Below are 280,586 nucleotides of genomic sequence, written 5' to 3'. Positions count from 1 at the left end.
ACGGTATACTAAGCCACTGGCAGTCGGTTAACCCTTTAAATCCTGAGCATATTGGCTTGATTTCTTTCAAAAACATGGGAAGAAGGCGACAAGGAACTTAACAAGAAATGGCCCAAAACTTAGCAAGAAATCTGTAAAAAGTTAAAAGAAAACTAACTGAAAATTTGTTAAAAAAAATATTTTAAAAAGCAAAACACAAGAAAGAAAATTACCCTAAGAAAGTGCTGAAAATAATCTTATATCTAATTTTAAGAAGTCGTGGTATAAATAAAGTTTTCTGGACATTTTCCCCATAATATAATAATAATATTATACCATAATATTTCAGGTAATTTTAGTCACCTTTTAGCTAACTGTCTGTCTTCCAGTTTCCCTTTATGAATGACGATTACTATCGCCACCTGCTGGTACGGAGAGTTATTTCCTCTCAGGCGGGCACAGAACGTACTTGCTAGTTGGCTGTTGGCTGTAGTCTTTTATAACACAAACAGTTATGAACTCTTTCTGCTAGAGAGATCAATGGGTTTTTAAAATATTCCACCAAATAAAACACGTTAGTTACGATCTCACTCTGTCTCAACTTTAGGCCTTTGTTTACTAACCTCACTTCTGTTTCTCTTCTTGTGTGCTGAGCTGAACTGCCCATAAGAGTGATTTCAGCTCTGCTGTCTCAGTTTCAACATGCTAAATTCTGTAAGAAAAAAAGCAGAAAAGGGCTGACTGCTGACAGCAAGCCAGGTGACAATGCCAAAAAACTAGGGTGATAGGAACTCACTGATGACCTGACATTGACCAGCAGCTTGGTGTGTCAGGGCCATAAGGTAGGAACACACACAAAGTGTAAAAATGTAGTAATTCGATCCAGTTTTGCAAATGACACATGAAAGTTTTGGACTTTTTGGAGGGTAAACCTGATTGACACACTGTAAGGTAGTATTTTATTTGAAAACATGCTACAGTTTCAGACAAAAATACAGACTTGGTGTGCAAAGATCTTAACATGTTGTCAGGCACTTCAGCTGACAGGGAACACTCCTCTATTTGAGTACCAGACTGTTTTGCATTGTGTTTGAGTTTGTTGCTAGGGCTGTTTTGAGATAAAAGCAGACAGCAGATAGTTTAACACAGCTCCTCCTCTGTTCTTCGTCCAACTTGACCTGCTCTCTTCATCTCACACCAGACCACACTGCTCACTTTAATGATTAACCTTAGATTAACTGCAGCACAAAGACCCCTCTTGTTTCCATCTCCTTTCACCCTCCCACCTCCGGCACTTCGTCTACAGTTCATCTCCCTCTACTAACTTTCCTGCAGCTAGTAAATGTCAGCCACTTAGGGCAGGAAAATAAATATCCAAGAGAGCAAAGTCACCTGCCACACTGCGCAGCAGCATCTGCTCATCCTGCTTAAAGCACACAATCCACAGTCAGACCGTATGCCAATTTTAGCAGCTGAGATAAGAGAGCTGCCAGACTCACAATCGGCACTATTTTCTTTCTATGTGCTCTTTATCGCAAAACTATGATTAAAAAAGTCATATCTCTCATAAAAATTCCTCTCTCTTTTGACCACTTCCAGCTATAGCATGCATGACGTCAGCCTCATAATAAGCACATGCAGCTCTCTAGGAAAGTTTCTTTCTCCATGCCTCCCACACTGTGAGTCAAATATCATTATCTCAGTGTGATACTCTCTGTGTATAATTAGCGTCAGGTGCATGGTGACATTTCTGCAGACTTAATGATGTTCTGAAGGATTTGAGAAGGTGGTATAGTATAAATATCCTGCTTGCAGGGGTCAGGTGGGCGTCTTATGCCACACACCAACAGTTATTTCTTAAAATGATCCCTATATGAATTCCCTCTTCTTCCTCCTACATTGAATATGCACCTGCGTCATTCTAGTTATGCTACATGTGTTTCTTTATATTATTTCTCCTCATTTTAAATAATTTAATCTCCTTTATTTTCACATCAAGCCTCCTCTTTCATTTGACACAGTGTGACTATTTTCTGTCCTTTCCTCCACCGTCCTCCTCCTCTGAGCAGACTGCTTGGTCAAAAGGAGGTATGGGCAATGATGTCAGCAGCCTGCGTCAAAGTCTCAGGGGCACGTTTACAATCCCCTTAGCCTTACTGAGCCTTCCATTGAGATCACCACGCACTAATCAAATCTACACTGCCAGCGGTGCTTCTTTGTGTATGCACGTCAATTTCCTCCTCCAGCTCAATCCGTCACTTTCATAGAGATGCAGAGAAGTGTGGCGTCTCTGAACGTGTGCAGCACCTTGAGCTGAACAGACACACAGGACGTGTGTAAACAGAAGGACAGACTCAAACATACAGTCCTTGGGGAAAGCGATGTGTAACCTTGAAATTGGTCTTTACAGTTGTTTTCTGGCTGATCAATGGAGGTGACTGAATCCTTTCTAACATACACTGATCCATCACAGTTCTCCCTGTGGGTCGTGGCTTTTGCTGAGAACGAACAAAACTCTCCTTATTACGATTTTTCTGCCTGAGGGTGCAGTTCTAATGCTTCCTGTGGTCCTGGGCAAAGATAATGTAGGATTGTTGTCCTGCTGCTGGATATGTTGGTCTTCCAGTGAAATGAGTCATTCAGTCTGTGGTTTGCATTTATGCTTAACTGCATCATAAGGTGGCATAAACACTGACCTCAGTGCAAGGGCCCAGGGTTGGTTTCAAAGTTGGTAGAGACAAAGGGTGGGGTGGAATACGTCACTTACGCTGGTAAATCAGAGGTTATTTAATGGTTCATTTTGTTATCAAGGTGCATTTGCGTCAAGAATGTTAAAAAGGCAGTGTTTATTCACTTTTACCCAAATTACATGGGCTATTTGATACTTACCCACATCATACCATAGATAAAGTTACACCTACACTGACAGAAAGGGAAGGGGTTTGCAAATTAGCCTTAGCTAGAAACCCGTATGCATAGCATCTACTTTGTATTTCTTATGAAGTAATGTTTCATGCATTTGTCTCTGTCAAATAAACATGTTTAAAAAAAAAAAGGGGGGGGGGCGGGTGTCTGGAAAGGTTAGTGTTGAGCTTCTATATACAATGTAGAGTTTTAAAAAGCACAGTCTAAATGAAAATTAGGGGTGGCACGGGGGTGCGGTGGTTAGTACTTTAGCCTCGCAGCAAGAGGTTCCTGGGTTTGAACCTGCCAGCCAGCTGGGGCTGTGTGGCGTTTGCCTGTTCTCCTGTCTTCCCTGGCTTCTCTGGCTTCCTTTGATGGTCCAAAGACATGCAGATTAACTAGTGTCTCTACATTGGCTATAGCTGTGAATGTTAGCTTGAATGGTTGTCTTTCTCCATAGTCATATTTACACTAACCGTTCAAGGTGGCAGCATCACGGCATTATGCTGCCTCACTGCTCTGTGTAAAACGTCTGCTTGCAGAAAAGGGGGACAGAGTGGTCTTGCCTCTGAGGCTAGCATGGAGGAAGTAACTGCCCCAAAACGAGGTCTGTGTAAAATGTAAAGCCAGACAGATGTGACTATGGGCAGCATGAGTGTGAAGTTTTGACGACGTGTTTATGCGTGCAACCTAAATGGCAGCTGTTAGCTTAGTGGCTAATTCAAAGACGAATAACGGCGTCCGTAAATGTCTGCAAACTGGGAAAACAATCAGATTTGGGGGCTCCACACCCTTCAACCAGAGGATGAGATCAGCCACCATATAACAGAGAAGGTGCATGATTATGACTGACATGTTATGCCTTTGTTATTGTTAAGAAAGCGCTGTTGTTGCATATGTTTTATGTCACGCTCGAGGCGGACACTCGTGTGTAAAATGTTACACCTGTCATGTCTCCTTTGATCACAGAATGCAGAGATGCAGTGTATAATCACACACAGGAGCGGCATGATGCCGGCATCGGTTATTTCTGTGTAAAAGTGCAGGGGTGATATAAAGGGGGGACTTCTTTGCGCCCCTAAAGCATAATCTCTGTGTCACTGTTTTAGTCCCGAGTGTAGGTCAAGCTCTAAAAATGCTCAATCTTAACAACACTTCCCACAAAGCAACTTGGTAGCATCTATCATTAGTCCATTCCTGCATCCAGCTGGTATCGTAGGGTTTCCTTTAACAAGAGTCTACAGCAGTGATACTCAACACTTTGACAGAAAAAAAGTAAAGAAATGTGACTTGCCCTTGGCGCTAGAAGAAACTCAGGGCATCACCAAGGTTATGCTGATTCTTTGAGACCTCAGAAAGTTCCTCCACTGCACTCAAAGCTGTTATGCAGATGTTTTTGATGGCTGAATTATTTTACCATTAAGTAATAAACTGAACTTCATTTGTGAGGTCGGTCGAGGACCCTTAATTGAGGTCCTGCTGTGTCTTGGCCCAGCATCCTGCGTAATGACGTAAATCCGAAGCTTATACACACAGCAGCCTTAACTGGCATCATTACAGACAGATGACGGTCTGTTACTATGTTCCACTCCGACTGTCAATACGCTCTCAGCATCTGCTCAGACTTGACTGTAACATCCATCACATGGCTTAGCGACACTGCAGAAGTGAGAGGAAGGGAGTGTGAGGTAAGCCATTAACTGGTTAGAGCTGTCAGAGGGGCTGCGACCGCACAAACAGAGCGTTTGTGCTGCATTTACGTCAGACAGCAGCTGTGGTTCTTCCCTCCCCCCTGCAATACTATGAGAGTCAGCCAGACAGGCTTCAGGACTGGGAAAGAAAAACACTGCAAGGAGCCATATGTTTGCTTTTGCAGACACGCTGATACGCTCCACAATGGGAACACACAACACACAGACACACAAATGAGATTAAAGTGGTTGCCCATGGCATTTCCACAGAGGTGACAGGGGAAGATTCATCCACGTACATACATAAAGCTTCTATAATCCATGACATCTGCTATAATCCTCCTTGGCATTTAGCACACATGGCTGAGTGATTATAACAGGTGTCATGTCATGTTTAAGACAGGCTTACGCTGGCTTTAGCCTGCATGTGTCTACCACCAAACGTAAGTGTGCATGAGGGTGTGAAATCACCGGGCTGCAGACTCATAAATGCCGTTTATTGTTTTAGTTTGGGAGGGAGTAGAGTGGCGTCTACTGTTTGGGGTTTTAACTTCCCACCCTTAATTTTCTGGGAACTTGAGAAGAAAAACACAAAGATGGAATAAAACAGAATGTGCTGGACCTGCTCGGGGGTTGAATTTTCAAAAGGGAAAAACATATCTGTATCAAGTGTACTTCATGTTTCTCTCCCTACTGTTCTTTCCTCTCTCTGATCTCAAAAAAGAATCATGTAAGAGGAGAAAATACAGTACACTGTGTTTGTTGTCAGTCACTGCTCTGTGTGCAGGCATCTGTGTGTGTGTGTGTGTGTGTGTGTGTGTGTGTGTGTGTGTGTGTGTCCTCAACAGGCAAAGCAAAAGCTGTTTACAAACTAGGTCAAACTCTCTGAATGCAGCATGTAGCTCTGCATGGTCACAGCATTAACAGTTATGCACAGCTGCAGCTCTGGAAGTGTGTACCTCTGACGTTACTTGGGGTTTATGGGACACAGTTTTAATCACACAAAGGTTAAAGCTGCAAAATGACATGGGGACTTTCTCTCTTAATATAAATTGCTAAATACCATCAAAAGGCCGAATCCCACTTTGGAAGTACTTCCCTCCGATGACGTAAATCTTCTCATATACGGCATGACGTATTCCACATATCTACAATTTAATTTTTTAAAAAGGCTGAGTTATCTCCAAAAATACCTTTTCTGCAAATATCACTCATACAGGAGTAAAACGTGCAGTTGTTGGGGACTATTTTCCGCTGTGGATTAATCCACATTTGTTGTAGCAGTCAGTTACCACCACTTTGTCAGTGGATCTAAATATGACATGCCAGGTACACTCCTGTGTCTGTTGTTGACATTCCAGGATGGCGCCTCAATTTACGTCACTTATATGCATTGTTTCTTTTGAAAATACTCTTCTTTCGTTACAGGAAATGTACAGTTTCTGCCCGTTAAATGCATACTGTCTTTTTCAAAATACACTTACAATATAGGTAGAACACTTTTTTTTATGTTTACTTCCTTGTGAAACAAAAGCATGTGGTTAGGTTTAGAAAAAACATCATGGTTTGGCTTAACAGTCACACAGGAAGTGAGCAGAAAGGCTCCTGTGTGAAAATGTGAGGCAAGTTTATTTATACAGTATATTCAGACACAAGGCAATTCAAATTGCTTTACAGGGGCATAGAAATACATGAAAGACAATACATTAAGAAATCATTAAAATTGCATTCAAACACAACCCCTTTAAACCTGACCAAATTGACTTAATCTCTCCTCCACAATTAAAACATTACCTCAAATTTGCAAGGCATTTATTAAAAGTTACTAGAAAATTACCTGAAAATTAGCACACACAAAAAAGAAAAATGATAAAATAAAAAGAAAAGGAACTGGTGGCAAAAAGTGCTAAAATGTAAATGTAATTTACTTTAAATATACAATTATAGTTTATTATTATTTTAAAATAAGGTTCTGTCTTTTTACATTTTATTTTTTATCTATTAATTTATTTATTTTACAAAATTGTAGTTCATTTTCTTGTCAACTTTTCCAAATTTTTTGCAATTTTCGGGGCATCTCATGCCAAGTTGCTCATCGCTTTTTTAGCTGTGGTTCTAAAAGAAATCAAACCAATTTGCCTGGGTTTCAAAGCTTTAAATGCTTGTGAATGTCGTCAGAACGAAACACAAGAAACTTATATTGATCCAGGTTTGAAAGAGTTAAAGGCAATCAAAGAAGCAAAGCAAGAAAAGAAATAGCTGTAGGTTAACAAAGGTGTTTTAAGCCCTGATTTAAATGAGTTACCGGTTTCAGCAGACCTCGGGTATTCAGGGAGTTTGTTGGTCAGGAGCATAGAAACTGGGTCTGGATGCTTCATAGCATACGCCAATTAGAAATATATTTAGGCCCTAGACCCTTTAGTGCTTTATAGACCAGTAAAAGGATTTTAAAATCTTTCCTTTGACACACATAGGGACTATAGAGACTTTCTAGCTCCATATATTTCGGTAGTTGCTGGCGCTGTTACAAACTGCCAGCATTACGAACTGCCGCCCCCGATGCATGTCAGGTGAAAGGTGGCTCTTTGTGTGTGACGCCGACATCACTGAAGTGTTGGTATTTGACAAGCTGGGAGTGAGAATATATTGTAAAGACACAAGGACGGTCAGTGCTAGACCTAGAACATTCAGCACCATAAGCAAGCTTCCCCCTCAACACGAATAAACAGTGAAACAACGTAGCGAACAAGAAATATTAAGAAGTACCAAAAACATCTATTTTCTTTCTGTCTTTTTTGTATGCTGTACCCTGAATGGCTTTCGCCCTCCCATTTCCTCTCACTCCTAATACCTCTGACATACACTCTACTCCCCCATACCCACCAGTGCTTCACCAGCACAAAACAAGGTGAACTGCAGTGCGAGGACTTAAGGATCATTTTTCCCTTATGTTTGAATTTCTTTGGGGTTTGTTTGGGGTCGGGCTCGGTAGCCGCCTGTGTCACTTGAGGCATGGGGGACTGACTCAAAATAAACTACAGTGCTCATGTTCATTGTAATTAAGGAATATTGTTTGCGAGACAGTGTTGCTCTATGTATTTTAATTATTTTTGGATGACAGTAGAGGTCTTTGGTACACACAGGAGTAAGATTTCAGGCTTAGGCTACACAGACAATTAACTACATTGTTGATTTTGGCTTTTCCATGGGGTTTGTTGACAGTAAGGAAAATACTGAATATTGCTGGCCATATATTTTAACATTGTAGACAGATTTTTTTTTGTATTAATATAGTTAATAGTGGTCAGAAAACAAACATACTTTCTGTCAGCTTATTGGTCAAATCAATCAAATAACGTCAAAATTGCAGCACAGTTTCAGTTTCAGTTCAGTAACATGAGCATAACTTCAGCTGATGAGGGACATTTCATACCGATTCGCATCTCCATTTTTTTTGTTGCCCCCTGTGTGAAAAATAATAGTATGTTATGTTGTAAATAGAGAAATTTGGCATTTAAAAAAAAAAAAACTGTCAGTTGCTTTAAAACAGTAAACAAAGCTGCAGATCATAGACAGGAAACAACACTCACCAAAACATTTCTTTCTTTTAAATTAAGTTCCATTTGCATAAGAATATGTGTATATATTGGCCTGCCATTATTCATCTATTAGTAAGAGCCTTTTGCATCAGTCTGACGTATTCACCATCTGTTTAATGTGAACTGACGTTTCAAATGACATACTCAAATGACACAACTATAAACTCCAGGGACAGAAGTGATGAACAGCCAGAAATGTCAACGAACATCAGCAAATAAATATGACAGCATGCGTCAGTCTTTATTAAACAAAAAGTGTTAAAGACATCAGACAGGTGCAGTGAATGTGAACACAGTCATTAACAACCGAGGCAAATGTCCGACAACAGGACACTAAACAACTGTGCAAAGCAAGCCGAACACTTCAACTTTTCTCAGACCAGGGTTCCTACAGGGTTCCTATTTTTAAAGAAAAGGGGTTTTAAGATTTTGTAAGACTTTTTTATTGCTACTTGTAATGAAATTGAGGACCAATTTTACAACAGACAGAATTGAAGTAAAAAAATCACTAACTGACATCAATAAATCATGACTTTTTGGTGATGTTAATGCAAGAGGGATTCTGTAAATTATTATTATTAGTTATCCTTTATTTTAATACCAATTAAGGCCTTATTTTTAGATTAATGGATTTAATGCCTTTTAAGACTTTTTAAGGATCCCCAGGAATCTTGCCAGACCCTTCGACATGAATCTCCCACAGCCATCCATGCAAGCTGTAATTATTTGATTTACAGATATATGTATTGTCAGTGTTTTTGACACTGTTTTATTCTAACCACAGCACATTATGCACAAGCTGGCCATATTCAAAAAGCTGCAATGTAACAGTTTTAAACACACTGCAAAAAGTCTTTTCAACTGAGCACAGGCTCTCACAAGTGCAATGCAAAAATGTAGCGCGGAAATACAAAATACAAACTTCGCAACTAAATACACCCAGTCCAGTGCGGATTATCTGCATTGCTGTGTTACATTTTGGTGAAAAATTAAATGGACCAAAATAGATAAATTGCTTATTTTGAGAAGAGAAAATGAGTTGTCCACTCGACAAAACAAAAAAATATTAACTTTAAATACACAATACATAAACGAAATGGACCCCAAATATGATGCTAACACAAGCTGTTGTGACTAGCCATATTTAGTGAACAACTTGTGTACCAGCTGCTGGGTAATCTCAAGCCATATATTTCCCTTTGTTTTTTAGTTGAAGCCGTCGCTCTGTTGTATGATATTAGTTGTTGCAATAACTTCTTGATAGGACATTTCCCCTTTTTGGTAGCAAGTTGGCTTTGACCTGAAGGCGTGACATCAGTTTGAATGAAGGATGGTCAAACATATATTTCTACAGGTGAAAATGCCCCAAAAAATCGTGGTCCAGCCAAATATATTTACCCCCACAGGAATGGTCCGAAGGCAGATAAGAACCCACAAAAGCAGTTTTTATATTTTTCCATACAAAATGTGAGACAAAAATCTGTACTTGGTGTTAAACAGCTTTAATTCTCCTGAGAAACTCTGGCTTAAATAAGATTTTAAAAAGGGTACTTAACAAACAAAGAGGGTTATATGCATATATGTAACTGCTCTGGAAATATTGTCTCTGACCTTTTATGACATTCAAGCTCATTAAATGATCATTAAAAGAGAAAACAACCCATAAACAGACTTCAGATAGACAAAGAAAGAAGGAAAGAAAGCTGGTAATTGTAATCTTCCTGTGTAAGAGCTGGTGCTGTGCTGGCGTCAGAAGCAACTGATGTCACCTCCAAACAGCACCCAGCCCCCTCCTCCTTCTCGACCATGCCCAGAAAGACTGCATCACTGCTGGGCTCGATGATCGCCATCTTCTCCCTGGAGGGCACGTCACTGAGTGACTAATGACCTCCTCTTAGAGTTATATCTCCGTAGTGTTGTGTTTTTGTGATAGATGGAGGCAGGTGCAGTGTTTGATGTGTTGTAATCCAATGAACAAATGCTGCAGGTGCTCTACAGTCTATTGTGGACAAAAGACTGATGTCATGCACAGAAATTAACAATGTGATGAAAGAGCAAACAATATAGGAGACAACATAGGAGACAAAGCAACATACAAAAGCATGATGAACACTTAAAACAACAGATGGTAAAACAGTGTGTGTGTGTGTGTGTGTGTGAGTGAGAAAGAGTGAGTGAGTGTGAGACAATATAGCGTACTTCCTCTCTACAGTGACACAATGAATCACACAAAATCACAAATGGCACAGTGGATATACCTCAATCTCATGCAATACAATACATCTATATATATGAGACCAAAGAAGGGGGAGATAAAAAAAAGTCAGAAGAAGACTCAGCAGGTGCAGCCCTGAGATAAGACTGTGGAGAAGAGAAAAGAAAGGGAAAAGTCATACTGATGAATGACCACAGAGTGATGGAGAATCCCACATTATCATAGATACACATATGTCGAAAAGGCATATAATGTGCTGCTGCTGACAACAAACAATCAACGGTTATTATACATTTTTATTTGACAAATAAAGCCAATAATCCCAAAGTAATTACATTTAATGAAATACAATAAGTGGTGCATCGAAATTGACAAAGAAAATACTGAGGTTTAATTTAAAGACCATAAATGAACAAGAAGTTCTTGAGATAGAGCAGACAGACATTTTCTGACAACCACCAGCACTTAACCAAGCTCTAAAATCCAGCTGTTAAACTTTATGAGCAACACCAGTAAGTTTCGATTTAAAGACTTGTGGTTGTGTCACATTTTTCTGGAGCTTCAGTTTTAAGTTGTCATGAACTGAGCAGACTCCATTTGCTGAGGAAAACTGTTAACCCAGGGCCATGGGTATCTAAACTGTTTTGAATGTGGGCCAGATTACATAGTGTTAAAGTACCTTGCTGCTTCTTGCATCATACAGATTATTACATTTTCTGAGGGCTCTTTTCCACAAACTTACGGCTATGAAAGTTGTTACAGGATGTCACAGACATATATTCATAAATGAGCAAGCTATTGAAAGTACAACCTTGAAATGTGTGTGTTAAAGGTATTAGGTCACTGATAATGATGGTAAGAGATTCAATAAGGGCCTTGTAAAAAACACTTACAGCTGTGGACATTGTGACAGGATGTCACAGACACATGAGAATAGGTTTGATTTCAATATATTCATAAATGAGTAAGCTATTGAAATTACAGCCTTGAAATATGTGCATTTATGGTCATTTTTTCATTTAAAAAAACTGATAACGTAAATAGGCTACAATAAACTACTATAGTATACTTATCATTGTCTGTTTTTATTTTATTTTTAGTAACTTTGTTTTGAAAAATGCCATAAATAAATGTGTAATTAGTTTCTTCTTCTTCTTCTTCTTCTTCTTCTTCTTCTTCTTCTTCTTCTTCTTATTATTATTATTTTCTTCTTCTTCTCTTCTTCTTATTCTTCTTCTTCTTCTTCTTCTTATTATTATTATTATTATTATTATTATTATCAGTAGTAGTAGTAATAGTAGTAGTTTTAATTTTATACTACTGCTACTTAGAAAGTTCATGATTTGTTGCATCTCTCACATAACCGAGTGCTGAACTTTCATGTTTCACACTTAGTTTGCGTGAGCACTCACCCCATGAAGAAATATCCCATCAAACCTGTGCAAGAATAAATAACACAAACAGAGGTCATTGACATGTTTGACCCTCACTTTAAGAGCACTGATGTCATTAATGTGCAGATAAGATGCTGTTCAAATATTGTTGAAACTTAACCTCCCACTGTTTGTAGTGCTGACACCAACGATACTGGTTGGTCTGAGGCTGGGAAAAGATTTACAGCAGGAGGAAGCTGTAGTCTTCGGGGAAGGATTTTTACCTTTGACCTAGATAAATAAAGGCAGGAAGAGGAAATACTTGGGAAATGCATTGGCTTGTTGCAGCTCATGGTCTGAACATTATCCTGTGATACTGTATGCTTTATGAATGTTGAAATAAACAAGACAGGGGTGCTGTCACAGTCAGAAATATAAACACACAGGATATATTAATATAATATTTGCAGAAGACTACGACCACGAAAACACAACACTTTTTTAAGATTTTAATTATCCTTACAGATTTACACATACTAATGAGAAGGAACAACCCCCCGCCCCCAACCCCAACCCCCCCGCAACTCAGGGCGTGCTGCTTTTATTATTGGGGTTTTTTGTTTTTTTAGGAACACCTTTTTTGTCTGAGTTTGCACTTTATGTTGAGCCACATCTAAGATGATTTTCAGACATTCTTTATCTGAATCTGATTCTGAAAAGAGTTGGTGAATCTGCTATATTTATGTATGAGGGACCAATGTTGGGGGAGGTGAAAAATGTCAGAGAGAAGAAGATGTATGAGATGAGTATGTGCAGAGATAAGAGCGAAAATGGGAAAAGCAAGGGAAAATCATACAAACACAGAGGAATGTATGTCCTATATGTCAGCAGGCTTTTTACTCACCTTCAAGTGAGCTGTTATGAACAGCTAAAAACATCAGGGCTTTCAAACGTAACAGGTCATACAAACATTTAAAGCAAACCCCGGCCTCAACATTCATCATTGATTCTCTCCAGGTGTCCAGGTGTAGGGTCCCAGGGAGTCAACTTTAAACTTTTGTTATTCTAATAACGAGACATCAGATTTTGAATTTTTAAAAGACTGATATTTTGCAACGTGATCTCATCCCTGTTTGTCATATATTGACGCTTGGGTAGACACATTATCATAATGCTGCTGTTTGCATTCTTTTGCATTGTATCTTGACACAGAAGGAGTCAGTGGCACATGACTTGGTGGTTAGGCAACAAAACTACTGCTGAGATGGTGATTGACAGCACATGAGTTTCCAACCACTCTCTAACCACTGATGTGACAAAAAATTTTGACGCTGACTTTTCTTTTTTTGCTGGATGCAAACACTGGGTTCCTTGGTCGCAGTTCTGTGCCAAGGGGCAACTCACGTGACTAAGAACAGGTCGTCGGTTTGGTTTAGGCAAGAAACTATTTTGCCAGGGTTAAAGAAAGATTGTGTAGGATGTTAATCAAGTGTCGACTTAATAACAACTGAAGTGAAAAAATAACTCAAAGTTGACTTTTAGTTTTACACGGGACACAAACATTGGTCTCCTTGGTTCAAATCCTGTGCTTTTTGAACTGCATCAGTCACACTGAACGTCTAATAATGACACAAATGGGCTTACACTGGAGTTGGCTGAAAGCCCAGTGGATCCTATACGGACGCTAAAGGCTGCCTCCAGCATCACTGTAATCAAGCAGGAGGCACTGCTGAAACAGCGTATTTTGACGCCCCTGGGAGTGAGTCCGGGCTCTATTCCTAAAGAAGAGCATAGATTTCAATCAGAGTTTCCGACACAAAGTTTGTTGATACAATGACAACGTGATGACAAAACACATCAGATCATGAGCAACAAGAAGGTGTTTTGATGACAGGTACAGAACGTTTCTTTGAGATTGAGAAAGAGGTTGAATCATGTGTGTGTTTCTCCTTTCTTTGAGGACATTTCAGGGCTTGGCAAATACCTCTGATGAAAGGTCTGTGGATCCTTCCCTGGTTCTTTCTTTTTTTAAATAAACAAGCAACATTTTGATGCTTTTAATGCACTCTGAATACTTATTTAAGTTGAAAATTCAGAAACATACTTTGTTGATATGTGTATGGTTGTTCGTCTATATGTGTCGGCCCTGCGATAGTCTGGCGAACTGTCCAGGGTGTACCCTGCCTTCCGCCCGATGACAGCTGGGATTGGCTCCAGCCCCCCCGCGACCCTTACGAGGACAAGCGGTTACAGAAAATGACTGACTGACTGACTTTGTTGATACAATGACAGAATGAATCATGAATCCAAAGATCTAATAATAAACTATAAGAAAACATCAGGTCATGAGCAACAAGAGTACATTTGGATGCAAGGTACAGCACCTTACTTTGTGATCAAGAGTTAAATTGAACCCTAAGTATATTTTTCTGATGATCTCACTCATTTTCATGTAAGTCCAACATCTATAATCCTCCAATCCCCCTGCTGTTTACCAGAGTGATACCCAACACCCTTGCGTCATTGCTCTTTCATCTGTGTGGAGCTGACTCAGTGGTGTATTATCAGACGTCAGCAAACAGTCCTTTGTACTCCTGTAACACCATGTGAAGGGAAGACTGGGAGGACCACATCTGTATGCATGACAAATGGGATGTGCTGTGCCTCTTGAATGGCACACACATTCTTTGAATTTGTCACATTCAATGGTCTTATCTGGTTTCGTCAGAGCTGAGGCAGAGCCCCCCTCACCTCAGCAGGATGATTAGTATTGATGTAAAGGCAGGACTAAGTGGACTGAGCTCGTTTCGGGTCAGTCCTTCTGATCTGAGCAAACAGACAGCAGTCAGGTGGGATATTAACCCAGGCTGATAAGCTATCAGCGGACATTCCTGTGTAGGTGTGTAATCAAGGTCAGCAACAGAGATCAAGACTCACGAACTGGCGGCAGGTCCATAAATTCACATTGGAGTGACGCATGAAGAGACTGAAACATAACTCATTGGGCTAACTCGACAGTCAGCAGAACTGAATGTGATTCACCCACAAAAAGGCTGTAATGATTAAGCTTTAACGTCTACTTACAGCAGTCTATTAACAACTCTTTTCTTCCTTTCTTCCTTTTTTTCTGTGGTTACCTAACAAGCCACCTTACCCATTGGTGATCTGATCACAAGTGGAGAGCTCTAAGTCTGCCTGCTCACACCTGACATTAATATATGCCTCAAATACATTTCGGTTGACAGCTAGATCTCAATTCTTGTCAGATAAACGTGAATCATCTCCACTTGCAAAGACCAAATGCATTGTTTTTAAAGCCTAAATCACCAAAACTTTCTTAATATGTAATTTAGGGTCTTACATGCATAATAAAAACATTTCTAAAAAATCTGACATTAGCCTCAATCCAAATTTGAAATATTATCATTGTATTTTTTTCACAGTTTCCTGAAGCTGGGTTGACTGTGTGTGATTATCCCCAATAAATATCATGTGATATCGATAAAGCTAGTCAAAAAAATCAAGGTCAGGTGTCAGTCTATACTAATTTAACATGCCAAATTGAAATCTCTGACACAAACTGTACCGTTGATGAATTCGGAGTGCTGGTTGGTACATACTCTGACTTACTCTACTATATACTCTACATATTATCAAAAATTAAAAATGTAACTTACAGAAAGCACTGTTTGTAGCTCTGGCCTCTTGTATTTGGCTCAAACTGCCAAAATTCTAAACCCAGTAATATATTTGCTTGTTTGGCTCAGTATGTATTACATTGCTTGAATGATATATGTAAAACTGTCAGTTAGAAATACTCAGAAAACTTTCTCAAAGATTATTTTTAGGGGGATTCCCTTTATTTGACAAGGACAGCTTGTAGAGTGAAAGGATGAGAGAGGAGCCCAGCAAGGACGTAGCCCTTACGCATGGGGCGTCCGCTCTACCAGCTGAGCTACTGGGCACCTCACAATCAGAAGACTTACTTTCAAATTTGATTTTGTTGTTGCTAAATTACACTGTGGTTTTGTTTTATGCTCTGTCGCTCTTTTGGATTACAAACCTCAAATTAGCAACTTTCTTGCTGTGCATCGAAGCCTTTTCAGAAGATTCCAGCTATTCTCTGTTTGACATTAATCACATCGTATGATGAGGGTGTAGGCGCTGAACAAAAGACACCGTGCTCTCCTTATTGTACCGCCTTACAGCCTCGAGGGATTTCTCCTCAATGCAACAATGCAACCATACTCTTCATGTTACACTACAGCCTTACATGACCTACTTCATCAGTACGTTCACTACAGGGATATGTACTTCATGCTGGGTGCTCTTTAATGAGGACAATAAAACTAAAATAGATCTCATGCTTTTCCTTTAATGAAGCACACGACAGATTACTTTTGGCTATTATGTATTACACATGGGCCTATTTGTTTTACCAGTAATTGGAAAATCTTTTTTTTTTCTTAAAGAATATTTTTTTGAGAATTCTCTATCAGCAGTCTGATTATGTCTTAAAATATGGGATGTCTTTTTAATCGAAGTTATCACATAGTGAGTTGCAGTTTTGGTAATGTAAGCCCCAGGTTTTCACAGGGAATGCATAGAATAAAAAATACAATATAAGCAGTTTGTGACCATATCAAAGACCAGATATGAGTCAAACAGTGTTATAGGAGAGTGATACTAAGGGGTGGGTTATGCACAAATGGAATTATTAAGAGGTAGATGAGATATTGTTTTAATATTGGGATAATATCGCAAATTTTCAGACAGTCTGTCCTGGAGGACATTCATAGTATTGCACCTACATTAAAAGTGAAAAGAAATTGTTGTTGAGGAATTGTTGAAGAGACCTAGAGAAGTGCAGAAATAGTTGGACACAGCCTGAGCCCATCAGTGGCAGAAACTAGCACTTTTAGTGGACGTAAGATGATGCACAATTGCCTGTAACACCTGAAACACACTGCCTGTGTGAGTGTCGCTGAACCTGTTGTTTTTGGGGTTTTTTTAAAAGTTTTTTTGATGCCCATGACAACAAGTCAGAGTTGTCATACTGCCTGCATAAGCAGCGCTTGTCAGGCGCGTCTCAGCTGCCTGTCAGCCGCCACACATCTGAAGAAACAGTGGTTCATTTTTTTTCAGCATGCTGCGTGTTGCGTGTTGCGTGCGGTTGTCAGCAAAAATAGACAGTGAAAATGATGTTTTGATAATTATATCGACTCTACACCACGTTTGATTGCAGTTTCTTTATAGGTCACAAAGATGAGAAAATACAAATGTATCTGTTTTACTCAAACTTTCCTGCTTCTGTTTCAAAATAAAAGTCCTCTCACAACATCTCTGTTGACAGAGTCATATCAGTTGTTGACACAAAGCATTTTATAGTGAAATATTTGCAGGGCTGTGTTGTTCACAATGCAGGAGCTTGCTCAACTTCATAAATTAGCAGAATATGTACTGTTAATGTGGAAATACAAAATTTATAGCAGCAGGCAGCCCTGCAGAAGTGTCACAGCAACAACTCTGCCAGTGTGGACACCACGAGTGTGAAACATGCTGCGGTGTGGCGAGGTTACCGTCACGTGTTGCTCACGCGTGCAGTGTACTCCAGGCGTAAGGATTGTATTGCAGCCTGTTTCACCCCTGCAGCTGTTTGTCTTTTAAAAAAAGTTGTCTCTATTAGTCACTTAGACACAAAAACGTGAAAATAGGGTGCAGGTTAAAAAGTAATTAAGTTTTCTTTAGACTAATCATATCCTACATAACCCTTAACATTTTTGGTCCCACGGGACGACCTGAAACAGGACTTAAGAAAGTGAAACATACAGTACTATATTATCCATGAGAGGAATTCAACTTTTCCACACGTGTTATTTTTACTCGTCACACAAACACAGCCTCGAAATACACTCACATGCACAAACAGGACCTTTACATATTTGGTTCGTAAGTTCTTGAACTGGTGACTCTTCAGTTCCCAAGCCAAGTCCCCATGGACTTGGCTACTGCTTCTGCTTCCTGTTGTTATACACATATAAAATTAGACGAAACCCTAAATATTCCTCTTGAATAGATATTTGTGTCTCTGTTTTTATGGACTGTAATATTAATATTCAGTTCAACAAAGACTTCATCAGAGCCTAAAGTAAATTGGGTGCATTTTATGAGTGTAAAATGGTCTCCTATGTGGGCAGTAACTGTCATATTCTGTTCTATATTTGGATTATCTGATGATTTATTTCATGCATAATCATTAAAGTGAGTGTGTATGTGTTACGATGATTAGGAGCCCAAACCCATGTCATGTGTTGAAGAGAGGTGAAGGAGGTGACTTGGGAAACGTGGGTAATGGAGTGTCTCCACAGATCATGTTAAATGGTTGGCCAATGAGGTGGTGTGTGACATCATCACAGTAATATCAGTGTGACGCACTTCACTGAGGTTCATTAACATTGTCTTTGTTCCAGAGCCGCTCTCATAACAACAAACAGCTCTGGAGCTGTCATCCACAGGATGAGTTGGTTTAGAAAAATGGATGTGTTATCATTTTTAGTGACAAAACAGGAAATTCATGGAAACTGTGTCTGCTGTCTCCATCATGCTTCTTAAAAATTCCAACTAATAATGATGATGCTGAAACCAGAAAAACACAAACGTCATGGCTCCATATATCACGTCAGACCGAAGTCTAAGACTGCTGGTATCTTTATTGAACTATAATTGGCTTCTTGTGGCTCAGGAGGGAAACTACAACGTATACTTAAAGTGACCGACTACAGTCAATATCTCCCTCTAGTGTAAATCGATAATACTTCACCCTGAGCTGCAAAAAAGGTTTGTTTGTCTTTTACTATTTTTGTGCACAAAAAGTAAGCCTCTCTCTTTAAAAAAATAAAAAACTCTATCTATCTATCTATGTATATATATGTGTATATATATATATATATGGCAACACTTATCCCTTCCTTTTCTCACTGGTCAGAGCCTGCTTGAGGTTGTCCATTTCTTGTTGTACACCCCTCTCTAGTGGTTAATAAGAAATATGACATTTAAATAGTATTTTCTCAGTGTGATTTAAGAAAAAAGTCTCACTGTTTGGCTTTAAATCGATTATTGGTTGCAGATGGAATTCTGACAAATCTAAGGGATGAGGTACAAAACCCACTGTCCTTGTTTTTTTCTTTAAATAAAAAAACAAATAAAACTTGTACAGTTATGAGACTTCAGCAGTCTGAGTCAGATAATTAAACAGATTCCCTCCAAAAGTCAGTCTTTTCAAGTTCTAACTTTGAAAGATACCCACTTGTTAAGTCAAACTCAGGTTAAAATTCAGAATTATATATTTTTATACAGAAATAGTATTTTGTTCCACTTCCCAGACACTGAGATACGATCTCATTGGGGCTTGACTGAGCAGGAAAGACAATTAAAGGAAAGTGTAAGACTTTATGGGATTCAGTGTCATCTAGTGGTGAGGTTTGGAGATTGCAACCAGTTGAAATTTATAGTTAAAATTCAATCAGTGTTCAGGAATTTTTTACTGGCTGCCAAATAAACCACAGAGGTCTCTTCCTCCCCAAGTCAAATGGACCCAGTGAAAACACTGAATAAAGCAGATACATGCTTAAACAATCATTGTTTACGATGCCCTTGTTGCAGAGGGGCTGCTACCTGCAACGGCTGACTAAATAATTGTGAATGGCCGTAACTTGAGCCTGAGTTTTGTTCATCTGTTTCAGGCCTACTATAGAAACATGGCGGTACTATATATATATATATATATATATATATATATGAAAAATCTCTCCTCCTAAATCCTATACACTGGTCTTGGTGAGCAACAATGCTTTCACTGTCATGGTCACGTGATCCTATCATTTAAGGCTCTTATTACATCAGCACAAGTCAGTACTTCAGTAGTGCATAGTGCCAAATAAATTAATTTCAATTAAATAAGGGACAGTTTGTTATTTTTGAGGGGAGAGGGGATGGTGCACGTCAAATAAGACATTGTGTTTTTTGGTTTGTTTGGGTTTTTTGGGTTTTTTTTTTTTGCTTTGGCTAGGGACATAGAATTTTAAATGGATGTAGGCTATTTAAAAAATAACAAAACATTTTGATCCCCAATTTCCATGAGCAGATTTGAAGACACATTTTCTTTAAAGAAATGAATAAATGAATAAAAATTCCCCCATATTAACTACACCATTTAATATGGTCAGAAACTTCAAAAACGAATTATTGCTGGATTTTCCTACTTCTGACAATCCTCCTTTTTATTTGCACAATGTGTCTCAATGTGCACATAAACATGCATCCATCATCAAAGTCACTTTATTCTACATTTAAAATTATATGGTCATTTATGGTATTATAGTACAATATGGTTATTTGTGGTGTTTTCCCCCACCTACTCAGGGAGGCCCAAGGAGGAATATTAGGAGCTTCAGGGAGGGACAAAATTTAAAAACAACAACAACAATGATGAGGACAATAACAACAACAAAACAAATTCACACTCCAGCCACCTTCCTCATTTGATAAATAAAGTACACCACCTAATCACAGGCCTGCATTTTTTTTTCCAAAATCAAAATTAGGTTTAATGCCAAGCAGGTTTTCATGTACAAAGAAATTGCCTTGGTGCAAACAAAAAACATTTTAACAGGACAGAGAAATAAAAAGAACGAGCTGCAAGAGTCGAGAAACACAAAAAAAGGGCTAGAACTGAAAAAATGCAATAAATATGTCAGTATGACAAAAAACACAAGTGGAGTATGTACACTGTAACTGTTTGGAAATGACAGAGTTACACAGTATTGTGTAGGATGCGCAAAAATATTGATCAAAAGTTCACAGTACAGAGATGTACGTAATGAATATAAATGTTGATGCTCCTCTGCTCCCTGGTGGTCAAGGACAGAAATTACTCCATATTTTCTGCAACACACTAAATGTCCAAAAGGTGGCGACAATGCTCCTACAGCTGATCGTAAACCGGCATTAAGGGAGAGACCAAAAGTCAGGATTGTGAAATCCAGTCCGCAGTTTGCAGCTCGCTCGGCTTTTCTCAAGTTTCACGCCGGCGCGTGCTCCTCTGTGCCTGCTTTGTGTTGTCAGGCAGAAAGACACACCAGTCAGGGTGGCGCGTGTCCCGATACACAGGCGTCACAATAAAACAATAGTAGTCATTTTTTGTTGTCAGTTTCAAAGTAGTTAGGCATTATTTATCATTTTTGCTACAATGTCGGTGGGTGTGGAGTCTGGATTCTCGAGTGAGGAGGTCTTGAACAGCCGCTTCCCTCTCCACCGGGCTTGCAGGGATGGGGATGTCGGTGCCTTGTGCTCCCTTCTTCAGTGCACCTCAAACCCGGCTGACCTCGCGGTGGAGGACACCTTCTACGGCTGGACGCCCATACACTGGGCCGCTCATTTCGGAAAGGTAGCTCTGTTACTGGTAGTTTAACGATAACGTACCGTGTTTCATGAAGTTAACATTTTGGTGTGCAGAATGCGCGCCGACGGTCTGCGACATGAGCCTCATCTCGGCCATTTCCTGATGTTTAACCGATGAAAAGCAGCCATCGTTAACTGGCAGACAATGGACCGTAAACGTTTAATTGATACGGTTCTTTAGCTAACGGGTTTTCATAAATTATACCCAAAGGCATTGTAAATTTTAGGTAAGTCTCGCGTTGTATTAGAAAGGGTTTGCGGGTGTAAAGCTGACGTCGAGCGGGGACAAATTTTAACATTATTAATGGCCGTTATATGAGCCGTTAACAAAGAAATTCGAAAAATTGACTTTAGTTAGCTTTAGCTAATTTAACTTACCAACGTTTGGTAACGTTACCGTTATTACGAACACTTGACGCCAAAATCATGAAAAACAGGGTTATATCTGAGCTCAAAAACTACCAATGGTCAGTTTAAATATGTAGTTATTTTATCCTGAAATATTTTATTTAAGTTGTTTATGGTAAAAACATGAAAGCTAATTTACTACGTAAACGACTCATTTCCAACCGACTGACTTCACGTACCTATGCTAAAATTTGCTTTACTCGTACTACACCTTGGGAAGGGCAGGACCACAGTTTGCACACAAATTGGATGCATGCCCACGATAAGAGCAGTAAAGACTCAGGGCTGAGCCAGACCACATAATAGTTGTGCTTTTTTTCCTTCTTACAGCCACTCTTGCACACTTGTCTATACCTGCCTTGTGTCTTCCTGGAAAAGCAATGGATGAATAGATTAAATGCACACGTAGTGCTGTGCGAAAGTCGTAATTAGTCTTAAACTTAGTTTTAGCAAGGTTATACTGATCATACATATTTATTTCTCTGTAGTGTATTTGCTAAAATACACCCAGATAATACTAGGTTCACGGTATTAAAAACGCAAACATTTAAGAAAAAAAAACAACTTCAAAAGGCTAAAGCTTGCAAGTATTTAATGTGACCTCTCTTTCTATTTAGCATGTCTTTAACTCTCTTGGACAGACAATATGAGATTTACTACAATCTTCTGGTGTATTTACTCCAGGTTGCATTCAAGACATGTCATAAACTCAGTATTGATTGTTTAAGCTGTCTTTTGTGATGGTTGTATGCTTTTGTTATGGCCCTGAATACTAAAAAGGCACTGACAATTTTTTAATACACCATGCCATTCCTTTTGGGAAATGTCTGATTAGAAATGGGATTACTTTAAGTATGACAGTAATACCAAGCACACTGCTAATGCAGTGAAATCATATTTGGAGAAAAAAAATGAAAGTGATGGAGTTGTTTCCACAGAGTTCAGATCTGAACATTATAGAAGCAGTGTGTTAACACCTGGACAGAGAAAGGGGTAATAAAAACAGCCCATGTTTTATGAAGACCTCTGGGAAGTGCTGAGGCAGGCTGGGTATAATATACCAGAAGATTATTTAAGAAAACTTAAAGATAGTCGGCCCAAGAGAGTTCATGAGATGCTACATGTAACGGGAGGTCACACCAAATATTGACTTCACTTTGAAGAAGCCATTTTGTTCTGACTTTTTTGGCGTTTTAATGCATTGTACATGTTGTTCTCATTCTTTGTATCTTAATATAGAGTCTGAGAAACAAATATATGTATATTATCCTTACAACTTACAACTGCTAAAACAACAAATCCATGTTTGCACAGCACTATAGCTCATAAATCTGTCTGACTCTTTATGCCCTGCCCTTGTGTCTTCATAGTTGGAGTGTGTGATGCGTCTGGTTCAGGTGGGTTGTGGTGTGAATGCCATGACCTCCAGGTTTGCACAGACGCCCACCCACATTGCTGCATTTGGGGGCCACCCTGAGTGCTTGTTATGGCTACTCCAAGCTGGTGCAGATATTAACAGACAGGTATGACATCAGATGCACACACACAACACACGTCTGCACGCTGTATAGTACAACAGGGGATTAAACAGTTCAGTTTGGTACTTTAAAAATCACCCAACTTGTAAAGTCAGTTTACAGGAATTTTCCTTGTTGATATTTCCTGGAGAGATGCATGTAAACACAATCTTTCACACAGTCTACTGACTGTGCTAAATGGCACATTACAGTGGGATTGTGGACTACATGATTCCCCATTTAACAAATGACTTTGACATAAAAAACCCTCAGTTGTATACAGGGAGAGGTACACATGGGTGAAAGACAAGAGTAGAGCAGTGCGAGAGGTTGAGCTCTGACTGATCCTATCAAGAAGGATCACTCTAAAGCTGGGTCACAGCCTTGCAGTCTACTTTTGCTACTTACCCCTCGACCTGATTTATGTTCAGATTATGGCTATCACATTTTCTGATAATGCATTTGCTCTCAGACTGTTACGTGTTCACCCGTCACGTCTTTTTTCCAGAGTCATGCACTGGGGCTATATTTTATGCTCCGCTGCACTGCTTAGAGAAATCAGATTAGTAGGTCACAATTACATAAGAGTCATCGTCATCGTGAAATGCATTTCTATCAATTGGCTTTGAATTTGCTAAGCATATGTTGAAATAAACACTTTGGGAAACTTATGATTGTGACTTTCTTTCTCTTGAATTCCTAATATTTCAACATGGCTGGTGTTGGGTAGCAGAGCAGCTCACTATTTGAGCTCAGCCCACATTGCATTGTGGTTAGATACAGCCTTCTGGTGTATTTTTTTCCTCTCTCGCTCTTCCATCTGCACTCCTACTAATGTGTAACTGTAAATGTGTGTGGGCGGTGGTGAAGTCTGGTTGAAAAGTTCAGGCCCTGCCCTGCAGAGTTACGCCCTGTTGTCGTCTGTTTTTTTAACCTTGGGAATGGAAAAAGGCGGCAGTTAGGGGAGGGTCTGTTTTATTAACGGCATACTCATACATATATTTAGTATCTTGAAACAGCAGTGTTTTGGCTCATACCTTTGTTCTCGTACACAATACAGTCATGTTTTTTTTGTGTGTAACTGCAGTCTTTTGTCATCACTCAGGACTATGTGGGCGAGTCGCCCATCCACAAGGCTGCTCGTGCGGGCAGTCTGGAGTGTATCAACGCTCTCTTGATTCAGGGAGCGAAAGCTGAGTAAGTCCTGTGATCAGATCTGTGTCTTCTTTTCTTTTCTTCTCTACTATCCAACATCTCAGTTACACCTTTGCAAGGGATCGCCACCAAACTCAAATCGGAGCAGTGATGAAATAAATGATAGATTTAAATGCGGTTTCTTTCTACAGTCTTGCAAATAAGAGTCAGATGATCTACAGATTGACTTTACAAATCTGAATGTGAGATAAAACAATTTGAAACTTAATATTTTTGATATTATGGCTGTCAAACATAGCCAGCCAAAACGAAGCTGCTCTATGAAATGCTAACTTTACAATTTTTTATCACTGCATTTTTGTAAATGTAAACAGAGCTGCTGGACATATTTTTAAGATTGCAGCATAACTTTCATCAGAGGTTCAGAATTAGTCTTTAAAAGATCCTACAATAAAACACCAGGACTCCTCAAAAATTCGAATGAGTGTTTTGGAGGACGAAGCATGCGTGATTCGGGGAGCTCTGTGATCGGCTTAGACCGTACTGTGAATGCATTTCATGCATTCAATATAAGATGAGTTTATTCGATGCATGTCATTTATAAAGACAGACAAAATATAGTATTAATATTTTCCTGTTATTTGTCTATTTGGTCTCATTTTTCTACATGGAAATTGATAGTCTGCCTTGTAAACACATTTGGTCTAGACATCTTTTGATGCTAAATAACAACACTAGAATAAAGACCCTCCGTTTGAGTAGATTTTTGTTCTTAGACTAAAGTTAGTCCATTCTAAATGTCAATGTATTTTAGCAAGATTTATTTACACATTTTCCATTGTAACGTTATGATGGTTGAACAGTCAGGTAAAAGTAATTTGAAAATCTGCAGGGCATTGTAGTCATGGTTGCAGCCATGTAGTTAATGAAATAGTAAGGAAGAAATTGTATAAACTTATCTTGAAACATTTTGTTGCTGGTTGCAAAGTTTAGACAAGACAAAATAATGATTATTTATCTGCTCTATTTTAAAACAGTTTGATCATGAGAGGTGTTATATAATAGAATAATAATAGAATTGGTGGTGCTCCCTTGAAAATGTGACATTTTGTTAATCCTTGAAATTGTTGTTTATCATTGCAACAATTCGCATTAAGTTGCCCTCTGTGTGTAATAATATTGGCAAAGACATACTGGGGGTTAAGGGAAATTATTTACAAGTAACTTCCATTCACATTCAAGTGACACATTCATACCAACTTTGTCATTAAAGGAAGAGCTGCTTTTTAATAAAAGTAAATAATTAACTCCACACAGTGCCTCTGATATTAACTTACAGCTGCACAAATCCAGTACTATTATTATTACACATGCAAGAGGACAACCTAATGTAAAAGTTGATAAACTGTTCTTAGTCTAGTAGGCCATAATGCATGATCTTTGTTAAATCTAGAGTGTGGTTTTCTTTGTTAACATTTGTTTTGGTTAGTGTCTTACATATGCAGCTTGACTGGATGACCAAATGCACCTTGCCACTTTTTTTCTGAAGCCTGTTTACTGTCAGTATTAAAAGGCTACTTCTGTTGCATAGAATGAAAATGCATCAATAATACATAATTTAGTTGCATACTTAACATTTTTAGGAGATTGTGAACTTCAAGATCCAGATTTTCAGTTTAAATTAAACTATTTGGCTGTCATTGCACTGTTTTAAGACAGGTGTCATATTTTAAAGAATATAAAAATGCTCTTGGTTTCGACAAGATAATAAGATATACAAAGGATTAGAAAATGATTTTACATTATAAATGTAACCAGCCAAGGCCACCCTGTCTCTTTGTGGTATTTTAGGAAGTGGATATATTCTGTAATCTCTCAATTGTAATCCCTCAGTTGCTTAGCCCCACCTTTTTGGCTGGCAGCTCCTTTTGTGCATTTCTATTTGTAGATTACATTCTGTTACTGTTGGTGCATGTGAAGCATGAACAAAGGCAGGAGAGATGCATAACTCATCTTTCTTGTTTCTTAAGTTTAGATTGTGTAAGACCTGTATGGAGACAGAGTAATTACACATGACAGTGTTACTCTTTGTGGTGTCTTACATCTCATAACAGATCATAGTTAGGTCCCAAAGATCAGGTACGTCAGTCAGCTCAGTGAATCAACCACTTAATTTACTTATTGCCGCATTTTATACAAGTATGCAAATTTTACTTTCTGAGCTGCTTTTTTAATCGTACTCTGGTTTTCAGTCCAGTTTTATAAATCAGTCCATGTTTTCCTTGGCTGCAGTGACAATATAATATAATATAATGTCCTAGGGAGCTGACAATAAACGCATATGTTAATCAAAGATTCATATCTAAATGAAAAAATTCATTTTTTATTTCTATTTTTCTTGTTTAGCTGAATTATTGCTTTACTTGCAGTTTCATTCTATTGCAACTAGTTGTTTGCCTTTTTTTCTGATACAGTTGATGTCCAGAAACCCAAACAACCAGGGGGTTTATAGATGCAAAGTTTATTTTGTGTAGCATTTATATGTTATTATCCTAAAAGAAAACTTTTATTATGCTGCATTCTTAATCTGAGCAAATTACATCCGTGGGAAAAGTTAATTAGAGACACCATGATGAAATATTGGTTCTTTTTGTAAGACAGTGGTTAGAATGAGGAGAGAAGGCATTAGTGAATAAAGTTTATAAAAGTTTATAAAAGCTGACTTGTGACCTCTAGTTACCTCTGGGTCCGATAAGGAATGTAAACAATGCTAACACACTTTTCCAAGGGGTGTTGAAATACAGATGTTTAATCTCTAACTTTTACTTTTTTATTGGACTACAGGTCCCAGAGATATAAAACACAAACTTGAATTAGAACTGGGAAACAAAAAAATATTCGGGTTAGTTCATCATGAGGTTGATTTTTTTTTTAGTCACACTGTAAATTAAGGTGATTTGTTTTATACTTTTAGTTTAACCATAATTTTCCATGAAACTCCTGGTTGTTTTGGCTACAAAGTTAACATGAGACATGTTTAATAAATGCTTCATTTCTTGTTCACGTCCTGTAATGTGCATTTGGTTATCAGCTGATGAGTAATATTTATGATGACAATGATATGTGATTTCCCCCTTCCCCCTGCAGATTACAGAATATGCATTTAGTTTAGTTTGTTAATTAGTTATTTTTTTAACTTGTAACCCAGAAATGTATAGAGGCACAACTGGGAGGGAAACTAAGAGGCACACTAGGTGGGAATGAGGCTCATGACAAAATAACTTTAGACTAACAAAAAAATGAAGTTGGTGTTGAATGCCTTGCTGTTACAAAAAACATTAAAAATGTTCACTTTTATTTCTCATTAATCATATAAATAACGGGTCTTACTTAAAAAAACAAAGATTACCCAAAGACTAAAAAACATTTGAAAGCCAAATAATCCTTGACAAATATAAAATATTGTTTTAAATTGAAATTGACACGATGCGCTTCAGAAAACATCCAGTAAATCAATATGCCATCTGGGTGTGACTATTATATTAATATTTGATATTTATATATGATTGCATATGTGATGTACATTGTATCACGTGGCACAGTAACTTTTCATAAAGATTTCATTTCATAAATATTTTGTGTACAAATTACAATATTCACATAGTTGTTTATAATCATAAATGCAGGTATGATTATTATCCTTCAAGACAAATGCAAAAAATTCAGTAGGTAATCAAGTATAAACTAGACTATAAAATATTTGTAACAATATTAAGATTGCAATATTTCACAAAATCAACAACAGACATAATTTATCATAGTTTTGTAAATAGTTTTCCTATAAATAACTCATCGTAGTTGAATTTAATTCAACTTTATTTTAGCTCCATGAATGTTTCCTTCATTCCAGGTTTAGATATCGGTCAGATTTTTTTTTGATGTCCTAACATTAACATTTTAGTGGATCTTCCCTCTATGGTTGTTTCTTTCCTTTGTAAAGACCGCTTTAAACTCAATGTTGTCACACATCAAAGAAGCGCCGCCGTCGGCAACAAAATCGAGATAACAGCAAACTGTAAAACCAGACACTTCAAAGGAATCTGTTTTGTATTAAGCAGATAAACTCTAGTGAATTATTCCCATTTGTATTTCTTGATCTATTAACTGGAGTTAAAAAATGTGTTCTTCATTGAAGCTTGCAGAACCTTCTATCATCAATGATAGTCGTCATGTTTTTAAATTAAAATCAATACTTGGTACAAAAAGCCTCAAAATATAACATTTAACAGTAATGGTACTATATTTATTACTTCATACAAAGAGGATCTGCTGCGCCCTTTAAACAGTATGTACACTCAACTTTGTGCCACTATCACTCACCTTGTTGAGTTCACTTTGTGAAGTTCTTGAGTAAAGGGCCTTCGTCATGTAATCAAATGCTTTGCATCTCCTCACATCTTCTGTTGCTCTTGAATACACCTCAGTGTCTTCATCTGGCCAGCTGGGCAGTGCCTTCATCGGAGGAAATAATTAGCCCGTCAGTGGTCTTTACTCATAAACTGTATGCTGGGAATATATTTGTCAACACGCTGTGACTTTTCCTACTCTTCTTTGCACTGGCGTTGTGAGCCCTTTGCATTTTGAAGAAGATAAGAAGAAGAGAAGGTAAACGAGGAGAAACTGCAGTAAATGGATCCATTTCTGATTCATTAGTGCAACTGCAATTCAGAGAGCTCTTTCACCATCTGCCCCCACCGCTGATTCAACACTGAGTTGGCTGAATGGCTGCCAGAAAGGGCTGACTGTGGTTCCAGATACCATAAAAATTAAAGGCCACAGATGATCAATAATCGCCCAGCAGCACCTAATGGCTGACAGTAGGTTTGATCAGGAGCCTGATGCCTCTGAATATAACATATTTGGATGCGTTTTATCATCCAAAATATGAACTAAAGCTTTCACCCCTTTAGAGACCTGCTTTTACAGTACCCATAGTTTCATTTTTGGATACATTTTCACGTTTCTGTGGCCCAGCCACCCGTGTCCTTCACACTGAAACCCCGGGATTTATTCTTTGCACATGCCTGCACTGGATAGCCCTGGTTCCTGATGAAGAAATGAATGTTTTGAACGACAGAAGAGAAAAGTTTGCTCACCCTTGTTTGATGCTTATCTTTGTCTGATCACAAAGTGAGGAAAAACTTTACATGAGAACAGCAAATTAGCAGTCTTATTTGTTTTGGTTTGGTCACAGTGGAACAATCTTGTGGTCTTACCCGGCATTATGAAGATCCTGGTCTCATCTGACTATTTTCTCTCATCTTCTCTCCGTGTTGAAATCAGTCGTCATGGTTCTCGTGTCCGGATTAAACGTGTGAAATCAAATGTGTGTTAAATGTCAAGCGTCTAAACATAGGGGACACGTCCCCCACCCCAATATGTAGATAATTAAGAGCATTAAGAACACCCCCTTCCCAAAAAAGATACATTTTAAGACATACTATAAATTGATGCTGAAAAAATAAAAATTTGTGCATAACAATTCACCAAAAAGCAGAAAATAAAGTGATGCTCAAAAGTTCGATGTTGAAACAAAACCCACGCTCTTGCTTTGATTCAATGAAATTAAAAATAAAACATCAAAAATATAATCAAAAGTCCTTCAAAAGTTAGCTCAGCTTGACCTTATGCAACTGAAATACAAAACATTATCATTTAATACAAATCCTGCAAAAATAATTTCTCTATGTTCTAGTAATTTTGATATCTTGTCTTTCGTGCCTACAACTAAACGTGATCAAAAAAAAGAAATAAACCTTTTTTTAAATATCTAACAAGTTTCCGTATTAAAAAGAGGTTTTTTTTCTTATTTGTCATGAGCCTCAAAGTGTTCAGGTGGTCCATTAGCAAGCTAGCAGCAGGTAGGAATGTGATTAGAGGCTGTCGGTGATGAGAGTAGCGCAGAGACAGAGGCTTAGAGCAGCTGAGTGAGATGGGTTAGATTTGCATACCATCATGTACTGAACTGTATAATGCTAACAATCATCCTGTTGCAATGGTTATTCACTGTCATTTCACTGTACCAGATATTTTACTTCATACACAGAAATGTTTTATTTTGTATGTCACAGTATTAACCCTATACAATATCATAGTCTGTTTTGACATCTAATCTTTGTCACCCTTTCCTTTATGAAAGTGACAATAAGTTACAAAAAAAAGTTTTCTATACTGAACCAGAACCGTACGTCTTAATGTTTTGCAGCCATTGAATTGGAAATGACTTGGTTTTTTCAAGTAATCCTAGAAAGGGGGAGAATAGACACTGCTGAGTCTGCCCCGTTCCCTGGGATAGCCGCACTGTTGTGGCATTGAGTGTTCTCACTATCGCTTCCTATCTACACACTGGCAAACTGTTGAGGTATTTCTTGCGGTGATTGGTTTTAATGCTAGGTTTTTATGAATCAAAACTAAAGTTTTAGACCTGCATGCTTTGCTTATTATCCATGATTGTTCCTGTATCTAGTCTTTTTGTTTTTATTTTTATGATTTTGTTTTTGATTTTGTGAACTAACCATAGGAGCCCTTTATATGGACAGGTTTAATCACGTGAGTCCCATGTCAACATGTAGCATGATAATAGGCTGCCTCTGGAAGGTTAGACGATAGTTAGAGAAGATACATATTGTGTGCTTAGGACGGAAAAGCAAAGCATACCAGGCATTTACAAAGAATTAACGCTTCCTTTCTAAATTTCTGTACCAAATTCATTCATTACTGTACTCTGTTATCCATTTTTTTTGGATTAGTGCTAATTGTAGATGTCAGGTCTCACTAAAGGAATACTGTTTTAGGATATTGTGAAGGGATTATTCAGTGAAATTTAATGTTTTTTTCCAGACTCACCAGTTACAATGAACAAAAAAATACAACAAAACAATATCACAGTATAAATAACATAATTGCAAATATAATCACAAATAATCTTTAAAGTGATACATATTATCTTTTGTTGACCAGAATTTAGCCAATGTGTTTTTATGATTGTTACGGGCTTTGCATTATGAGGGGGTCAACTGAGTAGAATAAGACATTTGTAACAGAAAAATGTCCTAGTTTGGGCGCCCAGCTATCTCACGTAGTACAGAGGGCGTCTCATGTACCAAAAACTGAGTCCTGCAGCGGCCCGTGATTGATTCCAACCTGAAGCCCTTTGCTGCATGTAGTCTCCGCCCCCTTTATGTCTGTCTAAAGCTGTTCTAATAAATAAATGCAGAACAGCTTCCAAAATCATCTTAAAAGAAAAGGTTATAATTAGAATTTTCACCTGATTGAAACACAATTTGTGTGCTTAAATCAGTGTCCCATTCAGATTGTCGAGCGCCTCTTACAATGTATCCAAAGCATAATCTTTTCTTGAACACCTGCTGTTGTAACACTTCAGCACTTGGCCTTTGTTCTTTTTGGTCTAACCGAAAAATAAAGTTTGGATAAGCAAAAACGTGAGAGTTTTTATGGCTTTTTTTGTCAGTATAATTAGATCTTATAGTCTACTAAAATGAGAGATGGACTTTAATAGTCACCCCCAATATTCTTTTTTTTTAAGCTTGAAAAAAATTTAGAGGTAGCCACAGTTGGGGAAATGGGGTATTTTGGGATTTAATCTGAGATCAGAGCACACATTTTTCCAGAGGTTGCAGACTTAACCACTGGACTTCCCCAGTTATTTTGTACTTGTAGCATTTCAGATGGAAAGAGTTACAATGAATGGAGTTAACAGTAACTGATTATTGCTTAAAGGGTAAGATGATATAGTGATTTTCTATAGTTTACTTTCCTTTGGTAATGTTTTTTTCACCAGGGCCTAGTGTCCATACTAATTTGATCAGTTAACTAAGTTTTTTAGACCACTGCATTTTCGTGACAAATTTATTTCTGTAGTGCAGTTAAAAAAAGACTGAGCTTACCAAAGTGCTTTACATTAAAATGTTAAACTGACTTACAGGTTGACTTTTAGATTTGTTCCTTATAGTGAGACCAATCCATCTATCTTATTACAAAGTGTTTTTAATATAAAACTAAGCATTTGGAATAATCCTTTTGGAAGCGTTAATTTTGAAGGGGACGGGTAATGTGCAACAAGTTATTGTGTGATTTAATTTTTTTGTTTTTCAATGTTAAATTCTTTTTAAAAATGTTTTTCATGTGCACTAGTTTTTGAAATGTTTCTTTTTTGCACAACTGTTTAGATAAAAATGCAGAGAAAGAGCAATTTCTAAACAAAATGAATGACCAAACGGCAACAGTGTACTTTAAATCCATTCGTTCATTGTGTGATTGTGTGGAGGTCAATGTCACTTGCTTTTAAATGAAGTGTAAATAGTTTGATATAATAGAATGGATAAAATATAGTGGTTAGTGATCATAAAGTTCCTTAAGTATTTGCTTTCGTTATTTTTTTTAAACTAGAAATGTACATTACCTATTCTCTAGTGCACTGACATTTATATAAAACAACCTGCGGTTCATGAAGTTTTCATTGTTTCTGTCACATTTTAATAGTACATGTCAGCTTGGATTTGGGCCAGAGTCCCAATTCTTTGACAAAGACGTGGCTGTTTGCTTAGAGAACTCATTTTGCAGTTCGATGACATTTAGATACAGAACAAGTGCAGTATTGTTGTGTAATTGGCCAATGGAGAGCAGAGACATTCTCATCATTAAGCAAAAAAGGCCTCTATTGGTTAGTGGACTGGCAGACATTTGTTCCTGCACAATAATTTCACAGCGGGAGAAAATTAAATGTGTTGTATCTGACATTTTATTCACAACATAACTGCAGCAATACACATTTTGAGGTTATCCTTAAATTAAGTAGTATTACTTACTTAACTTAAATAAAACTAGATATCTCTTGTGTTTTTATTTTCCAGTGACATTGCCTCTATACTCAATTGTCATGTGCAAGTCTGAAAATTTTAAACCGATGACACAACACTGTTTGCTCATTCATTGTTGAACTCACAAAATCACCTTATTCCTGCTGCACCTGGATGTGATTAACACAACTGTACGTAGTGCAAAGACAGAAAAAGATAATTGGAGTCATGAATACTTGTACAAAACCCTTTAGATTAGGACAGCTCTTGTATTTCATTCTCTTGTTCTTGTTTCTTGAAATAAATTGGAGACCCAAAATGGAGACGTCCTCATGGCTTCAGCTTCCACAGAGAAGACATCGGGATTTCTGATGCTTGAAGGCTGCACTTTGTTCTTGTTTCGTTCTCTCTCCTTACCGCTGAAGAATCTGCGGAGTTTCCTCTGAAGATACATCCTGGCCTCTTTTTTTGATGATCAGCTTTGACTTTTGATCCCAGAAGATTTCTGCAATCTTGCTCTGCCTCTCTGTTGCATCACTTTTGCTCTCAGGAATCCATTTTCACATCACTTGACACACACACTGCTTTACGTACAGTATACATTCATGTGAACATCACCACTTAAGGTTTTTTTTTTTTTTTTTTTTTTGGACATGGCTGCATCACTGGCTGGAATTTGGATGCGAATTTACAGTAATCCTTGACTGTATCACCAATGGAAATGTGAGATGACGGCGTCCTTTCTACGCTTTGCAAAATCCTCCTTGATGTCGTGTTTCTCCTGCAGACAAGACGAAGCTTTCTACATCACCTACAGAAATTCAGCGGATCTCGCGGATCATTTAATGGAAATATCTGAAATCATCCTGCCCACAGTTGTCAGATTAGTTCAGGTTTCCATCGAAATGACCTGGGTCATACCTACAGTTGTCTTAATTGTATCCTTTTGCAGCAGATGTTTCCTAAATTATTTGGAAACTGTCAAAATTTAAGTTTTATGGAAGATACAAATGATCCAAAAGGATCAGTCGTCATCTCTCACGAGGATGACGAAAGAGGATGTGAGAGAGGGTAGAGCAGCGCAGGTTATTTCTATACATCTGTGTGTCTGTCTGCGTGTGCGAGTACGTGCTTAATGAGTCTGTGTGTGCCTGTGTGTGCGCGTTTGGGAGTGTCATTTTTTGTTTGTTTTTTATTTATGTAAATCAAATGTACATTGAGTGTTTCTAACACTCCTCCTTCTCGTTGTGCAGTATGAGGAATGCCAGTGGGCTGACGGCTGCTGACCTGGCCCACGCTCAGGGATTCCAGGAGTGCGCTGAGATTCTCTCCAATGCCCAGAACTTCCAACAAAACATGGCTCAGTCCCATAACGGAGCTTTTCTGAATGGCATGACCCAGAATGGGGGCCACGCTCGCCCCACTATCCAGGGACGCAGCTTCTTGAATGGCGTTCCAAACAGAAAGAGGTCGTTCGATGGCATGGAGGTGAACCCAGGGAAGAAGGCTCGACCCAACGGTAGGTCGCTGAGCTCATTAAATCTGATTTATTTCGTTTTTGATTTCAGTTTTTTCCAGGTTTCTTTGAAAGGAAAAGCAGCGTCAGTGAGACCAGGCTGGAACATCTATTATTAGCTTGGACTGCTGCACATGCAGCCATGCTGGACAGAATTACTAAACATGGCAGCTTAAGACAAATACACAGCATTTTTAGCACAGACAGAACTGCCTTGTATGTGTGTGTATGTGTGTGTGTGTGTGTGTGCTACAATATAAAAAGGGTATTACTGTAGAATTTTTAAAATCCTTATCATTTTGGTGCTCTCTATATATATTTATATATATAATGGGAAAAGTAATTTTGTCATTTAATTTTCATGTAAAAAAAAAAAAACAAAAACACACTGTGCTTTCTGTGGGGATCTGTACCAAACAAGGATGTTCCTTTATAGTTTATAGGTGGGAGCATCTCTGTAGCACCACACGGCTTCATTTACAATGATGTCATACATTTTACATTCATCAAAAAATTGCAGCTCGTGCAATTTGGATATTGCACCTGGCCCTATCACTGCTTTGGTAATATTTTGATTAATTGTGCAGCCTTACTTCTCATACAACCACATTTTACACAACTTTTGAACATAATTTAGCACCACGCATCAACATAAGTAGTTTTCTTTCACTTACAAACTATTAGTTTAATTGTGTAACAGATTGAGCCTGAAGTTCACAACCAAAGTTACCTTCATGTGGATGTCAAGAATCTTAAAGGTATACTGTGCTGGATTGAAAGTTACTGTTGGTGAACACGCTCACCAGCTAAAGTGAATTTAAAAGCCAACTCCAGATCCACCCCTGTTTGGAGTTTCGCCGGACTAAATCTTTTTTTGGCCCTGTGTGTCTTGGCTCCCTGCTGCTTACAGTCTGGCACCTGGTGGATACCTCTTTATAAAGCCCTGACCAGACCTGAGCGCTTTGGTGGTACACAAAAAAAAAACATCCCAAGCACAGAAAATAAGACGAAAATAAGAAAATACTGGCAGAGGGCGGAGTCTCTGCGAGAGAAAATATATCGCCTCACTCTTCTAGTAGGTCATAAGTGATGATTGAAATGCATTACCTCAGTATGAGTCTTTTTAAAAATCCTGTGTAATATGCCTTTAAAAAGGGATTTTTGGAGATGTGGAGCGTTGACTCTAAAAAATTAAAATTCTGTAACAAACATTTCAAAAGGGGAGATTTTTATTTTAGTATGTAGGAACAAATGTGAATTTTTTTTATTCACAAAAATCAAGTTCAGTGTTAATTTCTCAAGGCTAAACTGTCATCAAAATAGATGCAGAAATAGCAGAATATTTACCTGGGGCCTTACATCATGATAGACTAATATTTTTTGTCATGTTTAACCCTTTAACACCTGGATCAACATCAGGTTTCCTCAATATCATTTAAACCTCTGAAACTTGAGAAAATTGGTTTGCTTTCTGTCAAAAACAAAAATATAATGAGCAAGAAATGTTTTCTGGGTCATTTCTTGGCAAGTTGCTTGTTGCCTTCTCGTGTTTTTGAAAAAAATCAAGCCAATTTGCTCAGGTAGCAAAGGGCCAAAGTTGTTCTTACATGTCGTTCCTCACTTTTAATTTTTGCATGCGTCCCTCGCTCTCTCTCAGGTCTGGGCATGCCACCAGAGCTGCTGAATGGAAATGGGCCACTGGGTGGCGCTGGAGAGCCGCAGATGGAAAGCATGAACATGGAGTTGGCAGCGACTGTAACCTCAGGTGGGCCAGGACCCTATGCATTTGGGCTGAATGGGTTTGTACCACCACAAGGGCCGGGGCCCATGGATCATTGTGAGGACCAGGGGGGACAAAACAGGTTGAGCCCCGCGACTAAAGAGCTGGAGGTCATCACTGTGGCATCAATGCAGACCCCCTGTCGCTGCACCAACTCCTACGCCTACCTGTAAAGGGCTTGTGTGTGTGTGTGTGCGCGTGTGCGTGTGCATGCGTGTGTGTGTGTAGGCATATGCTAATGATCCCTTTTGTGCAGTATATCTTTTTGGTACGGTCTGGCTATGTTTGTTTGCATAACACATAAAGCAAAGCATTTGTTTTGATTCGGTGGTAAGCTACATTTGAAAGATGTATAGCAGTGTGTGTTGTATTTTCTACTTTTCAATGTACCTAATTATACTCGGATGGATAAACGTATGAGATTTCTTTGTTATACAATTATATATATATAATGCATCCGTCCAGTTATACAGATAATTGTTGTGTGATTATTTTTTAGGTTTATGATAAAAGGATGAGTTTTGTTTTGCACAATTATACAGCAGTATCCCAGATAATGCAAACTTATTGCCATTCCCTCGACACAGCAAGTAGCAAATGTAGGTCATATTGGCTTAATGGAAGAAATTAAGGTACGTTTCAAATCAGTCAATATTGCTCATCAAATTATGTGTTATTATTTTTACGCGGTGTGACCATTGTGCTAGGAGCGTCTGAATTTCACTATGGAATAGCTCCAGCTGTCACATGCTCATCCAAAACAGGTCAGAGAAAGTGTTTTATATACAATTATATTAAGACAAATAACTATCCACATGAAATGCAGCATCTAAATGATAATTGGATTTTTTTTTTAAGTAATAGGATTTCCCCTTGTTGACTTATTAAATTCAATTGAGTATACTTTCTTTTAAATAATGCTTGATTGAAGATATTTACTTAAAATGAGTGCCTAAGCGCTCTTTAATAAATACATAGGAAATGTCTCCTGATATTAACCCCTTGAAACCTGAACAAACTGGCTTTAAAAAATGGGACGTAAGCAAAGAGTAAACTAAGAAGACCTGAAAATAACAGGAAATTAGTGGGGCGGTACAAGAAAGTTACCTGAAAATTAGCACACAAAAAAAGTGCTTAAAAATTATTGTTTAATTAATTAATTATTGTAATTATTATTATTTTCTGTTACATTAAATGTAGCTGTAGTTATAATTTCCCCTCTCATTTATGAGCTTTTATTTTTCTTTAAAAAAGAATTACTAATATCTTGCAATTTGTCGAATATTTCCTAGTATCTCATTGCTTTTTTTTCTCATGTTTTTGAAAGAAATTGCACCAATTTGCTCAAAGTTCAAAGGTTTAAATACTTGTGAAAGGCATCTGAAAACAGAACAAGACAAGTAATGTTGCTACAGGTTTCAAAGGGTTAAATGCCACCAGACATTAGCTGAAGCTGTTTTGTATTCAAGAATTTCCTTATGCCAAAGCATATCCCAACATGAATGTAGCTCAAAGTATAAACGACTCACTGTGCAGCTTTTTTGTAGTTTGTGGATGTCATATACGAAGACGTAGTGGGGCCATGGGCTTGGAGTAAGGTTACTCCTCTTTTTCTTTTTCGTTCATTTTGGCTGCGTGCTTAAAGTGTGGTGAATGTTCACTGTTAGTTTTTTAGGCGACTAGCAGGGCTTGCACATCTGTATATTATATGATAATATGATATTACACAGTCTGATTTAAAGTTGTTAATCGGCCGTTTTACAATCAGTAGTTATGAATAAACAGTACTGCTCAAGAAAGTTTGCATGGATTCACAAAAAGCCTTATTTCTTGAGCTGTATTGAGTAGTTGAACAATAACTTAATGTACATTATTTTCAACTTTTTTAGATACTGGTAAGGGAAACTTTGTTCTTTCTGTATTTTGTAGTAATATTTCATGTTGCAGGTGGTTTCTGTTTGTTTTTGAAGTTTGAGTGTACAGTCATTAAATTTGAAACATTCACTGCTTAGTACTGGGCAGGTTCAGCTCTGTACTTGATTGTGTGAAATCATTAAATGTTGATTAATTTTATAAACGTGACTGTGGTGGATTTTTGTTTTCTCATGCATCTGTCAAGTCCTGTTTCAGTGGCATTTTAACTGCGATCCGTGAAAAAGTGGAATTATTTTCAGGTTAATGCATAGAAACACTTTTAAACATGACAGTATTTTTCACGAGATTATTCCAATTTAAATCATGTCTGCCCATTATGTTGGATTTTGGATTATGGCATACCGACACGTCTGGAAGATTTAGGTTTTTCTTGACTTGACACCGTAGCTTAAATACCACTGTGGAGACAGAAGTAGGTCACTGTGTCATGTAGCGGTAACTGTATGTGAGAGCAGCAGCAGATCAGGATGTGACCTACATAAAACAGGTCAAATCACGTTGGTTTGCTTAAAGCTCTGGAATGTACTTTGTAATTATTGATCAACTTTTTCTGAGGGTTATGCAAAAAAAAAACTTTTTCTCTGGTGTGTTGAAATGCAGTCACGTAACGGCTTTGAAATTTCTACTCGGCTGCTCATATGAGCCCCCCTTAATAGTTGTGCAAAACAAAATCAATCCAGTGTGATTTGTCCCCCCCTGCCCTTGTCATATTTATATAAACAGTAAACTAATTTTATATAAATATATGCCCTTTGACTATTTGTCTCATTTCCAGTGGCAGGTGAGAAACACTGTGAGGATTTTTCCTCAAATGGTCACAGTCAGCTTCCCTTTGGGTGTGACCCAGCAACAGAAATCCTCCACGGCCAACTTATCTACGGTGACTCATCTGAGAACAGCAGCTCTGCAGGCAGCCAGGTGGAGCACCAGAAGTCTGTGAAAGCAGAGCAGCTGTACGACCATGCCTTCTTCACCACCATGCTTCTTTACCACGGATCCTAAAGTACAAAACATTGAGTTGACGGGCCGTCCTTTTTGCCTGAATGTCATATAAGCTTAAACAAGCATTCATTTGCCTTAAAGCCACTGAGTGGTCCAGTTATTCATTTATTTTTTTTGTATTTGGAAAGGGCCGGCCCATGTTTTGGATGAACTGAAATGCGTGACTAATTAATTGTTGGTTAAGGAGTGTTTTTTCTCTGTTTGTGTTTAAAGAAAATGTTTGTTTAGCTTATTATTAAAGTTTGATTAGGCTGTAAATAGCCTTGTCCTGTTAATACACTAAAATAAGCATCTGTATTGAACCACTGCCAATAATTAATTTTGTGTCTGTCTCAAATAGAAGTGGGGGGTTAATTAAAAAAAAAAAAAAGCAAGATACTCATTAATAATTAAAGTTTTCCAAAAGTTAAAGTTTGATTCAGTTTGTCTTTGGACCACTTTATAGAGAAGTTATGAAATATATTTATCCTTATCCTGGCAAAGATGCCATGTTAAGCCAATAATAAATGAGCTTCCTAGAAAATGTTGGTATTTAAGATATTTTCAAACTAAGTCTCAAACATCATCTAATATATGGAGGTACATGAAATGTCACATACATAGGCTATATATTTAAAAAAGGGAATGGCATAATGGTAATAAAAAACACAGATCTAATAATGTGTCATTTTCTTTATTCATCAAAGCCGTTAAAATAATATATTGTTGATCAAAAACTGTCATTCATGCAGCGCATTTCATGGGATTGTGTGCAGGAGAGAGAGAGGATCAGATTCTTTATTGTCATTCCAATCATGCAAATGCATGAAAAATAAAATAAAAAATGTAGTACTCAGGCCTGAGTGAACATGAAATAACAAAAACTGTTATTAGTCAGCAAATAAGTAAATTAAAAAATAGATAAAGTGAGCAGTGCAGTCAACAATAAAATCATAAAGTCTAAAAAAACGAGAAATATTATTGCAGCATGGTCTGAGGAATATAAAATATAACCACAATCTCAAAATTCAAATAAATCACTTTAATGTTGTGGATGGTAAAAGTATAAGTATACTGCTGGGCAGTTTAGTTATACATGATTTATTGGTCGATTGCATTTTGTATTAATAATCTAAGTTATGAAAGTAACTAAAAGTAAAAAGTACAGTATTTTCCTCTGAGATGCATGAAATGGAAATGCTCAAGTAGCTCAACATTCTCTAAATTCTCAAGAGAAAAATCATTTCCTTAGGAGGAAAAAGTGTGAAAGGCGTCTGAAAGCAGCACAAAGAAAATTATGTTGCTCCAGGTTTTAAAGGCTTAAGGGTTAATAATATTCCTTCAGAGTAGAGCGTGTTTATAACAGAATTGCCCCACAGATATTCCCTATATACTTTAATACAGTATATACTTAAATAGACTATATAAAGTATATAGCCCAGTATTCCAGTACTAAGTATTCCAGCCCAGGGATAGTTGCTTTGCTTTGGGGGCCACTTTCACAAAATGACAGGAGGTGAAGGGCCCGTCACAGCATCCCCATACAAGACCCTAGGACTTAAAGACATTTCTGGGATTTTAGGAAGTTTCTAGGACTTCAGAACATTTCTAGGATTTCAGGATGTGTCTCAGATTTTAAGACAATTAAGGGATTTTAGGATGTTTCCAGGATTTCAGAACATTTTTCGGATTTTAGTACATAGGCACTTTTAATAAACAAGCTCTATTTTGATGCTGTTTAATGCACTCTGGGACCTTATGTGTGTTAAAAAGTAACAAAACAATCCCCAGTATGAATCATTTTTTTTGGTGTAAATTAGAAACTGGTTGGGGAGGGGGGCAGATTTGGTCCGCGAGCCGTGAGTTGAGTATCACTGACCTCACATGTATGGGCAGAGCTGCTGGTTTGCTCTGCCAACAGTCACTTGTCACTGAGGTCAACCTTCGTCATAGCTGCGCTGCACAAACACCACGTCACTGTGAACACGCCCCATGTTAAACGACGCCCTCAATCATAGTGGGGGGTGAAAAATAAATACTGTTAAATTAACCAACGAAGAAAATACATATATCTTCCTGGCATAAACCATCATTTATTTCTTATAAGATATTTCCTGGACGACACCGGATTCTTGTGGTGATTTCCCAATGTTAGAATAGTTTGGGAAATCTGGCACTCGACATTGTCCCCTCCTCTTTTCCATGATGTGGTATCGTCCGGTAAACCTAGCCGGGCTAGCCTCGGAGTCAGGCGGATTATCGAGAGAAGCGTCGGGCCGCTGTGATCGGGGTCACGGTGAAGGCGTCAAATAACCCTTAAATACAACACAACGTTCCGATCAAATTATCTCCCGTAACCGTACCAGTGTTGACAGCACGTGTTCCCAAGTTAAACCATGTCAACCCCGGCTAGAAGAAGACTTATGAGAGATTTTAAACGGTAAGTTGATGGTCAGGAACTATGCCGATGATGATAGTTAGCTATGATTTGTCAAAAACGGCTAACATTAGCCTAGCTTACGTTAGCTTGGCATAGCTAGCCAGTATGTTTTTGTGAATATAGACCTACTAATACACCAATATCTACAGTGAACTACGATGGTAACTTAAATACTGTAATATCTATGTGGTGTTTTTATGAGCTTGAAACATTTAAGTGAAATAACGGCAATTTTGTAGAAGCGCTTCGCCCGCAGCTAGAAGCTAACAGTGCTAACTAATACGTGTTAGCACGTATAGTCGATTAACGTTGGAGTGGCTGTTACAGTTTGCCGGCTAACTATAAATGAGCTAGCATTTAAATGTCTGGGACCGGTTGGCCCTTTTATCCACAGGTAAACACATTTTATACAACGTAACGACATTTAACCGTGTCATTTAACATTAACAGGCTGTTTAACTTTATCTTGCCAACCAACAATAGTAATATTGAAATCAGGAATGGGTAAAATAGTTTCGTTAATCGAAGTTTGATATCAGGTAAGTAATTATAGACAGATTTATTCCAATGATTTAGCAATATAACGTTGTTTTTTTAACCGGAATCACACACGAATACATTGTGTTTAACGGTAAGCCAAAAAAGTATCTGGGTCCTCAGTCATGTTTTCATTTCACTTTAAATTTCGGGAGTTTCAAATCCTTTGATCGCACGGATTATTAGATTTTTTTGTCATTAGTGTTTCAGAGTAAGCTCTCTTAACCTTTCACAAGCTTCTATTGTCTAGTAGTGATTGTGCAACACAGTATTAGACATGTGTTATAAGGTTTGTTGTAGAAGTTGAGGGAGGTTAACAATTTTGTTTTGACTTTCACATTCAGTTTTTCTATTTTGCCGAGATAAATATGGTTAGAAGAAAAGTATTGTGTGTTCTGATGTGTAATTCCTGGTATTTCAATACCAGTTTTAATGGAAAGTTAATCATAAAAGCAAGACAAAATTTCTCACAAATATTCAGCCTTAATTCAAAATTAACTCAAATTCAAAGATGGTAGCAACTGATGAAACTTTTAAGAGGATCCATTGTTGTTGGCAAAATATTAGCATGTTGTTGGAGTGCCATCACATGGAGTTGTGTAGCACTATATTTTAGAAAATTACAGAAATTAATATATTTTTTGCACTCATCCAACATAAAATAGTATTCTCTTAAGTACCATGCAATGTAGCTACTGAAAGTTCCATATTAGTAGTAGTAGTAGTATTTTTATTCAGTCATCACAGACAACACAGCAAAGACATAAAATATTCACAACATACACTCTAATGTATAACTAATAATAGGTATGTACATTTTTGATAACAACATAAAGTAAATAACATATGATGATAATGACTGAAAAGGTATAGGCTGAAGCAGAATGCTTATATATGCCTACCCTACATAAAATCCTGCATTAAATTAAGGTGCCCACCTGAAAATGATAATAAAAATGAGGAAAAAAACAAACAAACAAAAAACCTATTTCAATGTGTAACTCTCAAAAATAGCCTTTTAATTAAGCCATTTGTTTAAAAATCAATAACAAGGTGCACATTCTTAAATTAAAGTTGGCATCATTCCAAAATTTAACTCCAAAAACAGAAATACATCCCTTTTTTGTGCCTTTTTTATCTTTTGGAATGGTAAATTTACAAACCAAATCATTGAATTTCAAAATACTTGACTTTATAAACCTGGGTTTGTGTGATCATACTAAGCAGCTTTATGGATGAGACGCATAGCTCATTTTTGTAACATTACTGAATTATTGGCTGTTTTCAATGTTGATCCCCACAAGTCTACACAGTACAACATATATGGAAGTGATCAGTAAATAATATACAAGGATTTGTGATTTAATATATCCTTAGATTTGTATAAGATTGCTTTGATTTTGATATTTTACCTTTTATATACTCAATATGTTGTCTTCATGTTAATTTATCATCTGTCACTACCCCGAGGAATTTAGTCACAAAAACTTTTAATTTTATCATCACAGATCTTTAATTCAGTATCCCCATTATATCCTTTCTATTTTCAAAAACCATGAATTTAGTTTTCTTTGTATTGAGAGCTAATTTGTTGACATCAAATCAACATTTTAAATCTCAAGTTCCCTTTCTATGGCGAACAAAAGTTCCTTTAAGTTTTTTCCCAGAGCAAAATAACTTGGTAGCATCTGCAAAAATTAAGGAATTGTTATAAGTCTGTAACATTACAGATATTATTCATATAAAGTAGAAATGATTTTGGACCAGTTACCGAACTCTGCAGTATCCCACAAGTGACCTCCCTAAATCCTGACACATTGTCATCAATTTGCACATTTTTTTTTCTATTTTCCAAATAGCTTTTCAACCAAAAATGAGCTATGCGTCTTATTCCACACCTGCCAAGTTTTCTCAGTAATTTGTTATGATCCACAGTATCAAAAGCCCTCTGTAAATCAATATAAAAAACTTGTATTATTTTCAACTGCTTCTGTTATTTCCCCAATTATTTATTATTTATTATTTATTATTACTGCATAGGTTGTGGTTCTATTTTTCCTGACTCCATACTGATGGTCACTCAATAACTTACATTTCTCAATGAAAAGTCCAATTGTTTAACAAATAGTGTCTCTAATAGTTTTGAAAATTGAGGAAGTAGAGATACAGGTCTGTAACTGTCCATATAATGCTTATCTCCACTTTTAAAAATTAGTATTACCTTTTTTTTTTTAAATTTTCATTCCATTTCAATTATGACAAGTTTTATCAACTCCACAAAGAAACGTGGAATTAATTTAAGCATTAATGAGTTTGTCGAACCTTTCTTTTTTGTCATTTGACACAGTAATTTTGTTGGCCAGTGAAACTCCAACATTCACAAAATAGTCATTAAAATCATCAATATTTTTTAAGTTGTCAACTGCAGCATCAGATTTGTTCAATAAATAACTAGGTAAGTCTGATTTGAAATTTCTGTTTTGAATTATATGATTTATTACGTCCAAGTTCTTTTAATGTGATATTTATTATCCCCTAATTTTTATTGTAGTATTTCTTCCATTCAGATCTCATTATAGAGGTCAGCTTATTTTTATACGGTTTATACTCTCTGTCTTATATAGTAGATTTTTCTTTATGAATGCTTCTTGTAGACTTTAAGTCATCCATGGCTTTCCATTATATTTCTTTTTATTTACCCAGTACTTCCTGACAGGACAATGTTTGTTGTATAAATGTAAAAATGTGTCAAATGCTTGATTCGGATCGTCAACATAAACCTCGTCCCAGTTATAGTTTGCAAGGTCCAACTTTAATACCTCATTTCTTCCTGGTGTGCTAATTCTCACTAATTTAAAGAAAGGCTTGTTAAGGCCAACTGAGCTGTTGACCCTAAAATGATCTAAATTCACAAAAATAGGAAGATGATCACCAATATCCATTAATGGGATTTTATAAGAGAATGTCCAACCATAAGCCTTTTTGTGTCTGTTTTTTCGCTACAGTTCGACCAGCTAGTTATATTCCTTTCTGATGTTGATGTTTTTGATGTTACATTGTCCAATATTTACATAATAAACCGTGTTGACTCGATTGCAGTGTTAACACAGACCCCCGAAAAGTCTCAAAAGGCAATAATTTAATCTAAAATAACACCTTAATTGGTATTATAATGTACAAATAAATCTTTCAAAGTCTTAAAATTTCCAAAACATGGAAATTAAGATTTTTGAGAGTCTTTTTTTGTTTGTTTTCTGACGTTACAATGTAAAAAGTACTTACTTTATCTATGTGTGTGTGGCCAGGAAAGGAACTTTGTTTCTACTTCAGTAATCGATGTTAGTTATGTCTTTTTCTTCAGTTTTGGTCATTGTAAAATTGGCATTTTAAAAAAGTCTTAAATCTGACTTCCCTGAAGTTGGAGAGATCCTTGACTTAAAGAGACAGTTGATTCGTTTTTATTGTGTATATTTGTTCAAAGGAGAAGGCTGAATGTCATTTATCAAAAATATAAAGCCAGGGTTAAAGTCTAATTGTGACTAAATGATCTGGGAACATCTGGGAAAGTAACACAGATTTATTTTAATTTTTTTATTGGGGCAATTAAGTCTGTTTACTCTAACCACAAGTGTGCGGTACTGCCACCACACATGTTCGTAGGTAGAGTTATGTTTATATGGAATTCAGCTACGGCTTAATGTTAAAAAATAAATGTAGTTTTAAGCCTGTGGAGTTTAGATTAGAAGTAATGCTTTAAACTTTTCCTTTCTTTTTCTTTTCTTTCTTTCTTTTTTGTTGTTGTTGTTCTGAAGGCTACAAGAGGACCCTCCAGCTGGTGTCAGCGGTGCCCCGTCTGAAAACAACATTATGGTGTGGAATGCAGTCATATTTGGGTAAGTCCCTGATGTACATCCATGACGTACGCGGATAGATTGTCACCTCAACTTCTGCTCTTTTAAATGTGCGTATGAAGTGCAAAATAAATGATGAAATACTTATTTTTTCAAACCTCACAGCCCTGAAGGAACTCCCTTTGAGGACGGTAAGTATCTCGCTCACTTCCACGTGTTTATTTTTTTTAATAGTTGTTGAACCTGTAATATGTGTACGTCATGTTGATAAAGGGAGTGTTCAGGTGAATAGAAGCAACCACACCTGCACCCTTTATCTGCCTTAAAACATTCCTCTCTGCTAACGCACAGTCAGGATTAATGGTGCACAATTACGATTTTGTGTGTGTGTGTGTGTGTGTGTCTTGTCTTCATCCCAGGTACATTTAAACTCATTGTAGAGTTTACAGAAGAATACCCCAACAAACCCCCCACAGTACGATTTGTGTCAAAGATGTTTCATCCAAATGGTAGGAATATTTCCTCATCTGTTGTGTTGATTGTATGTATATATATATATATATACAGTGTGTGTATATATATAAATACCCGTGTTGATATTTGTGTGTCGTGTTTAACTATGTTTTTATCAACAGTCTATGCAGATGGCAGTATATGTTTGGACATCCTACAGAATCGTTGGAGTCCCACTTATGACGTGTCCTCTATTCTCACATCTATCCAGGTAGGAAGTAGATGTTTGTAAATGCAGGCATGCCTTTTTATTTGTTTTTTATTACGTTTTTTTTTTTTTAAAGCTTTGGTTACAAACGAACATATCAAGAACAGTTTATTCAAAAAAAACATCTGCCATAGTTAAAACAAACAGAGAAAAGCCCAGATACAAAAGAATAAATTGTAATAGTGACAGGTAGCGCTGCAACTAACGATTATTTTCAGTAGTGGTTTCATTTATATGTTTGATTATTTTCTCAACTAATCAATGAATCATGTAGTCAATAAAATGTCAGATAAATGTGAAAAACATTTGACTTTCCAGAGACCAGTCAGGTGCCTTCAGATGTCTTGAGGTGGATGCAGGTTGGTTGTTTTCTCACCTTCAGTATTTATCTTCTTTCCTTCAGTCCCTGCTTGATGAACCAAACCCCAACAGTCCGGCCAACAGCCAGGCAGCTCAGCTGTACCAGGAGAACAAGCGGGAATACGAGAAGCGTGTGTCTGCCATCGTAGAACAAAGCTGGAGAGACAGTTGACCTGACAATCCTCATAGCTGCTCTCTCCATTGTTAAGCTGTGTGTGCTGCAAGTTTTAGTGGAGTACCTCTTAATTTTCCCCCCTTTTTGATTTTAAGCTTTTATGCACTTTACCTTCAACTTCCCATCATAGAATGTTTTTTTTTTTTTTTTTTTTTGCCCAAGAGGGATTTATTTTTTCTATTCTGCCCCCCTCCCCCCCTTTCCAGTCCATCAGGGGAAATGTGCTGAATCTTGCCTTGATGTTTTGTCAGTATGGACTTGTGGGCCATTACCCAAAAATTCTGGTGTGTTCTTACTTGCTGTAATCACTCCCCATGGCTGATTATGTTTCAGAGGGTGTATGAATTACGTCATGGGTCCTCTTCTGTTGTGCTCCTTACCTTTTTTTTGCCAGTTTGTTTTCACAAAGCAGTTCGTCTGCTCCGATGTAGTCATCCTTCCTTACCTTGGGAGAATGAGCAGCCTCAGCATCATGGACTAAAAACTAAATCAGACATCTTTACACCGTGTCTTTTGCCGTGTTGTGAACTCTGTTACATGCATGACAGAAAGAGTGTATTCACGTTCCTGTTCAGTACTCATGTATATAAAATACCTGCAACTGAATTTATGTACAGATTTTGCACTGGTTGTCCCCCATGTCATTTTTTCAGCACTTGTAAATAAAAAAAAAAGGCAAATCCATCTTTATGTTGGAAGCTTTTTATTGTAACTGCAAATTCAGAAACTAAACTAAAAATTATTAAGATCGAAAACTAACCACAAATCAGTCTGAGTTATTGCCCACAAGCGAAACCGTGGTTTTATTATAAATGTCATCGCTAAATAACGTCACTAAATACCAGGGGAGTTAAATCCTTACAAAAGCAGCATGGGTGCTGGTGCTGCTGGTGAGTTGTGATACTCTTTCAATTACTCTAGAGTGCTTAAAATCACTTTTTTGCCCTCATGCCAACAATAGCCAAGGTCAGAGGAGTAATGTTTTTAAGGTTGTCCATCTGTTCGTCGGTAGATAGCACTTTCCATCCGTCCCATTCTAGTGAATGCCGAATCTCAAGCACAACTTAAGGGAATTCCTTCAAATGTGGCATAAATATCTACTTCCACTCAACAAGCTGATTAGATTTTGCTGGTCTAATGTCAGAACCACTGACCTCGAGCCAAAAAAAAGTCAGAGTAAAGAAAGTCAAAACTACAGTATGTCGTCAGAAATATTAGAAAAATCATAGTGTAGCATGTTGTCCAAATTAGCATAAAAACTTCATTGCACAACTTCATTCAAAATATCATAAAAAGTCAGAGCATAATATGTTGTCCAAAATATCACAAAAAAGTAAAAGGCTATTACACTATTTTGTCCAAAACAGCATGAAAGAGTCATTGTATGTTATGTCTGAAATATGATAAAAAGTAGAACTAGTATGCGGTCCAAAATAGCAAAAAAAAGTCTTGCGTCATCACACTTCTCCCCCCGTCTGTCAGGTGCGTGTGTGTCTTGTCCGTCTTTGTGTGTCAATATGAGACGTGTCTTTACTGCTCTCCTGACTCCGCTGCACAACTGCTGCTGATCAACTCATCACCACTTCTACAAGACCTCCAGGTTTTTCTCCACTGAGCACCAGATTATCCCCTCACCACATGTGGTATTGTAATTTGCTGAACCAAGTTTATGACTTTGTGCTTTGACAGCAAGATTTTGAACTGCGATCTAACCTTCCATTTTTCTTGTCCTCAGATATCCAATAACGTCTTGCTCAAACACTGAACTAAGGATCCTGTCTCACAACTTCAAGTCACACCTGCCTGCCTGCTTGCCAATCCTCAACCACTCCAGGCTTTGTTTTCACTCTGGACCTGCTGACCATGACGTTGCACGCTACGCTCAGTGTCCAAAAGACAAGGCTCATCAGTGACTGAGATGTCCACGATGAGCCACACCCCCTCTACTTAAGGTACCTCTCACTCCCGAACCCAACTTCAGCCCACTCTCCATCAAAACAGTGAGTCATTCCCTCTCATGTCTCTAATGGATTAAGGTTCATTGGTCATTTCATTGACTCCATCTTTGTAACTCAAACTGGCATTCCCACTGAGCCCACTAACCTACCTTAAGCTGTAAATGCTGAAAAGATATGACGTCCCAAAAACGGCTGAAAACCACATTAAACCAACGTGCAGAGACATGCCAAACCGCAGAATGTTAGAAAACGGCAAAAACACCATAATATTGCATCCTGAAAGAACAACCAAACATTTTATACTATAGTGTAGTGAAAAATGTCAAAATATGACATGGTCCAAAAACACCTAAAAACCACATTAAACCACATGAAATAGCCTTCCAAGACACGCTATAACATACATAGTTGCGAAAGGTCAGAAACCACCAAAATTCAGTATGTCGAAAAAATGACAAAAAAAGCAAGGCTATAGTATGGCAAAAATGTCAAAATATGACATGTCCCAAAAACAGTTAAAAACAACTTTAAACCACAGTAAATACCCCTGCGAAACACGCCATAGCATAGAAAGTTGCAAAAATAGTCCAAAACACCAAAATCCAGTATGTCGAAAAAATGACAAAAAAAGCAAGGCTATAGTATGGCAAAAATGTCAAAATATGACATGTCCCAAAAACAACAGTTAAAAACAACTTTAAACCACATAAAATAGCCCCGAAACACGCCATAGCATAGAAAGTTGCAACAATAGTCCAAAACACCAAAATTCAGTATGTCAAAAAAAAATGACAAAAAAAGCAAGGCTATAGTATGGCAAAAATGTGTCAAAATATGACATGTCCCAAAAACAGTTAAAAACAACTTTAAACCACAGTAAATACCCCTGCGAAACACGCCATAGCATAGAAAGTTGCAACAATAGTCCAAAACACCAAAATTCAGTATGTCGAAAAAATGACAAAAAAAAAGCAAGGCTATAGTATGGCAAAAATGTCAAAATATGACATGTCCCAAAAACAGTTAAAAACAACTTTAAACCACAGTAAATACCCCTGCGAAACACGCCATAGCATAGAAAGTTGCAAAAATAGTCCAAAACACCAAAATTCAGTATGTCGAAAAAATGACAAAAAAAAAGCAAGGCTATAGTATGGCAAAAATGTCAAAATATGACATGTCCCAAAAACAGTTAAAAATAACTTTAAACCACAGTAAATACCCCTGCGAAACACACGCCATAGCATAGAAAGTTGCAAAAATAGTCCAAAACACCCAAAATTTCAGTATGTCGAAAAAAATGACAAAAAAAAGCAAGGCTATAGTATGGCAAAAATGTCAAAATATGACATGTCCCAAAAACAGTTAAAAACAACTTTAAACCACAGTAAATACCCCTGCGAAACACGCCATAGCATAGAAAGTTGCAAAATTAGTCAAAAACACCAAAATTCAGTAGGTCGAAAAAATGACAAAAAAAAAAGCAAGGCTATAGTATGGCAAAAATGTCAAAATATGACATGTCCCAAAAACAGTTAAAAATAACTTTAAACCACAGTAAATACCCCTGCGAAACACGCCATAGCATAAAAAGTTGCAAAATTAGTCAAAAACACCACAATTCAGTAGGTTGAAAAAATGACAAAAAAAAAGCAAGGCTATAGTATGGCAAAAATGTCAAAATATGACATGTCCCAAAAACAGTTAAAAACAACTTTAAACCACATAAAATAGCCTTCCGAAACACGCCATAGCATAGAAAGTTGCAACAATAGTCCAAAACACCAAAATTCAGTATGTCAAAAAAATGACAAAAAAAAAGCAAGGCTATAGTATGGCAAAAATGTCAAAATATGACATGTCCCAAAAACAGTTAAAAACAACTTTAAACCACAGTAAATACCCCTGCGAAACACGCCATAGCATAGAAAGTTGCAACAATAGTCCAAAACACCAAAATTCAGTATGTCGAAAAAATGACAAAAAAAGCAAGGCTATAGTATGGCAAAAATGTCAAAATATGACATGTCCCAAAAACAACTGAAAACCACATTAAACCACACAAAATAGCCTTCCAACCACACCATAGCATAGAAAGTTGCAATAAGGGACAAAAACACCATCATTTGGCATATTGAAAAATTGACCGAAAATGCATGGCTACAATATGGCAAAAATGTCAAAATATGACATTTCCCAAAAACAACAAAAGCCATATTAAAACACATAAAAAACCTTTTGAGACACGCCACAGCATAGGAAGTTGCAAAAAGGGCCAAAACACTATAATTTAGTATGTTAAAGAAATGACCCCAAATGCAAGGATGTAGTATGGTAAAATTGTGAAAATATGACATGTCCCAAAAACAGCTGAAAACACAGTAAACCACATAAAATAGTCCTCAAAGACACACTATAGCATAGAAAGTTGCAAAAAGGACCAAAAATGTCTCGGCTATAGTAAAAAAGCAAAAATGACAAAATATGATTATCTGAAAAACAGTTAAAAACCACATTATACCATATTAAAGTACATAAAATAGCCTTCCAAAACACTCACATCATTAGAAACTTGCAAAAAGGGCCATAATAGATAAAATGTCGTCTGAAATACTGCAATGAAGTCATGTTGCATCAGTCAGTATTGCACGTTGTCAGAAGCATATGGTATACCATGTTTTCAAAAATAGAACAAAACAGTCTTGTGTGTAGTAGTAGTAGTAGTAGTAGTAGTAGTAGTAGTAGTAGTAGTAGGTCAACCAAAATAGCATAAAACTTAATGGATTTTTTTCTGAAATAGCATCAAACTGTCATCTTATAACAATGTGGTCCAAAATAAATTTTAAAAAAATCACAGTAAAGCGTTAATAAAAAAAATTGCATAAAAGCTTTTTGTACAGCAGTTTCCTCTGAAATAGCTTAAAAAATATCCAATATCCTTCCAAAATAGCGTAAAAATTAATTGTATAGCATTCGTTCAAAAAAGCATAAAAAAGTTAACATATATCACGTCATAATCTCAGTGTATTATGTCATAGAAAGCTCATAGTACAGTATACAATGTCAGAAAAAAAAGTCATAGGTTTTCATAAAAGTCATAGTATAGTCATTAAAATGTTATAGAATCATACGCCATCCAACGCTCTAGCATAGTAAGTCATAAAAACGTCATAGACTGCATATCCCTTAAAAGTCATGGTATGGTATGCCATAAAAATATCATTGTAAAGTACGCTACAGAAACACTGTTGCAGTATTATTATGTTGTATCTCTATTCTTTTCTCACCAGATCATCACAAGAGTTTTTGGACTAAATGTATGCGATCACTTTTTGAATGACATACTACATAGTGGGCCTCATGCAGCAACATTTTCTTAACTTTCTCTTATATTTTCTCTTACTGTTCTGGTAAGAGGAAATATAAGAGAAGTCAACTCCAGGTGCAGATACAACGCTCTTAACCACCCAGATTTGCTCTAACCCGGGTGTGCTCAATGAAGAGTCCCACTTGATCTTAAATCACCTATTAGAATAAGAAACGCCCCCTAAACACTACATAAGGGATGGTTTTGGTGCCTTGTGCAAAGACTGATTTACACGGAAGAAATAGTTGCCAATTAATTTTTGAATTAAGTGACTAATTCTTTCAGCTGCACTTGTATATTTTAATATTTGTGGTTTGTGTGAAAAAAAATCTTAATTTGTAAAGTAGCTATCTAGAAGTTGAGTAAAATGTACAATATTTCACTGAAGTGTAGCGGAGCAGAAGTGGAAAGTGGCGCAAGATCACGACAATCAAGTAACGCAAAAGTAACTTCAGATCTGTACTTAAGAACTGTACTTGAGTAAATGTACTCAGTTACATTCCAGCACTGGTCAGCAGAGGGAAACACAGCAACTGAAATTACAATCATTGGGATCAATAGACTGAGTATAGTGGTATCATTTTACCTCTTAAATTTAATAATTGAGTCATGATAATTCCTCTTAAAACCCCATCTAAATTTGATTAAATTATATTAATGCACTTTTAAAAAGTTGCTCAAAGATGAAACGTACTTTTCCTTGTGTTTGACAACAATTTGTGGACTTGCAAAAAAAAGATGTTTTTCTCTTATCTCGGTACAAGTGCTTTTGACCACTCACCAAATTTAAGAAAGCTTTGGTGAATCCCAAAAATCTGTGTTTGTATAAAGTTTCTTGCATGAGGCCCGGGGTCTTCATGGCATGTAGTGTAATAATTATTTGACTGTGATGTCAAAAACATCAAATTCTTTAAAGTTTGAAAATGGTTTATTGGTCAATTGAGCATATATATATATTTGGTGTGGGAGATGTTGCATGCATGATGAAAACAAAGGGGATGTAAGTTACATGCAGGTTAATCTGTGCCGGGTCCATCCTTTACAAATGATCCCAAGCAGGAGGCAGGAAACTTTTTTCTAAGGTATGCGGCAGTTACAAAAATATCTATTTACACCCTTCTCATCAGTTCATTCTTCTTGCTAAACAGTGTTGACAGAAAAAGAAACAAAGACAAGACAAAATCTGAACGAAACAGTGTTCATTGGGAGAAAGAGAGCAAGCTACCTGTTGTATGCCCTCTCCTTTTTGGCCCTCTCTAAGGCCTTGTCCATGGTCTTCTCGTTCTCACCCCGACACTTGGGGCAGTACCACTTGCCTTTGGGCTTATGATGGAGCCCAACGCAGGAGAAATGAAACCACTCAATGGGACATTCATCGTTGTCACAGCCAATCATCTCGCCGTAAGACACCTGCTCACACAGGCAGTACGTCGGCTCGTCTGGATCGATGGGCAGGTCTGGGGGTGACACTTCTCGCTCAGACTTTCCTTTTGACCTTTTCTTTTTCTTGGAAGATGTTTTGGCCCTCTTTTTCCCGGGACGCTCCCACTCCCAGTTCCTCGGTGTGATCGAGACCGCCGTAACTTTCCCGATTGTCTCCATTTTTCTGACGCCTTGAGCGTTTCCCTCCGGCCTTGTCTCCGCCACCTGAGCCTGGGGTAACCTCGTCACGCTTCTTGTCGTGGTGGCCAGTTTTGCCTGGAGTGACGGTGGCTGAGGACGAGGACATCATGGACGCTGCAGTGGTTGTCATGGATGTTGCTGTGGGAACGTGACTCTCTGGGACTTCTTGAGAGGAAAGGAGGAGTTCAGAGTGCCAGTCTATTTGTCGTGTTCTGTTCTCAACCAACTCCACCTGAAACAAAGAACATTTAACTGTAAAGTTCTGCCTGCTTTGGTTTTGAGTACATGTCGATGACTAAATGCTTTCGAAGTTACAACTGGGATGCCGACTAAACTTGTTTGGTTAGAAATGGGGATTTCAGTTTTAGTTGACTTTTCATTCTACAGCTCGACACCCACCGTGACCTTGACCTCTGACAACCAAAATCTAATTAGTTCATCCTTAAGTCCAAGTGGATGTCTGTGCTAAATGTGAAGAAATTTCCCCAAGGCATTCTTGAGATATTATGTGGCCAGACGGACAACTTGAAAACATAATGCCTCCGGCTTTGGCTATTGCTGCCACAGAAGCGTTCAAATAGACCAGCCTCGGGACTCAGGTTCAATTTAATTTAAAACACACAGACAGCAGGATATGTGTGTGATTTTTAACAACTGTCATTGCAGTTTACACTGAACACCAGAGAAAGACACTTATACATTAAATAAAATGCAAGGTCTCTGGTTACCATGGAGACGACTGCAATCTTTCCCTGAAGTGGAGATGAAAAAACTATTTTTCACTGAGTGACAGTAAATCAGCCTTTAGGCTATTCTCACACTATGAGCGACACAGCACCAGTTTACTTTAATAGAAGCTGGTCACAAACTGACACCCGAAACTTGATGCAGAGGCGCGATGCACTACAAATGAAAGCTGAGCTGGCCTCACCTCCTATACCCTGGTTAGCCGACATCAAACTAGCTTTATGTGCAGTGTGATGCACATGGATAAACGGGGTGGCGAAATGTGACGTTAAAACTGGGCTCGGACATTGATCAGAAACGCTGATATTGTTTGACCAAGAACAAACTTTAGATGATGTTCAGTCAAGGTGCTTTGTAGCAGACACACACAAGCCTGTGACGAAGCAACTACGTTTACTAGCTCTTGAGCAACACTTCAACAGTCTGCGATAATGCAGCTGGTCGAACTCCTGCGTTGTTGCTTGTGGTGTGAACACAGTTTTAGCCTGGAGCTACGTGCAGAGTGAGAAAAACCTAACAAATATTCTTGATAGTTAACCAATTAACTGTTAACCGTTGACATATGTCCTCTTGGAACATGAAGTGATAATTTGTTGATGTTACTTAGATAAGTCATGTTTTGATGATTTTGTATGTGAAATAAAGTCAACAATCTGCAGGAAACAAACTTAAATGGGTTTTTTTTTTCAGTATGTTAGTCATATTTTGCTTAAATTAACGCACAGAAAAGAACAGGCGTCTTTCTTGTTTAGTCAATTTTGTGTTGTAACATTGTCCTGATAACCAGAGGTGCAGCAACATAACTAGACACAGCTATGTAATGGTTTAACGACGCCTCTAGGATTTAAAAATTAAAGGTATATTTATCTTAAAATTATTACCCAGAATGTCCATTGTACACATCTGATATATAAGAGAGGCATCTCCTCTCGATCATATGTCAAAGGGTAAAGTTTGTAAATATGGTGTTATGTTTCTGGTAACCCTAATTGAAACTATAAGACTATACAGCATTTTTCCTGGTACAAATTTCAGTGAAATTATACAAAATGCCTTTTAGCAGGGTCTGTAAAAATTGTTTTTCTTTTTTTCTACTCAGGGTAGATTTTCTGCGCACATATGTTCTAGGAAAGCACTTATTTGTACTCACACACTTTCACACACACTGGAAGTTTGCCAATGAGAAGCTCCACTGGAGCAGCTGCAGGGCCTTCTTTACATACCATCTGACCGGCAATCTGTATTTTCTCATCTCCGAGCTCTTGACTGCGAATCAGCGCCCTCTGAATGGACAACTGAAGCTTTCGCCGCTGAAGTGAGTCCGATTCCCGGCGATACCGTTCATAAGCATCATCAAGCTCCTTCAGAACATCTGCCGGAGTAAAAATTGAGGGGGGAAATTCAGGCGGGAATCAAAATACTGAATTTCATCAAACTTGCAAGAGGTACACACAAAATAAATGTCAACTTTCAACTCAAGAATTGTGATGTTCGATCATTGTCTTGACTGCGTTATGTGGTGCGAAGGGTGCTTTGGTGAATAAAGAGTGAACATAATGCACAAGGGGGCTGGCATGGCAATAGTTTTAGCTTTGCGCCTAAATAACTGGCAAAAGTGTAGCTGTTGGGTTCAGATACGTCAGTAACCATGCATTAAATAAAGGCTCAATTACCAATACTATATCAAAGTTTTTGTGCAGCTCATAAAGATTTTTGCCAGCATTCTGGAGACAAATTTGTCAATTTAGTCTGTGGTCAACAAATATCAAAAGTGCATCCTAAGCGTAGATCCAGCATGCCACGTGGATAAGACAGGAGGAGAGCGATTTCTTTGGGGGATGGTAACGACGCTGCTGTCAGAGCAGAGTGGTAGCTGTTAGCCAGGCTCGATGTGGTGAGAGGGGACAAGAGCTTGTGGGGTGAGACATGCAGCTACAGTTTATTGTGTATTTGCACCGTATAGCAACATGTCTACAATGTACTATGTAATATTTCATTAGTGTTCAGGTAGTACACTCAAAGTACCTGCTAATTTTCTTGGTTTAGTAAAAAGCATTCATGTATAATATAAGCTTACTCCTCATATATATGGAACTGTTCTGTTAACTGTTGTGTACAATCACAAAGACAATGATGATATTACTGGCCTTACCTCATCACTGCAAACACTCTCTAAGCTACGCTAGAATTATGTTGCAAAAAATGAACAAAATACACACTGCCAGCATTTTCCCCTCTGACAAGTACAGAATTATATAGTACTCTGAATAAAACATCCCAAAAACTAACAGCTACATTTACATTTTTGTTTATAATATTTGACATTTTCAAGTAAGGTAACAGTAAATCATTTTAATAAAAGCGGGTTGTCTGTGCAGTGGAAAGAAGCAAATAATTTTGAAATGTGCGGTACACGACCATAGAAAACAGGCTGTGGCTTTAACCACTGCTCAAGAGACAGAAAAAGTACAACTACCAGAATGCATTGCGCCACACTTGAACAGTAAACGCTGTCATTGGTGGGTGATGCACTGCAAGCCTGGCTGTTCTGATCAGCTGACACAGAAAGGAACATTTACTTATGACAGTTAAAAGCTAATCTAAAATATGTTTCTATTAACATCTGAAGAGAGAAACAGGCAACACATTAACAGAATCTCGGTTCATATTTAATCAACACTGCTTAGTTTTACTATTTAATCTAAATATTTCAACCTTTGTAAGAAAAAATCAGCATGGTGTCCACCTTTCCACATGTTATTGTATTACATTTTTAGCAAGGAATTATTCGCATTTGATCAACCTAGTTTTACGTTTTGATCAGTTTTGTGTGAGCTGTCAGTGTACGTGGTGGCATGCGGTCAAAAATAAGAAGTACAATCTGTAGTTGGAGCAACAGGACGCGAGGCAGCAAACATCTGTGTTTCACATCATCCAGAAGATTCGAGCCAAGGATTACTTGTTTTGACACAAAAAACTGAAGCATGGCCAAGTTTCACATTATGCTTTTTGTGACCCCTTTTGGTGTGGTGTTTTGGTTAATAAAGGAAATGAGATTTGTGTCTTGCACATCAGTCTCCACACTGTCCAGTTTCTTTACCTTGATATTTGGCATCAATCTCCTTCATGAGGGACACGCTCCTCTGCAAGTCAAAAGGAAGAGACTCCACCAGATCCAAATACTCCTCGACATAATTCACAACAACGTGGCTTGGGTCGCCATTGGCCGGATTCAACATTGCGGATGCCTGTTAAGCCCAGGACACTCCTGCACCTGTTAACAGCAACTCATTATTACAGTGTTAGCTCAAAAGTATGACATCATGGGATAAATATGTAGAATTAAAATACAAGCTTAAACTGGAAAAGTATTTGTGGCATGAAAACCAAAAGTAAAGACAGGCTATTTGTAATTTTCTAGTGAGCAACACAAGAATTCCTTAAGTCACTGGAAGATATAAAGAGCTATACAGAAACTAGGTAATCTGCAACCTCTATAATGACAATCATGTGGGAGATGAGTATCAAATTTTGTTTAAATGTCAGACTGTAAGCTTCATAAACTACAGAGAAAGGTATTTGCTTTAGTATATTTAAACTACGCATCTATATTCTAGTTAGGTTTGTTATTAAAGTCAGATAAGCATAGAGTTATCAGTAAACTGGGTGCTTTTTGGAAGAGTGTCCTTCCTTTGTTCAGGTAACATTAGTTATACTTGGTTGTAACAGACAGACAGACAGATACTTTCTTAATCCCAAAGAAAATTTAGGCACCAGTATCTTATTTAAAAACACATACAAAAAACAGCTTCACAAGGGGATAGAGACCATAACATAAGAAAGGAACATAACAACTAAAACACACACACACACACACACACAGTAAAACTGTAGTGTAGTCCCAGGGCTAACACACAGAGATGTTGCTACAGTGTATAAGGTTATGATGGCAATGCTAATTTAGGTGGTTGACAGTGCAGGTATTGCAAACGAGTAGTGCAGGACTAATGAACACTATGCTATGGATAATACAGACTGCAGGGTGCATATTACTATACAAACTGAAAAAAAAAAAACAAATGAATGAATTGTAAATGCCGTAAAAAATGTTTTCTTAATGTCTTCGTTGCATCAGACATCTCTCATATAAATATAAACGTGCATTTAACAAAAAAAAATTAAAAAATCAGTGCGGAATAATAAATGTAAATGTAAACAAATGTGAAACGGGGAGGGGGGATCTGATCTGGAGTCAGCCATCCTGAAAATTGCTACGTGTACTATGAGTCTGCCAACAGAGAGCTAACTAGTTTAGGGCCGAATAACTCAGTTCAAAAGAGACGTAACTACAAACAGCCTTGCTAAACCAGCTAAATCAAATCAGATAGATTATACAGTAATCATTTTTAAGTTGTTGATGAATGCACCTCGGGTTGTCCTCTACAAAAACCAACAAACAAAACTGAACAGTAGCATAACATTAGCTAGGTGGCTAACGTTACACTTCCGACGACTTAGCGTAAAATAAAGTGATATATAAATATTAAACCAACCACAAACATGTCCACTGCTGAGCTTAGATAATCCATCAAAAGCAGTTGAGCTCCAATGTTAAATTTTAGTCGTAATAATTCACGCAAACTACAATTAACGTACCCTGCTACGTCAAATAACCTCTACGAACTTTCTCCTCTTTGCAAGTTTGAGGTTGGCTAGCTAACTCCAAAAAGTGCCAACAACAAAATAATATTTAACTAGCGACTTCAAATAGCTTTACTAGCTGTCTGACGGTGCTAAAAGTTCCAGAAACGATACCCTTATATGACAAACACAATTATTTACTAACGCTAACAGACAGCTACTTCATTCAACCACAACGTAAACAATCACAGAACAGCTTTATCAATCAGATAATGTTTACACGGACAAATCATGTTACGTTAAATCATTAAAAACGTTTTAAGCAGCGATTTCGACATTTTAGGCGGCCTTATTTATCTCATGTTTGATCACTGTAACTGTTAGCCGAATTAGCTACGTTAGCATAACGTTACTAAACTAGTCACGACATGAATCACTGCAAAACTATCAACAAAGCTTTACTAAACTTATCTGGTTGGTGGCAAGGGATGTCGTAGATTAACTCACCTGTGTGGATATTTGTAGTTTTTTTCTGTAGTAAACGTTTTAACTCTGTGATGCTGCTCTTGCTCTCGTTGCTAACGCTAGCTCGTGTGTAAAGTGGACCACTGTTCAGACACACTTGCGAATCCTAGGACAGCGAAGGAAAGACCCGCCCCACTCTCCCTCTGATTGGCTAGAACTCGTCAGCTACGTTGATTGGATTGGTTAGGTTTAGGCAAAAGGATTGCGATTTGTTAAGATTAGGGGTTAGAATCTCAAAGTAAGCCAATCAGAGGCAGAGTAAGGTAGAGTAAGGCGGGTCATTTCTTTGCTATCCTAGTTTAATGGTAGCAAATCATACTTTAGCTGTTAGCTAAAGCGCTTGAACAAATGTTTAAGATGTGCACATGTACGGAGCGGCTATAGCAACCACAAATACAAGAGTATTAATCCAACAATATATACTTTCCCTAGTCTTTCAGCATTAATTTCAGGCCTTTCTTATTTATTATCATCTTATGTATTCAGTGATATTAAGCAAACGCCAGGATTTCCCTTGCTTTGTATAGTATCTCTATGTGCTGCATAGTTGTGCAGTAATAAATATGACTATGTTTCCATGCTTTAAGTCAAACACTGACCCCACGTGGAAACAAAGGTATACTGCCGTGTTTTGTTTTTTTTTAATTGCATTTAACAATTCACGTCAATCATTTTGACAGTGACAATTACCAGTGCAAAATTAAAAAAAATAAATTTAAACATATATTTTAGGGGGTGCAGGTTAAATAAATAATAAAAAATGGGTTAAAAAAAGAAGGCATAAAAAAACTTTTATGAAGGCTTTTATGTTATGTCATCTTAGAATTTGTCTTTTAGTATATATTTTTTTCTGTCTCAATCCATATTCTTTTTATTATTCTTACGTGTTTACTGCTTTTATTTTTGTCATTGTATTTTTCGAACATCTTTTTGCCTCTAATCACTTTGATCGGCGTTATTGTCTGACCTCTAGTGTTATATTGCCTCTGCTTTGCTTTGTTTGTCAAAGAACTGTGTATACTGTTTTTAGAAGTGCTACATAAATAAGGTTATTACTATTATAATATTACTATTAAGAATCACAGCACAAATAAAGTTAGCAAACGACTCATTGATGGAAAACAGGTGTCTTTTCTCATCAAGTTCAAAGCTCTAAGATTATTCCAAGAGTCTTGTTTCCTCCAACATCTAATTTCACATTTCAGTAAAATACTTTACAGTTAACATGTGCCATTGCAATTTTTATGGCCTTTATAATGGTACACAATTTAATAGTATTCATGTACTTTTTGAAATCTTTTTTTTTTTTAAGAAAAAGAAGAGGGCCCGTTTTTTTGTCTCTGTATTAAATTTTTGGAAAGAATAATCATATGATTTATGATTAATGCCTTTTCCTCAAAGTTCCTATCATAGGCAAAGAATCTAAACATAACCTGCATATAACATAATGCAAAGTCTTTGTATACAATGTCAATAACATTTGGAAACATCTTTCAATATTTTTCCAGAGAAAATCTATATCATCCTTAAATTTCTTCAGAAAATGCTTTGCTTCCTAAAAGGAAACCTTGCTGATTTTATTTTTTACGTTTTGAAAATCATCATGGGGCAATGACCAAACTTTCGTACAAGTAATATTTTTTTGCAAAGTTACTCCATTAAGTCGTGATCACTCTGAAAGAGAACGAAAAGGTTATTTTTTTTTTACAGGATGGAGAGAAACTGTTTTCCCACAAGGGATATCAACAGAATTAACCAAAGAAATATCTGTTAATGTTTATAAAACAAACCAGAGCCCAAAATTAAAGAACCACTTGGAATAGCCCTCAAAGTTGTCATGACGTTGTCAACAAGTTCTTTCAAAAACTATTTCTTTTAAGTCACTAACACAAAATCTTATTTATGATTTATTTCAAGATTCAAACAGATTTCTGGTTCACTGTAGCCCCATTTATCTCAGTCTCTTTGTTGGACTGTGAAAAAATTAGCCACCTCAGCAGGTTTAAATGCATTCATCATAAGACCAGAGCAATGGAAGACAGTGTTGGTTGGTTTTCTTACAGGGTTTATTCAATACACATCAAACAAGTCAGTGTGTATTTTTTGCACCAGATTTTTAGTGTCGTGTTTGAAAGGACAGTCCACGCCACTCTCTGTTCAAATTCAGCTTGATGAGAACATTTTAACTAGCCCACCCACAGGCTTGATTACCAGTTTTAAAGAATGCAAAACTGAGTATGTATGTATAGCTTTTAAAATGACACTTTTGATTTCAGTCGGCCGTTTTCAGCTTTCAAATAGCTTTTTGAAGGCTGAGCCGATCTCCTGGATCATGTCTGATGTGGTGGTAGACCTGCCGTGTCGCTGGAATGCTTGACTGTTGCACTGTCTTGTAAGCGAACAGGCCCCGAACGCTGCAACCAGTGAAGGATTTACACTGGAGGAAGGTGAAAATGATGGATTAGAAAACACAGAAGTAAATCTATACTTATCATATTTATTTCTACATATTATATCACACTTTAAAAGTGCATACTGGTGTTTTAACTCCTGATTGATTCCTAACTGCATTATCATGTGACAACAATGCATTAGTGCTGCAACTAAGAGATTATTATCAATTACTGACTTATTTAAAAATCCTTTTATCTAGAAAACACAAATACAAAGATACAAATTTTATTATGAAATTACAATGCAGTAAAGCAAAAGTAAAGCTGCAGAAGAGAGTGAGCAGTTTTTAAGAGGACAAACCAGCGTGTAAGACATTTAGGAAGTTATTTTCTAATTGTTTAATGCTGCTGTTTATGTTCTAAAAACAAATAAATGCACCTGCAACTTTGCAGTAAAGTGCTGCATTGTCAGATTTTGTGTGAATTGAGCAAAAGCACGTTTAATCCTGTCCATTGGGTTTCTCTGCTCTGTGTATGGTTGTGCTTCAACCTCGGCCCATTCTGCACAGTATACCTTTAAACACTAAAAAAATACTACTAGTATGGTCCTTTAAATACACTATGTACTAGTTTTAAAACAAAATGCACAAACAGGTTATCATGTCCTCACCTTCTGACCGTTCCTGCTGCAGATGCAGCATGGGCCCAATGCGCCAAAACTCCCATAGATCCAGACAGAAGATCTCCCTGTCCACCACATCTCCTCCCACTGCCCTCAACACTGCATGAGATCACTGCCAGCAAGAATCAGAACATGAAATCAATGTCACATAAGAGCTCCACAGTTTGCAAGAATTTGTATGGGAGCGGTGATTTACACGAGAGAAAACTTTGAAAGATTGCCTAAATATTGTTTTTAAAAATGTACAGGATGGACACTAACCCTTACTGCCATCTGTAATGAGATCCTGTTCTCCTTTTAGCACCGTAGTGATGTTGCCCATAGCTACGCTGAGCTGCATGACGCTGCGTTGATGATCACTGCCATCCATGGGCTCATGGTGCTGAGACAGAAAACACACACACACACACACACACACACACACACACACACACACACACACACACACACACACACACTAACTTTAATGTATTATCTTTGCATTTCATAGTGGTCGTGTTTTAGCTTTGCCATGTTATTATTTTATGTACTGCTGTATACTTTACACTGTTCTTTTATTGGCATTCAACGTGTTTTAGATGACATCATTTTCTTTTATTAGTGTCTTATGTGTGCTTATAAATATGGGTATTTCTTTTAATATTAATTTTGTATCTGCTAAAAATGAGGTTAATTTCTCTTTTCCACGTTTAATTTATCTATTTATTAAATTGCATTTTTGATGTTGATGTGTGTTTTAGTATGCATTGCTATTTTATTATAGCGCTTTAATGTTCTCAATTTTGGCTATGTCATAAGGGGGCAGGGGAGGGGCTACATGCGTTTCTGACATCTTGTTTAATCTGTAAACCTTTGTATTTGTGCTTAAGCTTGAAAAACTCTACATAAATAAAGATTATTATGATTTTTATGATTATTATTATTAACACACAGGATTACATTTTACACGCCATTGACTTGTGACTGAATAAACTCAGAAAGACCCACCAGCGCCTCGTACAGTCGAGTGAACTCCATGAAGTTCGGTGTGAGGATGCCCTTCTGGTACCCTTGAATAACAGATGGTTGCTGCGTAACTAGCCATAATCCGTCCTATTGAAAACAAACAAGACACACACACACACAAACACACACAAACACGATTGTGCACAGCTTTGCAAATAAGAACCCATCTGTTCAACAGCTGGAATTTGAGACTTACTGCATCAATGACTATAGGGATGTCTCTTGCTTTAGACTTCTCTATCACCTCCTAAAAGAGAGAAAACGGTGTTATCTAGCGATAATGTTAATTATACATCATATTTAAGTAATGTCCTGTCGAGGCACCACGAAATTAAGTCTTTACATACATACATTCATCAGTCTAATCAAAGCTGGGCTGAAATTCAGTGTCGCCAGTGTACGCAGCAGTGCTCATGGACTTCTTTCACAGACTTTTTGAATCACTAGTATCAAATCTTTCTCTAATTTCTCTGACATTCTCACAAGTCTACAGGCCATGTTTTTCGGGACATTAAATTTTGATTTTCACTATAATCAGTCACAGCGAGCCACAGACATGAAGAGTTGTGTTGTGCAGCTTTACTTAATCACTGTATTCCATCTAAAAAAAACTGTTAAAAGAAAATCGGTTTAGCTCAGTTCTGTGATCATGCACAAGCAGCTGGCCTGACAAACTGTTTTAAAATCAAAGAGGAGTGAACATATTCCACGTGCCTTAGCTGTTTTCAATAACGCTTCTTCTCTCCCTAGACCTGGTCCCACCACAAGGCCGTGAAGTCTTGGGAGCCATTTTTCTATTTCTTCCACTGCATTAGGACTGTCTCTTGATACACACACACACACACAAACAAAGACACACACGTGTTAGACGTGTTTGAATGCACAAATTATGACTCACCCGGTTATACTCTAATATTCAAAAGCTATTTTTAAGCATAAATAATCCGAGTTTCCCCTGTGCACTCTGTGCATATTTGCTGAAAGCTGGAGAAGAGCTTGTCTGGTTTATTGTCGGTGGGATGTGACACTTGCACTCTACTACTGTTAACCCTTTGAAACAAATCAGTCTGTACTTACAGAACAGGGTGAACTATGAGCTCAGGGCTGTATGATTTGATTACAGTTGCAGCATCTTTGGTGCAGAACACATGAGACAAGTCAGCTCCCTGAGGACGAGACAAAGGCATCGTTACTGCACAAGAGCTGGACATTTCAGGCTTTGTAACGGTAATGATAAATCTGTCCCTGCTTACCGCTTTCAGTGCTGAGATGGCAGCAAAGTACGGCGCTCCAGTATAGCTTTAGAGGGTAGAGATGAAAAGAATTAGGACAATTGTTCTTCAGAATAACAAATCAAACTCTTGTTTTGTGATTTATACTCAGGACGAGTTGTGTAACATACTCTTGGCATCCACCAATGATCCCAATACGTCCATCCTGTCCCTTGTGCTTTTTGGACGTCAGTGGAGGGACTATGCTCTTTACTAGTGAGAGGATGTCATCATCCATGCCTCTGTGTGACCCCAAACTGTAGTATCGCTCAAACACTGAGGGAATAAACAAAACATCAGTATTAAAGTCTGAAATACTCACTTGGCTTCAGCTGGTGTCTAATCTATGTTTTTACTTTCCACATATACAACATTTTGTCAACAGAAACAACAAATACAGAGATAGTTGTGTGCTGGAAATAAAGATATATTTAAAACCCACCTAACTAAATAAAAACAGAGTCCTGGAGTCACAGCTCCTCCACTGAGCCTTCACATTACAGCTGATTCGCCTTTAATTTCCACCTCCAGGCTGCACATGACACCGAAACTAATACCTAATGCCTGTGGATCTGGGTTCAGCAGCTGACTTTGTTGGGTGCAACAGTCTGTCTGGGGTGAAGGGTGCCTGAGGTGACTGAACTGGCCACGTGCACATGACGGGGGGGCACCGGAGAACACGGGAGCGCGGGCAGAGGGAGCAGTTTTGGATGGAGAGGCTGCGGAGCCGGGTCTGCCGGAGGAGATGCTGGAGAACATCTGACCGAGCATCTGAAGCATGTGCAGTTCCCTGGCGTGTTCGGCTTCCCTGCGGCGGTCTTCCGCCTGCAGGCGCTGCTCCTCCACCCGGTAGAAGTTTTCTTCCGCCTGCGCGCTCTGCTCCAGGAACTGCTCCATCAGTTTCTCCATGGGGAAGTTAGCGCGCCGCTTCCTCGTTCGTTTGGGTGGTCTGGCTGACAGATTACTGGCCGGCTGGCTGCTGTTATGCGGCCTCACTGAAGTGCCTGAAGTAGAGAGGGGGGAGATATTAAGTGATGCGTCTCTGAGCAAATACAATCAAATCATTGTGGTGTTAGGGACTGTTCATTATTTATGAGAGGGATGGGAGTGGTGAAAAACAGTGGAAGTGCTCCAAAATATTTTTACGCACCTGAAAAGGAGTTTTGTTTTTTTTTTTTTATTTGGCTTAGGGAGTGACATTTAACTTTAACGCCAACTGTACTAATACAAAAAGTGCAATTTTTCACAGGCAATTAGTGTACATGTTTCTTATATATATATATATATATATTTTTTTTTTCTAGACCGTTTCTGTTGGCACAATGTAATTTGATTTTATTTATGTTACTTTTTTGAACTTTGTGTTTTTTTAATCACATTTGGCACCTTGGCACCACCATTTAAAGATACTCCAGGAAATAACATCACAAAAAGCAAAAATACCAATGTAGGCACTGACAGAACATTTCTACTGCAAATTTCAAAGGGTTATATACACTTGGAACAAGAGGTTGACTGATTTTGGTTTTTCAGGTTTTTCAGGGCTGATACTGATATTGATTATTAGTAGTTAGCAAGACCGATAAGCATTTACTGTAAAAATGAAAAACTGTCTATATTTAGAATTTTAGGAGTATAACAAACTCCAACACAAAACTTTGTTTTAATGCCCAACTTTTTTTTTTTAACAAAGTCAAGTGAAAATTTAATAAAAAATGAAGACATAAAAAACAGCTCTCCTTTTTACCAAGTAACAGTTCCTCCCATGCTGATACTTTCTTTGCATGTATTGCAGACTTCCCTGCTGTTGGATGAGTGTAATATGCAAACTTTTTAATTATTCAATTTTATCTCTGTGATCATTAAAAAAAAAAGCCGATACAGATAATCAGCAATATCATAAATTAAATTTATTTTGTCTTAAATTTCCCCCAAGTCACTCATAAGGGATGTTCAAGGACCTTTATCTGTAGCTTTAAAAAATACAAAGCCACCCTGCAGCCACCCCTTACTCTGATAAATAAAGCACAGTCCCTTACTGAAAAAAACATCCACTGATCACAGCAGAAGTCCCGAGTGTGTACTTACTGTTGTTGCCCACTGTCACTTTAACTGGAATAGGGATGGGAACTGTTGGGTACTCCAGCTTGACTTCAGTCTCTGCAGGATAAGGACACTCCCCTGTGCTCTCTGAGTAAGCATCCTGAGCATCCTCTCCATCCTCCTCCAGGCCATCCCCGGCCTCCTCTGCTCCCGCACCGCTATCTATGAACTCCTGCGGGTCAAGGGCGGGTCGGTTGCTCAAAATCCTCTCCATGGTGTCATAAAACTTACAGATCTTGTGATACTGCCCGTTGTTGCGCAGATTACCCTCTTTGGCCAACAAGTACTGCCTCTTGAGGCTTTTTATGCGCACCCTGCATTGCTCCGGTGTCCTCTCAAACCCCATCACCCCCAGCCTCCGGGAGACGTCGCGATACACGAAGCTGTTTCGGAAGTTTCCATCCAGCGCCGTCTGGATGTCCTGCTCCCCCCAGATGTTCAACAACGTCCTCGTCTCCACGTCCGACCACAAGAAACCCCGCGTTGTGTTCGCTTGCATATCCAAACAGCTTTTGCTCGCAGAGTCACCTGCAGCACTTGGAGTTGACTGTTGGCGCTGCGGATTATGATGGACGTCTGGGTCTGGATCTAAAGCCGCGGGGCGCCGCTATCCCAAACAACAACAACATCCGGCCATTCAACCCGCTGGGAAGCACTTATGGGAGGTGATAATGGTAGTTTTAAACTTGTGAATTATCATAATATCTTGCACAGATCAACTCTCTTTGTATGCTAGCTAAAAACCTAGCCGTCTGTGTTTATCCTTTAACGTCGTTGGCAAAATGCGTAGCTCATTACTTTGAGATAAACTGACCGGAGATCAGCGTCCCGAGATCTTTAGACAACCTTAAATTTCATTGGTGGAATTTGAAACTGACCTCTGATCAGTAGTCTGAGGGGGACTTCACCTTTCTCCGCCTGATCCTCCGCCCATGTTCGGTGTCCGCGGGGTCCTAAAGGCATCCGTTAAACCAGCCGCCAGAAAAACGGTCTAACTGGCCGTCACCTTGTTTAGGCCTATACGAGAAGTATTACGGTAAGAGCGTCTAAGAGCTGACTTCAAAATAAAAGCTCCGATCAGGTGGATCACATTGAACATGTGAGTCATATATAAATGATTATTATATTAAGTGTATGAATGAATGGATAAATGAATTAATAGATAAATAAATATATAATATGGCACAGTGTTTTGACAAACAAAGCAAATGCAGAAATGGGATACATCAAAGGAAATACAACTACACAAAGTTAGCTCATGACAGCCCGACTTTGGTAAATAAATTTTAAAAACTATTTGCTTCATGTCGGGGCCCCATTTTCAAGTTCTCATTATGTCACAAGTTGTACTTGTATCTTTTAACTGTTTTTAGTTTGTTTGTTGTTTTTGGTGAATAGCTAAGTTGAAAGCCAAACAGTTCTACTGATCTTAGTATAAAATTAAAACAAGATGCATTAAAACAACAAATAATGCAGGATGCAAAATGTCAATATAAAGTAATACAAGCAAATAGACCAAAAACAACAATACAATAAAAAAGCAATAAAACCCACAAATACATGGAATGAATAAATAAAACATACATAAAATAGGTAAAATAAATAAATTAAATAAAAATATCACATCACATAAAAGTAAGTCTATAAAAATGGGTTTAAAGTGATTTAAAATAAGCAACTGATTCTGCAAGCCTTATCTCTTCAGCAGGTCGTCCCAAAGCCGAGGGGCCCTGATGGCAAAAGCACCTTTAGATTTAAGCCTCAACGTTGGAACATCCAGAAGAGCCCCGTCTGAGGATCTAAGGCTGCAAACTGACTCATATGTGGTTAGTATTTCTATATGTAGCTTGGGGTCAGACACAGATGAGCTTTACATGTGATCAGTATAATATTAAAATCAATACTTAAACGAACAGGGAGCCGTTGGAGAGAAGCCAGAATTGGGGTAATGTGATGTTTTCTGTTAAAACCAGTGAGAAGCCTCATACACAAGTATAAATAACTACACAAATAATATGTAACAACAACAATAATAATAAATATTAATATAAATAATAATATATAACAGATAAATGAATAAATACAAGAAAAAAAGATATCAGATAATACAATAAAATACAACAACATAAGAATTTATGCCTGAAAACTACATTTTTAGACAAAAAAATGGGACCCTGTGTTGCTCATTGTGCTGATTAACAATAATTATCAGACCAATCTGAATTCATAATGGCACCACTGAAGAGTGTCATCAGGAAACACCTTTTGCCACAAACTAATTCATCTTCACATCCTGGTGTGAATTTTCAACATTAGGAGAGATTATATGAGGTTTTAATTTGTAAAATCCACATCAGAATGTCCTGTTACTGTCACACTGTGGTCGTCCGTTATTACTGTGAAAATGAAACTGTTATCTGGTCACAGGGTGTTCCCTTTAAATTTGAATATGAATTTAAATGTAAGACAACTCAAATGAGATTTTAGAAGGCTTTGATGTTGTTTGTCTGAATGAAACTCTTAGGTGGTCTGCTTACAGTCCTTAGTGAAATTAGTTTGTGGTAAAAAGGTGCTTCCTCTTTCTTCACTGGTTCATTATGAAGTGAACATTATTGTGTATTACTATTGTTATCATTATTATTATTATGATTATTATTATTATTATTGTTATTTTGTATTAACTAGTATTACCAATTTTGATATATTTACTCATTTGTCTTATTTTATTTATTGCATATCAAAAGGGGGTTGTATAAAAAATTTGGGAAGTCCTGTATGTAGTTTGTGAATGTATATACAGAGATAGGAATTAATGTGTACTTCTTCCTACTCCTTTTCAAACATGTAATATTTAAGTTTAAGTGGCTTGAGTACATTTTATTGAGACTGATGTACAGACCGTTTTTTGTTTGTTTGTTTGTTTTTTCCTTTTTGTTTTTAATCATTGCAGTTGCTGTACTGCTTGTTAGCTTTTCTTTGTGTGTTTTGCTTTTACGTGTTCAAAATGAATATTAACTCATATTTATTTGTGTATTAATTTATACTTGCGTATTTTTTATGTGTTCATATTTGTTTAAGCATTTTTTTTAATCATTTAGTTAAGACAAACTGACTTGTTAATCAATGTGATTAATCGGAACGGAGCTTTTATTTTGAAGTCACCCCTTACCGTAATGCCTGTCATATAGGCGAACCAGTAAACATGGTGGCGGCGAGTTAGACCGTCTTTTTCGGAGTGGAGGCTGGCTTGCCTCCAGTCTAAAGATCCGAATCACAACAGCCAACTGGGACTTTAACCCATTGATGTGTTACTGTTTTAACCTCTGAACTCCTCGATAACCACCGACAATCTTTAGCGGCGTGCTAAGCTAACGTCATAGCTGTCAGGACGCTGCAATGAAACATGTCACACTGTTTCCTTCACTTTACCTTTCTCGTTCAAACACACCAATGTGGCGACAACCGACAGAGCAACTGAGATAAAGCAAAGGGCGAGCGTCTGAATCTCCTGCGGCATGTTCTCATTCTGCAGACCCGCCTGGTTGAACACACTTCTTCTTACCTAAACTGGAACTGCGATTCAGCGCTGACAACTGCGCACAAATGATCCTGATCATGAGGCGCATTGACCCAGAGCACCAGCACAGGAAGAAGCAGCTTGTGATGCCTTTAAGGCCGCCTCGGACAGTCCTCCATCCCAGTAGGTTAAAATCTGTCAATAAACGCGGGTGCTCCTCGTTCACCACAGCTGAGCAGCCAAAGCGGAAGTAGTTTAAAGTTGCACTTCTTCTAATGACCGCTAGGTGGTGGTCAGCGTAATACCGTAAAACTTATATATATATATATATATGAATTTGCCCAGGTTAAGGGTTAACCCTTTGAAACGTGGATCATCATCAGTTTTTTTGAGTAAATTTGTGTTTTTTTTACAAAAACATGGAAAAAAGGTAATAAATAATTTAGCATGAAATCCTTCGCAAATTGTAAAACATTTTGAAAGAAATTACCGAAAAAATTAAGACAGTGAAAGAATCATTAGAACGTTTTCAAATTACTAAGGAAAGACACGAAGAAATATATTTACAATTATTACAATCATCAGAAATGATTTTATTTCAGCAATTTTTCCGGTCATTTGGTTCTTTTTTTAAGTTGCTCATCGTCTACTTTCATTCTTTTTTTAAAATAACATCAAGCCAATGTGAGGTTTCAGGGGGTTAATGTGTATTTTAACACATATTTGAATTTGAAAATGATTTTTCAAAGGGTAACATAGCTTCTGAACGGCATCTGAACGTAGCACAAGAAAACTGATGTCGATCCATTAAAGGGTATATCTTTAATAGATCTGCAACATCCATGTGTTTTACAAATCATGTCACTTTTGTTTTTCACTGTACATTTAGATAACTCAGAGCTCCTCTCCCTGATTAATGCCAACAGAAACAACCCTTTTCCCAGTGTTTAACTAAAAATGTATGGAAATGGAAAAAATATGGAGAAATTAAATATATCTGGGGTTTTGGCATGACGTTAACCAGTTATCAGGTCATTAAAAAAAACAATAACTTGGCGCCCCCTAGGGTGTCTTCAAAGTTGCCCTCACGGGAGCGCTCGCTGTGCGCGCTCCCGTGAGGTGCACGCATTTCCGACGGCAGACACAACTGTGCAGTACACCGGCAGCTGAACCTGAGAGTCGTCGCTCAGGGCATAAAGGCACGCGTGTAAATCTTTAGCTGCTCACCTACTTCCTGTTTCACCGCAGTTACTTTTTGAAGTTACAGACATTCAGACATCAGACTGAGGATGGACAAACACCGGACAGTAACGCCGTCACACACCAAGTTTGGCTCCTAAAATGTCGGAGGAATCCTCGACCAGCCTGACGTGCATTTTACTCACTAGACCGAGTTTGTTTTCCGCATAAAAGGGATAAAAACACCCCTGCTGCGGGTCCATCCTCATGCCCGAAGTGTCGAAGATGAAAAAGCCCGACGTCAAGGTTGTCCTGCTGGGGGACATGAACGTGGGGAAGACGTCGCTGCTCCACAGGTACACGGAGAGGAAGTTCAAAGACACCATCAGCACCGTCGGAGGGGCGTTTTTCCTCAAACAGTGGGGACCTTACAATATCTCTATATGGGACACTGCTGGTAATACTCTCCCTCATGTGACCTTTTTTCCCACTGTTTATTTTAACCTCTTATCAAAGTCTCATTCCTTGTGTTTATTATCTGTGTTTACCTGATAACGCGTGATCTCACCTGAGGCAATCACTGGCACGTGACCGCTCAGTCTCAACAGGCGCAACACTCTTATTTACATGCTGTTCTCACATATTAAAAAAATCATAGATTAACCATTTGAAACCTGAAAAAATTCGTCTGATTCCTTTAGAAAACATGGGATTTATAGCAGCGACCAAGTTGGCAAGACCCATGTCCCACAAATTGGAAGAACACGCACAAAAAGGGGAAATGTGCAGAAAACTGTATTTATAATTATTATAATGGTTATATTTAAAATCATGTTGCAGAAAAAAAAAGAATAAAGTAATTGCACATATTTCTGTATATATTTATATATATATATTTGCATTTTTTGGTGGTTTTTTATTTTTTTGTTATTTTAATATTTAATTACCTGAATATAAGCAAAAAGAAAAGAAAAGAAAAATCATAAATAACCCCAAAAGTGCAGATTTTTTTGAAAAAAGTGTATTTATGTTAACCCTAACCCTAACCCTGTTACATAATTTTAAATATAAAATTAGAATAATTATAAATATAGTTTTCTGGACATGTGTTCTTGCAATTTGTGGGATATTCCTTGCTAACTTGGTCATGGCTTGTATTCCTCATGTTTTGAAAGAAATCAAATCAACTTGCTCAGTTTTCAAAGGATTATTTTGTTATGTGGATAATCAATAAATAAAGTTTGAAAGAAAAAACAAAGTTTTCAAAGGATTAAGTGCTGAAACAATAATACCATTTCCTATAAAGCCTTGCACAATGTTAAACTCTTCAGACAGGATAAAAAAAAGATCTGATAATTTAACCCACTTTGGGGAAAACAACCCTTAAAACAGTGTAAAAATAAATCTTTTAATCTATGCACACACACCTTTCAATAGTACCAGAGTCCCTTAATGCTGTCTGATTACTCATTTCATTTTCAGGGACAGGCCTTTCTGATAAACATGCAATCTATTAGTCAGAGTCTGTAATCAGTAACGTGACCTCCACTTGTAGTAGCCCAAAGTTATTTGCTACAACTGAAGTATACTGAACCTTGATCTTAAACAATAACAATTAAACATAATGGATAAAAATAAAATAAGTAACAAATATCATACACAACTCATCAAACTGTTTTAAAAGAGCCTATTTAAAAAAAAAACAACAACATTTACTTAAATATTGTGAAAATAAAAGCCCGTCAGTCACTTAGTCAAACAGAAAATTAATCAGTTCCTCTTCTGATATCAGTTTCAACATTTAAATCTCGAATCAGTTTAAGTTTCATGTCATCACAGAGCAATGTAGTTTGGAAAGAATGATATGTTATTAAAATTTAAGTTCTTTTTTTTTTCAGTTTTAGTAGGTTATTGTATGTTACAAAGCATTTAAAGTACTTGTAAAGTTTTACGTAAGCAAACACCAGATTCACTGCTTAAATAATACATATTTAAAATGTGCTAACAGAAAATCACCCACCATGCAAACACCTGCTTCCTTAACAAGCACTTTCAGGCCCCAGACATTGTTGTGCAGTGACCTTAATACTGTTTTATTACTGTTTTATTTAGTATATATCATGCTACATATAATAAGCCACTTCACTCTGTTTCCTGCTGAATAACACAGATGTGTAAAAATCACTGTGTGCTTTGTCTTGTGCGATATTGCTCAATGCTGGTCTGATGTGACCCAATCAGAGCTCCTGTGATCTGCGTACTTCTGCACCAACAGTCACTTTTAGCCTCTTTTTAAAATCTGTGAACAGCAGCATGAGATCACTGCTAAAGATTTGACAAAACATGGATAATTCGAAGTTGATTTTAACTCTTAAACCTCAGCGCAAAGCCTCTAAAAACACAGCACAGTCTTACTTAAATATATCAATGCATCATGAGTAGGAAGGCTTGTATTCTTGTGCTGCAGCCCACATTACAATGGACAGACTGCAAAGGCCCTTAATTCTATCAGATAAATCAAATTAATCTTGACATGCCATTAACAGAAAATACGTTTTGTGAGTAGATGATGAAAACCAAATGAAGCAGTGGAGGAAAACACATTTATGGGATGTTAGATGTTTTTTTTACTGTAGAAAATGATTAGAGGAGTAAACTATCACAACGAGGTCAGATTGAATGAACCAGTCTGTCGTTTTACTCTAATATAAATACATATAATATTTACATAATACAAATCAAGCTTATTATAGTTTACAAAAACATTAATGTTAAGTGAAATAAAAGTAAAATTAGACAAAAAAAACTAACTGATATTATATTGTGTCTTTACAAGATAAACCAAAACAAAAAAACCATATGCAGAAATATCTTTAATTTTAGTATTTGTCAATTTGGTCAAATTTGTCAACAAAACAAGCACATGAAGGCACTTATGTGTTTATTGAGACTGGGATTTTCACATGACTCTGAGTCAATTGCCTTCACAAAGTCTTATGTATTGTACATATTCTGAACTTCTTAAATAATGCCCCTTACAAAGAACCCCCACACTGTACATTTAAAAAATATATCAAAAACTAATAAAACCAATACAATCTCAACTTAAACTAAACATTTTTAAACTTTAAAAAAAAAAAAAAAAAAATCGAAACACGCAAACCAACTATGGGACCTCCCTGAAGCTAAACTGGATTCAAAACAAAAATGAAATACTAAATAAAAACAAAAACTCATGAGAATTCAAAACGAATACAAACGTGCACTTTTCCAGAACTTGTGTCCCTAATTAAACCCAAGAATCATGATGATTTAAGACTAATTCTCTTGAATATACTAATCGAAACGCATTGCCTACGGCAGTATTAATTTGGTGATTCATCCAGTCCCTGCTGGTGAATAAACTACATTCCAGTATTGTGTAAACATGAATTACAGTAAACCCTCTTGGGCAAACACACAGTGCACAAAAGAAGAGTTGGTGAGCCACACAGATAAGGAAAAGCCGACCATGTCACCAGTAAGCCATTTCCTGTCTGTGTTCCACAGCTCCATGACCTCTGACAGGAGGCTGTTGTGTGCGTTTTATTTAGTCACTCTGCGGTGAAGAAATGCTGGATCAGCGCTGAGTCATTTCAAAACTACTGCTGCAGACCTATCAGCGTCGGCCATAAAACCTGGGAAGAGTGTCAGTTATAAGGGCTGTGCTAAAACCTGTCGGATGTTTGGCTCAGCACATTGAAAACGGGCTCTCCGTTGCCTGTTTTCCCTCCGAATATACTCGCTCTCAGTTTACTTTCAAAGCTCCATGAAGGCTTTTAAGCTACCCTGCTCCTCTTAACAGTCACATGACAGGGCTGTGAAAGGAAGACTTGTCTCCCTTTGCTCTAACATATCTTTTCCAAACTTGCATACAATAGTATTTTCCAGAGGCCCATTTAGGGCTGAGTAAAAGGTTTATCTTTTTTTATCATTCGGCCAAAAAAAAAAAATAAACATCTCTCTATTTTAGATCTGCAGTGTGTTCTGAAGTGTTCCTGGAGGTATTTGTGATAAATTAGTATAATGCGTATACTCTTGGACAGCATTAGATTAGCTGATTTATCAGTCAGCCGGCTGACAGAAAATAAAATGGGAAACTGATGGCTTTGGTAATCAAATTGTTTCAGTTACCAACAAAAAAAAAAACATTCCCTGGTTTCAGCTTCTCAAATATGAGCATTTGCTCTTTATCTTAAACTCAATGTCTTTGGTGTTTGGATTGTTGGTTTGATAAACAAGTAATGTGAAGATACTTCATTGGGCTCTGGGAGATTATAATTTTTGCCATTTTCTGGCATTTTATGGACAAAAACAATTAGTTTAAAACGAATTATACTGCTAGAAAGATGTTCTTTTCATAAACGTGGGCTGTCTACACAGTAGGACAATGCAAATAATTTAAAACTGGTGCTATATTTCCAAAGAAAACAGACGCTTTTGCTCAAGAAGTAGAAAGGTGGGCGTTTTTCTACAGAAATAAAAATGGCAGCTCGCCGGTAACGAACATCTTGATTTGCAGTTAAATTGTGCACTAAAATATGTTTCTGAAGACATTTTAGGTGAGAAATAGGCAATGCACTAACAAAATATTGTTTTATATTTGATCAGCACTGTCTGTTTTTTGGGGTTTTACTGTTTGATCTTATATTTTTTATCCTATATTTAAACAATACAGAAACAGTATGGCACCCACTTTCTGTTCACAAATTCTCATATTACAGCCAAACACTACACAAAAATATGTTTATGGAGACATTTTAGGCAAGAAGTATCTCCAACTCTATATTCTTTTTGTCCGTGGTGGTGGGCATATGGAAAATCAAAGAAGTTACGACATATCGCATCATAGGATTTGCAGTCGGCCTTGGGTTGGAATATATTTTATATGAAAAATAAAGATCCAAGTTAGAACTAAAATTCTGCAGTTACTGAAAAGTTCCTAAGTAAAAGACAATAAACAAATGCTTTCTATCTGAAAACTTTGTATGGCATATTGGCCGCCATCAATTCGAGCGTACCCAGAAACAACTGTCAGGCCGAACCTCTATTTCTAACGCTGTCCGCCGTGACCCTTCACCATTGCACCTTGAGTTCCATCACCCATGTGTCATACCTCATAGCTCCCATTGGTTTTGAGAGTCCCGATCTTCATTTAATCGCCTTGACGAAAATGCGGACATACAATTAGTAGTTGGAACAACAATCCCCAGATCCAGTGGATTTGAGCAGGGAGATATGGCTGCTGGTAAGATGGAGGAAAGTAAAACATTAGTCGTTTTTTAACTCACTATTCACATTGTTATGATACAAATCTGGTTGAAAATCAGCAAAGTATCTCTTTAATTAACATAAAAAAAAATCATAGTTAGGTGTACCTGATATATAATGGTAACCGAGCTTTACCCATGAGCTCCCTGCGGCAGAGAGTTCATGCACAATGTGCCCTTTCAAGATTTCTGCATATTTCAGCAACAAAGGTTGTTTGTCTTCAAACTGCTGACTGTCTTGCAGAACGTCTCTCTGTGCTGTGTGTCTTTCTGCAGTACGGCTGTTTTATTTCTCAGCGTTGACACTGTTGACCTCTCCCTGTCTCCCCAGGTCGCGAACAGTTCCACGGGTTGGGCTCGATGTACTGTCGAGGTGCAGCCGCAGTCATCCTCACTTACGACGTCACAAACTGGCAGAGCCTTGCTGAGCTGGAGGAGCGCTTCCTGTCCCTCACTGACACTGCTAACCATGACTGCATTTACGCTGTAGTGGGCAACAAGGTGGATCTCACAGACCCTAAAGCCCAGCTGTGTCTGGACTCAGATGTGGCGTCTGAGGACCAAACTGAGTGTGAGGAGGGGAGGACAGACCCACAGGTGCTGTCTGCTTGCCCCACACCTCCGGCCTCCCCTGCGTCCCTCTCTGGGGTGACGGTGCAAAAACAGGTCACCCCCGAGGATGCGGCGGCTCTTTATGGGAGAATACTGCGCTACAAAGGCCTGGAGGAGAAGAGCAGCCTGCCCGCAGAGAAGATGTGCTTCGAGACGAGCGCCAAGACGGGCTACAATGTGGACAATCTGTTTGAGGCGTTGTTTGATCTGGTTCTGCCTTCCATCCTGAGGAAGAGAAATGAGAACCAGGAGTCCCCTACGGTGGACCTGGAGGAGTGCAGAGGGGGCAGCAACAAGAAGGCCAGATCCAGCTGCTGCTAGGGGCTGCCTCCAAAAGAGAAATGTTTTTACCGAACGACAATCAAGAGGTTGGTCTGCGCACCAAATACATACTGTGACGGTACTACTTACTTGCCTTGACTGAGACTTAAAAACATTAATGACCTCCCGGTAACACAAACACACATTATTCAATCTGTAAAGACAGTAAGAAAAAGCAGCTGGCGTTTATTTTAAAGGTCCAGTGTGTAGGATTTAGTGACATCTAGTGGTGAGGTTACAGAACTGAAACTTCTCCTGTGTGCGAATCGTGTATGGGCTCCTTAATGCTCAACGTTAGATACATTATTACGATTTCCTCCTCTGTCGCCTTGTTTTTTGATGTCGTTGGTTCACTCTGTAGTGCCATCTATTGGCTGTATCTATGTCAACAGGAAGGATGCGTGGAAGTATTAGGGCAGTGATGTTTGAAACTGATGTATCTGTTTTTGAAGGTAAAGGGAGCATAAATGGGCCTCAAGAGACGTACGATGGCCGATATGAAAACGTAAATAGGCTACAGTAGCACAACATGGAAGAGGACCTGCTTCCTGTGTAAAATAAATGGCTCATTCTAAGGTAACAAAAAACACAATTCTTAATTTCAGGTGATTGTACACTAATTAATACATAGTTAAGAAAATTATATACCACTTTTGCCAATATGTACCTCTAAATCATACACACTGGACCTTTAAGGAAGGGAAATAAACATGCTGCATTATCACTAGGGCTTTCGCGATAACCCCAATATTGCAATGTCACACTATTGACCACCCAACTGCACGTGATGGCAGATAACTGACACAAGCGCTTTGTTGATGTTTTCTTTTTTTTTTTTTTTTTTATTTAATGGGGGTGCTGCATATTTTCCCTCTACTCCACATGCCAGCAGCGTGATGAGCCACTGAGCATCTATTACTTAGCAGTTTTTTTCTGGTCACAGAAAGGTAAAAAAACCTGAACTTTGGTAAAACACTGCAGTTGTGTTTTTATCCAGCGGTCCAATCACAGTGGAGGAGGGGCGGTACAAAGATTAAAGAGTCTTTTTTTTTCTTCATTTAAAAAGTCATAATATAACCAACAATAGCCAACAATGAAGCTTATTTACAAAGAGCAAACATCAGGTTAAATGAATTTGCTAAAAGATAAATAAATATATAAATAAAATGGCGATAATAATACTGTTCATTGCAGGGGAAATTCCATCATCGCAGCAGCCCTAGTTGTCACTCTATGCTTTGAAACCTTCCACCTCTATTATAGAAACTACTTTTGTATCCCAAAGATGTGTCTGTGGTCAAATAATACACATAACAAGTCAATCACTGCTTTTTCTTGTTTTGAAATGAGATTGTCACAAATTTAACAGCACTAATTTTTTGTTCTGTGGCACATTGTTATAGTTTTACTTTATGTTTTTCACGAATCAAACCTTGGTTTCCTTTTCTGCTCTGTGACTAGAATTGATACTGATCTTTATATTTTATTGGCACATTTGGAACTTTTCAATGAGTGTAAATTAATTAATAAACCTAATGAATTTTTAAATACGCTGTCAAAAACATTTTTATTAAGTCTGTTTGGTCTGCCAGATTTAGTTAGGACTGTGAGAGTAAAAAGGCATGATAACAAGCATAACAAACAAACATTTAATCTTTACAATCCAATGAAATAATTATGTCATGAAAGTTACCAAAATTACATTACAGTTAATTGTCAGTATATTCTCTGTCAAATCAAACTGTTTATTGAGTGAATCTTAGAACATTTGACCTACTTTCCAGAAAATGTGTAAAATAATCTGATCTAAACTGGGGATCAATGACCACAACATGGATTTGCTGCAGTCAGACCTTTGATCCGAGCTGTTTACATTTTGTCTTGTTGGAAGCTCGGGGCAGTTCAATAATAAGCAGATTTGTGAAGGAAAATGAGTGTGACATGAGTAGTATTAGATGAATATATGTTTAAACTCTTAGGGAGGGGGGGTCAAGTTCATTCAGCTGGTATAAATACAAAGAGGATCAGTGCATTGTGTGAACATATCGTGTATAAAAAATTAAGAGTTGCAAATTATTTTTCAATAGTTGATAAAGGCACAAAACGGATAAAAAGATCGAGAAGACTGTCGTATCATAAAAATAGGTTTTGTAAGAGCAGTGGAATAAAAGCTGCAGGATAATACTGTCAATAGTATCAGTCAACTATTGTTCAAGACACATTCTTCAGATGTCTGAGAAGCAGAGTTAGTGGCTTTATGAAGGGCTGTATACCCTAAACAATAAAAACATCTAGATAAACTGAAGCAGTGCATACACACGGGCATCTTTGGTTCAGCTGTAGTGTAGTTTCTGATCGTTAACGAAGGCACTGTTTACACCTGGTATTACCAAACGTCCTGAGTGATCAGATTCCAAGCGGACAACTCTAAGTACAGGTGAGAATGAACCGAGGGCGTCCTAAATTCACCTTGAGATCCGATCCACACGTTGCCACATTCAGAAAATTTCTGCTAACCCTTTGAAAAACACATATAATTTCCTGAAGATTCTTCACAATAAAAGCTCAGTTATTTTATGTAAAAGCTTCAATTGTGAAGCACCAAAATAAGGAAACTTTAAGATCGGAGATAAACTTGCTGTGACTTCCTTATAATACATCCATGGTTTAACCTTGCGTTCGCGTACGTGTCCGGCTGCGTCATGAGCATTTTTGTATATATACTTGCCTATACGCGACGGTGTTACTGGAGGATGCCTCTAGAGGGCACACGAGGGAGCTCAGGTCGTATACAACTATCAGATGCGTGGGATGTAAACAACAGACATGGGGACATTCGAGGAGGTTACTACCATGTTAATGCTGAGATTAAGGCATTAAAGGTGACAGCGGCAACAACACTGGTGGTACGTAAGGCCTCTAATCCAGCCCGTCGGGACAATAGGGAGTACGTGTCTGTTGTGCTGCCAATGCAAAGAGATTGATGATGTAAAGCACCACCAGTGCTTTCGCATGTCTGCTTTGGTCCTACACTGCCCCTGCTGTTTATATACATACTGAATCTCGCCTCCGCTTTGCGTTAATTTTTAAGGATGCACGTAGCCGACATGCCAGTAAGTATATCTTAGGCCTAAGTTTTTATTAGCAGTAACTCAACACAACTCCTGTATGGCTTAAAGCGACAACCGTAAAATGAAGCACTTATCTGAAGTAAAATCAGGACGCAGGAGAGAAACTCCAAACTATAGAGATTCAGTTAGAAGCTACAAAAGAAGTGAGAGCTGAACACAGAGACTTTTAAAACACCTTTCTCTCTGGTTTCCTGCACAGACAGGACGTGAGTGGAGTTTCACTACACAACGCGCTTGTTTTGGGGGGAGAAGGGGAGGGTCGTCAGGGGCTGGCTGCGATCGGCAAGACGTTAACACTAACCGCTTGGAAATGGTCGTGCGCACTTTTGGCCCCAATCCAAGGATGGTCCACCTCTGGTGCATCCTAACTGACAATGGAAAGACAATTTGGCACGGCATGGTTTCATTAAGCATGGTCCTCACACTCCCGTAACCATATTCTGCGAGCGGCGCTTGTCTCATGACCAACAGAAAGAGAGACAGAGAGAAGGAGAGCTGTCAAAATGCTGTGGGCAGTCCTACAATTAATAACATTTTTACTTAGAAGAAGCAACAGTGCATTTGTTGTTTACAAAAGGAAATATGCTTATAGAGCGGAGAAGTGAGATTCAATCAATCAATCACTCGACGCATGCGGAGACGCATTCTAGTGAGAATTAATGAACAGACAGACATCGAACTGTCCACTTGTGATTCAATCAGTACAAGGTGCATGTTAATACCAGGTCTAATCAGGCTCAATGTGTCATAGCTGAGGTAATAAGTTAAACAGTAAGCACCAATGCACATTTAACACAATAACACATTTTCCCAGAATGCTTTTGACTTCATTATGGGCCTGTTTTATCTACAGTGGGACTCAAAGCTCGAGACATCGGGCAGTCATTGCATATCTGAGCTCTGTGGCTCGGGGAGAACGTTTTACATCGATCTAAATCAGTATTTCAGATCCCCCTGTCAATGATTTAGTACATGATAGAGAGACGACATTACATCACCGCCAACGCAACAGCTTCTCTCACAAGTTCTTCATGCAGACCTGGCAGCGGCTGATGCGTGACAGGAGCTGGCCTGCTTTAAGCGTCTCTGATGCCGGCTCGTGGAACTGCTGATCTATGGAGGTTAGCCAGAAACTGTATTTGTTAGCAAAGTAGTGGCATGTGCCTTTGGCCCCGTTACACTCGATGAATGGCGTTGTGCGGAAGTCTTCCAGGCAGGAACCGGGAGACGACAAGGACTGACCTCCGCCTTCGTTTCCTGCTGCCGTGTGCTGTGGGGACAAAGGTGAGAGGGGGACAAATGAGGCAGGTGCAAAGTCATAAGCACACTTTTATATTTGGTTACAAAGGGCATTTTAAAGGGTAAGTCTGTTGTTTTTCGGTCAACAAATTCCATGAAAGACTAAAAACAACCATGAACTTATTAGGGATTGGACAATATAAGATTTTTTTTTATCAAGGATTGCAATAAAGAACACAATGAGTTGATTGTGGGGAGTTTCCATTATTGAGATAATAGTGAATATTGTGTCCAGCAGCACCCAAAGAGACTGCTGGGTAATAAGAGATCTTAATCAAGCTTTGGCATATTTCATATTGAAAGATAGGATGTCATTTAAAACAGCTGCAAGGTCTAGGTTTTCACGATAAAGATTATGTAAGGTGATTCTAATTTATTTTAGCTCCACTTTCAGAGTTTTAAGCATTTTTTGATTATTACCAGGATTATCATGAATCCAAATTATCTCGGCCAGGATTATTGTGAAAATAAATTGTCATATCGCCCCATGCTTATTATAAATCAACTGAACAAGAAAGCTTGATATTCTTTTCACTCTCTATTGTCCAAAACTAATAAAACTAATAAAAACACATAAATGAGTCACACTCTTGTACTGGGTGACACGTTCCTTACACAATGAACACGAGTAGCGTAGTTTACTTACACATTGTCTTGTTGCAATAAATACTCACTGGCACACCACATCCGCAGCTGAAAATAGTTCCTACCAAAAAAATGTACTCTTGTTTGAAAAACGTTTGTTAAAAACTACAGAGTTACCAGCTGTACTGAGAAATTCTTAAGTCCTTTTCAAAATAAAAATATTAATATTATATCAATAAAACATTATATTAATAAAAAAGAGGCACCCCTTGCTGTTGACTTTATGCTTCTTTCCTGTGGCCAAGTCTGCTACCCAGCAAGAAATGTCTGCTGCTGTAGTTCGTTTACTTGTTGACCATCTGTTTATAAAAACACATTAGTTGCATAGTTTCTACTTTGTGTATGTCCTCAAACTGTGTGAAAGTCCCGTCATCATGAGGTGGACAGAAAAAATGCAAAGTGATCTTGCTTGATAAACCAATATTGTGGCATATATAGTATATCTTGAAAGACAAGCTGCAGGCCCTTTACAATCTGTCAGAGGGCCACAATTGGCCCCTGAGCTGGACTTTGGACATCCAAGAAACACAGGCTTATACGTCATGGCTTTCAGTCACTAGCATGGGTCGAGTATCAAAAACGCTGCATCCCACACTTCCAAGAGTACAGCTTGAGAGGGTCTTTTCATGAGAGCCTCCCTGTCTGTTAACACCCACATCTCTCAGTCTCCACATTCCCAGTTTGTAAAGCAGGCGTTGTTATAAATTTGTAGTCTCCAGTACAAGGTTTTTCCAAATTTCTCAAAGCTCCCCAAGAGAGACAAGGGATACATTATAGTGCCTTTAAATCTTATCAAATATTGTCTTTTGTTAGGGTAGTTGTATCAAGGTCTTCCATTCTACAATGAAATGATAATGATACTCAAACTCTTACACATAGCACCTTTGATTTTATGATTCCTGATCTTTTCATTTAAACATATTCTTCTGGGAGGAAGACCAGCACCCACCATGACGAAGGAGTAGCCGATCCACAGGCTGCGCCAGCCCACAGGACACTGTGGGATGGTGATGTCCTGGCTGTGGATTGCGATGGCAACTGACGGAGCTTCGCATACTGAGCAGCGGCTGATGTACGGTTTGATCTCTCCCTCCTCTACAGGCATCATGGGAAGAGGAGCAGTCGTCGACAACCAGTAGGACTTATCGTTTCTGCTGGCGTAGTGACAAATGTCTCCGGGATTGCAGTACAGGAAGGGCATGGTGCTGAACCGAGGGAGGCAGGAGCCCGCCAAACCTGAAGGGGACAAACATCATAATCATAATTTGAAAAAAGGCACAAATTTCATTAGCAAGCTCAATTTAAAGTGTTATTAAATGATTTAAAAATGCATTAAATGAGACAGTGTTAATTTCACATTTAAAAAGATTAAAAGTAAAAAGAAAACAGAAGAGCAGGGTGGATTACAGTCAAAGAGCTTCAAGGGAAACTTTGGTATTTTTCAACCTGGAACCACTACATTTTGGTGTCTGAGTGACTAATGGGAACAACAAGTTTTAAAATTAGTCCAATTTTGAGCAAGAGCGCTGCAGCCACCACAATGAAACAGGCTGCAATGTAACCACTCAGGGCATATGTGAAGTCAATTTACATCCCCAAATAGCTTGTTTTTGTTATTATAAGTAACTGACAACATTATGAAAGGATCTTTAGACCTTTTTTTAAAAGGTCTAAAGATCCTTTTTGTTTAACCTGAAACAGCCCAGAAATCGCCATGGCTAAACTCACAAGAGTCCATTTAAATAAATACTAATTTGATCATCGTAAAACACACCTCATTTAAAATCGAAAAAACAAAATAAAACTCACAAACATTGTCTTGGTTCGTCTTTCCACTGTTCCAACTATCACCAGCTCTGGTTTGGTTGAAATAAACCTGTAATTCACCCGTTTAAATTTGAAAATTTGCTGGATTTATACACGCTAAAATAACAGTTTATTTAAATGGAGTCCGGTGGGTTTGACAGTAGTGATTTAATGACTTTTTCTTGTAAAACAAAAAGGATCTTACCCTTTAACAAAAACAGACAACCTTTGAAAGATTCTTCCATAATGTTTTCAGACACTTAAAATAACAATCTCAACTTGTCAGTGGCAAAAACAAACACTTAGTGGATGTAATTTGATGATGCAAAAATGGCCTGAGTGGTTACATTGCAGCCTGTTTCACTGCTGTTCGCTGTGCACTCTCGCTCTTTACTGGACCTGTTTCAAAAATTGGTGTTCCCATTGAGTCACAGAAAAATATGGGAAAATAGGATCCAAGTTGAAAAATAATGAAGTTACCCTTAAAGATGTAGTTGAGCACAACTGAGTAAAAGTTTTAAACTTCTTTAGATGAAAGCCAGCAGCCTTTGTGCCAAAACTGATAATTATGGCACATGCTATAGAACAGGAGAATATTTCATAGTCAATAAATCAACCCAATAATGTCCGTTATCCAGCAACATTCACCATTAACTACCTGTTTTACCCAACCAAGCTTTAGTAGCAAAACTGGAAAAAACAGCAACAAAACAAAAAAGTACTGAGTTAAGCAAGGGTGAAGTTATATGGTTACAAAAGAGGGGAAATGTGTGGTTTGGCAGAATAGTTTCTGTATTGGAAACAAAGTTCTGATGGAAAGTTTAACAAAATTTTCCGTTATTTACAGTTTTATTGTATTACCTGTGGAAAAAGCAGTACTGAGATGTAAGTGAGGATGAAATTTTGCCTGATTTATTTTCTGGCTGAAACATAGTCAAATTTATAGCATGTGTTCTGCCTCTGGCGCAGACTTAATTCATTTAGAGACAAAATCTGATTACACCGGTGAAAAGTCGATAATAAAAGCTGGCTTGAACTGGCACACCCAAATTAAATTAGACATTGAGGATGGAAGGACAAGCAACAGTGGAAATGATTATATCAGAACTGTGTGATGTTTTTTTTTACTTTGATGCATTTTAGGAAGCCTTTTATAGCAGCTTGGCCAGATGAAAAATAGCCTCTTGGCTAGTCCTGGCATTTTTATTTTTTCTCAAATAAACTAAACTGTGAACATTAAAGTGCTGCCTCAGTACAAGACATGTCTGTGAGATAGTTTAATGAAAGACAAGTCTGTCCTTTTCTGCAGGAAATCAAGTCTGACACGAGGGGTTTGGGGGTCCTGTACCAGAACATTTTAAGCATCAAACACCTAATTTCCTGCATTCTGGAGAATTTTTATGCACCAATTTGTCTCTTTTTTGCATCAATTTGTTGTGTGAATGTCTATCAATTTTTTAATATTAAGGGGGAGTTGTCCACTGTGTTACCCCTGAAATCTACACCTATGCCAGCTGGTCTAAATGGTCCCAAAGCAGTCTCTGTGAGCAGTGAGATCTGATGAGCCGACTGCTCTGGAATGTCTTCTGGTTGATTGGATCACAATGTCTGTTCTGACAGGACGCACTGTAACAAACTCACAATGACATTATGTCGAGACAATGCACAGAAAACAGATTATTCCCAGTCTAATGTAGAAGCAAAATTCCCTTGACAAATGATTTTGTTTGGTAAAATGTGTGAGAGCATCAATAGTCAACCTTACAGTATCCTTGCATTAATAATATTGGGGTATTCGATCAAAAATATTTTTAGATTTGATTTTTTTTTCATATGCCCAGCTCTAATTAGTACTAGGCCTGTCACACTCTGGTCATGTGGCTGATGTACTCTTGCACGACCAAATTCCCATTGGTCGAACAGTCGCTGGTGATACTTTAAAAAGGCCGTGTGCTCACCAAAGGGTTTTTTTTTGCGAGCTGAAAACAGGAGATGTTGTTGTTCAGCACTTGTATTTGTCCTCTGTGATGGATGGTCTTTGTGGTATTTGTGCTGCTCCTTTTTCACTGAGAATAGACAGCTGGTGACAGCGGTGAGCGCAGCCTTTCACCCAAAGTCAAACATTTTTCAACTCTCATTTGTAATTGGAAAAACAGATAAATAATCCCAGAGGACATTAAGTGTTGGATTTATCATTAAGGATGTATTTTAGAAAGTCACCTAAAAGACACCGCATTTTAAGGCTGGATTACAAAGTTTCTGAGAAGGATAAGATCACAGCGAAGCCCCGGGCTAAACAATAGTGAGTTTACAGATATTTAACATTATGTTAGTAACATAATGTTTATGACATCATCAACCCCAGCGTTAACGTCTATTGTGCTCAGTATGTCAGATTTTTCTCATCAGCTTAGTGGTGAGTCGACCTCACACACGCAGCTCAGGTGAAAAAGCGTTACGATGTGCAGTTTATTTTTGGATAATATTACATCACAGATCAAATTTATTTTTTAATTGAAATGTTCCACTTGCCAGAGCTAAGCGTAAACTCGACCTAGGAAAGTGTTAATGTCGAGGCCCTGTGACAGAAAAAAAAACACTTTAACGGATACACAATATCACCAGGTAGAGTGCACTCAGTTCAATGTGGTGATTTAGTTCATCTCGAGATGATGCGCAGATCTTTTTCCCCCCATCAACTAATCATTTGGTTGAAAAGTAGGTTGAGTTTCAGTCAACCAACTAGTTAATTACAGCCATAAATATTGCCTTACAGAATTTTTACAGCTGTTTAGTGACAGAGAGCATGAACAGACTGTAGAACAATGTTACACTTCACATAGACTCACCAAGATCCTGGTTGTGGGCCTTTTCCTGGCCCTCAAAGTACAGCAGACTGTAGCCGTCCCACAGTTTTGACATGCCAACAGGACACATGGGCGTCTGCTCTGACTGACTATGTTTCACCAGTAAGTATCCCACGCTGACACTGCGGCCCGGCATACCAGGTAACCCAGGGATACCAGGGTTGCCACGGCGACCTATTGAGAAATGAGGAATGAAGTAATTATCAATTATATAGTGCACTCATGGGTACACGTACTATGTGTACTTGATGCACCATTGTGTGAAACAGAATGCAACTACGTCATATATCATTGTTGACTTTATTTACTTAAATATATCTGAAAATAAGCTGCTTTCATGCATGTGGCCTAATGTTTTCATAACTCTGCTAAGATAATTACATAATGACATAAGCAGACTTTTAGGAACTTTCTAGTCCCCAGCCCTGTGCTAATAATCTTTATTCATTCACTGAACCAACTTTCACAAAAAGTAACAATGAAAACCCTCTGAGTACCTAGTTCCCCGCTTAAGAGTCTCCACCTACTTTAAATCCTTTAATCCAGAGTTATTAACCCTAATCCTAACCTGCCCCACAGCATCAGACGCACCTTCCATGCCTTGCAGACCGGGGTGGCCCATTTGTCCAAACTCTCCACGAAATCCAGGCGTTCCTGGTAAACCACTAATCCCAGGCATGCCCTTGTGCCCTCTTGGTCCAATGAAACCTGCACAGACAAAAGATACATTCATGTTCTGACTCGGACAAAATCTTTTTTTTTTTTTTCTTAAGGTTTAGGACAATTTGGCCCAAATGTTAATTGTAGCATAAATCATTTTAGTCCAGTGAAAAAGCTAGAACAGGTTAGAACTGTGAAATAACTGGTTTTTGTTAGCAAGTTTTCTTTGGGATTTTCATTGAAAAAAAGGAAAGAAAAGATTTTATCATTTATTTTGTGGTTTTACAATACAATGTCACAAAATTGACTCATAAAATAATACTTGCCAAGTCTGAGCATTTTTAAGACTTTTGATTACTGATTTAAGACACTGTGTTAGCAATTAAGGCCTCTTTTGTATATTAATGAATTCGATGCCTTTTAAGACTTTTTAAGGACCCACAGCAGCCCTGACTAGCTTTGTTCAGAAGTGCAATAGCAAGTATTTTTAATATGGTTTTGTTCTGCCCTTAGGGCCTGCAAACCGAAGACCAACTAACCTGTATCTCCAGGGGGGCCCTGTGGCCCTGGTTCCCCTCCGAACCCCTTTGGTCCTTGGATACCGTGTGGTCCTGGAGGGCCCCTTTCTCCTGGAAGTGTGATGGGAATTGGAAGAGGACCCTGGTTTCCTGGAAACCCACGGAAACCTGCAGCACAGAACAATCATGTAATGACAGAAAAAACCCACAAAAATCCCATATCCAGTGACAAGTAAGAGGTCTGTATATTTTGTGAAAGTAAATAATTTACCTGGAGGTCCAGTGTTTCCTTTTGGACCAGACGAGCCTCTTTCTCCCTTCAAACCAGTAGCACCAGGAACTCCCATCACTCCTTGATCTCCTTTCCCTCCTGTAAGAAGAACAGCATATGGAGATGCACAGATTGATGCTAGTGATCATATTAGGCTGTAGACAGGTGCATTTAGGGGAAAATACTGTAATTTCTTCTCCATTAGTCACTTATATACAAAACAAGGAAAAATACAGTCAGGTTAAAAAGTAAAGTTGACCTTTAATATGACTTTACAGGCCAAGACATAACTGGACTCTAGATTTATGAAACTGTCCTCACTTTAAGGTACATTTTATTTTTTGCTTATCATATTTATTATATATTGTGTATTTTAATATGTCTTATTGATTTGAGGGTTGTATTATTAATACGCTGAGTTAAATGCTGTCCCGTTTGTCCTGCACTATGAGTTCACCAAGGCTGTTCACTGATATTTTTCAAAACAACATGCTTACCTTTCTTCCCAGAAACACCATTTAGACCCCTGTATCCAAATGCACCTTGATCTCCCCTTAATCCTTTCCTACCAGGGACACCAGGAAACCCGTTTGTTCCTGGTAAACCTTTCTCTCCAGGAGGAGCATCCACACCAGGAAATCCTCTGGCTCCAGGGAAACCTGGGAAACAAATCATTTAGGGTTTAAACATATAGTTAAATGGACAAAAAACTCCCCAGCATGAAAACCAGTCTGAAGCAACAGTTCTGCCAGTTCTTAAATTACTTTAACAATGAATACTGCCCAATAAAGGTCCATGTCCACTGTCCAAAATCTTCTACTACTACTTACTCTTACTATCTGTCCATCTTCAACAACTTTCTCTCTCTCTGTTTTTTTTTAATGGCTGTGTGAAGTGTGTGGTGTGTGTGTGTGTGTGTGTGTGTGTGTGTGTGTGTATAAACACACTATAAAGATTAGTGAATAATACACCAATATGAAGAAGGAGAGATACAGCAATTTCTTTTAACAGTTGCTCTGTTTGATCCCGCTGTACACTTCACCTGGGTACCCTTTAGACCCGTTATAGCCGTGGTCCCCACTGTGTCCTGGTTTGTCTGCTGTCCCATACTGTCCTACAGGGCCGCGGAGTCCAGGCAGTCCAGGTAGACCATGGTCACCTAAGCAAGAGAAAAATGGTATTGTTTCAAGTATGAAGATGATTAAACCCAAATACAATGTTGATTATGTGTTGCTGTGCATCGCTGGTTCTTTTGTTGAGAGTTCAGCAGGAGTCTCAGGTGACTTCTGGCCTATTAATGCAGAAGAAAAATGGCTAACCTACAGGTCCCTGGAAGCCTTTCAAACCCGCTGTGCCAGGGAAACCTGGCTGGTTGTTGGGGTGACCGTCTTCTCCCTTCTCTCCTTTTAATCCTGGATCTCCAGCTGGTCCAGTGGTATCCAGACCTGAGAAAAATACGAACAGGAAATGCGTGTCTCACTCCTGAGGTCTTTAAACTAACTGAGACATAGTTTCTACCTCATGTTTGTTTGGTTGAGAGTTTGACAATAGAAAGATGTTTTCACATTTATCTTCTGAGAGTGTAAAGTCTCTATGTGCTCACTGAAAATACCATTTTCAAGCATGATTAGTTACATCACAAAAAGTTTAGAAACCCAGCCTAGTCCAATATTCAACTTGCTAAAGTGTGATATAGAAACTTTAACCCTCCAGAAAACACATACACTGAGAATGGACTTCGCAGTGAAGCAGACACATTTGCTGTCCAGCAGTTCAACTAATTCAGCTTTATATATTCTGGATTTCTAATGAAGGAAAAGGAGCAGAATCCATTCATTTTAGCGAGACAATTTCACCTTTTTTTGTGGAAAATGTAATGTTTAAAACTCATACCCAGTGATGCTGAGCGATTTTCAACATACTGAGAGTCCACAAAACCTACAGACGGCCACTGAGTGGGCTTCAGAGAACTTGAGTGCGTACTCAATAAAATGTGCGTTTTAGATTGTTAAAGTTGTGGTTGATGTTACACGGTTATACTAATGTTTATATATATGTAGGTTGAAAATGTATCTGAAAATTTAAAAAACGAAATCTCCAATCAGAAAACTTTATATAAAAAAACCATAGACTGTGTCCTTATATAGGGTCTATATACAAAACGTTACACAAGCGTCACATACAAAATACAGAAATCTCTAAAAGGAAATAACAAAAACTGTTTTAACTGGTAGAAAATTGTTGTATGCATTTTGTATCACCTTATTCACAGGAAGATGCTGACTGAGAAGTTTTGGGGGCCTTAATGCTTTAAGTAAATTATATGAAAGCAGCGTCTGACTCATTTAAATCTTGCAGTACTCCTGGTATTTTCTAGTCGTGAAAAGCTGAAAGATTGTTTTTGTTAATTTGGTTGAATACCTGGTGTTCCAGTGTTGCCCTTTTGTCCTTTCAGTCCATGTAATCCATACAGACCCTTTAGGCCGGGGAAACCTTTGTTTCCTTGGAAGCCAGGAAAACCTGGAAGTCCATCTTTTCCAGGAGGTCCAGAGAAGCCTTTTGTACCTTGGTTACCAGGGGTTCCTATCTGCCCATCAGAGCCTGCAGAAAAAACAAAATGTTGTTCACAAGATGTAATTCTGCTACAATAAACAGAAAAAAACTTTTGTAACATACTTTAATAAGGTCGTGAATGAGAGTCTTTTACCTGGGTATCCTGATATTCCTGGATCACCTGACTCTCCTTTTCTCCCTTCAATTCCATCAAAACCATGTGTGCCCCTTTCGCCTGTTTGTCCAGGTAATCCTTTCAGGCCTGTGAGGGACGGAGGTATTAAACAGCCATGAATGAGCCTCTGATTGGTGCCGATCAACACCAGAGAAGAAGTCAAGTCAAGAAATCTTTATTGTCACCTGAGGGGCAAATTCTTGTGCAGCCAGATGAAGTACATTAAGTGCATACAATAAATACAATACATTTTAAACACATTGATTAATTTAAAAAAAAAAAACAATGACAAACAAAATCTGTATGCGCTTTTTTGTACCTGGTTCTCCTGGTAAACCATCCTCTCCTCTAAATCCAGTGGATCCTGGAAGGTCTATGCGTAGGCCTTTCTCACCTGTAATAGAAATAAACTACCACTTAAACTATTCTCATCACACTCACTTTATAATTAGCATAATAGAAACTTTATCTGTCTGGAGTTTAAATCTGAAGTTGTACCTTTGGATCCCCTCCTTCCTTTATCTCCTGTTGCGCCATATGCTCCAGGACTTCCTTTAAGTCCCTGAAAAGTAACAAATGAGCCACTGACATCAGAATATTTCATGTTTGCATGAGATGCCGTAATGAAAGAAATGTATTGAACATGTATTTGAAGCTATAAAACAACTAACAATACAAAATCAAAGGCTTAGTATAATAAAATTGCTACTTTAAGGTTTAGTATTGCATTTTCATAAGGTAGGGGGGCATGCTCAGGACAGAGTTAACAAAGAATTGTCAAATTGAAGAGGTTGACATTATAAAAAGGTTTTGAGTAGTACTCAACTTGACAGGTAAACTGGACTTTAACAGTAAAATTGACAGAGTGGCTCTTTAAGGGATGATAATTTGCATCGAATGAATCCTGTGAAATTTCCCAGCATGACGCTGCTCACCCTGTTGCCTGACATTCCCTCAAAACCAGTAATTCCTCGATTTCCAGTAAAGCCTGGCATTCCTTTTATTCCCGGCAACCCCACAGCACCGGGATCTCCGTAGGAACCTTTCTCAGGGCTAGGGTCTCCAGGAAGACCATGACTTCCCTCTAAGCCCGGCACACCAGGCATACCCTTATGACCTGCAGAACAGAGCAGGATGTGAGGACACAAAGAATCAGAGGACACACAGGGTGAGAAGACTGACTGATTTCAGATTGTAGCTGCACACCTCGCGGTCCGGTGAAACCTTGATCTCCATGTTTTCCATGGTCTCCCTTGGCTCCCTTCATGTCTTTTTTCATCTGGGGGGGTAAGTGAGGCTTCTCCCCAGGTGGCCCTTCCAAACCACGATCACCTGGCGGACAGAGAGGGTAAGTTTACATTGCTATTTCAGGGTTTCCCACACATTCATTTATTTGTGGCAGCCTGCCATGACTAAAACATCTGCTGCCACATATTGATTTGTTTATTTTTTAGCTGGACCATTCATTGGCAGCTCTGTTTTTTATGATATTGATTCCATTGAGACTCCTTAATGATCTGAGTCCTAATCGATACCACTATCAATACTTTTATATTATTTGGTGGAAAGACGAGGTGACAAATGTTTACCAGAACAGGTTTTACTTTTACTTTCAGTCATGATTTTAGTGATTAGATAATAAATTATTGTATATTGATTTAAATATTTACTGTGAAAAATCTTGGCATTAGTAGTTTTAATTTTGTTTTATAAGATGATTAGAGCCTATGATAGGATCTTAAACAGGTTATAATTCCATCTCTACTGTCCATTTTATTTAGCTGGGAAACAAATTTCTCACCCTGACAACTCTCTTGCCTAATACTCATTTTACTGAGCCGACCTTGAACACATCACAAGGAAACCTTATGGAACCTCCTTTATTTAGCTTAAATACTGGATTACTATTTTTAATTGACGGCACTTGCTTCAAAGTTTGGGTGTGCTTCCAACTGCTGTTGTAAGTTGATGATGATAAAGACTGTGCTGGCTGTGCTGCGGCAGCAGCCGACGGAGTTGAAGGAGGTTTTTTTTTTTTAACCTGAAGACATCAAATGCTCTGCATTTAGGATTAATTTGACGCACAATCGATGTATGCGGACCGGTGATTGGATCAGCTCTGAAAGCATCGACAGATCAATTATCCACCCCTCAGCTCCTCAAGCTACTGCTGAGGGAATAAACAACCTATGAAGAGCTCCGTCTGTGCTGCATTCACAGACCCGCAAAATTGTCCAAATTTAGAGTTCGGACACAGAATGATAATAAAAGGACACACACAAGTAAATAAAAAACACTGGAAAACCAAACATTTGTTGACAGAACAGCCTCACCTTTCTCTCCACTTCGACCCGTCACTCCTTTTGGTCCAGCTTGGCCCGTCAATCCAGGGTGTCCAAGTAACCCGCTGAAGCCCTTCACCCCCTGATTACCCCTGACACCCTCAAAACCGGACATGCCAGACGACCCTTTGTATCCTGGGTAAGAGAGGGACAATCAGACATCATAGAAGAAACAAACTTACTGACCCAAACTGCATGAATTGTAGACAAATTACACATATATGATATTATTTGATGTTTAGTTAAATTTTACTTAATTACATTATCTAGGTAAATGTCAGAGGAACAAACCTTTCATTCCCGGAAGTCCTGGGCGTCCATCTGGACCCAGCTGTCCGAGTTCACCCGATGGGCCATACTCTCCAGTGGCACCATCACTACCGTATGGCCCTGGGACGCCTTTAAATCCTATTGGCCCTGGAGCACCTGGGTCTCCTGCACTTCCCCTCTCTCCAGTAAAACCTGGTGATCAGAGAAGGAACAGGGACATCAGACATGAACAAGAACATTTCTCAGATAGAGTGTATCGGCATGTTTTTTCATCTCACCTGGCTGTCCAGTACCACCACGTAGCCCGGGTGGACCTGCTTGCCCAGGATCACCAGGGTAGCCGTACTTGCCCGCTGGCCCAGGCCTCCCTTCCTCCCCCTGCAGGCCTAGAGGGCCATCCTCACCCTTAAAGCCGATCATACCAGGCATGCCAGGCATTCCTTGAAGAACGGAGGAACGAGAATATTTGAGAACACTAGATAATAGCTTTTTTTTTTTTCAAACAATGCCAATTATGCTGAAAATAAGACAAAGAAGTGGTTGAATATGCTATATTTGGATAAGTGTCATGGTGAGGATATGGCTAACCTGGGTAGCCTTGATTTCCTGGATCGCCAGTCTCGCCTTTATTCCCTTGAAATCCAGGCAGCCCTGGATCACCGGGGGGTCCTGGCGATGCTCCTAAGATCTCTCCATGAGCACCCTTCTCACCTTGTGTCCCGTACCGGCCGGACACACCGGGCACACCAGGTGCCCCTCTTGAACCTTTAATGCCAGGGAGACCCAAGTCTCCACGGGGGCCTGCAAAACCTGTATTGGAGGAATAATAAAGGTTAATAACACACTAGAATTACTGCCTCCCTGTATGCCTCCGCGAACCAATCAAGTTGCAGTTTATATCCATGTCTGTTTGACTCATTTGTAGCCATGACAGTTGACAATGCTTCAAATATGGATGTTGCTCCAAAGATGCTACATATTCTAAAACATGGATGCTTCACTTACATCTTCAACCTGGCAGCACAGAGGATCTGCACAATCACCACAGTTTCAAGATGTACACCCAAAATTAGTGTCACCACTTCAGTATCTGACCAAATGTCTCAACTTCTGTTCCTGACTATTATGTTGAATAATGGCCAGAGAAGTATTCTTGCAGAACATCTTCACAGTGAAGTCAACTTTAAACCTTTTGGATATGAAATGTCAGAACTTCATTATTTTATCCTGTAATACATTTATGTTAATTTTTGTCATGACTACTGTATTAATTCTTGAGTTACAGCCAAATGTTTTGTGAGGTCACAATGACATTCGACCCTCACCCTCCAAAATCGAATCAGTTCATCATTGAGTCCAAGAGGATGTTTTTGCCAAATTTTAAGAAATTCTCTCCTTGTGTTCTGGAGATATTGCATTCATGAGAATGAGAAGGCTGAGGTCACAGAGACCTTGACCTTTGAACACCGAAATCTAACCAGTTCATTGTTGAGTCCAAGTGGATCTTTGTGCCAAATTTGAAGAAATTCCCACAAGGCATTCTTGAGATATCGCTTTCACCATAAACATGATTTGGACAAGACAAATCAAAGATCAAATGTAATATCTGACTACTGCCCAATCAGGGTTGTCTTGTCACTCCTTACCTGGCGGTCCAGGAGGTCCACCTATGCCTCGATCTCCTGTTTCTCCTTTCTCTCCGAGTGGTCCTAATGGACCCTGAGGTCCTTTTGAGCCCTGAGGACCTGTTGGTTCACAGAATATAAACAGGGCATCAAAAAGGATTCAAAGCAGGCACCCGGGAGGGGCAACATACAGCACTAGTCTCTTGTTTTACCTAAGAAACCTGGTAATCCAATGGGTCCTGGAAGTCCAGGCAGTCCTGGAAGTCCTGGTACGGCATCGCAAGGACCTGAGAGGAAAATATGATCTTTAGGGCAAGATTGTGGTTGTATGAAAAAGTTTAAACTGTTTTTGTGGAAATTACTATTTTGGTGCAAGTGATTTTTTTTATCTCCTGCCCAGCGTGGATTGTTTGTGACAACATGACATCTTCATTACATTAGCTGGTAGCTCAGTACAGTAAATCTTGAATTATGAATAATTAAAAAAACATCATGCACACAAGTCAAATAATCAAATAATCCAGAGCCAAAAGCACAACAGAGTTGTTACAAAGAGAGCAATAAATTGTCATGATACCAGCTACCTGTTACATCCACCTGTTCTCCATCTCCTGTTGGACTACAGCCGCCTTTCAGTTGCAAAACGAGAGAGAACGAAAGAGAGAGAGAGGCATTCGGAACAAGAGTTACTCAAAAGCATAAGCATTATCTCAAACAAGCTTTGCTGCAGCTGGTTTGAGGGATGCAGTCCCCGCATCAAGGTCACAAAAAAAGGCAAAGAAAGAAAATAAAACAGCAAAAATATATTTGTCATGCTTTCCTCCATTTTCTTTTTTAATCACAAGCCATTAATGTTCATTCCATTTCACCGCTTTTGCATTTTAAGACAGGTGAGGTAAAATGAAATACTTAGTAGAGTGAAACAGGTTACTTCACTGTTAAGAATTAAAGCAGTGAAGAAGAAATATGCAACATCATTAAGGAGACAGTGAGCCACCTCTTACCTGGGATGCCAGGTGTTCCTGGAACTCCATGATAGCCCGCAATGCCATCGTCACCAGGTAAACCACGCTGGCCCTTGAGCCCTCCAAGAACTTCACCATCTATCCCACGAGGCCCTGGTTCACCGGGTCGACCGCGCTGACCTGGGTAACCTTTGTCTCCATGTAATCCTCTGGGAGCGTCTCCCTGTTGACATCAACCAGCACATTTGTTACACTGTCGAACACGCTTTGTCATGAGAGGAAATGAGGAGATGATGTTGCTTTAGTTTAAACCATTAGTCACCAAACTATGACCAGTGTGTTCAATATGAAACTGCCATTATGACTCACTGAAAGACCACGGGGCCCAGGGAATCCAGGCAATCCATTTCGGCCCTGAGCCCCCAACACTCCTGACTCACCACGTCGTCCGGGATCCCCTGGATCTCCAGGATTTCCTGTAGCGATCACACACAGACATGCACGCACGCACACACACACACACACGCACACACACACACACACACACACACACAGAGAGGGGTCATTGTCTGTCTCCTGTACCGCTAGGTTTGACATCCAATCTTATCTTGTAAATATGTCTCCAGAACTGAATTTAGATTTTTTTAAACTCTCGGGACGCTCTCTCTCCCCCTTTCACTTTCTATCTGTCCTATCAGTAAAGGCAAAAAAAGCCCATGAAAATGATCTTTAAAAATAAAAAAACATTTTATATGTTAGGATAGGAATTTAACTATTAAAGTTGGGATGGCACGGACCCTGTCCTAATTTCAGAATAACTGCCAAAAATGTCAGCAGCATTGTTGTTAGGTCCGGATGGAGAACACAACAAAGACTGGACTCAAAAGTATGACTGCGCTTATTGCATTCAAAAAACCATGCATTTCAGTGATTCAGAAGAAAACCTCCCAAAAAGACGGGTTTTCTTTCCTCCACAGACGCGATTAGTGCCTCTGACTCCTTGAAGCTAAAATTAAAAACCCGTCTTTTTAGTGTATGATAGCAAGCTCGCTAAGCAGTGACAAGAAAGAGCTAGTGCTATCATGGCTTGTCCATCTTAATAAGCCTACCTGTACAAAATAAACAGGCAGTCTGTGTACACTCTTAATATAAATATATATATATATATATGAAACAGGGTGTGTGTGCAGACTGAAGAATCAAACATGACAGTTTAGGGCTGACCTGAATGCTGTGAAGCACTTGCCATGGTAATCCAAAAATTCTCTCTCTCTCTCTGAAATCCCTCAAACCCTCATCAATAAAGAAGAAGTTATCCAGCATTATTCATTAACATTAATTGTCTTTAGTTATTCTCAGACAAAGACATTTAGCATCGTGAGTCAGACTCATTCTGATCTTAGGTCAGACAGTCCAACACGCACTACTGAAACTGGGACAGTTTGACCATGTGACAGGCTAACATATACACTGGCAAGATTTTGAAAACATCCAGCATGTGGAATTGTTTAAAAATTGGTGAAGATGACCCCGTAAAGTCGAGTGCCAGAGATGTCTGGAGAAACTGGTATATCACAAATCTACAGCGAGCTTAGCAAATCATCTGAATAAAACTAAGTGACAGCTAAGCCGTCTTGTAAAGCATTTTTTTTTTCAAGCTACTATGGCTAATATTACCGTGACCACTGTTGTGAGGCTTCTGTACTAATCTGAAATTAGATGAAATAACAACCATGCTGCACCTTTTTGTGAGGCTGCTCGAGCGTCTCCTTTTCGGCCTTTTGGTCCTGGCACACCGATGATCCCAGGAGATCCCTACGAGACGACAAAGTGAAGTGTGAGGAAACGGTAAAGAGCTTACAATGAGCAGAAGAATGAATTAACTTGATTATTCTTACAGGGTATCCGTCCTGTCCAGGGGGACCTGGATCTCCTAAATCGCCCTCCTGACCAAACTCTCCGGTCATTCCAGCATCACCGAGCTCACCAGCGGGGCCAGGTTGCCCAGGTGGAGAGTTTGTAATGATGCATTCACACAAACCATGGTCACCTAAATGTACACACCATTGCAACCACAGGTCAGCAACATAGTATGAATTTATTATGAATATAACGGATTAGTTTACTATGGGAAATTTAAATGTATCTTCAGAAACTTCAGAAACTCTCTGTAACTTTCTGTGTTATCAACTAATAATCAATCATGATGCCAACAACCCTCTTTAGCATGACAGTATCGCGCCAGCACCTTTCATTCCTTTAAAGCCTGCATTGCCAGGCCTTCCACTGGCGCCGGGGGCCCCTTTGAAGAACTCAGCCCCTACAAACAAATACAAACACACACATACAGATACAGAGAGTCAAGGTTCAGACACAAACTAAAAAACAATAAAATAAAGGAGGCTCTTCAGCGTGAAAGCATGTCCACACAGTCACTCACATGTTCCTTTGGGTCCTGGAGGCCCCACGGCCCCTGGGCGCCCATTGGTGCCTGGGGGTCCTGGAATGTCAGCAGGATGTCCCGGCTCTCCAGGCTGGCCCTTCTCTCCTGGCTCCCCCTGAAAACCAAATGGCCCAAAGAAATCCCACACTGACAGACACAAAAGAAGAAAAGTAAAATTAAATTATTTTATTTAAATTCTCAGTTTATCGAACTTATCTTGGACAACGTTGTTATGATAACTTGAACAAGTCATGAGTCTGACAAACCCACACCCAGAATGTCAATATTTATACACAATTCACTATTTTTCATTCAGAAACTGGCCTGCCAAATGGATACATCTCTTTGTATAGTTTCAGTTTACTGACCTTGTTGCTGTGATTCAGAGGCAGGGCGTCCTGGGGGTCCCGGGAAGCCTTGGTCTCCAACCGGGCCCCTCTCTCCCTGTGGCCCCTGCTCACCAGGAGGACCGGCAGGACCAGCTTATCAAAGTCAAGGCAAAATTAAAAGAAAAAGTTATCATTGGCATCTCATGCTTATTACATTACTGACACTGCTAATTATTGATTTAATTCAGGCTTCTGTAGCGCTGTAATAGATTATATATGAAGGATTATGAAAAAGTATCTTTCTTGAAATGATTGTTTCATTTGTTTGTTTAAGACTTATGAAATTCAAGATTTTAAAATTATCTTCTATTGGAGGATTTTCTTTTCCACCATTCGTCTCTATTGTTCACAAGCACTTTCAGTTTTACACTAAATATGACAGTAAATTTGAACACCGCCTCTATCTTGACCACCTGACCTTTTGCCCTGATGAAGGTCTGTCAAAGTTCTGTAACTTCACTAATTTCCCCCAGAGTTTCACTTCATGTCAGCAACAATTACATGACTGCATGATGAAAGTGAGTGGTTTCCATCTTTAAACCATCTTCTTTCTTGGCTGAACATTATTTGACGGTTTCTTTAGTATTAATCAACATACCTGCTGAGGACCAAGGCCATAATCCTGATCCTGAAATCAGTTCTCCTGGGTCACCTCTGACCCCCTGAAACACAAACTTGACGTCAGTCTTTCATTACTCTGCAGCTGCAGTTTCACTTGTCATATTAATGAAGATGAGATCACATGCAGTTTGTGCATACATGGCATGAGAATGACTATGACAAACATCCTGTTGTTGTATTCTGTGACTATCTTATCTTGTCATTTTTTACAGCACCATATGGCTTGATCAACACTCACAAGGGTGAAATACAATTTTTTTCAATCTAATAATAACGTGGGCAAAATGTTAAATTTTTGAGAAGTGAAGCTTGTGTGAATAGTACACTCTTTGTTCTCGTGTCTGGGTGCACAGATGCATAATCAGTAATCTCTATAAAAATATATCTGCATATAAATGCAGAATCTGTAGGCAAGGGGAGAAGATTTTGGAATTGGAAGTTTTCTGGTTTCTGTTTTTAGTCCGAGTAGCGTTGATCAATCATGTTTAAGCAGCAGGTAAAAAGCCCAAGTGGAGAGGTAGATATCTATCAGAATGATCTACTACCAGTAAACGTGTAGATCACGCCATTCTGTCAGGTTCAAATACCTATGTGAATGGAATATTACCTGTATAAATGTTGTTGATGACATGGATTATGACGAAATAACTGGACATTTTATGTATTAATGTAGTTATATGTAAAGTAGGACATTTTGTCAGGTACAAGTATGTATCACAATAGACTACTACCTGTATAAATGTGCAGATGGTCATTCTGTCAGATATCTATCAGATTGAACTACTACCTGTACAAATGTAGTCAAATTTAAAGTAGGTCATTCTGTCGCATATAAATATCTATCAGAATAGATTACTACCTACATAAATGTGGAATAAGTCATTCTGTCAGGCAGAAATATCTATGGACTGTATAAACATGGAGTATGATGCTCATGTATTTTCAAACAGGTGCATAGATGAGGGACGAGTCTGGCTTGCAAATAAATCAATTTACTGCATTGTTTTGGTAACTTGTAATTAGACAGTGTGTGGGTGTGTCCTTTTTTAAAACTTTAAATCTGTATTTAACGTACACATATCTGTTTATAGAGATTTGCCACATGGAAGCAGAAGCGTTGGGTCAGATATCTGCTGGCTACACTGGATCTCCTGAAATATTGGCTATTGCCCCCAAAGCCTTTGTCCACAACATGTAACGGGTTCCCACACCTAATTTAGATTTTTTGGAGCACTTTGAACAAAACTTGCTGTAATTTGCATGATTGTTTTTGTTATCCTTTAAATTGTGTCCATATTATTTTGCTTTAAAAATAAAGTTGAGTTGACTTGCATTGTACAACGCCCTCTTTCAATGACGCATTCCTGATTACAATTGCTTTGCTTGATGGTAGCAGAAATGCAGACTGGTCCACAAAATGAAACCAAGGTCTCAAGAATCCCGAATGGAACTGGATCAAAAACGGAACCAATTTGGTAGAAAAGGGGTAGTAGAAACTTATCATTATCAGACAGATAGGCCATGATTTATGAGATTATGCACATAATCAAGGGTCATGATCAGGATCAAGTGCATTCTCACCTTAATGCCATCTCTGCCTTTTGGTCCTGGGTCACCATAATCCCCCTGAAAGCGAGGTTGTAATCATTAAGTTATAAAAAAGAAATCTAAGAATTTAAAACAAGAATGATGCAACATCCCTCATTTTTCACACAAACATACCCTCGGTCCAGGACGTCCGTTTGCACCAAATTCACCCTAAAACAACACAAACAGCACATGATATGAACTTAACACGCGCAAGGACAACCGTCTGTGGCTGAAACGTGTCGGAGTGTATCTAAGCTCACCCGGTTTCCAGGGAATCCCATCACACCAGTCTCTCCTTTGTTGTCAGCCTGAAATAAACCCAGCAAGTACAGATGAGCAGAGGAATTGACATGCTGAGGCTTTAATGTTAATATGTGTCAATGCACGTATACGTAATGTGTGCTTAATGAGTGAGCACATACCGCATCTCCACTTTCTCCTTTAAAACCTTTCTCTCCACGAGGTCCCTAATATAATAAAACAGGAGGGTGTTACATTTCTTATTTTAGAGGCAATCTTTGAACATAACAGCACGATAATAAATACAGATGAACAGAGTGAATGTGTACAGACCGTGGGTCCGTAGGGGGGCTGAGTGTGCTGATGAGTAGAGTTTCCTGGCAGCCCTGGTAGTCCGATGTCCCCCTGTGGTGGAAAGTAGGAAGCGCAACAAAAGTCAGTCCGAAACAAATCATCATCCAGTTCTCAGTTTCTTAAGTTATGTAAATGTACCACATCTTTAAAAGTAAAAGTTCTGCAATCAAAATACAATTTAGGTAAAAGTACATAAGTATTAGCAGCAAAATGTACCTAGAGTACCAAAATAAAAGTACTTAAAAATGTGATGCAGTGACAAACATGTTATCATATAATACATTATTAGATTGTTAATAGCGCTGCAATGTGTTAGAAGAATGCAACTACCATAGCTGGTTGAGATGGAGCTAGTTTTATTTATTTAATCGACAGTTATGGTTCAAACCATCCAAAGGATCACATGATAAATGTGAGGGGTTGTCAGATAATTTAAGGGACAGAAAAGAAGAAGTTATGATACACAAATCAGTTTTATGTTTTGGACTTTCTCTAATCTATGATTTTGTTGTGTAACACTGGGTAACTGAATCTCCTTAAAACAATCGTTTTAATGAAATAATCTGAGAAGTTTAGAGGGAAAACGTCTCTTTGGTGGAACAGCTAAAAAGGGAATGTGTTGTGTTTTATTTAAAGGATCAGAAGGTAAGTTAATTAATATATTTGAGTTAATGGGGACTTATGTTTATCCAGTTAACGATTTAAATATTTATGCGTACACAGTTAATTATTACCTACTTACATGGTTAAATACTTTCACTTTGACTTAAAAACTATAACACGAATCTTCTGAATCTATCTCTGTGGTTTTCTCTGCTTTACCTCAGTCTGAATCCTTCTGATTGGTTGGTTTGGGGATGTGTTTGCAGAGCTGGGTGCAAACTGCATACTTTATACTTTTAGTAAGTACTGCAGCTGCCCTTACGTAGTACATTCTGTTGCATGCAGAGTGCACACAATCAGGACATACTATTTCTTCATAATATCACACCCTGAACAGTTTAAACAAAACGCCTGGCATACTAAATAGTATGGGAGTATTGATAACGTAACACACAGGCAGTGTGGAGAACAGTAGAGTGCTGCTTAAGAAATTTATTTGTCTTAATCAAACCACCACGTATCAAACCCTCACTTTACGGTATTTTATGGACTTATCAAATGTTTTTAGGAAAAATCTTGCACACTTAGCAAACTATAGCATTAAGATAAATGCAGTAGAGTAAAAAGTGCATTATGTTCCTCTGAGATGTAGTGGAGTTGAAAAAGCATGAAACAGAAACACTCAAGAAAGGAAAGAGCCTCAAAACTGAATCATGCAACACCAAATCATTTGCTTTAAAGCAATGAAAATAAAGTGGACAAAGACATATTTGCAATGCATTTGACAAACATGGTTACTCACTTGGTCTCCTTTGTGTCCCTTAAGCACTTTTGTCATTGTGCCCTGCCCAGAGAAAAACAAGCAAACAATTAAAGCTGCATTTAAAAGTTCCTTTTTTCATGCAGTATTACATAGTACATCAAATTTCTCTCACATCACATTAAATATATGTTATTGTTGCCTTACCTTTGGTCCAGGGGGACCTGGAGGCCCTGGGGGACCCTACAGGGTGACAAAAACAGGATCCTTATCAGCCCTTAGAGGCATATACGATGGAGCTTTACAAATTAAAATCAAGATTGCAGTCAAACACACACATAAACACACTTACCTTTGGTCCTGGGATGCCTCTGTTACCCTCCAATCCTGGTTTTCCTGGAGGCCCCTGGAAAAAATCAAATACATCCCAGTAGATGACAAAGAAATTTTGATTCAGACAATATTATATGTAACAACCATTATCTGAATATGTCTCTGTGTCCAACACAACTAACAAATGATTTGAATCACGTGTCTTACAAATATTCCGTTGGTTCCTGGTGTGCCTGGATCTCCCTGTGAACAGATGGTCAGATACATCAGACATATAAGATTTTGTTACAGTAATGTCAAGTCGTAAATGTAATTTTATGAGGCCAGGTGTGGTGTTCAATCCTCTTCCTCACCCTGAAGCGCTCCATGTACACCGTCACCTCCAGAGAGTCTCCCTTCTGTCCCTTCCACCCTGGTTGTCCCTGAGAGATGTAAACAAAAAGACAGTTTTGTACAAGAAACCAAAATCAATGTATTTTACAAATCATTATTTGTAAAGAGTTGCACTTACAGGAAAACCGGGTGCACCGTGAGTGCCAGGTAGCCCTGATAACCCTGCTTCTCCCTGTGTCCCATTACAGCCGTCTGCACCTGGCTTCCCTCTGGGTCCAGCTTGTCCTGGGTGTCCCTGCAGAGTGAACATCAATCACAACAGAACTGTCAGAACACATCAACATGATAAGCAAGGATGTCACTTTGTGCTGAACAGTGGTGGAGCAAGGACACTACATTTTGGAGTCAAAAAATAAAATTTGGCATTTTATTTTGATATTTTTCAAAGATAATCCTCACATTTTTTATGTCACTTTTTTCAGTGTCTGTTTTTTTTTTTTTTACAGTGACACTTTTTTCAGTCCTTCTTTTCAGTTTCAACTCTGTCAAGGGAGGGGGGACAAGGTTTGAGGATTACATACCACAAGATTGTCTTAAAAAAACACATCAGAATGCAAAAAACAGAAAAATGGAATAAATTTTAATGCCTGTGTTTTATTTTTCAGTGGAACTTTTTTCGCTGCTAATGTTTTCTTCTTCAGTGCCAAAACTTACTGTCACTTTTCTAGCTCTAGGGATCAGTACGAGGTCAGAGTAGGTAATTATGAACCAGGTGACAATTAAAAAACAGAAAAACCTAATGGAATATAATCAAGAAGGCTCTTGGGCTTTCTGTATTGCTTTTGAATATTTATTCTCCTGTAGACCATCTTTTCTCATCAAATGTCCCCTACTTTTTGATTTACTGTTCAATCCTCTTTCGTATGGGGAAGGAACCTCTTTAAATGTGCATGTGGCACCTTCAAGTCAACATTCATTTATTTTAATTAATATATAATCCCCTATATGTGTTGTACTGTTGAGAGAGAGTAGAAAACTATAGAACTATTAAGAATTTGTTAAAGTTATTAAGTTGTATGTTTTCTTGTGCACATAAACCTTTCTTAAAAAACTTTTTATTTGTTAGTTAACATTTTCTTGGTGCGAGCTTTTTTCAGAATTTTTTTTTTATCAAATGATGCTTTTAAAAAAATGACCACAATGAAGGTGAGCTTCTCTTGCTGGACAGACTTACAGGGATGCCATCATTTCCAGAAAACCCGGGAACGCCAGTCATTCCCTGCAGATCGACAAGAATCAGACATTAAACAAGAGGACAGAGTAGAGTGCTGTGATTTTTAACACACAGATTCTAAAAAGAAAAAGATCGTACCACATTTCCTTTAGGACCTATGAAGCCACTACGGCCGCGGTCACCTTTCTGCCCCTTTGGTCCCTGGATGCCCATATCACCTGGTCTTCCTGAAGGTCCCTGGGGGCCCTGAGGACCGAGAGGTCCAGGGTGACCCTGAGGTTTAAAAAAAAAAAAAAAAATCAGTTGATCAGCCTCATGTAAAGGATGCAGTTCACCAAATAAACTGTCAGCTGCTGCACACTGGCTTTGAGTTTGGTGCATAATTTACCATAATCAATTATCTATTGATTTGTATTTATTAGTAAGATCATGAATGTGCTGAGTGTATCATTATCACAAGGAGACTTACAATAGTGTTATACAGTGTAACAAAAAAATAAGCTTACCTGATAAAGAGGAGAGGATTTTAAAATAGGAAAGTGTTATCAAAGCAATCAAAGCATCACAACAAAGCAACAAAAAATATGACCCCCCCCCCCATAATCCCTACATGTCTGCTTGTCCTTTCAGATGTCAACACAGGGGGGAGACAAACACCTTTTCTTTTTCTAGTGAGAGCCTCTGTTTCAGCACTTTCCGCTCTCGACCCCCATCCAGTGGTCAAACAGCGTGCTTAGAAATGTCTACTGTGAGAGAACAGCTAATAGAAGCTAAAGAAGTAGTGAATCTACATGTGTGAACAAACAGAAACGTTACAAGAATAAACGTTTACATCAGTGAACTCCTTTTAGGTCTTTTCACCTTTTTAGGGACACAAAAAGCAGTCATAATGAGAAATATTGTTTTAAAATCAACTGGGTCACAGTTTAAAACTGGCATGTTGAAGAATCTTTTCCTGCTCTTATAAATATGCAACTGAAAGGCCCCAAAACACACCAACGTTATCCAAAGACATGCCTGACAGAGCAGTGAGGAGATTAATTTAAGGCAGATAAAGCCAGACTCAGCTGTCAAGGAAAAAAAATGTTTGCCAAACAAGCTTAAAAGGCAAAGTAAAGGGCTGTTTAAAAATGATTTTCATTGCTGAATGTTTGAACCTGCAGACAGACGCCTAATCTGCAAGCTAAATATAACAACTTGATGTTGATACTCAGAGTGATGAAAGAGAGAGGACAGGCAGGCTGATAGGATAGAGGAAAATGTGCCTCTAGCTGAGGCAAAAGTATGTTTCTGTTCTCTGAGCCATAACTCATTTTTTAAATAACTTATTTTATCTCCTAATAAGTAGATTTGCAGTGTGTGCTCCAGCAAGGGTAATGAATACTGAGGTGGTGCTCAGTGTAGGTGGGGCAGCCGCCAGAATAAAAAGTTGGTAATGTACTTGTCTGCAAACCACATATACGTTTTATTTGTACATTTCATACATGCCATCACAACTTCACCGTCACGCAGGGTCACAGTTTCACCCATACGGTGAGAATATCCGAATGCCTAAATTGAAAACCAAATACCTTCCCAATTAATGAATACACAGATATCAGAATATCTGGGTCAAGCTCTAATTACATGTATGTGAGTTTTTCATCTGAAGGAGGTGATGGTGGATGATGTGACACCTAGGCGAGAGGGCTGCCACGCAAAAGACTGCAACAGACCAACAGACTGGTCAAGACCAACAAAAGTGGTAATTTTTTATATATTTTAATTCAATCATTTACGGCTGTGTTCCTGGTTGCCAAACTAGGTATTTTAAAACATGATCATGAAAACATGATCTTGTCCTAACCATAACTAAGTGTTTATGCTTAAAAGTAACCAAAATATACCTAAAAAAAACATATCTGCCACATATGAAACGTACAAATGTAACATATCATTGGTTTACAGAAACATGCAATGCATTTACTCATGTAATTGGGTTGTGTGGGGTGAAGGGCAAGGAGGTTCAACCCAAAGATCAGGATGAACAGGTGCCTCAAATACAGACACAATATTACATCGTCTACATTTCTGGACTGGACATGGCCAGGGGGAAGGCTTAAGGGAGGCAGAGAGTAGAGGGGAGTTGGTGGGATGCAAACAATAATATGAGGACAGCATTTTTACAAGGGTTGAGGGCGTAGACACCATGGGAATTAGGCATGTTTGTGCGGTCTGGGAGTTCAGGGGGTCAATGAGTGATGACCTCTGAGGTTTAAGGGCCTGACAGTGTTCATGTGAGAACTGACAAACACAGTGATGCTGCTTGTCCCTGGACTCAAATGCTCTGGGCCCTGTTTTAAAAAGCCAGAGCCAATGGTCTCAAAGGAAATAATAAAACTGCAAGGAGCCTAAACAATGTCAAACAACCATTCAAACAAGCCCACAGACAAAATCAGATGCAGAAAGTTAAAAATAAAACCTCAGATGAACTTGTGGCTGGATGTGTGCTGCACGTGCAGCCTGTGTGTGTGTGAGTGTGTGTGTGTGTGTGTGTGTGTGAGTGTGTGTGGTAGTCAAAGCTTTGTCTATGGGAGGTGTTTTGAAACAGGAGGTGTGTGTTTTGTCTTCACTCTCCACCCTGCAGCTGTTGCCTATAGAGCAGACAACAGGCAGACAACAGTCCTGTCAAAACAACTCAAACTGTACATGAATAATAGTCGGTGTGTTCTACAGTGTGTGCTGTGAATTCTTACATTTACAGCTGTAAACTGCAGGTGGACTGGACTGATAAGTCGTGATGAGATAACAAATATATCTTGCCAACTATGCCGATGGTATCACCTTCTGACTATTCTGTGATATGCAAGAAAGTAATTTATGATAATCCCCAGTGTCTATATTTCACTGCTGACAAGACAAAGAACCTAAAACTAGAATTAAATGTCACAACTTTATCTTTTTATCCTATAAGACATATATACGAAATGTTGTTATAATTAGCATATGAATACTTGAGTTGTGGCCAAAAACATGTACTGTGAGATCACACTAACCTTGACCTTTGACCTTCAACTACAAAATTCTAATCAATTCATCCTCAAATCCAATTAGATGTTTTTGCCAAATTAGAAGACATTCCCTCAAGGCTTTCTTGAGATATTGTGTTTATGAGGATGAGACATATGAAGCGTCACAGTGACTCTGACCTTTTACCACCAAATTTTAATCAGTTCATTGTTAAGTGGACGTTTGTGCTAAATTTGAAGAAATTCCCTCAAGGTGTTACAGAGATATCTGCGGCCCCACACACACTGTCATACTGCATACATTATTTTTTAATGATTAAAAACATGTCAAGAATAACTAATTTGCACCTTCTCGTCAGTACATTCATTCATTCATTGGACGTAACTGCTTATCCTCTTATGGGTCGTGAGGGGGCTGGAGCCTGAGAGGCGGGTACACCCTACAATGTTCGCCAGACAATCACAGGGCTGACACACAAAGACTGACAACCATTCACACTCAAAGTCACACCTACAGGCAATTTAGAGTCATCAGTTAACCTTACCTGCAAGTCTTTGAGCAGTGGGAGGATGCCCGAGAACACAGAGAAAATGTGGAAACTCTGCACAGTGCTAACCACAACACCACTGTGTCGACTACTTTCTCATCAAGATTATTAATAAAATTTGGCAAGTTTATATGTGGAGAGAAACTGCCACCTGTTTCCTTTTATATGAAACGTCATGCTCTCTATTGTTATGGTGGGCTAAAAAAAGCTAGCCATTACACACTTAGAGGTGTAAATCATAATCCTCATAAAAAGTAAATGTGGAGGGGAGGAGCGCAGTGAGCTGGAATGGAGTGTCGTAATTCAAAAGTGGCTAATTTCTGAAATAAACTGTGCGTGCGTGTGTGTGTGTGTGCAGTATGTGTGTGTACAGGCATGTAGAGATCATTGTCTAGGGCAGTTGCTTGGTACACTATGTGCACTGGTCTTAAGGCTGAAACAGAGAGCTGGTAACACCAGTCTTGTTTGATATCCATTAATGGGGGAGATGTTTTTAAGTGCATACTTGTGTGTGTGCGCACTAACATGCTGCATCTACTGTAAACACTAAAAATTCAGGTACAAAAGGAAACAGTCCTGAGAAAGTCCAATTTGCACAGATATATCATAACAGGCACATAATAGGTCACAGATTCGTGCCTCTGGTTTCCACATTAAGGTACAAAATACTAGTAGTTCCTTATAGGTTTAGGTAAACAGTTATACGTACATTTAAGGAATAAAGTACAGTGTGTGGGAGTCATTATTGAGAAATGAACCCCGCCTACTGGTGATGCAGGTCTTGAATCACCCTAAAAGGATTCATTTCACAATAATGAGCAGCCTCATTGTACATTATTCTGCTCATTACATAGCCACTTACTACAGAAATGAACAATTAAACAAAAAACAATGATTTAAAACTATTTTATAATTTCACAAATGATTTAATTCCTTTACAAATGATTTAATCACTTCTGCTAAGCGTCTATGATTAGAATTGCGTCAAACTGTCTGCTATCCAGAAATAACTAGACAGTATACATATTTCAACAGCACTACTAATAAACAGTCTAGCAACAAAAATAGAGAATCCATTTGTTGCGGCAGATGTTTTAATCGTGGTGGGCCACTACAAATAAATTAATGTGTGGGACACCCTAGGGAGGGAAATTTACAAGCGTGTTTGTGACGTGTGACATAAAAACCTGGTATTTTTCAACAAAATGTGGGATATTTTAGACACGTGTGGCATCAAAACTGGGTATTTTACAACGCCACATTGGGATATTTTCAGAGGAGTTTGTTGCGAAAAAAAAACCAGGTCATTTTTGACAACACTTTAGGACATTTTCAACCGTTATTTTGAACACTTTTAGGCATGCTGGTGACCTCAAAACAGGGTATATTTAATAACTCATGGAGACATTCCCAGCCGTGTTTGTGATATCATAAAACTCATCGTAATGTTGGTTTTGTACCCTTGAGTAAATCTAAATCAGACCGACCTGTTTCATACAGCAGCATATAGCATTGTTCCACTCTGGGTGTCCATCATTTCACTTCTCCTCTATTCTCTCCTGAGCTAAATCTCTCTTCAGTCCTCCCTACTCTTTAATTACCAGTCCTCCACAGCTTCACTTCCTTCGTACCTCCATACTCCCCATTCTTATCTGCTCACTGTACTTCCAGCCAGCATTTCCTCCCCTCCTCTCGCCAAACTCTCGAGTGCTCTCACATCCGTTTGCATCTCTTCTTACCCTCCTTTCTCTTTCTCCCTTCCTGTCTCTGCTGGGTGGAGGGTGACCACATGTGAGCCTACAAATCAGCCGTCCACAGACAATGTGTGGGGACAGATGACAAAACAGCACTGAGGGGGAGCATAAATTGTCATCTCGACAATAAACAAAAGAAAAAAATAAATAAGTTTGGGTTATAATGCAGCAGACATATAATAGAAACCGTGAGACCGGCCAGGAAAGCAGATGTAAGAACGATAAATCCTTCTTTAACAGCATAGCGTAGTAAACTTCTTAAACTGTGTACACAGAGAACCTGAAATCTAGATCAGAGAAAGCTGAGGCCTCTTCAAACAGTCATGTCTTGGATTCAGTGAAGAGCATTGAACATATATGCATGTCTGTTTAGGTCGGAGTTCCTCTGTGTCTTTGAAGGCCGGTCATGACTTTACCAGATTATGAAGCTCAGGAGACATGTACTGCCCTCTGGCTTTTCTCTGTAACTGTAGCTCCTTTTTTTTCTGTCACAGTTGGCTCACGTCATACCTTCAGCCTCGTGTCTCGTGAGCTCCATAATGGGATACGACGAGCCATCAATCGTCAGTCAAATCTACTGGAGTCACAGGGGAAAGAGAGGGAAATGAGGCAGGCAGAGGGTAGACCAATAGTTTCCAGAAGCTTCAAGGAGGTATAGTTGACAGCCAGGTCAAGTCAATTTCATTTACTTTACATAGACCCCCAAAAATCCATATTTGTCTGAAGGCTTTACAATCTGCACAACCAGCCAGGTTTCACTCTCAGTGCGTCAAAAAACACTGCTTCAACAGTCACTTTACTGACACTGGGACACTGATAAGCATCTGTGTGGGACGCACCAGGCTTTCACAAACTCCAATATAAATCCATCCATGTCATTATTAGACAGTGAGAGCAACGGATACAGTTTAAATACCATGAATGTCTGCTCAGGGTTGGTGGGAGCAGAGGTGGATGGGTCCAGCAAACACTGGACTTTGACCCAGTAGACCAGTATTCAAAACTACTAAACAACATCAGTAGCTGCATTTGGAAGTCGGGTATTTTTCCACCAACATCCCCAATCTTTTCCTAACCATAACCAAGTAGTTTTGACGCCTAACCATAACCACTAACCACTATCCTCTTGTTACCACTGGCCCCTCCTGCATCAAAATACAACGCCTACGACTGCCCCTGACAACATCACAGGTTTTTTGCCCAGCAACAGAATGACAAGGAAGGATGAGATCTCACAAGCACAACACACAGCATCCTTCAGCCTTCATTTTAGAAAAAATCTCAACAAATAAAGTCCCACTTTCTTAATTGTGGGGATTTGTTGCTTATTTTTGTCTTAAGTCTTAGTAAATTGGTAATTTTGCAGATTTGGACTGTTAGTTAGATGAAACAAGCTACGAGAAAATCTCAACTTGGGTTTTAGTACAGTAAAATAAGAAGTTTTGCATTTGAGAAGTTAACTTCACACTCATGATGGTGAATTTATGAAAAATATGCAGAATTTGAACAGCTTTTATGAATGTATTTCATGGTTGAAATGATAGTTGTCACTTTCCTCTATAACAGACATTTAACGTACACTGTTGTGGTGATCTAAAATCATCAATCTTCACACAGTCTGAAAAATAAATTAGGGGGACTAAAAGGCAGACCGCAGGTGAACAAGAGGCATGTGTCAAGAGGAAATAAAAACAGACTGAAATAACAAGATTTAACTACAGAGGGAAGGAGGAATAAATGGTAATAAAACAAAGAATGACTGAACATACACAAGAAATTAGGACTGTTAAGAAGCGGACTATAGAGAAGCGATTGTAAAAGAGCAATAAAAGACTGGGCCCTCCTACACAGGTCTGTCGACTGGTGTCTGCTTTTTATCCGATCACTTCTCACCTCATTTAGGGGGCATAAACTACCACACACACAAACACACACATTATAACACACACACACATGTTGGCTCGGTGAACAAAGTGATCGAGGCTGAGGTGTGGGATGATGGGATGCTGAAAGTAAAACAAAATTCCTCTTTCTTTTGTGACTACGTAGGAATAAAAACAGACACATAACAGAGATATGGATAGATATGTATAAAAATAATAAAAAATATAGATATATTTGGGCTGTAACCATCACAGTCCAGAGGTCATGGTGAAATGCATGTAGCTGCATACAAAATTAATTTATGTCTTGTTTATTTAGCAGGGACAATGTACAATATGTGTATTACTGAACCAGAAAAGGCTTGAAGACAATATTCATCTGTAGTCATTGGAAAGATTTCACTAGTGATGCGCAGGTTACTCGTTTTTCTTGCTATTCTTATCTCTAGCAATATTTTTTGTCTGTCCGCAGGATTAACCCCTTCTTCATATATCTTCTTTTACTACTGACAACAAGATGTCCCAGCTCCATCTTTTGCAGCTACAGGAATGTGTGAGGAGGATTTTGGACAGTTTCTTCCAGTTTGACCTGACACGTGAGAGTCCAGATGAGCTGGTGCTGGACAGCAGAGCTTCACATGCCTAAACTAAACAAAGAATTGGATGTTGTGGTGAAGAGGATGGAGACTTTGTAATACCTAACGTAGTAAGATGCAGTGTGAGGCAGCTATTTTCTAGACAGTTCACCCAAATTACACACAAAACACACCTCAAGTGATATCAAACCATGAGGATTTTCTTTTTTTGGATGCAAGTATTGAGCTTCCTTTTTCCTCACAATTTTCATTGGGACTATTTCTTTAGCTAAAAGATTAAATTAAAAAAAATGTCCAAAATGAGATCTGTGGATTAAAAATCTAAATAATATGGATAAAAAATATAAAAATATAAATAACCAAAAAAAAAAAAAAAAAACTACCTGCATGGATGGATAGCACTAATTAAATAAAAAAATCTGTTTTTACATCAACCCAGCCTCAGCACAGGCTAAAGCATGGGGTATATGTCTACACTCAGCTTGCACTGTAATGTCATTTCAACGCAGAAGTAAAAACACCACTTAGCCTAAGCGATCTATAGGGTGGGTCAGTACACCATGACATCACTAGTGGGCAGGGTTACAAGTGCAAAAGAGCTCCCTGCTGACCTCATCTAATCACACTCATGGGTGTGCAACAAATTTGCAACAGACAGCAGTCTGAATGTTCAGCAGTCTGGGTCATGTAGAGTATATTTATCTTGTTTTCATCTCTATTATTTTTTCTTTGCCTAAAACCATTTTTCCTCCATAACCCATGCCTATGTCTGGAAGTGCGCGTAGCTTTGTACTGTTTGGACGCTAAGTAGACATATTTGCATTTCCACCTCACTGCATTACTTCTGTAAACCTAAGCAAGTGACGTCTAATCTGTATCAAGAAATCTCTGAGAAAATCCCTCCTCTTTACACTGTAAAAAATGCAGTAATCTCTCTTCGTCCTCTCCGTGTATGTACGTGGGTGTGTTTGCATTTCTCATTCCTAAATCACAGATCTATTAAAAGTTACCCCGTCTGACACCATAAATTTCATCAGGGCCCAGACTGTTCCCTGGGGTGGACAGCTTTGGACTGACCGACTAAGAACAGGATGGGAACACGCAGCCCAGCGTGCAGCCCTCTGACCTCAGAGAGGAATAAAATAAATCGATAAACAACTGGCCGGAAGCTCCCTCTGTTATTCCATCTGTCTGTCCGGGAAAACTGGGACATTGTGAATTTTCTTTATACACAAGAAATGGAAAAAGTTACTGGTTAAAAAAAATGAATCTACAAACAAAGAGTGTCAGCCAAGATAAGAGATAAGATAACTGACAGGAAAACTGACAACAATAAAAAAATGTGGCATGAAAAAAAGGAAAAAATATTTTGAATGTGCCAGCTAGGTTTTAAAAATGTTCTGTCTTTGGCTTCTTGTCATGTGAAGCTCAAAACATGAGGAAGATATTTAACATTTTGTGCATAGCTGACCTTTGGAAGTGAAAGAACACACATGCATGCACATATTAGCTTAACTTTCACTAAAATATAATGTGTCTCTTTTTGGATAATTAACTCGACATTTAGTCTGCCGCAAAAAATATGCAAACACAATCTCAGGGTGCTTGTATATACTGTATGTCTTCAGTATTAACACAAGAGTCTAAACAGAAAGGGTTTAAGTGAGGGGACGCTGAAACTATGCAGGGTGAACATTATCCTATGATGTCATCAATGTGGGACATGCCACTGATGGCCACATACCTCCACAGAAACATCTCCAGTGGCTGCACTTACATTCACACAACACCTCAGTCATGTAAACTGTAAACTCACGGTGAGTGTCTGTGTGAGTCTGCTGAGGGTTTACAGCAGAACTCATTAACTACATTTATCAAAAGGACAGATTTTTTCTAAGCAAAAACTGTGACATTCAAATAACTATAATTTTAAAAAATATATTTTGAGATAATAAGCCTTTTTCCAGTTTTAGAAATCAACTAAGAATTGTTTAACAATATAATAAAATTACTCTGATGATATCTTTATAAAAAAAGAGAATAAAATGAAGTACTGTATGAGAGCCGTGAGTTTGTCCCCATTCTTGCATGGCATCTATTGAACACACATATTTGGGGTTGGTAAATATTTCCTAATAAAAGATTAAAAAGCCAGATATCATCAGTACCTGAAGACATTATTGTCCTCATATTTTCTCAATTCATTAATATTCTGTGAGTTGGATGGGAAGTATGAGGTTGGGATGGATGGACTTGGTCCCCAGGCCACCAGTTGATGATTACTGGTTTACAGCATGTGTTGTTGTGGAAGGTGTATAAATTAGGGCTGAGTTAGGCTTGAAACCGTTAGTTTGTGCAAACTTTCATCTGAACATTGTGAAAAGCATAATTGTTTTGCCGATTGAGCACACAGTCGTGGGAAAGCCTGCTGTCACAGAGACAAATGAGACATGACATTTGAAAAAAAACTAAGTGGGTACGGTTTGCAGATTTAACAGGAGCAAATTTTCTTAACTTGAAGACATTCACAGTGTTGTATTTTTTTTTAAACATACCAAAAGACTGAAAAAAGACAGCTCCTGAAAGAAGATCTTGCATAAATTCACACCTCCTCAGCTTACACCTAGCCAAACTTTGCATGAGAAAAGTTACAAAATTTGGTTTTCATTCACCCAACATGCACTTTGTTTGAAGCATACTGACTTTTTCATTCATTGCACATCAGCAGTGGTTCAGCAGTTCTGAACTGATCTGCTTCCTGCATATGACGGAGGAAATAAGAGAAGGGACTGATCAAGAGAATGGGGGAAGAATTAAGGGAAAGAATGGAGGAAGTAAAGTTGAAAAGAACAAATGTGGGAAGGAAATGTGGTGTGAAAAGCGGAGGTAGAAGGGGAGATGATAAAGAGTGATTTAAGAGAGGAAGAAAGGGATTAAAGAAAAAAGAAGGAAGCGAAGAAACAAATGTAAATTCACAATAGGTGCGACTTCAATGCCAAATTTAAGGGAAAAAATGACCACCATTAGCTTTTTTATGATCAACCAGCCAACTGACAGAGTGAGCTACAGAGCTAATGATTGCAGATGAAAAGGAAGTAAATAAGCACTGAACATAAGAAAAGAAACATGCATCAAGAAAAAAGAGAGAAGAGGAAGAAAAGAGGCCAATGTCTGCCCTTTCTCTCTGACTCCCACATGTGGGCTCAGACACTTTGGTGGATTCGGTCCCACTGCGCTGCGACCTTGCAGCTCACATGTTTTTCTTGGATACATTTTTCTTGGACTCATTTCCTGAAGATCCGCAACCCCTTCTACATGATGCCCTGGGGGAAATGGGGTTCAGTTCCCCTGGAGGGGTTGGGGGGAGATCAGGGGTTAGAGGAGAGGCTTCAGGGGTCTCTGCTTGGAGGACGAAGACGGTCCTCAACTGGATGCCCTGAGGAGGACTCAGGCAGAGTAAATAAACATCTGTAGATGATGTTTAGATATCTATTAGAGTGTGTTTAGATCTCCTGGCTGAGGTTAGGGGGGTCAGATTTCTGAATTGCCGAGGGGAAGAAAATTTCCCTCTTCTAAAAAAGACCATGGTGGATCAGAGCGGATATAAAATGATAGGAGGAGAGTTACAGAAAAAGCAACAAGGCCATGTAGGCTACAGGTGGAATATCGACTTAAGGCCTCTGGAAACGTGGCCTGAAATAGTAAAAATGCACATATTATATCAAAGCTGAGTGTCTCATTAAGAATCTAAAAAGATTTGAGTGAAAATAAATGTTCCCAACTTTTAGAAAACTGAGTTCAAAACAGCTCATTAGCAGCCATAGAGCAAAGCAGAGTCAGCGTGGTACAGCCCTATCTGTTCCAGCCCAGAATGGCATTGCCACGTCTGGTAATGTTACATCTAGAGTATTAAAAGGAGCGCTGAAGGATTTCAATTTGGCATGTTAAATTTGTGTTATAAGTGTGGGTGCCTCCTTTACAGAAAGGGCAGTGTCCGTGTGTATGTGTGAGCGTATGGTGAGTGGTCGAGTGAGCAGGTGATGCCAGCATCAGTGAATGCATCAGAGTGTACGGAGGACAACAAACTGCTGGGCAAGTTTCAGCTGACATGGGTCCTCCCTGCTCTCCGAGGTGTTCCCCAGATCGAGGTGACATTTGATACTGATGCCAACGATGATGCACTGGCAAGGGTGGAAGATCACCATCACCAATGACAAGGGTCGCCTCAGCAAAGACGATATTGAATGCATGGTCCAGGAGGCTAAAAAATACAAGGCTGGGGAAAATGTCCAGTGTGACAAGGTGTCTGCTAACAACGGCCTGGAGTTGGATGCTTTCAACATGAAGTCAACTGTGGAGGATGAAAAGCTTGCTGGCAAGATCAGTGAGGATGACACTGAAGAGCACAGAAATGTATCTTTGCCTAGAGGTAAACGTTTAGCAGTAAATGTGTGGTGTAAGTCACAATATTTGGTTAATAAATGCAGCTGCTTCTCAAGATCAAGTGGAGCTCCCACGTTTTGCTTCCCAGTGAAGAGAGTTAACCCAAAGTTACTTCAGCCCTGGATGTAAACAAATCTCCCCTATGCTCGCTGACAACGGTCGAGGAACGAGGGATGAAAGGTTAACATCAGTATCAACTGACACCTAAATTTTGATTGTCTTTATCCATATTACATGATGTGGATCGGGGATAACCACGCCCACATCAACCCAGCCTCAGGAAAATGTGAAAAAACTAAAATGACAATATTTCCAATTTGGATTGAGGCTAACATCTGATCATTTAATGCTTTTTATTGTGCATGTAAGACCCTAAGTTACATGTTAAGAAAGTTTGAGTGAACTGGGTTCCCAGAAACTTTGATAAACAACATCTAGCGAAGAATTATCTGTGAGAAACTTAAAATGCTTTTGAAGACAAACCTCCATCATCAAATCTTCATCATCTGGAGCAACAACAAGTTCCTCTGACTCACTGGCTTAAAATTTCTCAAGTGCAAAGAGAGAGAGATGAAGTAAGAGGGATAAAAACAGATGACACGCAGACAAACATCAGTCACGTCTTGTCACTTGTTTCTCATGGAGGTCTGCTGCTCTTTGTTTAGCCGTTCGGCTCTGAGTGGTTTGGCTGCTTTGAGACCTGTTTATATTAGAATTAATGTGTTTAGACTCTGAGCTAATTTCTGCATGCACATGTGTCACTTTCAGAGCACGTGCACACGCATGTGCCAGAAATCTGACAGCATCCAGAGCAGAAAGCGAGGACCGCTAATGACCAGTGGTTGGACTGAAGTGTGTGTGAGACAGAGTCTGCATTGAGGGCGTGTGTTGAAGATCAAGACTCGAGGGGGGGATCCCAGGGCTGAGAACGGAACAGCTTGGACCTACAGCTATCCCAGGGGTCTCTGGGGCCCGACACCTGTGCTATTGCCTCACGTTGGAGGAATGAAACGTCTCAAGTCTGTGGTCCAAGCACATGTGTGTCTAAACAGGACACAGCTGCAGCCTGTGTGTATATACGTGTATGGGTATGTGTGTGTGCGTGTGTGTGTGTGTGTGTGTGTGAGAAAGAGCGAGAAATGGCCACACAGTCTCAAATGAGGTGTTGCCCTCACCTCAGAGACCAACCACCTGTGTGCCTGTATCATGTGTCTGCATGTGTCTGAGTGTATAATGAAGTCCATCATGGGCGTGTTGCCTGTCTAATCCCACTGTTACATTTATCACTGTGATTATAATGTCATTACAGCTTCTATACTGTGGATCGCCCAGAGCGCAGTGACCTCCTGTTTATAAAAGTCCACCAAGGAAAAGTCAATCTCCTTCACAGAGCTGTTCTCTGACGCTGTACATCACACCCCGGGGCACAGAGGTATGTATATTGACTTATGGTGAGGAGTCTAACAGTTTGGGAGGCCACAGAAGCTGTGATGAATTGTGAGAAAGTTATAATACACATACATACATGTGTATAAATTTATATTCTGTTTATGTATATGAACACAAAGTAAGCTTTAAAAACATTTCACGGTTAAAAAATGATCACTCTCAGGTATCAGTAAAATCAATAATGATAGGTTTAATGCTAAACTGTTTAGCTGATCAAGTCTAGCAGCAGAAAATTGCTAACTTTTATCGATGATTAAAATAAATACTTGATTTATCAAGCATAAATGCTGTGTTCAGTGATTCCAGCCTCTTTGATAAGAGGTGTTGCTGACTTTCTTTAATTTACATAACCATAAAATGAATATCTTTGCGATATGGACTGTTGAACAGTGACAAAAATGCTTTAAAAAATCACATTTTGACCTGATGACGGTGCTACATGAAAGGTTAAGGGACCATTACATGTATTCAGATTCATCCTGAGTAGGAAATGAATATAGGAACCAAGTTTCTTGGCAGTTCATTTTGTAGTCATCAAAATATTACGTTCAAAACCAAATATGTCGATATCATGGTGGCGCTAGAAGAAATGTCAGGGCATCACACAAGTCATAGGGATTCTGTCTTTGAGCATAATGAATGTTCATGGAAACTGTTATTTGTTCAAATAAATTCTTCCCCTGCAAAAATCATTTGTAGATCAACTACTCGCTTGTGTTACTTTGAGTTTGCAAATAAAACTTTGCCGCCGGTGAACGAAAAATTTAAAAAAGACAATCATTCTTTATGAATTGAAGTCATAGAGCTGCGTGTTTAATAAAAGCAAAACTATATCAGTACATTGAATTACAAACTTTCACACAATTTGTGAGGTATAATTCAAGTCTCATTTACTCAGTTGTATGCTCAGTGCCTCCTTTACACATTTTCACTAAAATTTTACAATTCAATTAGCGTGGAGTCTCACTGTTACCACATGCGACAAAAAAAGAAAATTTCTTCATGAATTCAAGGTAACACGCAGTGAGTAGCTGATGTACAAATGGTCATTTTGGTGGAAGATATTTCAGTCTAGACCACAGTGGCAGACTGATCGATAGATCAACGCACAGACACTGCCATCCCTAAAGCAACACTTCTGAAAAAGGCTAAAAATTAAAAGACAAAATGGGACGGGACAGGACGGGACGGGACAAGAGGAGATGAGACAAGATGGGGCGAGACAAAACAAGATAAGATAAAACACAATGTTATTTATCTTGAGGGAAACTGCTATGCAGGGTTTGCATGCAGATTAGAGATAAAATAAATAAAATATCAGTAGGTGCAAAGATCAGTAGATTCATTGATAATGAAATGCTTTACAAATGGCTAAAACCAATAAAACAACACACAGCAATGGGAAAAACCAAGTGTGGAAAATGAGATTTATAGTCAAACACCCAGCTGTAATCTTGGCCGTGATTGAAATGGACTGCAACCAGTCACTATGGTATCAGGGATACCCATGTAATCCTCAAGGTCTGTTTCTGCACCCACAGACTCATCCAGCTGGCCCAGCCCACAGCCCAATTTTGCCAGACTGGAAAAGTTTAAATTTTCCCACATGGGGATGCAGCGCCCACAGCTGTTCCAACTATAGAGCACATTCCCCGTTAGTTTACAAGGGAGCAAATCAGGGTAAAAGACAATGCATGTATGCGGTTTATGGACTGAAATCAGGGCTTCTCAGGTGACTATCTTGGGTATACCTGTAAATTACATCAAGTTTATATTCCTAATTTCAGGGAGATGTTGAGGGTAGTGTTCTACCTTGACCTTGGAAAAAAAACTTAGTAACATATTGACGAAATTGCACCATTGCCATAAGAGACCTAATCCCTGCTCCTAAGAAAAACTCTGCACTGACAACATCTTTCTCAGAAATGTGAGATAAATAAGAGAGAACTTAGGAAATCTAATTGTTTCCTCTGCAGCCGGCCCCCGATGTAGGTTTCACAACAAGGCCTGATGGGGAACACATGGCGTTGCTGTGGTGACCCACAACTCGGCCACATTTTTCCTACAGCCCCGAGGACCCTCTTTGTAGACCATAACGTTTCCTGACTGCTAACTGCGAATAAAATACAAACATCCCAGAGGACCAACTGCATCAACAACTTATTTACCTGACTTTCCCATAGTGAGAATACAGTCGACAGGTTTGATTGATATGAAGGACATGGTGTGTGTCTGTATTTGTTTTCTAATGAGATGGAGGGGGAGATTGATATAGCTGGCAACAGAAGGTGTACACAGGAGAATAGTGAGGAAAAAGTTCCAAAAATGGAAGGAGGCTCGTTACGGGACATAAAATGGCCATATATCTCAGTGATTGAAGGATAAAGTGTGCTTAGGTTCAGAGTCCCAGGAGGCAACAATCTCCCAGCCACAACAGGAAACTAAATATCTGCAGCTTATTCCACTCATCTTGATCTTTGTTCACCCCGTTTGTCCTCGTTACACCATGTGCCCTCCCTGATAACACAGTCAGGCTAAAGATACTACCTTAATGCACACAAGCTCACCCAAATCCCAGACTGCTCTCAGAGAAGTGACATTTCTTCACCACTGAATAATGGATAAGGTGATGTTAATAACATCAAGGTCATTAAACAATATTCAAGGATATTAGTTAAGATCTAAAAAACCAATTTGTACTTAATAATCTAAAACATTTTTGTCATAATAAATGTCTTTTCCCTCACTATCTGTCCACCTTACTAATTAAGGTCATTGAGCCTATGGCCCACTAATGGAAGTATTCCATTGGTTGGCAGTATTCGTGCCATTTATGCACAAAAAATGCCAGTTCCATATACATAAATATAAAAACAATGCAAGTAAATTGGTGAGAACCTGTCTGATTCAAATTCGTGAGAATATTGAGATATTACAGCATGGTTTACACCACACCAAAGCTCTAGCCCTGAGTAATACACCCGCCATGACAAAGTTGCATCTAGGACTGGGTATCGTTTAAAAGATTATGACATCAGTACCAATACTACCCCTCAGGTGATACCGATACCATTAGCGTGCGTCTCTTTTTCTATGTCACTCAGTGCCTATAATGTTAATGAAAACATTCTGTCGCATGAGAAACTCTCCCCTAAGAACCAAACCAAAGAACACTTGCAGTGATTGGCCGCAAGCACAACCATACAAATAGTAATTTTTCTCCCCAGATCTGTGTATGAAAAGGATTGAATGCAGGTATTGTTTGACTGGAGAAGTTTTTGTTACTACTGGGTTATTTTGGCCGAACCCTTGAGGGTAAGGCGTATCATTACCTAGCTCTTGTTGCGTCCTTCATCAGTGCTAAAATATAGGCGTCAGGTGGCTGTAAAAGCTCAAACAAACATTTTATGGCCTCAGTGAACACAAAGTCAAACCTTAACCTTCAACACATAGAGAAACTCTGTTTGCAGCTTATGTTATAGCAGACAATCAAACTGTTTAATCCGTTTTTTACACTTTTTTTGAGCCTAAATTAGGAGAAATGACACCCCAAACTCTTTAGATATTGACTTTCATTCTTACTACAGTAGCTAGGCTGATCATGCATACATTAGAAAAATCCAAAGCTGGACAGGCCTGCTGTGCATGGTTAAGGTTGATAAACAATGACTGAACTATTTTTGCTCTGAGGAGGAGTACAGAGAAGGGACAATATTCTCTTACATGACAGAGGTACTGTATAATTACTAAATCTTTCGTGAACGTATATGCCCATTTGTGTGTGTTCCCCTAAATCTGTGTGTATATATGTGTGTATAATAGTGTGTGTGTGTCTTTTAAAAAGAGATGCTCCTTTGTCCACACCAACAATAGTCCTCTTGTTCCTAAACAGCACCCATCGTCTTAAAATGTGAAAGTGAGTCATTTTTACAGGCTCTTAAAGCCGGACCACAGCTGGGTGCAGGACGGAGGGTCAAGCTCTGCTTTGACAGCAAAAAAAGAAGAAAGAGACGAGGAAAAGAATTTCTTTTCACTGTAGAGGCTGATGAAGATGTCACTGAAGAAAAATGATGTGATCTTGTGATGTCCATTTCATTAAGTATGGGGAAAATTATGTGTCTGACAGCTGCACTGTATCTGTCTGCCTTCTTGTTTGTTGTTCTGTAGTGTATCAAGATAGCACACACAAATATTTCACGATGCTTTCATTAATATTTTTAACAACAAAGGGTGTAAAGATTATGCATGCTGTGAAAAGGGGTCACTCAAAGTAATTAAACAGAGAATTATCATTCTGCAGATCTCGTCGGTACTATGGATCATTTCAGCATCTTTCGGCTCATTGTCTTGTTTTTACATAATTTACTTAATATCTTAATTATATTTCACTACTATATCAATGATGTTGTTTCAAGACAGCTGTTATCATTAAAGAAGTTCTCCCAAAACCAAACATCAGACAGACAAAGTTGACAACTAGCTCGTGGAGCATTTAGCATCTAAAGAGCCATACGGAGGAATTTTTTATTATTATACTGTATCTTACTCCTGACATTGCACTGAAGTCTTGAACTGCTCCATTTGATTTTAAATCCAACCATTGTTTTTATATTTTTCTTGTGTGTTGTGTTGTATTTTTGCTTTTTAATTTTTTTTTTCCTGTGTGTGTTTTTTGTGATTTTATGTATAAAGCACAGTTGGTTTTGATAAGTGGTATAAAAATAAACTTTATTATCATTATTTTATTATTATTTGTCTCAGGAGTTGGTGGAAACCAAAACCGAGCTAAAAGAAGAATGAATATTTGTTTTACTTTCATTTGGTGAGCAGGAACTTGGCTGCATATAAATTTTAATGCACTTTGTCTGTCTTTGATGGGTTAATGGGCAACAGTTTGCTAATAACTAATGATGACACTGTAAAACACTATAAATTGTGATAATACGTCGATCGGACCATTTCTCTTTGCAACTTTATAACACTGTAAAAAATGTAATCATTATTGCGCATTTCAATCTTAATTCAATGACCTGTGTTCAATGCACAGATAGTTTTGGATAGTAAGGAAAAACACAATCTCCACAAGCACTGTGCAGAAATTAACAGGGCAATGATGAAAACACCCTGCAATAATTAGATTTTTCTGCAGCCAGGAGGAGTGTTCATGTGTTTCAGAGATTCTTTGTATGATAGGTCAACAGTTCACAGATGTCACTCAACTCATGTTTACTGATTGGCTGCAGCTATTTTCTGGCTAGAATTCACTGCTAATGGGTAAACTATCCTCAACTTTTAGTTTGGCCACACTTTGCCGCAGAATCAACCGGTCATAGGCAGCTCATTTTTGAACAGTTCACACAGTTTAAAATCCTTGACCTGCAGCAACAGCTATCAATGCCATTGCTTTCCCAGTTTTTGTCTGGTACATTGTTTATTAACACGGAACAACAGCTGGTTATTATCTGTTTGTTGAAGTGTCTCCCAAACGGCTCCACAGCTTTAATTTTCACACAGGACAAAGCCAGCCTGTCATCCACTAAATTCCTCTTCCCAGCCATCTTAGGAAAAGAAAATCCTCCCGTCTAGGCGTTTCAGTGATAGCAGCAGGTTTTGGCCTCCCTCCCCTGCTTTCACTCAAACACACACGCACACACACATGCACCGTGTCTTCATCGTTGCTCCACAGTAATTCTAACTGGTAATTCTCCCTAATAAGCTCAGTCAGGGTCAGGGTTAGGGGAGAGGGACTACAGAGATGGATTAGGCTCCTGATTGCAGGTTTGGATTGAGAGGCTCACAGAGTGAACGCTGCCATTACACATCATATCTTCTCCTGATATGTGAAGCTACAACAGGCCCCTAATACAAACAGGCATGCTGTCAGTGCCAGTAAATCAGTTCACTAACTCTCTTCTCCTCTACTGACCGAACACTAGTTTTTATCAGAGGAGATCAATCATGTATGATTGACCACTGATTGAAATGCAGCTTTATCAGAAGAGTTCAAGAGTTTATTTCATACTCGTGATACTGCATGTTGAGACAGGTTGCAAGCCAACATGTCCAATGTTGTGCACGTTTACACTTCACAAGAGCAACTGGCTAAAAGCTCAGTTCACACAGATCAAAATTAAGTATTTCACATTCATAGTTCACAATTTAAAAAAGTTTACAGTGCCTCAATGCCATTTGTCTTTTAAATAACATAAAATGTTGTGATTATCATTCACTCTCTGACATTTCGCAAAACTGCTTGGATGCTTTCACTCGATGTGTCATTTTAGATTTGGACATTTGGACCAGCGTTTTCTGATTTGGCAGGCAAAATTTAAATACAAATTTGAGATTCTTGCTATTGTAACTTACAGCCTTGGTCATAAAGATCCTTTAAATTTTCCATTTCAGCTGGCTTTAGCCCCACTGGTAGCAGGAGGTATAACAATACAGGTCTTCCTTCACCACCACAACTAAAAAATCTTCCATTATGTGTTGATTTTTGCAATATAATAAGGGACACATACACGCGACAAAACAAAATGTAAAATAAAAAAATCAATACATATTGGCACCTTTAAGATACACATTTATTTTGACATTCCCATGGAACGTCTGTGTCACCATTTCAGCCCAAGCACACCCCAAACTAATCATTCAAACAGTGCTAGCGCCATCAAGCCAGGCAGATAATGACAAGCAGCCAAGAAAAAGATAATGATGATAATTATCATTATTTTATTATGGTGATCACAGGCCCTTTAATTGAATCGAATCATATCCAAATCACATTGTGGCAGACTTTGTAATATCAGCAAATATTCAATCTTCCAAAGAATCAATATAATATCGTATTGTGATGAAACTTGTGATTTACATCCCTAACTGGTAGCTATGTCCTCTGCCAATGTTGTTTTAGCATGCTGGGTTATTGTCGCTATCTGGGCTCCATTTGCTATCCGACATTTACAACCAAGTTCAAAAGTTGCAAACCGATGCGCTCAATCCGCTATTCACAGAAATATGAGTATTTCTGATGAATATGCTCTTTTAGCAGGTTCATGCACAACACTGAAAATGTCCGCTTTGCATGCTGTCAGGAGAAAGATGTTCATCTCCAAGTTGAAAGAGTTTGCAGAGACTAAGAAAAACATTTTGCCTCACCATGAAAGTCTTACGTTTGTGAGTTTTATGATTTGCTTTGAAAAGGTTTTATATGCTGAGGGGTTGTAAAATGTCCTGAAGGCCTAGAGGTGATGATCTTCCAAACAGAGCCAGATCCTGAAAACCACCAGCACAGGGCTTCCACCCTTTGGTGAAAATACATTCAAAAGGCTCTTTGATCTTCTCCGAACCTGCAGCATTCCTCTCTGTGTCGTTATCCTGTCCCTAAGCAGACAGGAAAGTCCATGACAGTCATGAGTACTGGATTCAGACTGTAGGTATGAACTTGTTTTCATGGAACAAGGAGATCTTTGCCATTTATAGCTGCAGCAAAACACACAGACGATCTTGTTCCCACAAAAACAGAGAGCGTCTATATTAAAAAAAGATCAGTGGACTGTCATTGTGCTCAGCTTCCTGAGACGTGTGTCATTTCCTGTCCTACATCAGCTGTGGTGTCTTTTCCCATGGTGCAGGGGACAGCATCTCTGCATCTGCATAGTGTCTGTAATGGTTTCCTACCATGTCCTCTGTCTCTCTCTGGATGTTTCTTTATCTCTCCGTATCAGCTGTATGGGATGTGGAGAGGCAATGAGCTCATGCAGATGGAGGCTACTGTTCTCTAAGTTTCTCTTTCTCTATGAAAGCCGGCGCCACTCCCTGTTTCTGAGAAATGCGGACGGACAGACTCCCAGCACAAAAGACAGCATTGATCTGCTAAACATGTTTTCTGGTCAGGACGCAGGGTGCCTTGTGTTGCGCTTCTCATGCTGCTCTGGTTTTTCATGCTTTAGAGACCACAAACTGCTCGGTTTTACAACACCACCTAGCTTGCAGGATTTGGGATTGTTATCCTTTCATTTGACCACACTTTAAATTCTCCAATGCCACGCCTTTTGTGAGATTGCACCCATGTCTCGTGAATTACTTCAGATGCTTTGTGTGCCTAATTTATTTTCTCGTTACCTCATTTTGGGGTTGCTTGTTCTCTATTTTATTACCAATTACAGGAGTACAATTCCCTAATGATGCTGGAAAACAATGAGGAGTTTTGGAAGTGTGCTGTGAGATATTTTTCTGCCCGCCTGCATAGCACTCTCTGCCAGAGGAGTGGGTGGTGAGGCTGGGGAGTCAGCTTGCCAGATCTCTGCTCTCCACCCAAAGCAGAAAATCCATGAAATTAATGTATTCATTCCCACCGAACAATACATTTCATTCATTCACACTCTCTCTCTCACGCTTTCTCTGTGTCTCCCTCGTCTCTGTCTGGATTTATTTCCATCTTCACACTCAACATATCACTTTCCATGGTGAATATTTGGGCAAATGAAGCATGGGAACTCCGACATTCATTCATGAAGTACCTCAAGTGACCTCCTTTCAACAGAAAAATAATCTATTTCTTTTTTCTTCCTGCACTACTAACATTAGCGATGTCACGAGAACTGATATTTGGGTAATAAGTCTATGCCGAAAATCTGAAAATGTGACAGTACTCACTCATTTTTCCCTGGGACCTTAGGTATGAACCTTGAAGTGTTCAAGTCGGCCATTAAATGCAAAAGGAAAAAGAAATGCCGACCAGCACAGAAGAACAACAATAACATGTGAAAGGTGGCAACAAGTGCAACTTGTCTTGACTAGGTAAAAATTAAATTGTGTCTACCTAGCACAGTGTGTTTGTGATTTATTTGCAGTGGGTGTGCCACATGCTCAAACATCAGCAGCATGACCAGGTGCTCACCATCTATTGTGCGCTGAGCGCCGGCCGTTTGCCATTTTTTTCTGTTCACCTAGAGCTGAGAAATACTCAACTTTAGGAAAAAAGCTGCTCACATCACTCACTTTTTTCCTAAACATTTTGTTATTGGTTCTTAAAACCTACATTGACTGATTTTTGCGGCCACTTAAAGGCTGCATTGCAACTCGTAAACATAATATACAGACAAATATCTTTCAGAACAGACTACTCCCTGTACAAATGTTCAGTGGGTCATTCTGTCAAAAAAATATGGACTACTACCTGTATAAATGTGGAGTAGGTCATTCATTTATTGGTACCACAACATCCAAAACTTTTGACAATGGAAAAGCCAAAATAATCATTAATGTGCAACAAATTGAACTGAAACTTAGAACTTGGTGGAAATGAGCTTTTAGCTGCTAAATGTTCCACTATGTGCACAAACTTATTGCTAACTATGTCTGTTTGCTTTTTAGTGTTGAGAACTTTTTGGTAGAAAACAGCTGCCTGGTGCAGAACAAATTACATTAATGGGCGAGCGAACCAAAACACAGAGGTTGTGAGCCAGAAAACTACAACAACTGCCTGAAAGATGCTAAAACACTCCACAGAGCTGACGTAAAAAATAAAAAAAAATAATAAAAAAAGAGATTGGACACAGCGATAATGATTCTCAATCCCACTAGCACAAAGAGCAGTCGCCATTTACCCATTAACAACCATCACCTAATCGCCACAGCTGTGTCAGGTCTCAGCCAATCCAGACAGCTGCAAAGGATCAGTTTGACCCATTCAGTAAAGCACTCATAGCCATGACCCTGCTCAGGGGAAAGATTTGGATGGAATTGAGATAGATGTAAAGCAAGAGACACTGGAGGAATGGACACATCTGTGAGAATCCATCTTGGTTTCGACTGTGTTCACAAACATCATTTGGGTAATGCATATAAGGGAAAAAGCTTAGTTGGAACAAGACTCGTAGGCTTTGGGAAATTTACAGCTCAGACATGCATGCCATGAGTAAGAGTCAACAAGTGAGAGACAAAAACAAAGGAGTATTTATAATGTCTGGCTTTCGGGAAGCAGAATCTTATCTTTCCGTGATGAATTGTTTAACAGCCAAATCATTGTGCGAAAAATGTTTTTTTACAGTTCATCTTTAGCAGACCAGATATATAAAGGACAAAAAAAAATGTTTTTACTTCTATTTTCTCTTGTTTTCATAGACAAAGTGCAAACAATGCAAAGGTCTGACTGCCCACTGAGAGTTCTTCCGTCTCTCTTGGCACTGTCATCACCACTTTGTTACTAAGTGATCAAAATCTTTTCCTATACTATTGTGGCTGATGCAGAAAGGGAGCCAGAGAGAGATTGGGGAGGAAGAGAAAGGTGGTCTGCTGGCCCTGTCGTTATACTTTTGCATCCTTCAGATGTGGAATGTGGAACTTCCTCTCTCGACGCCTCCTCACAAGGTTTTCCGTATCCGCAGAGAGCGCGCAGGTCAAAGGTCGGGCCTACTGTAAAGTTGCTCTGGTAAATTCTCAGTGCATGCCAAAGTACAGTTGCTAGGCCATTCCATTCTTCACTTCTGTATTTTTTTAAGAACGCCTCCCTCGGGAGCTGCTCTTTACTGGTAGATGGGGAGTTTTGGAGTCCATTTCAGTCCTGAGTTTACCACATCACACTGCTGAGCTGAGACATTTATAGTTCCTATGAGCACTTTTTATAGGATAAGAGAAACAAAGGAAACTGGCCAGTTAATGTTCTGGGAAGTTTGTCTTTGAGATACAGAGAAGGTAGAAACTAAACAATCAACTATAGTTTACAAATAATATATACAACGTTCTGTAGATCCCTTATTTTAACATCAGTTTTTATTAGACTGTCCTCCAAAATACAACCACACAGGTTTTTTAAGCAGAAATCAGACCCATATTTACGTTTTTGATAGTCGGTAACCTCTAGTGGCTTTAGAAGTTATTACAGGAGCAAAGGAGGAAGTCAGGCAACGTAGTATTAACATCGACAAAATCTGCTCAGGCGTTATAGAGGGAAGATGGATAGGTCAAACAAATACAGGACTTTCGTCCAGGAGACCAGTGTTTATTGTTCCATGTGAAGCAAAGAAGTAAACGATGCGTCCTATGTTGATTAGGTCGTAAGAAACATACTTGTGTAAAGCCAAATCACAGTCTTTGTTCTAAACATATCCAAGGGGTTTTATTGCCTAAACCTTACCACGTAGTTATGGTGCAACTGCAACTATTTCACAACTTTAACCACATGTTTAAGATATATATCAGCTATTCTATTGTCCACAAGTAGGTGCTCCAATTTAGGAAACACTCCTGCGGGTTAAGGTAGTAACATACGACCTGTGCTGTCATGTTACAAGTTTTACAATTATTCGGTTTAGTTAATAACAAATGCAGTCGTACAAGGTGCAGGACTGTGACATGAGAGACAAGGACATGTTTCTCAAGTCACTTTTCCTGTGCTTCATCAGACTACAATTTTTCTTTAACATTATTCAAAGGCTGCCAGTAAAATTCTGTAGTAACTAAAATTGAAACATTTTACTGAGGCCTCAAGTACTACATTTTTTAAACTTTCCAGGTACACTAATGATCTCCTCATCATATTAATATTAAACGTATATTGGTCAGCATTAAATTTCCTTCAAAATGTATTTGCTGTTGCAAAATGTATATAAACGTAATATCTAGGAGACGTGTTGTAATGACAGCAGGTCAATTGACAAATGATGACTTTAAATATGATGTAATGCCTTCAGTTCTGTCACTGAGCAGGCACTATATGTAGACATTTGCAAATACTAGTCTCAGCAAACATAAAGCCTATGTGCATACACAACATTTCGATGTATGGTATTGATATGCATTCACCAAATGGTAACAGACAGGAAATAAAACATACAGATATCAAAAAAGATTGAAAAACTAGACCTTCATGCAGGTGTGACAGGGTCAAAGCACCCGACACAACTTGTAACCATAGCTATCTAACTACTTTTTACTTTTTTTGTGTTAGTTATTTGTTGGAAGGTTAAAATATCCTCTGATTCTTGTCCATCAACAAATACAGCACAGCACTGCATGCCTGTTTGATGTGTCTAAGATCCTAGAGTTGTTCATGTCATAGCTCTACACCCCTGCCTTAGCCAAGATTAGTCAGAAACCACTTCACTTCTGTGTCCATATTCAAAACATGTTTCATCCTTAAAAGAAAAAAGAAACAGAGTCTGAAAGTTACTAAACTTCATGAATGTGGAAATCCCAGTCTGACAATCGGAAAGCTATCTGATGATCTGTAGCGCACGTGTCCAAAGCATTAAGGGGCCTTAAGTCGTGCAGAACCTCGTCACTCACTCTGAGCTTGTTATCTCAATATGTTTAGTCTGTGTCTGTCTCTAGATTTCAAACCCCTGCCCCGACTCTCGTCTTCTAATGGCTCTCCCGCACTCCACACATGCTGGTCCACCTCTTTTAGGGGGTTAATGGTGTGAATTTCATCACTTAAACTGTACGGAAGTGTGATAAGTATTTCTAACTAATGAGTTACAGCAGCAGCCTTCCACCTGGCGGATGACAGACTCATACATTGACATGCTCTAACACATTTTGTTGCATTGTTGTGATACTTTAATTTACTATAAGAAGGTTTTAAGCCATGATTACACATTATGCTGATGAATGTTACACCAGCATTACCTGCAAGAAGCATCAATGCTATGCTGGTTTTGGTCTTTTTATGGGATTTGTTGACATTATGAAAAACACCAGCCTTATCCTTTGAATAACAGGATGTTGGGACATTTGTCACGTGGAAACCTTGTATCTCCATATTTTGTCTTTTTAAAAAAATATATATTTATTTTTTACATAAATCAATGCTATTGGTCACCATTTACATCTGAGGGTTTGCAAATATCTAACCAATGAAATGTATTAAAAAGAGCCTCTGACAAAATCTTGTAACTCTATTTGGTCCTCAAACTGTCTGCAAAACCTCCCACCTCAAACGAATTAGCGTTTTTTTTTTGGTATTTGGTTTGGAATTTTGACACACAAGACACATGCAAGTATCTTACCATATACGAAGACACAATACCAACTCTACTGATGCTGCGTGATCAATTATTAAAACACAGGGTTCTTTTTTCATTTCCTGAGAGTAGCCGTTTGTACATATAAGGTTTCTGTATGACAGTGATGGCAAATGATATAGCACAGGGAGAGTATGAGAAGCTGGTGGTTTCCTCCAGGCTTTGCTAATTGCTTTTTTCCCCTTAAATATTATGTTTGAGGCATGAAAAAAACTCTAGGAATATAAATACAAGCTAGTTAGTTTGAAGGTATGCACTGCCAACAACCAAATTATAATTTGCAGGGGTATTTAAAAAGCATAATATGTGATCATGGCGTTGTTTGATTTTCCAGAGTGACACTCAAAAAGTCACGCAGGTTGACACAGAGGTTAACAAAGACAGGGATAGAAAGAGAGAGGAGAGTTTTCAGAGCTGTTTGGAGCAGTAGGTACAGTATGGGACTTACCCTGGCACCCTTTTCTGGGAAACATTGACAGCCTCCGCTGCAGTCTCTTCCTCCACAGGGGCCACTGTGCTTCTTCCCACCCTGTCGGACACAAAACAGACAACAGGAAGGTTAGAATAGGGCTGTTAGAGGTCATAGTCTTGAGGTCACAAATACAGGAAATTGCAATATTTTTCTGTCCACTTCATTTACATAAACACAGCAGAGATATATGTCCATCTGTTGTTGCAGGCATTCCTCTTTGTGCATTAGATGGGACACAATGTGGCGTTCTGTAGGTGTGACCGGCTGTGTTTGTGTACACTGTGGTTTGTGAATACACTTGTTGTTTATGCCTGCAGCTCGGTTACATGAGTGTTTGTCGTAGTGTTGCTTGCTGGGTTGTGTATATTGGTCTGGTGTTCAGAGAGGATGTTTTGGATGTGGCACGAATGACTCATGACGGACGTCCAGACATAATGGACATCCATGAAAATGCTATTCATCATAGAGGCTGGGTCCGGCCACTGACAGAGACAATTTGTCTTTAGATGTCTGCATACCAACTAAACCACCCACCATCACAGGCTGATCTGTGCTCGATGTGACACGCACGCACGCACGCACGCACACAGACAGTCTGTCAGTGTGGACATGACATGATCAAAGAGAGCAGTCACACAAACGGGGTTTCCCAACCCACAGGTCAGAGGTGTCGAGACCAGAGGGTGTACACATCATGGCATCTTGGAGAACATTTGTGTTTGTGTGGTGTTTCGAATGAAAATCACGTGCAAAATCTGGGTTTGCCTTTCGGATCTTGTGCCATGACAGTATTTCTTACTCATCAGAAGCAAAACAATCTGCAGCCTTGACAAAACTGGAGACGCAACTCATGATGGGAGCCACACCTTAAACCTCAAGGCTGCAGAACAGACGCACATTAAGGCCACATCCACACTATTATGTTTTGATTTGTGTAGGATTTTGTGGAATCTAGCAGTGAGCTTGCAGACTGCAGCAAAATGAATCTTCTCTTGTGCGTCAAGCGTATTGGAGAATTACAGCAGCAAACATGAAAACACAAATGGTCCTATGCAGAGCCAGGGTTTGGTTTGTCCATTCTGTGCTAATTTAGAGCAACCTGGCTAACTCTGAGAAAGTTGACCAGCTCCGTGTGTAGATAATTTCCTACAAGTCTTAGTTTCAGCTGATTATAAACTAATTAAAACATATAAGTATTGCTGAATATTATATATCACTTCTGCCAAGAGATGCCCTTTAAAATAAAAATGTTCACATAAGCGTTGCAGCATGGTTTTAAAAATAATCTCTGTCCTTACTAACACACCTGAAAACGCATCCCCTGTTGACTGAAATCGCTTCAAGTTGAGTGTTTTTTGGTTTTTTTTGCTAGTCAGTGTGCTGTGGAACGTTATGGTTGTCAGACAGGGGAGACCTCTGCACTGTACAGCTCTGAGATAGATAACATTATCTTCTCTCTTCTGCTTAGAAGTGGTGGATTTTTCAGCTCACAGCAACTTAATACAACACATTTGCTGACTTTTGTTTGATATTTAGTCTCAGCAAAAAATGTTGTTGCCCGGTTGCCATTTGTTGTTGGCGCAGTTATTTTGTTTTCAACATCACATGAATGTCACACTGAACATCCTGCTGAGCCCCATTCAAACTGTAAAACTCTGCACGGAAAAAAACGGAGTACTGAATATTCATACTGAATGGATGAATCTGATGTGACTGGCATAATTCTGAGTCGGGTACAGCCCTGATACAGGTTTGTTGGTAACCATCGGTAAGTTAAAGCAAACCCCAGATTGGCGTTTGGCCTCAATTTGTGTTTTTTCAGCACTGTGTCTCTTGGATGCTTGCTGCTTACAGTCTAGTACATGGCTGCTAACTTTTTGCTACCCGAACACAGAAACTAAGAAAATGAGCTGAAAATAAGAAAACATGCAGAGGGCAGAGTCTCAGCAGAAAAATACACCACCACATTTTTTTAGTGGGTCATAAGTGATGTTTGATGATTACTTCTGCATTAGTCTATACATTGTTTTTTTTTTTTTAGAAATTTACCCCTGAGTACATCTTTAACGTTTTACTGATCCAAATGTTCTTTTAACAGATCGGTGGGTAAACCAGTGACTGTTAGACTCTCCAGCAGTTTAAATGTATGACTGGAAATGACACTTTGGTAAAGTCCAGAATGTTCCACTGAACTTTTAACACTGTGCTTGAGAATGATTAGTGATAAAGCAGACATAAATAACGCATATTCAGCTTCCAAAGTTTAGGGATTTGGGCGAAAAAGCCCTTCAGTGGCCTTTCAATCATGTATGAGTGAAACTTTGATTAGAAATGCAGACAGGCTCTATGTAGCCAGTCATGACGTCTCTCTCTCTTGTGTCTGCCTACATGCTCCACCTACACAGCCATACCATAGAAAATGCCTCCCCTCTCCTATGTTAAAAAAAAATAAATCAAAATGGCCACTTTATGCCCACAGCGGCAACAAAACGGCAGATAAAGAATCAGAATAATTTTCCCTCCTCACTGTGACAGCAGATCCCGGCAGTCTCTCTTACAAAGGCCACATTGAGAACCTCCTCACACACAAAGACCGTCTTTTACTTTTAAGAACGTCGTCCTTTAATGATCCCCTATCTCCACAACAAAAAGACCCTCTTCCTCTCTCTTATGGAATGCACAAGGCTGCATTTCTTTGTTAACTACCAGTGGATCTGAGGGTTTCCTTTCAAACCGCTGTTTAATATAGCTAAAACATGCCGTGGTGGGTTTCATTTAGCCTGCATGCTTTAATGGCAGATTCACACTGTCCACAAACAGCATTCTCTACTTATATTTCTAATTTTGAACTGATAAGTTGACTGAGGGCATATCCAAACCAAGCCTCTGTAGGGGGAACACCTTTACAGTATGTTTAGTCTCAGGAGTGGAGACAAAAACAGAAGGTCAAATCATCCCAATAAGGATGTAACAGAGTCACGGCATGACCTTTCTCCACATTGAGGTGGAAGTCCAAAACCCAGACAATAGACTGCGTCATGTCCGCACAGACACACAAAGGAATGGCTCCCATAAAGGCAATAACACATTATGGAGCTATGCACCATCAATTAAACTTTAAAGTTTATAGGCTCGAAATAGCTGATGGCTGTTTCAGCAGAGGACAATAGGATTGTGCTACAGTATCCTGTTTTTCCCACCCACCGTCACAATGACCCACTCTTTGTCAAAATCACCTTTTCCACTGATACTGCACAGGAGGCTACACCTTGCATGATAATGTGTTGCTGCATTTTTTGGCATCAGTGCAACAATAAAGAGCCAATAATCCACCATAAAAAGAAAAAAGCTGTAAAAATGTTCATGAAAATAAACCAATCAACCAATAGTCCAACCATTTTCTATTTAATGTGTTTTTAGGATGCGATCACACTTATAGTTCAGTTGATTTGGTTAAGACCATAAAAAACATGTTTTCCTTCTAATTTGATAAATTGTGTGTTCACACTGACTGATTAAAAACTAACCATGAGCTGTCAGCTTTAAAGGGAGAGTTTTCCCAAAATCACGAATATGTATGTTTCCTTTTACCTGTAGTGCTATTTATCAATCTAGTTATTTTTTGGTGTGTGTTACAGAGTGTTGGAGATATCTGCCGTAGAGACGTTCTTCTTCTTCTTCTCTAATATAACAGAACTAGATGGCACTTGAGTTGTGGTGCTCAAAGCATCACAATAATACATTTGAAAAGCTCTAGAGCAATATTTCTTTCCAGAAGTCGTGACCCGGTCACTCAAAATAATCCACAGACCTTGTTATGAACAGTTTCAATAGGAACTATTTTATTTCTACTTAACTACATCTGCTAACCGTGTCACAGCGCAGAAGGAAGTGTGCATCTACTCATGAACGAGAGGTTTGGTGCTCATTGAAGCGTGAGATGTAAATATTAATGGCCTTCTCCTTGGCTGAGCTATAACATTCGCTAGCTCAGTGGTGCTAAGTGAGCTAGCAGTAGATGCTTTCTTCTGCACAGTGATTTGGTGGGCAGGTGTAGTTCAGTAGAAAGAGCAAAGTTCCTACATGAAACTGCTGACAACAAGGTCCGTGTATTACCTATAGTAACCGGGTCATGGGCTGTCGCCATAACTGACGTCAATGGTAACTCATTGATTAGACAGTTTTATCACCCTGAATAATCAGAGCTACATGTGCCTTCATTGAAAAAAAGGGTGAATATGTGTGTAATATGTGGTATTAAATCAAAGGCAATCCACAAAAAGATTTTATGGTAGTTTAGATTAGATGAACTACAGTCTGAGTAGCAGCCAAGAAACTGAGAGAGACAGATGAATCCAGAACACGTAACAGCACAGCATGAGATCCTAAAACGTATTACCATAAATCTGACACATGTAAAGCTATAGTGAACACCAGACTCAACATTTCATCTGTGAGCCACGGAAACAAGCACAGGGGCAGAAGATACATTGCTAGTCGTCTGCTGATGAATGTTCATTTCCGCCTTTCTATGAATAATGCAATAATAATATCTCTTTATTCCAGAAAGGTTTCAGGAGTATAAATTAGAGTTTATTCCAAAGTCTTTGTTATGAGAACTGTCGGACAGCAGTGTATATGATGTGAGACAACGGTCACAAACCAGGTCAGTTTCTAAGCTGCGATTGATCATCGGTGACTTGTCGTTTACAGTACGGCTTCCCAGTGTTGATCATCTTTTATGTGCTGTGAACTATTACTGCTACTACCTTCAGTGATCTGGGGGACGCACTGCAGTCATCTGCTCTACTTCAAACTGAAATCACGTGCATCGACATAAACATGCTTCCCACCCCCCACCCCCCAAAAAACCCCCACTTCTCTTCATATACAAATTAACCTATGCATTTATGTAGACCACCCGGACCACACGCAAAGTCAAGGGAGAAATAAACCATTGCACAGAAGACAGATTAGAAAAAAAGGCCAAGTAACAACATGCCGTTATCCTTTTAGAGCTAAAAATATTCCTCTCTAGCCAAGTTCCCCACTTTTTAATTTTAAGTTAACATTTTTATCAGTTTATCCATCACTATTAGCACAGGTACAAGTCAAAAATAAGTATTATGTGAAAAACAAGAGATTTTTCATTCTACAATTTCCCTTAAATAAACACTCCAGCATTTAGGGAAATTAACTTAAGAAGTTCAGAGAGTTTAGTGAACCCACAATGCCCTTCTTAGCTTAAGCTTTCATAGAATAAAAAAATAAATATATCAGTCTTTAAAAATAGAGCCAGTGAGGTCATATTTGTATGATGGATGTCTGTTAATGAAAGCCATTAATGCCATACTTTTGTATTTCCAGCTACCAAAATTCATCAGTGTTTCATTGAATAAATAATTGCACTCTATCAAAGAGCTGTATGAAGACAACTTTGAGTTTCGGTTCTTGGAAGAGTTCAAGGTTTTCCAGCCACAGTGGTCAGATTAATGCCTTTCTTAATGAGGAATGTTGTTTTTGCCTCCCTTTTCTTTATGGCTGCACTGTTGCCTCGCTCCAAATGTCTTTCAATGTACAATAAATGAAATAAAACCTAATGGGTAAACAGCACTCTTTCTCACGCTGTTTTTTTTCCTCCTGCTGATACACATACATACAATGTTGGTATTTATACGATTTTTAAGACTTATGCTGGACTTTTTTTGTCTTTGTGAATACAGAGACAGGTAATGCACAACACTTTCCTTCACCAAGTCAGTTCATTATTGTCTAAGCCAGGACACTCCACAGAAGTAATGCTAATGTTATTTAGCTCTTAAGTCACTGTTCTTTGACAAGTTTCCCAACTACAGCACGCAACTTGGGTCAGTGTTAAAAAGAGTAAGCCCAGTCGCCAGAAGAAAATGTATTGTATTGTATTTCTGCAAACCATGCATCCATTACATTTGTACATTTCATATGTATCATATAAATGATTCAAAAATGATAATGTATGAGCTGACTTTGTCATCAGGAGATGAATGACATGTCACCTAAGCTGCAGACCAATGTTCAACCAACAGACAACAAAACCAGTAGTTTCTTTAGCAAGTTTTTGGCTGCTTACTAGCCACCAAACATGGGTGATTTTTAGCGACTGTTGCTGTATTTCCACCAGGGATAGTGTCAAGAAAAGTGGTCTTTTGTTCTGACACTTTGCTTTGTTTCTAGTCAGGATTGTGCCAGTGAAGCTTGGTATTTCAAGCCAAAACATGATCTTCTCTTAACAATAACCAAGAAGATTTTGCACCTAAACCTAACCTGAAAATCATTATTGTGTTGTTGAAACATAGAGTTTCAATACATCTGCTAATCCTTAGTCTCCAGTCTTAAATACTATACCACCATCATACAACAAATGCAGACACGATGATGATTGGTTTGTGTGGATTGTCTGCGGTCGGCCTAAGTCACCACGGTCTTTGACTTTTCCATGTAAAGTACAAAGTAGGTTTACCACAAACATGATGCCACAAAATCAACACAGCATCTCAGCCACGAGAACAGGATGATGACAAGACCAAAACAGGAGAAAAAAATGCAGACACAGCAAACTGAAGGAAAATTATAAATACAGACGCAAAGAAATTATTTTGAGAGTGAGATGAAACGAAGAAGACGACTTATGGATTTGGCCTTCAGCTTAAGTCAAGAAACAGGAGGATCATGGGAGGATTTATGGCATTCCAGTGTAATCAGGAATCTGCATCATGATAACTATAGTAATTAGACAAAATGGACAAATAATCCTTACATAGTTAAATGAAATTACAAATACCACCAAGGCCAAACTTAGAAATAATCTCAAAATGTTAATGGGGATCACAGCATAAAACAACCATCAACGGAATCCAGAAAATACATTGTTAAGACTCTCGCCTATAAAACAGGGCATCACACACTCACTCATACACACACACACACACACACACACACACACACACAGAAAAAGAGAGGAGACAGATGGGAGTCCATGAAGTCGACACACAGCTGTACATTCCACATCTCCCGCGGTAAATTACTCACTAAAACATCTCATGATCCCTACAGACTACTAACAAACTAAAAACATAATTTAGTGCGTGAAGACCTTGACTTGATGGAGAAGTGACGTTGTGACAGAGAAAGACAATTTCAGAGGAAGTCACTATATCTCCTGTTTCCGCCACTATTATATTCCTCACAGTTTCCTCATTTTTGCTTTCAGATCTCGTAACTAGAAAAAATGTTTAACGCATTTTTTTGTCACAGAGATAGGATTTCTCACTCGCTGTTGTTTAAACATCCAATCATTCAGAGTCCAACCTTGGTGCCACAGAAAGATCTTTTAACAGCAATCACTCTGAACCTCAGGTGATGGAAATGACAAACTGCCTCTTTGAGGTGGTTTCTCGCTTTTCACACATGAAACGACAGAGTGAAGGATAAACAGTGTTTGTGTGAGACCCCCCTGAGTTTGAGGTATCAAATGAACAGAGATCACAGACGATCCCAGGTCAGGATGAGCGTTTGATCTGAGATTGGTGGCGACACGGTTTGTACGTTTCAGTAACTCACCCTGTAAGGAGAACAAACTGAGGAGAGAGGTGTAAAGTATGGCCGCTGTGATAACGGTCATGAGGGCTCTTAGGGCTGCTTGAGTCAACAGAAACCAAATCCAACTACAAGGCAAGCTGTGACCATAAGTGGCTGATCTGGGGCTGTTTGTCAAAAGCTGATGTTTATCCTTATTGAAGGATTTGACCTGCGGCCCTTACACTTTGACCTTGGTCAAGAGGAATGTTTGATCCAACTTTTCAATTTGGTGGATACCAATTTACTTGGACAGCCACTTGTCTAGTTTACTGACCCTTCAGACGGCTGCTGCCGTTACAACCGCACTTCAAAAGACTGACATAATGAGCCCTATTTAAACGATCTAAAGCACATGCTGCAAGTGCCTTTAGCTCGTGCCTTTAACCACTTTTGCAAGTTCAATGGTGCATAATTTGGGTGCAAACGGGTTGTATTTAGCCCCTTAATTAATTGTAGGTGTATTTGGGATATAGTATGAATTCAACCAGAGTCCCAACCAATCAGAGATCAATCTCCCATTCTCTTTAAAAGCCAGTTGTGCTTGGTACTGTAGCACTGCTATTTACATGATGCATTCTGCAAATTGGAGTGATTTTCTGCTAAGAGTATTGCAGTAAGAGAAGGGATGCCACTGCAGTAAATATTGAGGAACATTTCAGCAGCAAAACTTAAAAGTATTTGAAAACTTCACAGAGGGAACAGGACTAAAGTTTAGCCTCTGATATAATCACTTAAATTATGCTACTTTCTGTGTGAAAATGCACACAGCGTTTCTCCTAATGGGGAGTCTGCTGCAGAGACAGCAGCTCTGCTCTGCTCTCTTCAATATTCATATCTTAGAGAATGTAATTCATATTTTCCTCAATAATTATTTATCATTTCGGTTTCCCTGTGTGTGTATGTGCCTAGTGAACCTGCCTCTGTAAGCGCATCTTACTATCTGAATAATGCACCCTTTAAATAACAGAAAAATACTGCACCATTCTGACCTAAGACTTCAGGTTTCTTTTGGTCAATGGTGCAATGCTTTTTGCTACCTCAAATCAGCGATACGCCAACAAGGCGCCTGACCACACCTCATTTTAAGACACCTCCATGGGCGGAAGTACAAACACATTAAGGGTGCTGGCTGTGAAAATGAAAACTGCATCAGTCTGAAGCTAGCAATGACCACTGTACTGTGCCGTGTGCCATTTTGTGCCACGTAAGATAGGGCCCAAGAACAACATTAACCTTTGGACTCAAGAGGAGTAGACTGGAAAAGACATTGAATGTGTTTGGGCAAAAGCACCTCTAATTAAATTAATCACTCTTAATTAATTTGAATTTTCTGGAGTTTGGGAGATCTTGCATGGAAGCAAGTGCCAACTGTTGATAAATACACTTGTTGAGGTTCTCTTCACTCGCAGGTATTTCCATTAGTCAACAAGTATCCTCTCATGTTAGAGCTGTCAGTGTGCTAAAAGGAAACAGTTGTGTGACTGATGGTGCCAAAGCCGTTATCTTGCCAATGCACATCTCATCTTTTCTCACAAGTCTAGTCTTGGAAATGACACCATACCAAGGGTGTGATTCCCAGTGGGGATGGCGGGACCATGCTTACGTCACTTTTTAAACTAAAAGCTCTCTGAACATTGTTTTCTGACTGTCCATCTGCCAAAATCCAGACGTGAGAAGATTTGAGCTGATAAAACTGTTGATACAGTTTGCTCAGCCAGGTCACCTTCGGTCATTAGCATGTGCTAGGAGCAATTTAAGTGCTTGCTGGATATTTTTCACCCTGAGTTTCACATCTCACTCTGTGCAGGCTGAAAGTTGTGTGGACTACATTAAACGTATACCTCAAGACACATTGGAAAAGTCACTGACCACTTCATTTATCTGGTTATATTTTTATCTACAGTCAATATGTTCCTGAAGAGATGCCATTCAATTGAATATCATTCAAAGACAGTAGTAAAGGGGCAGGAAACTAAAAAGGATTTCCTGTAGGGTAAGTGTAGTAACGACGTTCACATGGCATTTATTTTTTGTTATACTACCATTATAATTGACATTATTTGTCATAGAGTAACTAGTGTACACATACAGTATAAACAGCAGAGAAGTAAAAAGAAAAGAAATTTTATGGCACTTTGTGCTTGTGTAAGTTTTCACCATTTTCAATTTGCTTGCGTGTGTATATATTTATACGCTGTAAGTCAGACCATGTATCATTGTTACTTTGTGCCAATGTAGCAGCTGTCCTTGTTCACACTAATGATGAGAAAGTGCAAACTCGCTGAATTTGAAACACCTGGCCATTATCAACAAGAAGCTCTGCGAAGGGTTTCTGTACGTGTAACACACATCCGTGATGGAAACAGGCTGTGTGATATGCCTTGATGCATATCTGCACTATATCTCAATGTCGGGGTGAAACTCATTCTGCACTGGGTGTACGATACTCCCCTCGCCAGCTGAGAATGATCAGGATTCACTGAAAGCATGCAAGCCGCAGTTAACAACTGAATTAAGAAGTAACTCAAATGTAAGTTTTGTTTATGGAAAAAATGTTTTTAACATGGTTATTATGTGACATTATGGATGACAATGTCAGATTGATCTGGACTTTGGTCAAGACTGAAATATCTCAACAACTATAGGATGAATTACCATAAACTTTGGAACAGACATTGATTTTGCTCAGATGATGAAACCTCCAGACTATGATGATCCCCTGATTTTTCTTTAGTGTAACCATGAGGTTAACATGGAAGTTTTTTTAATAAAAAGTCTTCATAACTACTGTGTGGATTGCCATTAAATTTGGTACAAACATTTATGTCCCAGAGTGGATGAAGTGTACTTTCAATATGCTAATCAACTGGCTTTTCAGTCCAGTGAGATGAACAGACTGAAAACTTGATCTTATTTGATAAAACAGATGTTAACAAAGTTTTTCTTTGTTTCAGGATATAATTAGTTGTTAAACAATGATAATAAATCACAAAATATGTTATTACAATACTGATCATAATGCGAAACCTCTAAAATCATAAAAATATTGTATTAAGATGTTACTAAATTGTGAGGCCTCTGATGATTTCCACCATTACAGCACAGGGTATTTCCTAAATAAAAAATAAAAATTAAAAAATAATAAAAAAATAAAATGCCCCCAGTAAACAATCCAAAATCTAATATAGTTCTTCACAGTAGACTTTTACACATGTCAAAGTCTTTGCCCCTTGATGCACATAAACAGCATCAACCTTAAAAAGTGATTAAAGACTTGCTGTTTCAGTCGATGCCATCTGGCCAGCAGTCAGCCCAACCCTAGTGCTGTGATTCAAGGCCTGTTCACCATTTGTACAAAATAGAAAAATCTTGAACAATACTCTTAATGACTTAACCGCACCGTTTGCAGCCTCGGTGAATCCGGGACAACACAAGGAGGAATTTGGGTGAGATGAGGAAATTCCTTGTTTTCACTGGATAAAAAGAGGAAAGAAGCATGTCTAATGAACCCCTGTGACTGTGAGTGGGAAGGTATAAACATAAAACTGCAAATGTCCCTTTGTGTTTGCGAGTGCACACGCAAGCGAGAGTTGGTGACCAAATCATGCTGGTCATTGATGCCGTCTGGCTGTGTGACTCACATGTGGGCTGTTTAAGTCAGGAAAAGTGTGACTGCTACAGTAAAATACATGGAAATGATTCAGCACTTTTGTACTTTCTCAACAATCCATTCACTTACGGATTTATTTTATTCACCTTCCTCTTATATATTGTTAAAAGCTAAAAGAACATCTAAACCAAAATGGCTTTAAAAGTAGGCCAGCGTGTCAAAATGGGGAGTTTATACATCATGTGCTGCTTCAGCTTCCGGCAATAGTCCGACACAGAATTTAATCAAATAATCAGATTCCAACTGTAAAACAAACAAACTCACAAAACAGTTAGAAACACACGTATACACACAGAAGCCGGAAAAGCAAAACATCAAACATAACCATGTTTGTGCTGGCGTAGTGCTGAGGCATGTCTTGATATAACACCAGATGTCCCAAAGGTCTCCACCATGGTGATAAAGGGAATTCCCTTGCTGGCTATAATGGATCTCAAAGATTTCATACCAAATGCTCAGTACAGCTTGTCTGCACCATTGCATCTTTACAGATAATTCTGCTTCCTGCCACACCACCATCAACTTCCTGTTGGAGAGTTTGAGTGCTGCATACTCTTCCTTCACTCATAAAAAACAACCCAAGATGAGTGCATTCACACAAACAGAATATTAAAATAACTACAATTAGTTTTGAGTTTGGTGACGTCACAGAGACCTTGACCCCTGACCACAAACTCTTAATCGGTTCATGCTTGAGTCCAAATGGATATTTGTGCCAGATTTTAAAAAATTCCCTGAGGGCCTTTTTTTTTTTTAAAGGTTTGAGTGCACAAGAATGACACAGTTGCAAGGTCACATTGATCTTTGACCACCGAGTCCAAGTGGACGTCCGTGCCAAATGTGAAAAACTTCCTCAAGGTGTTCTTGAGATATTGCATTCACAAGAATTAGACAGACAGGGTCACAGAGACCTTGAACTTTGACTTAAACCACCAAAATCTAACAAGCTCATCATTGAGCGCCAGTGGACATTTAACAACCAAAGTCTGAGTCCAAGTGGATATTTGTGCCAAATTTTGAGAGATTCCCTCCAGGCGTTCCTTAGAGATATGAGATTTGCGTTCACAAGAATATAGTGGACAACCTGAAGAACAACTCGCTATATTTGAGAGCTGAAAAAGTGAAAACTTTGACAGGCCAAGCCCCTACCGTCATAAGTCTCATTGAAATCTAAAACATATCCCCATCTCAATGTGCTCTACATAAAAAAGCCTTGTTAACTAGTAATGCCGTCATGATGGGATCTTGCTAGTTTGTAATGTAAAAAACTAATATGAATAGACTTTCTGGAATTTTGACTGATTCAACACCAAATTTGGTTTACGGCCTTGAATGCCAAAGCTGAAAAAAAAACACACACACACACAAAAAAAACATCTTAATGTTAACATGGAGACAGTGGAGAGACTAAACACATTGAGCTGTGATTTCTCACATTCATGCTTTGACGTTTTGAGTACTATTTAGAGATCTAAATGACAGATCTTATTGTGTGAACTGTACTGTATGTTTCTACTTGTACAAACTGAAACAGAGGGACAGGGTCACTCTGCTGAGAGCAGGACATGACTTTAAAGGAGAACATGGACGAGAGCAGCGGGACCTGAGAGAAGCAGGGCAGAGCAGAGACTCCCACTGTGCTCCTCTGGCTGGGCTCCAGTGTAAACACGGCTCTGGTTTCTGCCCTGAACCTGACACAGCTGGACCTTCCCTCTCCTTAACTGGCCTCAGGTCACACGGAGTCTCAGCTCCATGTCCCAGTGGGGGACACTTCTAATCAACGCTTCCTGCTACAGTCTGAGCTAAATGGACGAGGGATTAGAACGGTTTCTGTTCTGGACCTTTGGTCTAACAGTCCAACCCGTCAGAACTTGTTATGCAGAGAGCCCTGCTGCTCACCCCTCTAATCAGATGATCAATCACATCCAGATGGGAGGATCCACTCAGTAACAAGACACCTGAGAGGCCTGAGAACGGTCGCTTGTTATTTTTATTCTACTTATGAGCAGACAAGGAAACCAAAATAATGACTTAAAGGATGAAATTTATGATTAGGTTAGTTTATGTTATTTGTGTAGTTGACCTCTAATGAAATTAAGATGGTAGGATAAGAATGACCTGAGTCCTGAGACAGAGAAGGTGAAAATGGAAAGATACTCAGTTTGATGCCACAGTGGCAGAATCAATAGTCTACAGTCATGCTTTCAGCTCTGTGAGACTGTACTTTAACACCACAGTGCCTTGAGCTAAATGCTAATGTCTGCATGTTAATATGCACACAATTAGCCTTTTTCCATACATATGCTGGCTTAGTTTGACTTGACTCAGCACATCAGCCTAGCTTGGCAGGGATTTGCATCTCCATACAACAGGGCTACTTGCTTGAAGTGCCTTAAACTGATGATATGCTTGTGCTTTTCGGTCAACTCTGCTGGTATTATTGCGATCAACACCATTCTTGTACTGTTTTTAAAAATGTCTTTTGGCAAGGCACGAAACATAAGCTGGATGCCCACCTCCACCACCTTATTTGCAATGTCTCAGAAGCGCAGGTGCATTGCTGCCGCAGCTTACAAAATAACACTCTGCTACTTTTTTTCTCCAAGCGAGAAAATACAATAGACGCAGTTGCATAATCCAATTGAAATTTATATACATTCTTAAGCATTTTAAGATCCAATCATCACTAAAGCATGTGTCATGCAAGAGAGCCAATTAAAAGAGGAGGAAGGTTTAAAGTTGTTATTTAAGGTGTGGCGACTCATTCGCAATGTCAAGTCATGCATTGAGGAACACGCAAGAAAACATTCCACCTTAAAAGTTGCAGGCAGCTGCTGGCATGAACCTTTGAGTAATATGAGATGTGCATCACTCTGCTGAGGGTTTCTTTATATGCGATGTTTCCCTTATTCCCTAAATAATGATGATGAAGCCCTAAGCGGGTCCTCCACCAATCAGAGGACAGGTGGTCTGACCATGTCCCCCAGGGTCAAAGTATCCTTGGGCAAGAAACTGAACCCCAATTTGCTCCTGGCGGGTTTGCCGTCAGTGTCAGAGTGCATGTTATTGTTTGAACGGAGTAGCAGGTAGGACCTTGTACAGCAGCCTGAGATGTAGTGTAAAAGCACCTTGAGTGGTCAGAAGACTGGAAAAGACACCAAGACACCATCAAGTGCAAGTTCATCTACCATTTACAATGTTACATAATCACAACCTGCTTGGAGATGGTTGGGTGCACTTTGGCCCGACTCCACAGATGGTCTAACTTGGGCACTCGGCATATCTTGGCACAACTGGCTGTGTTTAAACTGGTAGTGAAAATGCAAATCAACATGACATGGTTTGATTCAATACAGCTAAAAGTGTTAATGGAAAGGACCTAGATGATACTGTTGACTGACAATGTTTACAGTGTATACCATCTTAGTTTACTGTGTTCTTATGCACACAGTTGCTAATAAGCACTACACATAAATTGAGCTTTGCAGGGATCTGAACCAAAGTAGTGGACAAATTACAATGTTGATCGCACTAGATGAAAAGCTATAGGATCATAAAAGTGATTTTAATTCATTTTGGAGGAGATTTTAATGTATGCACCAAATTCAAATGTCAATCCATGCAATAGTTTTAGATACATTTAACCTCAAAACCACAAATGTCGGCCTTATAGTGGCACTAAATGAAAAGTCAGAGGATCACCAAAATTATTAGGATTCTTCCTCCAAAACAAGCAATACATCGATTAGTTGCTGAGAAATCATGGACCAAAGTGGTGGCAGGCTGACATTGCCAACCCTTTTCTAAAAAAAAAATAAATAAACACAGACGGGGGAGGAGAGAGAAAGACGAAGAGAGGGAAGGAGAAATTGGACAAGGTCATGTTATCACAAAGCGCGCATTTAACTTTGTTAACATTCTTCCCATGACAAGAAATAATTCAGTCTAATCAATTAGGACACAGCTGTGATGGAAATGAATGGTCTGTCTCCAGTCCAGAGGAAAAAAATGTGTGAAGTCCAACAGTGAGATGAGAATGGCCATGTTCCTACTTGATGAGATATGATAGTTGTGACATTATAGACTTCAGGATATGACTACTTCCAATCTACACATCACTCTATCACCAAATAAGGTCACATGAATCAAAATCAGACAAATGACTCCAGAAATTTAATCACAACATGGGCACCTGTTGAACCAAACAGCACATTATCTAACAGGCCCAGGGCCGTTTTGTGAGAGTACGTATGGTCTTTGTGTAAACACAGCTGAAACAATCCTTCCATCTGAGCTCACTGAGAAAACTCACCTCTACTGAGGAGAGACAGACGACCAAAGACGCACGTGTAGGAGACAGCGAGGAGGGGGAGCTGAAAAGTGTAACTGAGCGAAGAAGAGTAAAAGAGAGGGAGGACAGACCGTCTGCCAAGCGTCCCTTTCAGAGATAGATGGACAGTGAGCGAGGGGACAGAAGATAGAGACCAGGGGCATAACGAGGCTATAAAAGGAAGTGAGGGATGGAGCTGTTCAGAGAGACTGAAGCCTGGGAGGACTGGGAGGAATTCTTTCAGCACAGCCTGATGGGACCCCTGTGTCTCTCCATTAATCACTGGGAGATGGAGAGAGGGCAAAGGACAGGAGGTGGATATATGTAGAATGTATAGGGATTTTCCAGAGACAACGTCAACAATGAATTTACTTCCGAACTCTATTCCAAGTCAAATAAAAGTCAGTTTAAACTGCTGGAGTTTATACAGCCAGTTACATTTACACAAAGCTCTGATTTACAGTTGTAGAGAGGTAGATTAGATGCTGTGTCTTTCCTTAAAAAAATAACAATATCAAACCAATTTGCATTTATAAAGACCGCAATTTAAAGAGGGGTGACAGCATCTTGTTTGACGTGAAAGACTGCTTCATACTCCACATATACTTATAACGGACAAAAAAAGTACAAAGGAAATAAAGCAAGTATGTATGCCTTCCATCTAGTAGTACTCCCTTTCTGTTTTGTCCTGTTGCCTATAGATGCTGCATACATATACAGAGGCATGGGCAGTATCACGGTATTACCAGGGTATTTAGAAATATATATACGTTATGATTTTAAACACCGTCAAAAATACAGACCCTCATCTTTCTATTGAAGTCATACTGATGGGGCTTTAATGAGGATGTTTTCCATGCTGTGCACATTACGTACCACCGGAGGTCAGAGTGGCGCCACAGGCAGCTGAGCTGACTGCGAGCGATGAAGAGAACAAGACTGTAATCAGCTGGTCATCAACAGCAGAGAAAGAACGAAAAGTCCGCAGTCAAAGCAGCTTAACTTCATAGCTAACCAGCAAGTTAAGGGATTATTTCGACCAAACCAGAGTTGCTGATTGGTAGAACAGTGGACTAACCAACTAAACAGCTAACAAGACTGACCAACATGGTTTTGTTGAGTTTTGTTCTGCGTTTTTTAGGTTCGGATGAAGTATTTTATGATTTAACAAGGCAGTTGGTTCAGTAAAAAGAGAAACATTAATTCAGAAGGTGCATGGTAGTCTTTCTCTTCTAATTAAGGAAAAGAGGTGTATGAATACTAACTTTTGTTGACATCTCGTGAGTGTATTGTTGAGTAGACTAAAAATTGCAAGACAGCCTGCAAACTGAGCAAACCCGCCAGTCGGCGATGCCGCCCACAGCGGACAATGTGCTGCACATTGATACATCATATACAATATAGCCTGGTGAAATTCCAGGAAGGTATTTGGTATGAAAAAATAGATACTGCTAGCCTAGTATAAATTATACTTTCAAAGCGAAAGTAAATTGGTATGCACGCATTCTGAAATTAAAGTAACCATCTATAAGTACTATTTCTGTGAGAAAGACAGAGAAAGAGATTTTGTGTGTGTGTGTGTGTGTGTGTGTGTGTGTGTGTGTGTTTGTCTGCACAGAGTGTACAGCATGTATTGTGCCAGGGCAGTGGTTCATGTGCGGTGTGTCACTGCTGGCTGTTACACATGAGTGGAATGAAAATGAAGCATGAAGGTGATTATCCACAATCAAACCACTGGTATTCCTCCCTGTTCCCTGGGACAGTGAACTTTAAATATTTTCACATCATTATAATGTCTAAATAATAACATAGCAATATGTTTAAAGTTGTATTATCTGAGTAAGACAGAATAAGTACAAGCTGACTGCATACAAGCTTCAGTTTGCTGCGTATATTCTTTCCATCTGTTTGTAGATCAGTAGACTGGACACCCATTTAAATCTTCTTATTTCATCTTGAACTTTCCTAGACCATACTGTGCTGTCGGGTTTTTGCAAGGACTGTAAAGGTATGAAAATGTGATCAGACGCAATGCAGCAATGTAAAGGATATGGATCAACGTGCAGAAAAGGGATTAAGCCACAGAGACCACACAGCACCCAGGGGACATCAAACATCCACTGGCAGGCGTACGTAAATACCTTAGAGATAAAATATAGTGTTTGAATTTATATACTTTATAAACACACTGTGGGTTTAGTGTATTTAAAGTTTATCCCACAGACTGTATATAAGGTGTGTGAACACTGAGGTATTTGGAATGAGACCAGAACAGACTGTCTGAATACAAAATTCAGACTGTCGTCATGGTCTTACATAGGCATGGGCAGTATCATGGTTATACGGTATACCAGGGTATTTAGAAATCCAGACTGTGGGATTTTAAAACCGCCAAAAAAACCTATCCTCATCTTTCTGTGAACTTTATACCGCAGAGGCTATGTTGAGGACATTTTGCATGCACTATGATTCCAGTGCCCTGGACGTTACGCCCAGGCCACACTGCATGCATGAGCACTGTGTGTTCACATTGGCAGCGTTTGTTGTTGCAGCACTGCTGCAGAGCTACCCACAGTTATAACTACTGTATTTCCACAATTAAAACCCAATACCTCACTCATTTATGAAGACATGCAAGCTACTGCATTGTCAACAACACGGTCCTGCAAATGTTTCACACTAAAATGCCTCATGTCAACAACTGAAGGAATTCTGCCAACAGTCACACTGTCAGAGGGCTTTTATTTTGAAACAGAAACAGAGAAGGTCGAGTAAAACAGATATATTTGTATTCCCTCATATCCATAATAATGACATTGAAACTGTAGTAAAAGGTGGTATAGAGTCAATATTATCATCACTGTCTATGTTTGCTGAAAACCACACGTCAAAAGGTAAAAATCAGCAAGACTCTGTTTCTGTAGATGTGCCACAGCTGAGAAGCAATCTCACACATCACGTACCCATTCTCTTCTCTTTCTCATGTTGCTTTATGTACAGTAAGAACTAAACCAAGTTACATTGTGGATATACAACACAGTAAACTCAGGAGTAGTTAAACTATGTGGGGTCTGTTAGGGTTGTAAAGTAACTCTTGACACATTTAACTCCACCCCGTTTCCTTTTCCTGTTTAGAGAGCTTCTCTGGATAATCTATTTTCTCTTCACACAATTCTGCACTCAGGATGTTTCCCATAAAACCTAACTTCACTAAGCCCACAGATAAACACAGCCCACACTCTCTGCACGTGCGAGAAAAAAAAATTAGCAGCACATGCACTCACACATCCTGCCAATGAGGGGGAGCAAATTGGCCAACTAATGCGAGACATCTTTCAGTGCCCAACAAGAAACTCCAAACAGATTTCATGCAGACGCACTGACCTTTTAATGCTTTGCTTTCAACACTGTTCAGGACTGTATATGTGTGCTTGTTTATGGAGGCAACTTGTGCACCAATGGGGGCAAACAGCCAAGCTCACCAGGCCTTTCCTCGCATCACAATGCCAAAACCACAGAGACTAATCAAATAATCAGCATCACAAAGTCACATTTCAAACAGCTGTTCCTGAAGAAACAATACTTAAGCAAACAAAAGACACACATACTGTATATCCACCCACATGTGAGCATGCATGCACGTGCAACCACACAAGCAATGAAAATGCAGAAAGGTCAGAGAGGTCTGTCTCTGAGGTGAGGGAAACACCTCGGTGGAAAATGCATGCCAACGCATGACACACACATCCATGCTTGCGCACATCGTTGACAGGGAAGCCCCACAAACACATGGGCTTCTCGTCCAAGGCCGTGGCTTCCTGCGGCACAGTACAATGGGCTCTTCCCCTGATTGTTACCACAGGCGCTCTCTATATCACAGCCACTATTTTGGCAAGGGATGTGCTGGACCATTTTTCTATCCTTATCACAGGCAGACATCTTCCTCCTCGCCCCGGACACACGCTTTCCTCCACCATAAAAAAGAAATCACATTCGAGAGGTCAGTCACGTGTCCGCTTTCCATCAGGTGACTCCATTACACAGCATTCATTCACATTTAGACACAGGTTTTTAAACCTTCCCAAGAAAACTGCACGTCTGTGTAACTAATGTGAACTGCATTTCCATCATTTGCATCTTTTCCTATTCTCTTATGGATATTCACAACCTACTCAGTTTGATTCAGTTTGACCGTGTGGTTGCAAAGTGAGACCGTGCCAAGAAGGCACATGCAGAAACAACATTTATCACAATCATCTACTTAGCAGGTAATTGCTAAAGCAGATGTTGCTGCTGGGCTTCCAGGTACTGCAGGAATTTGTAGCCAAAAACGTCTCTTCCGTGGTCACAGACCAAATTCCCACAACTCAGATAGCCTCTGCAATCATCATCCCCTCATTCCACCATGCTCAAACACATCTTGAAATATATTCTCAAACACACGAGAATCAGAGCCTCTCGGAGGGTCCTATGTGAAACTTCCTGTTAGCATTACTGCCTCGAGAGCCTTCCTTCCTCCGCCAATGGACACTGATTAACAGTGTTTGTATGTAAGGTTTATGTATGAGTGTGAAAAGGGGAGGGTGTACATACATTCTTTGACAGAATCATGTTTTTGCTCTCTGGTTCGATTTTCCCACTACACCATGCAGAATGCAGAAAAGGAAACCTGAAAATAGTATCCTCTGATGCATTGTAGAAACTGTCCCCATGGCTCTTTAATGTGGCACCTTTGAGACAAAGCAGGTATGAAAGACAAAACAAACTTCAACCCTTTAGATTTAATTTTTCTTTTTTTTGCCATTTGCTTTTACTAGTTATAGGACAGACTAATAGAGAAAGGAGGAGAGAGAGAGGGGATGGCATGCAGCAAAGGGCTGCAGGTTGGAGCAGAACCTGCTGCCACTGCAGTGAGGACGTGACCTCTGCACATGGGGCACCCTGCTCCACCAGGTGAGCTACTGGGCACCCCAAGGCTGTAGATCTACTTGCTTTTTAACCATGCGTTTAGGTAGACAACTGGCTGCTTTGTGAACAAGCTGTTCATGTACTTGCACTGCGTGTTTCAGAAGGATTCCACTCCAAGGCACAGCAGAGAGCTCAGATGTTGATGATCATGGCAGTAAAAGCAAAAGTGTGACATTTTAAGTGTGCATCAAGCCCGTCATAACAATGGCGACTATGATTGTCCCATTATGCCAACATCACACCTACTGTTGATGTATGTTTTGCAACGTGAAATGCCCTGATTTATGAGGACGTGCACAACCAAAGCTCAAACACTAAAGCCAAAATGTGTATGACTGTTCCACGTGGCCACACTTCAAGGTGGGATAAAAAGCCTGTGATAACAGACAGGGGTTAGACATAATCAGTCAGTCAGTTTCACTAGTTTTTTTGGAAAAATGCTAAATATTTCTTGGAACCAATTTGTAAAATGTGAAGATTATAAACTTTTTTGTAATATATGGTAGTTAATAAAAGATATTTTTATTTTGTTGTTCAGACAAAAGACAAAACAATGGGAAACTGTGGCTTCTTTTACACGGTCTGCTCAAGGTGAGAATGTTGCATCATTATTCTGCCTCACCATTTAGTATAAAAAAGGTGCAAACACAAAATAGGGGCACAGAGTTGTCTCGCCTTTAAGTGAGCAGTGGAGGTAGTAAAAGGGCCAAATGACAGGATGGGACTATGTATGGGACGGGTGTGATGTTTTGACGTGTGTTATGTGTATGACCCACCTTTTAAAAAGCAGCCAGCGGCAGTTAGGAGATGACTCAAAAAAGAAAAAACAGAAATCGAAAATTATGGCAGGCTATTTAAATCACACACTGGGGGAGCATTATGCCGGCATCGTTTGTTTCTCAGTTAAAATCAAAGCTGTCGTAGTGAAGCGTCTTTGTTGTGGCAGTATTGCAGGATCTCTGTGTAAAAAGGGCTTGTGATGGGCATTTTTGACTATTTTGTCGCATTTCATAGAAATCAATAGATGGTTTAAGAAAATAACCGCCACACTGATCAGTAATAAAGATACTCGTAAGCTGTGGTGTTATTGGGTGTGATTTTTGTATTGCCAGCATCAGTAACAAAAACCGTCGGACGCACTCCCAGCGTGAAGCACACTGAGAGCTTTAAAGCAGCAGTATGCTGAGTCAGAACTGCTTGCTGGATGGTTAAACAGCTTTGGAAAACCTGTACTCCCAACAACACTTTCCCATCATTGGAACTGCAGTTGTTGCTTCCAACCATTTCCGTCATTTTCCCGAAACTGACAATATGACATTCACACCTACTTCCACACTTTCATTGGCAGAGGTGAGGAAGGAGCAAGTGTGTGAACTTTTTCTCAAGCTTTCTTTATCCATCCATTCACAACTATTCCTGTCAGCTTTCTTGTTTAAATCAGAGAGCAACACTGTGAGTGTTTTCCGGGAAACACTGTCTGAAAGTGTGCCCCCATACTGCGTCTCACGTCTCTGCATAACGGGTGGCCTCTGAGTGTGGCCTTTTGGAAAACAAGCATAAACACATTTCCCCTCTAATGTGCTTGACCAACACGCAATACTTTTCTGGTCCTGATCACAGATGCTCCTGCAACTCAGTGGGTTGACAGAGTGAGTCACATCACAACCCATGGGGTCCCAATTGTTTACCAAGGAAAAAAACAACAGTAAAATTCTGAATATAACAAATTAAGTCCTACGTGCAAATTATCTTGAGAGTTTCATTCTCAAAAGGAAGGGAAAATTCCAAATGTGAAACGTCATATGGAGATGGATGCTGGGAAACAGAGAGGCTGGGGTCTGGTTCAAAGAACTGAAACAGTCCCGCGGGTCAGATTTGCATTTGATAAGAAACAGAACATATTTTCTGAGAAGCAGACATTCTGTGTCGGATTGGAAACTTTAGAGAGCGATGTTTGATTGATTACTGCTTCCGTCACCTTTTTATATGTAAAATCAACTCTTCACCCACCTCTTTACCCACAGCTCATAACTGCTGGATATGACTCCTTATTATTCCTTTTATCAGCTCCTTTAATAAGCACAGATGGAGGTGTTTCACCAAAAAGTCAGATGCTGGTTGTACGTCACATCCAGAAACTGAAGTTATTTTGTTTGAGCTGTTTGTATCATCAGTGTGAGCTGTTTCCTAATTTGCACAGAGCACATGGATGCTGCCAAACTAATATTAGACTTCTGTGTTCCAGCATCGTCGCCTTGGAGCAACGCTGCACAATACACAGAGGAGCTGAGCTGTGTCACACGCTTTTAATCGAGGTCTGACCAAATCTCATAAAAGCAAGAGACAAGGGGCCTTTTCATCACAACCAATAAAATAACTTGTTCATCTGAGAGCCATTAATATCAAATAATACCTGATGTCTCACACAAGCTGTAACAAACAGAAAAGCAAAACACACTCACGTGCTGCATGCTCACAAACACTGAGGGAGTTCACACATGGATTCAGCATCATGTGTGAACTTTCCTTTGCTTTCATCAAGCCCACATGTTGATGGACGGAAAAATAAGCAGGTCACGCAAAGTCAGTAGGTGTAGAGAGAGAGAGACGAAAACAAATAAATCATGAATTTTTATGGGATATTACTTTGGCCCAGTGAAACATTATTTAATGAAACATCTGTATTCTCTCTTTCACTTCAACCTTTATGACAATTTGAAATAAAAATCCAAGTGAGGGTGTTTATATCAGGAAAAACAATAAATCCATTTATGTGAACAAGAGGGTTTTTTTCCAAAGCAGAAACAGTGAACTGTAATGTCAACAAACACATAGAGCTACTCCACTGATAGTGAATATGTATTCTGTCCTATAACAAGAATGATTGAGGGGTCACCATGGGTCCATTCACACACAGCTTCCTCTTTACGGCCGGGTTTCCCACACATGCATTTATTTGTGGCGGCCCACCACGTTTAAAACATCTGCCACCACATGTAAGGTTTTCTATTTTTGGTGCTGGATCATACACTGTTTAGTTAATCATTGCACCACATTCGCAGAGTGCAGGGTGCACTCTGGGCACAGGTGGAGAAGCAAAACATCAGGCGTCAAAATTCACTCTGCTGGATCTATAAGTTTGCATTCATTTTTGTAAAACCTCAGGGAGCTTTTTTCATTTACTATTTTTTTATTTAAAATTTCACTTGACTTTATGAAAAGAAGTTGATGGGAACTTGCACTTCATGATGCTGAAAGTTTTATTTTATTAATTTTTAAAGACTATTTTTGTGGCTATTTTGCCTTTATTAGACAGGACAGATTCAGCATGAAAGGGGAAAGGTGCGAAGACATGCAGCAAAAAGGCCGCAAGCTGGAATCGAACCCCCGGCCACTGCGGTAAGGACACAGCCTCTGCACATGGGCGCCCAGATGAGCTGATGGGCACCCCTGATAGTTTTAGTTTTGATTAAACATTTGTAAAAGGAATTTAACCAACATTTTGTGATGGTGTTTGTTATATTCCAAATTCTAAATATTGACAGCAAAATTTTCATTTTATTGTAAATGCATATCGGTTCCAAATATCGATTATCAGTCACATTAACTATTAACAATTGGTATCGATACTGACCCTGAAAAAGCAATATCGGTCGACCCCTACCATGCAAATCATCATATTTGTGTGACATACTGGAATGTTCATGCAATGATATCTCTGTATTCTCGGGGGGTTTGCATAATTTTGTTGAAGTTATTGTGTACCATATAAGCCATGACAAATTTGTACTCATAAAGCTCAGCATCATGTCATCAGAGGCCATGAGCCCACCCCTCATTCCCTAACAGGTCAAGTGTCAAACAAAACACAACATGTTGCAGCATAGCTCCATAAAAAACCCATTTATGTTTATCCAGTGAACAAAATCAAAAACAGAGTAAATATCCTCATTTAAATCACTAAAAATTTCAACACGAATCATTTCACAAGAAACTGTTTTGAGCTTATTTACCAGCATGCAAAGCCAAGAGCCCTCCTACAGGAGGAACTCCCCAAACCAGACACTCCCTCAGTCTCCATGTGTCTGCTGAGCTGCTCCAGCAGATACAAACCAAACCCGGAGACTCTATCGGGTACATTTTTAAACCTCCATTATTGACTGCAGTTTACGAGTTAAAGTTTACAAGCAAAAATCAAAAACAAGTGGGAGGGAAAACTTACAGCGTGCACTCCTGAGGCGAGGATGCCGATGAAGAGGCTCACAAGCAGCAGCCTGTAGTCAAAGAAAATGACAGCGTCAATGATGCTGCTGATTAACGAATTCGGTGGTTTGCAGCGAAATGTTGCGCTCACCTCAGACTCTTCAGTCCTCTGTTGTGTTGCCCTTGCATGGTCCGACTCACGCGCACCGCAAACTTCAGTTCCACTCCGCTGTCTCACTACTGGAGACTCTGCTTCAGCATGACAGCCCCACCTGAGAAACACAAGACTCTTAACGTTGATGAAAAACTGTCTGCCTATGAGTCCATACATCTAACTTGTTTGTTCAGTGCCCAAACAGATGTCCAGCATTAATTTTTCCTCTTTTTTTTCTATGTAAAGTTCCTCACAAGGTGCTCCGTATGAAATCGCGCCCATGCAACACTTCAAGCGATAAATAATTTGTCACATATGTAATTAATTTGCAATTATTTTTGATGAAATACGTTAGTTACCTCAGGCTTGCGTGCGGCGGTCAGGTGAAGGAAGTGGATATCACGGGGCAGGAGTTGCGCGCGATCCCCAGTGAAAAAAGTTTAATAACGCGCACCTGTTGCACTAAAACCTGCGCAAATATTGTCTAAAAAATACACCAAAGTGTGCCGAGTAGTCCCTCTCCTTACCGAGAAAAGTCAAAGTGTTTCTAACAGCAGGGTTGAGTCCGTTTGCAATGGGCGAGGGTGGTCGTTTTGGGGAGGGGGGTGTGGTGCAGCAGAAACAAGACCAAGTTGCATTGATCAGAACCTCAGATCGTCTCGGACAAAGATGCAGCCAAACGTGCTGCCCGAGCTCTGCTAATAAGCTCAAGAGTTACCTGAAGAAAGAGGACAAGAAGCGGCCGACAGGTGGCTGTTTGCGGGCACTCTGCACTGTTGCGCACACGGTTTCCACTGCGCGCCGCCACGATGCTGTTACCGTCCGGCACCCTGCTACTGCTGGCGGCTCTCTATGCAAGTGTAGACCTGACGGGGGCTGAGGTAAGTGGATCAAGTGTCTTTATTTGTGCATAAAGTTTCACGAAAACTTCATCTGATTAAGTAACTTTCAACTTTCAAACAGTGTGCAGTTAAGGATGATTTCAGACTGGCTTTCAGACTTTTTTTTCATTTAGGCAAAGCATGTAGTAGTAATTATAATCAGTATGCAACCAGCTGTTTTTCTGTGATAAATTATGCTCAAACAAACCGTTAACTGCTCATCTCTGGCAGATCTTTAGTTGTTTAAATAGGCGTATTTCAGTGTTTCGGGGTCATCAATACGCACGTTTTTATTCCACATTTTTGTATTTAAATGTTGTTTTTTATTTAGCACTGAAGTGTTTTTTTTTTATTATTTCAACCACTTGTTGAGTGTTTGCCTCTGTGAGGGAGTTCTAAATACTTTGAGTTGAATCTACTCCCAGTCCAGCCTCCTCCGCTTCTGCTGGAGAGAAGAGAGGGAGGGAGGGAGAGGGTGGGGCAGAGTGGCTACAGTAGCTGTATAGTGTGTGTGTGTGTGTGTGTGTGTGTGTGTGTGTGTTATAGAGAGGTACTGTGAGGTAATGAGTGAGACTGAGATGTGTATGAAGTTAATCATTGGTATGTTTAGATAATCCAATAAACTCTCATGAATGTGTCTCTTTAGAATAGAGGCAAACTTGTAATGCTCTTGAAGCCACATTGATTTCCTCCAGAGTTCAGAAGAGCTAAAAATATTCCAGTCATCAGATTGTCCTTTGGCGCTGTTAGTTTGTGTTGCTGTTGGTGATTTGGGCCGCTTTGATGCGAAGCTGTGCATTTCTATTAAAAATAAATTACGACAAACTTTAAGGAAGAAAATTAGAGTAAAACCTGTTCTCAATATTCTAATGGATAAACCGATGGAGCTTTTTTCCCCTCATTCAATTCACAAAGTGAAACTGTGAAACTTGTTAGAAATTTATATCTAAGGAATTTTACTCTAAAGATTTCTGAGGGCAGTATGAAGAAAATCAAATATCAATATTTTTTACCAAATATCTCAATATTGATATTGCAATGCTATTGTAGGATATACTTTTGGTGCTTTTAAAAAATATTTACACAATGAGATTTTTGATAAATAATAATAATCAGGAATGTGGATTCAGTGACTAACGCCCCGGCCACACTGCCAGCGTGAGCAACGCATGTGCAACGCAGAATCTCGTTTTGCTATTTTCGTTACTAATGTTAACAGGTCAGAGCAGCGTGATGAGCTGCAGCACATCTACAGAATAGAAGGCTTGCTAATTTTTTTTCCATGTGATGCTTGTGGTTTTTTAGTTAAAATGGTAGTTTAATAATTACATTTAGACTATACCACCTTTCACTCCAGTTTCAGTGTCTCTATCTGACATGAAAAAAAATGTAAATGTTTATTTTTAACTTACATTTCCTTTTTCAAACTAAAAGCCCTCTGGCAAAGTTTGTGTGGACAGAATCCTTTCAGTTGTCAACACAAGGCCTTTAACTGTGAAATATTGGAAAAACCATGTTGTTGACAATGCAGTGGCTTGCACAGCTCTATAAATCTGTTGAGTACTGGCTTTTAATTGTGGAAATACAGTAGACATATTTCCAGCAGCTCTCCAGCAGCGCCACAGCAGAAACGCTGTCTTTGTGAACATCTTACGCGTGCAAGCCGCAGCAGTTCAGCCAGGTTGCCATCAGGCAGTGCTCATGCAGGCAGTGTGGCCGTGGCATAAGTGGGTTCAGGCATTCAAGAGAACAACCGGAACAGTCTGGTAAGTTCAGAAAATTACATCACTTTACTGTAATGCAGCCTTTAAAACCAGGAAAAAAAACAACACAATCGATTTTACAAAATCTAAGGCGATATCTCATCACATATCATGACATGATTTAATATCAATATAATACCCAGCCCCTAACTGTAAGTCTGAGGGAAGTGGAGCTAGCTATACCAGCTACACTGTAAGGATTCACATAATAAGAAAGCCATGTTTTTGGTCAGCAAATCCTAATAAATGCAAATGTTTGACTAACAGGAATTTTCACACCTGGGTTTGGTGGTGTCACACATGACAAAGGAATGGCAATTTCTGTACACATTTCCAGATCTAGCTTTACAATTCAAATGTAGATAAACCATGCACAAGTTTAATGGAAAAAATGAGAAAAACTGGTGCATCAAGTCTCCAGATGTTTGTTATGTTTATGTATGTGGAGATCCATCATCATTGGGCCAGATGTGGCGCTGTATTTTGAAGCGTGGGTGGAGTTCTCAGCAGAAAAATCTCTCACACAAGAAAAGCAGAAATCCAGGTGAGGGGGAGGAAAACATTGCATCTAGTGTAAAGATGAGGGAGAACTGGCTGTTCATCAATAAGCGTTATTGCGCAATGGAGCGATGTGTCATGTTCCAGAGAAAATTGACACTTCTCAAGGGAGCCTGGTATTATCATGTGGGGAGTTTCTCCATCTTCCGGGGTACTTTAAGGATATATTTCCAGCTGTGATGGATTGTAGCTGCAAGCTGTCATCATGAAAAAAATCAGCTTTGGAGATTCAGAAGAATAGTTACAATCATCCAATTTCCTGGTTGTTTTGGCAGCAAACTAAGCAAAGAAGCTTTGACGTCAAAATCATTATTCGCTTAATTCACAGTAACAAGAATTTCTCCATTCAGACTGAGCTTTGATTCAGGGAGCTGCGTAGGATAGAAGTGTGTGATGTTAAGAGCCAACATATCAGGTTAAAAAGCAGCGGAGGGAACTTTTATCCACTGACTGCTGGATTTAGAAGCATAAACATGAGACAGAAAGAGGACATCTGGACAGAGGAGAGGATGGGTGAAGAGGTGTTTATCTGGCTGAACATCTTGTCACTGATCCGATGAATCCAATGAAACCGGAGTAATTCAACATTCTGGATTTATTGTTGGAAGTGTATATATTTCTCATCCACCCTTGGGAGGTCCACAGCAGGAAGTTTGTGATCCTGTCATCCGTCCAAAGCTGCACAGTAAACAGAGAGGGGCTTTCCTCTGCAGTTATATCCAGAACAATGACACAGATGCTATGCTGAAATGCAGTTGCGTGTCTATGTCTTTATTTAAAGGAAAACTTCCCCTCCTAAAAGATCGATGTATATCTGTTACTCATCCTGTGTTAAATTGAATTTGTTGAGAAAGCTTTTTATTTCTAATGCCTCCCCGGTAAACGAAGAATTTTTATCAGTTGAAGTTATAGGCCTTTAACAATAACAAAAGTGAGCTAATCAAAAACATCTGTTTACAACATCTCATACAACTCCTGTAATACACTATAAGTCTCATGTATCCAGGCGTATGCTCAGTGCTTCCCAAACAGACAGCCCTTTCCAATGAGGAACTAAACTGAGGGTGAAACTTATCAACATATCCTCACAGAATTTCGTCTGATATCCTACAAATTAGCACCCAACAAATGACGTTACATCCTTAATGTGAAGTTACGTCCTTAATGTAAAATTACAGAGGTTAGGTTTAGGCAATAAAAGTCACTGTTAGGTTTAGGAAAAGAAGCGTGCGTTATTTATATACTGTGACAACTTGTTAACATTATGTGGGATGGTTTTTTTTTTAAGTTATATGCATTTTTAAAAAACTTTTTATATAGAAAACAATAAGGCTCATACCATTTATGCTATTTAGAATGCAAAACTTTCAGGCTCAATATCACAAAATGTCCGAATGCGGATAGAAACTTATAATTCTAAGGTAGCAAAATGCAAAAAGAAAAAAAAATCTGTCTGTCCAATCTGCACAGGGCACTTCAGTATGTTTATCTCTTCTTTGTCTCCACATACACAGGGACGTGACGCTGACTGAGTATCACAGTGTCCTGTTTGGGCTCCTACACAATCAGTAATTCTAAACTGAGGCCAAGAGTGAATAAGCAAGTCACTCTCAACCACTAATGCATGCAAACACACACAAATCTGAGCCGAGCATGGGTCAGTCTGACCGTAGATGGGTGATAATATCAAGATAATGTAAGATTGCCTTTAGCCTCTATACTCCGTTTAAGGGTGAAGCAACGATTAGATCGATTATTACAACGATTATTTAGATCTGTGTAGACCTTTGCTTCCAATATTTTCACCACAGCGTCTGATCCTGAGTATATTTCCGTGCTTTATAAACAGAATAGAGTTTCTCTCCCTTGGCGGTCATTTAATCTGGTCAGAATGAGTCATTAGTAATTCCTAGAGAAAGAAGAGGCGGAGGAGGTGGTGAGGCAGATTAGCAGATTCCTGGAGTGAGAGTTTGTGTGTGGGATGTTGGATGGAGGGATTGGGAAAGGCGGTAGCTGGTGGGAAAGACAAGCCTTTCTGTACTGCTTGGTTCCTCCTCCCGGCTTGGCCATGACGCCCCGGGACAGAGCCAACCCCCAGGGAGGATGAGCACAACCAGACATGAAGAAAGCAGCACTTAGAGCTGTTAATCCCCGTACAGTCTGAGGAATGTGTAAATGTTGAAAGAATCATTATCAAGACTTGATCCCTTGCTGCTCAAAGTGCTGAGAAACCGTCTTGTAGTTTTTCTGATCCTGTGCACCAACCTTCTCCCCATCACGCCCCCCACAGAGACAACAGCTGACTCTGTTACTCTGACCGGCCACCAACCAAGCAGTGCACCCTGGGAAGGCACAACCTGCCTGACCCTATGTCCCCCAGTGTTGTAAAAATGCCTACATTTGGAAGAGTTGTAATTTTGTAAGTGTCCCTGTATTTTGACAGGTGTCTCTGGGTGGCAAAGATAATTCTTCCCTGGCCTTGATACTCAAGCAGTGTGGCAGGTATGCCCCACTTCCCACCTGTGTGTGTGTGTGTGTGTTTCTCTGTGTGTGTTCCCTGTCTCTGCCAAGTGAGGCGAGGATTAAAAAGTTCTTAAGCATGGTAAAGCCCTTTTTTATTCCCTGTGGTCCAAACATCACAGAGATTTTCAAACAAAAACGGCATCTTTTGTCCCACGCTAATATTTTCCACACTTTAACTACCTTGAGATCTGCTTATGTTTACCCTCGAGATCGGTTACTTCCCCGAGGTGTATTGTTATGGTGAAAGTGTAATTCAGCTGTTTAACCGTGAAATCGGTGAGTCATAAATGTCATTTGTGGTTTGGACAGAGATGGTGTAATTGATACGTCTTTCTGACAGGGAGGTGGGAAGTGGAGAGTGATGGCAGGATGGAGGCTGTAGGAGGAGGGAGAGAAAGAGGTGGCGAGGTTATGAGCTTTAGAAGTGGAGGAATGTGGGTCGGAGCCGGAGATGATACCCCGTAACAAATCTGTTAGTCTCATTCTCTGGACCTTAACATGCACTTCCACCCATCGCAGCTAAATTGTCCAACTGGAGGATAATAAAGACAGTGATGATGGTGTCATTAGATTTATGTCTTCACGACTGGCGCACATGAAGTTAAAATTTTGGCTGTGTCTTTCTTCAGCTGCTCTTTTGTTTTTTGTTTTTGGCCTGAAAAGATTCTGTGTTAATGTCCTGCTTTACACACAAAGAACAGCTGCCACACAAAAGAATAGTATTTAGTCAAAAGTTTCCGTAGAAAGCAAATTCTTGACTACTTTATTATAACCCTTCAAGACAACATAAACAACATTTAGGTCTGTGGTTCCGCTGTGTGTTTGTGTTACCTTACAGGACAGTGCAATTCTGGGTTTAGGTGAATCTGTAATTGGAGTTTTGTGCTAAGAGGTTCGCAAAAGAAATGCCAGAATCAATGATCTGGATAAGATGAAGGTGTTGCGTTGTTCATACATTTGTTTGGTCCCACGTGGCCAGATGCCTCTGTGAGACTTTGCATGTGCAGTGCTTAGTTTGATTTCTGTCCATGTAACTGCATTATATTGATGAATTGTAACATAGAAATATTGTTTCCACCTGACAATAACATGCATCTCAATATATATCTTGAATGGCCATTGGTGCTTGGATCCCACTTTCCCATTCTGTATATGCTAATGAAAACATAGCATGCATCATTTTATCCACTATCACGAGAGACTACTGCTGTGGGAGTGTGAGCTCTGTGTCAGGGACAGTTGGTGAGAGTCCACCAGCACACACACATTAACCGGGCTAACTGTCTGCATCACACAGCTAACTTAATCTAATGGTTTTTAACAGGTTTAATAACAGAGTCAAGCCATTTCAGTGTTGGTGTGAGTTTGTATGGACCATTAAACAAACCCAGCTGACATTTTACCGACCTTTCATCAGGAGAGTGGCTCCAGAGAAGGACCCTCAGCACTTTTTCTAACATTTGTAACAGCAGCTACAAAGAGTTTTCTTATCTGGCGCGGAGTAAAATGAGCAAGAACTTCAGTGGAGTTGGCGGGCCATCAGTGTGGGTCAGGACATATTAACGTACACACTGTTGGAAGAATGTGGCCATTTGCAGCCCAGACCACTTTCAAATGTGGTCAGAGCGATCAGATCACATGATATATTGAAGACGCACTGGATGCATTTACACCTGTACTTTGAGCTATCCACTATAGATCTGATCATCCAGGACACATGTTAATACCAGGTGTAAACAGGGCTAGAAAGTCAGTTAATGGGACACATATAAATACACCAGTATGCCCGGCAGAACAAATTTAAAGCCTTCATCATGCAAGAAGAATGAAACTCAGCCAACTTGAGTCTCAGAATGTTAGATCTTCTCAACAATATATATATATTTTTTGCTTTACCAAGAAATGTTGCTGCTTTTGTTTCAACCTGAGCTCCAGTGAAACATCTTCAGACATTTCTGAGCATCTTACACAGAAAAACAACAAACTGTCTCTTTCTCCTGCATGACACCAACGTGGCACTTTGCCTGGAAAGTTTAAAAAAGGTATGTGCACATGCATGTGTACAACATACCAATGGCAACAAACAAAACACACATTGGAGCAGCGCTATTTCTATTTTTGGATTAAAGTGCCCCTCTTGTTCTTCAAATATAAATACAGATATAGAGCTGGATCTTCTCAGATAAACATCATAGACTTTATGCTTTCTCCCTCTGTCAACATGACACACTTATCTGCATGACTTATAAGCCTTTTAAGTGATTAACTTACCTCTGATGCATCAGAAGAAATGTTTGAAATAGAGCCATTTCATGTCTTGATTTTGTAGAAGCGACTCAGGGTATCTGAAACAAAAAAGACAGATTGTTCATATAAAAATCAAAATCAAATCAAGATCAAATCTGAGGCAGCTCAAATGAATAGCTGATTTTTTAAACCACAATGCAGAACTAAGTGTTCCTGAACCGAGCCAACCATCAGCTTCAATCAAAGAGCCGAAGAAAAAGTTTACATTGTGTTTGAGACAAAAATGTATTGAGTTCAGGAGGGCATTTTCAGAAAGAGTAAGGTCACGGGTTGAGGCATGACACAGTTGGACAGCTTCATGGTGCAGGAGCAAGTGGAGGTGAACCCCGACCTCTTGTGAGACACAAATTGAAGATTTTTCCACAGACACGAGTCCTATTGCTAAACCATCACTCTGCCAACAAAGAAGTGAACCCTGTCCTTTTAAGAACAGTTTTATAGTCTGATTATTGTTTTCTCACATCACACGACTACAACCAAGACTTGTAACATTAAAGTTAAATTCCCTGTTTACTAAACTCTCCTCATTCTTCAATGTATCCTCATACAACAGTTTGTATGATATCTTAAGATAAGTCGAAGCCCCTATACCTCAAAAATGAAAAAACATCAATGAAATATTACCTTTGTATTGAAAGGACAATGTTGGAAGAAAGCAACAAAGAGCAACAATTTCACAAAATCTAGAGCTCAATCAGTGAAGCTCTATAGATTTCAATTCACCTAGCACCCATTAACTCTAAGGAACCTGTGTAGCAAATTCATCCTGTCTGTGTGTGTTTGTCTTTGTGTATGTATGTGTCTTTGGGTGGGGATGAGGCAAGGAAATGTGTTTGTGTCTTTTTTGTGTGTCTGTGTATGTACGCAATAAGTATATATAAATTTGTGGGTGGGGATAAAACATCTTGTGTGATGACAACTGTTAATGACTGCAGTGTATTTGTGGATAGCACCTTAAAAGTAATTAGATCGATTTCTTGAAGAAACAATGATAATGTAACATAATGAAAATTAAATGTGCTGTATTCAAAACCGTGCTTACTCAATAAAAAAATAACTGTTTAAAAAGATATCTTATTATAAGTTATTAGCACCCCCACCAGTCAGGTTAGTTTAGGGGGTGATGACATCACATGATGTTGCGTATGTAGCTCAAAATAGCTTAGAGATGTGATTACACACAGGACACAAACTCTGGTCTCCAAGGTTAAAGTCCTGGGTTTGTTTGACCTGTCCACTTCCATGACCCTCCTCCTGATACTGACTTTTTCAATCTTTATACTACATTATCTGATTTCCTCCACATAATCACAGCTTCTTGGCTCACAATTATATTGGTTATGGCCTGTACATATTATAATATGATACTATGCAGATATTAAGTACCAACAATTAAGGACAACAGGCTGCATTTTTACATGACCCTATCCAAGCTCCAGCTCCTCTTTTGCATTGAAGTCCAAGCTCACATCACAGGAATCCTAAAGGATTTTGGAAAAGGTTTGAATCATGTATGGATTATGTGCTCACAAATCAGAAGCATACACAGATTAGAAGATTAGATTAGAAAGTGAGGCATCACATGTTCAAAAGTAATGTTAAGCTTTTCTTTCCAGAAGGAGCTACAAACCTACAGATTCCTCTTTCTCACACATTTCTTTCACTCTTTTTAAAAGTACAGATGAGAGAGCAAGGGACAAGGTTAGTTTGTGTGTTGACTGTGTAACTGATGGAATTAGTGATGGCAGATTTAACAAGGATAAATATGGTGGAAGCTGGATGTCACCAGTGCTGGAGATAGAAAAACCTAGTGAGACCACATGATATTACAGATGGCACAAGCACATGCTTCATATTTGTCCCATTAAACGTTAACTGATTAATGCAAATGCCAGAATCAGGGGTATGTGGTGTGTGGCGCCTTTCAAGTTTGAGCATTAGATGAATCGAGCCATTTTTTTTTTAAATTTCTTTATTAGTTCTGCTGAACATGACAATGATGTCTGAAGTGGATCAATCTGGTTTTTAACTCTGTGTGGGCCTTATACCTCTCACTTCACCCTGTTAACTGAGCTACGGTTACTCTGTATTCTTAGCAGACATGGTAGCACTGGACTGTTATGGCGCTAAATTTACAGAGGAGGGTTGATAGAAATAGCAGATATGCCTGTAATTCAGAGGACCTCAGAACGCCTGTGAATTTATACTGAGAGCTTTGAACCTCTTTCCTGGAGAAACAGATGCTTTATCCATCTTGTCCTTATGCTGCTGCTGGCAGTTGTGCTCCATCCACTTGCTGGATAATGAGGATTGTTCATTTATGTAGCTGTTATTTTAGCATAGTATTCCAGAAAAAAATGCTTAATCAGATAACTCTGAGTAGGAAATAAGCTGAGCTGGTCACATGCGGTGGTTCACTTTAGGGCAAGAGGAAAAATGCTACTCTTTGAATGCATAGCTGAGACTGGGGGTAGATTAAGACCTTTTTAACTGATAGGAGAGCTGATCTGTTGTCAGAGTTCGGCATCTCTAAAGGCTTCAGGGCGGGAAATCTTCAAGTTACAGTCTCCATATGTTCAGACGGAAGTGATGTAATGGTGATGGAGGAGATAAGGCTTGATATGGAAACAAGAAAACAATAGAGCAGTTCTGTCTAATAGAAAGCTGTCATCTGAAGTGTATGGTAAGATAACGTGGCTAAATGCATTAGTATGTTGCAGAGTTAAAGTGAAGTGCAGGAATAAAGGCCGTCTTTCTATGATTCTTGGAATTTCTTCTCGTTCTCACGCTTATTCTTACTCCTGTAGTGCCGCCTCAATTATGTATTTCTGATGTCAGTGCCGAGTGGTAATTTCCTCACAAAGAACATCAACATATGTGCAGCACACACAACTGGAAAAGCCATTGTTAAATAGGAAGTGAAATACAGCTTCCATGCTTATGCACTTCTTGTATATGCATACTCTCTGATAGATGCATTGTGTCACTCTGTGTAACAGTGATGGAAATGCTTCTTTGTATAAATTACTGACTCAAATCCCAGATGTTTCAATGAAACATGTGTGAGTGTTTTTTCAAGAGATAGCGAGGGGCTTTGTTTTCTTTCTCTGTTTTAGATTTTAAGGTATAACAACATTGGTCAGTCAGTTGGTCCAGACTGAAATACCTCAACAACTATTGGATGGATTGCCATGAAAGTTTATACAGACATTAGGCAGAGGAGGAACCCTGCCATAATTTGGTATTTCTCTCACTTTTCCTCTTGTGCTATCAGTAGGTCAAAGTTATCATTTTTTGTGAAATATTTGAAAAAGTAACTGATGAACTGACACCAATCCACCAGACTCAGCTGTACTTTGTGTTTAGCGCTAATTAACACATTTTAACATTCTGACATACTTAACTAAACTGGTGTAGGCTAATAAGCATGCTGACTAGGGCTGGGTATCTTTTATGATACCAGTACCATTACCAGTACCCTTGAAGTGATACTAATAGCAATAGATTACTGCATTTGATACCTTTCGAGAAGAATATGATGCTAGTATTGAAAAAAGCCATTGGCCTTGTAAACATGGAACACCCGAAAGTTTTCTCCATGCATGTTACTCATTTTCCCACTCTTTCCTGAGATAATACTTTTGAATTGAATGCAACTATTTCAATCTGACATCACAGGCATGTAATAGAGCTATACTTAAAATGTTTTGATGGCCTCTTGACTCGTTAAACTGCCAACTCCAACAAAGACACTGCGCTTGACCTCATCAAACCACAGGCTGTGTGGGTTGTAGTTGCAGATATACCGGGCCAATCACACGTTAGATAAAATCGATGAACGCTTAAGGTTATGGACTGCCAGCAAAACCATACAAATGCTAATTTGTCCTAGATCTGGGTACAAAAAGGATCCAATGCAGTTATCATTTGGCTGGGAAAGTTACAATAGTACTTGGTAATGAGCTACTTAAAGATATCATATACAGATACCAAGCCCCACTGCTGACAGTAGCACTAGCTCAAAGTACCGCTTTCTTTTTAAGTACAGCTTCACAGAGCAGCTAGCATGGCTGTGGACTCGTATTAACTTTGAAACTAATGGGGTGAAATGACTTATTTCACTGCTTTTTTATGTAAGTTCATGGCACAAGCCAAGTAAAACAACTGAGGTAAAACAAGTGAGTGTGAGAATATTCCAGATTGGATGAATGTGGTTGGTACAAAGTCACAGAGGTCATTCCTTGTCCTCATGTGCTGACACTATTCCCAGATACCAGAGTGCTCTTGAGAGAGACGCAAGGCCGACCCAACCCCTTCTTGTCTTTGTGAGCATAAAAGGCAAGGAAGAGGCCTTCCTCCTTAGAGAAAGAATGGCTTCCTAAATCCCACATCCTGTGGCACAGAGCTGCGCATTCACAGAGGAGCAACAGGCAGAGCTGAAGTCTGCAGCCGCTCACATGGACTGAACTGGCCCTTTCTCAGAGAAAACAAACGTCTTAACTGTGTAATTGTTGCTCTCAACCCCCCGTCTCTCTATTTCTACCACCCCCAGACCATGTCCACCCTCTCACTGCCTAAATACCAGATTTGTTTGCCAAAAACATTATCAGATTTAATTTCTAGGGAACAGGCACCCAAAACAGATGCAGCTGCAACAAGATTATGAAGACCATAGGTAGAAAGCTTTTGCTTTCGATTTGTGCGTATTAGTACTTGCATCAATCCTGCTCTTTTGGGATTGCAAAGGAATGTTTTTTTTTCTATGTGAAATAATAACCACACAGACCAGTGGTGTGTGGGCATGTGAACAGAGCCCTGCACACAAACAGAGAAGCCCATCTCTCCCACTGGCTGAGACAACACAACTGTCACAAAATAAATCTCACAGACAGCTCGGCAGATTTCTGAATTCTTACACTTCTATGAGAGACACGGCATCTCCTGATTTTGAGCGCAAAAAAGTTTCTTTTATCCAAGTGCTTGAGTGTTGTGTTTGTGCAGTAGTTAGAGCCGGAAAGTCCCCTCTAATACCTAAAGATTAGTAGCAGTCGTGCTTAATTTGTTAACAAGGTAAGGTTTCATTCACATGGACATAAACACACAGACACTGAAGAAGAGCTGAGTTATCAAGATGACCTTTATATTGAACGCTCTGTTTGAATGTCTAAATCCTCTCTAATGGCCTGGCCAGAGGTTACAGGTCAACAGGATGAGCCTGTGAGGGTCATTTGTTACTGGTCGAAATGGGATGCAGATGGACTGGCTGATTAAGAGAGGTCAGGGACCTTTGTAATCACAGGCAGGATTATTGTATAGGATCTAAGAAGCATTAACATGCTGTGGAATTTTCCTAAATGCAGTTGAGTAAAAGGGCACCAGTAGTTTTTGATCATGACCAGAGCATTGCAATGAAAAATAACGATGTTGTGTCATTGAATTAGTTGACTTTTTAGGGCTCTTTGGCTTCAGTCTAATATAAACAACAATGTTGCCATTTTCACGTCTCATTTTTAACATGTGCATTGAGTGATCAGTAGAGAACAAGTTTCTGGAGTCCCTTCAACCAGCTGGAGTTCTCCCACCAGCTCTTGAAGAGCAGCCAATTCCAAGGTTTTCACATTACCATATACACGTACAGTATAAGCACACATAGGCACACACACAATTGCACTGACCAGCACGGCCTGAGAAAATGTCTGAAACAATTTTCCCATTTGTTGAGTTAATTTTGCATGTGAAATTTCCTGGTTGGACTGTTGACACGTCTGGTTCTGTTCTGCTGAGGAGGACTGGAAAGTGTTCTTGCCTCATGTTGCATGTCTGCTGACATGTTCAACAACTTCTGCAGTCCCAGAGGACGAGCTTTGTTTGCAGTTCTGTCCACAGTCAGCCGATGAATTATGGTGGACTTGCGCTCAATCAATCAATCAATTAATCAATCACTTATTTGTGACATGAAATCATAAAAGATTCAACTTTGGTGAAATGTGATCCTGTCAGCTCCCATAACTTCTGTATTTCAATTTAGTCAATTTTTTGCCTCCTGTCACATTGCAGGCTGCTGTGGGTCTCTGAGTTTGCCGAGCTGAAGTTAAGCATAGACCTGCATGATAAGTGGTTTATATAACTTATGATTTTTTTTGTAGGGTACAGTTTTCTTAACTTTTAAACCCCACCATTTACAGCTGTTCTGGTCTCCTGGCTCCAAATTTGATGACAGGCAACATTAACCTGGTCACGCTTGGTCATGCATGAGCAGACTGGTGACTATGTGTGTGTGTGTGTGTGTGTGTGTGTGTGTGTGTGTGTGTGTGTGTGTATATCTTGGTTCCTATGTGGGTCATTTGGTGAAAGCCTTTGCTTAGTAATTTAGTGCATTTACCTAAAACATTAGCTTCACCCAGGGGGTAAAGATTTGATCTCACACAGGTTGTGAAATTTTATGGTATTCATTGTTAACTTTGTGTTTACATCCATTTCATGTGTGTGTATTTTTTTCACAAACATTTTTGTGATTTGGGCCTGTGTGTGTGTGTTTGTGAGCAGTTCTCTGCAGATGCATCTGCTTTTAGTTACAGAAGCCCTGAATTATTTCTGTGGTGTAGATGAAAACCTGCTGCTTGCAGCCAGCAGGACATGTTTTACATCAAGTTGGTCTCAGCAAATGAGCGCTACAGGACTCCTTAAATAAAGGTAACTGAAAACACAGCCCTGTTTTATTGCAGAATGTACACATAATATGTCTCTAGGCATAGGACTCTTGGCCTTGGGGTTCTCTGGAGTGTTGACATGTAAACATGTATTAACATGTGTGTGTCTATTGTTTGTGATGTTAATGAAATAACACCTTATCTTTTTTTAGACATTTTGAGCAATCAAGTGGCACATTTGACTGACATTTTTGGATAATAGACTACACCTATATGTTTTCTTTCTGAGAGTTATAGATGAGAAGATCTATACTATGCTCATGTCTGTACGCTAAATATGAAACTACTGCCTGCAGCTGGCTTGCCTAGCAGCGCACAGAGACCGGAAATAAAGTGAAACAACTAGCTTGGCTCTGTTCCCCCTGCAATCCCCTGTAAACTACGTGTCGTTTTTAGACTTTACTTCGTTCTGCAAGTTACACATATAAAATAAAATATGTTAATTTATGAGTTAGAGGTAGTAGATGGAAAACTTTGCTGCCTGTGGAAAGAGCTAGGCTAGCCTTTTTTTTAGTCTTTGTGTTAAGCTAATCTAAGATACCTGGTAGCCTCATATGGTGCCAGTCTCTGAAAGCCTGTTTTCTCAAAAAACAAATGCCTATTGTGAAATCCCACTGGTCAGTTTCCCTACAGCATTTGAGCTACAGATTCCGGCTGTTTTTCACTTACCCATCACTTCTTTTTTTGAGTGACTTTTGTGCCGACAAATGTGGGTGTTTTAAGCCAAAACTTGATCTTTTCCTAACCATAACCACGTGGTTTTTGTGCCTAAACCTAACTACACATTCACCAAAGCATTGTTGAGAAATAACAAATCTGTTATTGATAGACAACCAATAATGCACCCATTTTTTCAAGTGAATGGGTTGTCTAACAGGAAGTGTATATTTTTGGAGAAAAGGGAGCAACGGGTGTTTGTTTTTGGGATTACGGGTTGTTGGAAAAATGAGCTTTTGGTCCAGAGGGACATTTTTTGGACTAATGTGGCATTGGCATTATGGGCTGTTGGAACAATGAGCAGTCCCCCTTCATACTTCGCCTACAGACATGAGAGTGGTATCAATCTTATTCTCTGCAAGAAAGTAAATAAGTGTTTTTTGCAAAATATTTAACTATTTAATATTTATTTCAGTTAAATATAAGCCTACTGTTCATGCCCTTATATATAAATGTTCTTAATAACGTAATGCAACAAAAAACCACTTTAGTTGGCTGCTCTCATTCATCAGGTTTTGATTTAAGGCTGAAATTCTCAACTTATTTAATCTTATGTTAAATGGTGAATTAATTCCTATATTTATTCTCTGAAAACAAGAGAATCTAAACTACGTTAAGAGAATCAAGCATAAAAGCACTTTACTTGAAAAATGTTTTCACTTAGCTTGATATCTATGCTGGCATTTAAAAAAAATTCTGTTTCACATCATACCATTCCAGTTTGTGCATGTGCAGCTCACACACACTCACGCTGTTTACAGAGCGAGTTGCACCAGAAGACTTGTCTTCCAAGTATGGCAGTCAGACTGAAAATTCCCCTCCACTTCTATTCTCTCATCCCAGCCTCTCAGTACCAGAGAAGGCCAGGAATGTCAGAGCAGCACAGTTCAACCCAGCACAGTCTGAAAAAACTTATCTGTCCTCCTCCACTCATCTTTTATTATTTTAGTTTTTTTATCTGTTTATCTCACTCTCTCTCCTGTTTTAGTGTGTGCAGCAGAGGGACCTGTGTAGTTGTGGTCAGTAGCACCTGTGATCTTATTGACCGTGAACAAAAAACGCAAATAAAAAACCTCAAACCACAAAAATCTGGAATGAGTAAACACTGAGATCAGTGTCTCAACACTGATCTCATAGTTTTTACTACATCAGAATGAGCTGAGTAGCAGCAGCAATGTGTTTTCTAGTGTGTGCACATGTATATATGTTGTGCTGTATATATGTTGCTGTATTTTATTTGGAGGTATTGTATTGCCTGTACAGCAGTGTGCTCCATAACGGTCTCATTTAGTGTTGCTTAATGAGCCCTGCTGCCAAGTGAGACTCTTCTGACGTTTATGAAGTAAAACTATCCTGATTGTCTCCATATGGGAGCCATGATCTGCGGTTTAACGCAATGAGCACGTCTTTACGGGGTGACTTACACAGGTTAAACATCTTAGACCAACTACGCCACTGTGGTAAAGGGACACTGGAGAATTACTGTACTTGTTATTTCAGTGGGACTCAATAAGTCCACAAAAGAACCCAGATGTTTATGTGAAAGTTCATGATTACGTTCATTTTAACAACGTTGCTCAACATTTTGCAAGAAACAAAGCTAAAATGCCATCATTAAGAGTAATTAGATCAGCCAACTTGAAATCAACTCAAACAGCCAAACGCCAAAAACATACAACAACAAAATGTAAACACAAAACTCAGTGATGCAACAAACTTGTGTACTTATTCTCACAAAGAAAGGCTGGTGTTGCAGTATACATGGTGCCAAGTGACAGTTTCATTTTCCTGTTTCACGACTGAGTCACAGGGACAGTCTAGACCTCAGAGATATTTGGGGCTTTAGCTGGTACAAACCTACCTGTACATGAGAAATCTAGGCAGAAAATTTCCACTAAGGTGTCTTTTAGAAACCTCCAAGGAAGAAGTTGACTGACAATATAGTTGCACTGGTTAAATGAAACCCTGAATTCCTGAAAGTTTAAGGAATACTTTAGTGCCCAAACTGTATACATCAAATACTCACCCCAATTTGTAAGGGAAATTGTGTTATTCTCGCATGACTCCACAGTTAGTAAAGAATTCAAAAATGTAAAAAAAAATCTTCATGAATTGGAATCATATGTCTTCGTCTAAAAGTGAAACTTATCTATGCTCTCTTCAAAGTCAGATTCCATCGACAAAAAGATCGATTTTGCGTTGCTGAACACGGGAGTTGATGGTCAACTGCAACTGCAGCCTTGATCAGTTAGTTTGTGTAATTGTGGACTTTTATATTTTAAAGGGTCAGTTCAGATTCAACAAGGTCACACAATAACACAAACAACCTGACTGATCAAGTAAGCCGTTGACAAGCAGCTCCCCGTTTTCAGCGGAGTGAAATTCGTGTTTTCACATAGTTTAATTTTCAGTTCAGGTTTTAGCAAAACAGCATGTGTTATGTGTAGTGTCATAGGACCAGAAAACTGAGAATTGCATTATACTGTACAAGTTGTGTGAGAGTTTGTAAAATTATGTTTTGTTACCACTAATTATGTCAGAGGCATGCAATAAAACTAAAGTTTTCTTCATGAATTTAAAATAGCACAAGGTGGAGTAATTGATGTTCAAATGGTCGTTTGGGGGGGTCAAGTATTCATTTAAAGATGTATTTTTTTTTTGTCAGTTGGGAGTAGAGCACACAACAAACACTGGCATACTGCGTCACTCCTAATGGTTGGCTATGTTAACTAGCAAGTCGCTGTTGGTGTAGGTGCATGAATGAGTGAGCGGAGCATGTAAGCTCAACAAAACTCCAGAATACTTTGTAAAAATGGTACAGCTGAGTTAGCATGGTTATCTGTTTCCCCCTCAGTGAAACCCATATCAGTGTGGAAGGAAGGCTCCTCTCACAGCGGAGGCGATAAACAGAGAGAATTCTCCAGTCAAATCATTCTCTATGGCTGAACAGATTTTCACAGAAGTGGTTCAGGAAAACTTGTGTTTTGTAACAAAAACAAAAACCCTCCGCAGCACTTCTTGTCTGATAAAAAGCAGCCACAACTCTGGCTTGGATGTCAGCTTCATAACTTTACATTAGGTCATGTGAACAAAGTGGCTATACTGCCCTCAATCTTCTTGTTACCATGTATGTCAGTGTGATAGAGGTTATTTTTATGTATCTTATGAGTTTCATTTAATATGATTCATACAGTAATAAGCACCATAACTGTGATGCCTTTACTGAATCTTGTGATGCTTGTCTAATAGCCATTGAGGTTATCCAGATGCCAGCATTTTATTGGGGTTTCATTTGTTTGTGTGTGTTATGTGTAAAGAAGAAGAGGGGATGTGAAATGACATATCTTCCCACACAGCCCCTCCGGGAGACCCTCGGGGTTTGTGAGATACTTCAGCAATGGTGGGAGGTTATTGCAGCAATGTGCTGGGAATGTGAAGTCGTTTTTAAGAACAGTCTGCAGATGACATTGACCAGATGTTTGCGTGATCTTCAGTTTCCCTTAACATGGTAGGAAAGACACATCCAGCTGTTGTAAATGTATGTTTAAGTCGATGTGGAGCACTCCAGTGATGAGAATGTTTCTGCCACTGTGTGGTAAAAATCGGCACTGCGCTGCATTGCGAAAGCCAGGACACATAGAACTGCTGTAGATTTGTCAGAGAGGCTACCAAATCACTGTGCTACAAAATATGACACAACAAAATTCTCCAGGTGTGCAACAAAGCTACACTTTTTTCTGCTCAGGAAAAATGGAAATTTCATAATAATTGAGAAAACTGTCTGCTGAAGACAATTGTGTTATATGACGTCAGAACAGCTACTACAGAAAACTGACCTTGCTGTGAGATTGGTTTGCCAGCTAGAGTGTTGTACGTCTTGTCTTTCCATCCAGTAAGGTGAGGTCAAGCAGTACACTAAGTTAAATTCTGAAAACTTCATATAAGTAATTCTGTAACGGGCTGTGCTTGCCTCAGCCACGATGCTCACGCTCTTGCTAGGTTTCTTTTTAGGATCCAGTTATGCAACAGTTCCATACACTCACCCTTGGTTTACGTTAAGAGTGTTTGTGTTAATGTCGGGATCTCTGAACCGGCCTCCCTTGCTGGCCGAGGCCCGTGATCTCAGGAGTAAACATTACTCATCACTTCCTCTCTCCGGGGTTAAACTCAGAGCTGGACCTAATGACGTCAAACATATCATGCGTTGTTGAATCCTCAGGCCTTTTGGGATTAATTTTAAATTTATGCGACCTGCAGCACCTCTGACACATAAATCCAAGCACTGAGATACATTGGTCGACAGTATGAAAACCTGTGAACGTGCCACTGTGTACCGTGCCACAAATCTGAGTAGTTACACCCACCCCATACTCCTCTGTTGGAATTTTCTGCTTCTAATTCAAATTCTGTCAAAGCAAAACCCCCTCAGGCATGTGTTTCACAGCCAGGTCCAGGTTCAGTAAACAATCACAAACACACTGTCACATACACACAATTATGATAAGGCACTGTTTTTTGCGCAGCAACCAGGAAACGTAAACACTCTGCCAGCACACGTCATATTGATTTTTCACAGTTTGCAGACATCCTAAGGGCCTGCCATCCAGACCTAGGAATGACATAAACACTTGTCCAGAGACACGTGAGGCCGTCTGCTGCAGAGCTTGGCTCAGTGACTCACCAGCCACTGTATATTCACTGTGGACATTAACACTCATCACTGCAGAATCTCAGGCCTCTGCTCAGTCTGTTTGCTCTGCGAAAGATCAGGCTGTTTTGGGAGAGTAACACCATCTTCATCCCCTCATTTTCTCACAATCTGACGCTCCACCTCACACGTGCACACCATGTACTGTGCAGCTACCACATGTAAAAATATTCCATCACAAGTACTACTACAGCATTTAATCAGTATTTCCCCAATTATTTTCAAGTGACACTCACATCCACTGTTCATTCCAATTGATAGATATTTTTGACAAAATCCTGTGTAAAAGCAAACAATCTTTTGATATTTTGGCACGTTTAAGTACAATTACATCCCATGTTTACTTTAATTACAGATCAAATACAAATTTGTATTCTAATTTCTATTTTTTTTAAATGCAAGAAAATGTCTAGAAAAAAATATTTATAATTCTCTTAATTATAGATTTTTTGCCAGATTTTTTTTTTTTTTTTCAAATTTCTTGCTAAAAGAAATCATGCCAATTTACTCAGGTTTCAAAGCATTAAAGCTTACCACTGTCTTCACATTAAGACATTCAATGTAAAGCACATGCAGGAAATGATGAATATTAAAAGCTAAAATTAGCTCACCGCAGCAAAAGGAAAAGGGAGCAAAGAAAACTAGATTTGATGCGGGTCAGCCAGTTCTGAGGTCAGTATGTAGTAAAAACTGGATATTATCCCTCTGATATATAGTGAAGTGGCATAAAATGGAAGAACTTGAGAACCTCTACCAAAAATGTGCAGCTCTCGAGTAAATTAACTTTATGTCAGTCCATTCTTTTCATCTCAGGCTTGTGTGTAAACTAGTATCATTCACCATGAAGTCGGCCTTTAGAAATGGTATTTATGGCATTTATGCTAGATAAACAGACCTCTCATCATCCGATACACCCGAGATAAGACAAGATCGATAAGATCTTCTTAAGATCCCTTTTTTCCTGCAAAGTCTAGATACCAAATCAGACACACATCAACATCATGACTGCAAGACTCATTAGCAAGATGGCTTTTTTGTGCAGATGTCAGTCGGGTCATTGTGCCACTGCTCCCATCTGGTGTTTGGGTTTCTGGCGGTGCATAACGGACGTAGAGGGAAAACAAACAGGGGAAATCAGAGAACTTTGATCTACCTGCAGATTAGTGTGCTGTGTTTGGAGATCAGGCAGTAGACATCATAGGGTGGTGGCTTTTCATCCCACACAGCGTCTTTATCATCATGCCAGTCAGCTTGAAGCTTGGGTCATGCCCTCCACATGGAGGAATGTCTGCTCAGTTAGGAGAATGGATGAAACTGCAGACAGAGGGAAAAAAGAAAAAAGAGTAACAGGTGACTGAGGGAGGCAATACTTAAACATGAGCAGCTGTGATGTACATGAATGGCGTTGACAATATGCAACTATGTTCCCTCATTACATTAGCGTGCCTGAACTCCCTTGGTGAATTTTCAAAGAAAAAAAAAATCATGTTATCCAGCACCAGGAGCTCTTGCTGCATACCAGCAGGTTTGTCATAATAAAACACACATGTGCTTCATTCTGAGAGTTAATTTTCTCTTTCCTATGTTTGTCTTCTGACACTAATCTGATCTGAAGCAGGTGTCCCTAAAGTTTTCTTTAAGTGGTATAACAGAAATGAATCCTGTGAAAAAAGAAAACACATTAGTGGAGAGGTGAGACGACGTCATTGAGAGGTGTTCGAGAGAGCAGGGATTGGAAATGTAGCCGGCCACACATGTGTTTTATGCTGCAAATAAAGGAGAGCAAGTGCACTTGGACAGGATGGGGGCAATCAGGGCTGAAGGTCCTGAGAGGGAGGTCTGTTTTCTGTGGGTTCCCATGCTTTAAGAGCCACATATTGATTTAGTTATCAAGTCTGTTGAAGTGGGTTGGAAGTAATAAGGAAGACAGGGAATATGTTTAAGACCTTGACAGGATATTGAATTATAGAAAATGTAGACTGAAGAGTGACGCGGATGAGATGTCAGGTTTCAAAAGTTGGGAATGGATCATGATTAATGGTGATGGAGCCATTTATTTGTTTTGTGTGTGTGTGTGTGTGTGCTTGTGAGAACAGGAGGCAGACTGGAAGAAATATTTGAGGGTAGTGTAGCTGTGCACTCTCTGCCCAGGCCTGCAGAGCCTGTCCAAAGCCTTGACAGGCTTTTGGCTGAACGCCTTGCACGTGAGTCCAGCAACAGCTGGATGATGGAGAGAAAAAGAAGAGAGGAGCAATGGAAGAGAGAGCCAAGGCAGTCCAGGCCAGTTCCCAGACTCCATCCTCTCGAGACCCCGGAGAAGAGGAAGCAGGGCGGGGTGGGGGGCTGACAGGGCTGAGAGCAGCTGCATTGATGTTCTGCCTTCATGTAGTTCTACAAAGCTGATCAGTGACCCTCAGTGTGGCTTTAAAGTAACCTTATTACAGAAAAGAAAGCCATTCTTTATAAAAATCAAAGCTGCTGGAGTTAATATGTTTATAATAAAAGTTATGTATGTGACATTTAGGGTTGCAGCAGTATTTCAAGGTATACCATGGCATGAAAATTTATGGTTGTCATGCTGCGTGTACATCCTCTCATCTATGATTTTTTGGGCTTTTGCCTTCATTAAATAGGACCGTTTAAGTGTGAAAGGGGGAGAGAGAGGGGATGATATACAGCAAAGGGCTGAGGTTGGAATCGAACCCGCGGCCGCTGTGGCAAGGACGTAGCCTCTGTACATGTAGCGCCCACTCTACCAGCTGAGCCCCTTGTCTATGATTTTGGAAAAGAAAAAGAGCTGAGAATCCTGGGTTTTACACATACTTCCATTAAAATGTGTTTTCAAGATTCAGTTTTAGCAATAAAACATTTGCTCAACCAAAACTAAACCTTTCATTTCCACTCCTTTATAGGTGATTCTGACAGGTAATAATAATTTCGTTATATCTTGATACCGTGATATTGTGAAATCGCAATATTTTATGGAACAAGTTACTGTAGCTAATTATAATCATATTATATTAAAGCTAATTATCACAAACAATGTATCCCAAACACTTTGTATGATAGCTAACAAAAAGCCACATACCACGGTTTGTATATCTAACGAATTAGCACCCCAACCATTACATTATGCACGTCTGATGATGTTTTTTTCACAACTTAAAATACACAAAGTGACAAAGAAAACAGCAATATACAGTGCAGGGAGAGACAAAAAAACAGAAGGGGCTTATTTGAAGCCTCCACCGAAAACCAACTTGAAATTGCACAATGTTAGGAGAAACACAAAAGTTAAGTACAATACAGTATAATAAGTTACATACTTAAAATAAAGTTACAAAGGTTAGGTTTAGGTAAAGACACATCGTGATGATGCAACTTAAAACAACTCAATGTCTGCTCGGTTTCACATCCAACACAAACGCCATTCTGCTGGGGGAAAGTCCTGTGTTGTTTGATCCATTTACACAGACTTTTGGTTCTTTGTACTACCTTGTCTTTATTCCTGTCAGCACATTTGTCATGTGATCACAGCCTTCCTGATTGCTTATTTATTTAGAAATTACTACCTCATGATTATGTGGGTTGTATACAAATTGTGGTGTGATGCATTGCTTTTTGTACTTATGTATGAACAGTGCATGAGAAAAGCCTGAGCTGAAATAAGAGTGAATATTAGACATAGATTCACTAGGTAGACAAACACAGCAGTTTCTTTCGGCTGCCCCCAAGTGGCCAAAAATGTGATTATGCATATTTAAGATTCAACTGAGGACATCCATCTTTGTTTTTAAACTGTAATTTTGATTCATAAATGCTCATCTGTGAAATAGATCAACAGGCTTGCATGTAAACAAAGCAGAAGTCTGTCTGGCTGCTCACTGCGGTGATTTACGGTGTCAGGGGGACATCTCGGACACTAACATGCTATAAAAGACTGAAGTTTCTAGAGCACTGTACACATCTGATGAATGACATTGAATGACCCTCAGCAGATGTCTAATATACAGTCCAACTGGCAAACACTATGTTCGTTGTTGCTCTTCTCCACATTTTTTCCCTATTTTTGTAATGCTATTTCTACATGTTTTGTCCTCCAAGTGATGCATCATTAAGTTTTATGTTTCTCTGCATCCTCAGGGCTGCGGGACATCGTGTGGAAAATGTGACTGCAGTGGCGTGAAAGGAGCAAAGGTGAGATTTTCATTTAAACTTGTTTCACTTATTTAATATCAAGCTGTCAAGTTCGTTTGCCGTTAATGCAAAGTGATTTTTAAGTTCATAGCAGGCCAAAGCAGCCGTGACAACGCGTCCTACGTTCTAAGTAATGGGGTCAGCTCAGTGGGACAGACTGAAGCTGCCTGTATGGAAAAGCAGTGGATGGGGCTCAGTCACGGAGCAGAGACCAGGACAGGAACAAAGATCAGTTTGAATTAGAGCATGTCCGGACACACAGCTGGGCTGAAGGCCTTATTCCCATCAGGCAGAGGGAGGCTCTCAGATTCAGATGTACAAGCGGTGGGGACACCCGCCATGAACTGGCCATGAGCCTGTGAGCTGTAATCACTCACATGAGTGTTAATCACTGACCTGAAACATTAAAAGTTGGTTTTATCTGATTTTGGAAAAGTTTCCCAGAAGTTTAACTACATTTTTTAACCTTTTAAATACTTCACTCAGTTTCTTTCAAAAACATTTGAAGAAGTCAATGAGTAATTTTAGGTAAATGACCCAAAAGTTGCAAGAAACTAGTAAAGTTACAAAATATTATCTGAACAACAAACAAACAAAAAAAAAACGAGGAAATGACAAAAAAGTGCTTAAAAATAATGATTCTGAAAGATAATTTTAAATACACAATTATAATATAGTTTTTGCACAATTCTACCTTGCTTTTTAAAAAATAATTAGCTAAATCTATAAAATCTTGCAAAATGTTACTAGCCAAAACCTAATATATATTATACAATCAAAGGCAATAACATTTTACAAGATGGGAACCAGAACAAAAATAAATAAATTAAAAAAACAAAACACACACACACACACACACACACACACACATATTTTAGCCACAAAATAATATTCCTTTTTTCAGACTTCTTGTTTCTGCCTTTTTGCCAGTGAATTGTGGGATACGTTAGTATACTTTAAAGTTCAAGTATGTAGGACTGAGCAGGATAAACTGGCAAAAGTAGAACACAATATTACAACTATGTTTTCTTTAGTGTATTATAACCCGGAAATATCAATGGCTGTGTTTTTGTTACCTTAGAATAAGCTGTTTATATCTGCATAGGAAGCAGGTCCTCGTCCACGGAGAACACTGTGTTGCAGCGCCATGTTTCTACAGTAGACCAGAATGGGCAAACCAAATACTGGCTCCAGATAGTCGTCGTTAGCAGCCCCACCAAGATGAGCCAAACAGCATCTGAAAAATAGATCCTGAATGTCAGGATCTGAAATTATGAGAGAGAAAAGGTGAACACAAATTATCATGTAGCAGCCTGTCTGTGGTCTGTGTTTTAACAAGTTTAAATTACCTGGTCTATTTATTTTGGAGAGGAGGAGACCTCTGAGATAATTCAGCTTCTGGTAAAAAACACCTTAGCAATGAACACTGAAGGAACCCTAAGTGGGAGATGTTTCAGCTGGTTGCAATCTGCAATCATCACCACAAGATGCAACTACTTTCAACACACTGTTCCTTTAAAATAAAATAAGCACACTATGCAGTTTAACAGGTCACAGCCAGTAGGCATATGTGACCTGTAATGAGGGGTCGAAAATAGTCATTGTTTTATTCTAAGTTGTCACAAAGAAAGTAGGAAGCCGCTGCTTTAAAGTTGATTTATTTTTCACTGCAGCTCCTGCTGTTTGACTGTACATGTGTATTATTGGCTCAGTTATATCAAACGACTGCAGGGTGTTATCTGTCCTCTTAGTGCAACAGTCTGGCCTTTTATGGCTCATTCCTGCAGCAACAGTAGCCAAACATTCAGCTCCCCGACAACAACAGATGTACTGACTGTGTTCAATGGAGCCCGGCCAATCCGCTGTGGATTCAAAGCACTTCTGTGTTTTCAAAGTTTCTGAAACAGTCTTCCTAAAATCTCATGTGAGCTTCATTTCCAATGATATCACTTCCATTCACTGCACAACATGGGTTGCCGTGGTAACCCTGTTGATGATTCCCATGGTTCAAAAAGCAGTGTTTCTCCTGACTGATGGGAGTCAGATGTGTTGTGGTCAGGGAATGGAAATCGATCCAAACAGTTTCAGTATGTTTCACATCACTCTCTTATGTTTGGCAGCTCAGAGAGGGCTGTGAAGATTACTGGAGCATGACTCTGCTTCACAAAGCAACGCTGCCCTCTAGTGGCAGACAGTGGAAACAACAGTCAGTTTTTAGGTCAGTGCAAAATAGTTCAGCTGGTTGACCAGCTATTAAGATCAGTTAAAGTTATGTTTTCGCATACTTTTTCATGGCCAGCTTGTGATGGTCACTCCAGTTATCTGTAGAAGTTCCTGAAAAAATGAAACCAAATCAACATCCTTGAGTATGGACAAGTTACAGTATCATGAGGGGGGATTATCAAAAGCAAGGGGCACAAATCAGTCAAGTCTTCTTCATGTGTTATGCATAAAGGTAAATCAGCTTGACAGGCTGGTCACACCAGCACACCAAATTGATTACAATATTCATATTTATGGTTTAATTAGTGTATTATCACTTGGGACTAAACGTTATCACTACCATGAGTAAAATCAATAAATAAATAAAAATACTCATGTAAGGAAACTTGTGACACTTATGACATACAATGATTCACTCTTGCTCCCCGTTTGCAATAGTCCAGTACAGACTAACCAAACACTGATTCTAGATAGGGTCAGTCAAGTTTTTACATTAACTGAAGACCACTGTCCCACTCTAGGAATAAGAGAACAAGTGTTCATCTGGTTGCAGTCTGCAACCTCACCACTAGATGTCATTAAATCCCATACACTACCCCTTTTGGGACAATTTTAAAAACAGAAATATGTTAATGATGGGCTGTTTCGGCACTGGATTGACCCACATGTATTCCAAGTAAACTTGAAAAACAGAAGAAATAATTAAGCATTATTACAACCTAAATAAAATGCATAAAATTAACTCACAAATCATATTGTGTTTTCCAATTATATTCATATTTTCTGGCAATTTTGCTATAATAAAGGGAGAAATCATAAGCTCTTGGGTAAAATTAGGCCAGTTGACCTAAATGGGTGAAATATGCATTTTTTGAAGGCATCTAATGGCTCTGAAAGGTTTCTAAACTTGGACGTTTGTCAGAAATTCAGTTATCACAACAACAAATACATGGTTACATAGTCTTAGACTTGAGTAAGCATTCACTGGCATTGTGACCCCCCCCAGTTAAATGTCAAATAAATTTATCAAACCATAAAAACTTTTGCAATCTGTTTTGAAAGTTGTTTCAGCATTTGGGGCTAAAACTGCTCCATATAATCTCAGTAAATATATAAAAAGTATCCTTGCATCACTAACCTGATCACTTTGTGCTTCACAGGGTGAGCGTGGATTTCCAGGTCTTCAGGGTAATATGGGATTTCCAGGGATGCAGGGACCTGAAGGGCCTCCAGGACCAATCGGCCCCACGGTCAGTACACAAACACATTAATATTAATAACCGTAAACAACATGAACCAACATAATTTTTGTCACAGAGTCCACACAACAACATTGTGAGCTGATTTTATATCCATAAAGACTGACAACACGTTCACCTCTGCTATGATGATCATGATGTCATGTGTTTCTCTTAGGGAGCTGTGGGTGAACCAGGAGCTCCTGGACTGAAGGGAGTGCGAGTAAGTAACCAACCATCATAAACATGATATACAGCAGGATATGTATATGAGAGAGAAGTCAGTTGGTTATGTTGTGGTATTGTCATGAGACTGCTGCTGACATGGTTGTGATCTTGCAGGGTCCTCCTGGTCTGCCAGGCTTCCCAGGAAACCCAGGACTACCAGTAAGTTCCTTTGATCCGTCTCACATCCTACAACAACAAATTCACCCCATACCAATAAGAAAGTGTCTGACTGACCTACTTAAAAGTTAAACCCTCTAAATAACATTATTTCATACGATGTTGTTTCTTTTAAAGCTACATTTTAATTTCTGTTTGTGTTTGTGGAGAGCTTAGTTGGAAAAACAGACTGGTGAGGAAGCTGTGGAGATTTTGTCGCACTGAAAATTGTTTCAATTGTCTATTTGTGCATTTCCGCTTTTAGGGCATCAATGGAAACGATGGGCCACCAGGTCTGCCAGGTATCCCGGGATGCAATGGCACAAAAGTAAGCCACATCTAAAAGTTCTACTCTGTTTCAAAGCAGATTTGTTCACCAATTTGTGCCCTCTAACTGTGATGTGTGCATTTCAGGGAGAAAGAGGAAGAGATGGCGCTTCTGGTTTTCCTGGTCTTCAAGGACCTCCTGTAAGAAACCAAGAGTCACATCATAATCAACCACCAACACAATGACCAACTCATAATTCAGTTATTGCCACTGTCCTATAGAAATCAATATGAAAAACAACATTTCAATATAAGAGTCTTTGGTCTGGTTTGAGCACCTCTCTGCAGCCCATATAAAACCATATGGAACCATATACATGACATATCCGTATATTAATAAAGCAGTATCTGAAAACAGCCCTGTCAAAAATGTTGATACTGAACGCATTAGCAAATGTTCACCGACGATTATGGTTGCAGATTATAAGCAGTTTACCTCATCATCATCTGTGAAATCAGTTAATCGTGATTTAAAAAAAAAAAAAAAAAAAGCAACATAAAACTTTGCTTAAACCAAATGATATCAAATGCATTTTTCCTCAAAGCTCACACCTACATATTGCATATTGCATAACTAAATAATGACATGCTTTGCCGGCGTCATTTTCCAATGTTGCGACCGTGCTCCTCTTCCAGACCACAAGGTGGCCACCTTGTTATAAAATAGTAACATCACACCCTTTCTTTGCTGATACTACTCACTGACACATGCTTTTAAAAAAACACCATTCTACTGCAAACCAGAATGTAATAGGAGACTATACATACAAATGTTTGATCAAATTCTTAATTTATTAATCAACACCACTTAATCGTTATTATTTCAATTTCAACATACTTCATTTGTTTTCCTCCAACACATGCACTATTGCAACACACACTATCTACTCATAGTGACTACAGCATATTTCTTTATTACCTTTTTCATGAACATTTAACTAACATCACAGTCTTCCTTAAACTCGACCATATCGCTTTTGTTGGGTCAACCTACCACAGACAGTGTAGAAGTAAGCCAGTAATTCTGTTGTCACAGTCCTGAACTTTGTATGTCCACCACTCATCCTGAACACCTCCCTGCAAAACCAGTACGATACATAAATGTAGTGTTTTATTAACTCAAAGAAATGTCTCTTAACATAACCCAGGCAGTACTTATACTGGGGCCATATACCATAATCTTATGATGAAAGCAGTTTTTATAAATTCGTATTTTTTGGAGACTAGCTTTGCTAAAAATGCAAATATTCTTTCTGCAAGTACATGTATATTTATGTAACTACTACCCTCTCTTCTCAGGGCAACCCGGGAATTCCTGGAATGAAGGTCAGCTAAAATTTATAAAGCATTAACATTTTTTATGTCTATGAATTTGTCAAAAAATACAAGTATACTATGTCATGACACGTTCTACCAAACCATATATATTTGTTTTGTCTCCTACAGGGTGACCCCGGTGGTGTGATCGGGATTGTTCCCCTGAAAGGAGACAGAGGATTCCCTGGCACTCCTGGATTACCTGTACGTTTTGTGTCTGCTTGTCGAAAGAAAAAGAGACAAACTGAGACAATGTACTCTGAATTTTCAATTAAATGCAAGTTCTTCTCACCTCTCCAAGGGATCAGTTGGATTTCCTGGACCTGTTGGACCTCCAGGACCTCGAGGTTATCAAGGACCAAAAGTGAGTTACTCCAACAGTGATGGAGAGTCAGTGAGCGGGTTTCTGTTAACCCTCAAACTGAAATTGCTAATATAAAATACGCCTAATGGAAACGTGAAAAAACTCCCATTTATTACCAAAAAGTTTTTTACACTCGCCAAATTTCGCAAGACATTAATGGAAACACCTTTTACACTTTTATAGGTCATATGATGCTGTGGCTATGCACTTGTCAGTAGAAAGCCCAAAGTTTATCATTCTGAATATAACAAGCTCCAACAAAAAACTTAGTTTAAATGCCTTTAGCAAATGTTTAATTAAATTTTAACCTTTGTACAGCTTATACAGCAAGTTCCCTGCAACCTTTTTTAATCAGTTCAGTGAAATTTTAAATAAAAAATGAATAAATAAAAATAGCTCCCTGAGGTTTCACAAAGTAAAAGTTCCACCAATACTGACACTTTCTTTGCATGTATTGCAGACTGCCTTCCCTGGTGTTGGTTGAGTGTAATACGCACACTTTTTCATTTATTTTGAGCAATCACTAGAATAAAACGCCAATACAGATAATCAGCAAAATCTGTTGACCCCTAGAAATAAACCTAATGTTTTGAACATCTATCACCATGCTTCTTGGAGTGTTATCATAAGATGAGAAGTTGCAGAACATCGCTCAATGGAAATGCAGTCATCTCGCAAGTTTTGTGCAAATCTGTCCACAGAGTGGAGTCCCGTCCACAGATAAACCTAAAGCCTAATATGTGCAAATTGTTTTTAACCTGTTGTATGAGTTATTTATCAGTTAGCTACAGTAGTGGTGTAATCAGCTTGTTTGGCTAACTGAATAACTGTTCAACAGGGTGAACCTGGTCTCCCTGGCCCTCCTGGAGAGAAGGTAAGACTAATTGTACATAAAGATTTTACAATTATAAAACAATATCTCCCATCCTCTTACTCAATCGCCCTGCTGAGATGTCACAGTAATTTTCTTTTACTTTCCTGCAGGGTGACAGGCTGGCCTTTGTGAGTGAGAAAGGAGATAAGGTGAGAATTTTGTTTATATGTCATCTGGAGAAAAGCTGTATTACTCACATGATGCTTACACTGACATCACTGCTAGTGCTGTTTGTTACATGATTTTCACTGACGATTTGATAAATTTACTTTTTAATTTTACGTTCGTGGATAATTGTTGATGCATTGTTCTTCATACAAATGTAGTTGTGGCTGTTGTAATTGTTGCTGTGTTCCTGCAGGGTGAGCGAGGATTTCGTGGCCCACCTGGCCCTCCTGGCCCTCCCTTTCAGGGAGCGGAAGGAAGTCATATTACTGTGCACCTACCTGGACCACAGGTACTCACCCACCTCTTTAAAAACAGAAATTGAGCTATTTTTGGTTTCAAAAAGATCAACAGTGCTAAACATTTGTTTATATGTAAAACATGAATAGTATTCTGTGCTTTTTACTAAATGTGTGTTTTTTTTATTAACTAAAGGGTGAGAGAGGACTTCCAGGAGACAAAGGAGATAAAGTAAGTCATTTGCTCTCAAACACTGAGGTGTATGAGTTAACATTTCTGCATACAAACGCTGTTTTTATGTTTTAGTTCAATTGTCTACTTTTTTGATTTACTTTGCAGGGTATTTGCACCCCATATCAAGCTGGTGTCAAAGGTGATCCTGGCCCACCTGGACCAAGGGTAAGTGGCAAAAATATTTAGGATAGTATCATGATTTAATGAATGAATAAGGAAGTGTAGCATTAGTTGTCACTGTATGAAGTGAAAACAACACTGTTCCTGTAATTTTAGGGTAAACCTGGCAAGGATGGAGATGCCGGACCGATGGTAACAATAACTTTCTATAATATCCATCTGGACCAACTGTTGTTTGTTTTTAGATTATGACATATTTAAAGTTTGCATAATTTCACACAGGGAGAAAAAGGCTTCCCCGGATCACCTGGATACACTGGATCCCAGGTACCTAATGCACCTGTTATTAATCTGCACATATCAAGGCTTTAATGTTAAACTTAGATTATCTTGGAAGTGTTGTGGACAGACAGACTAAACTCTCTGTCTTGTTTCAGGGTGAAAAGGGAGAAAGAGGACCACCAGGTTATGTAAGTGATCTCCCTCCGACCGCTTTCATTATCTCTGTTCCACTCACTCTCTTTCCCATCAGCTACAAAGAGGGTGAATTCTAAAATCTGCCAGAAGATGTCATCATAAATTCATCCAGTTACATTGATTTTGAAAGGGTAATCCACTGATTTTACCACTGCATAATGTCCTCTATGATTAGTCTGAGTCTAAATTTCATATGTCTTGGCCTGTTACAAGCCTATAACTTCAAACTGGTATTTTTGGTCTGATTTTATGGTGACACATTTCTTGATTTTCACTGATGATGATTTCATTACAATGATTTTATACCTAGTTTTTTATTACATTGATTTTGTTAAGCTAATATATTGACTTTATTATCCATGGATGCATTGCTGCTTGTTTTTTTTCTGGTGTCTGAGTGCTTTGAGAGGTGCCTTGACTTGAATTATCTTGGAGTTTGGCTTGGAATATTCAAATTTCAACAGAAAACCCGTAACTTAAGCTATTTTTAGAGACTTGAGTTGCATTATGGGAAATATAGGATCCAGAATTAAAGTAACCTGTCCCACATAAGGGGCTTAAAGAGCAAGTTAAGTTTTGTTTTTGTAGACCTCTACAGTGATGTAAAAGTGTACTCTGGGCTGTCCAGTACACTGTGACATCACTATGTAGCATTGTTAACTTCTGACCATGATGCATTGCAAAGTTTGTTCAACCTGAGAGGGCAATGACAACTTTTCAGCCTTGCGTTAAGTTTACTTCTAAAAGTCAGGATCTCTTTGGCTCTGCCACTTTGATTTTAGCAATTTTGTTAATAATCTGACTCTTGCAATGGCAGTTATGGAAGCCAGATTAGTGATATTGGCAAAATCAATAATAGTCTGTGTGGCACAGAAAGTGTAATTCTACCAAATTCTATTTGTTTTCCTTATGTGTATTTTAATAATACAAATAATTACCTCAGCACTGCAGGAATAGTCAGCATGTAAAGTAGAGAAGACAGGTATGAAATTCAGTAGTCAACTGATCTTAGTTTATGTAGATCAGTGTGATAAATCCCAATCCAAAAAATGGACATGCATCCGTAATCTTTCCTTAATTATATAATTTTAGGGTAGTGGCGCCCCTGGTCCTCCTGGTCCTCGTGGTCTACCAGGGTTACAAGGAGAAAAAGGTAAAGTGAAGCGAAGTGAAGAAAGCAGAGTACGTCACTCATAAACATGAGTTTCCATGATATTAATATTATTTCTTACCTTTTTTGGTTTCTTCTTAATCCACAGGTTTTCCTGGTCCTCAAGGAGAGGCAGGTCCACCAGGTAAAATAACTAAACATACTGTAACAAGCATTAAGGTTGCATATGCATATTTATGCCAGTCAGACACATGCTAACCTGAATAACACACTTACCTTTTTGTCCTGTGCGTCAGGTCGTCATATTGAGGGTCCTCGTGGAGAGAAAGGGCTTAAGGGAGACATTGGTGAGAAAGGAGAGAGGGGAATAGAAGGAGAGTCTCTAGTGGGACCTCCAGGACAACCAGGAAACCCTGGACCACCTGGACCACCTGGACAACCGAGTATGACTTATCTTTGCATATTTCAATCATTTCAACAATTGACAACAAAGGATACATACATAAAGCATGTATCTGCGAATGTTTTTCATCACCAAATGTCTGTGTGTGTTGTGTATGTGCTATAATATTGCCTTGCAGTTGACCCTAATGAATGTAACATTCAGAAAGGAAATCCTGGACCACCTGGACCTCCAGGACTACAAGGAGAATTGGGACAGAAAGGTAAGAACAAGAGCAATAAATGCTGATCAATACAAGTCATAAATTAATGAATCTATTAAAATCCTATGTTTCTACAGCCGTTTTTACTCAGAGATTGTGGCATATAACCGCTACGAAGTCCCTACTTCATGCCTACTTTACATTCTTACACAGAACTAAACAACAGCCACATCATGCTGCTCCAGTGTGTGATTTTAAATAGCATCCCGCTAACCAACAGGGGTGATGGGCGTGACATGTAACACAAAAGCCTGTACCTCTAGTGTGACATGTAACATATGTAGTACTTTATAAATAATAACAAAGGCATAACGTGATTCAAAATCATTTACCCTCTCTGTTATATGGCAGCTGATAGCAAACTCTGCTTGGAGGATAAGGAGCCCCAGGACCTCACTGTCTTCACAATTTGCAGAATTTTAAGGACTTCTGTTCCTCTATAAATTACCTTCTAATTGCCAACAGCTGCTTTTTACATCTCCAGCAGTGTGGTCACCAACATAATACATAATCAAAACGTCACACTTTCCCACCCATGGTCACATCTTTCCGGCTTTATGTTTTGCACAGACCTTGTTTTGGCACTGTTTCTAAGTCTGTTCTTGGCTCAGAGTTGAGACAACTCTGTCATCTCTTTCCGTGATTGTATGTTATATGCAGAACTGCAAGGCAGCAAAACAGCTTTTTTTTTTGTCCCACCTTGACCAGGCAGTATAAAGGCAGCTAAGAGCTGTTGTGATACCTTTGTGCGCACATGTACTACATGCACTAATACTGCAGCTGGACTACAAATTAAGTACATTTGCATAAATCATATTTTTCAATATAATTCATCTGTGCTTTTTTTCAGGTGACAGAGGAGATACTTGTATTCAATGTGAAGGCAATGGCCCACCAGGGTTACCTGGTCCCCAGGGCCCTAAAGGAGATCGAGGTTAGTAAACAGTGGTTGCATTCAAATGAAATGGTAGTCAGCAACACCGTTGGGACTGTGAGCTAAATTTGTGAATATTTCTTTTGCCTTTAGAGTACTTCTGATCACAGCCGTTCAGTTTTCATTGTCCGAACACAACCAATTGGATATAATCCTATGCCACCATTTTTCTTCTCAGTTGATTCCCACTATTTTTGGTATTGAATGAGCTACATAAAATTGTCCATTTTCATCTGGCAGGACCTCCTGGGTTAGTAGGAGCCAAGGGAGAAAAGGGCAAATCTGGCCTTCCTGGAGAACCTGGAAGAGCTGTGAGTACAATAATGTCTGAAACACGAGGGACAATATTCGAGCTGAATGATTTCACAGTCTATCCTTCAGTTCATTGAGGAAAATGAAGCAATGATACAATTTGTTTTACCTGTCTGCAGGGTACTCAAGGTATTCCAGGGTTGATTGGAGCCCCTGGTGCTGTTGGTGAACCAGGGGACATTTTTGCAGTTCCTGGTCTGAAGGGGGAAAAAGGTCTGCCTGGTGTTCCTGGTTCACCAGGGCAGCCTGGGCTTGATGGACTGCCAGGGAGAGATGGCATCCCCGGAGTACCTGGTCTGAAAGGAGAACCAGTAAGTGTGTGTGGTTGGTCTGATCAGGCAAAATGTTGGTTTATCAGGACAGTATGAGCTCCACTTGAATTAAAAATGTATTGTCAACATAAACCAAATACGTTTGGACATCATCTTTCTGTAAATGCTTTCAGGCCAAAGAGGGCATTAAGGGTGATCGTGGACCAAGTGGGGATGCTGGTGTTTCTGGGCTTCCAGGAGAGAGAGGTCCACCTGGCCTGCCAGGCTTCGGTCGACCAGGAGAGCCTGGGGAGAAGGGTAGTCAGGGTAGACCAGGACACCCTGGAACTCCAGGACCACCTGGTAGGCATGAGATGTACAGGAAGAGACCGACAGACACTGTGAAAAGATGCACTTTTATAATCAGTCAATTAAAATTAAACTTTATCCCAATGGCACATCTGAAACTCAGCAGATGCTACACACACACACCTACTGTACATTACATAATTAATAATATTGTGACCGCCAGGTGTAAAAGGTGAGCCAGGTAAAGGTTTGAGCACTCCTGGACCTCAAGGACCACCTGGGCCACGTGGAGAAAACGGTGTACCTGGACTTCAAGGTGAGCAACACCATAACCAGCATGTTTTAATTTAGATTCCTCTGCATCAAGTATTGCTTTTGAAATTAGTTTCATGAGGATTAATCAGTAAATTTAATATTATCTTGGATCAATGTCATAACATTAAAATTGAGTTGGAGCAGATTATTAGTATGTATTTACAAAAAAAAATGTGATTCACATATTGTACCTGAAGACTGTTGGCCACTGGTCATGTTAACCAAGTAACATGTTGTTGACTGCAGGTGACAGAGGCCTGCAGGGAGACCCAGGATTGCCTGGTTTTCCTGGAAACAAGGGTGATCTTGGACCCCCTGGGATTGGATTTCCAGGTCCATCTGGTCCTAAAGGTAAATTAACTTCATGTTGTCCTGATTCCCTCTCTCTGTGGACACATCACAGACATTTGATAGAAACTTACAGTTCACTAAAGAAAAATGTTAACAAAAACTAATACAGTTCATGTGCATGAACAGAACAAAACTCAGAGGAATGTTTTTGTGCATGTATGTAGGAATAAGTGGAATTCCAGGAGCTCCAGGATTTCCGGGAGAGCCAGGAAGACCCGGACAAGATGGCTTGACTGGACAACCTGGTGTACCTGGACAAAAGGTGTTTATTTTTCTGTATATATATTTCAATTAATACTTTAGTTACATATAGAGAACCCAGTAATGAGTACTAAAACCCGGCAATGACTTAGCATTTTAACACCTCCGGTTCCCACGTCTATAAGTCCGTAGGTTTTTTGAATGTGTTTATGGTTAAAGTCTGAAATAAGGTCTGTGGTTAAGACAAGCTGAAGAGACCTTCACAGTTTGTTATATGTAGTAAAATATGTCAGTAAATAACCCACTCAAGAATTTGGAATCTTTATTATACCTTAAAAAAGATGGTTCCATACAAGTGGCTAAATGAGACTACAGAGCGTCATCATGCCAAACCGCACCGAATATTGCTTTATGGCCTTGTAGCGCATGTAGAAAAATCCCATAGGCTTGTGGATGAGGGGACCAGGGTGAAGTTAGCTTAGATGTGTAGGTATAAGCTGCCATTCACTGAGAAAGTGACTCAACAAGTGACCTGAAGCATCCTGGTTTTGACAATGAGAAAGTGTTCTTTGGAAAGTTTTCTTGTTTGGATGATGCGTTCAAATATGTATTTGGGAGGACACAATAGAGAACATCAGACAAGTACTTTAGAGTGCATTTATCCCCACAACTGTATTGTCACACAATGCAGTTCTAAATACAGGGTCCTGCAGCTTAAGGTAATGTAGATTTAAGACTTTTTTAATGACACTTTGAATTGTGTTTAAGACCAAATTTCTGAAACCAAATTTGAAGGGCAACTTTATTTTATTTTTTAATATTTGTTCAAAATTTATTGGAGCACAAAATCTGACTTTTTAAAAGTAAAAGTGAGATGATCTATGTTAAATGTTGAAAAAACAATCCTTTTTAGGGTGGAACACATGGAAAACAATGAACATATTATATTATCATAAATATATCTATTTAGTTTACCAAGAGAAATGGGATATATCTGGCATTTTTAGATGGTTTTCTGGGGGATTTTATGTTTCTCAATCTGCATCTGAGATTCCACAATGTGAATTCCCATCATGACAAGTTTAAGAAAAGGAATTTATTAAATTATTTAACAACGAATGGATGTTATCCATCATTTTGAGATTTTACAATGCAATGTCAGAAAAAAAAGATTTATACAATCTTACTTCCCATGTCTGAGCATTTTTAAGACTTGTGAAAGAGTAATTTAAGTCAATCTTATACCAATTAATTAGATTAGATTAACAAATTCACTTCCTTTTAAGACTTTCTAAGAAAACCACGGGAATCCTCTAACCCAACATCTAGAACAATGCTATCATATATTTTGTTGACATGATAAACACGAAGATTTGAATGTTATGTAAAATCAGGATTGGTAGAGTCTAGTTGTTAATCAAAAGTTTATTCCTATACTCGGCAGGGTGAGCCAGGACGGGGTCTTCCAGGCCCAAAAGGTTCCCAGGGCATCCCAGGACTTACTGGTTTCCAGGGAGAAAAGGGTACAGTTGGACTACCTGGTGTTCCTGGACGAGAGGGCGTGACAGGACCACCAGGACCCCAGGGAATCAAAGGTACTGCAAGACGCTTACAGCAACTCTGGTGTGAAGTTTGGCTGAATTTAGTCCATCCATGGAGTTAAAAAGCCTACCATCTATGACAAAGTTGTTTTTCTTTGATGTTCAAAATTAGGTGACCTGGGACCCCCAGGACCTCCCGGACTGGCTGGCGCACCAGGTGCTCCAGGAAAAGGTTCGCCAGGATCTCCCGGACCACAAGGACCAGCTGGAGAACCTGGACCCTACGGTAAGCACAAACTCAGCATCCAAACAAATTTTTTTCAAGGAAGATATTTTGACAGCACAGATGTAAGGAAAAAAATTAAAGATGGCTTAATTCCATTTAGTTGCTTCAGTTTTTATGGTTTTGGTGTTGTGGTTTTGGTAATGTGATAACATGGACAATAGAATAAAGCCCTTTTGATCTCCTTAGTAACGCCTGTCCTTCTTTGACAAGTCAGAATATCTGCTGTCAGACTGTGAAGCACACTCTTAATTTTCCATGACTTGTGAATTGGTGTTGTGGAAGTCACCACAAATATTTTTACCATACATACATATCTGCATGTGTGCATGTTGAACAGGTAGGGAAGGTGCAAAGGGAGAAAAGGGTTACCCAGGTCCTCCTGGTCTGGACATGCCGGGGCCTAAGGGAGAGAAGGGAGGCCCAGGGTTTCCAGGAGCCCCAGGTCCTAAAGGACTGCCAGGGCTGCCAGGTCTACCAGGCAGGGATGGACTGATTGGAAACCAAGGTGAGTCTGACTGGTGTGTGGGTGTTTTTTGTATTGTTTCTTGTTTTGTGATTGTTGCAATGCCACAACCAGATAAAGGCCAATCCCTTAAACAGTCAACATAATGTAAATTTCTACAGCACAATTTCTGTTTTTATCAGAATAAATGATCACAAAATGTAAACCTGTCCTCGTACATGCTTTTTGTAGCTGAGGTAATGTACGAGAATCTTTATTCCTTTTTGCCTTTCCAAGACACATATTACTCTTACCACTGTGGCAGTAATGTATAAGGTATTTGACCTACCAATCAATTTGAAATGAGGAAGGAGAAGGGTTGACTTTTTGTGAATTTTCATAATTTACCTCCTTCTGGAGTACTGGGGAGGTTGCCCTTGATGGTTTTTTTAGGTTTTGATTTAATTGACTTCCCTAATCTCACCATATGTGATTGTTTATTTGTGTGTGTGTGTGTGTGTGTGTGTGTGTGTGTGTTTACCAGGTTCTAAAGGGGAAATGGGGGTCATGGGGACACCAGGAACACCTGGATTTCCTGGACCACCTGGTACACCTGGATCACCTGGACTGAGAGGTGGGGAGAACCAAAAGTCAAAATAATAATAATAATTCTTCCTGCAGCCTCTCTCACACTGGTCACACTGTGTGCATTGTTCAGTTTTTTATAGCTTGATTAGCAACAATAATAATTTCTCTTTCTCACCATCTCTCAGGTGATCCTGGTATCACTGGACCAAGAGGTGAAATTGGAGCAACTGGAGCTAAAGGAGAAAGGGGAGACCGAGGTCTTCAGGGACCTCCTGGCAACATAAGTGAGGTTGAAATGGAGCACATGAAGGGGGAGAAGGGAGACATTGGAAACATAGGTATAAGACTACACACTGATCTTTAGCTCAATAAGAGTATGTGCATGGATTTGCTAAAAACATGTCTGTTGGTGACTCTGTCTATCGCTTCTCCGATCAGGTTTGCCTGGGGTCACTGGAGAAAAGGGCCACCGTGGAGTTCCTGGTAACCCTGGAATGCCAGGCAAAGACGGAGAGCCTGGATTACCTGGACAGCCAGGTGAGCATGTGACCATCTAAACAGCATCCTAAATGTTAGGTTTCTGCATGGGATATCAAAGGTATAGTTCGCCTCCCAAATAACCATTTGCTTATCAATTACTCACCCCCTGTTATGTTGAATTTGTGAAAAAAAAAATGTTTTTCTCACATGCCTTTGTGGTGACCAAAGAATCCAAAAGCTAAGGAAATTCTTGATGAAATGAAGTCATAGGGGTCCAACTTTAACAACCACAAAATAAAATCAAGATATCTGTTTACAAACTCTCCTGCAATTTGTTCAGTATAATTCAAGTGTCATTTATCTTTTTTTGTATGCTCAGTTCTTCCCAAAAAGACAGCCCTTTTTGATTGGGGAACTGGACTAAAAGTGAAGCTCAATTATGCTCTCTTCAAAGCCAGACTTCATTGACAAAAACAGTCATTTTACAACGCTGAACACAGCAGCTGCTGGTCAACTGCTGCCTCAGTCAGTTAGTTTGTGTTTTTGTGTGACTTTGGTGTTTTAAAGGGTTAGTTCAGATTCATTTAAGTCACAAAAGTCGCAAACTAACTGACTGAAGCAGCAGTAGACCAGTAGCCCCCATGTTCAGCAATGTAAAATTACTGTTTTTGTCAATGGAGTCTGGCTTTGAGAAGAGCATTAAATTTAAGTTTCACTTTAAGTTCAGTTACGTGTCAGAAAAGGCTGTCTGTTTGGAAAATATTGAGCATACCACTGGATAACTGAGACTTGGATTATATATCTGAAGCTGTGTGATCATTTTAAACTTATTTTATTATATACTTTTGTTGACATGGACCCCTATGACTTAATTTCATCAAGAATCTTCTCTGTTTTTGGATTCTTTGCTAGAGAAATGTGAGAAATACTGTTTTTCCTTTCCATAATAATGTAACACATGGTGAATAAGTGCTGGTCAGTTGGTCATTTGGGGTCCCAGATTCCTTAAACAACATAGACTTTATGTGGCAAATCTCTGTATGTCCTATACATGTAATTTATCTCTTAATTTAGTAGATTATCTGCACTTGCATTGTCACCTGATGAAAATGGATGGCAAATAAAATAGGTATTTTCTCTACCTTACTGATGTGTCTCAGGTGAAAAAGGAGACCGTGGTTTTCCTGGAGATCCTGGCGGTATGGGACCACCTGGACAAAAAGGAAACGTAGGAGAGATGGGAATACCAGGTAAGTTTACATAAATTTAAAAAAAAAGAAATATGTAATGGAAATGCCAACCAGCGATGATGTGTGCGCAGACATGTATTATGTGTATCACAAAATTGGAAAAATCTGCATTTTGTCTGTGTCTGTGTACGTGTGTGTAGGTCCTCATGGTCCAAAGGGTTCTAAAGGAGATATTGGTACACCAGGACATCCTGGATTTAGAGGCACAGATGGTCAGAAAGGAGACAAGGGAACAGCTGGTGAGCCAGGTATAGGGCTTCCAGGACCTCAAGGAGAAAAGGTAATCCATTGGCTATACAAATCTCTATAAGTTCTTTAGATGGGACTGACAACAAATTAATATTATGTTTGCCCTTGTATGTTATTAAGTTTGAGTACACGAGTAACAGCTATGTGCTTCAATATAATGGCCGTTTGTCACTTTAAGAAAACACAGGAGTGATGATTATATTTTCTATTCATTATACTGTCAAGATGGTGTGAAGTGACAGCAAAGTGTTTGTTGAAAACACTGCTTACCCTATGTATGTGTTTAGTTTAGTTTTGATTTTTGTTGTTTTTGTGTTTAGTTTCTTGTATTTCTTTCTCCTCTACTTGTTTTTCTTGTACTTTTACTGTTCCTGTTTATACTTTTTAAAAAGCAACAGAAAGTAAATGACAAAAATAAATTAAAGAATGTAAACTGGCACCCAACAGAAATTGAAATGGAAACAAATTGCATTTGTTTTTCTCAACAATCATCAGCACTTACCTTTGACTTAGCATTCCTCTTGACTCCTCTACTCTCACAGGGTCTGACGGGTCAGCCAGGATTCCCAGGAATACCGGGAGAGAGGGGTCTGAAGGGTCATGAGGGTATGCCCGGCAAGCCTGGACTGCAAGGAACCAAGGGAGACCAAGGAACCATTGGGTATCCAGGTCAGATTTCAAACTGTGTTTTTGCATTCATATCATTTGTCTGCAACACTAGATGTAGAAATCACGTTATTGTTCCATGTGAGTTCTCATTGTTGTGTGTTTCTGTCTGTTTGTTGTACAGGACAGCCAGGTAGACCAGGCCAGAAGGGTAACCCTGGGCTGCCAGGATCTGCAGGAGAACCTGGTCAAGATGGTAGACCTGGTAAATTACAGAATTACATAATCAGCTTATCAGACAAATGCCCACATAATAAGGTTCAACACATCATTAATCTTGTGAGATCAGTTTTTGTTAAAAGGGTAAACTTGTTCTCTTCCAGGTGAAGGTGGCTTACAGGGACCTCCTGGTCTTCCTGGAGAGAAGGGAGAGCCTGGATTGGACGGCATACCTGGATCCTCAGGAGAAAGAGGAGACCCAGGTTAGTGTAAGAGGAGTTAGGAGGAGACAACACGGCAAGAACTGACTTTGTTTGTTGATACGCTGTCATAATACAATGAGCCCTTCAGCCTGATATATCTTAGTCTTGAAACTTTGATCAATAATGCAATCTTTTCATATTTTCTTTTGAAAATGACTATTATATTACTCCTGTAATTTAATAAGGGAGATGTCCTCATAAGCCATTTTTTGCCTTCTGTCTCCTTTGCAATGTTCAAAGATTTTAAATTCTTACTCTTTTTTTACACATGCATTTTCACGTAAACTTGTTGAACTAAACGAAAAACCACAGGTTAAAAAAAAGAAATTGTATACAAGTCTATGAGAAAGTGACCTGACTTCACACCTAATTTATAACCTCGAAAAAAAAAGTTCATGGTCCCATTTGCTAGTTTCAAGTCTTGTTCAACACACCATGATGTTTATTTTGTAAATCAAGGTCCCATTTCGAGTAAAATAGAAGCTATAGCAGGGTATGTCTTAGGGTGTGGCTACATTGTGATTGACAATTTGCTACCACAGCAAGAGTCGTAACAATGTGCATCCTCTCCAGCCCCACCTTCTTGCCAAATATGGTCACTTCTGACTCCAAAAGATGATAAAAGTTAAAATGTCAAACTTGAGGCTTCAAAATGGTAGTCCACAAGTCATGCAGGCTACATCTACTTTTTCAGTCTTTGCCTTCACTGAAACTCGCTCAATCTCTGCACACACATTTTACTAGAAGACAAACTCTGTAAAAGTAGTTTAACACAAACCATCAGCAACTAACGATCAAAACCGTACAAAGACTGCCATTGATGTACTTTTAAACCATCCTATCCTGCAGGTTTACCTGGCCGAGGTTTCCCAGGACCACCTGGAGTGCTTGGTGACAAAGGTTAGCCCTTCCTTCATTGATTCATATAATCCCTGAGTCAGTGGAGCCAAACAGAGTTTTATCATATGGCCGTCTCATTCCCTCTACAGGTGACAAAGGTAGTCCAGGCTTCCCTGGCACTCCAGGTCATCCAGGTGTCCCTGGTATCAAGGGTGACAAGGGACTTCCAGGCTCTCAGGGAGTCCAGGGTGAGCCAGGTGAGAGGGGACTCCCAGGTCTGTCTGTGGAGGGCCCTAAGGGAGAGAGAGGACAAACAGGACAACCAGGAGAACCAGGTAAGGCATATGTACAACTGGCCAGATTTACTACACGTATAAGGACCTCTCATCTACATATATGTGATCTTATTCTTCTCTTTATTGGACAGGTGCCCCCGGAGGACCAGGACCCTCTGGTGTGCCAGGCAGAAATGGACTAAAGGGAGACAAAGGAGACCAGGGTCTCCCTGGTTTCCAAGGAGAGACAGGACAAAAGGGCGATCCTGGAACTACTGGCCTTATAGTATGTCATAATGATGACTAAAAGGACTGTGTAGGATTTAAAGGAATATAGTGGTAGAAATGGAAAATAATATCATAATTATGTTTAAATTACCTGATACTAAACATTGTTGTGTTTTTTGTTAGCTTAGAATGAGTCCGTCATATCTACATAGGGAGCAGGTCATCTTCCATAGTTGTACCACCATGTTTAGCCCAGAATAGACAAACCAAATACCAGCTCTCAATAAGGCCTTTCACATTTTTACTTTGAAGTGAAGACCACTGTGGGCTCTACTACTACTACTACTACTTTGGAAAAATAGTAACACCTGTGAAGAGGTATCTAGACCCTAGATCTGTTTAGCGTTTCCACCGCAGACAGTACTGCCACATGTGGGTGGGGTTGTTGCTCGAGCACACCAAACTAAGTTTAGACGTATTTTTTTTCTCTGAGTTAGAATATTAGCCATTCACATAATCCAGTCGCAATTAATATATTTTTTTAACACTAATAGATCCATTGATTACTAAAAGTGTCATCCAAGAGAGACAATAGAAACAGATGAATAGTCAAAGTTGTCATGTTTAAATGTTAACTGTTAACATTACAAGTAAATGTTCGGCCTTAAAAGTTGCCGACAGTAGTATTTTTGTTTAATTTTTATAAGTCTACAGCTGACCAATCAACAGACGGAGGGTTTCTTCCTAGCTAATTTCTAGCTGTTAGTATTTGATTATTGTGCTAGGTACCCCAAGCAGAGTGTTGACAAACAATGGGGATGGTTCCAAAAGTACTATTAGGTAAAATCCACAACTTTTCACAATGGAAACACAGAAAAAAATGTGTACCGAACTGCACGCCTCACTGGTTGCAATTTGCAACCTCACTGCAGATGCCACTAAATCCCATACACTAGACCTTTAAAGCTCTTTTACTCTACAAGTTATATACTAGTTAATGTGCATGTTCATGTTGCTCTAATACTAATTTTTGTGTTTGTCTTTTATAGGGACAACCTGGACTTCCAGGAATCGATGGACAGAAGGGAGAGAGGGGATTGCAGGGTGTCCCTGGCTTCCCAGGTGAGTAAATACTGTGTGTGATAGTCTGTGATTGTGTGTGTTTATGTGTGAAAGTGTAAATGTATTTTTACAGAAATGAGAGAGGAAAGATGGGCTTTTTATTCCACTTACTGACACTAAAATACACTTTTTTTGAATGCAAACTTCAGGTATAAGGGGTAATGTTGGGGACATTGGATTCAAAGGAGAAGATGGAGACAGAGGATTCCCAGGAGAAAAGGGTAAAACATGGAGGGAAGCCCCTTCAGTGTGTTAATTTTGAAAACTGTCTTTATCTCACTTAGTAGAATCATTAAGATATATAATTTAGTTGGTGCTTCATCTCTCCAGTTATCTCACTTGACCTCCATAAACTAATAAAAATCAATATGAGCAACTAGAAAATGTTGTCTAAAGTTACTGCATATTTCAGGCAATGAAGGTCCTCCTGGTCCCCCCGGCCCCGCCAGCTTCATCAAAGGAGACATTGGGTTCCCAGGGACTCAAGGTTTACCTGGACCCCAGGGTCCATCTGGGCTACCTGGACAGAAAGGACAGCAAGGTGAATTTTGCTTAAATTTGTGTGATCACCTCACCTGTCCTCCACATCCATTGTTCTGATTGCTACATCATTTTTGTGATCTTCTTTCAGGTGTGACCGGTATTCCAGGACCAAAAGGTGATGATGGCCTTCCTGGATATCACGGTCAGCCTGGAGCCAAAGGAGATCCTGGCCTGCCGGGACCACAGGGTGAGAGGCTCACAGTGATAAAAAGCTGTTAGTTAGAACTGCTGTGATGTCACTGTCATAACTTCCAAATTACTTTATTTCTTTAGGACCCAGGGGACATCCTGGCCCCCCAGGACCTGATGGTGTCCCAGGACAAGTGGGTCCACCAGGCCCTTCCTCCATGGATCACGGGTTCCTGGTAACACGTCACAGCCAAACTGTGGAGGTTCCACAGTGTCCTGAGGGAACTTCCCTCATATATGATGGCTATTCCTTGCTCTACGTACAAGGCAATGAACGTTCCCATGGACAGGACTTAGGTGAGAAACAAAATCTGAGAAAGAAGTGAGATGAAGAAAAAAAGGAAGAATGAACAAAGAGGAATATTTGTGGGATGATTTACCTTGAGCACCGGTGGTATCATGGTATTACAGTATACCATGCTAATTAGAAATCCAGTGTGATTTTAAATACTGTCAAAAACAGGGACCCTCATTCTTCTATTGCTTCATACTAGAGAGGCTGTATTGAGTATGTTTTGCATGCAGTGTGTATTACATGCCCTCGAGGTTATGTCCAGGCCACACTGCATGTGTGAGCAGTGTGTGTTCCCACTGGCAGCATTTGTTGTTGTGGTTGCTGCAGACTTGTCTGCTGTTGTATTTCCACAATTAAAAGCACATACTCCACTCATTTATAAAGCTGTGCAAGCTGTTGCATCGTCAACAGCATGAACCTGCAAATGTTTCACAGTAAAATGCCTGTCAACAACTGAAGGGATTCTGTTGACAGTAGTGCCATCAGCTTTTATTGTGAAACAGAAACAAGAAAGGTTGAGCAAAACAGACATATTTGTATTTCCTGATGTCTTTGACAGATAAACATATTGAAACTGTAGTAAAAGGTGGTATAGAGTCAATATATTTATCAAAAGACCATTTTCACAGTGTATTTTTGCTGAAAAACAGGCGAGTCGTGCAGAAAAAAATTGGCGAGGCTCTGTTTCTCTAGATGTGCCACAACTAAGCAGCGCTGTTAACACTGTCAGTGTTGCTGCTCTAACCTGGTAACATGAGCGCTGAAATAAAAAACAGGTTCTGCCGTGCAGAAGGCTTAGTTTCTGTAAAAGAGAGAAACATGAATTCAAAAGGTGTATGGTTCTCATTCTCTTTTTAATAAGGAAAAAGGGTGTAAAATTTCACCTTTTGTTGACATCTCATAAGTGTCTTGTCTGTCAGTCTTGTGGAAGGGGGGGGTGTTACACTGCCCACACACTGATAGCATCATACACTGTATAGGTATAAAAATAGAAACCGTCCAAGCCTACTTTACATGTCCCCTCCTCACTCTGTTTCAGGTACGGCGGGCAGCTGTCTAAGGAAGTTCAGCCCCATGCCCTTCCTTTTCTGTAACATCAACAACGTGTGCAACTTTGCCTCCCGTAATGACTACTCCTACTGGCTCACCTCCCCTGAGCCCATGCCCATGTCCATGGCACCCGTCACTGGTGAAAGCATCAAACCCTTCATCAGCAGGTATGTCCCCATCTCTATCCATATTTTGTTGTTTCAGATATATAGGGTACTCACATACTGTGGTCTTCTCGTGTGTGTGGACAGGTGTTCTGTGTGTGAAGCTCCAGCCATGGTGATAGCAGTTCACAGTCAGACCATCATGATCCCACAATGCCCTCACGGCTGGGACTCTCTATGGATTGGTTACTCCTTTGTCATGGTAAGACAAACAGGAGCAAGTCTCAAGAACACATTCACTTCTTCCTTACACCACAGATATGTCAACCATGTTCAGGTTGTGATGATTGAGTATAATTTGGAAAGCATTTTGTGGACTGTTTAGGGTAAATGTAGTATCGTAAAAGTATACATTTTATTTTTGAAATTTAATGGCGTAAAGTTAGAAATTGACAGACATTAAAGGTCAAGTTAGGTATAAATACTCCCAAAAAATACTAAAGTATTTTAATTAAGTATTATTACTTTGTTATACTACACCACTGGTTGTTGTGAGGTCAATGTTTTGATTTTCTATATTAAGAGTTACCGATGGACAACAGTAGATGTGAATATGTCCATGTTAAAAGGCTTAATTATATCATGCTGTAAGCACAAATACAAATAATTCCTCTGACCCTATCCCAAAAACATTCAATTCCAGCCCCGCACCATACCCACCCCATTCTCCAAAACACTCCCACTTACGGTACAACATCCTCCGTTTGGCTAGACACCCATACTAATCCACACATGCACATGCAAACATAGGCAGTACATTGATTGCTTTACCCTGTCTGTGGAAGAAAACTAAGCAAACCTTTATGCATATATTTACACAAGAACAACTTTCAGAAATCAACAATAACCCTTTTGAAAATGTTCTTCAACTGATTAATGAACTGTTTTCATTTTGTGTGTGTGTGTGTGTGTGTGTGTGTGTAGCACACCAGTGCCGGTGCTGAGGGTTCAGGCCAGGCTCTGGCCTCTCCCGGTTCCTGCCTGGAGGAATTCCGCAGTGCTCCATTCTTTGAGTGTCACGGTCGGGGAACTTGCAACTACTACGCCAACTCCTACAGTTTTTGGCTCGCCACCATTGAAGACAATGAGATGTTTACGTAAGTCAGAAACACTCAGAGGGGAATTCACAAAGAAAGAATTGTGGCTGCTGATAGCACCATGATTAGGGCATCGCTTGCAACCGCTATCAGCCCTGTCACAGAAGATATTGCGCTAATGGGGCCATTCACCCTTTTATTGCATCTAATTGCAATTAGCCTTGTGGCAAATATATAAATGTTGCATTTATACCATGACATGAACACAGAAGGCAGAACAGTGGCTGAGAGAAAGAAAGAATTTGACATTTTCAGACCATTAGCTACAGGTCCTGACTGATGAGGTGCAGAGGCATTTCTCAAAACTTAAGGCAAGAAATTCAAACATGACAAAATATATTCGGGATTTAATATCACAGTCTGTTAGTGCTGTTGCTGCTTCATGAGCAGTGCGTGACAGCAACCTCACCAAACTGAAGTGTGTTTCATGCTCGTGGTGTTCACACTGGCAGCATTGTGGCTGTGATGCTTCCACAGGCTGCCTGCTGCAATGAGTAATGTATTTCATCATTCTTAAGCACAAATTCCACTCATTCATGAAGTCGTGCAAGCTCCAGCATTGTCACGGTCCCGCAAATGTTTCACAATAAAACACCTTGTGCCAACAACTAATGGGATTCTGTTGACAGAAACGTTGTCAGAAGACTTTTATTCTGAAACAGGAGCAGGAAAGTTTGAGTAAAACAGACATCTTTGTATTTCCTCATCTCTGTGACAGAGAGAGACTTTTAACTGAAGTAAAAGGAGTATAGTATCAATGTAATTATCAAAACACATTTTTCACTCTCTATTTCTGCTGACAACCGTGCACAGCAAGCAGGAAAAAAATCAGCGAGCAACCGCTTCTCTAGATGTGCGGTGGCTGACAGGCAGCTGAGATGCACCTGACGCAGCTAGTGTGATTGCTCACTGCTGTTTCTGGCATTGGACAGTAGAAGAAAATGGCATGACTTGTGCTGCAGTTATCACAAACTCCAAGAAGACACTAATAATGTCACTGTAACTGCATCTGGCCAATTGCACTGATCTTTGTGAATTGGACTGTTATCTTAATGAGGCTTGATTGCATAGAAAGGGGCCAATTTTGCACCAAATGTCTGCACTTTACTTAATTCAAATACACGTGAATAAATGTAGGAGCACAGAGATGCTATATGCTTGGCAGCACAGTTTGGGGAGCATTACAACCTTTGCTGGTGCTTAGAGAATTACACATTTTTGTTTTGTCTTATTTATGGCAACAAAAGCTGTGCAACTCATCAGACATATTTTTTGATTACCCTTACTTTGTATTAAAATATAACTTAGTCTTATTTGTGTTAACCTCCAGTGATTTGCCATTCCCTGTACATGTACTTCATGAACTTGGTAATAAAGATGGACCTCTGTGTTTCTCTTCACATCTTTCCAGGAAACCTGTTCCCACAACGCTAAAAGCAGGCAGTCTCCGAACACACATAAGTCGCTGTCAGGTGTGCATGAAGAGGACATAAACCCCGACACCAGACTCCTCCTTCCAAACCTGCGAGCAAAACTGTGCACGCTGATGTCCTCGACTTGGCTTAACTTGCTGTTTTCAAACGATGGTGCTATTTCCCTGCATGTGTAAGAAGAGAGGGACAAAGATGTGGTTTGCAAAACAGCCGGAGATCTAACATTACAAACAAGAACACAGAGACCAAGTGGCCTTTTGCTCCACGCAGAACACATGATCACAACATGTCTCTAAACAAATGCATCCAGTTTGCCACTGCACTGAGTACATGCCCCCTAAACTGGTAAACTGGTGTTCATCTTGTGTGAGTCAGGTGCTATTCCATCATACTTATCTGCCTTATTCCATTATGTTTTACTCTTCTCCCTACCAGGGCTGCACGATCAAAGGTATAGCCACATTTTATTATAGATTTTAACTTGTTTAAACATACTAATGTAAAGGACGGGACTTACCACTGGTTACAGACGCTTGTCATTTGCTAAATCACCATAACGCTGCAGACACAGATATATAGCAATCACTCTGTTGTAAATATAATGCATTCCTCTCTAACATAGTCCAACATACTCTCCTCAGGTTATTATTGAAATACTTTGTGTGTTATTAAGTCCATTTTTTATTTATAAGATTTATGAGAATATGTTGGACTTGAGTGTATCTGAGATTCCAAAAACAGTGTTTTAATGTCTGACAGTCAACGCCTTATTAACTTGCAAAACAGCACTGAATGAGCATTGGCGTGTGTGTGTATGTGTGTGTGAGTGTGCATATATGAATGGATTTGAGCTGCTTGGAAGTGTATTACCTGATGTCTGCATATATATTGTTGCACAACCTTGTTGTTGACATAATCCCAAACAGATGCACAAAAAGAAATAGACCAAAAAAAAAAATCACATTTCCTTTACTCTGTCAGAACATTGTGTGTAACAGATTCCAAAGAAATGCACATGTATATATACTTACACATAACATGTACTTGCTATTTTGCTCATGTACTTGACTGTTCCCTTTTGTGAATTACTTTGTTATCCCTGTTGATTTAACGCAAAATTAACACTGAAGGGTCATCACATTATTGTTCAACATCCTCGTCAAAATAGACAGATGACAACGACTATATTTAAAAGCGTCTATGCAAGCTGAGTGGCTTTTAAAGGCCTTAACAGAGGTTTGTGTTTATTTATCCCTTAGAGGGGAGCACCACCTAAATTAAGAATCCCACTATATTGTGTCCATGATTGAAGAAAGTTCAGTCAAAAGGCTTGTTCAAGATGAACTGCAGCTTGCCTGGAAAGTGGACAAGATCAAGCGGCAACAGCAGGTGACATACACATATCTTGTTTAATCCGTTTGTGGGCACCTGTAGTTTATTAATTAATATCATTGTTAATTATTATGTATTAATATTATCAAAGGCAAAAATCAGACAGGAGATCCAAAAGATGTACTAAAATATCCAAGCAGTTTTTACTGTACAACATTTCAGTTTAAAGGAGATTTTTGTCAGGCAATGTCAAATTACCTTACTTATGATTATCATCAACAAAACAATAGACCTATATGTTTAACAGATTACACCTTCATGCACAACATGAGACTGAAAGCCTACAATGTAGCGTTTAATATTTCAATTAAACAGAAAATCTGGACTTTCTACAAACATGGGGCATGTTTAATCTCAAAATGTTTTGCTCCGTTGTGCTACGATTTCCAGACTGAACAACATTTTCTTTGAAACGGTGTACAACCGGCTTTGAGGTATGTTTTTTCCCCGTTTCTTTCAAATGTGTTACCCAATTCGCAGCGACGTGTGCATAAATAAATGTCTAGTAGATCTTAACTTACTGTACTTACATGTTTTGTTTACATCTCACACTTGGTTTGGTAATGTAAACATATGTTTGCCATGCAAAACACTCCCACTTTGAATTGAGCTGAATTAACCCCCCCCCCCATATTAAAAGGCAGTGCACCTGAGTAACACAACAGGGTTTTGTCGGGGCAGAATGTAGCCCTGTTTTTTGTGATCAAAACTAAGAGCCAAAGAGCTCTTTGATCAGATGACAGCCAGGTCTTCCCTATCATGTCCTCTGTCTTGCAGTCAGTGGAAAGCAACTGCAGCGCCCGTCTCTAAAAGCTCTGGCCGCCTCAAACTTGTGATGTTATCGTTGCTCACGTGTTCATGATGTCAGACCAAGTCAGGATCAAGTCCTACACACATTTAACCAGCATGCACTGTGTGAAGTGATCGATTATGCTCCTGACTGGCTCACCTTGAACAAGCCGAGCATTTGTGATCATGAGCTACTCTCTCTCAAAGTCAGAAACCAGAGGAGAGAGACTCACACTTGTGATGTCAAGGTATTAAATCTGGAGCTGCTTCATAGACAATGAATGGGAACCTGACTTTGTCAACTCACAGAATGTCTGTCTTCCTTTTTTACACCCAAATGTGCGTAACTCTATTGTAATTCTAAAACAGAAAATGTACCCCTATACTCTGAGCATTCCCCTGGGCGCTCTCCGTGTCATCTAAATCGTCTTTACTCATTCATTGTGTATGGAGCAGCTCCAGAATTTATACTTGATGATATCCCAAATTTGAGTTTTAGCGCTCTAACATTTGGATTTAAGGGGACAATTGTTAATGGTTACTATATTTTTGACTGTTTTAGACCTTAGGAAAAATATGTATGAATTTTACACCATAACTTTAGCGTTGGTCAGAGGGAGGAGAGCCTCTTGGACCCCAAACATAGACTCTGTATCCTATACCGAAGATGCAAGCTAGTTGTACTGTTACAGTTACTCTTCACTGACCATAACCTGTTTGTGTTTGTGTTGCGTGCTTGGTTGTGATGAAATGCTCCATGAAGTATATACAGCATCAGTCGTGTTAACAAACTTGATCACAGTGAGAATAATATTAACTAATAACAGAACAGAAAATCAACATTTTGTATTTTCCCGGTCCCATACTGTGTAATTCTTGCAATAAAGTGATTTGTAGAATATTATTGTTAATTTTTGATAGTATGTTCATATGTTTTCTCATGGCTTGTAAAGATTTCTAATACGGTACTTTACAGAGACCACATGAGGGCAGCACCAGAACACTGTAGGTAAGTTGCCGATGAGTCATGAAGCTCTCCATTCATGCTCAAGGGAGAAGTTTGCCCTCAGCCCTCTCTGGCAGAAATCTTTTCCTTTTAACCCAAACCTTGAGCTTTTCCATAAACTTAACAAAGAAAGGGCTCTCTGGCAGCTCCCAACAGCTCCATTCATGTGTTTCTCAAGCTGCTCTTCGCGTTATTTTGTTTTTACTACCACTGGCATTTATTTGAACCAGAGGCAGCAAAAGCTGACCTCAAATTCTTGAACCCTAATTTAAGTGCAGCCTCTGCACCAACACTTCCACACTGCGATGCAGCCGATACCTCAGCACTTCTGCCGGGACTGCGGCCAAGAAACCCGTTCACCCCATGAAAACACAAACAGATCAATACGCTCCGCAGAGAAAGAGATAACCCCTCCTTTCATCTCTACTCTCGTCTTTCATCTATTAGCGGAATCCTATCCCTTGTTTCCTCTCTTGTCACCAGACAGACAAACACAGTCCTTGACCCCCTGGCTATCTTCATAAATATGTCTAACAAGGCCTTGACCTCTGACCAGTGAGTGTAAGGTCACTCAGGTGGGCGTCACAGTGGATGCCCATACAACACCGAAAGGCCAAATAGTCAAGTGACAGGTACGACTGAGAGCAATGGCCTAATGACCACCATCAGGATAATTTGCTGCAAGGCTGAGATGTCTGGAGGTTAGGGCAAAGGCTACACTAACAGACAAGTGGCTGGAGACTGTCCCTCTGCTGATAAAGGTCACCTGCTTACCTAAAAGGCCCAATCGGTATTTGATTTTCACCATTTTTTTTTTAATCGATCTCAAGTGATCAAGTCAAGTCAAGTCAATTTTATTATAAAGCCCATTATCACAAACCACAGTTTGCCTCAGAGGGCTTTTCAGCATACGACATCCCTCTGCCTTTAGACCCTTGCATCGCCTAAGAAAAGAAACTCCCAGAAAAGAATCCCTGAAATGGGGGAGAAAAACGGAAGAAACCTCAGGAAGAGTGGCAGAGGATGATGAGGGATCCCTCTTCCAGTATGGACAGACGTGCAATAGTTGTTGTAAATGGCAACTGAATTACAATAATGACTTTTATTTTGTAAAAAGATAAAGTGTGAAATTTTAAAACTTGGGCTTATAGCTGCTGATGAAGATCTGATATAAGAAATGAAGCACACAAATGTCTGAAATTCACATGCACTCAACATAAATGCCATGTGATTAGGGTCAACACTCTTGCTTAGGGGCTTTGCAGTTCAAAACATTGACCTCTAAATATGTTAATCCTATTGGTTGTTTGCTAAGAGTGCTAAGTTGAGACCTGACTTAAGAACTACAATCACCTTTAGAGAACTGGAGATTATGCTGGTAAAATTTCAGTGCAATAAAATGGCCATATTATTGCTTATAAAAAGAGCAAAGTCAACGAATTGAACATATAATAATATATTGAATTACACTTTTTGAAGGCTGTTTTTGTACTCATACAGGGTTGCGACCAACCAACACCATCTTAATTAAGGACTGGTCTTGACCCTTTCCTTAATTTCAACAGCATTTATCAATATATGTCAGACTGATAATGAGAACTTGTTGTAGTTCCCGTAAGTTAATACATCATGTTTTTCCAGCATGTGTTTACAGTTCAATGCATGAATGCGTCAGGAGGTTAGTATGACCCTGACCTTTCTCCTGATTGGATCAAGCACAGAGGCCACAACCTAAACCATGCCCCCTTGACCTGAGCCGTGCTAAATACAGATTAGCTTGCAACACAGTCCACAACACAAAACCTCACAGAAGCCACACAGGCAAAACACCCACAAACATACCCACACAAAACACTGTAAGAGAGGGACTTTGCATACCAGTGCTTTTTGCATCAGTCTGCGATTACACAAACTGCTAAGATCAGAGGTAAATACAGTGAGAGCTTTAGTGCAACAGCTTTCCTTTTTTACACACAGCATGACTAGCTACTTTCTTTTTGTTATCACTGTGTCCATTTCATACAAAGCAGATTATGTTGATACCAGCTGCTGCCAGGAAACTAGGAGGTGCTATAAACAACTAGAGATTGTATAGATTGGTCGGACCTCAAAAATTGAACCTCACAGTTTAAAAACACAATTTTATCTGGTCTATATTAAAGGCCCAGAAGGATATAATATAATCAAGGATATAAACAATAAAACTGGCTGGACATTGGATTTTGTGTCAAAGTTCAATCTGATTGAACTTGGTGCACAGAGCGAACAAATTGGACTCAATTTGTGATCAAATACGTCTCACCTTGTTACACACTGAGATGAATGGACAGCAAAATCCGATGTGACCAGACCTTGACAGGAGTTAAGTGAAGACAACTAGTATTGAGTACTGTTTTCTACTTGAAGGACAGATAATTCTAAAAGCTTCTATAAGCATAATAAATATTGAAATAGATAAGTTAAGATGGGGACATAAAGAACTGAGAAACAGTCCTTATGTTTCGCCATATCAATTGATGTAAAGTGGTAAATAATCTTCAAATCGTTAGCCATTTTCCAAACCCTGGATATGTTACATTTGTTCGTTATTGTGAGGCAGATATGTTGAAACTTTCTGTTTTAATATCATTATGGCCAGGGGCATTGTAATGGGGGGAAAGGTGAAACTGATTACCAAGGGCCACAATAGAGAGGGGGAGCATCAAAAAGCCTGGACTGAAATTTTGGTTTATTTGTTATTTTTTTTCTAAACAATTAGTGCCATGAATGAAAATGGGATAGAAATTGATTAAAAAGCAGAATTTTGTATTTAAAAAAATACCTGAAGCTTTCTGAGGCCCCTCTCACCCTTTAAGGATGCAAAATGGTTTAGCCCACTTCTGCACTAGGATACATCTCTAAACTCAGTTTTCAGAAGGGGATACAGGGGTTCCAGAAAAAAAAAAAGAAAAAGAAAATAAAGTATAAATTATATACTCAGAGAATTCAAGATATTAAGCAAATGGTTATAAAAGATGCAGCATAATAATTGATGCTTTAGTGATTCCTGCACATGCTGGAACTGAGCACACATGCTCGTCTGACACCTTTTTCACTATTTATCGCACCTAATTGTCTGAAATAATGAGGACAATATCAAGCCATTTGGCTGTTTTTTGAGGGATAACACCAGTGCAATTCCCAATTATCATCCTATAAAGCAAAATAGCCTTTTGTCCTGCTACTGTCTTGCTTTGCTGGTTGCATTAAAACAATGCCCCCAATTGTTTTCAAAAAAGCATTCACAGTCTCAGCATGTGGAGACATACTGCTGATTTTACATCCTGTTAGACATGATTGAAATTAATGATACCACTAATTATATGGTAGTGTACCACATTGCTAATTATCATGTTTAATGTAACTGTTTTCTTTTTTTAATATAGCATGTAAAGACAAAAAATGGGAAAAGAATGTAAAAGGCAATATCTATCTATAAACCTTCACTTTGCTCCATCCTTTACTTCCTGATTGATGTTTCCATCCTTCTGCAGCTCCATTATTAGCTCTAACACAGACCATTAGCAGCATCTCTAAAATGGGTTCCTCTCTGGTTTCCCCACCAGCTGGTTTATGGGTAAAGGATCTAGAGTTCCCTCTGACTGGACCTGGCACTACCTCTGGGTTCTTGCTGAACCTTTTAAGCCATCTTCCTCTCTGTAAAACTGAGTTTCAGGCATAAACAGCAATTTATGTGGAGACAAGCCACCCAACATTTATTCAGTGAAGGTGAATGGATGTAACTCATTGATAGCAGTTATTCTTAGAAGTTCTTTAGAAATGCTTTGAGTTAATGTGGCCTTGATGGGTGACTCCTGTGCAGTGCTGTTGTACAAGTAATTCATAAGTCTGCCAGTTTGAGGATAGTAACAAGCTTGGCCCTGTGGTCAAGGCCTTATTCTTTGGTGCAGGAGATTTTTAAACTTTACTTTTGTGCTTTTTTTTTTTTGTGAATACTGCATACTGTAGAGAAATGTTTGTTTTCAATGTGAAGCACATTCACATATTCAATTATTCAATAAGATATGAGGCATCACTCGCATTTAAATTAAGTTCATCACTCATCAGTGTCAAAATGGCTGTCTTATTTCTCTGTTTTTTGTTTAAACAGATTGTTACAGTGTAAGCGAGAAACAAAGCTATTGTGGGCCTTTCTCAATGCACTGTTCAGATCAGGATGTCATAGGCCAAGAGCCAAAGGGTCACAGTGGCTATAATAGATGCAGATTATTAAACACATACTGTAAATAACATACTATTAGGAACACACCATTCTCATTGGTGAAGACTATAATTACAGTAGCAGGGGCCCAGAATGTCTGGGGCCCCCTGGCCTTCACTTGCAAAATGTCACTCAAATTAACATGCATCAACTAGGATAAGACTCAAAATTACCACAAAAAGACCACAAAGAGATGCAAAGAAATTGCAAAGAGACACATAAACTACATAAATGGCCAAAACAACCGCAAATTGAAACAAAATGACTAAAAAGCAACATAAAATGACCACAAGTGACACAAAATTACTACAAAGACACCCAACCGACTATAAAAAGATAGATAATGACTACCAAGAGGTGCAAAACACTACCAACTCTGTGTGTCTTACTCCTTTGTTGGAGAAGTGGTGGGGCCCTTTGTATATCTGGGCCCAGGGGCCAACTGTCTCAAGGGGACCTAGATTCTGAGTAGACCCATGAAGACCTCCATTTAGTGAGCTTAACAAAATTGTGCAGCACAGCAAAATACATACATGTCTCTAAGAAATACTGGTGGAAGTGACAATTATTGACCACTCTGGGGGTACATCAATATTGGTGTTTACATGAGATGGGGGAGGAACTAAGTTTAAAATGCTTCTTGCTTGTTGTTTTTAAGTCAAAATAATACAATTTTACTATTTTTGTAAATAGAGAGACTGTCATAGTGGTTGGATATTGTGACTATCAAATTTTCCATGTACAAAAGTGACAAAATTCCATCTGTAGAGCTTGGCTCTCATGTGAAGTCTGATCACGATCTCAGCATGATCGGAAATCTGAGGCCAAACATGGTGCTTCCTCCTCCTCTTCCTCCTCCAACTCAATACACAGTCTCCACTCAGAAATATGGAAATAGCGTGGCAGTGTATGAATGAGAGGAGAGCAGAACGCCTCCACAGCCGAGCGGAGGAGTAAAAAGGAAGAGTGGACGTCACAGTAACAGAGAGTGCGTGGGCACAAGAGGAAGAGTGGGAGTGAATTTTGTGGGAGGCATTCCAGTATAACTCTCAATCTGTCCTTTCTCTCTTTATTCATCTCAACTACATTACTCTTAATCTAAAAAATAACTCCTCTCACTACCCTCCTCTTGATTTATGGGAGAACCGGCACTGCCCTGCACCCCGCACTGTTATGAATACATTAAGTGGCGCTTTGCAATTAACACCATTAACACCAGCCAATATTTTGTCACCCAGCCTCTTGTTTTGCAGCAACTTGTCCATCTGCTGATGAGACCTCAACAAGGAAGAACATCCGACTCAAGAGACACTGGCTTATCTCTTTGAGGGAGAAACACAAAAAGTAAACAGAAACAATGTCATCAGAGAAAGATCCAATCATAGCTGACAGCAAACAACTGCCCCAGACATATTATTTTAAAAAAATAATTTCACAATCTACCTTTCACTTACTTGCTGGATGAGAAGACTGATACCACTCTCAAATTTGTCCATGAAATATAAGGCTACAGCTAGCTGACAGTTATCTTAACCTAGCATAAAGACTGGAAACTAGGGGAAACAGTTAGCATGTCTCTCTCCAAGGCTGACACATCCACCTAACAATACCTTAGACTGTATACAGACAGCATACAAATAATGAACCCATTGGACCCATTGGTTTGTGGACTCACACAAAGCCTCAAGTCTGGCATTTTGGATATTTAGTGCCCGAAGTGACCCAATTTGGACAAGAGGGTAAATCTGTGGAGGGATGATTGCTGCATCTGACTTATAGACTTTAGCAACACCTCAATGGCAGCCTCTCACTCAAAGCATAACCAACGCCTATATAAACCAAATTATGGATGTATAAAGACAACTGGACATACTATCAGAGGCGGGCCCTTATATGAAAATTGCTAAGTGGCACATAAATCAAAAAAAAAAAAAAAAAAAAAAAAGACAGGCATGATATGTTACTGGACCAACGAATAAAAATGTTGCGTGTTTGTTAAATCCATGCAAAAATAAAAGTGTAACACTCATGTCTCATCATCACTCATGTAAAATATTTTCAACCTTTCAGCTCGAGGCACAGAGTCACACCTCTTGTCAATGTCACTTTTGGCCATGTGCACGCAATGTAGGAGCCCTGCTCCACAGGCACTCTCAGCTATTTTTTCAGATGCTCTTTCAAGGCGTTTTTGGAGAGGTTGCGTCTGGCACAATGTGTCTCAGTGTGACCGCCCCTAAGTCCCTAGTGCGCATGCTTATTGGGTCACACAGTGTGGAAGTAATGCTGATCATCCAGATAATTTTATATGTGGCAGTTAAACCATTTTGGCTTCATGCGCCACTGAGCAACTCTCTCAGGAATGAACAGGGGCCCACATTCAATGCTGTATCCAGTTCTTTTAATACATCCATGGTTTTCTCACTGCTTAGCTGTGCGAACAGGCTGCTGATTGTAGCTTTATATTTAATGGGCATGCATTAAAGTGGCACTGATCTTTCCATCTATATCTTGGCAGAAAAGCAAACAGGCAAATTTCCAAAAAAATCTCACACTATTGTATTGACTCCTTAAGAATTTAAGCTGCAGCAGGAAGAAGCATGGTATTTAGGACAACTACTGTGCTAGAATGGCAGTCAGCAGAGTGCAGGAGGGTCTGCCTGGCCCTTCTGGACCGTTAGTTCAATCAGATGGTTGGCATCCATGGACCATCTACGTCTAGAACTGGAGACTGAGAGAGAGGATGGGACATGGTGTGTGTGAAAGTCAGACAAAAAGGAAACCATAGAAACCGTCCATAGAAATGGAGGCGTGACTGCCAGACGGAGGAGAGAGGGTGAAAAGGTGATGAAATACACTGTGTGAGATTACATCCCGTCCCCATCCCATTACAACCTGGCTCTGACATCTTGCCTGTCATAACTACACACCCAGAAATCAAACAATTGATTAATATGTGGAGGAAGTGGAGCAGTAATGTGGATATCTGGTGCTACATAAATTCATTTATCTGTACAGAGCATCTGTTCTTTGACAAAGGCCTTTGAGACAGGGAGAGCAGCACAGGAGTCTGGATGTATGCATCCTTAGTCTTTGGTTGCAGTTCACGTAGAGAGAAAAGGTACACTTTGTACAGTCCAGTCTTCACACCAATGAGGAATAGTGATTAGGTACTGTTCTTTCTGAGAGCGAGAAGAGGATTGTGGGTGTTGTGTGAACATTAGCAGCTAAGGGTGTGAAGACTCATAGTTAAAATTACATTTTCAGTACAACACAACTTTTCGTTCTTGTAATTACCCAGATATGTCAATAAAGAACCGACATGATTAGTGGGAAATGATCTGTATTGTAGTGTAAGCAAAAAAACAGAGGATTGAAATGATCTCATCCATGACTTACTATTTTTTCACATCATGATGAACCAAACTGATGGCAACACTTTCTTCAGCTTTTATAGTCTTGTCACATCATAATGTAAATTACTACCTAATGATTATTAAACTACATGTTAGGAAGAAATGCACAATTGATTATGCGTGACATCTCCATCTGTCTTAATGTCAGTCCAAGTTGTAAGGGGTTGGGGGAGAGCTCTTGGCTCGCTGCACAGTATACATTGGCTGTGTTTAAAAGACCACACCGTAACTTACATTCCAATTTACACAGCAGACAAATCTATAACGGTAGATCATACTTAGTAAATAACCTTTTACCGTGTTTCATGCTAAATTACCCCAGTTAATATTACAAGCTGGATGCGGGAATCTCTCTCTGACTTGGCTGCTTCATTTACATGCTGAGTGAAGTCATCACTTACCACAAGCACCATTAACAAATGTGCTCTCACTGAAAAATGCACATGTACAACAGATCAAAAGGGCCACACATGCTGAAGCTAACCAGCTACATCTACTAACTCAGAATCCTCAACTTTTAAGTGGATAGTGAGGTTGTGAATGAAAAAAAAATCCAAAAATAGTGCACAAAATAAAAAACATTTGCTTTTGTGTATTGCACACAGCAACGCATGCTGCACTGAACTTCTGAGCAGAGCTATGCATACTTCACATAATCTATTGTGCCTGAGCATAGACAGACTATGAGATAATGGGCCCCTGGGCATAGACATGCAAAAGGCTCTATCAGCTCTCCTGCATAAAAGCAAGACACACAGACTTTGTGGTGGTTGCTTATGCTCTTTTTGTTTGTTGTTATGCATCTATTTGTAGTCTTGTTGTGTCTCTTTGAGGTCATTTTGTGTCTCTTTGAGTTTGTTTCGTGTCTATTTGGGGTAATTTTGTGTATTTTTGGTTATTTTGTGTCTTCTTGTGGTTTGTTTTGCCATTTTTTGTTATTATGTGTGTCTGTCCTTTGCATCTTTTTGTGGCCTTTTTGTTTCTCTTTGCAGCAGATTTATGTCTCTTTGGGGTAATTTGTTTTTGTCTTTTTTGGTCATTTTGTGTCTTCTTTTGTCATTTTGTATATCTGTTTTTCACCCTTTTAGTAGTTATTTTTGTTTCTCTTTCCTTCCCATGTTTTTCTGGTATATTTGTCTCTCTTGTAGTTTTGTGTCTGTTTGGGGTTGTTTTGTGTTGATTAGTTCATTTTGTGCTTTTTTTTAAAACATTTTGTGTCTTTTTTGGTTGTGGTCTCCTTAAGAACATTTTGTGTCTTCTTTGTTATTTTGCATTTGTGGTTGTTTTGCCACTTTTTGTAGTTATTTTTTGTCTTCTTCCTTTGCATCTTGTTCTGTCTTTTAGTAGTTGTTTTGTTTTTGTGTCTCTCTGCGCTCTTTTCGTGTCATTTGTAGCCATTTTAAGTCTTGCTGGTCAGTAAGTGTTTATTTAAGTGACCTTTTGCTAGTGGGGGTCGGGGGGGCACTGACACTTTGTGCCCCTGGGTCTGTGCCTGGTAGGCTCATTCAGTAATCCATCCATGAATGTGACTTGTGCTCCTGGTTATCAGATGACATTGCCTACAATGTTGTTTGCTCTTTTAGAAAACTGGATTGTTGATTTTCTCAGCAGCTGCTGAATTATTGAACAAAGCTATCATCACACCAGCAGACCAAGTATTTACAGTACTATTAGGGTTGTTGTGGTGTTAATGGGCCCTTCCATTAGCCTCTGTGAAGGCCAGAGTAACACCTGCATCAACAAAAACACAGGCACATGTACACACACGCTCGCAGACATAAATGCTGTCACACAGTTGTTGTGAAGGGGGGGACCCTCATGGGAGTTAGTTGTTTTTCAGCAGTGGTCTGAACACGTCAGAAAATGTGCTTACACCATGGCAACGCATGCTGGCTCAACAGTATTACAGAGCGTGGCTGTCCTTCAATGTCTCGGGAGACTCCAGATTAAACACAAAATCTCATACATGGAGCCCTATGGCGACAGCTTGTGTGAAGGATGTCACAGATCTCTGAAGACTGCATTTCTTGGTCACCTTCTGCTTATGTATGCATGGTTGTTTTCAACCTATTTGTGTGCAGTGAGTATTTCCCATCATCATGGGCAACAAGGGGAAAGCTATAAAGAGTGTAATTGTGGACCCCTCTAGAGAGATAAGGGATGCCTTTGACCTTTCACTGCACTCTGGACTCTTCCATGTTTACAGTCTCCATCCCTGACTCCTCTGCTCCCCTATCAGCTGACAAACTGTTATGTAAAGCAACACAGTGGCAACAACATGGTCTGCCAGTATTTGATTCACTCACTGACCCAGATTATTTCACTCTCTCACACCCACCTGCTCCGAAGACAAATTGTCTCCCCCCATGCCTCCTGTGTAAGGTTGCATGGGTTATGTTAGCTTATATTTAAACAGCAATTCCCACTTTCACACATACTAGTCATTTTTTCAAAGAAAAGCAACTATAAATTCCCTAAAGAGCTACTTCAAAATTCATTAAACTGACCACTCACTAAACCCCAACCCCCCTGGTTACTGCTGCTACATCTCTTAAGGCTTCCACTCTCATATTGCACAACTGCAGTTTAAGATATCTATCACCCCAGAAATTTCTGGTAATTATTCAAAATAACGGGGCTTTGATTTTATTACAAAGTAAAGAAAAGCAGCAATCTCAGTTCTAGTTGAGTACCGCTCATTTTGTTGGCAAAAACATTGACTGCCACTAGCAAATTTGATCAGCTGTAGCTAGCTGCCTCTCAGAGACACACACAAAGCATGGCTTTTGCAGAGCTCCAGACCATGACTATTTAGTCAAATTTTGCAACCACAGAGCATCACTATGACTTGCAAGTACTATTAATATATGAGCTGGAGAGCTGGCGATTTATAATAATATTATAATAATAATAACTTTATTTGTATAGCTTTTTTTAAAACACAGTTTACAAAGTGCTTTGTCTCAAAGCGTTTGTTTCCAGCTTGCTGTAGATGAATCCTCATACCACAATTACAGTTTAACTTTCTGCTATTTAACACCAACATCAAACTGTTGACTGGAAGCTTCAAGTCCACAGCAAAAACATAAATACTTCCAGCCCGAGATGAGATGGGTCCTTCTAAATAAAAGCACTATGGGTTACGCTTTGATTTATTTATTTATAACAATACATAATTTAATTTTACAATAACAGTACTTTATTTAACTTTATATTTTATTTAACATTACATCAGTCTTGTATCAAAGTTTGTTGTAAGAGTAGTTTAAGTAACTATTTATTTGTAACTGTAGTTCATTCAATAATTTTGTATTTTAGCAGTTTAGAGGAGATTTCAAAATATCGAGATATATACAGCATCATGTATCGTGATATAGCCTAAAAATATCATGACATTATTTTAAAGCCATATCTCTCAGCCCTAGTTTCCAACAGATTTGTTTTCAAATTAGAATCCTGTAACACAGTCTTGAATATAAACCTTGTGGTTACATGCATGATATAATGCTAAAAGACTGAGGCTAACGCTATATGTCCTCAGTCTAATGTTTGAATCCTCACTAGTTGAGGATAGTTGTTGTCAAAAGTATGTGAATAAAGATCAGCATAGTTCTTGTATTGAAAATAGAGCTGGTTAGCCCTTAAAATGCTATTTGTTGCAAAATAACCCTATTTGGATGCTTAATTTACAGCAGAAAGAAGAAACATACTTGGTCATGCAATACAGACGTTAGACTTAAGCTTCACAGTGTGTATTTTAAAAATGTATATTTCACTTTTATGTAGCACCCCAATGCTCTTTTTTATGCCCAAAAGCCCAAACACATAAAACTAGCATAGAACTAAAAGCAATAAAAAAGCCTCTTACTGTTTTGCCACACTTTGCTGTGTCTGCCAAAAATGTCTGCCAAAACCTATGCCCAACCAGCACATATATTCTACGCCCGTATGAGAGTAAAACCCCCTCCATACCGGCAGACGGCGATCGTCTGAAATCTGAAACAACACAATCCAATATCGAAAGAATAAAGCATATTTACTCTGCCCCGGTGAACAACAACTCAAACCTTCAGGAAACTTTTCTGCTTAAGATCTCAGTGGCTAAAGAAAAACAATCAAAGCTTATAAATGCTGTAATATAAAAGCTTCAGCCCCAATTCCTCTTTACTGTAGCACTTTCTTTACATTCCCAACTACCATATTTCTTCTTGTACACTGAGCTGAACAGCTGATGAGTGATTTTATTCACAGATGCTCTCTGACGTTGCCAATTCAACATGCTGACACAGCAGAAAAATGCCATCCAAGGTCAACAATGGCTAATGATACAAGACACACCACAGCAAATAGAGTGACGGATGTCCACCTATAGTCCAACACTAACCGACAGCAGAAGTCAGCTCTGGGTGTTGTAACAAGTTTCAGACTGGGGTGATGGGGGTTTTGGATTCAGTTTCTTAAAGTTGCTACAGCAAAGGTTTCCCTGTTTTGGGTGGCGCTTAAAATATTCTCCTCCTAAATACAGAAATAGTCCAACTTATAAGTTTACACTTAAAGCTATATACCCCTGTATTTTAAACAACTGACCCCAAACAACCCTTTGAATGAAAGGGACTAGCAGTTTTCTGGCTAATTTTGGTTTTAGAACATACAAATAATATTTACCCTTTCTGTTAAAAGACCAAAAAGAATTACAACACAAAACAGGGATGAATGCATAATATCGGCATGTCATTGGTATCTGCAAATATTGGCTTTAAAAATGAAATATCGGAATCCACCAACATGATGATTTCTGGCAATATCACAAACCCATCTTTTTTTCAACTGACAAAGTGAACATGACCAAAACATCAAGGCCAAGTTAAGGTATTTTTGTAATTTCGCAAAATGAATGAATATTACATGCATTGAAACGCATAGTATGTTATGTCTCCATCTGTTGGTGATAAGCGTATGCATAATATGATGTTAATTCCACTAGAGAAGAGACTTCATGACCACTAAAATTAGAAGGAGAAAACGTGATATATCAATATTGGTATTGGTTATAGGCTAAATGAGTTGTTATCTGTCAGCTTATTGGCAAAAAAAAATCCAATACCCTGTATCCCTTAATTTAGAATCTTTAACTTGAAAGCTGGAGAGACATAAAAAAAAAAATAAAGAGCAACTTGGTGAGAAATGTTCATAAAATTGAAAAAATAACTACTTAAAGGTGAAAAAAAAGGTGAAAATCTGGCCAAAATCCCTTGACTCAAAAATACTACACTCTTAACCCCGGTGTGGTACCACACAAAAGCCCTCTCAGACAGACGTCGCAGTCCTTAGTCGCTCAGGTGCAGCCCATAGCATCGTTATCCTCAGCAGAGCAAGAAAAACACAAAAATATCAACTCACAGTTGGCGTCAGACATTAGCGGCGGTGAATCCTCGTCAGGAAGCACAAACAGTCCTCAACTCCGCTCAGTAACAATATCTTCTCGTCCAACGGCTAACCGGCATTAGCTTTAGCTTAGCACAAGCTCACGCACACAACGTTTGACCTAATTGCTGAAATTAAGAAACAAATGTCGGTTATTTTCCACCACTATAGTCTTCGTCCGCTTACTGCAACTTTCAACAGACTAACTATCAAAGCGTTTTCAGTATTTCTCCTGCTCCATGTTTATTTCTCGGATCCTTTTCGTTTCCACTGCGCAGTGTTTATTCCCCGCCCTTTCACCTTCATTTCCGCACTAACAACCAATGACCTCAGGCGGTCTGACTGATGCCTCCACTAACCAATCAAATAAAAGAAAAGCTAAACCTAAAGGCACAGTCTGTGTTTTTTATTTTAAATTTACTTTTGGGCCATGTTAAAGAAAACACAAAGTTAGATCTCGAGAATAAAGTGATAATATTATGAGAATAGAGTCGCAATTTCAAGAATAAAGTCGTAGTATTATGAGAAAAAAGTTGTAATATTATGCAAATGAAGTCATAGTTATATTACAAGAATAAAGTCCTTGTTTTAGGGGGAGAAAATTCTGACATTTCATTAGAATGAAGTCGTAAGGGGATATTATATTACGGAAATAAACATATTGCCAGCAAACTATAAAACAGGGGAGAGCACATCAGATGTCTGAACAACCTCAAAAACATCATGCCTATAATCTCCAAATGTGTCTTAGGTAGAGCGGGCGCCCCATGTACAATGGCAATGTCCTTGCTGTGGCAGCCATGGGTTCGCTTCCAGCTCGTGGCCCTTTGCTGCATGTCATCCCCTCTCTTTCACACTTACATTCTGTCCTGCCAAAATAAATAAATAATGGAGGTGTGTAAATGATGTCCAATTCTTTAAACTTATAAAAGGGTTATGTTTTTTATGAAGCACATGTGAGATCTGATTGTTAGCTGTGAGCCTTTCCTGACTGGAAGTTCCCCAAATGATCTGAATTGATGCTGACAGACCCATGCTGTGTCTAGTCTCTATTTATTAAAGGTTGACAGCGTGTAACTGAAGAAAAGACATTGCCTCTGATGAAGACAAGTGAAACCGTGGAAAGCGGTGGTACAGTAAATTCTCCTATTTCAGTGTCGTCACACATGAAAGCTCAGATTGTCAACCACCCAATTTCTTGCATATCAAAGCTCCTCTCACACATTATCACTGTCAAAGCCTGTCTCATGAGGCCGCAACCTGCAAGACCACTATTTCTTTGGATCCCAAAGGCCTCCAAATGCAAATGTATATCTAATGACTCGCCCCTATATATCCTTTCATTGTATAATTTATTCTGTACACAAGGGCAGCCATGCGTTGACCAAATGCCTTTCCTCTATACCATGTTCTGCAGGCTTAATCCTTTATTCAGATATACTGCTATAAGCATTTTCACTGCCGTTGGTGTTTTGATTATTCTTGGTCATATACAGTAGGTCTTTCCGAAACATCTTTTTTGCAAATTCATGCAGATTGAACTCACTTTAATATTTTTTCTCTGCTTGCCTACACTGTATACAAAACAGTATGTGCAGATATACATACCAGCACCCACACACATGACCCCATGCATACATGCACTCTTACCATCTTGTTGAAACCCCATTAAATAGAGAATGGGACGAGTGAAATGTTGTTATGTAAATGTATGTAAATGAAGAGCTCTGCTACAGTGTCAGTCACACTGAATGGCGACACACATTCTCAGTATCGTGGAAGCTGAAGGAATAAAACCTTAACACTGGGGTCTTCAGGCTCCCTGCCCCCTCAAGTCAAACCTTCAGACTGGGTTTCATTATTCAGTGTGCTCTTCTCTTAATTGTCTAACAAAATCATTATATCTGAAATTTGGAATTGTGGTTAATGTATGCACAATTAGGCTCCATCTTAATCAATTACGGCCATCTAAATTAAACCAAGGATTCATTATTGAGCAAATGATCAAGGTCTTAATGCTTCTCCATAGCCTGTTCCTAGTCACTGCACTGCTGGATTTGTAATGTGTTTCAAAAGTATCTTAGAAAAGATAGAAAATCATTCAGTAATGCCCAGTAATGTTGTTTTATTTTGATTTGGAAGAGAATGTCTTTAAGGATGAACCGAGCAATTTTTTCCTTCTAATTGTCAATAAATCCAATGAAAAGAAGTAAACCAGTGATGTGTTTGTCTCTCATACTCAGTAGTTCCCAACTGGTGGTCGGTCCAGTCTTAGTCCATTCTGAATGGACTGCAAGTGCCTCATGAACCTGCCAAACTTATAAAAAACACACATGTAACATGACATGTGACGTCTATCAGGTGACGTACATGATGTTTCATTAGTAACAAAAGTACTTGAAACCTAAGACTAAATAATTTTGTTTTTTTAAAACCTGACTTTTGTTGCCTAAACCTAACCACAAACTTTTATAATGTAACGGCAACCATTTAAGGACTGGCTTAAAACTAGTGTCGCCGAGCATTCTTTGTTCACCTAACTGAACAATAAACAAGACAGAGGACATTTTAACAGCAGCTGCTGCCCTTTTATTTTATTGACCAAACTCTGTCAAATGAAACCCACAAAACAGTGGAAGTTCCAACCAAAACTTTTCTTTGCCCTATGACGGCTCAAGAGGGACACAATATAAAACAATCCTTTACACTGGGACCATTAGGGCAGTAATATACATGTTGTGTTGGGATTGGTCATAAATTGGTTTGAAAGTCAGTGGAAATCAACTTATTCTGTCTTTTAGGTATGAGTGAGTGTTGCACAGGCTAAATAAAAATCAGATTCCTATTATTCTACATACCATATATTGGAATAGATTTTAATGTAATCTATGAACCATTTCAGATTTAGAAATTTGAAATAATTTGTTGAACTGTGATGATTTTTGTAAAAATAAATAAAAATAATTAGTGAAACTGAAAACTTCTATGGAGCCCCTGGCAGTGCCATAACTGCAGCGGCCATGTTAATAGTAAAAAATGGAAAATGACACCCAGTGCAGTAAGGCTTTTTACATGTCCTTAGAATATTTTAGACAATATTTAAGGTGTATGGCACCAAGAGATAAGATATATGAGGCTAAAACAAATGATACATTTTTGTTGGATTAATTCATTGTTGAATTTGGTCTTTTCAGGAGATTTGTTGGCAAAAAGGAAAATGTTGAAAATCTGCAGACTCATCATGTACTGTCATTGTTTTGCTGCCTGTGGTTTGATTTATTCAGATTTTGGCGCTTAACAGAATAACAATTCTATTTGCTAAAAAAAAAAAAATCATTGGTCTGAAGAGCAGTAAAGGATTCTGAGCTCTGACTCACTGCAGATTTTAAAAAGGTAAACAGACTTATCCCTAAACCTTAAATACATTTAATGATGGCTCGGAGGATGACGATGTTCCAATACTGTTGATTCAGGATGCAGACAAACGTAGTTGTTGGTCCCACAGGGGGTGTCCAGTACTCGAGAAGGACATTTCCTGTGTTCTCTGGCAATCTCTCCACCACCCCCTCACATCCTCCCGCCCCCGTGGTTGCCAAAACCACTCCATTTCTCCTCTAGCCACTACCCACACATCCAGCCTCTAACTGATGAATGTGCAGGCAGACAGAGTATTTTACCCTACTATATAATACACATGTGATCTTCTGTGATCGCCACCCACCACGCAAGCTCAAACATGAGAGAAATATGCTACTGAATCTTCCAGACTTCCTCAAGATAACCTACAAGAAAGGTTTTTTTCTCAATATGGAGATATGTTTGATTCACTGTAAAATAAAATAAAAAAAAAGGAAGATGGACGCACATCATTCTGAAATGTTGAATATTTAAGAGCTGCGGGCCTCCGACCAATAGAAGGGAGAGAGGATGGGGGAGGAGGACTGAAAGTGAGAAAGATGAGGAAGGTGCGGGCAGAACGATATAAAACTCCATCCTTCTAATTTCAGAGTAGACTTCATTACATATTCATGTGATGGTGCAACCATTATGTATGTGTGTGCATGGTAGCCAGTGATCATACATATTACCTATCACTTCCACTTTAATTGCATGCCGCCAAGAAAGGGTGGGCTCATATCAATAATTCTAATAATACATGAAAGCAAATATTCTCGTTTTTCAAATTATTTGCTTGAACGCTCTCTCTGGAGTGTTGGATGAATGTATTTATGTATGTAAGTGTGTCTGGAATATGCTATTATGACGGATTCTTTCATTAGCAGAGCTTGTGTGCATGCATGTATGTGTGTGTGTATGCAGCTGTACATGTGTGCGCGTGTGTGTGTGTGTGTGTGTGTGTGTGTGTGTGTGTGTGTGTGTGTGTGTGTGTGTGCATGTTCACGTGTGTCCCTTTGCCTCCATATAGATTTTCATTACAACCCCTATCAACGTCCAATTTATTAGATATTATGTCTCAACTCGTGGCATGTTGCACTTCAGATAAATGCGATTACGGTGCTGTTTTGTACGTATGTGAGGGGCATTCAACAAATTATTTATGTTATTTGAAGTTTATGTGCCATGACTAATAACATTTTAAAACCATTATAAAACAAGACAGATTAATCTAAGAACAAAAATAATAACTGCAGGGCCAGCTGGTAGGCCTGCACCTTTGTTTCAAATGTTGCCATCATATAAACAGTGCTAAAAAAAAAACACAGTTAATCACAGATGATGATGATAAAGACACAATGCACCAAATACTGCATCATGATCAAACTTTTCTTTAGTTCTACTCAAGTAGCAACTGTAGTATAAAATAAAGATTCAAACCAGACTCTGCAGTTACATGGTATGCAATGCACGCTGCGAGGCAACGTGTTGTTTTTCAGTGTGAAGTAAAATCAATACAACCTGAATGGGGACATTGGTAAATGAGTTCTAAATTGCTGGACATATACAGTACAACTGCACTACAGGATGTGATGAGGGTTTAATTAAAGCTGTATATCAGATAATCTAATAACCCACTAATGGCAACATTAGAAAACAAATAAACAATAGAGACCATCTTGCAATGGGATCACTCCAGCCGCAATATAGCGATTTGTGTCTTCAAAAGAAAGTGGGCCAGGGACGAAATGTGGGGGTAAATAGCTCTCCTACTCCCAGTGCAGGATCTAGCACATTCGGTGCCCGAGGGAAGCCCCCGACTACAACCCTCAGTCCTCCCTAAAACTATGATTATTATGATTCTGATTATTGCTATTGTTACGTCACCTTTATATGCATTATATTTATTACTAACAAGAGGAATAGCTAATGAGAAATCATCACAAATAAACAACTTAGCTAACTAACAAGATAATACATGACAAACAATAAAAGAATTTGGTATGTGAAAATTTTGTCATTTTTTTGTTTGTTTTTGTACTGTGCAGCGTGGCTTGTGCCTTTTCATTTTTCCTTATTTTATTGCTCTCTATATACATTCCACTACACTATTTCCCTTATGTTTGATTTTTTCTGGGTGGTGCTCTCCCAGTTGTTTTATGTTGTTTACAGGAAGATCTGCCACTGCCTACATCCCTACTTCTGATGTCCCTGCTCGGACCACACCTATCTTCATAATCGCCTTTGTTTTAATATCAACTGTACACCAGTAACATTTCATGAATGCATCTTCCATGGTTTTGATGCTATCACAGCGAGAAAATAACTCACTCAAATAACTAAGTAACCACAGACTATAAAACAAAGGATGTGGCTACCATGACATCAGCTGGTGGTGTGAAAACTGCCATTTTGAAGGCTTAAATTTGGCCTTTCCCATCTTTGCTTTATGGAGGCAGAAGTGACCATATTTGGACGAGAGGCTGGAGCTGTGGAGGAGTGACGAGTGGCCTCACAGACAACACTCATTTAGGCAGTCCTGCCCTTCAATATGTATAACATTGATGTTACACATATTGAAGGGCAGGACCTAAAATGTAAATGGGTGAGTTATATACAAAAGTATATAAACATCTTGCTGCTTGATTTGAACACATTGCTAGGCACTTAAAATGGCTTCTGTGTCACATCACTGTGTCACATTTTGACATGATGACACACACACAGACTGATAAGGTGAAAACAACCAGGCATCCAATGTTGTTACACCTGGTAACAAAGGCTAATTTTAGATAAAACAACCACACTTCATAACACAAATTGTGCGTGGAATTAACATGTTTGTGCACAAACAACAAATAACTGTGTTCCTTGTCACTAGAGATCCACTTTTCGTCTGGGAAAGACCTCTTTGACTTGAGGGAGTTGCCATCTTCTCATTTGCGGCAAAGTCATCAACATCTAATTTAAACACTTGATTAGCTAATTACACTACATGCATAATTTAACTTTGTGACCTGTCTCGCTCTCTTTTCTGTCCTCATTAAGATTAGAACCACCCCACCCCACCCCCTGCACAAATGTATGCTAAAATTTACTGCACAGTGACACCATCATCTCCCTTATTGATACAGTAGTACCATTATAGGAATTAACACACACACACACACACACACTCGCGCGCACAGTCACACATGGCTTGATTGGAGACTATAGCCCCTAATACTTGCATTACCCGCAGCCTCTAGGGTATAGGTTTTTATCATAAATTATTTCTTAAGAGCTTTAGCTAATCTGCTAGCATTCTGTGTAACAGGCAGTGTGCATGAGTGTATGTCTGTGAAAATACATGTGTATGTGGACAAGTGTATAGCCTATAACAGGCCCAAATAAATAAATTAAAAAAATAAAATAAATATGTAAAAGCCAAATAAGAGCCGTGGCACCCCCAGAAACATTTCATAGATGTGGCCAGATGGGGCTACGTAAAAGGTTGGGAAGTCACCAAAACCAAAAGTCATTACTGAATTTCAGGGATTCTTTAATGCTGTTGTTTTATATATAGGCTGGTTGAAAACTATGTCAATATGAGAGTTAAGGAATTGCATACTGATATAGTTTTGTTTCATATTTTACTGCTAATGTTACTGATTATTTAATTTGCATAGACTAATATGGGTACAGTTAACATGTTAAGTTCCATGACAATTGAGATTTAATTTCTTCTATATCTGTATACATGTTTTTTTTATTGTTCTTCAAATAGGCTGGTTGTCCTTTTCCTTGAATAACAAATAAATAGCTTTAATTTGAAGCAGTACGTCATTTGTAAGGAATAGAACATTTATTGGGAACAAGCCAAGTCTTAAAAACAGCACACAGAGGCCTCCAATTATTTTCAATTATTTTTACGAGGGAGGCCAGTGATTGTATCAGAGTGGTTATGCCCCCCCTTAGCAGCACAACTATTAAGAGTCAGGCTCTAAATTCCAAAAATGTCCTACAAACCTGAAAACATAGGAAGATGGAAGCATTATATTTTTAATACTGCCACCATGGACGTACAGAACAGAACTGGAAGTCATGATTATAGCAAACAGCAACCTCCGAGACTGAAAAATGAGGCCAGTGTGGAGGTTCCAAAAACTGCAGTTCCTTGAACGACCAACTTGAGGTTGGCTCCAAAAGCTAGTAAATCCTGACAGACCCCCATGTTAAACTGCCAAACCTTACAGCAGAAATAAAAATGTTACAGAAAAACAAGTCACCTGTTTAAATTTCATGGCTTAAAATTAGGCATAATTAAGGACAGGCCACTTTGAGCACAAGGCGGTCTGTCGATAGTGTGTTTGGCTTCTGTCGATAGTGTCCTCGGCTTCACAGTTTCAGCCTCTCACCGAATTACTGGCTCCAAAAAAACCAAGATGGCGACGGCCGAAAAGCCGAAAAAGCCTTTGCTGGCTTCCTCGCTTAGCCATGCTATTTAATCATACAGCTCCTCTGCACTTTCCAAATGTTATCAGACCAGATCAGTTGGATCAAATTCTTATAATAAAAACTCATTTCAGGGGGTGGGGGGCCTTAATACTCAGAAAAATTTATTAGGTGTTTCACAGTAACTCCCTTTCCAATGACTGTGTATGGGAAGAATTCTTATTTGGGCCAATTTCAGTAGCGATGTCCATCATTTCATCCATCATTAGGATGACTAAGCTCAGTTTGGAAAGAAGAGCTACTTGGAGGAACAACAAACTGTGTGGTGATGACCACAGTAGCACCTCTTTATGCAATGATCTATTTCCTGCCTCCTCTGTGCAATCTTTATCCATCTTTTTCATTAATCATCCAACCTTTGACGAGATGTGATATCAAGAGAAAACAGGGTGAGTCTGTATCAAGCCCTCAGCAGTCACTTTAAAGCATCTATACAGTATAAACCCTCTAACAGCATGTGATCCCAGCTAAGATCATCCTGAATTGGTGTCCTGTTTATCTTACCAGTTTGCCCTCTGAAAAAAGAAGAAAAACCTGTGGCACTGACAAACAAACAACAAGCGCAGACTATCAGTCTGTGTTAAACTTATGGCCGTCACACAAAGAGGCTGCTCAACCATGTAGTCCGCGTGCAACAATGTGACTTTGCTGCTCTAATGTGTTCCTTACAGCAGTGAGCCCTGAATTATAGTTTCCTCTGTGAATCTATTACGTCTTGTGTCCTGTACCAATGTATTTATTCAGATTTTTTCCACAGCCAGTTAAGGTGGATTGTAGTTCATGTCTGGATGGGGAATGCATAACAAATGTGTCTCAAGTGACTTCGATTTAGCTTCCTTGTTTCCATTTGATGCTATCTATGGGAAACTGGGACTGTTGCTGCTAAGTTGGAAAAAAATACACATTTGCTTCGAGGCATTGGGCTAGAGAAGAGGTTTCTTTGGTACTTCATCTTCAGTGTTGGCTTCAAAAACAACAGCTCTGGGTTTTTATAGACTATATCAACTGCGTTTCATGGTTCACCAGGTTAAAGCACAATATAAAGTTGACTAGGTGGTCCTTGATTGTTACAGACTCATTTACTTTTATACTTTACTGGAATATGGTCATACACAAACTCTGAATGTGACACAAGAGGTTTGCTCAGACTCGTCTATTAGGAGGGGCCCAGGATGGTCACTGGTGGTAAGGAAAGATATAAAGTAGAATTTATTTTTATTTTTCCCTGCTGCATTTGTTGGATGAGATACCACCAGTTTCACAACATCTAGTGAAACTATCATCCACCAGGTTTAGTAAGGGGAGCACTCATGATGCTCAATCATATCTATATCGGAGTTGCAGCCACCCGAGGCCCTTTTTTAGACAAATCCTTGATCTTATGACTGTGTGCCTTTAAGGTCAAGTCACCATTTAATGTGACATTATATGTGCATAACTTAAAATAACTGAACTTTTGTTTTCACGCGTGACACGAATTGCAGTCTACTAGGTGAAAGTCATGTTTTGTTTTTTTGTCCAATCCATCATCCAACAGTGTTGCTCTTTATACTACACAGCACAAAGTCCAGTGTTGAACTCCTGCAGAGCTGATTAACACATTTCAGAGTTAAATTAACATTTGGAATAGTTAAACATTTAACACTATGCCAGAGCTCCTTTTTTAACTCACAAAACAGAGTTAAAGGAACACAATGAGATTAGATCCATAATACTGGCCTGAGTCCACTGGACTATTCTCAGATGCCAAGAAATGTATCCTGTGCTGCTTGCAGCATCATAGAAGTGTCACTAAAATTTGAGAAAAATTAAATGCCGTGTCATATTAAAATCATAAGAAATTTCAGAGAATTCAAATATCAATGTCATACATATAGCGCCAGGTCACATTGTGTTAGTATGACATGAAAGCATCATAGCAACAATAATTATGACTTACATAGCTTTCCTTGGTATATGAATCCTTAAGGAAGGGGAACAGCATCACTATCTCAGGAGCACACTCTTTTCCCCTGTTTGCCTTAGTGTGGAGGTGCCTGAGAGGAGAGATTACAAAAGGTAGACAAAGTAAATTAACTTTTAGAGAGCAAACAGTGTAATATACAACAAGTACAAGTTACAGAGAGAAGATGACACTTGAAAGATGCATATCTGCCTGTTGGAACATGTTTTTTGCAGCCACTTAAATGTTCAACCACAGTAAAGGTGGATAAAAACCCACTCAGCCACTAGTTCCAGCCTCAAACCTCAAACAGTATTGTTTAAAAGTAAAAAACATTAAACTTTGTTTTCATTGATTTTAGCCTACAAGTATATTGTTGTTCGGTTGGTTAAGTTGGATACGGTTGGTAACTGAAGGTTAGTTAGCTACCATAGACCGCAAGCAAACATCAGTTAATAAGCTGGACAAACTTGCTGTTAAGTCATGGCAACACACAAGGCTGTGTAAAGCAAGTGATTTCTAGATGTTTGTGTTCATACTGCAGTTTATAGCATCAATGATTGTTTCAGTTTGCACTTTTCCTGTAGAAATGAAATGCAGGTGCCTGTGGTTGGAGCTTCTTGCATCTCTGCAGAGTTGAACTAACACTTGCCTGATCAACACTGTCAATTAACTTCACTCCATTAACACTCCAATGTAATAATTTAGAACAAAATCGGGACTTGTATGCAGAGAAAAACCCCAAACACCATGAACAGTTTATCAAATTCAAATCTTTACTTACATGTGTAGGCAGTCAGCAAAGGCAGAAAAATCCACTCAGGGAAATCATACAAGAAACAAAGTCCATAAATCCAAGCAGAGTCAAAAACCAGGTAAGCAAACACGAGGAAAAGGCTGGAAAGCATGAACACACTAGCGCAACAATGACAATCTGGCAAATGAATAAAGGAAACACTGGCCATTAAGAAAACAAGGGCTGATTACGAACTGCACACAGGTGAGTGAAACAAGAAACAGGTGAAACACATGAGGCAATCAAAAAATGCGGGCAAACTCAGGAAGCAAAATTAACACTAAACACAATGAGAACACAGTTCAAAATAAAACAGGAAGTGGACACAAACACATGAACAGAAATTTGACAGAATATCCCAAGACTGACCTAACTGCCTCCTTTGCTCCCATCACTATTACTATGGCCACTAGAGGTTGCTGCCAGCACTAAACATAAACATGGGCTGTTATCAAGCCAGGAAGTGAACCTGTTTTTGAAGCCAATTTGACATAGTGTCAAAACTGTGTAACTACAGCATGCAGGTTTGCCACATGATGCCATTGGCCCATAAGACTTTCCCATAGACTTACTTTGGGAAAGAGACGTGTAAATCAGTGAATGAATTTGACCTGTTTCACTGTCAGGATTTGAACCATTTGGTCCAATAACATTTTTAAAGTAGAAGAGCTGCATTATTATATCATTTTATCCCCATTCAAGTTAGTGGGGCACTAAACCATAAGTTACCTGCTTGGCTGGCAAAGTCTCTAGTGCACTTGCTCATTGGGGCAAGTGAACTGATTCAGAAGATTTGAGTCATTTTTCACCCAGGATGTCAACCATCTTTGGCTTCATGTACCACTGAGCAAAGTCTTATAGGAATGAACAGGGTCACGCTTCGAACACTGTATTCAGTTCTCTTAATACAACCATATTTAAATAAGCTTCTTGTACAAACGACCTGGTTTCTGTGGTTTCTCTTTTAGGTAGCTGTATTCAAATATGTCTTATAATCTGTTCTAAACACCCAAATGGCATTTTAGAGCATACTGTGAACTCCTTTGTTTTTTATGGCAAATTATGGATTTAAATCTCAATATTGTAGAATGTACTTGTTTTAACTGAGCAATGTCTGTTTTACTTATGCAACCTGTTTTATTTAATAAGTTTATATCCTATAATTTATTTGTTGAACTTTTGTTTGCTGTTATCTTATTGTGTTTTAATGTATATTATTGTTCATAAGTATCTTTCTATCTTTATATCTATCTTTCTTGTATCTTTCTAGAATTAAATTTTCTTAAATTACAATTGATTATGTTCTTGAAAGTGAAATCTTGGTCTCAATGTTAATTCAAAGTTAATTCAACTGCTCTTTGTTTTGCCTCTACTACGAGTTATGTTGTTTGTCAATCTGGTGGGATTCAGCTGTGGTGTTTATCTAGAAACACTGGAATGGGGTGAAACAAGGACAAGCCAGACATATTATTACACTACTGAAGAATGTGCTTCTTTAAAGGGAGTAATGTCTGCAATATTGTTCGTACTTACCTCATTTACCCTCCGCTGGCATATATTTGGGGATTCATTATCAGTGCCAGACGCTCAAAAGCACAAAACAGTGATGCGTACAACTGCTGCAATTGCTTGTGCGTGTGTGTGTGTCTATGTGACAGCCAGAGAACAAGAGCAAGACTGTGTTTAGGAGAAGGGAATGAATATTAGATCAGCGGGTCAGTTGGGGCTAAGTCACATCAAAAATCAATTCAAGCTTACACACACACACACGCATGCACACACACACACACATAACTGACTAACTTCCCACACACTCCTTTAAATACTGTAGATGCTACCCACATTCCTTTAATCTTCCTTCCGCTGGCGTGTAGACTGTGTGATTAACTCTGAGGAAGCAACATTTACACATTGATTATCACTGTGCTGCAGTGGACAAAAATACAAATATCACCATGTTCTCTATAATCCATAAACTGGCATTTATTATCAGTTGTCAGGACACTATCCTGAGTCCTGTAATAGCCTAAGATGTCCAAATGTGAACTGTTTAAAAGACACCCATTTCGAATGTTGTACTTCATTAAATGGGCATTAGTGGTTATCAGCCTCATTGATATGGGTTACCAGGACCCTGCTTCACTGACTGGTAGGTTCACAACACAGTTATCTGCAAATGGGCACTGGCGTTGCAAGCAGTTTCATTGGGTTTCACTTTCAATTTTGTTAGATTTAGGCACAGACTGTATAAATAATGGATGTAGCTGTGAAGGAGGGAGGGGGGGCGAATCTCACTGAGAATCTGAAGCATCCTTGCCCTTGTTGTTGTTGCCTAATTATGTACGTTTGTTGACAGTCCAACTGGTGGTTTCCATTTGCTCCTTTAAACATAACTGCGTGTGACGTCATCCCACTATGTGCATTTGTTTTACGTCATGATAGCGGCATCCCAGAGCGAAAAGAGCAGATGCAGAAAAACCAGAGCGCAAAAAATAGATGTGGAAATCCATTGACAAAGCAGCAACATGTGCCAAGTTGGGATGAGAACATTCTGGACTCACGCACACACTCCTACTAATTAACTGATTATTTGAGTTGTGAATACATTTTTTGTTGAATTTAACGAGATGTGGTTGTTCGATTTGTTTAAGAGGTTGGAAATCACACAGGGTATTTGAGTTACATTGCAGTGTTATTCAATACAATGTTATTCATAAGGTGTATGGTACATGTAAACTTTGTAGAGATTGACACAACTCTGACTACTAAAAACTGTAAGGCTCTGACCTGACAGGGACATCAACAACCTGAAAATGATAGTTTGGGATTTGAGGTGAAGGTGTATTATGTATCATCAGTGTATTACATACAGAAGCTGGCAGATCAAAACATGTTTTAGCCACTTTAGAAAAAGTTTACCTAAAAAATATAATATCTGTCAAAGAGAATGCTGTATTGAGAGTTTCCAATGTGAAGTTTCGTTTCAGCACTCTCTGACCCAAACAGCAGACCAGCGGCAGATGAAAAATGTAAATAAATGAAAATACTCCAAATATAACATCCAATAAGACTGATAATGATCTTTTAGGCAGGCCTTTTTTAAAGTGTCTAAAATATGTTTGGATATCGACCCCTGTGGGGTGCACGCCCTGTCTGTTTCTGCAAACCGGCAATGCGTCAGCCAGCAGCTACTGTATGTTATGCGCTGACTATGCATAAGTATCTCAATCAGCCCCATTTCAAAAATCCCGAACTATCACTTAACCTTTACAACATAAGGTACGTGAATTGGCTTCCTCTGTCAGCCATTTAATAAGCTGATAATGGCATTCTAAACCTACTGGTTGGCAGAGGACCCTTCTAACCCATATAAATGAGGCGGATAACTGCTACCAACAACCATTTTATTAAGGGACAATATTTGATCAAGGTGTTCTGTTTGAACACAGATACACTTGACACTGATATTTCATGCAGTCTCTCTGCCACAGTCATAATATTCCAGTTCTGACCAAGGCAAAAAGGGAGCTCATGCATCATTGTCATTTATATCAAGCTACGTGACTCCGAATGATGCATAATTATGAAGAATGACTGATGACGGTATTATGGAGCTTGAATATCATATGCATTCATATCTGTTTAATCAAAGCTAAAGAGAACTAAGATCTCAGATGGTAGGCTTCCTTTACATCTCTCTGTGCGGCCAGGAGAGTAATTTATTGGGGGAAGATGTGCTCATGAATAAATATGTTGTATGTCTTCAGCCGACATAAACATATTATCATTGGTTCTCTTCTGGTCAAATGAGCATGCTACGGCTGCGTCCGCCTGATATGTCTCCTGTTCCTTCTAATGAGCATTTCAAATAAATATATGTGTCAGTGATCTGTGAAATGAGAAAATGCAAGTCATTTTGACTGTCTGTACAACAAATTATTAAAAAGAGGTGGACACATTATGAGGGGATAAGGTAAGGATACCAGTAAAGAGCTGAATTTAAACAGTGGAGAAAGGTCTTAGAAAAAAAATCTCTGCAGCTCCACAGTTCCTCATCAAACATATACCGCTAATATTACATGATGTAGGTGGGTAGGACACTGAATACAACACAGCAACCACTATAATTGACTTTCTTGTACCTTTCTACACAGTCGGGCGCTCCATGTGTCCAATTTGCAAATTAATCAAAAATAGATTATGTCCATTCCAATGAGCTGGTTAACGTAATCAAATCTGTAATCACTTGTGCTGTGGCTCAATAAAGGCGTGTGCAGTCATGTCCAATAAGACAGAGATCTCCATCTGCACACGCTGTCTTTCCTCCAGGTCAGCCCGTCTGTGATCAATCAGCACAAAAATTAACTAGAAGAGAAATTTCAATTTCGCGTGTGCTGTATTGATTAGAGAATCGAGTCAATTATGGGTGACAACATGAGATTGAATGGAGCAATCCATATTGTATGTGCTGGAGAGCAGAGAAAACAGCCTCCATTATCATTACCTGGCTACAATGTTGGGTTTAAGATGTTACAGGGTTAGTAGAGTACAATGTTAAAATGTTAAAACAAAAAGAAACAGGAGAAGTTTAAATGGTGTCCAACATGCTTCCTTCCATAACAGAGTGATATTACCGATTGCTATATATCCAGTCACATTTTCCACAAATGTTTCTTTTTTTTTTTTGCTTCATTTTTGTCTTTTCTTCTGATCAAATTAAAACCAAATATGTAGAATAATACAGACCCTTTCCTTTGCCACAACCAACTTACTTTTGATGTTATTGATAAAATACAAAAATGACTGTACAGCATTCTCATTACACCACATAAGGAAATAGTTCCAGTTTTATATGTTATATGGGATATGATATGGGAAGGGGGCCGAACAATGCTCAAAGTTAGAAAACAAAATTTTTGTGAGGAAACAACTACCATGATCATTTTCAACAGGGTCCCTTGAACTCTCATTTCAAGATATCTTAATGAGTTCATCAAAAAATGTTTCCACATCTCCTTTTTTGTCCTTAGGAATGCCAGTAAAACAGACATTGTTGTGTCTTGAACGATTCTCCATATCATGTATTTTTTCCCAGAGTAGCCCCACATCTTTCTTGTGAGGTGGAAGATTCACCTCTAACTGTCTCTCAGCTGTTTCAAGACACTCCACTCGCTTCTTGAACCTAGTCTCTTCATGTTATTAAAGAAGACAGTTTAGTCTCCACTTAAGTGGTGGTCCGACGTATAACTGCTAAGCCCTCCATGTCATTGGAGATCTTTGTTAGTGGTGCATAATTGTTACCAATTTCTTGGCGAAGGCCTGTGTCGTGACACAGCTCCTCAATGGCTTTTTATAGCTCCACATCTGATGACCTCAAAGGTTTCGATACCTTGAAGCACCCATACTGTTTATCAATCAAACAAACAAACGTTAATTCTGTGGTTATATATATTTAAGAGGGTAAAAGTAGCAAAGCGATGCAGAGCCGCCTTCTCTTGCATTGCGTCACATGACTCCATCCAATATGTATGGGTACCCATGAGTTCTCCCTAAACTTGAGGGGGCTTGTTTCTATTAAATGTTTCTTTCTGTATGTTAGAACCTCATTAACAAACTGTTATAAAACTCCAATAGCAAAAATACAAATGTGGAATTTGGGAGGGGTACTGCCCCATTCACTCACAGATATTGAACATACAAATTTCATCTGTATCTAATTGTGTTTTACAGCCTGGGTCTCTGTACTTGTCTGTACCAGAATTCTGAAACATGTTATCATTTAAAAAATATGTTTATAAACAACTCTCATAAAACCAGTAAAATGTTAAGTACAATGTTAATTATGTTGTTTGGGGCATTAAAGAGGGTGTAAACACAGAACTGAATAAGTTGTCATTACAACAAAGGTTTATCTATCCAATTCAGTCTCTGACACAAAAAATAAAAATGAAAAACACAAAAAGAAAAATACCCTACTCAGGACAGTAAGTAACAACATGATGATATTCAGATCTAAAACAACACTGCCACATCAATACAAATCCCCCCCCAGCTTTGACTATAATCTGTTTTGCCTATGACTAATGAGATGAGGCAGAGGTTGGGTGTGGAGTGTGTGTGATGTTTGGATGCAAACAATACGTGTTTGTGCTGTTCATTTGATGTGGCCTTATTGTGAATTATTCGTGAATGGAGTATGACTGAGCCTAATCTTTAGCCCCCGACCTTAATCTTATCTCATCAAATCGGCTATTCTAATCTGCTTTATGAAAGCTTATGAAACTAATCGTTGCATACAGTGACAGTTGTGGGTGAATGAGATGTTATGTGCTTGTGACTCAGCAAATGGGCCAAGAGAGGCTGTTTGTGTCTGAAGGCCGGCCTTAAGAGTCTGAATGAGATTAGGTCTTCAAAGCTACAGACTACTGAGTGAATGTAGACAATCTATTATACTCTGCTTTTTTAGCCTTATTTGATTATTTGTTCATATCTAATATCATGGTATTAACTTCACCTTCATTAGAGAAGGAAATACATCCAGAGAGTAGGGACCAATCTGTTGTGAGAGGATACACCCTTAGGAAACAGACATATTTTTTGCTTTAACTAATCATTGTGTAAAAGTTGATAGCACAATGACTCTGCCTCATGGCTGCAGGTACACCTGCGGCCTCTTTTCTGCTGCAGCTGCTGATTTGTCCCCTTTCTTTTGTTCAGTTTTCACACATTTTATCAGGAGTGAAATTAATGTGAATTTTCTTTTCACCATAGACTATGTAAATAATGGATGTAGCTACCATTACATCATCCATTCGTTTGTGGACTGCTGTCTCACACCTCAGGTTTGGCACATTGGTCATTGCCATCTATTTTTGGAGCCAGAAGTGACCATATTTGGGCAAACGACTGGCACTGTGGATGAGCAAAGGGTGGGTCTGACTGGAATCAAAGGACACTACAGGTAGACAGACTGTCACTCGAGCAGCCCTGCTCTGGAATATGTGTGACTTTGGGCCATAATACAGTGTGAATAGGCGAAATATTTTAAAAAATCATCTCTTGTACAGTTGTCATTAATGGAACTGATACCAGGCTGCAAATCAAGCGGTAACCTTCAGGGCTGAAAAATTAAGTAACACAGAAGTGCTAAAAACTGCAATTCCTCTAATGGCTACTTGAGGTACTTGAGGTACTTGAGGCTGGCTTCAAAAGACTCAATCCCCATAGACCCCCCATATTAAAAGCCCGACATTACAGCTAAAATAAACATGTTTCCAGCCCAAAACCAAAAACAGTGTTAGTCTCTATAGCTAATTTCATCATTCATAACTGTACAAGGGCCAATATTTTTTTAACTCATGTGTTTACATTTTATTTGTATTATTATTATTATTTTATTTAACTTAGAAGTTATGCATAATGAAAGACAAGATGCTTTGAGTGACAGACTGTTTGCCGGCTGTTGCTACAGTATATGAGTCAGATCTCCCCTTGCTCCTCCACAGTTTCAAACTCTCGCCCAAATATGGTCACTTCTGGCTCCAAAAAAAAAAAAGGTAGTGATCGCAGACATGCAGAACTTGAGGCTTCAAAGTGGGAGTCCACAAACCAATAAGCAATGTCACTGTAACGGTTTACTGCAGTTTTAAACTGGGCTCAAGAACAAGACCACAAAACAAGGGGAAAAGGGGTAAAAGGAATTTACCATAGAGTTTTTGCAGGTGGATGAAGCAGGCAGACTGAAGTGAGGCTGAGGCTGGGAGGCCATGTGGCTTACAGATCTGGTGTTTGTGTGACTTACAGCACTAAGGGAGCTGCAGCTTTTGGCGCAGGTGGTAAGAGGCTGGGCGGCATGTGGTTGAGGAGCTGGAGCTCGGCACTGGAAATGGAGATGACAGCACATTGTCATAAGCAAAAAACAGAGAATCACACTGGAAGATGTTCACTGAAAACAACACTGGAGATGAGGCAACAGTACCACCATGAAGAGCGAAAACAATTTGGCAGCATGGAAGAGAGAGAGCAGGGTTTTTAAGCTGCAATTGGTGAGTGTGGAAAGAGCAACAGGTGTGCATGCAGAGCTCCAGCACCAGGAAGCCACACCCAGCCTCTTAAAGCACACAGAAATACAGCAGCAGAAAACACAGCGGGGGGTTAAGGTTTTGGTCCCACTCATCATTATGAAGTACATGTAGACTGCACAATGTAATGGCTATAGAACAATGACACCATTGGCGTTTAGATTGACTCCCTATAGGCCTTGCTTTCACTTTGCATTTCTATCTCGAAGGAAGAGCGAGATTTATGGCACAAAGGAAGTGCATCAACCACTGCACAACTAAAACAGGAAAAGAACAGTGTTTCAGTTCAGTATATTGTCATTCAAAACATGTTAAAAACATAAAGGAATGAAATTCGTTTACCAGGTTCAGCAGCATACAGAAAAAAAATATTAGCTAAAATAGGTGGATGCCATCTCCACAGCTGCTCCACCAATGAAGAGGGGCGATGGGGTGTGTCTTCTCGTCCTAAAGTCCACAACCATCTCCTTAGTCTTCCCCGTACTGATGCAGTGATTGTTTACTCTGCACCAGTCCACAAGATCTTCCACCGCCTGCCTGTACATGGACTCGTCATTGTTGGAGAACATTCCAACTATGGCCATGTCGTCTGCAAACTTCACTATATGATTGCGTTTTTTGTTTTCCCTGGTAGCTAATGGTATCCCCATTTAATAAAGAGTATATCCTTTGAAGTTACTATCCCCATTGACAGAAATGGCCAACAGTACCAAAGTAAATTTGGAAAACAAAATGCAGTGTGTCCAGTGTTGGTAGTTGCTAGGTTCTGAGTTAAACGGAGAGTGATCAGGTTGTTTTTGGGACAGCGGAGCCAAGAATAATTCCATTTGGAAACGCTAGGGGGGTTAAGTTGAAAAGTTGTCTGTTTACACGTTAAAGTCACGCCCCCATCCTTCCCTACATAAATAAACCTATAAAGACCTAATGGGTTCATACCAGGAGACGATGAGAGGGCCCATTTAAAGCCTTGTAAATCAGCTTCAGCCGGCCGTTTAATTAACTTGTAAATTAATGCGCCATGCTGTGTAAATTGGAGGGTGATAAATATTCATGTTGTTACCTAAGAAAAGGGCAAGGACGTATCACAGACACAACCAGATTGGGTTTGCAAGCAGCACAGTTTATGGGACAAGCGCCCACCTTAGTGGTGTTTTATAGACAGCTGATTTGCATTTCTTATGCTTCATGGGTTATGCAAAAAAGAAAGAGTCACTCCTTCTGCCCCTGCTTTCACTTCACACTTCCCCCACTCAATTTCTGTTTATCTTCCCAGAGTCAGGTCGTGGTATTATACAAGGCGAGCTGTCGTGGATTTCAAATGCCTCTCACAGGAACAATTTATTAATCATTTATTAGAGATTCAGACAACTGTAAATGATACATAAAGCAGCACTTTCACAATATAGTCACCTGCGGTACTTGTTTATGATCAGAGAGTGTGAAAGTTCACATCCTAAGCCCACGTCTGTCGTGTAGGAAACCTAATATCAACAGACAGGGAACCCTCTTCATCCTACAGGGAGATATCAGAGCCTTGGAGGTTTAGGCAGCCAGCTCTGCTCCATCTATTTATATCAATGTGCTTTCATAGCACTTTAGGCAAGGCTGGGGTAAACACGGTCGCTTATATAATAAAAAGAAAACACAGAACACAAAATCAGTAGGTTATTTGGAGGACAGATCAAAAGAGGTCATCGCCTGATTTGATTCTTTTCTCATTGGTGGCAGTAGTCAAATCACTGCTTCTGGTGGCATAATTGACCTGTACGGGGCATTGTAATTGACCTTGCTGCTAAGGACAGGGTGGTGCTGAGCCAGCAATGTGGGATCTGAAGGAAATGGGGATATAAGGTGGAGGGGGTGGTGTATATGAGAGAGGTGGGGGTAGTTTTGTTATCATCATGGGACATGTGAGTATTAATAAGTGGCTGGGCAGTGATATGACTGATTATTGGCAGATTATACGCTTTGAGTGGCACTTGGATTGACGATTAATCCCTACTTAATTACAGTTCAGGTTTGATTTCTACCGTGTCCTGCATATTTTACAGTCAGGACACAATGCTCAGCCTGTTTTTTCCCTGTTGGCCAGGAAGAGGTGCGTCTCATTCCCTCAGGAAGTAAAAGGCTGTTGGCTGTCAGTTACACACTATCACCATCACCACAGCACCCAACTGGCTTCTGCATTTCATCATTACGCACGTTAACAGCACTGACGCATCAAGATCAGGAGAATTTTTTGCGTCATCATGATTTTTTTTATATAACCTTATATGGGTCAATCCTCTTTTTCGCTGACGGGAGGCTGTCTATTTTTTATAGATTACTGTAACCTTAAATATGTTGTTGTCTTCCTGAATTATATGTGTCGCACCGCCGCCGTTTTTGAATGGGAAATATACAAATAAAGCAGTCGGAAGCGGAGTGTAACCGAGCTGCTATCCTGGGAGCTCCAGGCAAACATGAATAAAGCAGTAGGCGACGGCGTTACGCAATAAGGCACACTGCACTATATCTGCTCTCCCTCGATTATTGTACTACTTGCTCATCACGAGCACTTTGATGCTTTTTCTCTGAAGATTGAAAAGGGGGAAGAGGTGTAGGAATATCCCGTTAGGATCGTGACTGTATTCTGAGGGCGACGCTCGGGGAATATTAAATTCCTGTCACAGAGCTGCAGTCTCGACTGGGTGATGCTTGTTTACCAGTTAGGGAGCTCTGGAAGTACTCCCTCTACAGACATGTTAAAATATGGTCAAGGGGGTTGTAAAAATGACATCACTGGGAGTAAGAATAGGCTATTGGAATAAAACCATAAAAATAAGGGAAAGTAAGGGACTTGTTCAAGTTTATTCATTAGGATAAACCCCATGAGATTAACCATCTCTTTTTCGAGGGGGTCTTATTATACATACAGAAATTAATAATAAGAAACCAAAACAAAGAATTTAAAGTAGGCCTAATGAAAAAGACAAAACACAAATCAACAATTCAACTGTATTTATGAGAGAGGAGGGGTGGTGAAAAATGGGGGAGGCATGTCAAATAGCCTAATTTTAAGCACTGGGGAAGAACTTTTTATCTTAGCTTAGGGGTGGGATATAAGACTGTTGTTTTGTTTGTTTGGTTTTTAAAAAATTAAATCCAAATATCCTCTGAACTCCCACACCCACTGGCTGTCTTAAAATGCATGTTTTAAAATAAAACTACCTAAAATTACCCAATTTTTCATAGCAAGAAACTGTAAACATAGAAGTTATCATTTGATTGTCATTGTTTTTTCACATTTTTGACAGTCCTTAAATGCATCATCTGCTCCCATCATCATTAAAAATTCTACCATAAATAAATAAATAAATCTTCCATCATAGAGGGTGGGCCATACCCTTTTCACTCAGGGAGGCTCAAGGAAAATAACATTTTATAATAATAATATAATAATTAAAAATAATAATCACAAAAATACCAACAAGCAGTGTTACTTTTGAAATGTAATAGGTTATAGTTACCTTATTAAAATATAATATGTTATGTCACTATTTTGATTACTTCATCAGAGTGATGTAACTTATTACATTTGATTACTTTGTGATTAAGTTTCTAACAAATGTCTTAAACAGGGCTATAAAGCTAAAAGTCCTAAAAACTAAGTGCATAAATGTTGCACTCAGAATTGTCTCAAGGGCTTTGCTGACTCCATGTTGTCAAAAAATATGCCAAAAGAAGGCATTCCTATGTGGTGAAAAGATGTTAAACAACAGAATAAATGTTTTATTAAACATGTAGAAACGTTTTACTGAAAATATATTTCATATGTAACCCCTTTGCAATTACCAACATTTTAATTATGAGTAGCTGTAGTTTAACTGATAACAATTAGCTACATTTATTTTGTAATTTAATTATATATCAATCAATCATGAACATGCAGTGTCTGTATAGGTAAAATGTGTGTAGGCTATAGTGTATGTAGACTTCATATTTCATAATATTTCATTTTTATTCTTTTAATAATCTAATTTGTATTTTTTGATATTCAATCCTTTTTTCCACTTAAATCTCGATACATTTTCTCTGCCTCTGACTCTTGAGCTGCTGTAATATGTTAATTCCCTGGTGTGAGATTAATTAATTCTTATCTTATCTTATGTTATCTTATCTTATTACTGTAACTAGTTAATCCCCTACACCGATGATGATGATGAAGACAATGATGATGATAATAATAACGATAATAATATCTTTACTCCTTCCCTTTCAGCATATAATAATTCAGGTTACTATTTATTCTAATGTGTTTTATAATCCACCCCCTTAACTGACGCACATGTAGGCGTTTTAGGTCAGGATCATCTCGTTTGGTGTATTAAAAATCTTCACAGTAGTCTAATGTTGGATCACAGGAGCAGAGCTGCTATAAATAAAGTCCTGACTGACTACGCTCAAATGAGTCGGAAGAGGGCAGAGTGATAGTAGGAGGGCTTTTTCCTTCTCTCTCTCTCTCCTTTGAACGGGGCCATCTCACTCCAGCATTCATCCCGTTTCCACCAATAAGCCCAATGAGCTGAGCGCGCACCGCCCACTGTCGATGTGTGTATTTTTTCTCCTCCTTTCCTTTCTTTTTTTTCTCTACACCAGAGCTGGATGTGTAGATCGTCACATGTTGTTTCTCCTCCTCAGTCCGGACACTAGCAGACATGTGTTATTTATTGCTCAGCTGTGGGAGAAGACGCACGCACGCACAGCCGGCTCTGGAAATAGAGGATTAAAATAAAGCGCGTCGTTTCTTTAGCAACTCGAAGGGAAAGGGGAAGCATTGTGTCTGATAGCGAAGGACACGAGAATGGCGAGTCCGCCAAACACTGGAGACCAGCCGTTATTGCACAGCAATACCAACGTTAATAACAGTGTTAAGAAATGCGGATATCTGAAGAAGCAGAAACACGGACACAAGCGCTTTTTCGTTTTAAAAGAGCCGAGCGAAGGTTTCCCTGCGCGGCTGGAGTACTACGAGAGCGAGAAGAAATGGAAAAACAAATCGGCCGCGAAGAGAGTTATTCCTCTGGACTGCTGCCTCAATATTAACAAGAGAGCGGACGCAAAACACAAATATCTTATTGCTCTTTATACCAAGGACGAGTATTTTGCCGTGGCGGCAGAAAACGAGCAGGAACAGGAGAGCTGGTACCGGGTGCTGACGGATTTGATGGCAGAGGGGAAAGTGTACGACGGCTCGGCGTCCAACTCTGCGTCCTCGCTGGTTGGCTTCGACGAGGCGAGCTACGGTGTAATAACGCCGGTTTCCGCCGCCTACAAGGAGGTATGGCAAGTCAACCTGAAATCCAAAGGTCTGGGACAAAGCAGAAATTTGACCGGAGTGTACAGGCTCTGTCTCTCCAGCCGGAATATCAGCTTCGTGAAGCTGAACTCGGAGGTTGCCTCCGTCATTTTACAGCTGATGAACATCCGGAGGTGCGGCCATTCTGACAGCTTTTTCTTCATTGAGGTTGGTCGATCTGCAGCCACGGGTCCTGGGGAGTTCTGGATGCAGGCTGATGACTCTGTGGTGGCGCAAAACATCCACGAAACCATCCTGGAGGCGATGAAAGCCATGAAGGAGCTGTCGGAATTCAGACCGCGCAGCAAAAGCCAGTCATCTGGTACAAATCCCATCTCCGTGCCTACAAGGAGGCACCTGAACAATCTCCCCCCCAGTCAGACCGGGCTTCCCCGGCGGTCACGCACTGACAGCATGGCTATGACCTCTCCTGTGAGCAAATTTTCCTCCTGTCGAATACGCACAGCCAGTGAGGGTGATGGCACCATGGTACGCCCCATGTCAGTGACTGGCAGCCCCCTCAGCCCAGGGGTCCACAGGACCCTCCTGAGCAGATCTCACACTATTTCAATGCGACCTTGTCGGACATTTGAGTCTTCTTCCCTCCAGCACAGTAAGTCCATGTCTATGCCTCTGTCTCCTTCCCCACCCATATCCACCCCAAGCCTCGGGAATCTGTCCTCCTGCCCAGACAGCAGTGCTCCTCGCCCCTCCAGCTGCAGTGCCTCCTTCTCAGGCTCCCCTAGTGATGCTGGTTTTATATCATGTGAGGAGTACGGCTCCAGCCCTGCGGATGCACGAGACATGAGGCTGCCGCTCACCCTCCGTAGCAACACTCCTGAGTCTCTCAAAGCTGACACTCCCCCCTCCCGGGACGGCAGCGAGCTTGATGGCTACATGGTGATGGAGCGGCAGAATGGTTACCGTCGGTTACAAGAGCTGGACAAGGCTTATCGAAAGCGCACATACTCCCTCACCACCCCCCGCCAGCAGAGGGGTCCCCCCCAAGTATCTTCAGCCTCCCTGGATGAGTATACTCTTATGAGGGCCACCTACACCAGTGGAAGCCAGTCTACTCGCAGGTGTCACACCGCCTCCCCTAAAGGGACCTATCCTGAGGATTACCGGGATGTTCAGATCAGTAGCCTCCAAGGTGACAGTGGTTACATGCCCATGATGCCAGGTGTTGCACCCCAGACACCCGGGTCCAAGAATGACCTCTACATGCCCATGAGTCCCATGTGTGTTTCTGCTCCGAAGCAAATCATCAACCCCCGCTCACACTCTTCAGTAGGGCTAGCCCAGCACACAGAGTCCCCTGGGAGCGTTTCACTGGAGGACAGTGGCTATATGCGGATGTGGTGCGGCAACAAGATGTCAGTGGAAAGCACAGATGGAAAGCTCACTAATGGAGAGTACCTAAACATGTCTCCTGTTGACCCTCTAGTGTCTGTCACACCCCCGGACTACATCCTCAGTCCTCTAGGGGGAGATCCCCACCCCCAGCAACATCACAGACAGCCTTATTCCTACAGCTCTCTACCACGCTCACTTAAAAGCCAGTTGCAGCGCAACGGGTCCACAGACAAAGACCAGTATGTGGTGATGAGTTTACAGAGACAGCGGATAGAAGAGGAGTCAAACTGTTGTCCTGTCTCTCCAGGAGACTCTGTGACCAGCAGCTCTCCAGGGACACCAAGCACCCCTTCATCTGCCCCATCTCCTCTCAGAGTGGCTCGGGTCGATGGAGGTCTGGTACATCGGAGTAGGGTGTGTCGACCCACCCGCCTCGCTCTGGAATCCCTCAGAACATTACCGTGTATGAACGAACACCCGCTTCCCTCAGAGCCACGCAGCCCTGGAGAGTACATCAACATAGACTTTGGTAGTGCTTCTCATGACCCGCTGGCATCCACAGTGTCAGAGAGCTCTGAGTCCTCTGTGAGTTTAATTTGTGCAGAAACAGGATCACTGCCACTCTCAGACTATGCTAATGTTGAGGTCAGCTCCTCAGGCCACCTTGGCTCACACCAGTCCCCTGCAGGGTGCATAAAACACACGCCTGAAGTCTTAACTTGCCCTAGTCTGGTGAGCGCCCAGCAGAATATGCAGGGAGGCGAGAAGGGAGAAGAGATAAAAAGCACAGAGAGACAGGCAGAGGAGAGGGGGGTGGTTGACGAATATCCTCTCCAACAGCAGGTGAGCCTGGTCTGTCAGCCTACTGCAGTCAAGGATGACTACACTGAGATGACTTTCAGTCCTCCTACCCCTCTACCTGCTCTCTGCACCACTGATGCTGCTCCCCTCCCCACCAGCCCCACCGCCTGCGTCCAGAGACTCAGCCTTGACAGCAGCATTGTGGACGGAGTGCCCCCTGTGCCAGTGGACTCTTTTCTCCTGGGGGGTCCTTCGTTATCTGTCACCCTCTTGGATCCACACAGGGGGGCCAAAGTGATCCGGGCTGATCCTCAGGGGCGCCGGCGGCACAGTTCTGAAACCTTCTCCTCCACCACCACTGTCACACCAGTGTGCCCATCCTTTGCTCATGACACCAAACGGCACAGCTCTGCCTCTGTGGAAAATGTATCCCACACGGTTTGCAGCTCAGAGGGATCTGACGAGGACTACGGCAGCAACAGCCCCATGTGCAGGGAGATGTCAGCTGGGTATCAAAACGGACTTAACTACATTGCCTTAAACTTGATGGAGGGAAACCTCGGAGGGTGCCGGTTAGGAGGAGGTGACGGACTCCTGAGGTTCAAGACAGCCTGTGGCTGCAAGGGGGGCATGAATGGTTTTAACACAAGCCCCTACGCCAGCATGGGATTCAAGGAGACTGCTGCTGCTGTGAAAGGTGAGTGTTTTCATGTATGTCACACACTCATTCATTCAGTTGGTTTTCATTCATGAAGGGAGTGGTGTCAGGGCTTAGGAGTAGGATAGATATCTGCCTCAGGGCTGCTGTACACTCTGCAGAGATAGGCTGCTCGTTGCTTAGCAGCACTTCCGAGCTGATTTTCATTCCAAAGTTGAGAATAATGAGTAGAGAATCTGCTGAAAACAAACAATTGAGTGTGTGTCTTTAACACTGACTATGATTTAAACCCACTGTCTGTTCTTGTATTGCTGATGGACAGTGTTTGTTGATTTCCTGGAAAGCATTATTATAACCTTGTCCGCATGAGCCTAAATATCACACTACTTACTCATAGTTTATGTCTCTACTGTTCAAATTGGAAGTAAAGCCATGACCATAATCATTGTAAATAACAACCTATAGTGTTACATAATCAAATGTACCAACCTACTTCCGTTTTACATCAGCAACGGTCACATACCAACACATGTTCTGTGATAGAATGACAGCTTTTAGTCTGTAAGGGGCAGGCTAGGGGAGCCGAGGGAAGTTAAGTTGTTATGAACATTGCTGTTGGGTGTAGGCTGCAATGTTTAGATAGGATTAGTCACCTACTCGTCACACCCATGACACATCGACAAATCTCAAAGCTGCTCGATGCTGAGGAGGGCTGTTTGCTCTTTGATCTGCTTCAAGCTGCACAGAGATATTGGAGCAGAAGCACCGGAAAATGAGGGTGTTTCCTTCCAAATAAGAGCTTAGACATAAAAAGTAAAAGCAGTGATGTGTGGAAAAAACAACAAAAATACATCCACATTCTCTGGAGCATGCTGCTTTTGCACTCTTTGGCTGCCAATCTCCTTAAACTGAGACACATTCAGTTTCAATTCAGGATTCACCCGACTTGCATAGTTGCTTTTGCAACCTTATTTTGAAATTGACTTGTTATATTTTATTCAAGCTTGCTTGATACTGCTGCTGTGTGTTTGTGTGAATGGTGTGCTCTGGTCTTCTCTCAGTGACGCAGTTTTATTCCACGTCAGTGTATCAAAAAACATTCAGTTGGATCCAGTGACGCATGAAGCACTACACATGATGCACACATGGTAGCAGCCAGAAAAGGCGAAAAAACACATCTTAATTTCCAATTTCATAACAGTTTACTTTAGCTATTATAAGGCTGGCATGTGTGTAAATAAGCCATGAAATCCTCATGACTAAGTATCTTTGTGGGAAGAAACCGTTACTATCGAAATATTACCTTTCACCTCATTTTGTTCATCAGAGGCTCTTCATGCATCTCTGAATGACAGGGCTTGTTTACAGGGATAGATGACCTGGCAGGGGCATGTCAGAAGTTGCTGTTATTCGAAAAGAAAAATACACAGTGTCGGGATCATTGTGAGTCAGGAGGCAGTGTTCCTGATGGTGAAATACAAGAGTTTAATTGCTGTTTGTGGTTTCACAACCAAGTTGTCTCTCATTGTCTCTGTCTCCGCTGGCTCTCATGCTGCGAGCGCAGCCAGCGTGAGGCTTGGTGCAAGTCATCGAGTTCCCCAGAAAAACAAGTGAGTCAGTTGTTTATCAATTGTCAGGTACTGGGTTTCAGGACTGGAATGCGGGCAGTGTGCAAAGGTTGCTGGGAGAGGTGAATGCTCACTTGTTTTTCTAACCTGGTAGGATGGACTCAGAGGGGGGTGGAGGATTCTCTTTTTTTTGAGCTTTTTTGAACTTCACAAACAAACTAATGAAACAGTTTTACACAGGAGGCAACACTGAGCCATACCTCCCACTTATTATCCAGTCACTTAATTTTGTCCCAGTTATTTTGTGTTTAAGAAGCCCAAATATTGAACTTTTGTTTCACAGTGTCCAACATTACGACAGCACGGAAGGAGGAAAGAGGGAGGTGAAAGGACAATGTTGAAGGATGGATGACTTGTTTTGTTTTTCACGGACAACAAAATAGACAATTGAGCTGTTGGGAGGTGGAGAGAATGAGGGGGAGGAATGGAGGAGTATGAAGGAAGAGAAGAAAAGAAATGCTGAAAGAGATAGAGATCAGTGTCGTTCCGGTAAGAGCTGGCCTTTGCTACTGTATCTTAGTTACATAAGCTCTCCCTAACAAACAAATATTTTTGTACATAATGACTCAGCTTTCTGATCAGGGATGTGACCACTGTGGCAGGACATCGATGCTCTAGTCAAAACTAGGAATGCATCCATCGGATCGGAAGGATCATTTTCAGGCCCCATCAAGCATTTTTTTAATTGATTGGGGTCATTTATTGTGCATACGCACCCCGCCCGATCCTTAGTTTACATCTGGCATCGCACAGGTGTTGTAAACTGACAGCACAATTTGCAGCAGATATTCAGGTTTTATTGTAATGCTGCTATTCCAACAAGTAGAAACTGATGTTTTCATGTTCAGCTCAAACTGCTATACTACTTAAAGTGGTATTGTAATTTTATTTTTTATTTATTTTTAAATTTTATTTTATTGTCAAGCACATACACTGGATTGATTTGAATAACTTTTAAGTACTTGAAGTGTGCATTCTGCTGCTGTATTATTAAGTAAATACAAGTGTCAGATAAGAACTCAATATTAACTGACTCGGATCAGGATCGGGGGCAAGAAAACCTGATTGGGACATCCTTGATCAAAACACAGAAAACTCTTCTGTTGGTTGTGTGTGTGAGAGGAACAAGAGGACATGAGTGTTTACTACAAGATGACAGGCTTTACTGCAGTCTCATAGTTTATTCTATAGTTCTATAGTTTGCATTCCCTGTAGTACATCAATTTGACACGGGTGGATTAGGAACTCAAATCACCTGTCCTCAGTTGGCATCTGAGGTTGTCGGGAAGAGGGGGAGAGGGAGGGAGACTCCTCGCTGCTCTTAAGCACATTCTGTCTTCAGGAGGCTTTCATGTGGCTCAGTTGGGTCTGTTAGTTGAGAGGTTGTTGTTTGGGTTTTGGCCCCGACATGACGTGCAGGCAGAGGGGAGGTGATGGGCCAGAGGAGAGGGCTGTTTAGCTTTTAGTGCATGCCTTCTGGCCCTGTCGACAATGTCAGTTTCTTGACCTTTGAACTAGTGCTGTGTGTGTGAGAGACTGCAAGTGGGGGGAGGGTTAACACCATAGGGACATTTCCAGAAATCCACACACCTCTATTTCTGTGGCAAAAACAAAACAGGGAGTGTGCTATTTTTTCTTTTTACTAGGGATGTCCCAATCTAATTTTTTGCCCCCGATATGAGTCATTAGATATTGGGTGTCTGCCAATACCGATTCCCAATCCAATACTTGTATTAACTGGGTAATACAGATACACAATGCACACTTCAAGTACTTAAACGTTATTAAAATGAATCCAGTGTGTAGTTGACAGTTTAATAGCTCTGCAGTGCAACACAAGAGAAAGTATCTGCAATCACAGTTCCTTAAGGATTTTTTGTTTTATTTTCACAAAAATAACAAAGTAAACAAACTAAAATGTGTCTTCAGAAATTGCTCTCAAATCCATTTGTGTAGCTATTAATAAAAGTACGCAACACTATAAATGAATAATATAACCATAGTTCCACTTCAAAGTAGTGTTATTGCTTAGCTTTAACATTTCCGGCCAGTCACAATTTCACTTATCACAGCATTATAGTAAAACTAGTTTGCTAAAAATGAACAGCAAATATTACTTCCAATTGAAGTGGAGTAGCAGCTTAAGTTGAACATGAAAAAATCAGTTTGTACATATTGGAGTAGCAGCATTACAATAAAACCTGAGTATCTGCCGCAAATGTTTACAACACCTGTGTAACAGCAGACATAAACAAAGGACAGGATAGTGAGCATGCTCAAAATAGCTGATCCCGATCAGTTAAAAAATGTGTTGACAGGGCCCGATAATGACCCGTCTGATCCAGTCGGGACATCCTGACTTTTTACTACCATTTTCTTTGGCTTTCTACATCCTTATCAAATCTCTCCCGCAACTTCTCTTTTTTCCATTAAAGCTGCTTTATCATCCTCTTGTCACCTCCTTTCCCCACCTCTGTCCTCATCTATCTCATGCGTCTCTCTCTGTCTAAAAGTGTGGGTGTAGACTGACTCACAATCTCCATGCTTTTCATTTGTGGGTCCAGACTGCCCCTTCACCACCAAAACACACACACACATTTCCACTTTGTCTGTGTGTCTTCCTCTCCTGTGTGCGTACATGTACGTAGCCATCAGCAGATGGTGGAGGGGAGGGTGGGGGGGGTCAGGGGTTTTTTGCACCTGCCCTGCCAAGCAGTGCTCACTGGTTATCTGGCCCTTCAGAGGAGAGTGACAATACGCTAATGGCTGGCCACCATCTGCCACAACAACAACAGGGAGAAGGTGGGGGTGTGGCGAGGCAGTTTCAAGAAGCCATACACCAACCCAAAACCTTTCCCTCCCCCTCCCCCTCCTCCTCCTCTGCATTCTCCTCCCCCGTTTCTCCCCTTCTTCTCTCCAGGCATTGGTTTCTGTTTTTATGAAATCATGTGACCCAAATCCCTCCCCCCTAAACACACACACACACCTTCCTTCTCCACACCGGTGTGTTTGAGCCCTGTGTTTTTCCTGTTGTAATTTGACCTCCGTGGACTGTCTCTGATTGGCTTTTCACACCAGAGGCCATAGAGGATTGTCTAACGATGCATTAAACAATTACGTAATCATATCTGATCAGAGCCACTAACAAGACTCTCACACATCCTGCTGCTTTGTTTATCTCACCCTGCCAACAGCAATAACTCACAACTAATAACCAACTGAAGGATTGATCTGAAACCGCAAGAGCTTCAATGATTAATGGATTAGTCGATTGATAGAAAGTTATCAGATTTATAATTTCATTTTTCAAGCAAACATTCAAACTTTTAGTGCCTCCAGATTAATAAATGTAAGGATAAATTGCTTGTTGGATTATATCATTGAACTTTTGGACTGTTTGTTTTTATAAAGCAAGACTTTTGATACTTAGTCCATAAAAATGGACTTTTATCGCTATTTTGTGGCATTCTATTGAAAAAAAAACATCTGCTGCCACTATTTAATTTGATCTATTTGGAGCTAGATTATCATTAGGAGTGATATTGGATTATATATATACGGTTTGTTTATTAAACCTCTCAGAGCGCAAAGCGTACACTGAACACAGACGGAGCAGCAGAATGCCAGGTGCAAGTGAAACTTAACTGTTGATTGCGTTGGGTCTAAAAGTTTGCATTCACTCTCTCTGCAGCAGCCATCCATCGATCTGATCTGATCTCATCAGCCCTGACTGATCAATAATCCACCCTGCGACTCAAACTCGACAAACTACTGCTGAGGGGGAAAAAAAGCAAACTCATAATGAGTTTTACCTGTGCTGAGTTCACAGATCTAAAAATACATCTAGATTTAGAGAGGGGACACAGAATGATATAAAGGGAAATAATAAATAATCAGATTTAGAGTTGTAGCTGTCGAAATCTTTTGTTATGGTGTGTTCATGGTCTGATGGAAAAGTTTTGACATCTGAGAATCCGGAGCTGGCTGCTAAACAATAACCTCAACGCAAGAGGGAACTGAATTAAAATGTTTGTCTTCCTGGTTTGATATGTTTTGACAGCATAGATGATGAATGAAGAGTTTGTGCACATTTCATCATGAAATTGAATGAGCTCACTTATCCATTTCACTGCTTATGTTTGTATATAGTAGGTTTTCTTTTTGCAGCCAAAGAGTTTATTTTAAGCTAAGAAAATGTGACTCTGCCAACAATACCTCTACTTGATTATTTGATAACTTAATGTATTTTACAGTATTTGTATTGTGAGACTGTATTTACCTCACCTGTCCTGTACACTGCTCCCCCACAGACCCACACACACACACACACACACACGCACGCGCACACACACACACACACACACACACACACAGACAGTGCTCCTGGCCGTCTGATACATAACTCTTTGAGTAAAGTAGGGCGGGATGTTCCAGTGCTAGATAAAAACAAAGTCAACCTACCGTATCCTCAATTTAGCTTGGAGGTAAGCAGGATTACATTCACTTCAGGATTAGACATTGTTGAGTAGCTTGTTTTGTCTAGAGGATGAGGAAGAGATAGAGCCATGTAGTACTTACACACGACACACACACACCAGGTAAGCTCAGTCTAGTGACCTCTGGCCGATTGGAAGTTTTTCATTCATAAATAGTCCAGCTCATCACTGGTCCCGGATGCAGTATTAATGGATCTCTATAGAGGCAAGGATCTACTGTTTTTCTTTGACATGTGCGATAGTCAATTGAAAATCTTTGGGTTTCGACTTGTTGATCAGACTAAAGAAAACTTCTCATGAGTCAACTTTGGCCCTCTTTCTTTCAAAACATTGTTGACATTTTATCAACCAGAACGATTAATCAAGAAAAAATGACTAATTCTTCAGTTGCAGCCCTTGATGCTCAAAAGAATACTTAAAAATACTGCCAGTTCATCACCCAATGTTGCGTTATTTTATCAAGAAAAATTGTTTTTTTTTGGCATGCCTTGAGGGTGAACGAATAACACAAATAAGGCAAACCTTCATGAATTGAAAGAAATGAGGATCATTTTTAACAGAAGCAAATCTATATCAAAACATCTGTTTACAAACTGTCTCCACTTTCCAAAAACATGCATCTTCACCAAAAACATTACAATATAAAACAGTTCAACCTATGAGTAGCACTCCACCTTAGACTGTTTGCACTGACATGTCTTAAGTTGCGATATTTTAGCCAAAATGCATGTGAAATTCTACAATTCTACAATTTCATTTAGCAGACGCTTTTATCCAAAGCGACGTACAACACAAGCAAGAATTTAGACTTAAGGAAAAAACCCTTAGTAAGTGCAAAAAGTGCTGCATTTCACATGCATGTGAAATGCATGTGAAAGCATACGACAGAATAGGTAAGACTTTGATTATACTGCACAACTTCCCTGAGTGTTTGTAAACTAATGCTGTGATGTAGTGTTGTTGCTTTTAAATGTGGACCCCATTTATTTAAATCCATGAAAAATGTTCCCCTTTTTTAAATTTTCTGCTCAATGTGGAAGCATGTAAGAAAAAAATAATTTCTTTACCAATTCAAAACAAACATACAAACAAAACAAACACTGTATGTAAACATACAGTGCATAATTGATAAACACATTTTCACTTATCTAGTAAAGTATTCCTTTAAGCATTTTTTTGTGAAAAGCCACACAGTCATTGCAAACAGATACATATATGGAATATATGAAATAATGAGTCAGTCAACAGTGGTTGTTGTTTTTGCATTGTTGGTTAAACAGAGGTGGCAGGAGGTCAGAGGTGAGGAGTCAGTCAGTGTTTGTCTGGCGGAGCGCTGCTGTAGATCAGGGAGGAGCCAGCGGGGCAGGAATGTAAACAGAGCAGATCTGAGCCTGCTTATGTGTAGGAGGAAACCTGCTCGTAACATCAGTTATGTTGTTTGCAGAGTTCCCAGCGAACCTGTTATATATATATATATATATGTATATGTGTATATATGTATATATTGACAGTTGATGATCCCCTCCTCAGAAGCACAGTTGGAAGAGTTCGCCTAAAAGCTCATTCATTTAGCTCTGTAACAACACACTCCAGCAAGCGATGCATCAACAGACATGGAGACGTGTTTACTCTGCTTCTGAAGCACCAGAGAGGACGCTGCTAATACATGCCTGTGTGTGTATGTGTGTGTCCTAGTCCTGAATGGAGCACGGCTAAATTTAGCTTGTGAGAACTAAATAAATAATGGACAGAGCTTGAGTGAGTGTGTGTGTGTATGTGTGGGGTGTGTGGGGTGTGTGTGGGGGGTGTGGGGTGTGTGTGTGTGTGTGGGGGGGGGGGTTGGGACAGGGGGCACAGGCATGGTTGTTGTGAGGGGTGTGTCTTAAAAAAAAGAGGAGGGGTTGGAGCCATTGGGTTCATTCCCCCGCTGTCCACCACTGTCCCCTTCTCTCAATAACACCCACTCCCCAAATCTCCCTGCCCACCCACACTTTTCTCCGATCAGCATGTGTTTGAATAGCAATGTGTGTCGAATCCCCGTATGCCACATTGTCCCATTGCGCCATTGTTCATACAGTAATAATAATGTTTTGGAGCGCTTGTGTACATGGCTACACCTGGTTGCTAATCTAAGCTGTTAAATGATTCAACTCCCCTTCCCGGCAGATCTCAGTCATTCTCACCCAAGTGTTTGCCTCTACAGGCCGCTGACTCGCCCAGCCCCTACAGAAACACACACACACACACACACACACACGGATTGTTATGGACCGTCGGTCCCATGACCTCACTGCATTCCCGTTCCTCTCTGTCAGGTTGATTCTGTTACTGTGGTTTTTCCACCACTTCCAACCCCACCGTTTCTATTTTCTTCTGTCTCTGGCACCCGTGGCAGCGCAGAGACAGAGCTCAGCCAACACAGGTGGCCTCAGGGGGGAAATCAATTATTTCATCTTTTAAATTAACTCCATGGTTCCATATTTTTATACCTTAGCATCTGTGGAAATTAGTCTCAATTCAATATTTTTGTTATGTGTCAAGTGTCTATAAATTCTGATTCTCCCCGACAGTGTGTATGTAGAGTCCAAAGCAAGAGAGAACAGACATGTATGTGTGTGTGTGTGTGTGTTTACGGTGGGAGTAGTTGAGGAGGGGGTAACAGTGAGGACTCTGAATGAAAGGTTTGTTTTGGAGAATGACGATCACATCCAGCTTTGTGAAAACAGCTCTTGTTCGTGGCCGGGAAAGAGGGAGAGGAGACAGCGAGTGAGGGAAGAAATGCGCCCGCCGAGAGGGGCTTTGTGTGTGTGTGTGTGTGTGTGTGTGTGTGTGTGTGTGTGTGTCAGCCAAGACTTCCGCTCCCATTTGATAGCTCTGCATGCAAATGAAACCTCACAAACAAGTACACCGGGGCAAGGGTCAGCACAGCTTTCCACTGGGAGAAAAGTGACACTGTGAAGACCCAGGGTTTTTTTTATTTTTAGAGTATGTGAAAACTCACAGCTGTAGTGTGTGTGAACCTGGAGTTTATTTGACTTCAGAAGATATGCAATCAGGGATACCTGGGTGTGTGTTTGTCGGCGTGGGGGAGTGTTGTCGCTGTCTATTTTGCTGTCATTGGAGACTGCTCTGTGTCAGCTGCACAGTGCTAAATGCCACTCTGTTTTTCCCCTGCTATGAAAGCACCTGCCACTTCAGTGTCCACCAGCTGAGGAATACACACACACACACACACACACACACACACACACAAAGGCAGGCCGCTTGAAGAGTACTCATTCCTTACTTGGTAACAGAGTGGGGGTATCCATTTGAACTCCGCCTCTGCCTCCATTGCTCCATCCTACGTGATAAATCACATATACTGTATATACACACACTCAAATTAAGTTTCTGAAGGGAGTATTGACCAAGAAATCTCATTCAGTTGGATTAAACTCTTGATCTCTAACCGGCTTGTGTTTTTTCTTGTTTTTCAGAATGACGGCTGATGGGACCCCCCTCTCCCCCCTCCTTTTCCTGTGAGCGTAGGATTTCACTGCAGCCGAGTGACGAGGTCGCCACAGCGACAGCTGGACCATGCGCTGCAGTCGATGTCCTTTGACCTCTTCGCCGCCTTCGAGGGTCACAGGGATGGCCATCGCCATGGCAACATGGACACTTGACCCTTGCCCCAAATCTTCCCTCCGCTTTTCTTGGCACCAAAACATTCAGGCGCCATCGCTGCTGCTGTACTAGATTACTTAAAAGAAATAACAAGAACTTAAATGGACTATTAACTCTTACTATAGATAAGTACTATTTATCTCTGTGCATAGGCCTGCAAAATTATTCTGCAGTATATTGTTATTTTACTTAATATTATTATTATTATTATTATTATTATTATTATAATTAATTGCCATTCATAAACTTTCAGCTTCTTTTGGATTCAGCCAATAGTTGCCGGATACCCTCACCTGAAAAACCTGTGAACCAAACCTGGAGAGCAAAGTGTGCACACACATACAAGCAAAAAAAAAACCTTTCATGCATACAGATTACATATATTTATTTATTTATCATGTATGTATGCATTTAATGAAGCGTGTGTGTGAATTTGTATACAGATTGCACTGCAAAAGAGGTGGCATTTATGAACATATTTAAAAAAACAAAGTTAACATTTGCTCAAAAAAAACCCTACCTCAGCAAAACCCAGGTTGGTACCAATTCACACAGTACGAATATATATAAGATATTTATTTTCTGAGGTGAATGTTTTTTTAAAAATCACCAATCCAAAGCCTTACTCGAGCCGTCAGCCCCTGTCTGATGGACCCTTTTTAAGTTTGGACCTATTAACACGCAGTATATCAAAGATTTAGCCGATCATCTTGTAGACTGAATGTTCACCAGAGCCGATGAGAGACAGCCTCTCTGAGATTAAGTTCCTTTTATCCCCACTTTACATTTATGACAAGATTATGTATTAGAGATCCAGAGTAATATATTTATGAATATGCCTGAGATGGAGGATTCACACCCAGAGGACTTTAGAGGAACGCCTGACTCTGCATGCAGGCGTCACACATCCACACAGCATGAACCAGGTCCAACTGGGCCTGACCACCAGATCTGTGGCCTGTCTGAGCCCAAGCCTCAGCACCTTTACACACTTAACCTACTCAGCCACTGTTCACCTGTGATCTCCTGCACACCCACACAGCCTGCAGGAAGTTATGACCTGCCAGGAAAAGGGGCATGAATGTTTGAAGTTATTTAAGTAACTGGACAGCACAGAATCTTACATGTTCTCACCCGATGCCTCATTGTGAAGCTCTGTGACCCCACACAGCGCAGAGCAATGTGGCAGTCTGACCGACGAGCCGCTCGATAGCTTGAATCCACTTTGAGCTAAGAAAGAGCCAGACAGGACACGCCGGAGTTAATGCATGGTCTTGCACTTACAAACTTTTCGAGATTGTAACACAAGACACGTTGAATGTAGTACATGGTGTGTTCCGAACTCGGGAACACACAAGCCAACAAACAGCGACAGCAGCTGCAACAACAATGAAACATGCAGAGGTACTAACTCGAAACTACGACACAAGCCGAATACAAGAAACAAACCAGGGGAAGTATCTCTTTATTTATCTAAATTCACTGGTACTTAACCGTTGCCTATATACTGTAAATAGTGCGGTGTTACAGAGAATTAAAGCAAACGCTGAGAAACTTTGACAAATGTTAAGTTAAATAACTTATGTTGTTTGTACTGTACATAATATGTGTTTGAGTGAACTTTCTGATACAACGAAAGCACTAATTAAGTTATATGCTAACCAGTATGGTTTTGCTTTGATTTTTTTTAAAACTGTCATGGTATAGTCTTGTGAAACAGATGCCACTATGAGGACATTTTCTAATGCTGTAATTCTGGGGAAAAAAGAAAGATTTTAAGAGAAATCATTAATACTTGACATAATGAATTCTTGTTATTTAGGTACAACACAAATGGCATATATGCAATATTTACACTTTTGAAAATTAGTTTACAAAGACGTACCAAATGTATAAATACTGTTAATAATGTTTGTTAAACCTTAAAAAAAATCAGATTTTTGCTGTTTGTACATTTTTTTCCTCCAAATTTGAAATGAAAACTTTTTTTGTGTTTTGCTAATCGAGCCTCTTGGTGTTTTGAGCAGTGTTTTGCATTTCGATAATGTTTCAAGTTTTTATTCAGCATCTAAAGGTTACGATATGGGCTTATCTTTGCTGTGTCTTTCATTGTAAATATTTCATATCTTGCATATTGTGATGCTACTAAGAGATGATAATTTAAAACTTAGTTCATTGCTTTAGATTGTATTGATTCTTTATAGACACATGCAATAAATAATGATGTTATTTAAGAAAGCTGCTCACCTGTCTGTGTGTTTCTGCTCTCCTCCTCTTTCTCCACAGTGTCACTTCACAAACAGGCTTTTATCTCTCATTTGAATAGGCACGCTCGCCGGAGCAGATGTTTCAGTTCAGTTTCTTGCCTCTTTCATTAAGAAAACCCTCATTAGGAAAGAGAGGACATATCTTGATTCTCTTTCATTTCCCACGTCCCTCCTTGTTTTTAAATCCCTGCTCCCTATTGAGAAAGAGTGCATTAAGAATTGGGTGTAGGCCTAACCCTAGCGTTGCCTCCAGCATTAGCATTGTTATTGTTTTTCTGCACTTGGCTCCCTGTCCCCACCCCCAGCAATAGTAATTAGACCAGCATGTTGAAACAGCCCCTGAAACTGGGAGGGAATAAATAACACTGTGATAGGATTATGATTTTGCACCCTTAGCCATATGCTGTCAGATTATTCATTCTCACAGTCTTGCTAATTAAAATGGTAATGAATGCTAAGAAATGGGTCTAATTGTCTTCTATATGGCTATCTGTTTGGAATGGGAGGAGGGGGTTTAGGTGTGTGTGTATACGCTGGGTGAGAGAGACTTGACATGTTTGTACTCAAATCCTAAGTATGTGAGCAGTCAAAGAGGGGTGGACGAGAACAGCTGGAAAGGAGGAGCGTTTTTTTGTGGAGAAATGTGCAGGTTGGCTGACGGAGGCCAGCCACAATGATAGCCTGGAGGTAGATCCCTTCCATTAGGCAGATTTGTCCCTGCAGCAGAAGCAAGGGGACTAATGAGAGAGCGAAATCCTGGAGAGCAAAGTGTGACATATTCTCTGTAAACCAAATGTCATCCATCACTGGTCTCTTCATTGCTACTGTTCTGCCTCTTGCTCCTGAAGTTTAATTAAAGACTCTAATTTATCTCATTAAATCATAAAGGAGGGATAGAGAGTAAGCTGCAGGCCATTAAGGCCGTCTCTTCTGTTCTCTGCAGCTCACTGTGAAAGGACTGATCAGGAGGAAAATAATAGCAAGCAGGCAAAACTTCATTATTTCAGGGTTACAAGTTGCAGGCAGAAAACAAAGCTGTCGACTGACCATAAAAGCGAATTATTAAAGTAGAAATAAAAACTCGTAAAAAAAGATAATAAAGATCAAGAATGAACCATTAAAAGATACAAAGATATGTTAGTCGGAAGTGATGAATTTGTTTTTAAATTAGACCAGGTGCTCTGTGTACAAAAACTATGTCCTACTGCAGTGGCAGCCCCATGCTGCATGTCATCCCCTCTCTCTCAACCTTTCACACTAACACTGTCTTGTCAAATAAAGGCAAAGTGCCCTCCCAAAATCATAAATAAAGAATCATTAAATAAAATAATAATACTAAAAGTAAACAATTTAAAGAGGATAATGCACGACTTCAAATGAAAAAAAAAGTAATAGAATAAAATACGATAAATACACCAATAAAGGATGATAACACGTGAATAAAACAAAAAATGAAAAATAATTATAGATAAACCAATAAACCCTAAGAGCGAAAACACACCTAACCAATAAAAGAAATAAAATAAAATGAAGCAAAAATGATAGTTAATAGTCAAACCAAGAGTCAAACAGAAGATAAAGCCTCTATGTACCATGCAAATCACTATTACAGAGATATAATGCAAACTCAATGAGCTGTCTTGTCTACATGTCAGCTTGTGTGCAAATTTGTGTGTGGATGTGCTTATGTGTGCACATGACAATGTGTGTGTTTGTCAGGGGGGTCGGTTGTGCAACAGCAGAGTAAAGTAGCCAGTTGCCCAAGGGAGTCATCAGCCTTATGGACAGAGACTTGCAGAAGCTCCACAGGAAATGGCATGTTTCCGGAAAGCTGCCTGGGACACCGCCACTACATTAGTGGCCGTGTGTGTATGTGTGTGCTGGTTTGTGTGTGCTTTTAAAAGGGTTGGTGGATGTCCCCCACAACAATCAGTCTTCAGCACAACATATTTTCAGCATTATAAGCTGAGTGGACTGGAGGGAGAGAGAGGTTACCTTGAACACAACCATACTGTAAACATCTGTGTGTTCTTCTTTATAACAAATGACTTGAAATAAATATTGATGTAACCATTGTAATCTCCATGTAGGGAGACTTCAGACCCCTGCATGCAGCGTGATAATCACAATCTCCCAGGTTCATGGAGTATCACAATGTGCAGGACTGGTTTAATAAAATCTTGGCTGTAATCTATGGCAAACTGTGCAATAAAATAAGAGACATGTCAGATTGTGTGACAAATCCTCGGAGTATTGTAGTGCTGCAATTTAAAGAAAAAAGAAAACAAAAATCATATTAATCGTCTACATATCTGACACATTTGGTGCTGTTTTAGTCGCCTGTGCTTTAAATCAGCCCATGGGAGATATTTCTTATACCCTTTTCCCACAACAAACATTGGTAAACCTGCTAAACATGGCTAAAAGAGGCATGTGCAACAAGCTTTGTACCAACTGGTCATTGTGGAAGCAAATAAGAGACGTAAGTTTTTGAAATATAACAGCCCTTGAACGCTTAATGTTGAAATTTAAACACCACTGAATTAATATCATATCATTGGAAAATTTTACTTTGAAAAACCATGAATCTTAAGTTTATTTGTTCTGAATTCACCATGCTTGGCACATGGGAGTAGTTTCAGTGCTGCAACCCGACTGCTAGATGCCAGCGAATCTTGCACACTGGACCTTCAAAATGGAAAGTAATGTGAGCTTCGAATAATTTATGAACCAGGAACTTTTTATTTTGGGGTTTTGGGTTTTTCTCTGTATAATTATACTTTTAACTATAGATTTGGACTACCCACCACTGCCTATAAGTGGTGTTTCCATCAGGTTCTATATTGACGTTTGCAAAAGAAACCCTGCTGTGGATGATAATGTTCTCATTATTTAATTTACATAGCCTTTAAAAGTAATCCTTGATAACAAAGTTAATGATCCTATTTGCAGGAGATGGAATTGGCTTAAATCCACTAGGGTGACACCACAAAAACTGCCTAACACAGGATGAAACGTGTCCCTCCTCTGATCACAAGCCAAATATTTGGATTTCGTCAAACTTGGTGACACATGCCTGCAAATGACATCTACAGTATATACAGGTTCCTAGTTATTTCCCACAAATCCAAGCAGGAATGCAAACACTTCTGTACAATTTACATATATATTGCAAGAGGTGACTGGATGATAGTTTAGCGAGAGAGAGAGAGAGAAAGAGAGAGAGAGAGACAGAGCGAGAGAGCATACCCTGACGCACACCCATTTTACCTGTGTGTGTTTGTGTGAAACAGATCCTTCTTTAACTGTGGGAACTCATTCAAACAGCACTTCCTATAATATGTATGAGGTTCCAGCATGATCAGTGACTATCAGCAGCTTATCTTTCTCTCTCTCTCTCTCTCTTAGTAACGCACCCGTATACTGTAAATGCAGAGCACGTGTTAACTTTTTGGTGTTGCATAATCTGCAAGCAAACGTGCAATAAACAAGGGTTAGGTTAACTTCCTCTTTCCAGTGAAATCTGAAAAAGCACAAACTGTTTCTTCTCATCCACCATGACACACACAACACATACACATACATAAACATGCATGTACAAACACATTGTTTGCGTACTATAGTGAACCTCAGTCAGTGTCTAAATAGACATATTGCACATGTGTGAGAAAAGCCTGGCTGTATTCAAACTAAAACAGAAAGTCTGATGCTTTTTTGTTGAACAACTAAATGCCCATTTAGATATTTGAAAGAGAGAGAAAGACAGGATGGGGCAGTGTGGGTTAGAGAGGTTGATACTCTGCAAAGTTATGTTTAATATAAAGCATTCAGTAAACACGGACTACAACAACATAGCAGAAAAGGCAATACAAACTTAACAGGCCTATAAAAATAGCTAATAATAAGGTGAAAAATATAAAAACAAGCCAACATATGGTGTGTTCACACTAAACGTGATGTGAGCTTTTCGCACAGTGAGATTACATACAAAGTCAATGCAAAGATATTAAGAGACGCAAATTCATGCAGAGTGACGCAATGGATGCAATGGACACATCTTCGCATCTATTGCATAAATTCACATACGCTTACTCATACACAAACACTCAAACTTCATTGTTTTATTTCTCAATGCATTTATGTTGCTTACTTTATTTGTATATTGACTTTGTTTGCATGTTTGTTTACTTTTCTTGATTACACGCCATTTGTATTCATTATCCTTATTGAGGTGAGATGTTTTATAATCTCACCTGCACAACCTTGTGTTCTTTTGTTGTTCATTGTATTTCTGTTTTCTTTTGTGCACTGAGCTCTAGTTAAGATTCTCCCAATGTTACCGAGATTCAGAAATGAAGGACAAACAATGTCTGTGGGCATTCGGAGCTCTACTACTCAATGTAGGTTTTGAACAGAGACAGAACAAATATGAACTTAGAGGGCTTGGAGATTAGTGAGCAAAGCTATAAAATTACATGGTAAGTTCTGAATATATGTCTTTGTATTTTGTGAAAGCAATTTCATTCATTTAAGTTGCCTCATAGCAAAATGCTCAGTTATTTAAGTTGGTCTTGTATTGTGAAAAGTAAACAGTGGAAGGAGATAAGTGGTAATGGTCTGCTATGACAGTTTGAAGATAGGCTACTGTCTTGGTTGCATAGGCTGTATAAATGGTTTAGGTTAATCTGCCTCAGGTCACGGATCCTCTGTGTTTACCTCCAGTTATCAGTTATGCTTATGCAAACCAAGTTTGCCATTAACATCCTCCCCCACTTAGTTAGCTAGCAGAACCAAAACCAAAAAACACTGCTGCAGCCGCATATGCATGTGTGAACATGTGAACAGTGTGAACACAGTTTGCCAGTATAGATTATAAATTTAAATATAGTACAGTGGCTTATGAATATGTTTGCACAGTGTCAGATCTGAGGTAGTTGGAGTTAGTGTGTCACATCTGATTAAAAGTTAAAAGCACAAAGTGAGGGAATCTAAATCTTTTGTTTCTTACAAGTTCCCAAACCCTGAAACTATGATTCTTGAGAAGTGAGTCAGTATGGAAGTCCCAATTGGGTCCGACCCAGCATGTATTTTACAGGAATGTGTGTGTAGGAGTGTCTGTTGCTCACTTGCATGCATCAGTGTGTGTGTGTGTGTGTGTGTGTGTGTGTGTGTGTGTGTGTGTGCGCTTCTAAGTATATGCATGTGTGTTTGGTCCGCCTGTTCAGCAGACATTCCCAGCTGTTTTCCAGGTAGTGTTCTCACGCTTCTTGTGCATCTCCTGTTTCTCACGCTGGCTGCTTTGACTGTAATCCCTACCAACATGAATAAACATACACACACACACACACACACACACACACACACACACACACAGCCCTGCCTCTTCACCTGGCCACCAGGTGAACAATAACCCACAACACACACTCACACACACACACCCCTTCCTGTTTCTGATGATAGAGAAGCAGCCACAACAAAGACAGGACAGGGGAAAATAATCACACACACACAATGGAGGAGCGAATAGGACAAGTATGAGGTAAAGAGAGAGAAACAGGAAGAGGCAGGTAAGAGAGATGGAAAGATGGAACAGTGGGAGGTGGAGATGGGATGTGGGAATGTGCGGGAACCAACATGATGAGCTAATGCTCTCTCCTGGCCCTGCCCACCGTACTGTGACTCATACTTGGCAGGTGCGTGTGCATGTGTGTTTACAGCTGCAGGTCAGCTTAGGGTGTGTCCTCATTACACTGCTGGGGAACATGTTTCCTCAAGCACAGGTACAACTATTCATCACATAAGTGATTCAACAGCTTTATTACCATGCTGCGTGGCTTAATCAAAGTTAGCAACAGAAAGAAATATAAACAGACTTTTTGGGACATACATTAGGAGAACAGCATCCCTGCAGAGTGTATGATGTAAGCATTTCAAATTTGAAGACTCTGGAGTATGTAGTCCCTTGAAAGTAACCGCATCCCCAAGAGCTCAGTATGAAGAATACTTCTTTTTTTTTTGTAGGAGAGGGGCCCCCATTACAAGCCTCCCCTCCCTACTTTTGCCTTAAAGTGATGGATGTGGTTGGTGGAGACGGCACACGACCTGCAGACAGCCACCAGCTCCTTAGAAGGAAACACCATCTGCTTCTTTGGCTGCTGAGTGTCAGCGAGCTGCGTGTGTGTATTTTGATCAAGGGAAACTCACGGCTCAGATATCACCTGTGTCAAAATAAAAATGCATCTCTGGTGTTGCTGATGGCTCTGCTCTGAAAAGAATAAATCCTTGTGTGAAACATACGAGTCCACTTGTTTCTAAGTAGTAAAAAAAGATACACTGCATCATGGACATCCTAACCTGCCAAAACTCTTCCAACACAAGGTCAATCTTAGGGAAACTCCAGTTGACAGACATTGTGATAATACCAGCCTTAACAAACCTAAACTCTGAATATCTCTTTGTCTGATCTTTAATCGTCATCTTTAGTGTCCTGCAATGCAGAGAACAAAAGGTCAGATAAGTGTGTACACACCAACTCAAGATTGTAATCTCAATGTCGTTAGCTTCATTTAGATCACATGGACAGTGGTGCAGGGACAATCATTACCTAAAAGGACATTATGCATCTGACACAGGTATGCACACAGGTGTGTTGGGCAGTTCTGATCTGGACCATCTGATCAAAAAAATATCACGGATGGTCTCTGCACAACTCATGGAGCAACTTTGTTGTGTTTGCACCAGTGTGTCTGTGGTCAATATGAAATACTGTATATTGTAAATTCTGAAACAATAAAAGGACATCTAATGTGATGAATGTGTGAGTGTAACTCTAATATGCACCGTGAAACCTGTGATAGTAAAAAACACAGATTCCACTCTTATATGCAGTTGAAATCACTGCATGATCGGACTAAACTCAATCAGTTTTGATACCAAGTTCTTTCTTCTACTTTCTCTCCACTGCAGCTAGTATCCCTTCAGTGTAAGCAGGATCTCAGCTGATTGCCAAAGCAATTCTGTGTGAAACTACAGTGACATTATCTTCGATGTGACACCGTCTCACGTCTGCATTGTACAGCATAGTGTTCAGTGCCATTTTTAATGAGCTGTGTTGAGTCAAGAAAATTTACTCAAAAATTTGTTGGTTTGTGGTTTCTATTAACTTTAGCTTAGTCCTTTAAAAATGGTGGGTCTGTGGAGGATATCCCATGTCACCAAAGTGGCAATACTCTCTGACCAATCAGTGGTCTGCAGCACTTTAACTTCATCTTTGAGCAAAGGTACAGCTCACTTGTAAACCTGACTGAGGTGGTACAGAAGAGCCATATTTCCATCAAAAGCTTTTGGAATATCGTTTATCGTCCACAGGCAACACTCAATATTACACGGTTACAACATTTTCAGAACTAAAAAGAGCAGGCCGGAGTGAGAGGCTCTTTCCATTGGATGTCTAAAAATAGGGAGTTAGTGCATTGACTCCTTGTCAGGTGAGAGCAGAGGTTTAGTGCTGCTAGAGCAAACAGAACGATGCTCCGCCTAGAATATATGCAGTTCATGTAATCTTGTCACAATAATACACGTTTTTTTTAAACGTGATCCACTCATTACTAAAAGTGTCATCCAAGAGAGACAATAAAAAACGTAATGTACAATCTTTTTATATTTCAATTTAAGGTGTGTTGATGGATTTATGTTGTCAACTCATGGACTGAGTAAATGTTACAAGTAAATGTTCCACTCTAAAAGTTGCCACCCAGTGAATTAAATTACTATTTCTCAGTCTACAGCTGCTTCTAGAGGCTGCAAGACATCCCTTTATCTTATAATTAAAGTTTACTAATGTATGAAAAACTTTTCACAGTATGAACAAGCCACGAGTGTTGACTCTCTAATGACCAATTAACGGACTGCAGTGTGTGTGCTAGGTACCCAAACAGAAGGGTGATGAAAAATAGCGATTGTAAGACATGGTGTCGAAGGTACCATCCACAACTTTTCACAATTGAAAAGCAAAATATACATACTGAACTGAACTGAATTGACCTGCTTGGTAGAAATGCAGCTAAAAACATACCTGCTAATACCAACAACTTTTCTTGATGGAAACTAGAGAACTGTGTTAGTGGTCAGGCTGTTCTCATGAACTGTTTGTACACTGTACTTCAAAAGTATCTCAGTTTTTTTTAAGGTATATCATCACAATAATTCTTTCCCTAAAGCTACACAAATTTCCTTGCCTAAACTGTTTCATGGGGCACTAATTTTTAAGATATCATACAAACTGTTCTAAGAGGATATTTTGCAGTGGAAATGTGGCAACAGAGACACAAGACAACCATTAATGGCTCTACCATTTCAGTGCCGTGACAAATTCTCCACAGAGCCACTAATGATCTCTTGCCTCTACACACATGTTCTTAAAATTACAGTTAAAAGTCGGGTGATGTTCACACTGTCAAACAGTGCAGGAAGCATCGGTGAAGTAATTGCCTGTGTAGCTAAGGTCTGACAGCTGAATGGCCAACCGTGCAGCGAGCTGAGAGCACTGTACTGACTTTGTTGCTGTTGTTAATGTCACATCACTGAGCCTGTAACAGTTATATATATTATTATCAGTAAAAAGTTTCAGTCTTAAAGGGCATGAGATTTTGGGAAGAACACAATAAAGAAATTATGTTGCATAGTATTTAGGCAGTGGAGTGAGGGTTACTTTTTCATTAGTGACAGATCACTAGTTAACCAGCTAAAATATATGTGCAATGTACATTTGTTTCAAACAAATGTTTTAAATTAGGCAATAGAGCTGAAACATCCAAAACACAAATGTAAACCAGGCAGTTTACATGTCAAACTTTTATCAGAAGTTCTTCATTTGTCACAGTTCAAAGACAAGAACCCGAAAGCACATCTCAAAGGGGAGATGAACTGAGCAAGAAGTCTTTACTGGGCAAAAATACAGGGACACAAGAAAAATCCAGGCAGTCAACAAAGTGCCAAGGGGTCAGAACCCTTAAAAATAAAGGCAGTGTTGAAATCCAGACAATGAACACAAAACAGATCTTAAACACCAGACAGCTGAAACATGCGGCATAAAGACAATGTAGGCAGAGAGCTGGTGAAAGTGGACCAGTATATATACTGGGGAGCTAATTAGGGAGTGAGGAACAGCTGAGTGATGATCAGCAGGTGGAGTGAATCTGCTGATGAGGGCAGGCTGTTAGAGTGACAGGGCCTCAAATGACACAGTCTGAAAACAATGTATAAACAAACCAAGTGTAGAAATGAATAAGTGTAATTCAAGCACATGACATCAGTGTTATGAAGAATATAACGTTTTATTCCACACATAAGCATTTTACCTATATATGTATATAATATGTATATATATGTGTGTGTGTGTTTGTATATATATATATTGTAATTCAAGCACATGTCATCAGTGTTATGTAGAATATAACATGTTATATATATATATATATATATATATATATATATATATATATATATATATATATATATATATATATATATATATATATGTGTGTGTATATATATTATATATATATTCATTTCTACACTTGGTTTGTACATTGTTTTTAAACAATGTTTAAAAACAATGTTTTTAAACTCTGCTGTCATATGTATATGCATATATATATATAGATATATAGATGCATATGCATATATATATATAGTATTAGTAGCTGAGAGAGGCAACACAGCAACTTCAATATTTAATAAATAAAAGTTAAGTAAAAAGACTGGTATATGATAATGTCTTAAGATGTGTTTGTCTGAAATAAGTCATTTTCAGATTTTCTGGAGTCAAATCAATAAATTTGAATCTCCGAAATTCATTTGGCTAAGTCGTTTAATGTTTCACTTCACAGTGCACTCTTCATTCACCTAAATACAGTAATAGGGTGTGACTCCTTACATGTAACAGAGTTATGTAATTTAATAACAAAATAAATATAAAAGTAATCTGTTAGAGTAATTTAGAAAAATCTGTTTTTTAATTACAGTCACTAATCATAATGTTGGGAGCGAAAAAGTTTGTCAATTTGGCCTTCACTTTCTTGTGAAGCCAGAAATGACCATATTTGGACAAGCTGTGGAGGAGCTTCAGGCAGCCTGTCACTCAAGCTGCCCCGCCCTTACACATGCATATCTTTTGACCTTAATAAAATGTAAACAGGCGAGTTATAAAAAAAAAGTCTCTGTACAGTCGTAATAAATGTTAACAATTAGTTATAGAGACCAAAACCTTTTTTTGTACATGTTTATTTCTGCTGTAAAGTTGGACATTTTCACATGGGGGTCTGTAGACTACCCAAGCAATTAATCCTAAAATCTGAAAATAAGTTAGCATTTCAGCACTTCGTCTTCCCCAATCTCAAAGTCAGCGGGTTTTTTGAATGGGTTTTTGGGTTAGATGATTCAAATTAAGTCTGTGGTTACATAAAGACATAAAAGACATAAAATGCCCTGGTGAATACCCCACTTACAAACTTTGAAGCTTGTATGTGTCTTAAAAAAGGCTGTTGCTAAAAAGTAGCTAAATGAGACACACTGATCTTAGCTTTACAGTGGTGGAAATGCGACTGTAAGTGTAGTTCGTTTATAGTCTAGCATTAGCTTTTTTTTTCTGGCGATTGCATTTAGGCTTCAAAACTCATTAAAGTGTTTTTTTGTGTTGCTGAACAAAACATGTATGTATCATAAACTTTTGTTCATCAGAGAGCATATTTTCTGCAATGATCGTGAATCCAATGTAAAAATCCCATAGGCTTTTTGATGAGGAAACTTGGGCGAATTTTACTTCCATGTCAGCCTACAGAAAAGCATTATCCTTGAGGCACTCTATGAGGATTTTCTTTGTTTTGGAGCCAGCTTCAAGTGGCCAGTTGATGAACTGCAGTTTTTGGCCATTTTGCATTGGCTTCAGTTTTCAGCCTCTCAGGTTGCATTCAGTTTAATCATTTGCAACAGTCAACACAAATTATATTCCTTTGTTCAATTTTAGTATGTTTTAGTCTTATATTTTAACTTGCACTTATGCCTTAGAATAAGATTTTACTTGTATATCTAATGACCATTGTTGGAGGGACCTGAGGCCTTACATTTTCTTTGCCCATGACTGCATCTCTGTAACTGTGGAACATCTGATAACTAAGAACTTGAACTTGAACTATCTCCATTTATATAAAAAAAAAACCATCTCTGATAATGTTCTGAATTCTCAGGGCTCTTGTTTTATCTCGGCTGCTTTCCGTGTGACGCACACAGCAGACCAAGGACATGCAGTTTACTGAAACAAATCGCCAATCTCAGAGCAACTCTTTTCAAATGTGTCTATATTTGAGGATGACGGGAGGAGAGGAAGAGGGATAGAATGTGAATGAGAGATGAAGGACAATGGCGTCATTGTTTACATTTACATTTTGAGCTATAACACCTCTGGTCACAAAAGACATATTCAGCGTGTGCATTGACCCCTGCGTGAGGTCATTTATGGGTGTGTGTGTGTGTGTGCGTGCGTGTGTGTGTGTGTGAGAGAGAGAGTCACACAAAAACACACAAGCAGTGACAAACAGGAAAGGTGGATGGGCACAGAAAGCAGAGCTTGTGAAGAGTGGGAGGAGAGGTGAGGGGGGGATGGGAGCCTCATTTGGGAATTACCACATTATTATATGAATGATGGAGGCTGGTCGTGGTGAAGGGAGGATAAATAAATAATTAGGGAAACACATGGTTGAAGAACACAAGGCTTGTTCTTTTCAAGACAAAGTAACACAAAACAGCGAAGAAAAAAAGGGAGCAAAAACATTCATAAAACAGACTTGGATTGATTTCCCACTCGCCTATTCATTCCAGTGACAACAATAACAAAATGGGATTCAAGATACAAAAGATTTGGTTGTTTGGCTTCTCCTGTATCAGTGTAATGAAAGCTGTTTTCCATCATTGAGATCACACAGCGGGTCTACCGAGCGCCGAAAAGACATTGACACTGTCTGGAAGTGAGCCATCAGTTTCCTTCAATCACCCTAATGTGGAGGGCCGTGAGGCTGACAGCCATCTATAGGCGAGTGATACCCCTCCCCCCGAGCGCTAATAAACAAACACACAGCCTCCCCCAGAGTCCCCCAGGTGGTCTCAGTCAACAGATTGAATGGAGCATCACTCAATGATGGATCAAAAGAAAGACTGTCCACCCATCGCTCATCCTCACTTCCCCCGTCCTGCCACCTATCCTCTCCTCCACTCCTCTTCTCTCCACCTTTTCTTGTTTAGCCCCCCTGTCATCCATCTTGGGTGTTCCTGCCCTGCTCTGAGCTCCACACAAGCTCCAGACCTCATCCCTCACCCACCTCTCCCTGCTGGGACAAATAGGCCCCTGAGCGCCCCTGGTAAAGGATGAGCCTGTTACACATACATAATTTTTTTTTTGTTTTGCTAATTCGTCTTTACTTTCTCGTGCATGCACTCTCACGTTCACATAACATCAAACTCAGCTCCCTTATTCCATACAAACTGGTAAATGGCCTCCATTACTAAGCGATTTGTTAGAGATGTAGCGAGACGTCCTCCATACTCGCTACATTTATGCAGACTTTGCAATCCATATCACCCACAAATGGTATCTACTCACGGTAAGTGATGTTTTCCTGCAGCTAAACGCACCGTTCAAATGATTTCAGCTGTGACCATATTTGCTGTTTACTTTACAACAGGATATGCGATGCATGGTTGATCCTGTGTGGTTCTGAAATTAGAAAAGCGTATCACAATCCTGGAAGACACATACTGTGGAATGACAATCACTGCTAGTAAATTTGCTCTCTTCATGGTGTCTTTGTCGCAACGAGCATTAGGCTGAATGCTGCACAGCACCGTTCCTGTCACATAGGTACATGTCACTCTCAGTGCAACACCAGGACAGTAGGTAAAGACTAATGTGTTATTACACTTAACTTCACCTTACATCTCTGATTGTCAACAAAATCCATTAACACTTTGAACCCTGAGCAAATTGGTGCAATTTCTTTCAAAAATTAAAGAAAAAATGCTAGGGAAAAACTATATTTACAATTAAGAAATTAGATATTTAAAATGATGTCAGAAATTTTTAAAGCACTTTTTCTCAGGTCATTTCCTTGTTTGTTTGTTTGTTTGCTTTTGTTTAAAACCAATTATTAAGACAATTTTCTTGTACTTTTTTTTTTTTTTTTTACAATTTTCTTGCAGATTTTTGGATCATTTCGTCTTTCATCATTTATTGTCTTCTTCCATTGTTTTTAAAAGAAACCACACAAGTACATGGCAACCAACGCTGGGACAGCAGTGTTTCAAACTGATGCCTTCCAGTGGAGTATCATGCAGACACACCTGGTTACTTCTGACCACGTTCTCAGCTCACTACATTCACACTGAATGTAAAACGGAAGTAAGTACATTTTTTTTCCATGGAGCGCCAGCCACTTGCTTTTGGTGCCTCACACTGGACGTGTTATAGCCGCAAGCTCCACGGCAGGCTGATGATCTACAGTGATAGTTTCGGCATCTGGTCTATTTTTCCCTGAGTTGCGAGCAAATCTGGCAGGAAAACACACTAAACTCACTACTATATTATAAACAATATAAAGGATATATTAGATATATAATACATGCACTGATCATGATAAATGATAAAATATATGCATCCAGCATGTTAACAGCCAGGTGATTGCTGACAGCTGCGCAACAATTAACATATCGGGAATGCTTCCGCGCCCAGTGCGCCATACTGCCACAGCAGGCGCTGTCTGATGGCGTATCATAAGACCATGATCAGTCTTGTCCGGCTGCATTTTCAGCTGACACTGCTATCTTACCATCGTGAAAGGTGGCTTTTGGCCGAAACCAGTGTAAAAGCAGCAGTATTTAATGCCTTTCCTTTAATGCTATTCCTGCCTTGACCAGGCAGCGTAGAGTTTGAACTTCAGTCAGTCATTTTCTGTAACCGCTTGTCGTCGTAAGGGTCGGGGGCTGGAGCCAATCCCAGCAGTCATCGGGCGGAGGGCGGGGTACACCCTGGACAGGTCGCCAGACTATCGCAGGGCCGACACATATAGACACACAACCGTACACGCTCACATTCACACCTAAGGGCAATTTAGAGTCACCAATCAACCTAAGCAGCATGTCATTGGACTGTGGGAGGAAGCCGGAGACCCCGGACAGAACCCACACAAACGCAGGGAGAACATGCAAACTCCGCACAGAAGGGCCCCCGGAGTTTGAACTTTTTTTTCAAATTCTCTCTATTAATTCTTCGCACAATGTACAAAGTATAACACCACCTTCAAAGAAAAACTGTCTGACTTCCATGCAGCCTGTTGAAGTGGCGAAGTACATCAGAACTGTACATTAAAAAAAGACAGAAAGACCGGCAGCGGCACAGTTTACACTAGCAGTCCAATAACAGGCAAGCTGTTATGCAAGTGTTGGCCTGGCTTGAGCACAGAGCATCATAACAGCTGTAATGAAAACCAGAGACAGAGAGACAGAGAGAGAGAGCGGGCCAGTAAAAAGCAAAAAAGCTCCCATCACAACTCCAACCACACCGGGGAGAATTCATCACCCCCCCACACACACACACACCCCACGGTTTACCCTTAACAGTAAAAGGCTGTTTTTCTGCAACTACTTTTGGCCTGAGCCTCTTTCCTCTCTGTTTATATCTTCCCCCTACTTCACTTTAAATCCAGGCTTCACTCTCTACTCTCGCTCCTGCCTTTCTCTCTCTTGCTCTCTTCTTTTTCCTCGAGCATGATAGCATGATAGGTTTTTCTCCCTCTGAGCGCTAGCAGAGCAACAACACATTCCTGTCCGCATTCCAGCCTCAGGAAAAACAGTGTCCGGAACATAATAAAAGGCCAAGCACGTCATTTGTTTTTAAACCCACTTGCTCGCTGGAACAAAGCTGCGCTGAGGGCAGGATCGGGCAAATGTGTTTGTGCATAACAGAAAGAGACAGTTAGAGGGATGTGTTTGTGTTTACATGAATCTGTGTGCATGTGTGTTTTCTGTTTTTCTCTGTGGTAATGACAGCGTGATGAGCTTACCCCTCCGCCACCACCAATACACCACACTACCTCCACCCCGGCCACACGACCTGAAACACAAATGTGTGGAGGAGGAAAAAAAAAAAACGGCAGACACACTCTGGTCAGGTCATATCTCCTGTCCTCCAGCCTGTCAGCACTTTAATATCATCTCATTTGTACCATTTCTCTCCTCTGCTGGTTGTTATTGGCATTTTGTCCAACCTGTCCCGTTTCGCTTGTGCACTTCAGGTCACAGGAAAATCCCCAGGTACACGGTGACCTTGTTTGGGCTACCTGCACTCGCAGGTATCTGCTGTTCAAACATACACACTGGACAACAGCACACAAAGATGGAAAGACACACACACATATTTGGCTGTACACACAATGATTATCATCAGACAGCTGATAAGAGGAGCGCTGGACATGTTGGCGCTGTCCAAGTCAGGGGCAGAGTGAAGGGGAGGGGCCCCAGCCTCGAATAGTTCCTAAAAAGCACAGAATTTATTTTATCCCCTAAAGATATCCGATATATTTAGTAGTAATATACTTTGTAAATATTCTTCTGTTGGCCTAATATTCAATTCAGAGTATTGAAGACCAGAGATTTGCTTTTTATTATTGAGGATCCTTGATCCTTGATTTACAGTTAGAGCAGTCCACATTATTATTCTTTCCCATATAGCAGATTTGTCAGTTTAGCATGCTGCACGCCTGACAATGCTTTTCAATTTTCATAGGTTCTCATGATTTTAAACCCCTTCTCCCATTGTGAACCCTACTGGTTATTTCTCCTGCAAATCTCCCGATTTCATACTGATGTAGGAGCCCATTCTCATTCCCAAATCATCAAATAACGCCACTTTTGTTGTGATTTCCGCATAAGACCCTGATGCCAAAAGTCACCTTTCGCAACTGTACAATATGCCTCTGGGCACGTCAGCTGACAACATGGTCGGACGGAAACATTCGCTGTGTTATGATACACTGCGAGACGGCTGGAAGGCACCAGAAACATGATGGTCCCTACACGGCAGGCGGGACAGGAGTTGGATGGTTCCAACAATCTCCAGACTTTCTTGGTTTTCTCTTCCCGTTTGAATGTCATGTTTTTTGTTTGGTTTTTTTTTTTACAACTTTTTATGTCTTTTCTAAATCTTTTCTGAAGTGTCTGTGCCCTTGTTGCCTAATCCTAACCATCCGTGCCAGCATGTGCTTTTGTTGCTGTCCTCACGTTGGTTGCCATGTGGTTTTTGTTTGCCTAAATATAACCACAGGCAGAGTTATCCCACCATGTGCTTTTGTTAACATCATGGTAGCGGTATCCCAGAATGCTACAGCAGACACAGAGGGATCTACCTAGACCGTAATATGTAGACGCGGAAGTAAACTGCAAAGCGGTGATATGTCATGATTTGAGATGAGAACATGTTGGATATAGCTCTGTCAAGTGGGTGTTACTCACAGTACAATCTT

General features: G+C 39.5%; 8 protein-coding genes across 10 annotated transcripts; 5 read left to right on the top strand and 3 right to left on the bottom strand.

Annotated features, from left to right (window-relative positions):
- Positions 1 to 20,872: 20,872 nt before the first annotated feature.
- ankrd10b (ankyrin repeat domain 10b) lies at positions 20,873 to 39,823 on the top strand. Its single transcript, XM_042494154.1, has 6 exons — positions 20,873 to 21,206; positions 22,999 to 23,151; positions 24,251 to 24,342; positions 34,433 to 34,698; positions 36,353 to 36,460; positions 39,186 to 39,823. The coding sequence occupies exons 1-6, from the start codon at positions 21,009 to 21,011 to the stop codon at positions 39,410 to 39,412; spliced, it is 1,044 nt and encodes a 347-aa protein (XP_042350088.1). The 5' UTR covers positions 20,873 to 21,008; the 3' UTR covers positions 39,413 to 39,823.
- Positions 39,824 to 41,656: 1,833 nt separating this feature from the next.
- ube2al (ubiquitin conjugating enzyme E2 A, like) lies at positions 41,657 to 48,159 on the top strand. The gene is made up of 6 exons (XM_042495079.1): positions 41,657 to 41,831; positions 46,181 to 46,261; positions 46,385 to 46,410; positions 46,639 to 46,728; positions 46,855 to 46,943; positions 47,344 to 48,159. The coding sequence occupies exons 1-6, from the start codon at positions 41,788 to 41,790 to the stop codon at positions 47,470 to 47,472; spliced, it is 459 nt and encodes a 152-aa protein (XP_042351013.1). The 5' UTR covers positions 41,657 to 41,787; the 3' UTR covers positions 47,473 to 48,159.
- Positions 48,160 to 53,709: 5,550 nt separating this feature from the next.
- LOC121949078 (inhibitor of growth protein 1-like) lies at positions 53,710 to 60,427 on the bottom strand. The gene is given in 5 exon segments (XM_042494677.1): positions 53,710 to 54,325; positions 54,327 to 54,655; positions 56,394 to 56,542; positions 58,271 to 58,444; positions 60,319 to 60,427. Coding segments are annotated over 4 exon segments (921 nt in total). The 5' UTR covers positions 58,410 to 58,444; positions 60,319 to 60,427; the 3' UTR covers positions 53,710 to 54,021.
- A 2,066-nt stretch (positions 60,428 to 62,493) lies between these two features.
- On the bottom strand, positions 62,494 to 68,499 carry LOC121949518. Its single transcript, XM_042495233.1, has 11 exons — positions 67,776 to 68,499; positions 66,245 to 66,691; positions 65,819 to 65,963; positions 65,670 to 65,715; positions 65,494 to 65,582; positions 65,131 to 65,239; positions 64,613 to 64,663; positions 64,399 to 64,503; positions 63,673 to 63,793; positions 63,400 to 63,523; positions 62,494 to 62,773 (listed from the first exon to the last, which is right to left on the bottom strand). Exons 1-11 carry the CDS (start codon positions 68,287 to 68,289, stop codon positions 62,623 to 62,625), a joined length of 1,902 nt encoding a protein of 633 aa, XP_042351167.1. The 5' UTR covers positions 68,290 to 68,499; the 3' UTR covers positions 62,494 to 62,622.
- A 3,434-nt stretch (positions 68,500 to 71,933) lies between these two features.
- Positions 71,934 to 79,725, top strand: rab20 (RAB20, member RAS oncogene family). Its single transcript, XM_042495131.1, has 2 exons — positions 71,934 to 72,943; positions 78,127 to 79,725. Exons 1-2 carry the CDS (start codon positions 72,754 to 72,756, stop codon positions 78,726 to 78,728), a joined length of 792 nt encoding a protein of 263 aa, XP_042351065.1. The 5' UTR covers positions 71,934 to 72,753; the 3' UTR covers positions 78,729 to 79,725.
- Positions 79,726 to 80,268: 543 nt separating this feature from the next.
- col4a2 (collagen, type IV, alpha 2) lies at positions 80,269 to 159,420 on the bottom strand. 3 transcript variants are annotated; one of them, XM_042495124.1, is made up of 47 exons: positions 159,238 to 159,420; positions 158,876 to 158,996; positions 158,744 to 158,795; positions 133,913 to 133,993; positions 106,894 to 107,028; positions 106,756 to 106,800; positions 105,700 to 105,816; positions 105,542 to 105,610; positions 105,396 to 105,431; positions 105,208 to 105,261; positions 105,063 to 105,098; positions 104,898 to 104,939; positions 103,472 to 103,543; positions 103,321 to 103,365; positions 103,159 to 103,206; positions 103,031 to 103,066; positions 102,890 to 102,934; positions 101,286 to 101,349; positions 100,667 to 100,780; positions 100,296 to 100,445; positions 100,104 to 100,175; positions 99,754 to 99,905; positions 99,598 to 99,670; positions 98,225 to 98,331; positions 97,895 to 98,078; positions 97,472 to 97,519; positions 97,103 to 97,177; positions 96,912 to 97,010; positions 95,854 to 96,075; positions 95,544 to 95,705; positions 95,287 to 95,457; positions 94,987 to 95,130; positions 93,860 to 93,985; positions 93,589 to 93,770; positions 93,152 to 93,215; positions 92,973 to 93,047; positions 92,633 to 92,740; positions 92,347 to 92,526; positions 91,245 to 91,370; positions 90,968 to 91,084; positions 90,423 to 90,584; positions 89,926 to 90,024; positions 89,676 to 89,822; positions 89,068 to 89,184; positions 88,459 to 88,650; positions 84,753 to 85,039; positions 80,269 to 83,129 (listed from the first exon to the last, which is right to left on the bottom strand). In XM_042495124.1, the coding sequence occupies exons 2-47, from the start codon at positions 158,911 to 158,913 to the stop codon at positions 82,878 to 82,880; spliced, it is 5,022 nt and encodes a 1,673-aa protein (XP_042351058.1). In that variant the 5' UTR covers positions 158,914 to 158,996; positions 159,238 to 159,420; the 3' UTR covers positions 80,269 to 82,877. The 3 variants fall into 3 exon arrangements, with proteins under 3 accessions (XP_042351058.1, XP_042351059.1, XP_042351060.1); XM_042495125.1 differs by having other exon boundaries at positions 97,475 to 97,519; positions 159,238 to 159,419; XM_042495126.1 differs by lacking the exon at positions 97,472 to 97,519 and having other exon boundaries at positions 159,238 to 159,419.
- A 123-nt stretch (positions 159,421 to 159,543) lies between these two features.
- col4a1 (collagen, type IV, alpha 1) lies at positions 159,544 to 209,981 on the top strand. Its single transcript, XM_042495127.1, has 52 exons — positions 159,544 to 159,759; positions 183,189 to 183,242; positions 186,626 to 186,715; positions 186,882 to 186,926; positions 187,046 to 187,090; positions 187,353 to 187,415; positions 187,502 to 187,555; positions 188,714 to 188,740; positions 188,861 to 188,935; positions 189,033 to 189,095; positions 189,934 to 189,969; positions 190,080 to 190,118; positions 190,331 to 190,426; positions 190,570 to 190,605; positions 190,714 to 190,773; positions 190,885 to 190,920; positions 191,011 to 191,055; positions 191,166 to 191,198; positions 192,298 to 192,358; positions 192,465 to 192,500; positions 192,613 to 192,759; positions 192,898 to 192,981; positions 193,832 to 193,915; positions 194,156 to 194,226; positions 194,347 to 194,538; positions 194,673 to 194,841; positions 195,011 to 195,103; positions 195,349 to 195,453; positions 195,618 to 195,715; positions 197,099 to 197,249; positions 197,368 to 197,481; positions 197,819 to 197,986; positions 198,468 to 198,557; positions 198,697 to 198,849; positions 198,950 to 199,048; positions 200,152 to 200,241; positions 200,382 to 200,521; positions 201,033 to 201,159; positions 201,281 to 201,361; positions 201,480 to 201,578; positions 202,428 to 202,478; positions 202,568 to 202,753; positions 202,846 to 202,979; positions 203,971 to 204,043; positions 204,193 to 204,264; positions 204,456 to 204,584; positions 204,675 to 204,773; positions 204,860 to 205,072; positions 206,110 to 206,287; positions 206,372 to 206,486; positions 207,209 to 207,381; positions 208,793 to 209,981. Exons 1-52 carry the CDS (start codon positions 159,688 to 159,690, stop codon positions 208,872 to 208,874), a joined length of 4,926 nt encoding a protein of 1,641 aa, XP_042351061.1. The 5' UTR covers positions 159,544 to 159,687; the 3' UTR covers positions 208,875 to 209,981.
- Positions 209,982 to 248,404: 38,423 nt separating this feature from the next.
- On the top strand, positions 248,405 to 263,993 carry irs2b (insulin receptor substrate 2b). The gene is made up of 2 exons (XM_042495128.1): positions 248,405 to 252,000; positions 261,565 to 263,993. The coding sequence occupies exons 1-2, from the start codon at positions 248,652 to 248,654 to the stop codon at positions 261,567 to 261,569; spliced, it is 3,354 nt and encodes a 1,117-aa protein (XP_042351062.1). The 5' UTR covers positions 248,405 to 248,651; the 3' UTR covers positions 261,570 to 263,993.
- Positions 263,994 to 280,586: the final 16,593 nt, after the last annotated feature.

This window comes from Plectropomus leopardus, chromosome 10, assembly GCF_008729295.1.
Source record: "Plectropomus leopardus isolate mb chromosome 10, YSFRI_Pleo_2.0, whole genome shotgun sequence".
Lineage (NCBI taxonomy): Eukaryota > Metazoa > Chordata > Actinopteri > Perciformes > Serranidae > Plectropomus > Plectropomus leopardus.
The sequence above is the reverse complement of the archived record's forward strand: the minus strand, read 5'-3'. Positions and strand labels throughout refer to the sequence as shown.

Bases quoted from the DNA above. Each gene is read 5' to 3' on its own strand.
- ankrd10b (XM_042494154.1), top strand. From the start codon at position 21,009: ATGTCGGTGGGTGTGGAGTCTGGATTCTCGAGTGAGGAGGTCTTGAAC. The intron at 21,207-22,998 runs GTAGCTCTGTTA...GTGTCTTCATAG, and splicing joins GGGCCGCTCATTTCGGAAAG to TTGGAGTGTGTGATGCGTCT. The intron at 24,343-34,432 runs GTAAGTCCTGTG...CTCGTTGTGCAG, and splicing joins ATTCAGGGAGCGAAAGCTGA to TATGAGGAATGCCAGTGGGC.
- ube2al (XM_042495079.1), top strand. From the start codon at position 41,788: ATGTCAACCCCGGCTAGAAGAAGACTTATGAGAGATTTTAAACG. The intron at 41,832-46,180 runs GTAAGTTGATGG...GTTGTTCTGAAG, and splicing joins CTTATGAGAGATTTTAAACG to GCTACAAGAGGACCCTCCAG. The intron at 46,262-46,384 runs GTAAGTCCCTGA...CAAACCTCACAG, and splicing joins TGGAATGCAGTCATATTTGG to CCCTGAAGGAACTCCCTTTG.
- LOC121949518 (XM_042495233.1), bottom strand. From the start codon at position 68,289: ATGCAAGCGAACACAACGCGGGGTTTCTTGTGGTCGGACGTGGAGACG. The intron at 63,524-63,672 runs GTTAGTGTCCAT...TCTTGCTGGCAG, and splicing joins CATTACAGATGGCAGTAAGG to TGATCTCATGCAGTGTTGAG. The intron at 62,774-63,399 runs GTGAGGACATGA...ACCTTCCTCCAG, and splicing joins GCAGCAGGAACGGTCAGAAG to TGTAAATCCTTCACTGGTTG.
- rab20 (XM_042495131.1), top strand. From the start codon at position 72,754: ATGCCCGAAGTGTCGAAGATGAAAAAGCCCGACGTCAAGGTTGTCCTG. The intron at 72,944-78,126 runs GTAATACTCTCC...CTGTCTCCCCAG, and splicing joins CTCTATATGGGACACTGCTG to GTCGCGAACAGTTCCACGGG.
- col4a2 (XM_042495124.1), bottom strand. From the start codon at position 158,913: ATGCAAGGGCAACACAACAGAGGACTGAAGAGTCTGAG. The intron at 106,801-106,893 runs GTACGATCTTTT...GTCGATCTGCAG, and splicing joins TAGGTCCTAAAGGAAATGTG to GGAATGACTGGCGTTCCCGG. The intron at 95,131-95,286 runs GTTTGTTCCTCT...TCTCTTACCCAG, and splicing joins AGGACTTCCGGGAATGAAAG to GATACAAAGGGTCGTCTGGC.
- col4a1 (XM_042495127.1), top strand. From the start codon at position 159,688: ATGCTGTTACCGTCCGGCACCCTGCTACTGCTGGCGGCTCTCTATGCA. The intron at 190,606-190,713 runs GTAAGTCATTTG...TTTACTTTGCAG, and splicing joins CAGGAGACAAAGGAGATAAA to GGTATTTGCACCCCATATCA. The intron at 192,359-192,464 runs GTAAAGTGAAGC...CTTAATCCACAG, and splicing joins AGGGTTACAAGGAGAAAAAG to GTTTTCCTGGTCCTCAAGGA.
- irs2b (XM_042495128.1), top strand. From the start codon at position 248,652: ATGGCGAGTCCGCCAAACACTGGAGACCAGCCGTTATTGCACAGCAAT.